Source organism: Ochotona princeps, chromosome 11 (genome assembly GCF_030435755.1).
Source record: "Ochotona princeps isolate mOchPri1 chromosome 11, mOchPri1.hap1, whole genome shotgun sequence".
Classification (NCBI taxonomy): Eukaryota; Metazoa; Chordata; class Mammalia; order Lagomorpha; family Ochotonidae; genus Ochotona; species Ochotona princeps.
Genome location: NC_080842.1, coordinates 25009355 through 25275026, shown reverse-complemented (window position 1 = coordinate 25275026; position 265672 = coordinate 25009355). Strand labels below are relative to the sequence as shown.

The window sequence follows — 265672 nt, the reverse complement described above, 5'->3', positions numbered from 1 at the left end:
TGCTCCCCATGTTTAGATGAAGCAGCTTCCCAGAGGACAGTAAGGAGGATAATGTCTTTTGGCGTGGTGAGAAGGGATTCTTGATTTCCTTGGTATTATACTTTTGTGACCCTAGATTAACTTGCAACTTTTTGATACATTCAATTCAGTTTTTGTCCAAAGGGTTTAGGTTTCTTGCTCTTGAATTCTTCCAAGAATGGAGGGGTTTTATGGAGCATAACTCTTACGTTGAATTTCTAGAACATACATCATGTGACTTGAGGGAAGAGGCCTATGTTTGTTTTACGATTTATTTATTTTCATTGGAAAGTCAGATATACAGAGAGGAGAGAGAGAGGAAGATGTACATTCTGCTGATTCACTCCCCAAGTGGCCGCAATGGCCAGAGCTGAGTCGATCTGAAGCCAGGAGCCAAGAACATCTGGGTCTCCTGTGCAGGTGCAGGGTCCGAAGTCTTTGGGCATCCTCAACTGTTTTCTTAGGCCACAAACAGGGAGCTGGATGGGAAGTGGGGCCACTGGGATTAGAACCAGTGTCCATGTGGTATCCTGGTACATGCAAGGCAAATACTTTAACCACTAGGCTGCTGTGCTGGGCCCAATAAAGTCATTTCTTTCATGGCTCATGTTGTTTTCTTCCGGAATATAAAAACCTTCCGACTGCATTCTCCCTGATAATTACTGTTAAGAATTCTGGATTGGGAGACCCAAAGAAGCTACTTCTGACTCCTGATTTCAGATTGGCTTAGCTCCAGCCGTTGCGGTCACTTGGGGAGTGAATCATCAGATGTAAGATCTATCGCTGTCTCTCCTTCTCTCTGTATATCTGACTTTGCAATGAAAATAAATAAATGTTGTTTTTTTTAATTTTTGGGTTGTAATTCCCACCTTGGCATTGTGGTGGGAGAGGGAGTGCTTTTAAGGAAAAAAATCACAGCAAATAGAAAAGTCTACCTTTTTATTTATTTTTAGAAATTTATTTTAGTTGAGTTACTGAGATCTTCCATCTGCTGGTTCGCTCCCTAGATGACTGTTACAGCCAGAGCTTGGCTGGTCTGAAGCCAGGAGTCAGGACCTTCTAGGTCTCCATGTGGGTACAGGCGCTCAAAGCCTTGGGTCTCCCCCAGTGCTTTCCCGGGCCTTTTGCAGAGAGATGACTCTAAAGTGGAACAGCAGTGTTGCCAACTGGCAGCAATACAGAAATGCTGGCACCACAGGCAGGGAACTAGCTATCTACGCCACTGCACCAGCCCTACCTTTTACTTTTTGTTTGTTTAGATTTTTTTTTTGCTGTTTGCATAGTTGAGAAGGATGCATGCCCATGTGGACCACTGATTAGAGTGGGAATGGTTGAAGATTAGGAGAAAGTGGATGAGATCGTTGTTTCCACATTTCTTTTTCTTCCTGTATGGGAAAGAGGGAAGATAAGGAGAGACTCTGAATCGAACATCCTAACCGCGTCAGTACCCAGGGATGGGGAATGGCTGCCTGATGTCATCCCAGAGTTCCCAAATGGAGCATGCTCTGAGGGTTCTGTTCAAGCAGTTTCAATAGTTCTCACTGCTCCAAGGATGAAAAGTGCTTCCTAGTTCTATTGGCTGACATAATCCACCTTAAGTCTCCATTCGCCCAGATAGTTGCTATCAATGCTTGGCTGGGAGAGTTGTCCAATTTGTTCTTTCCTGCTTTTTCTACTATGGTATTAGATGTCCTCTGCAGACTGCCATATCCTCCGTGTGCATTTGGGCATGCCGTCTATTGTACCATCTTAGCAACAGAGGGGGCCCAGTGCTGACACATGCAGTGCACAAGCAGATCACAGATCCTGTGATTTTCTCCATGGGAGTTGATCTCAAGTTCTCCAAACGGGCCCATTCCCAGAGCCAGATCTCACATATGCCAGTGGGTGCAAGGCCCTTACTGGGCATAGTTTGCCCCCTCTGTCCTGCTCTTTGTATGAGCTAGTGGATGTTGCAGCCCCACCTGTCCCAATCTGTGTTCTTGGGTGTGCCTACAGATGCTGCAACCTGGAGCAGCCTGACTGTTCCCCACCTCAGTACCCATGAGTGTATTGCAGTTCCATTGTTATGCCTAGCTCAGTCCATCACTACCCCCAGCTTTGAGCAAACTGGCAGATGTGGCAATTCCATGGGGTTGAGCCCACACACCTCCAGAGAATCTGCCCCCAGACCTGGTTCTCTCATGTGCTGGTTAGTGTCATGGTCCAGCCTAACATTACCTGTTCCCTGTTCCGACTCTCACTGGCAGGTACTATGGCCTAGTCCTGTCAGGTAGGCCCCCAGTCCTAGACCAGTGAGTGGTGGTCACTGTAACTATCCCGGCTCAGGTCTCCCATGTGAGCAGGTGCATCAGTCTGACACAGAAAGGTCCTCCAGCTTCCCTCTCCAAACACTTGGTCTCATGCCCCTTCACTTACATGCAAGTACAATGGCCTCATTGATGGAAGTCCCCCAGAAGTCATTCTTCACCTGCAACATACTCCCTCAGTGATCCTCCCTTTCCCATATCCTTATATCCCCTTCTTTGAGCAATCTACAGTTTTTGCAGCCAGGAGCACATAGGTACCCCAGCCCAGTCTTCCAGTGGATGGTGTGCTGGCCTTGAGCTCTTCCTGCACATCAGGGATCCAAGCTCCTGTCATGCAGGCTGGCTGGGACCTTACCCCTCTGCCCACTCAAGCCCGGTCTACCAGCACTCCACACCAGCATGCTAACTATGGCTCTCCCCTCCCCACCAACCCTGCTCAGGATCAAGTACGGTAGAAATCCCCAGGCTGGCTCCGCCTGCCTACCTGCATGTGAGCCCGCAGATCCTTGCATGCCATCCCCTAGGTCCCCTGCAAGCCCTGTGAGTCAACCTGTGCTGGCGGGAGCCAGGCACTCATGCCAGCCTAATTTAAAAAATTATCTAATTTTATATGTTTTTGAAAGAGTTGCAGAATGAGAGAGACAGAGAGGAAAAGAGACACAGAGAAAAATTCCATCCGTTGGTTCACTCTGCAGATGGCAGCAATGGTAAATGCTGGGCCAGGCTGAGGCCAGGGACCAGGAACTTCATCCTATGTAACATGAGGGTGGCAGGGACAAGAGCGCTTGGGCTATCTTCCCCTGCTTTTCTCAGACCACTTAGCAGGGAGCTGGATCACAAATGGAACAGCCGGGGATATATGGGATGCTGGTGTCACAGGGGCTGGCTTTACTGTTGTAGCACACTGCAACGCCACAGTCCCAAGCCCACCTTCTTAGCAGAGAGAATCTATACAGCCCTAGCAGTTATGTTCTGAAACTCCTCCTTTTGACCTTCAACCAAGGAAAGGCCCCCAGGGTGTCCCAATTCTTAGTTGTATTTCATGTTAGCATAAATAGTAGTGATATGTATAGACAGTTAATTGCAATATCAGCAATTATGGAGGGTCTTGGAATAAGTGAGACCAAATAATTGTACACTAGACCTTGTCCCTTTGTTTTTTTTTCCTGTCTTGTGAATTCAACCTATAGAACTAAAATCTCTCTGGCTAAAGTGTTATGAATGAGTGCTAAGTAAAGACCATTGGTCTTGTGCATGAAACGAAGTAAGAAAACAAATTTCAGACTTTTACTCTTCTAATATTCCCAAGGACCATTTTTTACACTTGAAAATTTGCTTTGAAACATGTTTAAAATACGGTACTCAGCCATCCTTTGCAAACTCCATTGACTGCCTTACAATTCATTTTAAAAAGCTGATAACGGTGTTGGCACTGTGGCATGGTAGGTTAAGCCTCTCCCTGTGGTGCAGGCACCCTGTAAGGGTACCGGTTTATGTCTCGGTTGCACCATTTCCCATCCACCTCCCTGCTTATGACATCGTAGGAAAGCAGCAAAGGGTGACCCAAAGCCTTGGATGCCTGTACCCACAGGGAAGATCCAGAAGAAGTTCCTGGCTCCTGACTTTCAACTGGCCCAGCTTCAGACATTGCAGCCATTTGGGAAGTGAACCAGCAGAGAGAAGTCTCACCTTCTCTCTGTAATTTTACCTTTCAACTAAAAATATAATAAATCTTTAGGGAAAAACATAAGCAAACTGTGCCAGTCTCAGAAACATTTCTAACTAATTCTGTAAAGCTCACTAAATGAAGGTGAAATCCCATATCGTCAAGGAAAGGAAGAGAAACGCAGAGTTTGATTATATTCAGGTTCTCCTCAAAGATCAAATTTACTTATGCCTGAGGACAAAGGAGAGGAAACTCACAAGGCCTATTGTCTGTGCTTTCTGAAGCATGTTGCAGAGAGGGGGAGGCAGAACCCAGATAGAAACCGCCAGGCACACCTGCATTCAGGGCGTATAAATTATACCTGCAGCAGTTGTTTAAGCTGTTTCTTCCCAGTCGTTGAAACAATGCAAGACTCATAGCAACCTTGAAATTGATTTTTCACATGTAGAATGCACCTTTATCAAAAATATATCAGTGTGCACAGCTAATGGAAACTTAGGAATAATGTCTTCGTTAGGTTGGTTGGGCTGTCTACACCATGTTTTCGTTCCCAAATGCCAACATGTGTTGAAATGATTACGCTTTTATCTCATGTAATACTTTTTCTAAAAAGGTTTATTCATTTTTTATTGGAAAGACAGGTCAGATTTACATGAGAAGGAGAGACAGAGAGAAAGATCTTCCATCTGCTGGTTCACTCCTCAAGTGGCCACAATGGCCAGAGCTCTCTCCTGGCATGCCAGTCTCATGGCTGGACTGCTTCTGTGGTAATGCAGAGTGGGACCAGCCAGTGCAGGCTGCACTGCCTTTTCAGACCGTGCCCCAAATGTCACACAATGCCACTTCTGCTTTGGTCACAAGTTCACTCAGATGCAAAGGGAGACAACATACAAGAGTACTTTGCAAGGTCCCTGAAGGTGCCAACACTGTGCATAGCAAGTTGAGGTGCTGTTTGCAAAGCCTGCTTCCTGAGAGTACCAGAGCACTGGTTCCTGACCCAGCTGTTTGCTCCACTTCTGAAGCAGCTGCCTGCTGATGTATCTGGGAAGACAGCCCAAGTACCAGGGTCCCTGCCAACCAAGTGGGAGACCCAGAATATCAGAGTGATTTCTAATCAGTCTTTAAAAAGATTCCTGGAAAAATGGACCCAGCATGATAGCTCAACAGGTAAATCGCCACCTTGCAAATGCTGGGATGCTATAGAGGCATCGGTTCTAACCCTGGCTGCTCCACTTCCCATCCGACTCCTCGCTTGTGGCCTGAGAAAGCAGTGGAGAACAGCCCAAAGCCTTGGGACCCTGCACTCACATGGGACACCTGGAAGAAGCTCCTGGCTCCTGGCTTCAGATCAGCTCATCTCTGGCCATTGTGGCCACTTGAGGAGTGAAACAGTGGATGCAATATCTTTCTCTTCCTCTCTCTATAAAGCTGACCTCCATAGGTCAGAGGTCTGTTTGAGGCCTGAGGCGCCTTGCCCTCTGTGAACTGAGGCCTGGACTTAATGTACAGCAGTCAATCTATTGCTGTTGATGACACCAAATTCATGTTCCCCAAACCAGTGGTCCATGTAATTAGATTGCAATGCAATGTAGTAAACACAGAAGACATGGTTACAAGAAGGGTGACAAGATGGGATGTTCACGTGTTTGCTTTAACGTACTTCTGAAAACAAAATCAAACATCAAAAATCTGGGTGAGGGAGAAATGCATCAAACCAAATGTGCAAAATGTTGAGACTAGTAAATGAGGGGTGGGAGGTGCCCGGGAGGGCCCACTGGGCCATTTACTCTCCTTTTGGATATGTCTGGGATTTTCCACTCAGGGGAGGCGACTAGCTTTTCAATAGAGGACTAGCAAGGACGCAGGAGGGCTGGCTCAAGGACTGATGTTGGAGTTTCTGTTTTGTGTTAGTAAGATTCTTCAGTGTTTGAACTGTGTGGGATTGCATTTTTGTCATCCAAGAACAGACAGTGTCGCGTGAGCTGAGTTTGGGAGGATGTGTAACAGTTTGTAGAATAAACAATTCAAGGAGGAGCTTTCCAGGTGATGAAAGGCAAAGCTGCCTCTCACCCTTACCAGAACCGTGGCTGCCAACTGCTTTGAACATAGACTTGTCCATCCCTGAGTAAAGCTGGCAGAGGGTTTTCCGTCCCTCCTATCTGCCCTTTTTCTCTCCTTCTGTCCCTCCTTCTTCAATTTTTAGAAGAATATCTCAGAAGTGATATATCATGTTTGCTATCACCACACATAATATCTGGTTGTCTGACTTTAAATGATGCTAAGGATGACAGCCTAATCCCTTTATTACAAGGTTCTTTTAAAACATCATCCAACAGTAGTAATTGTCTGAATCGGTTGTTTAATTAGAAATCGCAAGATGTTAATTTTTAAACTGCTGTTCAGTGTTTATTGACTGGAATTCTGTATGGTGATTTCTTTTCATCATCTATTAGCGATGCCAGTAGGCAGCTGGATGGTGACAAGGAGCTAAGCACCCCAAGCCTTGCACTCTGCTCCATTCCCATCTTCTTCTCTGCTGACTGAGTATGGCTGAAGACTCAGCACACCCACTCCCCTTCATGCAGCTAAGCCTCACTTTCCATCTGGCACCAGACCCCTCCCTGGAGATCACCACCTTCTGGGCAGACCCACCCCAATCAGTCAGTCAGGGCCTGTCCTGAGCACCACCCTGCATCCTAGACAGGAAGATTCAGCCTGGGTGGGCGCAGCTCTCCCTCATGGAGGGTGGCTACTGCTTGCTGGCAATCTACATCAGTACCCGGGGACAGGGAATGGTCATTTGATGATACCTTAGAGACCCCATGTGGGGAAGAATGTTCCAAGGATGTTACTTGAGTGGTTTTGATAGTTCTGAGATGTTGTTTTTTTTGCTCCAGGGTTGAAAAAAATAACCCCAATAGTCCTCACCAGGCCTGCTCCCAGTCCCAATTCCTACACATCCCTTGTAAAATGCCAGAGGATGCTAGGGCATAGCTAGCCTGGTAGAGTCCCATACCCTGTCCTGGCTCTTGCAGAAGTCAGTGGGTGTTAACAGTTGGCCCCGCCAAGCCCAGCTGAGCCTGACTCCTGAGCCAACACCCTGCCCCCAAACACACAGTCCTGCCTGGGCTGGTCCATGCCCAGCATGGCTCTCGTGCTCACCAGCAGGAGCTGTAGGCTAGTAGAGGAGTTCCTCAGTTTCCCCCACCAGTCCTGCTGCCACACTCCGATCTCACTTGTACTGGAGAGTACTCGGCCCCTCCCTGACATAGTCCCAGCATTTGCATGTCCTGCTGCGACCTGCAGGTGCTGCTGTGCAGCCCCATTCCCAGACCTGATCTTCAGTGTGCTCACGAATGCTGCAGCTTGAGCCAGCCTGGCCTGTTCCCAACCCTGGTTCCTGTGAGTTCCATGGTCATGTCTAACTCGGCCCATGCTCTCACACCACTCCCAGCTCTCACACAAATCAGTGGGGTAGTGCAGGGTCACAGGAGTGATCCCAAAAATTCCCCCACAAAATCTGTCCCTAGACCTGGTTCTCTCACATGTCAGCTTTGTCATGGCCCAGTCTTGTGTGGCCCATTTCCCTGCCCTGACACTCACTCGGGGGCAAGGAGGTATTGTTGCCTAACTCAGTCTGGCAGGCCACCAGCTGTAGCTTTCACGGTGGACAATGCCACCAACCCCAGCCCAGGGCCGCCATGTGGGCGGTTGCATTTGGTCTGATTCACAGGTGCCCTCTCTAAACCACTCCAACTCAGCTCCCTCATTTACCTGTGAATGCAGTGTCCTGGTCGTTGGAAGACCCCAGAACCCATTCCACACGTAAAAGCACTTCCTCACATCCCCCAAACACTTTCCTCTAGCAATCCAAAGCCCCACTGTGAGGAGCAGCTCGAGATGGGTTAGACCCTGCCATCTTGGACCTGGCTTCAATTCCTTCTTCTCACAGCTCACACAATCTGTGCCCTTCGTGTTGCCCACCAATGGGCTATAACCTCAAGGGGTTGTAACCTGACAACCCCACCCAACAACCCCTGGTGGCCCTTCCCCCTAATCCCCCACTCACCTTACCAGTCTCCTGTGGCTCTGACAATCCTATCTTCCAGTCGCTAACAGCCGCCCTCCTGCCCACTTCCTCTCTTCCTTTCCTGCACGTGCTGTGGCTTCCTGGCCCATCTTCCCGTCCTCCTCCATCTTCCTTCCCTTCCCCATTCACCTTGCACCCACTCCTGACACCATGGCAGGAGTTTCCCTTCCCTTTCTCTCCTCTGCTTCTGCTCCCATTCCTACCCTGCTGGAATAAAGGACCTCCTAAGTGCCTCACTGCATCTGGTATTTTGGCTTTAATGGCGGAAAACTTAAGCTGGAAAGAGGACTGGGCTGTGGGAGATTAGCTGTATGTAAGAACTTCATTGTGTCTAAAAACTAACATCTTTCTCTCCCACTGGCACAAACCCCAGGGTCATCTTCCCTGAGTATTTTTAAAAAGAGTAATAGGCAATTATATGGTGTGAGAAGTGGTTGGAATATTGCACCTGAGTCTGATGAGACCCCGCCATCCTGGACCCCGTGCCAATTCCTGCTTCGTTTTTCCAACGGTTTGCAAATTTCGTGCCGTTCTGATTGCCCCACAATCTGCTGTAACCTCATGGCATCAATCCACTGTGACCTCATGGCACCCTACCTGAAAAACCCACCCAATAATCCCTTCTGGTCCCTCCCCCTAATCCCCACCCACCTACCAATCCCCTGCACCTCTGACTATCCTATCCCTCATAGCCGCCCTCCCATCCACTTTCTTTTCCTCCCTCCCTCTCACCTCTCTCCCCCTGCATCCCCACTCCCTCACAGCCCCGTCCCACCGCCCTGGCAGGAGACCCTACCTTCTTGTTCTCTCCCCCTCTCTGCTCCCATTCCTGCCTCGCAGGAACAGAATAATCTCCTAGGTACCTCGCTGAGTCTGGTATTTTGCCTTAATGGTGGCAAGCTTATCCTGAAAAGAGGACTTGGTTGCGCTTAGACCTAACATGTGGCATCCTGGGATAATTGACATGCATTTGGTATTAGCCAAATGCCCACAACGCCCACCAGGTACTGGCTGTTTTTCTCCCAGCCATGTAACACTTGCCTAGATACTAGGCACCCTAGGCAGTTCCCTGCACCCCAGGTGTTTCTCTCCCTAACTTTTCGCTGTACCCTTGCTCTCTCTAATACTATTCGAGAACTTTAGTTTTTTATTTGTTCTCTGCCCATTCCCACTCCCTCCACGTTAAAAAAAAATTTATTTATTTGAAAAGCAGAGTTACAGAAAGAATCTTCTATCCTTGTTCACTCTCCAAATGGCTGAAATGGCTGGAATTTAGCCGGGCTGAAGCCAAGGGCCTCCACATGGCTGCACAGGCCCAACATTTGGGCCTCCCTCAGCTGCTTTCCTAGTCTATCAGCAGGAAGCTAGATGCAAAGTGGAGGGTTTACCCCCATGCCGCAATGCCGGCCCCTCCCCTAAGTCTTCAGAAATAACAATATAAACGGAAAAGCTGGAGGACTGTCAGAGGAATGTGACAGTTTTGTGGCATTTCTGCTAACTACCTGTTTAAGGCTTTCTTAAGAATTGCCACTTAGGCCCACATGTTTCCTTAATAAGGTGTCTCTGTGTATAAGAATACAATTAAAACAGCTCCTACACACACACACAAACCTTTATCATCCATACACTGAATATCAGTGTCAATACATGAATATTCCGAATGACTGCCTAGAGGAACCGCAAGAAGCCGGCCAGGAGGCAAGATGAAATCCTGGTGAGTGAAGATGTTTTACTGTATTTATCTGAAAGTCGGTGATCACTGGACGAAAGATTTTTATCATTATTTTTTGGTACCACACTGGAGCACCAACACCACACTGGACGGCTGCTCTGTTGTTTCCCTGTTAATGATTCACCCTCTGGTGTGGGGCAGTGGGCCGCCCAGCCAGTGCTCTGCCAGGATGGGGCACCTGCAGCCAGAGCTGCCCCCAGGCACTGGCCAGTTCTCCTCTATCCATCAGACGGTGCTCAAGGGAGCAGAACGAAATTCCCAAGGTGGTCAGACGAGCCTGGTGGCTTTGGAACAATGAGCCTTTCTGTTTCAAAACAGGAACCCAGCTGCTGCAAGGAACCAGGGGGTTACCCTTCCCCCCGCCCCGGCGCAAAAAAACCCTGCCAAGGCTGCCAACGGACTACGCAGGGATGTCCGGGTCTGTGCTGGCTGCCGGGCCCCTGTGCCCCTCATTCCGATGCCCCCTTAAAGGGCAGAACCGGCCTTCCAGAGGCCTCTGAAAAGGACCGCCTCCTGAGAGCCCCTGCTGGCCGTACGTGGCCCCAGGCCAGCCCAGGAATGTCCCCAGCCAGAAGGTAGACAGAGCCGAGGTCAAAGGACTTCCCAGCAAGACCCGCCTCCCTGATGTTTCATTTGACTTGGCATGGCTGAAGGCCCGCGCCTGGGCAGACAAATCCTTCCGTATGAGAGAGACTTCCCTCCCCCGGGAGTCCCCTTTGTGATGGAGGGAAGACACCTCCACCTTGTTCGGTCATAGCTATTTAATAACGGGGCGAATGGCCGCTGTCTAGGGCTGCAGGAAGAACAGGCGCCTGACGGAACAGGTGAGAGGGTCGCGTGTTGTGAGGGACAATGCTTGGGCTCCGACGTCTTAGTCTTCATTCCAGGTTCTTGCCCTCACAGAGGCAAGAATTCGAAGCCAAGGCATCCATATGCGGGCAAACACCCACGTGAACACATGAGAGCAGCATTTTTCACAATGAGGGAGAGGTCCCTCGTTCATGGTCAGTCTCCGTGCTTTCTTGCCGCCCTTTTGGCTTCCCCTCCCTGGGCCCAGATGAGACACGGGTGTGTCCTGGGAAGGTGGGCGTGCCAAATTGGTAGGTGGGGGGATGAAGTCAAGTGCGGGGCAGGTAGAAATTCCAGCTTCCCCCTACTTTCGGTCTACTACTTGTCTAGTTTCTCCATTTACACACACACACACCAGGGAAAACAACTGTGAGCATATACAGTAAAGTACTGATTTTGGATTTTGGGTGACTTTAATTTTCTTTATTAAACTTATCTGTGTTAAAATATTAAACATTTTTTTCTAACAGGAAAGCATGATGTGTTTACAATTTACTTATTTTAATTGGAAATGCAGATTTACAGAAAGGAGACACAGAGAGAAAGATCTTCCATCCACTGGTTCACGCCCCCAGATGACTGCAATGGCTGGAACTGAGCTGATCCGAAGCCAGGGACCAGGAGTGTCTTTCAAGTCTCTCACACAGGTGCAGGGTCCCAAGGTTTTGGGCCATCCTCGACTGCTTTCCCAGGCTACAAGCAAGGAGCTGGATGGGATGTGGAGCAGCTGGGACATGAACTAGTGCCTATATGGGATCCTGGTGCTTGAATTCAGGGGAAGGATTAGCCGATTGAGCCACTGCACTGGATCCACTTGTGTTTTTCCAGGCACATAAGGTCACAGCGTCATAAGCATGGGTCTATTCTAATCTTGAATTCAGCATCTCATCTTTCACAGAGATAAGAAGTGTAAGTGCAGACACTATCGTAGGGGTAAGAGTAGGGACAGGTTTTATTTCACAGAGAGAACGTAAATGCTTGTGTGCCAGCGTGCATAGAGATTTTATTTCTGAGTTTTGAATCATTCATTCATTCATTCATTCATCCACCTGACAGTTCCTGAACACTAAGTAGGTGTCAGGTGTTGTTTAAGGCTAGTTTTAGATACATAAGAGAACGAAATACACTCAGATTCACGCCCTCATGGGTTTTCTAGGAAGGTGGGCACTAAATTGTAAATGCCACAGATATTGACAGACAGCACTTGAATGTAGCTGCCACCTGTATCACTGCCATTCCATTTGGGAACATGTTATATCCCGGCTGCTCCATTCCAATACAGCAGTCTGCTAATGGCCTGGAAAGCAGTGGAAGATGACCCAAGTGCTTGCGATCCCTGTCATCCACATGGGAAACCTGAATGTGCGAGCATCTGGCTCCTGGCCTTTTATAACCACCTGGGGAATGAATCAGCAGACGGAAGATCTCTCTCTCTCTCTCTCTCTCTGAAACTCTTTCAAATAAATAACATATCTCGAGATAGCAGCGTGTGCGTGGGTCCCTCAGTGACTTTCCAGTCCAGCGTGGGGAGCTCAGCACTTGAGGGCTTGAGAGGGAGCTGGGGAAGTCAGAGAGTGTCTGATCTTGTGGAATTTTCTAGTAAGAACTTCAAGTAGGGACTTGGCTGTTCTTCCAGTGAAATAGGGAGCCATCTGGGAGATTGGGCACAGGTATCTTGGCTTTCCCAGGCTCCTGCTAGCTGTTGGGTTGTTTCTGGGTTTGAGACTGCAAAGGCAGAAGCAGGAGCTGCTGGCAAGCTATCAGATTCGATTTCCCTTCTGTAGTTCTTTTGTCTGTATCTTCATAATCCTAATTTGGGGAAACAGTATTTCCTGCATCTGGAAGTCTGAGCTTCCCTATCTAGGTAAGGAATGGGCAGGAGTATGGATGGGGTTTGTGTGTTGCAAAAATATCTTTGGGCCCAGCGCCATAGCGTGGTGGTTAAACTCACCTTGCATGCACCGGGATCCCATATGGGCGCTGGTTCTAATCCCGGCGGCCCCACTTCCCATCCAGCTCCCTACCTGTGGTCTGGGAATGCAGTTGAGGACAGCTGGGAATGCAGTTGAGGACGGCCCAAAGCTTTGGGACCCTGCACCTGTGTGAGAGACCTGGAGGAGGTTACTGGTTCCTGGCTCCTGGCTTCAGATCAGCGCAGCACTGGCCACTGCGGCCGCTTGGGAAGTGAACCATCGGATGGAAGATCTTCGTCTTTGTGTCTCCTCCTTTCTGTATATCTGCCTTTCCAATACAAATAAATAAATCTTTAAAAAGAGCTTGCTGTCTTATTTCTGTTTGCAGCAAACCACGGAGGGACTTTATTTCCCCACTGCAAACAAGTCACAAGAACGTGACTGTGAGTCAGCCCCAGATGTGTGTGGCATTAGGCTTCTGCCTCCACCTCCTTTACACCTTGGAAGCCCCAGGAGGCTCTGTCACTGACCCCACACACACTGAACGGCCTCTGCAGGAGCTCTGTGTAAAAGAGCTGATTTGTCTTTAACTCCTAAACAACCCTCATGTCCCTAGAGAAAATTCCCATGTTGGAGGGAGACACCACCTTGTGATGCCAGCTACACCTTGCCGGGCTCTACCTGCCTGCTGGGCCACTCTGCTCTGGGAGTGCTGCAGCTGTTCCTGGCTGTCAGCACACCATCTCCTACTGCCTGCTTCTGCCATGACAGGGATGGGACAGTGGCTTCCTGGTAGGCACCTACAGATCCCGCAATGAGAGAGAAGTTCATGTTGTATGGGGCAGATTGTGGTCAGTGGCAACAGGAGTAGGTGAATACAATCTCTCTTCCCTCCCCATGTGGACCTTTTTGAAATGGAAGGTTCCCATGGCTTCTCTGAAGACTTCTTGTCCGAGAAATCGGCCATGCCCATGACCAGCTCAGGGACGCTGCCCTTCCCTCACTGGCACTGCTGTTGATTGCTCTCCCCAGCAGAGTAATAACACAGACTTTTCCTCCATATTCTTTTTATCCCCAAAGACCTGGAATTCTGCTTTTGATTTTTCTGTTAGCCATCCTTACTTACTTGCAGGGCTTTGATGTACAGGCTAATTCTGTGCCCGCAGTGCCAGCATCCCATATAGACACCAGTTTGTGTCCCAGTTGCTCCAGTTCTGATCCAGCTTCCTGCTTACGATCTGGAAAAGCAGTGGAAAATAACCCAAAGCCTTAGCACCCTGCACCCATGGGAGAAGCCTGGAGAGAGCTCCTGGCTTCCAATCAGCTCAGCTCCAGCTGTGGCCACTAAGGGAGTGAACCATGGCTGGAAGATCTTTCTATCTCTCCTTCTTTCTTTCTATAAATCTGTGTTTCAAATAAAAATAAATAAATTTTAAAAAGCTAATACACACTTATGGTTGAAATTTTGGAAAAATATGTAAAAAAATAGAAACAAAAAAATGAAAATAATTTATAACCCTAATCAAGTGGTAAACATCTTGAACATTTTGGAGACCAGCTTTCCAGTTTTTATTTGTTACAACAAGAGGATTTGTTTTCTAAGAGTTTTTTCCCATGCAAATAGCCAAACCAGTCATATTGAAACTATCTCTAATGCTTGATAGCAGACAGACTTAGTTGAAAACTTCTTTGCGGCCAACTTAAACTAGAATAATACAAGCCCACAGACTGAGAGTCCTAGGTGTATTCTCAGAAATGAATGAAAATTCCCCAAGTACCTGAGTTGCTTGAAGGAGATTTTAGTCTTTGGCATGCTTCTGAGCACCCACATCCCGTTTCTTTCTGTTTTCATAGACAGTGGCAGTAATAACAATGTGTCGCAGGGATGCTCAGAGATCAGTGAGGCATGGGAGGAAGCCTAATGACACAGTGCTATAAATACAAACCCAAGGGAGAACTGCGCTGGGGCTTGTGGAGAGATGTGGTACGTTTACAGCAATTCTTGCTAAAATAAAGAACATCCATGGTACTTTATTGGAAGGTACCTTAGCGCTCTGAGAGACTGTGCTGTAGTCATTAAGCTCTCAGCCTGTGATTGGCCCATCCTGGCTTTTCTATTTATCCATTGTTTTGCCTTTGGGTATTATTTGAATTCTTCAAGTTCTAGTTTTCTCATATGAGACATGCTAATAATAATAGGCATCTTGCAGAATTATTCAGTTATTTACAACAAGGGTTTGCTCGGGACCAATTGCTTGACAAATATTTGTTCAATAAGTTGCAGTCTTTAAGGTACAGTGGTGAGTGATATACACAAGGTCTCCACTCGCCTGGAGCTCACAATGATAGCTCAGTACGTGGTAATTAACATCATTATCACCACCATCTCCATTATCATCAGTGAAATGTCTCCCATGTCGACTATGGATTTAAGAGCATTGATTATCCCAGGGCAGTGTGTTTTCTAAATTAAATGTTTTGTTTTAAGATAATTATAAATTCACATGCACGTTTACAGAGCTTTTTGAACTTCTTGCTCAGTGCTCCTCAGGGATCACATCTTACCAATGCAGAGTGGGAGACCACAGTGACATGCTGTATTGAGGGAATCCACCGACATACTCACATTTCCCAGGTGTGTGTGTGTGTGTGTGTTTAGCTCTAGGCATCTTTGTCGCCTGTGTAGGTTCATACAGCCACCATCACTGTTAAGCACACTGGATTCATCACCCCAGAGACGCCTCAAGTTGTCCCTTCATGATTACAAATCTGTTCTCCATTTCTATAATCGTGTCACTTCAGGAATGTTATGAAAACAAACTAAGGCAGCGTGTGACTTTAGGGAGATTGGCATTTCTTCCCCCAGCGATTCTCCAGGGATTCGTCTGAGTCATCACCTGTGCTTTCTTGTTGCTGAAGACAGTTGTGTGACGGAGCTGACAGGATTTGTTACTCCTCACATATTGAAGGATTTTGAGGTTGTTGTGAGTGTTTGAACATTGTGTATGGATCTTTGTGTAATCATGGTTTTCAGTTCTCTGACATAAAATCCCAAGTGTGTGATTACTGGATCATATGTTAATTACACGTTTGGCTTCACAATAAATCGCTGGACTGTTTTCCAGAGTGGCTGAGCCAATTTACATTTCCACCCACAATGCACAAGCGATTCAGTTTATCTCCATCCTTGCCAGCATTTGGTTCATGCAGACCAGTTGGCATAAGAGCCTAGTTCGGCATGACCTGTGCTCCATCCTGATTTCTGTTCTTCCTTGTGAGTTGAGGTTTGCTCGGCCCTGCCTGGTCTGCCTCCTTCCAGTTGCAACTCAGTCCACCCCACATCCTGTTTTAGGATGCACATTTGGGTGCTGCTGCCTTGACCTGCCCATACTATTGTTGGTTCCTTTACCCGTAAGTGATGGCAGGTTCCATGGTCACACCTAGCTCAGCCCATCACCACCCCAACTTGTGAGCTAACCAGTGGGCTTGTATTTCCACAGGGTTGGGCCCACACTTCCCCCAGAGAATCTACCCCCGGATCTGGTTCTCTCGCATGCTGTTTAGTGCCCTGCCCCTGCCAAGTGTGACCTATTCCCTGTTCCACCAGTCAGGTACTGGTACCTGGCCCTGCCAGACAGGTTCCCAGTCATAACTTTCATGTGGACTGGTGTGTGGCAGTCAGTGATGCTCTATGCTAACAGCCCATCTCAGGATTCCCATGTGGGCTGGTGAATCAGTTTGGCCCAAATAGATCTTACGGACTCTCCCCTCCAAACCACCAGGTCTCAGTTCCCACACTTTTCAGAAAGTTTTGTGACCCTGTTGCTGGGAATCACCCAGATTTCATCCCTCTCCTACACTCACACTGGCCTTATCTCTGGATGTCCCTAGGCAGCAATTACATACCCTAAAACCCACCAGAGCTCGCTGGTAGGCAGCCAGCAGGCAGAGCCTGGTGCCAAAAGGGGCACTGGCTGCCCAAAGCCTAGGACGTGGTCACCGTGTGGCAGCAGACTTGTTCAGTCTTGTGTTTGGCTTGACTGGGGCACCCCCTCCACAGCTGCCACACTGCAGGAGGTTCCTTTCGCCCCAACTCCATGGCCGAACACTGTTACTATTTTTTTATTCATCTGTTCTGATAGAGATATAGTAAAACACACTGCAGCTTTAATTTGCATTCCTTTGATGGGGATGAACACTTTTTCATGTTCTTGCTTGCCATCCGTATATTCTCTTCTGAGAAGTAAATCTTTTCCTGACTTTTATCCATTTTCTAATTGGAATTTTTAAACTATTGAATTCTGAGAACTTTTACATTTACTTTAGATGCCAGTTCTTTGTCAGACATGTGGTTTGCAATTATTCTCACTCAACTTTTCACTTCTTAACAGAATCTTTGTAGGCAAACAAATTTAATATTGATAAGGCCCAATTCATCAAACTTTTCTTTTGTGAATTGTGGTTTTATTTTTATTTTTTTTGATTTGTTTATTTTATTACAAAGTCAGATATACAGAGAGGAGGAGAGACAGAGAGGAAGATCTTCCATCCAATGATTCACTCCCCAAGTGAGCCGCAACGACCGGTGCTGTGCCGATCTGATGCCGGGAACCAGGAACCTCTTCCGGGTCTCCCATGCGGGTGCAGGGTCCCAAAGCATTGGGCCGTCCTCAACTGCTTTCCCAGGCCACAAGCAGGGAGCTGGATGGGAAGTGGAGCTGCTGGGACCAGAACCGGTGCCCATATGGGATCCTGGGGCGTTCAAGGCGAGGACTTTAGCCGCTAGGCCACACTGCCGGGCCCGAATTGTGGTTTTATTTTAAAATGTTTACATATTTTCACTTAATTTAGAAAGCAGAGAAACAGATGGGCAGACAAGCAAGCAGACCCAGACTTACCTTCCACCACCACAGCCAGGGCTAGGCCAGGACAAAACTGGAAGCCCAGACTCAATCTAAGTCTTCTACGTAGGTGACAGAGACCCAAATACTTGGGCCATCATCTACTGCCTCCCAAGATGCACGCTAGAGGGGAGGTGGATTGGAAGCAGAGGGTCAGGAGTGTTAGGAGTGACTCGAGCTCTGTAACACTCACCCCCCAAGTCGAAGAATTCTTGCATAGTCCTGAAGCCCACATATTTTCTCCATTTTAAAAAAATTGTGGTCTGTGACACGTTTCAAATGAAATTCCAAAGTAGCCTGTAGAAATATTTTTACGTTTATTTAAACATCATAGTTCATACTGACAGATTCAATTCAGATTTAAGATTACAGGATTTTTACATAAAATAATTTAATTGATCTCGCTTTTAAAATTTTCATTTTGGGATAGGTTTATCTGAAAGGCAAAAAAGAGACAGAAAGATCTCCCGTGCACTGATTCATGCTCCAAATGCATACGACAGACAAGGCTTGGCCAGACTGAAACTAAGGATGCACTGGGGTCTTCCACGTGGCTGTCACGAATCCAAGCAATTGAGGCAACACCTGATGCCTCTCCTGGGTCCGCACTGGCAGGAAGCTGGAGTCAGGAATTAGAACCAGGAACTGAACCCAGATACTCTGATAGAGGAAGTGGGTGTCTTAACCACAAGGCTAACTATTACTGAGAGAGAAGCAGCAGGTCTCCAACTACACTGCAGGATTGTTCGAGTCTCCCTTAAATTCTCTCAGGCTTGCTTTAGGCATTTTGAAGCATTCCCATTAGATATCTCCATGGCATATGAACTGTGACTTGACAGATGAGATGCGATTTTAAAAATTCCACAGCCAGAGAACACTTCATCATATAGTAATAACTTTTTCACAAAGAGCAAAAGCTATTTTGAAGGCACTGACTAATGAGGGAATGTGGTGTGGTCCATGAAGGATTGGCAAACCCCCAAGTGCCAGAGAAGAAGTGGTGAAGAAGTAGAAAGGGCTGCAGCACTCGCTGTATTGTGTTGTGCTAACCTTCGGCCTGAATTATCCACAAGGAATCTAGAAGAGGCAATTGAATTATCTGGATCATTTGCTTTGTAAAAACAACTGGGTTAGCTGACTGAGGTTCCAAAGCGTGTCATACGCGCGTGCGGAATGAGCAGCAGGGCATGATCCTGGGGCCAGCCTGCCTGAGCCCTGTTTCAGATTCCAACACTCCCTAGCCAATAAACGTGAACAAGTGCTTTCCTTTTGTTTCGTTTTCTGACCCAAAACAACAGTGCTTCAAAATTCATGCAAACGTTCTCATCTGATATTAATCTAGTATCAAGGAGCAAGAGGGACGGCCCGTGAAAAGGGCTTTGGATGGTCTCTGCAAAAATGGCAATTACTCAGCAAACAAAATCTATTCCAAAAGCAAGTGTCTGAAAGAATTGAATGAACCAGGCAGAGGAGGACCTCGTGTTATCTGAGGGCTGCCAAGATTAAGTACCACAGCCTAGGTGGCTTTCACCCTCCTGGAAGCTGATGTCTGAAGGAACATGCCCTTGGAGGCTCCCTGGCTCATCCTTCCCTGCGTCGTCCTAGTAGAGGCAATTCTCAGCGTCTCTGAGCTTTGCACTGTGTAATTGTAGTCCGATTCACAACCGTCTTCCCTCCCCGACCTGTTTCCACACTTCCCCTTCTGATAAGGACAACTGTCAGCACCCACAAGGTCTCAGCCATGCTTGAACCCACCTGCAAGGATCTCTAAGCAAGTTCCATGTAGACATGCATGTTTTGGGAGCTGGGGGGGCACCCTTTACCCTAAGGCAGACTTCACTAGTTCTCACTTCTTGGCAGTTTTTTTTCCCCTGGAGAGCAATTTTCTTGATGGGGCAGAACATTATTTTTTTCAGAAATTTTCCTTTAAATTCTTGTCTTTGCTGATTTTTCAACTTTAAAAAAATCAAGTATACTGATTCCAGTAGCCTTTTCTGATAAACTTGGGTCATCAGTTGTCTGATGCACGGAGGTGCAAGGTGTGGCTGGAGGCGATGCTATGCTCCCTGATCTTTGGATTAGCATACCGAGTCAGCCAGTTTTCTTTCCTCTTGCTGTCTTCTGCGACTCCCTGCTACCACAAGTGTGTGTGTAGACCCTTTTTCACTTCCATGAAGTCAAACTAAAACTGTAGTTTTAGTCTTTGTAACCATCCCAGGAGCAGTCCTTGAATAGAATAAATAATGCTTAATCTAAATGGTGCATGCAGCATCCACAGAAATAAGCCAGAATTCTAGAGGTATATTAACTTGGAAATTGTTGCAGAGCTTCAGCTCAATGGAATGACCTAGAACTTGTGGAGGCAGTGATGTTCATAATTCTCGATATTTATATTTAGTTGCTATTCCTTCGGATCAATGGGTAACACTACAATATCGCAGTGAGGACAACTACCTCTGCCCCCAGGGTCCGGAGTCCCTCTCTTCTTTGCCTTGTCCCTGCTGTGCTGGTCCTCTGGCTTGCATCAAATCCCTCCGTTCCCTTTAAGGCAGGGATCACAGCTCCGTGCACTTGTTTAAAGCAAAGTCTTGACGTACCTAAGCTTCACTAGTTGGCTACTTCATGAGGCTTTGGTTTCCCTAGTGTGCTCTGCAAAATGTGAACTGCCTGCTTTGCAAGTTGGCAAGCCTGCCTGCTTGATGCTGAATTTCTCTCCTGTTTCTTTGTCCCTCTCTCTTGAACACAAGCAAGGCTATTTCTGGTACCTATAATTTCTCCCCCATCATGAGGCCCTTTTTCTGCTTTCCAGATTCCAACATACACACTTGCCATAGGCTATACGACTTGTAGACGAGTGGGGGTGTTACTGTATTGACTTTGTCTGATAATGCTAGGAGCTCAAGTGATAATGGAACGCCTGTTCTAATATGACTGAGCCTTGATTCCCAACTCCATTAACCTATGGCCTCTTTTCTGCCAGGATTCAACAAAGGGGAAGTCGAAAGTTTAACTCTCAGGAGGAGAATCAACTGTGTGAACACAGATTGTTTCAGGCATTAAAATGAAAGCCCACAACTGGCCCCACTGTGCTGTGAAATCATGTCTTCCAAGAAGAAGATAAGAAAGGGTTTCAATAGACTCTAGTTCCATTCAGTATATTTTGATTTTTCATTTGCTTTTTTATTTAAGTGATTTTTTAAATACATTAGATCCTCAGTGTCACAGCAGATGTGTAATTATTACAACACAATTCTCATGTTAATGTTGTGGTCCTAGGCAGCTAGTTCAGGTTCATGAGCTTGGATGACATTTCCCCTGCACCTATGTGGCCCTTCTGCCAACCTGCGACATTCACCTATCATCACCTGGAACTTGGGGGTGGTGGTGATATTGCATTGTTGTGTAACCACTCCCCTTGCAAGCCCCCCCATAACGCCCACTGCAATTCTTGGCTTCCCACAGACTTGGAGGACTACTTGCCCCTTAACATGGCCCCTAGCTGTCTGTATTCCTCACCCTTTGTTCACTGCTTGGGTGAGTCAGTGAAGATGCTGATGTTAAGATGCTTTGTATTTCTAACTTGTGTACTTTTTTCAAAAAGATTAATTTATTTTTATTGCAAAGTCAGATATACAGAGAGGAGGAGAGACAGAGAGGAAGATCTTCCATCCAATGATTCACTCCCCAAGTGACTGCACAGGCTGGTACTGAGCTAATCCAAAGCCAGGAACCAGGAACTTCTTCCAGGTCCTCCACGTAGGTGCAGGATCCCAAGGCTTTGGGCCAACCTCGACTGCTTTCCCAGGCCACAAGCAGGGAGCTGGATGGAAAGTGGAGCTGCCGGGGTTAGAACCTACGCCCATATGGGATCCTGGTGCATTCAAGCTGAGGACTTTAGCTGCTAGGCCACCACGTTGGGCCCTAATTTGTGTACTTTCAAGAGTTCCAGGAAAGGTGAGGCCTAGCAATAATGGAATATGAACAGAGAAGCCAGGGAAAGGTGGATGTCTGCATCTTTGTAAGTGTGTCCAGGTTGTTCGCTGTTTGTCCCTTAGAATAATTTGTATTGCTGGGGAAGCTGGGACATAAGTCTTCAGTTTAATAGAAGTACTTCAGGGTAATGACCATTTGTTCTGCTTGGGGTTTCAATTCAGACTGGACTTGCCACTGGACTTATCATTTGCTAATTTTTCTTGGGTCCTGTTTTCACCAAGCTTGGCTAATAAAAACTCCTTAATATATTCTAGCCTTGTCTGGCACGGTCTCTCTTGCACCCTGCACTCTCTTGCACGCCACAATAGTTAATCTCATGGTAATGTGACAATAATACAAAGAGAACAGATTCAATAAGTATGTCTTTGAGAATACAATAATCCTCACTCCTTCATGGAGTGTGTTATTAAATACTTCGATGTGAAATCCAGTTTTGCTTCATCTGGCAAAACCATGGTTCTGGCCAAGTGACCTTGCGTTCCCCTGTGACTATTCTTCCAGTCTGACCGGCCCTTGTTTGCTGGACTTCCCCCCGAGTTCTCCCTCTCAGTGACACCTTCTGCTCCAGAACATTCCATTTCTAAAGACATCTACCAGGGCAGGCTTTTAGCACAGAAGGTAAAGTGCCACTTGGGACACCTGCGGGAGTACTGCAGTTCCAGTTTTAACTCAACTTTCTGCTCCTGTTCCCTGCTGTCAGGCATCCTGTGAGGTAGCAGTTGATGGCTCGTTTATCTGTGGCCCTGCCCGCCATGTGGGTGACTGGCTAGGTTGTTAGCTTCTGGGTTGACCCTGGACTGGTCCTTGTTGTTTTGGACGTCAGAGAAGTGAATCACTGGATGGACAATCTGTCAGTCTCTCCCTCTCTGTCACTCAAATAAAATGAAAATAATAAGTAAATAAATACATACATACATGAATTAGCAATCTGCCCTAGCCTATGTTTTATTTCCCCAGAGTGACGTAGATGTTAACTAGCCCTACCTGGAATCCTGGAATTCTCAAGCTGGAAAAACTCTACAGAAAAAGAAGCTGGTTCAATATTGGTGAATAAGGGAGAAATACACAAACATATACACACGCAATGCACAGGTGTACATACACTTACATCCATCATAGAGTAAATGATGCTTAATGAAATGGTGATTCTCAGGTTATGTACACACACATATACGCGGGTACCTAAAAAGGTTATGAAATTGTACATGGTTAAAAACTATGCATGAATTTTAAAGCTGTTTTGTACCAACTAAACTTATTATTTAATTACATTTTTAAATAAATTTCCTGCTGCAGTCTTGTATATTTACGGTAATATACAGACTCTCCCCAGGCACCCCATATCAGAGTGTACTCATAAGAATTGCTCAGTAAACGACACACAGTGATGTGATCTTACCATTCTGGTCCAGCGAGCTGAAGCCAAGCCAGCATATGCCAAGCAGAGGAGGTGAGTGAGCAGTTATCTGCCACTGGTATTTCTGCTATGAGAGCTCACTGTTTACTTGCAAGGCTGCAAGCCTCTTGAAAATCCAGGTATTCATCATTTTTTTCTGCAAAAATATTTATTTTGAGATAATTTGGAATGACAGGCATTTGAAAGAAATGCAGGCAATATTTTAAATTCAGATAATATTTTCATATTGCCTTCCATACCCAGGTTTAGTCAGGATAGATTGATGGATGGACAGATTAGTAAAATAGCTATTATTTTTTGCCTGACCAGAGACTTTTAGAAGCAAATACATTTAGAAATTAATGAGTATTTGTATATACATATGAGCGAGTATCTGAGACAATCATATGTTCAGAAATTGCTAATGACCTATTTTATATATATGCATATATCAGGATACGTCATAAAGTTCTGGAAAAATGGATGTAAAAAAGATAAGTTGATGGGCTGGTGGTGTGGCATACCACGGTAAGCCTCTCTCTGCAATGCCAGCATCCCATTTGAGCACCAGTTCGAGTTCTGGCTGCTCCACTTCTGATCCAGCTCCCCGCTAATGTGCCGGGGTAGACAGTGGAGAGCGTCCCAGGTGCTTGGGCCCTTGCACCCACGTGGAAGACCTGAAAGAAGCTGCTGGCAGCCCAGCTCTGGCTGTTACGACCATTTGGAGAGTGGATCAGCAAATGGAAATTCCCTGTCTCTCCTTCTCTCTGCGAATCTGCCTTTTAAATAAAAATAAATAAATCTTTAAAACAGCAAAAAATGTAAGTTGATTTTTTTTCTGCCAAATAATTTTGAAACCTCACATGCATCAGTGCATAGAATGCAAGTTTCCTGCCTGCTCGGCTTGGTGTCTTAATTCTTACACATTTCTCATTTTTTCAGGGTTTCAGGTTATCAGTCTGTTTTGCTGACTCTGTGTTATTGAGTGAATCTGAGACATCTCACTTGTGGAATGCTTGTGTTTCTTCATTTACCTGGTAGGAAGCTGAGGAGTGTGGTGACCTAGGCGTGATGTTAACTGGCAGCTTCCCACCAAAGGAGGCTGGTGCTCCTAGTCCCACATCTGGAGAAACGACACTTTTATTAGCCTGGGCTCACCCTCAGTGGAGCCCAGCAATCGCTCTTTGCTCCTTCTAGTACTCTGACAGGTGAGAAGGCCAGCTCAGTGCGACAGCCACTCTTAGGAAACTGTCTGGATGTGGGGGTTAAAGCGCACTGGGTATTGAAAAAGACACACCCTGTACTGGCAATCTTACAGAAGAATCGGGTCTGGGATCACCTCAGACCAAGTTTCTTTGGAGATCCCGCCAACTGAACTGCTGATCTCAGAACCCCAACCAGGAAGAGACTATGTCAGCCAGTGGATTCTGAAGGGATTTCATCGTGCTTAGAATGGTGAGATTGGCAGCAATTCAGAACTGTTGAACTGTTCAGGCTGGTTGAGCAGGACCCTCGGAGGCTGCCCTACATCGGGGACCTGGGATGGGTGGGAGGCTGGGTGGGGCTTCCCCCTTTGTTTCACCCCTGACCCCAGATACAGGGGGAAAAAGTGATGATATTATTGTGGAAACAATGGTATTACCCACTTTCCTGTAGCCCTTGACCCTTTGTACCCTAATCAACTAAGTAAGATTATGAAAGAAAGAAAGAAAGAAAGAAAGAAAGAAAGAAAGAAAGAAAGAAAGAAAGAAAGAAAGAAAGAAAGAAAGAGACACACCTTAAGGAAATACAGTTTGGGGAAAAGTTAGCCAAGGTCTAGCTTCCTTGAAATTCGTTAATGATCGTTCTGCAAGAGTTTGTGGGGAAGGAGGGTTAGTGGTTTCTTCGTCCATTTTTTTCAATGTGGTGAAGATTGCCTGTGCCAGCCAAGCATGTACCTTGGGGTGGCAGCAGGTTATTTCCTCTGTGGGAGAGAGAAGTGTTAGAGCGAGGCCCCTGGGGGTGTCCCGGATGCTGCCTGCAGCTGTGACAGAGAGCTATAGCAGATTAGAAATGCATATTTTACAAGCGGAAGGGCATGGAGTGGTGTCCTGGATTCTGTCAGGCGTGCCCAGGGCTTTCTGTCACGCGAGGCAGAGGAGGGAGTCGAAGTTAGCACTCAAATCTTTCTCACGGCAAGGCTTTCTCAAGAGCCTAGTCACTCAACTTCTGTCCATACGAAGAGAGTCAAATTCTCTAACTCTGAGGGCGACACAGTAACGTTACACGGAGAAAAGAAATAAAGGACGAAAGAGTCACATGGCTGTACTGTTTGCTGAGGGGTGACAATTTTCTCCTCCATAATCAAAGAAAAATTTAGGCGCAGAGACAGTGGAGATTTGTGGTGGTGCATGGACCAAACTCCTCAGGCCATGGAACTATCAGGTCAAGGGCAGGACTAGAGTCTTGAACGGTATCTCTCAGAGCAGCTAAGATTGGTAGGGAAGGAGCAATGGGGAGTCTGGAATGGGGCTTGCGGCAAGTTGGGGTCAGGTGCACATTTGTGATGCTGGCAGGTGCAAAGTCAAGCTCAGACTCTGGAGAAATTTGTCCCCCCGCCTTCAGAGCCCTGGGCAGAGAATCTGGTGATAACCTGGACGAAGGCAGGTGGAGAACACAGGCGCCCCTAGAGCGGCAGGGGCGGCAGACATCTCCCTCACCCGGGCTCCCACTTTCTCTGTCATTTGCCCGCTTCCTGGCAGCTTCTCCACTCACTGCCCCAACCCGTTACCCTGGGCTGGTTCTGATCAAGCTTCCAAATCGGCGAACGCTGACAGGAAGAAGGCGAATTAAGACAGGCTCCACGATCAGTTTGAATTGCAGTCTGGTATGAAGGAGAAGCCTTGAACTTCTACTGGGCAAAACAGTTCTTTTCTACATTGCCTTTCGGGGAGGCTCGATCAGCAGATAAAAATACAGGACGATCTGATACATGCTATAATGTGGACGAACCCTGAAAACGTGCTAAGTGACAGAGCCTGCTCAGAAACATCCACCTAGTGTGTGATTTCATGAGTGAGAAATGTGCAAAATGGAAAAATCTGAAAAGACAGGTAACAAACTCTTATAGGAACCCTGGGCAGTAGAACGGGATGCTGAGATGAGGGTTGAGGTGGGGGAAGAGGTTGACAGATTATGGTCACAAGCTTTCTTTTTCGAGGTGATAAGAATGTTCTAAAATTAGGTTGTGGCATTGTTTTGCCACTCTGAATATACAATCATGTACCACTTAACTGCAGGGACCCATTGTGAGAACTGTCACAATGTGTTGCTGTGCGAACATCAGAGTGCATTTGCATGCATGAAGAGGGCTGTGATGTCACTACGCAGAATAGTCTTAACAAGCCCAGACTGAATATGTGGACAGTCACTGAACAAAATTGTGTGTATGGCATGTGACTGTGCTAAAACCTGCAAAACTGTATACTTTAAGGTGATAGAATCTCATATGGGAATATCTTAATGGAGTTTTTATCAAGAAAATATAAGTCCCAAATTAAATATGAACTTTAGGACAAGGAAAAGAAATTTACATCCAATGCTATTCCTAGGACATACTTAGTTATATTAAGAATTATTTATTTAAGGGCCATTGCGATGGCTCGGTTGACTCATCTCCTGCTTGCAAGCACCATCATCCCATATGGGTGCCAGTTTATGTCCTGGCTGCTCCAGTTCCCATCCAGCTCCCTGATCATAGTGTGGGAAAGCAATAGAGGATGGCTGAACCTTAGGACCCTGCACCCTCGTGGGAGACCTGAAGGAAGCTCCTGACTCCTGGCTTCAGATTAGCACAGTTCCTGCAGTTGCAGGCATTTGGGGAGTGAACCAGCGGATGGAAGGTGTTTCTCTGTCTCTCTTTCTCTCTGGAAGTTTGTCTTTCAAATAAAAATAAATGAATCTTTGAAAAAAATTAACCAAGGATGGATTGAAAGGTCTTCTTTTAAAAAAAAAAAAGCCTGTTGATTTATTTATTTGCAAGACAAAGTAATATGCATGCATGCAAATACATGCACAGAGAGAGGGGGAGGAAGGTAGAGAGCCAGCTGCTGGTTCCACAAATGTGAATACCAGCCGAGCCCGGCTGAAGCCAGGATCCTAGAGTTCTACTAACTCTCCCGCAGGAGTGGCAGGGACCCAGGTACCTGGGCATCCACTGCCCTCCGTATTGGCAGGAAGCCGGATCACAAGCAGAGGAGCGGGGGTTGAACAGGTACTCACACAGCATGCGGGCATCCAAGCTGCAACTTCACCTGCTGCAGCACAGGATCACTGAAAAAGCAAGTTTTCTTGCAGCCACGGCAGAGATCCAGGAAGAAAAAAGTAGCTTTTTAAATTTTATTATGAATGATTTCTAAAAAAAATACCGAAAATCTTTAGAAGTACAAAGCATTGCATATTTTTGTAAGATTCTTCTAGTCTTTTTTTTTTTTTAAATAAAAATTGCCATTGCATTATAGACATCATGGGGTGGTTCAAGAGTATGACTCTTTTAAACATTTTGTGACTTGAGTATATGAGAGATTATTATAAATGATGTTGGCTGTACATTGAGATTTACTATAAAGATTGTCAGTTTATAAAAGAAAATGAAGGTTTCTTTGGCTAATGGTGAAACATGTACACACACAAAGGATACTCCATGAAGATCGTGGAAAATGTAATTAGAACTGTGAGAGTATTTTGGTGCAAAGAAAATTCAAATATATGAATCATTTTTTATAATTCAGATTGTTGCATGAAGACACTATTTTTTCACCAAAATAAGTTAACCCCAATCTATACACTCCCCATAAGACCCCCAAATGGATGTTTTGCATTTGTTTTTTTTTAAAGATTTATTTATTTTATTACAAAGTCAGATATACAGAGAGGAGGAGAGACAGAGAGGAAGATCTTCCGTCCAATGATTCACTCCCCAAGTGAGTGCAACGGGCCGGTGCGCACCGATCCAAAGCCGGGAACCAGGAACCTCCTCCGGGTCTCCCATGCGGGTGCAGGGTCCCAAAGCTTTGGGCCGTCCTCGACTGCTTTCCCAGGCCCCAAGCAGGGAGGTGGATGGGAAGTGGAGCTGCCGGGATTAGAACCGGTGCCCATATGGGATCCTGGGGCGTTCAAGGCGAGGACTTTAGCCGCTAGGCCACACCGCCGGGCCCTGCACTTGTTTTAAGGGGGGTAAATTCCAGCTAATTAGAATTTTGTACTATTCAAACTTGTATACAAAATGACCATACTTCTTTTTTGATACTGAGAAAAAAAAAAACCAGTTTTAAAATTAACTACACTGGGGCCTGGTGCCATAGTGTAGCGGTTAATGTCCTCTCCTTGCATATGCCAGGATGGCATATGGGCACCAGTTCTAGCCTCGATGGCCCTGCTTCCCATCCAGCTCCCTGCTTATCGTCTGGAAAATCAGTCCTTAGCCTTGGGAGCCTGCACCCGTGTGGGAGACTCCTGGCTCCTGGCTTTGGATTGGCTCAGCTCAGGCAGTTGCAGTCACTTGAGAAGTGAATAGTGGACGGAAGATCTTCCTCTCTGTCTCTCTTCGTCTCTGTATATCTGACTTTCCAAAAAAAAATTTTTTTAAATGACTACAATGGCACGAATCAATGAAAGATCGTTAATTAACTTGCAGATTGTGTGTTCAAAACCATTCATGTTAGTACAGTGGTTAAAAACAATCATATTTCTTAATTTATATGTGGGAAAATAGAAAACTTCAATAGCTGTCAATGTAACAATTTGATCCATTGGTTGGTTTTACAGGGTATAGGATTTAAACTTCGTGTAGGAAGGCATTGTTGGAAAAAGGAAAGTTTATGTGTATATTTTTTAAGTAAGGAGGAGTTAAGAATCTGAAGAGCAAAGTAGGACCAAATCTACCTTAAAATGAAAAGCTCAGATGGCTGACTCTATTTGAGAGATTTTTTTCCTGGCATTCCTGCGGACGGTGGTGTTTCTGGCAACAGGAGCGAGGAGGAGACTGACGTCCTCACTGCTGGCACCGAGTTCGGAAGCCTCTGACTGGTCCTCTTCGTCTTCTATTGACTCGTGTGATCTCATAGGTTCTAGCCCCAACTGTGCTAACTGAAGCCAAAGTGCTAATGAAGAAGTTCAAGTGTCCCCACGACACAAGGTTAGGAAACTCAGGGTCATAAATTGCACTCTGAAAAGCAGGTAGACCCCTCAGCGCTTAAAACTGGGGAAAATCGTGTCTGGTTGTACTCGAGCCAAAGGACCAGCTCCAAATAAGCGAGAACAATTGAGGAATGAGGTTATTGCACTCAAAAGGCTGATTTAATTAGACTCTCATTAAAATTAAGCATTTTGCAGCCTTCAGTAGGCAAAAATATGTGACCAATGCGAAAGACGCACACGGCTGAGAAAAACTGGTTCAAGATGTGTGTACTTGGAATTAGTATAAGGTTAGCTCCACAGTGGCTGGGTGAAAATGGGTTCCTTTTCATTCATTTGTACACACTGAATATGTTTGAAGCTGGTACTAGTTTGCCCCAATCTTCTGTTTATTTAGCCTGGAAGCTTTGCCCTTGCTATTTCATTTTCTCTTTCTCTTATTCCCAGTGTCGATTTCCATGGAGGTCAAGGACATGGAACAAGGAATTTCTTTTAGGTCTCAGGCTTCAGGCAGGTGGGGGAGCTCCACGAGGTCTCTACCCAAGGCTGTTGTTCCAGCTGGCAATGGTGTCTTCCTGGGCTGTGTGGACCAGCATGGAGGAAGGAAAGCAGGCTCACCTGTGAGGACACACTGGCGCCCACAGGGATCACTGGTACCCACGAGAACACAGGAACTCATGGTTCTGTGATAAGACAGCTTGGAGGAGCTGCCTGTGCACCTGACTGTGAACAGAAGAATGGTGGGAACAAAAGATGGAAGAGCCAGTCTGGTTGCGGCCACGAAGCAGGGGGCACCCGCAGGTCAGCGGCATGTGTGGGGGGCAGGCACCGCCTGCAGCCTACCCTGACCTTCGGAGCCTAAAGGCAGGGCAGAGGCCTGGCTTTTGTCTTCCACATGTGACACTAAATTCTCTGTGGCCCACTCCTGACCCAGAAACACACAGCGAGGAGTGCTGGGAATGGGATTCCCCCTATCAGCTCAGTTGATTCAGGACAGAGCCACCATGCAGCAAAGAGTCAATAATTCCTGCTGTCACAGGGTTTACATTCTAGTGAGCAAATAGACAATCAGTCAATCAGTGAGCGTCCGTATGTGCGTGTGTACCTTACAACCTTCTGGGATTAACACTGTGATGGTTTGGCTGTGGTGGTTCCCAATCCAAGCTTACATAATTGCCACTGTAATGATATGGACTGCAGGGGCCCCTCCCGAAAAGAATGATCTTTACTTGTTGAAACCGGCCACCCCAGGTTTAGTCTTTGTTCCCAACTCCCCTTCTACCTGCATTAACTTGCCATTCCACTTTCTGCCACGAGGAGGCACCCATCAGAAGCTGAGCATATACAGACACCATGTATGTGAACTTGCAGAACCTTGAACAGGAATGAAACTCTTTCCTCTACATTTTCTGTAGTGCCAGGTCTGTTATAGCCACAGAAAATGAACTAAGACTCTTGCACTAAGACTCTATTCCCTTTGTACAAACAAGGAGATTAAGGTGGAAACAGATTAAGCATTCTGATCTGAATCCCATACCTAAAAGTGCTAGAGCCTGGCTCAAGGCTGTTTGTAGTTAAAGTCCACGAAAACAAAACAAAACAAAAAGTCCATGGCACAGATGGCTAGCTCATTGATTCTGCACACTGCATTCCCTACACGCTCACCTCAAAGCTGAACCTGCTGCTCAGCTGCCATCACAGATTTTGGTAATATAGTGCATTGCTACTCTTTTCTTTTAAGAGATAATATGCGGGGCCAGTGCAGTGGCATAGCAAGCTAATCCTCTCCTTGTGGTGCCATCATCCCATATGGGTTCCAGCTCTAGTCCTGGCTGCTCCACTTTTGATCTATCTCCCTGTTAATGGCCTGGGGAAAGCAGCAGAGGATGGCTCAAGAACTTGGGCCCCTGCACTCACATGGGAGACCAGCAGGAAGTTCCTGGTTCCTAGGATCAGACTCAACTCTGGCCATCTGAAGGGTGGACCAATGAATGGAAGACCCCTCTCTCTATCTCTTCCTCTCTCTCTATCAAGGAAAAGAAATAAATTTTAAAAAGAGATAAAATATAAATTTTTATTTTAAAAAATAATATATATATGTTTAAATATATATACACGTGTTCAGCGCACTTGCTGAGTCCTGTGAGTTCAGCTGGCCTCTTGTAAATGCCTGCGTGGACTTGAGCCTTTAACAGTCAGAGTAAAGTTGGGTATGGACCTGTGGCCTTAGTAGCATGAATCCTGAGACACGTCTTTCTAACGTGCTTTTTAATTCTTTGAAATCCACTGAAGAATAGGAGGAACAATTGTTGCTCCTTCAAAGCTTCATCTTGAGGCCGTGGCCGTGGTAATCCCATAATCCAAACAGGTCGCGACAGGGAACAGTCGGGGCAGAGGCGTGGTCCCCACGGAAGCTGGCCGGACCACACTGCGGTTCAGACTTCTCACAAGCAGGATCGTTCCGAAGGGTTCCAATGCCTTGCTCTCCTCCATTGGAGGAGGTTCTCAACCTCAGGCCCAAGTCGCGTGTTTTGAACGGCCTCGGAATGAAAAGGTCTTTTGTTGACTTTCATCCAGTCTTGTGTTACAGTAAACCGGTGGAAGGGCCTGTGTGACCAGGAGGAAAAGAGGGCCCCACCCACCTGCCTTGGCTTTGGCATTGGCTCTGTCGGCGCCCATAGCAACGAGGGCGGAGCGCTGTTTGCTGGCTGGGCTTTCCTTTTTGTCTTGACATCATAGCAGTTAGATCTGCAGTATTTCCTCAGATATGTAAGGGAAGGGAGTGGTGACTTCCTAAAGGAAAGTATTGGTATATTTAGACTGAAATATGCTTTCACAAAGCCCCTTTTCAAAGAGCACCTACAATAAGAGCATTCTAACAGAACATACATTTTAAGCCATAGCGAAGGTGGCTTATAAAGATGTATTTTAACGATGTGAGAAAGAGATGAGCAATTTTTTTTTCCAATTTTAAAATAGAAGACAAACAAAACAAAACAAAACAAAAACCAGCCCCCAAACCTCTGGACTTTAGACTATCTGCCCGAACTCCATTTTCATCTGAACCCTCTGTGGCTAGTGCATCAGCGGCTTCCGGGAGAACTGTGCCCCTTGCAATGAAGGGTCCAGGTCAAGCTGCATGGATAATGAACTTGGGAGGCAGGGATGTTGAGTAGGTGATGGGGAGAGAAGGTAGGAGAGAAGTGCTTTGCTGTGACAACACAGCACACATCACTGTTTGCTATAAGCTTCTGAGCCCTCAGGGTGTTGCTGACCGTGTGCCCAGAAATTTGCATGCTAAAAAGGCTGCCCAGTGGGCTGGTCCAGTAAACCCTGGGACAATAGCTTCCCTTAACTCATGGTCTGTGAGGCAGTGAGGGGTGAGCAGCGGCCAGTTAATGCAGGACTGTTGGAGATGTGGGTCATGAAAACAGCACATTGTCCCAGTGTGAATGTCAGCCGGTGGACAAGACCTTGACGTGATGCTGGAGGGGTCTCTGGGAAGACAACTCTCAGCCTAGTCTCTCTCCACTCCCCTCTTATTTACTTACCTGAAATCCATTTAGAAAGACTCAACACCTCTATGTCATAGTTAGAGATAAAATGGGAAGACTTTTTTTTTAAAAGGAGTTATTTATTTATATTGGAAAGGCAGATTTACAGGGAGGAGAGACAGATCTTCCATCTGCTGTTTCTCTCCCCAGATGGTTGTAATGGCCACAATTGAGCTGAAGCCAGGAGCGCCCTTGGGGTTTCCCATAAGGGTGCAGGGTCCCAAGGCTTTGGGCCGTCCTTGACTGCTTTCCCAGGCCACAAGCCGAAAGCTGGATGGGAAGTGGAGAAGCTGGGTTGTGAAGCAGTGCCCATGGGGGTGTCAGTGCTTGTTGGCAGAGAATTAGCCAATTGAGCCATTGTGCTGGCCCCAAATGTGAAGACTTCTTACGAAGCAAAGGAGGTTGATGTAAAATATACAAAGCCTAGACATTGTGACAAAATCTGAGATTTTGATATTGGAGGAAGAGACAGGGTGAAACTGGACAGGACCTGGAAGGTGCCCCAGATGGAGGGAAAATTAGAGGCCACAGATTTGAAAAGTCCAGAGAATGGGAATTTTATTTTCTAATTTTTATCGAGAAAAAATTTCAAAAATATTCATAAAAACCCAAAGAACAGTGTACTGATAGAGCCGTAAAATTTATAATGGAAGTCCTATCATGGGCATGTGTGCATGTGCAGCTAGTAAGCATTTGTCAAGACGAGTAAGCATCCTGACAATGGAGAAGTGACAAGATGCTCGGCAGATAGGGTTAGAGTGTCTTCTGGTCGGAGAGGGGAGGAAGGGAATATACATCCTGTGACTTCCGGGGTCTTTGACCCTGTCCTTTCTGCTCTTCAACAGCTCTTCTCCGCAATTGTAACAAGTCATGCCCATCATTTTATCATTCTTTTGAGTGTTTAGGTTGTTTGAGACGTACTGCCTGCTGGTCAGTTTCTTGGTACCTGGTGTTAAGGGAAGAGGAGCAGTCACAGAGAAGGGGTGTGGAATGGCCAGAAGGTATGGAGTTTCCAGGCAGCCAGTCCTGCAAACAACCGCTGCTGTTTTTCTCCAGCTGATCTTAACAAAGCGCCTGGAGCCGCCAGTGTAGCACTTCACAGGAGACAAATGGAGCTGCTACCAGCAGCCCTCTGGTCCTTAGATTCTTCAGAGGCAGAGAATAGGCTCTCCACTCTCTTCAAATGCACTGAACTGCTGGGCTGGGCAGACCTGGGCAGGCCTGGGCAGGCCTGGCTGGGTCAAAGACAGGAGCCAGGATCTCATCCAGGTTTCCCATGTGAATGGTAAGTTCCTTGAGCCATCTCTGCCACCTCCTTGCCCACCTGTAGGACCAGGAAACTGGAATTTGGAGCTACAGCTGGCATTCTGCAGGAGGCACCAACATCTCAACCAGTATCTTTTTGCTTTTAAAGATTATTTGTTTAAAAGGCAGAGTTACATAGAGTGAGATTGAGAGTGAGAATGTGAGAGAGAATCTTCCATCCGTTGCGGGACAGCGACAAGTGGCGCCAGAACAGGGACAATCCCCTTTTTGCATTTTGTAAAATTAGGCCTGAAAGATGTAGCTAGGGGAAGCATGCTCTTGAAAGAGCAGAAAATGGGGAGAAGTAATATTATACATTATTAGCTGACTTCTACCAGGCCCCCCTAGATGCATTCCCTGGAGAACACGTGGCTGCTGTGGCCTGCTCTCTTCGCCCCCTTTTCAGCAGGAAGTAGCCAGAGTGATTGTCAGCCTTGTCGCTGTCCTGCAGCGATGGGCTTGGTGTATGGAGCCGATAATAACACGCGTGGACTCTGATTGATGGGCAAAAGCCGAAGCTTATTAGTGGCATCAGACTTTGTACACCAAGAGTCATATAGCATCAGGGAGAAGGTATTGAGTTTATCAACAAAACCTATCAACTGTTTCTATACTTTTGTTTGGAACTCATTTATGTATCCCACCAAATGTTCCCATTCACATGCTGTCCACTCAATTCTTCTCCTACAAATGATATCTGTTTAGCTATATGAATGGTATCACTCAGTTGTTCTCATACAAATATTATCCTATCAGTTGTAATCCTGTGCTCGCTGACCTTCTAGGGTCACAATATCCCTTTACACAGCATCATCAAATAAAAAAAAACTTATTAAAAATATACCTAAACCTATGGGCCCTATGCGATAGCGTAGCGGCTGAAGTCCTCGCCTTGAATGCGCCAGCATCCCATATGGGCGCCGGTTCTAATCCTGGCGGCCCTGCTTCCCATCCAGCTCCCTGCCTTTGGCCTGGGAATGCAGTCGAGGATGGCCCAAGACTTTGGGGCCCTGCACCCATGTGGGAGACCCAGAGGAGTCTCTGGCTTCAGATTGGCTCAGCTCTCCTGGCTTCGGATTGGCTTAGTTCCAGCTGTTGCGGCCGCTTGGGGAGTGACCCATCGAATGGAAGATCTTCCTCTCTGTCTCTCCGCTCTGTATATCCACCTTTCCAATAAAAAATAAATAAATCTTTAAAAAATATATATATGTATACCTAAACCTAAATCCATTAATAGAGTTGTCCCAAATCAAGACAGCCCTTTGTGTAGCAGATTCACAGCAACCAACACACACACACATACACACACACACTCCATAAATGCAACTGTGCAAACTGCTTCATGTAAAACTGTTTTGAGTCCTTTTCTAGGAGCATATGGCCTAGTTAGGAGAGCAAAATTAACTCTTGACATTTTTACTACATTTGTGGCAGGAGCATATCTCTTTTCTTGCACACTAGGACGTATAATAAATGTTACTTTTCTTTTAAAAAATATTTGACTATTTTTATTTGAAAGGCAGATGTATAGAGAATAGGGGAGACAAGAAAAGATCTTCCATCCGCTGGTTCATTCTCCAAGTGGCTCCAACAGCTAGAACTGAGCCATTGTGAAGCTGGGGGCCTGGAGCTTCTTCTGGAAGTGGGTGCAGGGCCCCAGAGGTGTTGGGCCATCCTCGACTGCCTTCCCAGGCCATTAGCAAGCTGTCCTTGGGTTCTTACCAGGAAGAGCTGGGTGTGGGGGTGGGAATAAATACCCCATTTTCTCTTTCCTCCAGCCCTCCCATCTCCTACCAATTTCCCTCCTCAGCCATGACTGTGGTAAGTAACAGGAGAACAGAGCCCAAAGCTGCAGACTATGGCAGTCTGGTTCCTTAATGGGGAGCTGGAAAAAAGAGGAGAGAGAAGGCACCTGGGAAGAAAATGGAGAGAAGGCAGCCAGGCTTTTCAGTGGTCGCAGCCTCACTGAACAGTCTCTGCTAGGGCTGCCCCTTGGCTGCCCCCGTCACTGTGTGCTCTCCCAGGACAGAGTGGCTGTGGCTAGGATGATGGCTCTGGGAAGAAGGCTGGCAGGGGGAGTAAGAGCCTGGGGACCGCACCTCCTCAGTGGTCAGAGGCTGCCACGAGGTCTGCATGAGATGTGGTCTGCAGGGATGTCTTCATGTTTATCTGACTCATCAAAGCCTGTGGTTAATCACTTGGATTCTTGGACCTCCGCGCACAGGTTTATGAAAAGGCTTTTAGCTCTTAATTAATATAGGATAAAACACAGAGGCTTCTGGAAATACAGCACTTAGCCTGGCCTGACCATATTCAGAACCACATACTTGCTTTCATTTGGCTCTGCTCCCTGCCCCAATTTACCACTTGTGGTAATCCTAGTATGGTCTCTGGGAACCTGCACAGAATATCAGCTGCTAGCTCACACCAAATTGTGGCCAAGTAATTTTTTCTTTTTGCTTTCAATGTCTTATCCTTTAGTTTTACCAATGGAATAGATTCAGATGGACTTCGAGGGGACAATGATTGGTAAAAATGGACCCTGCATCACAGTGATTGAGTTCTAGGAGTCAGGAGAACAGCGCACGGACTGCATTGTGATAGACATGGCTGGGGAATGCTGCTGTCCCCGGACTTCTGAGACAGGGCAGTTAAAGCTGGGTGTGCCTGTCCCAATTGTGCTGTTGTAACCAACCATCACAGGTGGGGTGACTACCAAAAGTAGGAATTTATTAATCCTAGGGTTGGAGACTGGAAAGCCCACGACAAGGCATCAGCTGGTTTGTCATCCAGTGAGGGTCCAGTCCTCACCCAGTAGAAGGGACAGAAGAGTAGAGGTGCTCTCAATCACCCTTTGTAAAGGTTCCCCTTCCCATTCCCAAGGAGAGGAGCTCTCACAGCCCAATCACCTCCTATAGGGACTCCACACACACGAGAGCCATATGCCACATGTCTAGATACTCAACCGGTATAAATCAAATGAACAGGCCCTTAAAATACATCCTATGAACTTACGTTATTTAGATAGAAACTAATTTTGTTTAGTTTTCATCAATGTATTGGACTTCATTTACTTACAACTTCAAGAATTTTAGTGATTTAGGGAGTGGTACAATCATTCCCACAATGGAATTGGAGGACATTCCCATGGCCCTGCAAACAAGTCGCCTGCCTGTTAGCACTCATTCCCATCTTCACTTCGGTACTTTCTGTCTCTGTAAGTTTGTTTTTCTGGAATATGTCATATAAACAGAACAATAATGTTTGTGCCATTTTGTGCTTCGTTCACTTCACTGGGGGTCATGTTTTTGAGATTCTTTTACATCTTAATACTTCATTCTTTTTTTGCCAAGTTCTTTTGGCAACTTTTTGTTGTCAGAGTGCTCCATTTTACACATACACAGAAAAAGCATTTTGTTTTTTCAATCATCAGATTCTTGACATTTATCTTGTTGCTTCTTCTTGACTACTGTAAATAGTGCTGCTTTGGACATTGTTTGCAAGTCTTTGTATAGACACACTTTTATAAAAAATTTGTATCAGCTTTATTCACAAGTATTCAAAACTAGAAGCAAACAAGATGCTTCTCAACAGATAAATGGATAAACAGCCTGTGAAATGCTTAAAGTTGTTATTCTGTGACAAATGCAGATGCATTATGAAGCTATTAAAAGATATGGGTGAACTATAAATTTATGATATAGGTTTCCATTTCATTTCTCCTCTACAGGTAGCTAGAAGAGGCACTGCACCACTGAATGAAACATTTGTGTTAAAACTCCTAAGAACTTGCTGTTTTCTGATATGGCTGCAGCATTTTACATTCCTACCAGCAACGTAGGAGGATTCCAATTGCTCCACATCCTTGTCAACACTTGGCTTTGTCTGCTTTAAAAATTGTTAATGAGCCAAGCGTTTAGGAGATGGTATCCCATTGTGGTTTTGCCATTTTGTCAGTGCATGTTTCTCTAGTGACTAATAATGTTCAACATCTTGCCATGTGCTTATTGTCATATATATATGCATTTAGTTCATTTGCCTGTTTTTTTTAAAGATTTATTTTATTTTTATTGCAAAGTCAGATACACAGAGAGGAGGAGAGACAGAGAAGATCTTCTCCCCAAGTGACCGCAATGGCTGGTGCTGCACTAATCTGAGGCCGGGAGCCAGGAACTTCTTCCATGTCTCCCATGCAGGTGCAGGGTCCCAAGGCTTTGGGCCATCCTCGACTGCCTTCCCAGGCCACAAGCAGGGAGCTGGGATGGGAAGCAGGGCTGCAGGGATTAGAACCAGTGCCCACATGGGATCCTGGGCATTCAAGGTGAGGACCCTAACCACTACCCTATCCCGCCAGGCCCGAAATGTGATGTCTTAAAACAGTTTTACTGCATGTATTTCTGGTGTTGTACCCAAGGATTGACAGCCCTAGGTTTGATTTATTCCTAGGGTGTGGGCATTTGGTGCCATGGTTAGGTTGCCACTTGTGATGCCTGCAATCACTATTGGAGTATCTGGTTCTAGTCTAGGTAATCCTGCTTCTGATTCAGTCTCCTGCGTCAGCAGGAGCTCAAATACTTGGGCCCCTGGCACCCAGCTGGGATACTTGGCTAGCGTTCCTGTCTCCTGGCTGTATCCTGGTCCAGGCCTGGTTGTTGTGAACATTTGGGAGAGCAAAGCAGCAGAGGAAGATCTCAGTCTATCTATCTGTGTCTCTGTATCTTTCAACTACAACAAAAATAAATAAATCAAAATTATTCAAAAGATTTAGTCCTATTACTTGTGAGACTTGAATCATTTTAGCTCTTACATTCAAGTTTATGATCAACTTCTAGCTAACCGTTGTGTCTGATGCAAGGTTATTTTTGATTTTGAGTATCATCTGTTTTAACAGTGTTTCTCATTGTATTTTGGTGGCACCCTGATTGAAAATCAACCAGTCACAAATGCAAACACTCGTTTCTGACTGTGCCCTTTTCTCCATTGGGCTGTGTGTCTGCCCCTGTCTAGTGCCCCCTTGTCTAGTTCCTAGTCTATCCTTTGATAAATGTTGATTCTGACAAATACACTGTTTAGAAATTTCTAGAATGTTCTGACTAAGGATTCTGCCTCTGAGCACTCAGCGGCTGCCCCTGGCTCTTAGCCTCTCATGGTGGTAGAGGTCTCCTGTGCAGTGCTCCAGGAGTCCAGCCCTGGGTCCTCGGAGGAAGAACGTGTCTTTGTTGCCTGTTAGCTGGGGACCTTGCTGATCTCCGCTGGCCTCTCTGTGGTTCTCCCATCTGGGTTTTTATGTTACAGCCATCAATAACACCCTTGAAACCATCCTCTGTGTGTCTCCCTTCAGGCAGAAGGAAGTTCTACTTCAAAAAGTTCATGTGATCACATTTGGTCCACCCAAATATTTCAGGAAAATCTCATTTAGGTTCAGGAAAACTAATTGTTCTTAATAATTAATAATTATTATAATAATCTTATTATATCTTTAAAGCCCTCTTTCCCGTGTAATGTTATATATTCACAGGGTCCAGTGACATGTCCAGACCACGGACATGTCTGGTGAACCACAATTTCAACCTTTTACGTAGGGACTGAAATAATAAAGTTAGAGCTGTGGTTACAGCTCTGTGAAAACATTTTGCATTTGCCTTCATTTGGATAGATTGTTGTCACTGGTTGTGAGATTCCTTCCTTTTGGTCATGATGGTGACAACGCCAAGCCGGCAGCACCCTCCCCTGGGCTCCCGCCCGGTTGACCACACCTCTCGCGGCCCCGCCACCATGACAGAACAGACCAAGGACTTTCTGGCTGGAGGCATCACTGCCACCTTTTCAGGATGGTAGTGGGCTCAGTCGGTGGGTCAACAGCAGCTGCAGGTTCCACAGACCAGCAAGCAACTGGCAGACAAAAAAAAAAAGCAGTGCAAGCCTCACTCCCATGGGGTCAGAGAAAATGTCTTTCAGGAGGGGTCACCTGGCTGACCTCACCTGCTGCTTTCACATGCAAGCCCTCAAGCTTGGCTTTCCGGGATACCTTTGAAGACTTTTTTTTTCTTTCTTTCATTCCTTTTTTTTTTTTTTTTTATTAATTCCTCTGGCTGCTTTTCTCATCTCCTTGTCTTTGGTTCTCCAAAGTTTTATTTCGATATGCCTGTGTGTCATTTTGTTGTGCTCACTCTGTAATTAGACTTCGCAGATCTTCTTAAGTCTGCAAGATCATGCGACATATCAACTGTGGAATATTTTCTTCATTATCTCTTCAAATATTTCTTCTGCTCCATTTTCATGGAATTTAAATGACACATGTATTTGTTCCATGGCCTGACATGATGGCTCAGTTGGCTGATCCTCACCTTGCAAGCACTGGGATCCTATGTGGCTGGCTGGTTGGTATTTTGGCTGCTCCACTTCCCTTCCAGTTCCCTGCTGTGGCTTCGGAGAGCGGGAGAGAATTGCCCCAAGCCTTGGGACCCTGTGGAAGATCCAGAAGTAGCTCCTGGCTCTTGGCTTCAGATTGGCACTGGTCATTGCAGCCACTTGGGGAGTGAACAACGGATGGAAGATGTTTGTCTCTTCTTCTCTGCACAAATCTGCTTTTCCCATATAAACAAACAAACAAACAAATTTGTTCTACAGAGTTTTAAAAAAACATTGTTCCAATATAGTCCATATACTTCTACGCTTTTTTACATTCTTGGTTTTCTTTGCACTTTACATTTTATGTGTTTCCTGTTGACTTTATTTTCAATCCACCAATTGTTTCCTGTACTGTACATGGTCTAGTATTTAATACATAGGCATTCATTTTCATCTGTTTGAAAGGTAGAGTGACAGAGAAAGAGAGACAAATCTTCCATTTGCTGATTCACTACCCATATGCCGGCAAAAGTCAGGGTTTGGCCAAGATGCCATAACTCCATTAGATCTTCCACATGACTGGCAGGGACCCAAGCACTTGAGCCATTATTTGCTACCTCCAAGGATGCACTAGCAGAAAGCTAGATTGGAAGCTTAGGAGCCATTCAAGCTTAGGAGGAAGCTTAGGAGGATTCAAATCGGCAAACTTATATGGGATATAGGCATTGGATGCTGCAGCTTAACGTGCTGTACTACAACGCCCGTTCCTATTGTCTAGTCTTAACCCACCTGTTGGGTCCTGATTTCAGAGATGGTACTTTGCATCTGGGAGTTTCAATTGAGTTTTGTTTTTATTTTTTAGATTTCAATTCTCTGGTGAAATATTCTATTGTTCTGCTTTTTCTCCATCTTTTTCTCTATTTTTCTTGAACACATGCTTATCTTTTTATGGTTCTTACAATTGTGGATATGGTTTTGGTATATATATATATATATATATATATATATATATATATATATATATATATAGACAGCATTACAAAGAAGGAGAGAGAGAAAGAAAATCTTCACTTCCCAAATGGCCTCAATGATCAGAGCTGGGTCAGTCCAAAATGGGGAGCCAAGAGCTTTCTTTCGGGTCTCTCATGTGGATGCATAGGCCCAAAGACTTGGGTCATCTTCTGCTGCTTTCCTAGGCACATTAACAGGGAGCTGTATGGAAAGTGGAGCAGCCAAGATTCGAACTGGTATTCACATGGGATGTCTTCACTGCTGGGAGTGACTTTAGCCATTATGCCACTTTGTTGGCCCTGGTATGTAGGAGGACATTGTGACCCGAAAAGGTCAGTGAGCACAGGACTACAGTTGGTTGGATAATATTTGGAGGAGAATAACCAAATGGCTACCTTTTGTATACCTTATTGGATATCATCTGCATATGTATATGAGAACACCTGGTGGAATATACAAGACAAAAGGAGTTCCAAACAAGCATTAATGGTTTTGTTGATAAGCTCAGCACTTCCTCCCTTATCCTATATGACCCTCAGAGTATAAAGTCTGATGCTACTAATAAACCTCGGCTTTTGACCATCAGTCAGGGTCCACGTGTGTTATTATCGGCTCCGTGCACCAAGTCCATCGCTGCGGGACAGCGACACTGGTACATGGTTTTTTTTTTTTTTTATTTTGTTTTGTTTTCCTTTGAGAAACTCAATAGAGTCAACATATTTCTTTTATTTGGAATATGTTGTGATTTTTAAACAGAATTCTGGGCATTGTCTATAAAGTGTTGAAAAGCTCAAGCTAATGTTGCCTCCCTTCAGAGAAAGTTGGTTGTTCTCTTGCTAAGCTGCGGGTGGGTGCTGAGCACTTGAGTGCAAACAGGGACTGAGCAGGCTCTAGGCTGAACCTGTGCCATTGTCCAGTCTGTCTTGTTTCTTTTCTCTTCTTATGCTGATGTGCCTTGGAAATCTCCGCTGAGGACCTCAGTGCACCCTGGACCTGCTCTTCCTTGGCATCGCATGTAACTCATCTTTGTCCCATCATTACGGAGGGACTGCCAAAACCTTTGCCCTAGTTTTCAGCGGAGCTTTTAATCCTCTCAATCCTGTTCAGCTGCCTGGAAGGGAAAACTGTCCATGTTTGAAATCTTCCAATTGTGTCTTTCCAGGTACATAAAGCTGCCAGAAGTCTGCTTCCCTGTCCATCAGAGGCAGCTCTCCATTCAAGGAAAGCCCTGGCTCACTCCCAGGATTAACCAATTTCCTTCTAGAACAGTGACTGTAGAAGATTGGATCACTGCTTCCTAGTTCTTGCTTCTGAAATTTTATAATATTTTTTTCTAGTTGCCTCAGCTCAGCAATGGCCAGAGCTGAGCCGATCTAAAACCAGGAGCCAGGATCTAGGAGCTTCTTTCATGTCTCCCACACACGTGCAGGACCATCCTCTACTGCTTTCCCAGGCCAGAAGCAAGCAGCTGGATAAGAAGTGAAGCAACTGCGATATGAACTGGTACCCATACGGGATCTCAGTGGCATTCAAGAGGAACACTTTAGCCACTGGGCTACTGTGCCAGGCCCAGTACATATTGTTTTAAAAGTGATTTCAGTGAGGTTTTCTTTTTAAATTTTTATTTGAATTACAGAGTTACAGAGAGGAGAGACAGAGAGAGGTCTTCTATTTATTGGTTCATGCCCCAGATAGCCTCAATGGCCAGAGTTAAGCTGATTGAAGCTAGGGATCTCCTCCAGGTCTCCCACATGGGTGCAGGGTCCCAAGGCTTTGGGCCATCCTCTGTTGCTTTCCTAGGCTACAAGCATGGAGCTGGATAGGAAGTGGAGCAGCTGGGGCTTGAACCAGTGCTCATATGGGATACTGGTGCCAAAGACGGAAGGTAAGTCTACTATGCTATGGTGGAGACTCTAAATAATTTTTTAATATTTCATATTTAGTATTCTTAGAAATAGAAGTCTGTAATGAAGGTTTGTCTTGATATAGGTCTATTTTCTATTAAAATATGTTGTCTTTACTATGTATATGCATTTATAGTTTTGATGCCAAATGATTTTTTAAAAAGGTTTATTTTTATTTGGAGGACATATTTAAGAAGGCATAGAGAGAGATCTTTCACTTGCTGGTTCACTCCCCGAACGGTTTTGGCTGGACCAGGCTGGAACCAGGAGCCAGGAGATTCATCCAGATCTCCCATGCAGTGCAAGGGATAAATCATTTGGTCATCTTTCACTGTTTTCCCAGGTGCATTAACTGGCTCAGAAGCAGAGTAGCTAGGACTCAGAGCCTCTGGTACTCAAATCAATATCCATATGGGGTATCAGTGTCGCAGGCAACAACCCTACCCATTAAGCCTCAAACTTGATCCTAAAATAGTTTTTAGACATGGAGTGCTTGTTTTACTTTTTAAGTTATATTTATATGTTCCAAAAGTATTTAAGAGAATAAATAGGAAGTGTTAAAGTGATGAACTAAAAAGACACCAAGATTTGCAACAATTCTCACAGGTCTTGTGCCACTTATTGTCCACGTTTCGATTCTGAAGACATACTTGTTAAAAGCATAGAGAATTGTAAACAAATAGGAAATAGAATTAGTTCATTTTTATAAAATCATGGACATCTATATCTTCTAGCTAGAATAAGTTAAATGTCTAGAAGTTAATCAATGTTTCTTGGATCACCAGGAAGAGCCAGCCACATACAATGATTTTCTAAATGGTTTCATTAGCCACATCTACAGTCATTAAGCAGAGCTCAACATACGAATCTAATTCTGATCAAATGCCAGATCACAGTGATTCCGACATTCTGCCTTTTCCTAAATGCAACATGAGTTGGATCATTACGCTTGTTCTCATGAATGACTGTGTTTCTTCTTTTAGAGGTTTCGATATTTCCATGTTTCAGATAACAGTTATCTGATTAACACAGAATTTTCCTAACACTGTCTATTTTTAGTTGGATCTTCTATTCCCTTTGGGAACCTGCCATGTGCAGTGATCTCAGAGCAGGGCGGGCCTGTTCACGAGAGAATACACACTTTGGGCAGGATGACAGGGAGCTGGCACATTATAATTTCCATTGCCAGAGACCTCAGACATGGAGTTTTCACTTCCTTTTCTGATGGAGATACAACCAAGATCAGAACTTGGCAAGTATTTCATTAAAACACACACACACACACACACATACACACACACACACACACACACACACACACACACACACACAGAGATAATGAAATGCTGCCATTTAGTGAGTAGGAGAAAACACACAGAGAAGTGTTTGTTTTACTGTGTAGCTTTGTTTGTAATGGTTTCTTTTCTGTTGCCATTCCTTATATGGAAGCAGCACATGAGCACATATGACCATGCGTGCACCTATGGGAATCCTAACAGTATTTGCATTAAAGGGGTGGCATGTCCTGCTCTTTTCCCATGGCAGCTGTCCAGGTGGCTGTCTTTTATATCAAAGATCCAATTCTGTGAGCATTCCCCCGAATTGACGAATCCTGGCAAGGCAGTTGGAAGTCTGTAAGTTCACTGCTTTCTTTCTTACCTAGGAAAGTTTACCAGTAGCAAAGGAATGAGAGTAAAATTTGTGTTGCAGGAACTCTGAATCTACCTTAATTTACAAGTGGTGAGAAGTAATATATCCTAAAGTGACTCTCTAGGATTAATAGCCATCTTCTCACAATATACTCGCAAATCGGAGAGCCCCAGCACAGGCTAGCTTGGAAAGAGCTAGGTGTAATATATAAACATCAGATGATAAAGACTGACCTTTCCTAAGATGATTCATTGATTGGAGTCTTTTCCCATTTCCAATGTCATCCGTGTATACGGAATGGTTCCTTTCTCTTCCCCCTCTCCATCTCTCTGCTCCTCTGGAATGCTTATCTGCCGCCATCCTGCCATCGTTGCACCAATTAGGCATATTTTTGGAGGGCAGGGCAGAATTATGTGTGTGTATGCCCTTTTATAAACTCTAAGTATCCCCTCAGCTCAAATAAGGACAACATATTTGTCTCTCAAAATTTAACCCTCAGCATGCTGCCTAGGATCCAAATATTGTCTGATGCATGATTGCTGATAAAAGAGGATATAATTTAGCAACTTCCCATAACTTGCAGTTAGAGTCTGGGACATGCCTACCATGCTATGGACATTAGTGTTACACAACATTTCAATAATGTGGTTTGGCTGGTGCAATTTTTGTTCAAATAAAAACGAGTTTATCATGGAATGTGGGTTGGGTTTATAATAATACAAAGGAGACGAGTAAAACATTTTAATGGAGGAGAAGTGTTGTTCTAGGCTGATTTCGCCTTTTCATTGCCGCCATGCACAAGAATTGAGTGTGAAAAAGTCACTAATGGAAACAAAAGATGAAGACAAATATCTTTTTGTGTACTGCTTGGACAGTTCTGAGCCAAGAGGAGCTCTGCCACGGGGACTAAAGCCCCGGAGCAGGAGCTCGGTGAAGGCTGGGATGGAGAAGCATCAGGCACGGCTGTGTGAATGTCATGAGACGTCATTCAGAAGCATCTCTGTAATCAACCAGAGTTAATGTTTAGGCCAAATGAGACCTTCACCTGGCGTAGAATTCATCAACCTTGTCCTAAAAGTAAAGAGTTTTTTTTTTTTTTTTTTTTTTTTTTTTTTAATTTATTCTAAAGTGAGGAATCAGGAGAGAGCAGCAGCTAGGGAAACTTTCAGCCATTTTGAGAAACTCTCAATCGGTGGAGAGTCTTCCCTGGAAGAAAGATTAATGTAGAATTTTGACTTAAGTAAGAGTCTGTGGTAGGTTGTGGGGAGAAAGCAGGGATGGGATGCATTTTCAATATGAAATTTATTGCCAGTCACAAGATAGAGTTGATGTCCACACAGTCAGGAATTTACGCATGTGAGGCTGCATAACTTCATGAGATGGTCACCTCATAGCATGGCTGTTATAAGCACAAACTCAGGGGGCTGGTGCCTCTCTCCCACAGGAGGCCTACGCGCCGCCTTCACCACGGCCATGTCTCTAGTGATCCCTGAGAGATTTCAGCACATTTTGCGAGTCCTCAACAGGAACATTGATGGGGGCGCGAAACAGCCTTTGCCATCACGGCCATTAAGGGTGTGGGGCGAAGGTACACCCACGTGGTGCTGAGAAAAGCAGACATTGACCTCACCGAGAGGGCAGGAGAACTCTCTGAGGATGAGGCGGAGCGGGTTATCACCATCATGCAGAATCTCAGACAGTACAAGATCCCCGACTGGTTCTTGAGCAGACAGAAGGATGTGAAGGATGGCAAATACAGTCAGGCACTGGCCAATGGTCTAAGAAGCTCCGCGAGGACCTGGAGCGGCTGGAGATCCGGGTGCACAGAGGTCTGCGCCACTCCTGGGGTCTCCGTGTCCGGGACCAGCACATCAAGACCACTGGCTGCCGGGGCCGCACTGTGGGTGTGTCCAAGAAGAAATGAGTCGGCAGGCCTTTTCTGTTAATAAATAGTTTATATACCGTGAAAGCAGGGAGTAGATGGGAAATGGAACAGCTGGAACATGAACCAGCGGCAAGCCCCCTCCCTCCTTTTTTTTAAAAGAGTACAAACTCAAGGGCAAGACGACCTGGATTTGAATTCTGACTTGGTCACTCGGCTGAGATTCTGCACCGATTGCTTCTCTTTGAACCAGCTTCTCATCTGTCAAGTGAGGACACAGTATGGGCTCCACTTTATCTATAAAATGCTTAGCATGGCACATGATACAAAAGCACCATATAAATGTTGCTTGTTTTTATTATTAATTATGTGGAACAAGCAGTAACAGACATGTAATTCAGAACATTAATAATATGCTATTCTTTCTAAGCATGTTGTCATAAGCATAAAAAAATCACTAAAACTGTGTAAGCAATATGAGACACATAGGGTGGATGATCTTTGAACAAATCCTTTTGAAGGCTTGTAATTTAAACAAATGCTCACCCCATGGGAATAGAAGTTCTTTTGTAAGTTCTGGACAATACCCACAGAAAGGTTTTAATTGAATAGTTTGTGTGAATGCCATTGTTTCTGTCATATATTTTTTAACCCAGAATTATGAATTTAGGAGTTGAAATCCTTCTACAATATGTGTATTATAAAAATAATAGAGCAAGACATCTTTCATTGTAAACATGGACTTTCTTTAGGTGCCGTAATTCTCAAGTCACTCAGTATAATTTCTCATCTGGGTACTTATGCATTATTGTTCCACGTGAAGCATGTGCATAGAACAGAAGCAACAGGGTTCCAGGGACTCACCTCTGTGTAATCTATCACCCCCCAAAACTTGGTGCTGGAAAATAACTAGTTTTACAACAGTGATGATTCTGGGGGATTTCAGACAGGGCACCTTGGAGACAGCTCGCCCTGGCCACACCAAGGGGAGGCTGGCTGCAGACACCTGGCTCCCCACCCCAGAGGTTGTCAGTTCTTCTGCTCTGGGTGTCTGCTGGGGCTGGGGTGGTACAGACTGTTTGGGGCTGGCTATTGTTGCTGTCTACACACCTTCTCCTTGTGGCTAGCTTGAACTCCCTCACAATATGGTGATCTCAGGGTGGTGGTGCTTGCTACACAGTGGCTGGTTTCCAAGAGGCAGGGGTGGGAGATATGGAATTAATACGGCCCGTACGCAGACCTTAGCTCTATTCTACTGCCCAAAGAAAGTAAAGCACCTGCCCAAGAATCAAGGAAGTGGAGAGGCAGACTCCACATCGTGATGGGAATAGCAGGAGTATGTCATGGAAATGAATACCAACCAGAGATCTGTTGGCTGCCATCTTCAGAAATTGCCAGCTGCCACAGACAGGATTTCAGATTCAAGGCATTTGGGCTGGAATGTGCCTCCCTGGCAGATGATCATCTGAGTTTCTGCTGTGGCACTGTGGATAATCAGCAATTGATAAACTTGGCTAAGAGCAGGTTGGGGAAAGACCCCTTTCCCAGACACAATGGCAGGTCATTGACTGTGGACAGCAGCAAAAAGAGTCACAAAGCTTTTCATTCACAAGGCTCTTTCGCCCTGCACAAACTTCCACTCCTCTTGAACATCCACATTGAGACAATGGAAGTCATCTCCTACCAGCTTATTTGATATGGCTTGGAAGATTTCTTACCTGGTTAGATATCCCAGTAGTTCCTCATGACTGTCTACTGAATTTCTTGCCACTAATATAACATTCATAGCTGCCAGCAGAATAAAGTGGTGAAGAAGCATGAGTCTTTAGTATGGATGTAATCCAGATCTTAGCTTTATCAAGTACTAATTGTGACCTTGAGCCAATTACATAGCATTGGAGAACCACAACTTTTATTTTTTATGATCTTTACATAGTTGATTAGGGCTCAAAGGGTCAAGGGCTACAGGAAAGTGGGTAAGAACATTGTTTCCACATTCTCCTTTTTTCTTCCTGTATCTGGGGCAGGAGGAAAGACAAAGGAGAGGCCACACCCACCCTCCTAACCAGCCCAGGGTCTTTGATGTGGGGCATGGGGAACCACAACTCTTTTTTTGGAATTGTAATAATTATTCCCCCTTACTGAGTTTTATAATAATGAGGCATTTGCTTAATGTTGATATTTGCCTTCCAAAATGACCAGGAAATATTACCACTGACTTAGGTCAGTTGGAAAATCTTGGAGGCTGGACATAGGGAAGGAAATTGTTTCTTGCCAACCGAGGTTTGCCCATTCTTTTATGATGATATATACAAACACCTCTCTGAAGGGGATATAATAACAGCATAATATCTCTGGCAACTTGAACAATGTGGTCATTGTGGTCTTGGCAAGTTAGGCTCCTTCTCATCTTGTGGGCAAGAGTAAATGCCTACCTTTCCCCTCCACATCCCATTAGCCACAGATCCTCCCTATGTTTCCTCTTGTTCCTTCACCTGTTTGACATGTTATAATTATACTTAAAGTTGTTTCTTTACTTGATTGTTACTTCCCCTAGACTATTTCACTTTTCCTTGACTGGTCTCTGGTTTGTCTTCATAACAGCATTTGAAGAAATGTTAAATTCATCTCTGTCCTTACTCCTTGTGCCTTCAGCACTGGAGACTGGGGACTGAGAGAGCACAGGTTGTGGATGGTGGAAAAGGGAGGGCAACAGAGAGACCGAGGCAGAAAAGAAGGGGCGTGCATGGGCAAATGCTGGTGAACCGACAGCAATGGAAGCAATAGCAGGATATTGTGGGACACAAAGGAACTGGTGATTACTGAGAACAAAAGCATATGGACCTTTTTATCCCCAAAATGATTGCCATTATGAAAAAAAATCACAATGACATGCTTATATGCAAAAAGTTCTTAAAGTGGATGGCTGAGTAGAGGAGTCTTGCACTTGGGTCTGTGGCCAAGAACCCAGAATAACAAAGGAAGGACCACATTTGCAAGAGATGAACTGAGAAAAATCATCATTCAGTAGCATGTTATTTAACTTCATGGCATTGTTAATTTCTTTTTTTCTTCCTGTTGTTGCTTTTGTTTTGTGGCTTTTCATTAAGTGGATGTATAGTAACTGTGTAATGCAGACTGTCATATCTAGATGTGAGGATACAATACAGTATGCACCTCTACTTCCAGATCAAAGATGGACTCCCAAAGAAACTGTTCATTCTATCTTGACAACAGGGATGCTGGACTCTCTGTTATTGTCCATGCCCACAAAGATGGACTTATGACTGTTTATGAAGAACTATACTATAGTAATAATAAAAGAAGTGTCTGGAACTGTTAAGAGCAGAGAAAGTGAAAAAAAGCACGCTGTAGCTCCTGCCCTTGTTCTGTGGCTGGGGGGGACTCCAACTAGTTGGGAAAATGTGAGAGGGAAGTTCTGTGACCCTTGCCTTTGCTGCAGACTGGTAGCTATAACTATCATAGAATTCCATAGTCCCCATTGGCCTTAAATCCAGTCTTGAAAGCTGACTGGGGTCAGAGCAATGCTTTGGTCAATACAAAATAAAGCAAACCGTATGGCCTCCCTTCCCCAGACCCCAGATCCAACAGTGATGGTACAGCCACTATTAAACTGCATTCTGTAGTAGGGTATAACAGGCAGCCCTGTCACCATTGGAGGCTCCTCCTCCCTCTGGGAGTATAGGGGGATCCACAGGGCAGAGACCAGGAGGCCTGTGTCTCGCACCTGTGGGATTGCTGGGCACAACACAACATCCATTAGAGCTATGCCTGGCTAGGGAAGTGCAGTTCTGCTTCTTCGGGCTCTGTAGTAGCAGCAGCCAACACACAAGCCCCGAAGACCAGAACCGAAGAAACCACTTTCTGTCTTCTCAGGACCCAGTACTAAAGCCCAGCATTGCTTTGAATGCCCTGTGGGAATTGACAGTAGGCCTCTGGGTCTGTGGCTCTGGAACTGCGGCTATTGGTGCCTCAATCCCTAGAGTAACTCATACTCACCAGTGGGTGGCAGGGGCTAAACACTCGAGGGATCTTCTGCTTTTTTTCAGGCCATTATCAGGGAGTTGGATCAGAAGTAGAGCAGCTGAGACACAAACCAGCATTGATGGGATGCCAGTATTGAAGGTGGTAGATTAACTCACCACACAACTCTGGCCACCAAGACTTTGATTTCATTAAATTAAAAAAAATTATTTAAGAGGCAAAGAGGACTTCCACCTACTGGTTCACTCCCCAAATGTCAACAAGGCCGTAGCCAGGCTGGTGCTGGGAACTCAGTCCAGGTCTCCCATATGGATGGCAGAACCCAATTACTTAAGTTATCTCTAATGCCTTCCAATGGTTGGCATTATTAGAAAGATGGAGTCAGAGCTGGAGCCCCCAGCATGCTGATATAAGATGTGGGTCTCTTAACCAGGAAATTAACTACCAGGTCAAATGCACATCCCAGAGAGATATTTCAATACTTTTAAAAAATGTGTGTGAGCAAAAGAAGAGTAAAATGTTAACAATTGTAGAATCATGGTGGAGACATGTTGAGCATTTGTACAATTCTTGCAGTTTCTCCGTAAGTGTGAAATGATACCAAAATGAAAAATGTAAAGAAGCAAGTGTAAACTGAAAAACTGTCATCATTGCAACGTGCAACACTTTCTCTTCTTCTCTCTCTCTCTCTCTCTCTCTCTCTCTCTCTCTCTGTCTGCAGCATCACTTCCCTTGTTCCAGGGCTAGGTACTGAGCAAGGAGGGCAGAGAATGGGGCATGTTAACTGTGTTGAATTGCGGCTCAATGCTAAATGCTAAATGCCAGGCGAGAAGCAACAGGCCTCCCTCTCTGGTGTGCAGAGTGCACCACGCCACTGTCTCCCTGACGCTCAGCTCAGTCCCTGGCTCCAGGGGTCTGAAAAGCTCCTGGCGACTGTCATTAGAGCTGACACCACTACACCGATTTTATAATCTACATTTACTTCCTATCCACTTCCTTGCATCTTTCTCTCGGGGGGCCCAAGTGACATGAGCACCAGCAACGTCTTCCGTTTTGCCTTCCAGCCCTGAAGCTGGGTTGGATAACATTTTTTTAATTGAGTGATTTTTTTAAAAGTGTGGCTCAGCAACGGCAGTGGCAGCCCCTGCAAATGGAAATGGTTAGAAAACAAACCAACCTCAGTAGATTTTCCTGAAGTAATGAGAAACGCTGGCCGTGGGACCCTGACGTCGGCTCTTCCACGTATGTGGCAGGCGGTCAGCAGCCGGCACCTTGCCACCATCACCTCTTGACACACTCTATAGCTGGTATCTCAGGACCAAATAAAAAAAAGTCAGAAAAGACCGAATTCTGCACAAACTTAAAGAATTTCTTTTTTAAAAAGTATGCTTTTGTAAACTGTGGGCTGTGAGCATAGTACTGGAGTCACTGGGTTTCCTTCAGGGTAGGCATGCAGCAAACGCCGGGGACAAAAGAGTTCTACCAGGGTTTGGGAGGAGGGGCTGATGGCATTTGGAGTGTGGAAGGGGGGAGTGTTTATGGGGTGGACTTAGCTATTTAAAAAGCCACTTCCAAGTATGCATTAACCAGGCAGCGAATCCACTTGCTTAAGCCGGGTGGAGGTGGGGGCAGGGTGGACAGTGGGGAGGAGCGACGGTCGCAGCTCCGGAATCACTGCCTTCCAAGGGTGGCAGTGCGCTCCCCCACGCTTCGCTCCGTACGCCTCCGGGTCTCTCCGAGGCCCGCCACCTAAACGCGCACCCCAAACCCTTTAAATCACCCCCGTCCCCGCTCCTCCCCGCAACACAGGACTGACAGAGTGCCAAGTCCAGCTAGGGGAAATTCCCCGCACTCCGTGCGAATTGCCCGCCCCCTCGGCTGCCTCCTCCCGCGTCTCCGCCCCCAACCGGGCTGCCGGGCGCCGAGGGCGGCGAGGGTGCCGCCGCTGGAAAATGAGCGGTGCCCTGAGGGTGGCCCAGAGCTTCAGGTAACGCGCGCCGGAGCTCGGGCCGGGGCGGCCCCCGCGCACGGCCCCGGTTCCAAGTGCAGCGCCCCGGGGTTGCACCGGGCTGCTGGGGCGCAGTGGGGGGCTGAGAGAGAGACGGTGGCAAGGGACTCTGAAGCTCCCCTCGTGTCGTGCAGCCACACTCCGGCCGCTCTGCGAAGATGGAGAAGTTTCTGCAGATTGCACCCCACTCTCTGGCCATCGTTCTGGGTCCGGCCGAGGGGCCGGTGCCGGAGAGACCGGGACAGGCTCAGCCCGTGACCCCGGCCCAGCCGCGGCAGCTCGCCCGACATCACATCGGTTACGAGATCTTCGCTGATTTCAAAGCCGAGAACATGCAGCACTTCTGGAATAAGAAGGTCACGGCCGCCGTGGCCGAGACCTTCTTCTTGGGCTGGATCGACGAGCAGGTCCTGCTGATCCAGGGCAAGGAGGAGCATCTGGAGGTGCTGCGCGAGGGCTGGACGCGCCGCGCTCTGCGGCCGCCCTCGGGCTTCCACATCCGCTGCCTGGGTGAGTGTGGCCTCGGTTCGTCCTGTCCCTCCACAGGATTCCCGCATCCTCATCCCCACCCTCCAACTAGCCAGGTTTGGAGCCCGCTCCCCTGGGTGCTCCGGCCGGAGAGGGGCCGGCGGCGCTCTGAGAGTGCGGGCTTGGGAACTTTCTAGCACTTCGAGCGGGCTCTGTACCTATCACCCCCCAGCTCCCCGCCTCCACGCCTCCCAGCCGGCCCCGCAGGAACCTCCCCGGCTGCGCGGGCGACGCGCGCCCCGGCGGGGCGGTGCCTGGGGCTGGCCAGGTAGGCGCGGGAGGCTCGGCGGCCGTGCAGCCGAGTGGGGTCCGTAAGTTTCCGTTCTGCCGCGTGGTGCGGGTGCCGGGGCGCGCGAGGGCGCAGGAGGCCGGGTAATATGGACAGGGCGGAGGGCGCTGGTTTCGGGTCGCAGCGGGGTCCAGCTTAAGGCGAGAAGTGGCTACCGGCAGCTTCGTTGAGCCTGGGCGGCCCTTCCTCAGAGTGGCGGCTCTGGGGACGCGTTGCGCCTCCCGAGTGCTGGCTGCGTCCTGGAAGCCCGCGCTTCTAGGAAGACGAAGCTGTGGCTTTCGTTAGAAATGTTGTGTGCTTGAAGGAAGGGACCCAGAAAGAACAGAGAAAGGTGTAGTTGTCTTTTGTTAGTATAAGGAAAACAAAATGTCCAGAGAGGGGAGGAGAGCACGGGGGGGGGGGGGGGGCGGATGATGTTCGCGACCGCACGTCCTCCGTTGCCTTTCCTTGCTGGTTTTCATTGCACTTCTTAAATATTTGTCTTAATCTGGTTTGCATCGCTTTTGGAAGGTACTCAGAGTTTTGTGCTTCAGGCTTGGGAACTGAAAGCCCATAGCGTGTATAGGTAGGGATGCTTTACGGAACGATTTGAAGGAAGAAAGCATTCCTTCTAGTCCCATGGCTTAGAAATTCTTCCCTGACATTTTGCGAGAAGGTCAAAAGTTCAGGCTCTAAGCGACTTGTAAAGGTTTGCAGCCTTTCTCCGAAGGATTAGCTTTTACCTGCTCACGTGTCTTCTGTGCATCTGGCAAATTTATAGTGTTTTTACTTTGTTATGCTTTGTTTGTTTCTGCTTAACAGAGATTTTGTTTTAGGCAAAGCTTCCCTTGAATTGTTCAGAAAAAAAAAAAAACACCCTAGTAATAGCTTTGTCTGTTGTGGGTTTTGTAAAAACCTGTGTTGCATTTGAAAAGGTGCTTTAATTTCCTCATTTTCTGATTTTAGCACCCTCAGTTTAGAACCCTCGGTTGAGTCCCTGTAATTAAGCCGCCTTCCTAAAGGGACCGAGCTCACTGCCTCCGAGACTTGATCTGTTTTAGTATTGTAACATTAGAAAGTAAGACTACATATAGTCCTGTTTAAGGACTGTTTAGCTGCTTCCTACAGCATTTTTAATAGCTTTCTTTGGAAACTTGTCTTCATGCTTATTTTGTTTCTTTTTAGTTTGGAAAATGTCAAACATATATGAAAGTGGTATCGTACTAAAATTGTCATCTTGAAGCCCTGTGTGCCATTATCCAACCTCAAAATTTATGAACTGCACAATTTATTTAATCAATACCCCCATCATCACTGCTGCCATTGTCTCAAAATCTGAGCTGTAGGTAGAATATCTTTTTTCTTTTTTGAAATATTTGAGAGAGGAGGGAGAGAGAGAGAATGAATTTCTTGCTGGCTGGCTCATTTCTCACATGCCTGCAACCCAGTTGAAGCCAGACCTCCATCCAGCTCTCCCACCTGGGTGTCAGGGACCCACGTTCTGGAGCCGTCATCTCCTGTCTCCCAGGGTGGCCATTAGCAAGAAGTTGGGATCCAGAACAGAACTGGGACTTGAACCCAGCACTACAACCTGGGATGTGGGGCATCCCAGGGGTCATCTCACCCTCCAAATCAGGTGCTAATTTCACCCATGAATACTTCAGTATGTTCAGGTATTTTTAAATTTTTCATTTCCTCTGCAGGTGTAAACTCCTAGCCAGTGGTGATCCACCATATCAAGCAATGAGGACCATTTTGGAGAGTTTGCAAAGTTCCAAATTGGGCAGGTGCTTGTTGGGACGACCTGGCCTGAGCTGTCTCAAGCTGCCTGGAAGCTGGTATACTGCTCCCGCAGGTCTCAGCCCTGACCTCTGTACCATCATGGGAAGCAAAGGGAGGTGTTACAGTTGAGGCATCAGCTAGAGGGGCAGGGGTGCTGGGACCCCAGGCTGCCACTTTCTCTTCCGTTGCCCCTGGGGGTGAGCATTCTTTACTGTAATTCTGATTAGGCTTCAGAGATGATGGTCCTGCAGAACAGCTGGGGAGATCTTAGCCTCTATAAAATTCCTGAGGTAAGCGCTGAAGGAAGTCCTCTGCAGACTTCCTCATTGTTCTGTTGCCACAGCTTTCGTTGGGCTTTGAAATTCCACGGATGACTGGCTCACGGTCATTATTCTCAGCCATAAAACTTGTAATGACAAGTTCACTTGCTCAAAAAAAGAAAAAAAAAACAACACTTGGGTATCTTAGGGAGAGACAGGCTGAAAGTCTACTCTGAAAAGTGTGGGGAACATTATCACAGGAAAACCATTGAATTGGTCTGATTTCTATGCAAGAACAGGGATCAATTGTTACTTTTAATTCTTTATTATCAGTAGTGAATTCTTTTATTGATTACATTGCATTATGTGACATAGTTTTATAGGCACTGGGATTCCCCCCCTCCTCCCCAACCCCCCCCCTCCCCAACCCCCCCCCTCCAACCCCCCCCCATGGTGGATTCCTCCACCTTGTTGCATTACCACAGTTCAAATTCTGTTGAGATTCTTTCATTGCAAACATCTACCAAGCATAAAGTCCAGCATCTTATTGTCCAGATGAGTTCAACGGTTTCTTGGAGAGACCATCTCTGGTCTGAAGGTAGAGCCAGCAGAGTATCATCCCAAACAATTAAAAGGCCCGACATTACATCAGTAATAATTTCTAACGTTATGGAATTAGTTGACATGGTATTGAGTAACCAATATGTTGAAAGAGAAAAAAAAAAGAAAAAAAAAAGAATGCAAGTTCTGAACCAAGTAGTATGTTTTTTGCCGCAGCTCTTTCAACTGATCCTCCTGTCTGTACTACATATATTATTGGGTAGTTAAATATGTACTTATATATAATTTTAAAATATTTATTATATATATTATAAATGTAATTATAAATGTATGTATATTTCAGGGGCTGGTATTATGGTGGAGCAGGCTAACCATCTGCTTGCAGTGCTTGCCTCCTCTGTTGGTGCCAGTTTGAGTTCCAGCTGCTCCACTTCCATCCAGCTCCCTGCTTATGGCGTGGGAAAGGAGTAAAGATGGCCCATGTCCTCAGGCCCCTGCATCCGTGTGGGAGACCCGGAAGGAGCTCCAGGTTTTCAGCTCTGGTCATTGTGACCAACTAAGGAGTGAACTAGTGGATGGAAGATCTCGTTCTCTGTCTTTCCTTCTGTGAATCTATCTTTCAAATAAAAATAAATAAACCTTTCATATATATGTACATGGATATATTTCCGAAGCAGAGAGAGTCCATCTGCTAGTCCCCTCTGCAGTTGCCTGCGGTGATGCCAGTGGCCTGGCTGAAGCCGTGGATCAAGGTCCTCAGGCCAGTCTCTTGTGAGGGGCAGGGGCCCAGTCCCCTGACCCATCACCTGCCACTTCCTAAAATCCACCAAAACAAGAAGAATCAGGAACCAGAAAAGAGTGTGAAGCACAGGGACCTCAGGGTGGCACATGTGTCATAACTACCACGCCAAACGCCCTCTGCTCTGGTTCTTTCTTGTTTTGTTTCTAGCTGATTATTCCATGGGTGTGAAACAGGCAAAGAACAAGACAGAGAAACATTCCAGAAGGCATTATACTCCCATTTCCTAGCTTGAAAGAAGCTTATCCATCGCCAGTTGGCCTCTGACATAGCTGGCAGATAGGCACCGGTTGAGGTGCTGGATAAGGATTCCTCCGAAGTCCTGGGGTTTTTCAGGTGCTGTCTCAGACCTGGATGGAGAGTGGTGATGAAGTGGTTCCCAGAGAGTCGAGGAAGGCAGGCTCTTGGCTTTGCTGTTCCCAGATGTATGCCCTGACTCAGCCAGGGGAGGGGAGGCTGGCTGTAGGAGCACAGGGGGCGGGGCGTTACAGGTACCCCCTGTGCGGGCCGGGTGAGTCAAGGCTGCACACTCACCCACAGCAGGACTTGTCAGCAGGTAGGGTTGTATCTTGAACTTGACACATATGCGTAGAAATAACCAGCATTTTGGTTCCTGAGAATTTCAAAAGATATTTGGATCTTTGGTGAAAAAATTACATCGTTTCTTTTCTTTTATAGTAGAGACTTTAAAATTTTTATTTTATTTCTATTGGGAAGGCAGATTTATAAAGAGAGGAGAAACATAGAGAAAGATCTCCCATCTGCTAGTTCACTCCCCAAGTGGCTGCAACAGCCAGAGCTGACCTGATCCGAAGCCAGGAGCCAGGAACCTCCTCTGGGTCTCCCGTGCTGATGCAGGGTCCCAAGGCTTTGGGCTGTCCTCAACTGCTTTCCCAGGCCACAAGCAGGGAGTTGGAAGGGAAGCGGAGCAGATGGGACATGAACTGGCACCCGTATGGGATCTTAGTTGGTTTCAGGGTGAGGACTTGAGCCACAAGGCTACCATGCTGGGCCCTAAGTGAATTTTTTTAAAGATGTATTTATTTGAAGACAAATTTACAGAGAGAAGGAGTGATAGGAAGAAGGAGGGCAAAAGGGAGGGAGGAAAAAGGAAGAGAGAGAGAGAGATCTTTTATTGATTGTTCACTTTCCAGATGGCCTGGGTTGAGTTATGCTAAAATCAGGAGCCTGGAATCCTCCAAGTCTTACACGTGGGTGTTAGGGGCCCAAACACTTGGACCATCTTCTGCTGTTTTCCCAGGTGCATTAGGAGGGAGCTGAAATGGAAGTGGAATAGCCAGGACTCAAATCAAGGCTCAAAGGAAATATCAGCATTGCAGGTAGCGGCTTAATTTTCTGTGCCACAATGCCAGCCTTCTGCTTGCTCTTTTACCTTCTGTCATGTTATGAAGACCTCTCAGAAGATGACATTGTGTCCTTGAACTTTCCTGACTCCAGAACCATGAGTCCACATGAACTTCTTTTCCTTATAAGTTACTCAGTCTCAGGTATTTTGTCATAGCAACAGAAAACAGGCTAGGGATGATAGGTATCCCTCCAAGGACAACTCATTGGTAGAGGACAGGGCAGCTGGAATGAGTGTTGGGTTGGTCACATCTCCTCTCAATGGCCCCTTGGGTGGTGAAGTAGACACTGGCCAGGGATAGTGGGGAAGCAGGTGGAAATCAGCCTGATATAATGAGGGAATAGAGAAGAAAGCCTGAGGGGCTTGCCAGGCCAGCTCTGCTGGAGTCTTGAGGCTGAACCTCTGCAGTGAGAAGGCATGAGTGTCCCATAGAAGTATAGAGTAACAAACTGGGGTTGGTAGAAAATCCAGAAAAACCCAAGATGTGGGCCTCACTCTAAGAGATGGACAAGGAAGCCAGCACTGTGGCATGTCAGGCTAATCCTCCACCTTTGGCGCCAGCATCCCATGTGGGTATCACATGGGATATGTTCTGGCTGCTCCACTTTTGACCCAGTGTTCTGCTTATGCCCTGGGAAGGCAGTGGAGGATGGCCCACCTTCTTGAGTCCCTGTGTGGAGGCTCGGTAGAACCTCCTGGCTCCTGGTTTGGAACTGGCTCAGCTCTGGCCATTGCAGCCATTTGGGGAGTGAACCAGTGGATGGAAGATCTCTTTGTCACTCCTTTGCTCTCTTGTCACTGTGACTTTCAAGTAAAAATAAATGAATATTTAGAAAAAGCCAAACTTGCTACTAAGGCTAGTCATTGAACAATGTTGCTTTTAAATAGGTCTTATGAACTTAAAGCGAGTCATAAAAACATTTTTATGAATCACCTCGCCGTGACTCAAAGACATTTTCAGCAAAGGTGTGCTGGGTGAGCCTGTAAGACACGAGGCCTTGCTGTGACAACTGAGACTTTGCAGAGGTTTCTAAATTTCACTGCTGCTGCTTGAATCCGATCTGTTCATCCTGTGCTTGTTTCCTGTGGACTGACTGAATTTAAAACAAACTGCATCTCAAGGTACATCTTGCAGTTACTGTCAAGTTAGTCTCTGAAAAGGATTGGAAACCCAGGAAGGGCATTTGTATCATGTGCTGCAGTCTGGTTCTGGAAAAAAGAAATCATGTATTTTGAGAGTAAGAAAGCCAGGGAAGTTTGCCTCGTGCAATGCTAAATGATTTTGAAATTTTCAGTGTGTGGGCTGAGCTCTAACACAGTTTCCTGGAGCTTAGAGATTGTGCAGGGTCATTATACTTGGTTTATAAATTTGTAAAATGAGTTAAACCTTTATCACAGCTGTGGACTTGATATTGCAGACCATTCTTGATTTGATAGAAGCAATTATCTGGCATATAGTTCATCTCCACGAAGATTGAGTAGAGATATTATAAGGTATAAACTGTGGATCTATAATCTATTAACTTGTAATATACTATAATATGTGTATCTAGAGCTCTCAGTCTACTTTCTGTTGCTACAACAGCATACCTAAGATTGATGGAGTTCCAAAGGAAGGGGGTTGGCATGAGCATTTATCCTGGTTATGAAAACACTAGTAATGACGTGGAGTGTGGAGTGCCTGCAGTAGAGTGCCTGGGGTGTGGTGCTCTGGCTCCTGACTCCATCTTCCTGCTGATGCAGACCTTGCAAGACAGCAGAGATGGCCCGAGTGATGGGTCCCTGCTTTGTCAGGGGAGGCCTGGCTGGGTTCCTGCCTCCTGGCTTTGACCCTGGCTCAAACCTGGCTGCTGAAGGCATCTGGGGCATACATTGTTAGATGGAAACTCTCCTGTCTCTCTATTTCTTTTCCTTGTTGCCTCTTAAATCAATAAGTACAAATTGAAGAAAAAGAAAACACCAGTGTTTTGGTTCACCGTTTTGGAAGTTGAGAAGTTCCAGATCAGGTGACTGCCTCTGGTAAGGGCTTTGTGCTACTTTGACTCCTGGTGGAGAGCAATAGGGCAAGCTGGTGCACTTAAGATTCATATACAATCTCTTCTCAATCTTGTGTGAAGGTGTTGTAATTTTCACAAAGGAGAGCCATTGCTTGCTAGAAAATGACTTGTTTTTGTAAACAGGATGCCACTTGCCACTCCTTGGAGCCAGTGTGTGGATTGTAAGCACGTGGTAGACATCACCACATTTCATTTCATCCTTACAGGGCAGTGCTAATGTTACCTCTAGAGAAGGGGTGGGTTGACGTTCAGGAGTAGCCCCCCCCCCACATACACACACAAGCAAAAGCTTCAAATTTCAACATAGTAATTTGACTCCAGAGGCTGAGCTGTTAACTTTTTTTTTTTTTTAGATTTTTTTTTTTAATTGGAAAGTTAGATATACAGAGAGGAGGAGAGACGAGAGGAAGATCTTCTGTCCACTGATTCACTCCCCAGTCACAGTGGTCAAAGGTGAGCCAATACAAAGCCAGGAACCAGGAGCCAGGACCCTCTTCCTGGTCTCCTAAGTAGGTGCAGGGTCTTAGGGCTTTGGGCCATCCTCGACTGCTTTCCCAGACTACAAGCAGGGAGAGCTGGAAATCAAACCCAGGTATGTTGTGGGACATAAACATCTTAACCTCGTGGCTGAACCCCTGGACTCAGTGTCCATCCTGATGAAGATGGTTTTAAAGCAGGGGATCAGAAGATGGTTGTAGAATAGTGTCAGTGCTGGCTGTATATTCAGCAAGGTGCCAGACAGGGGCCCTAGGAAGCAACTGAGTACACATACATACGTAATATAATATGATATCTCAACAAGTCGAAATCCACATGTAGGACAAGCCTTTTACAATTTTATGAAAGATTCATATTGTGAAAAAATATGCATGGATTTCAAAAATTTTTTATAACAAAATGAATGTATCTTTTTATTTGCTTACCTGTATATGTTTACTGGAGGGGTGGCAGAGACATCATATCATATCTTATCATATCATATCTGGTACATTTGTTCTTATTTGAAGCTTCTTTAAGTATCCCATTACCTTCTCTCACATTTCCTTTGCTTTCTGCCTTTTGTTAGATTGGCTACCTTTTTTTTTTTTTTATCCCTTTCTGTAGTTTAGAATGAGGCTTTTCCAATTGTGCAAAATGATTAGTCTTAATTCTCTCCAACACACCAAGGACATGTAATAAAAGTGAATTAGTAAAATAAAATATGAATAGAAGCTTATGCTTAAAAACTTTTAAATTAACACATAAAATTGTGCAGCATGTTTGTAGGACTCCATGTGATGTTGCTGTTATATGCACATTATGTCATGTTAAAATCAGGGTAAGCATATTTGCTCATTTATCATTTCTTTGTGGTGGAAACATTCTGGATTTTCCTTCCTTTCTTCCTTCCTTCCTTCCTTCCTTCCTTCCAGAGACTTAGAGTTCTCTGTCAAGTTGCTGAAACACTTGAGAAATGCTTCTCTCATGGTAGATTTGCAGCAGTTTGTGGACCACTCTCTGTCCCACAGAGCACTCTAAGTAAGACTGACTTAGGATGTTGGGATGCACTGAGCTAAGCTGCCTCCTGCAATGCTGGGATTCCATATTGGAATTAGGACGGAGATCTCCCATCCTCTGTTAACCAAATAGCCTCCATAGTCAGTGCTGGGCAGGGCTGAAAGCAGGAGCCAAGACTTCATCAGGGCTCGTGCATGCACCTGGGCCTTCTTGCACTGCTTTCTCAGCTTGAGTGTCTCCTGTGATCTCAGTGGAAGTGGGGGAATGTGGGAGGGAGGTAGCAAAGGTGTGAGTTGGTGAAACCTTCACTTTCTGCTCCAGGAACTTCCTTTGGGTGGTGGTGTCCTGCACCAGAGGCTGCTGACGTTAAAGAGAAAAGAAAATTCATGAACTCTTGTTAAAGCCAAGTACAGAAGGCTTTATTCAGAACCATGCCAGAAGGCACAGGGGCCATTGCCTGGGATCTTGAAGTAGGGAGTGGGATAGAGTGATCTGAATGGAGCATGGGCAGGTGGGATGAGAACCATGGATGGCTAGGCACAAGTGAGTGGCTGGGCACCACTGGGTGGGGAGTCACTGGGCGGAAGCACCAGGCCGTCGCGGAGGTGGGGGTTTGTTTCAACCACCGCAACAGGGTTTTTATTGCTGGAGAGAGCCCAGTGTGGTCAGACTTCACCTGGTGGTGGGAGAGGAATGGGAGTGGCCAGCTGCTGGGGGAGGGGGCTCCTCGTCGAGCTGCCTTTGCAGCTGGATTTTCCCAGGAACAGGATAGGTGGGCCCAGAACCTGACTCAGGCTGGGTCAAGCAGAGAACCTTTGTCATTGTCTGGGCTCAAAGGACCCGAAAGAGGTGATGTGGGGGTGCATAGCCAGTGGTACCCGATGACTCTAAGGAGACCATGTCAGGGCTATTTGGAAACTGAAATTTTTATATATGTGTTTTAGTTTGCCAGTTTATATTGTGTCAGTGTCTTAGTCCAGGTTCTAAAAGCAGAAAGGTGAGGGATTTTGGCATTGTCACTGAGCTAACCTGGTTCACAAAGCAAACAGCGCCCTGGGGCGATTCTAGAAAGAGCTTCTCAGCTGTGTCAGGCTCCAGGTGGGTGGCTGAGGCTCAGGCCGCCCTTGGGGCGAGGGTGTTGGCTCTTTTCACTCTCTAGCTTCCTATGGAAGAGACTGTTTCTGTTTGAGACACAGCTGTCAAGGAGTAAATGAAGACAGGAAAGGGAACGGAAGCTTCTGGTCACAGGCAAGTCCTCAGTTGGAAGTTCACAAAGACAAGAATCACGGGGATGCTGGTGGCACTGACCCAGCGCCTTGTGACTCACCAGAAGGTACTGCCTGTGCAAACACGTCCCATTTCTCCCTTTCCTCCCCCTTGCCGCTTTCCTCTTTACAAACGAAGCGCTTGGTGTATCTCTTTGATGCCGTGGAAAAAAACAAGGCTCAGAAAATGCTAAGATTTCTCTGTTTTCTCAAAACTAGCACCAGAGTGTTTTGTTCTGAAATTTTTGTGACTGAATCTTTTAAGCCAGAAGTAAAAAGTCTGGATTCTTCAACGCTGAGCAGTGTGTGGCTGTGTTGTATCTGTATTGAAAGGAGAAGGGCAGATTGAGCCAGAACATTTAGCTGTAATTTGAATAAACTCTACTTTATGTACTCCAGCCGATGATTACTCGATAAAGTCATTTTATGTGCACTGCGTTCTTCATTTTTAACATTCCAAGGCAGGCTGGTGTCTTGGTGTATGTAGCAAGCTAAGCTTCTGCCTGCAGCACTGGCATCCCGTATGGGCACTGGTTGAGTCCCAGCTGCTGCACTTCTGATCCAGCTCTTTACTTGTGGCCTGGGAAAGCAGTTTAGTATGGCCCAAGTCTTTAGACCCCTGGACCCCTGGCTCCTGGCTTCAGATCAGCTCAGCTCTGGCCATTGCAGTCATTTGGGGAGTAAACCAGCAGATGGAAGATCTTTCTCTCTGTCTGTCCTTCTTTCTGTGCATCTACCTTTCCAATAAAAATAAATCAATTTTTTTTAAGATTGATTTATTTTTTATTACAAAGTCAAAGTCAGATATACAGAGAGGAGAGAGACAGAGAGGAAGATCTTCCGTCCGATGATTCACTCCCCAAGTGAGCCGCAATGGCCGGTGCGCGCTGATCCGATGCCGGGAACCAGGAACCTCTTCCGGGTCTCCCACACGGGTGCAGGGTCCCAAAGCTCTGGGCCGTCCTCGACTGCTTTCCCAGGCCCCAAGCAGGAAGCTGGATGGGAAGTGGAGCAGCCGGGATTAGAACCGGCGCCCATATGGGATCCTGGCGCTTTCAAGGCGAGGACTTTAGCTGCCAGGCCATGCTGCCGGACCCAAAAATAAATCAATCTTTAAAATAAGTTTCAGTGGCAGAGATAGAAACAGAGACAGAGATCTTGCATTTGTTGCCCGCAACACCCAGGGCTGGGCTGGCTGAAGTAAGTTGCCCAGAACCTTGTGGGAGTCTCCCGTGTGGGTGGCAGAGATGCAAAACTTGATCACCTGTCACATCCCAGGATGCACAATAGCAAGAAGCTGGAGGAAGTAGAATAGGCAGGGTTAGAACCAATCAGCAACTGAGCTGTTGCATCAAATATCTGCCTCCAGTGCCTGAAAAAATGTCTAAGCTCTGCAAATGATTTAGATCTGCTTTAAAAAAGGACTAAAATTGCTGGTGCACCTTTAAGTGATTTTTGTCTTCCATCCTCTTTTCTTACCATTTCTGAGTAATTGTTAGCAGGAGCTAGTTGTGTGCTGGCAAAGCTGGCATGCCATGCTGGAGTGCCGGCTCAGGCCTTGGCTGCTCTACTTTAGACCCAGCCTGCTGCTGTTGTGCCTGGGAGAGCAGAGGACGAAACACAGCCCCTTCTACCCACATGGGAGGGCAGGATGGAGTTCTGGGCTACGGGCTTCAGCCTGGCCCAGGTCTGGCCATTGTGGCCTCTTAGGGAGTGAACCAACAGATGGAAGATCTCTCTCTCTCTCTGTGTCTCTCCCTATTTCCCTGTCTCTCTGCCTTCCAAATACTTATTTCAAAATAAAATAAATATTCCTATTCTGAATATTAATAGGTTGACTTTTGAATAATAGATTCAAAGTATGGGTGACTTTTCTCTATATTTTAGGTTTTCATTGATGAGAAAGGATATGACCTTGAGCAAAAATTTAATAAGAATAAAAAGACTTTATTTTAGAAGTCTTTCTTTGGAGGGTGTTATACATTCCTTCAATTAAAAAATATCCTATGAGGGTGCATTTGTGGAGAAAATGTAAGTTTACTCCAAAGAGGGTTAATATTAGCAAAATATTACCAAATATATCAAGTTCATGCTAATTATGGTTAACAGCAGATACTAAATTCACTTGAGTTACAACACTGCTTCAGAAATTAAGCCTTGGACTGTACATTTTCAGTAAGTTAAACAGTGTTTTAATTATATTGCAATTAAAAAAGTAAATAAACCGGATAATGAAGCAAATCCAGAGAGACGAGTCTGTTCAGCTCTTTGGCAAGCAAGAGAGGAAGTGGATTGCAATTTTATTGTGGTGGAAAGGGACGAGTTCTTCCTCTGTCACTGAGAGGAAAGGGTGTAGAGTGAGATAAGGGTTAGGAAGCAATGGACTTCATGACTGATGCTCTTCTACCCCAGGCTGAGGACCTGGAGGCAAAAAGCAGCACTTTCTTTGTTTTTAAATATCTGTATTATTTATTTGAAAGACAGAGTATCAGGGAAAACGAAAAAAAGACAGAAATCTCTCATCTGTTGGTTCACTCCCCAAGAGGCCACAATAGCCAGGCCTGCACCAGGTCACACCCAGGAGCCAGGAACTCCATCCAGGTCTCTCATGTGGGTGCCAGGGACTCAGGGACTCCCTGGCCCCTCGTCAGCTGCCTTCCCAGGAGCTGGATGGGAAGCAGAGCTGCGGAAACTGGAACTTTCGCTCTGCATGCTGGTCCCACGTGAACCCTTTTTAATCAGCCCTCTGTAACCCTGCAGGCTGAGATAATATCAACAATACGATACCCTAAAGAAAATGGAAAAGATGCTGGAGAACTCTCTTGAGAAAGTAGAGGAAGATGTCATGACCTACACAACTTGTATGTGCATATTCTAAAACTTGTGCTTATATTATTGGATATGAGGATACTACAAAAAGTTTTTAGAAATGAAATATTTGTTTTGTTGTAAAAGATTTTGTAATGCATGCATAAGAAGAATCTTCAAAATGTTTGTGAGAAATGTGAATTGTGAAAAAACTTCACATTCTTTTGCATAGATTTGAAAGGTTTTTTTTTTGACTGCAAAACTTACTATTCAATTTTGTTTCCTGTGAACTTTTTGAAGTATCTGCCTGTATTACGACACATGAACTGATAGCAGGTTTTTGCTGATGTGATGTCTGCCTGGAACTGCTTCAGCTTGCAGCTTTCAGCACCAGCAGGTGCCTCACTCTGTGGGCGTGGCCATGCCATCTTTAGACTGCTGGGTCAGTTGAGTAATTCCATGAGGCTATGTCAATATGGTTTCATGAATGGGTATCAAAAGGAAAACTGAATATTGTGTTTGTTAAAAAAAAAGAGCAATGATACCATTTAGCTGCAGTCATAAAAATCTTATTAAAGAGTAATGAAGACCAAGTGGTCATTGTGGAGCAGGGAGTTAAACTGCATCTTAGGGTTCCTGCATCTAATACGAGGTGCCTGTTTCCAGTTGCAACTCCTCTGTTATTGAATTTTGTTACAGCACGAGGTGATGTCTCTAGCATTTTGGCTCCTGCTACTTGTATGGGAGCTCCAGAAGAAGTTCTAGACTCTTAGCTTTGGTCCAACCCAAGTTCTGGAGGTGAACTAACAAATGGAGCACTCTCTTTGTTGCTGCCTTTTTAATGGATAAATAAATCTTTAGAAAAGATGATCAGAAGTTGTTGGAGGAGATAGGTATGCTTGCCCTGATTGGACATAAAGCATAGGTGAAAATATTATCACGTGGTACTACTTCCAAATTGTGTGTGTGTGTGTGTGTGTGTGTGTTTGAGAGAGAAAGAGAGAGAGAGTTAAAAACATGCAGTTATAAAATGATAATTTTTTTTTCTGAAAAAACCTACTTTTCCATACACAAGATGGGATGGAACAGCAATGCATGATCAGAAATCTGAAAGAACTGAAAGTTTCATATTGCATGATCCTTGAATTGAGAAGATAATGGTTTCGTGAAAGGCAGTGTCGTGGAAGTGGCATGTCTGCCTCTGCCAGGAGCTGTTTGGGAAGGAAACGGGGAAGCAGTTCCAGATGAGGACTCGGTTCCGCTCTGTGGCACGTGCTGCCACCCTGGCTGCTGAGGACAGCTGGGAAATAACTCAGGATTTGGGAACTCTATTAGTCTGTTGGTCTTCATCCCTCTGTCTTTTTGTGTCTTCATTAACAAAATAAATAATGAAAAAGCCTAGCAGGCATATTTTTGAAGGTATTTTCTACTCCCCCCCCCAACTCATGCACCCGTATGTGCTGTTCTGCTTGTTTCTCTGTCATCGCTGGCTTCCAAGCAAGCAGCAGAATGTGTGGTTGTGGAGGAGCTGGCATTGTGCTTTTGATGAATAAGCATCCTCAGCATTTAAAAAGTGTGTGATAAGAAAAAATATCTGTCTAGGGTTATTATACATTTTTTCCTTTGGAAATATCATAGCCTTGATATTCTTGAGTGACATTTCATTTTGAAACTCCAGGTGGAATTCCAAGAGGCCATGGTATGTTTTATGCTTACCCAAGTTGGCATTGGTCGACAAAGCTGGAAAAATACTGCCCCCGTAGGTCACAAACAAGAAGAGAAGGTTCTTCCTCCATTTGACTTGCTGACCTGCAGGCTGTGCTGTTTTTCCATGCAAACTGCTCTTAGAAAAAGCGATGGTAGGATTATGTTCGTTTTCTTTCTTTGAAATCATTTATTTGAAAGGCGAAGAGTCAGACATGGACACAAAAAGTGAACTCTTCCGTTTGCTGGTTGGTTTTCCAAATGCTTGCAACAGCTGAAGCCAAATTCTGATCTCTCCAAACGTGGGTGGCAGGGATTCAGCTGGTGGGGCCGTCGACAGCTGCCTCTCATGGTGTACGTTACTAAGGGAGCTGGAGTGGGGATCGGAGCCAGGACTCGAACCCAGGGTTGTGATCTGGGATGTGAGTCCCAAGCATGTTTCAGCTGCAGTGCCGAATGCTCTCCCCAGAGTTAGACTCTTAAGCAGGGTAAGTGAATGTTCTGGAAAACAGTTGCTCAATGCTGTTGAGATTTAGGGTGCTAAGAGAGTGTGAATTACGGCCCCAGTATCAGACTTAAAGGGAAACTCTGAAAGACTTTAGCTGTTGAAAAGGAGTCTGTTTAGTTTCCCCTTTACTCTGTTTCTGGTTGCAGTTAGAATCTGGCAAAGTCAGCCTATTTTAATTTCATGGTGAAAGTGATGTTCCACATCCAGGTGACCACTCACCTGCTCGTGGTGTGTCTCTCCCTTCGTGGTTTTTGCCTTCTTCCTGTCCTTGGGGTCTTGTATAATATAATAAGGAGCTGGGCCACCCTCCTGCCCTGTCTTTCCTTCCCTGGGAACCCTCTAGCGCCCTGAGCAGTGTGTGTCCTTCCCCTACCTGTTGCCACCCCTCTTACGGATGTCTTTGTTGGGTGGTAAGCATGGTGCCCTGTTAGGAGCTGTGCCTGGGGTCTTGTGTGTTCATCCTCTTCTGCCCCTGTAGTAGCTATGAGGTCTTGGAGGAGTCTCTAGCCTATGGGATGATTGAATAAAATAAGAAATACCAAGGTAGCCATTTGTTCCTTATCCTGTTGAAGCTGGGCTTTGGATACATGAAGCAAGAGTCTTTGTTTTTAATGGTTCTCAGCCATTTGCCTGTTCATACATGAACACTTATGATTGTGATGTAGTGTTGGTTTATGCATCTTGCAAAAGAGATTTGCAACCTTGGTTTCCCAGTTTGTGGTCTGTCTGAGTGACACAGGCAAATCTGGCTGACTGTCACAGAGAAGCCCCTGGGGAGCTGTGAAACCAGGAGATCAGGGAATGATGCAGGGGTTTTCTCTGCGTGCCCCTGTGGATCGCCAACCCTCTGTTCCTGATGCTAAAGCAACAGATTGTAATCTGATAGACTCTTTGGCTTTTGCCTGGTACACAGAGGCTTGGTTGGAACCCTCCCTTGGCCGGATGCCCACGTGTAACCCTGTGTTGCTTCACGGAATGCAGCTAATGGCTTCATTTCCAACCCCCCTCGCTTGTTTTAATAACTGGGAACCTGTACGAGCAGGTCGATCTTTTATAAAGTACAAACGAAACGTATTATTCATGCCAGAGCATGGCAGGCTGGTAATCTCTGCAAAAGATTGTCATTCTCTTCCGACTCCCCCCTGGGGGTTTCCTGTCACCCCCACGACTGGGAAGAGAGTGTGGGCGAAGGCAGACCCCTTGCTTTAAGGTCAGGTTCCCATCTTCGTGCCTTTGTCTGTGTTCTTGGCTTTGATGTTGCAGGTGTGGGGCCTGGGCCTCACCTGGAGACTGGAAAGCAGGTGGATCCCGGTGGGGGTGGGAGTGGGGGTGGGGAGGGTAGTTTGTCCACTGCAACCTCAAGGTAGCAGTGCCCCAGGGGGTGGAACTGCTCTCCCTCCCCTCTGTCTGAGGCCCCTGCTTCACTCAGCCAGTCTGTACTTCCATAGCCCTGCCTGGCTACATTCTGAGTCTTGCCTTTAAGAGGCTTAGGTCGCAGCGTTGGAACCCCCCAAACAGAAAAGGGAAGTGGAGAAAGCTGATGTGGCCTGGGTGATGTTTCACAGCCAGGCTGTCCCGCTGCAGCCCTGGTGTTGGGACCCTGACCTCCAGAGTGCTTGCTGCTCACACTTCCTTTCTGCTTCCGGGCAGGCCTGCAGGCTCTGGGTGGTGGTGTCTTTGCCACCCATCTATCCACCCACCCACACTGGACAGGGGCCTCAGAGCCAGTGAACTGGGAGACCCACAGGCATCCTGGCCCTTGCACAGAGGACAGACCTCACTGTTGCTGAAGGAGTCCAGGGGTGGCTGTGGGACGCAAGGATGGCGGTGGGGTGGGGTTGGTAGGTGGGGGGGGGCTTCAGGCCCGTGGGCACTGTGGGAGGCAGCAGATGGTGACTCAGGTACTTGGGTCCCTGTCACCCTGTATGGGGGACCCTAATTGAGTTCTAGATTTTTGGCTTCACCCTGGCCCAACACCATTTGTTGCAGACATCTGGTGGAGGGTGGTGGTGGGGGGAGAGTGAACAAGCAGATGAAAGATCTCTCTCTGTGTGTCTTTTTCTGCCTTTCAAATAAAGAGAAAATGATTTTTTTTTTTTTGAAAAAGAATGAGTTCAAAAAGGCTACTGTTTAATGACTGTTGTGGTCCTAGGGAGCTAATTCAGGGTCATGAACTTGGAAGCCACTCTCCCCCGCGCCTATGTAGTCCCTTCTGGTACCTGTGATGCTCACCCATCATCACCTGGAACCTGAGAGAGAGTGGTATTACATCGTTGCATAACCATTCTGCTCCCAAGCCCCCATAAAGGCCAATGACAGGGAGAAGCTCGCTCTCTTGGCCCATGGTCTGGCACTCTGACTCTTGGCCTCTCCAGTACCTGCTTGCTCTCTGGGTTTCCACAGACAGGCTCCAAGGACAGGTGGCCCCTGAGCATGGTCCCTGTATGTTTGTATTCCTCACCCTCCGTTCACTGCTTGCGGAGTCAGTGAAGATGTTAATGCTAAGATGATTTGTAGTTCTAATTTGTGTACCTTCAAGAGTTCCAGGAGAGGTGAGGCCTAGCAATAATGGAATATGAACAGAGAAGCCAGGGAAAGGTGAATGTCTGCATCTTTGTAAGTGTGTCCAGGTTGTTCGCTGTATGTCCCTTAGAATAATTTGTATTGCTGGAGAAGCTGGGACATAAGTCTTCAGTTTAATGGAAGTACTTCAGGGTAATGACCATTTGTTCTGCTTGGGGTTTCAACTCAGACTGGACTTGCCACTGGACTTGTCATTTACTAATTTCTCTTGGACCCTGTTATTACCAAGATTGGTTTATAAAGACTCCTTAATATATTCTAGACCTGTCTGGCTTGTCTCTCTTGCACCCTGCAACATGACCATGTGCTACATGTTAGATTCTGAAGTAACCCACTAATACAGCTTGTTGTGTTTAGTTTTTCCTCGAAGCTGCCTCTTGCCTGCATGCTGGCAGGGGCTCAGGTTCAGATCATCTGCTGTGGTCTCTGGTCAGAGACTCACGAACAGGCGCCCCTGTGCCTGCCCTGCAGGGACCCTCCCACTGGGGCCCCGCTTCTCATTATACCTGTGCTGCATCTCACCAGTCCCCTTGGCCCTCCTGGGCACCTGTAAGGGACACTTCAAAGCTGTAGCCAATCCATTTTCCTTCCAACACAAGTTTAATTTTCTGCCTCACTGTGGTCCCCTTCCCTGGTAAAGGCTGTCACACGGAGGCCATGATTGTGCAAGAGAAGCCCCCTGCATGGTGCGAGGCTTCCCTTCCCACCCACCTCACATGGCCCTTTGCCCCAGATGCCTGGAAAATGTGGCAATGTGGAATTCTGCTGTTCTGCTATTTCTTGCCTCCTCATGGTGGTTGGTTATGGTGACTCATCAGACATGGGGCCCGCCAGAGGTTATAGGAAAGCATGTCTTTCCAGATCCTAAATCAGAAACAGTAGTGCCTTGAAACAGTAGACCACCCCCCCATGTCCATCTGATCTTCCTGGACTTGCAGAAGTTTGACATTTTCCCTCATGAGCCAATTTTCAGTGCTGTTGACTCCCACAATTACTTCTGGCTTCTCTTTGGCTCCTGTACCTCTTGACTGTAAATGCTCTAGGGGAAGGATTTGGTATTCTGACACATTTTTGCTGTAAAGGGTGGTGTTCGACCTACGTGAGAAAAAGACTGAACAACGGGCTGACTGTGTCTTTGCGACACAGCCTCAGGTCCTGATCTTTCCCCCAGATACGCAGATGGGTCGAGCCATGCATTGGGTGAGATCCACGGCCAAACTCCCTGCGAGCTGTGATTTCCACGAGCTGCCTCGTGCTGGGTGGCTGTGAGCTTGGGAAGGTGTCACGTGTTAAAGTAGCAATTCAGCAGTTTGGCCTTGCCGTCTTGTTGAGCTTCAGTTCATAAACTGTCACCTACTTGGAATTAATTTTTTTTTTCGATTAAAGAGTCTGATAATGAGTTTTGACTGGCTTGGAGGAGCAGAGTTTAAACAGTGATGTGTTCCCAGTAAGTTTTGCTTTCCCCCACCCTGGATTAAAAAGCTAACAAATATTCTTCCCACCTCCTCGTGTTGTCTGTTTCTTAATATACATTATTTCTCTCCTTCCATGGTAGTTTAAGTCTGTTTTATTTTCTTAGGCATGGGCTTTAGGTAATCTCCTTGGGTAAATTTCAGTTATATCTGAAAAGAAATGATCATCCTTGAGAGAATTAAATGTCATTGTTTGACTGTAGAAAAAAGCAATCTACTTGTTGACAAACAGTAAGCCAGGATTGTATTTATTTCTTTTTAAAGATTTACTCTTATTACAAAGTCATATATATATATATATAGAGAGAGAGAGAGGAGGAGAGACAGAGAGAAATAGCTTTCATCCGATGATTCACTCCCCAAATGACCGTAATGGCTGGTGCTGCGCCAATCCGAACCCAGGAGTCAGAGGCTTCTTCCAGGTCTCCCAAGTGGGTGCAGGGTCCCAAGGCTTTGGACAATCCTCGACTGCTTTCCCAGACTACAAGCAGGGAGCTGGATGGGAAGCGGGGTTGCCGGGATTAGAAGCGGAGCCCATGTGGGATCCTGGTGCGTGCAAGGTGAGGACTTTAGTTGCTAGGCCACGGCGCTGGGCCCGATTGTATTTATTTGGCTGGCAGGTTGCCCTTCGGAGGGACAGCAAGAGAGGACGGTTGCTTTTTTTTTTTTTTTCCTATGTGTGCAAGTAACGGTGTTCGAGTACTAAGTATTCAGTGAGTGCTCATGACATGACCTGCAAAAACTGGGTACTAGTGTAACCCATGCATTTGCCCTCAGCACCTCGGGCTCCTGCCTTCACCATGTGCCTCGCACGGCTTTGTGGAAGCACAAGGGACAGGAGTATGCACACAGCCTGGTGTGCACAGTGTGCTGATGCCTGGAAAAGGCCCACCAGGAGATCTGGGCTGCGACTCTTGCTCTGCCCTGTTCTGTGTGGGATCACCAGGAGTCTCTCGTCCCTGCCAGCACATCCAGACAGCCCTGCCTGCCCTGCAGGACCTGGAGTCAAGGGAGGATCCTGGTGAATCCTTGACTCATAGGGGCGGAGGAGGCTGCACAGCATAGACCCATTGCTGAAAAGAGGTGGAGATGGGCCTGAGGACTAAGGATCACTCTAAGTGCCAGGAGAATAGTACCCATTCCCAGGTAGCTGGGCTGTCTTTTTCTAGTTTGCTCTGCTTGAGGAGCTGCATCTGATTGTCCAGGGAGAAGGTAGAGAGGAAAGGAGGCATCCTAAAGAGGGGGTGGCAGCTGGAGGAAGCCTCCCAAACCATGAGGAGCAGCCAGGCCCAGGGCCAGGCCCTTGGCTCACGGTGCATATGGCAGGATCCCTGCAGCTGTGCCTATGGTGGTCGGGACCGAGGCTTTGGCCCTGGGTCTGCAGGCAGCCTAGACAGGCAGAGTGAAAACCAGCAGCCTCCTGAATTTGTCATCGTGGGTGTCTCTCTGGCTGTGATTGGGGAACACTTGGCTTCCACCATTCCCCTGGTGCAGCCATCTGCATTTGTCACCAGGCTACTGCACTGAGCCCCGAGCAGTCACTTTCTGCAGGCTTGGGAAGTGATTTGCTTCTGCTCTGTGCTGTCTGTGCTAAAGGCCTCAGTCTGGAGAGCAACTTCCTGGGCTGACTCTAGGGACTCAGTTAAGTAAGCCAAGGGAGGGCTGGGAAGCTGACCATTTCCTGTAGGGTGCGGTGGGGCGGTGTTAAGTCCATCCTGCAGGAGCCAGTGAGGCCTGCATGAGAATGTGCACAAAGAAACATGCGGAGTTCTCTGAGCACAGAGTGAGTTCATGCAAACATTGTTTCTGCTGTGTCTGAATCCTCCCTCCACTGTGCCCAGTCCTCCCTCTGCTGTGCTCCCTGTGCTGTGAAGGCCCAAAGACCTTCAGCGTGGAAATGGGTGCTGTGTGCTCCTCTCTGTTTTCAGTGAACTTATTGCTGAACAGGCGGTGAGGGTGGCCTTCAAGAAGATGGTGAAAAAATGCTTAGCAAAAGCTATGCAAAAGTCTCACACTTTTTTTTTTTTTGCACCCAGAGGAACTTATTTTTTTAATTCCATGTTTTCATGAATGTTTTGAAATACCTTTGTACTAATGTAAGAGGTAGTAAAGGTAGTGGTGGTAATATCAAATGTATGTTTTTATGATATAGAAGGTGTGCCTCATTGAATCTTTGAAATAAACTTGTATTTGTTTATTTATTTACTGTATTTGAAAGAGAGACAGCCAAAGGCTGACAGACACAAGGAGATCTCTCCTCTGTTGGTTCACTTGTTGGATGCCCTGAACGAGCCAGGGCTAGGGCAGGCAGGAGCCAGGAGCCCAGCGCTCAGCCCAGGTGAGTGGTAGGGACTTGAGTCCTGGAGCTGGCACCTGTTGCTTTCCTGGGTGTCCAGTAGCAGGGAGCAGGGCTGGGACTCAAACCCAGGCATTGCAGTCTGAGTGGTGGGCAGTGCAAGTAGTTACTCAGTTGTTACACCACAATTCCTGCTCTAAATTTGTCTTCCTAAGAGATCACTGTGGCAGGAGCTGTGGCTGACATCAGGTTGAGGGACCGAGGCAGAGTGGCTGTGTGGGTTGTGCAAGGGCACCTGCCTGCCGCTGTGTGTACCCAAGATGCCTGTATGCAGCCATGTACACTTGAAGAGGAAACATTCCATTGTGTTAGGAAAAACGTCGGTCATGTACAGCAACAGAGGGAGTGAGCTTATGAATTCCTGTTTGTTCAGCTTCCCTGACAATCCGTACATGGTCCCGTGTGTTCCACACTATCTCCGATTCCCCCGTCTCCACCCTGTATTATTTTGAAGAAGATCTCAAACATCCTATGATTTCATTGTGAATACTTGGTGTCTCTAAAAGGTGGCTTTTTTTAAAAGTACAGCTTCCATGCCATTAGCACTGCTAAAGCTAGTATCAGTATGTCCTTAGTATCAACTCTCCACTTCTTAAATTTCTCTGACGTGTGAATAAAACATTGTTTTGCAGTTGATTTGTTTAAATCAAGATCCAACTCCAAAATAACCCATTTTAAACAATGATTTTAAAAGCAGAGTGCCTGAAAGTTTTGTGCACTTATTGCATCTTATCTAGCAAATATTTCTCATGAGTGTATATTTTCAAGATGGAAAAGGTACATCCAAGGAGCCGTCAGCTGGCCCCGGTGACTGATGGGAAAAAGCAAAGGGCGTTGGCTCGTTTTGTCTCCTATGTTGTGAGTGTGAGCGAGGGATGCAGGAGTAGAGCCCCCCACAGAGGTAGGGAAAGTGGCAGAGAGGAGCCACCCTAGGCAGGTAAGCTGGGTAAGGCTTGGGCTTTGTGTTCCAACTCTTCAAGCTTGTGAGGGTACTCCAAAAAGTTCACAAAAAGGTGGGATGAAAAGCTGCATTTGCTTTGGTGAAAAGGGTTTTAAAGTCCATGTACGGCTTTTTTTTAAAAAAAAGGTATCAGACACATTTCCATGCACTTTTGGAACATCCACGTTCTGTCCCAGGGGTCTGTTTTCTGTGTTTTCCCTTCAACACCACTTTGCATTTGGTCCTTTTTTCAGTGCCAATGGAAAGCCATCTTCTTGCTTTTTTTTTAAAAGTACTTGATGGAAACTTGGGATGGGAGGGTGGTACACACTGAATGATGACAGTGTCTGAGAATAGTAAATAAAAGTGCTGTGGTAAATCCATGCCTTTAGGACCTAAGCCCAGTGGTGACAGATGGAAGTTTTTAGATGGATGCGTTGTCATTCACTGTGGGTCTGTGTACTGAAAACATCTTGTCCACTGAGCAAGCGGTCACAGAGATGGGGAAAGGCCATCCCTGTTCGATCATTTGGCTCACTTTGAAATCATTCCTGTCTTTGAGGACCTGGCTGACTTCAAAGTGAAGTACCATGTTTTACCTGGAACCTGATGCAACATCTATTCATATTTCACTAAGATCGCCCTTGAAAGCTGGACAGAGAATTATGGGGTTGTTAGGAATGTCTGTCTTTAAAACCCAACCCACTGTTGTAGACATATGTGTTTCATCAAGTAGATTTAAGTTGTAACAGGCATGAGAAATAAGTGGTTCAAGCTTTGGTGCCAACCAGTAGATTAGAACGATTTGCTTATTTCAGCTGTTTTATAGCACTATTTGTGACGTTGGCTAATTTTCCCCGCAGAGAACCTTGCCAACTAACGTTAACAAGCAGGAGATTTACAAAGTAAACTTGTACCATCTTTCTCTCCAAAGAGCTTGTATTCCATCTAAGAAAAAGTATCGTGCTTTTCTTTGGCTGGGGAAATGGCATTTGATTTATGTCTGAATAATTGTTGCTGCTCATTTTAAGTTATTTTCAAAGTTGAATCATAAGGCCACTGGATTTTTGTTTATTTATTTTGTGAGATACATAGTTCTTCGGGATTGAGTTTCAGACACACAAGTCTTTCAGAAAAATGAAACACATTAATCTCTGTATTTGATAGTCTTCAAGACTGTGGCAGGATTGAGCGTTGCTGTAGGAGTGAAAGAAGAAAATGTGCAAAAAAGACTATTTCTGTTTTTGTTACAAAGCTCAGTCCATTGCGTTGCACTACCTTTTTTGCCCTTGCAGACATTTGCAACGAAAATATCGACCAGCGCCATTGTGTGCCATAACCCAGAGTTCCCCACTCTTCTTGCCTGGCTGCTCATCTGTCTTGTGCTTCTGTCCTGAAGTATAAGTCACTGTTGTGGAAAGGCTACTCAACACATTTTACACTGCATATAGAAATCAGTCCCTTTTGAGCCATTGGGCCAAGTCCTTCCTGATTATGGTCCTATCTCAGGAGTTCATGGTTTTATAGGCCAATAAATTCACCATGATTTTCAGCCAGCTTGACTTGGAGTTTATATTGTCTGCTGCCCACATAGCTACTTGACCCTGCTGGTGAGGAGCTTACTGAGTAGACCTTGGGTTTTCTGTTGCAATGGAAACAAACCCTGCCAGGAAATCCCTGTGCCTGAACAGCCAAGTCCAAGAGTGAACAGTCCCCAAGCACCTGCTGTGTGTCAGGCACAGTGTCGGGGGAGAGGGCTTTCTGCCTAGAAGTTAAGAAGCTTGCGGGCCAAGTTGGAGTACTTTAGTTCAGTTCCTGACTCCGATTCTGGCTCCAGCTCCTGGCCCCGGTATCTGGCTAATGGAGACCTGATGACTCAAAGAATCAGATCCCCTCCACCCCCATGGGAGATCAGGCTTGGATTCTTGACTGTGGTTTGGGTTTTGGCCCTGTCCCAGCTGTTGTGGGCTTTCAGGAACTGAACCAGTGAATGGGAACCTTCTCTGTGCTAATCTTACCTCTCAAATGCTAACAGTAATAAAAATCACAGTGCTTGGTGTTTTCACAAGCATTTTTTTATTTTACTCCAAAGACAAGCAGGATTGTACTTGCTTACCTGTTCATATAGTTGTGACTTTGTGGTTAGCAAGTTCTGTATCCCATTTGTTGCACTGGAGTTGTGCTGATGGTGGCCATTTCTGGGCTAGCAATGGATTTCTACCCAGCTCTAGGTATAGCAGGTGCTTTAGGAAGCCAGTGATTTTTTTTTTTTAGCATTTTTAAAAGATTTATTTATTTTATTGGAAAGGCAGATGTACAGAGAAGAGGAGAGACAGAGGAAGATCTTCTGTCCGATGATTCACTCCCCAAGTGGCCACAACGGCCGGTGCTGCGCCGATCCAAAGCCAGGAGCCAGGAACTTCTTTCTGGGTTTCCCACACGGGTGCAGTGTCCTAAAGCTCTGGGCCATCCTTGACTGCTTTCCCAGGTCACAAGCAGGGAGCCAGATGAGAAGTGGAGCTGCCAGGATTAGAACCAGTGCCCATATGGGATCCCGGCATGTTCAAGGCGAGGACCTTAACCATTGCGTTATCGTGTTGGGCCCAGGAAACCAGTGTTGTATACAGTATAAGAGCTGATCTCGTTTTCATCCCTAATTTGGTATCTATGATTATCTGGTACATTCTTATGTGCCTTTCTGTAGGCCTTTTTTCCTTTTTCCTTTCCTTTCTTCTCCTCCCCTCTCCTCTCCTTTCCTTCCTTCCACTCTTCTTCTTCTTAAAAGACTTACTCATTTATCTGAAAGTCAGAGTTATACAGAGAGAGGGAGAGGCAGAAAGAGAGAGTCCATTCACTGGTTCACTCCCCAGATGAATGCAATGGCCAGGGCTGGGTTAGTCCGAAGCCAGGAGGTTCTTCTGAGTCTCCCCCGTGAGTGGTAGAGGCCCATGCATTTGAGGCCATCCTCTGCTGTTTCCCAAACCATTAACAGGGAGCTGGATCAGAAGTGGAGTATCCAGGACTTGAACTGGCAGTCATATGAGATACTGGTGTCACAGGCTGTGGCTTATCCTTCTGTGCCACAAGGTAGGTCCCTGTCAACCTGCTGTCTTTGCGGAGAGCGGGGAGTTTAGTTAAATGTAATGTTGTGTTTGAGCTATAATTAAAGGATTTAGTGTTTAACTATAATTAAAGTCAATATCAGTTAGAGATACATGAGGATGAATCTCCAAGGAAAGGATGTATTAGAATTGCAATTAGGGACACACACAGAGATCAGGGTGGCTTCTGGCATATCAGAAGAACAGAGGAAAGGGCTGGGTTTTTATTAGGGAAAGAGAAAAAACTAAGTAGATGGTTTTGAAAGCAAGCCTAGTGGTGGCAGTGGTGTCTTGTGGCGAGCTGGGGAGTTCTGGTCGCGGGTGGTGGCTGGTGCCAGGGACAGGTGTGTCTGAAAGTTATAGCACACTGTTGTGATTTCAGGTTGGGCTTGGGAGCCAGTTCCAGGAGGAGGCATTTGTGGCCCAGGGTTTTTCTCAGTGGCTCCCTGACTGTGCTTTAGTTGGCGGTGGCAGAAATGAGTGCGTTTTCCAGAATTCATTTCAAACCTCCCATTGGCCAAATGCAGTCAGATAGGGTTTTATTTGGTTGATTGGTTGAGATACATTCTCCATGCACGCAGAGATTTCTGTTATGGGTGAAGCTGTTTTCTAAATTCCACAGAGTAGCAAGAGGGCACTATGGTGGTTTCCTTCTTCCCTTGGGAGAAAAGATCCTATTGGCAAATTTGGGAAAAGTGCTTATGATGCTTTTGTAATTTGACCCTGGGACTGGCATCCCTCTCAGCCTCATTTTTTTGTGCACAGGCCTGGTCTGGCTTGGCCATTAGTCCATCCCCATGAAGGTGTTAGGTGCAGGTAGGTGAAGGTCATGGGGGGTCTAACTGTTGGTTGAAAACAGCTGGAGTGGAAAATGTGTGTGTGTGTGTTTAATGGCTTATTAATTTATTTGAAAGACAGAATTCTAGAGAAAGAGAGGGAGAAAGAGAAAGAGAAAGAGAGAGAGGTCTTTCATTTGTTCACTCCCCAAATGACCACAATGGCTGGGGCTGGGCCAGGCTGAAGGCAGAAGCCAGGAAGTCGTCTGGGTTTCCTACATGGGTATAGGGGTCCAAACACTTAGGCCATCTTCTGCTGCCTTCCCAGGCACATTAGCAGAGAGCTAGATTGGAAGTGGGGGAGCCGGGATGTGAACTGGCAGCCAAATGGATGGCAGCTTAAGCCGCTGCACCACGACGCCAGCCTCAGAAAGCATGTCTTTCATCATTGGCCATAACTCCTTGAAAAGAAAGTAGTCATGTACTTCACTCTCAACTGGAAAGCAATAATTAGGGGCCCTCCTTCAAGAATGGGAAATCTGTTACGCTTTCAATGTCACTTGATTCAATAGTCAAAATTGTAGGGAACGACTGGATAAGAATACCATGCGGCAGTGCCTTTGAAAAGATTGTTGCAATGAGTGAGTCTATGTTTTTAGAATAAAGCAGCAGATTCTGATAGGTAGCTTGAAATTGAGCACTGCTTAGTTCCACACCAGTATTTGTCTCCGTAGGAGATTCTGAGTTAGACCTCAGTGGCAGTGCCTAGGGCCTGAACTTGAGGCCTTCAGCTGGCTTCCAGCGAGTGGCTTTTGTTTTTCCTTCCTAGTGTGGGTGGGAGTGAAGAGGTGGAGGTCTTGAGTGGGAATTGTTGGCTGTCACAGGTGCACAAGAGAGCAAAGGCCTGAGAAGGCAGGATACAGACGGGGAGGAGGGTTGTCCTGTGGAAAGCACACCGGCAGGAAGTGTACGAACGTTAAGGGAAGGCTTAGCGGGAGAGAAGCCTGGCCGGTCGCCATTGCTCATTTCTGGCCCGCATTCTGCCGTGGACTTGGAATGTGTCTTTTTTGGTATTGCCAAATTGCAGCTTCTGCAGGAAACAGGTGGTTAGATGGTTCCTGACAACGCAGTGCTGTGGTTCCTGGAACCTAGGGATGGAAAAGTTTAGAAAGCTGTTCATGTTTTATGCCTGTTGGACTATTAGAAACATTTTGTTAGATGCTGAAATTTCATATGGCAGGAATGAATTTACCAGATACGCATTCATATTGTAAAAAAACATTGTTACAAATTTTTTAAAAAGTATGAATCCTGCTCTTACTGTCTCACACCTGCATCTTGGTTCTTCCCATTTTCTTTGCTGGGATGGCACCACGTCCTCCTGCTTTCCTGGGTTCGACCTCTCCTCTTCTGTTCCCTGAGGGGTCCCCTGCTGATTTCTGCTGGCTTCTGGAAGCTGTGGGTGGAAGTGTCACCACCACCTGTGTGGACACTCTGTCACACGCATTACATTTTGAGAAGATTCTTTTGCAAATATAAAGAATATAAGAATTTGTTTAGTTTTCTGAAACTCCAGAAAATGAGATTCTAGAACTCATTCTTAACCAGCTTTTTACCCTCGTTGTCATTATACATCGTCTCTAAAAATTTCCTTCATTAAAATGAGGCTGAGTGAACATCAAAGCTAATGGTCTCCTGTCTAAGGGACAGTGATATCTCATTGTGACAGACCAAAAGTTTTTCTTAAAACTTGTGTGATGGCCTACTGGCTTTTTTTGTTTAATCTTTAATGATTGTAGAAAGTCAACCTGATATTAAAGAATATTTTGCTAATTTGCTGCCAAATTTGTATCACCCAGGGTGAGACTTTATTCAAAATTTATCCTGAAGATGAAGGAACAATAAGTTTAATACTGATAAGTTTGCTTCATAGTAATATTTCTAAGTTTAGCTGTAATTCTTTTTTTTAAGATTTACTTATTATTTTTTATTACAAAGTCAGATATACATAGAGGAGGAGAGAGAGAGAGGAAGATCTTCCGTCCGATGATTCACTCCCCAAGTGAGCGCAATGGCCGGTTCTGTGCTGATCTGAAGCCAGGAGCCAGGAACCTCTTCTGGGTCTCCCACACAGGTGCAGAGTCCCAAAGCTTTGGGCCGTCCTCGACTGCTTTCCCAGGCCACAATCAGGGAGCTGGATGGGAAGTGGAGCTGCCGGGATTAGAACCAGCGCCCATATGGGATCCCGGTGTGTTTAAGGCGAGGACTAGCCACTAGGCCACACCGCCGGGCCCAAAGTTTAGCTGTAATTCTTATTTTCAACATTTATTAACTGCCTATAAGAAAGCCTAGACCAAAGGGCTAGAATTGCTTCCTTATTTTAAAAAAGGATTTATGTATTTGCTTGAAAGGTGGAATGACATAAAGAGACAGAGAGAGGGAAAGGATATATCATTCATCTGTTAGTTCACTCCCCAATTGCCTGCAGTGGCGGGGCTGGTCCAGGGGAAAGGCAGGAGCCAGGAATTCCATGCAGTCTGGCACGTGCTTGGTAGGGAACCAAGTCCGGGGGCCATCACTGCTGCCTTCACAGGCACATGAAGGGGACGCTGGGACTCGGACAGGCACTTCATCTGGTATGCCATGCTGGCATTGGCGGCAGCAGCTCAACCTGCGCTTGTCAGCACTGTCCCCTGCTTTGCAAGTGGATCCGGTTGTCAGGTGATCTTGGAGTTCTCTGGGTTGCTTAGCAGTGCACCAAGAACCTGGACCGTCAGTGTCAGAGTGCTGCTGCTAAAGCCCGCGGGGTTTGCGGGTGGCACATCGGGAGTGCAGTTGCAGAGTCGTAACTACATTGAACTTTTTGAAAAAAAAGAAAAAAAAAAAAGGTTCATTTATTTATTTTAAAAGAGTTATTGAGAGAAAGAGAGATACAGAAAGAGGAAAATCCTCCACTCACTGGTTCACTCCCCAGATGGCTACAACAGCCTGTGCTGAGGGAGACCAGTGGCAGCAGCCAGGAGCCTCAGAGTGGGTAAAAGCTCTCCCACGCGGGTGCGGGGGCCCGAGAGGTTGGCCAGTCTAACCAGGCCGTGAGCACCAGAAGTGAAGCAGTGGGCACACGAACCAGCATTGTATGTTCAGTCTTAACGTTTTTTTAATCTTTAACGCTATTTTTGAGATCATTAGAATTATTTAGGGCATTTTAATTGGCCATAAAAGGTAGATATGTGGATATGTTACAAGTTTGTTGTTTCATGACTCTCTTTGATCATTTCGAGGTTTATTATCATTACCTGGGAATGAGTACCTATAAACCTGTTGGTTTATTAGCTACTTAAAAGCAGAATCAGGGGTCAAAGACAGGACTAGGTCACAGTGCTTGTCGCAGATGGCCATGCCCCTCCGTCAGTGTTGAGCAGTCCTCCTGCTGGCCTCTCCCTAAGCTTCCCCACCTGGGCCAGCCTACTATGGATAGGTGGAAAGTGATAGTTGAGGGGCCTGGGGGGGGCCTGGACCTGTTGACAGATGGGGAATGTGCCTCTCATGGCCTCTGTCCTGCCTCTGGCTCCTTCTCCCCAAAGTTGCACACACTCATCATTAACAGGTGCAGGAATGCTCACTCCAGAGAGAGGGACACTTCAGCATCTTCTGGGAAGCATGTGAGCATTGCTGAGTGCTTTGGGGTTTTTCAGAGAAGCAGAATCGAGAAAATGTGCACACACACACATGTGTTTGCACACAGGCAATGCAGCAGACCCAGGTGAGAGCTGGCATTGCATTTGGAGCCCGTAGTTTGTCTGCCAGTAGCATTCCTGCCTCCTGGGAGGAAGGTCAGAGTGTTTCTGTTAAGGTCTTCAATGAATGGGTTGAGGCCCACCTACACGCGGAAGGTCATTTGCTTTGCTTAAAGTCTACTGATTGTGTATCTCATTTTAAGATTCCCATCACAGTGACGTGTAGAGTGGCTTTTGGCCAAATAGGCGGGCACTGAGACCCAGCCCAGGCGACACAGGATGATCAAATGTCACACTGATCTGAAAAACGTGAGTACTGCTGACTTGAATGTTCTCCCATTTATATTCAAGAACTTAAGAAACCATCTAAAACAGTTTTTCCGGCAGCCACTGGAGGGCACTATGAGCACGGGAAGGAGAAGCAACAGCTCATGTGCTGTTGCTTTTAGAAGCAGCAGGCGCAGCACCTGCAGGTCCCAGGGGATTCCTCTGTGCAAGTCCTGCAGGGTGACATAGTAACTGAGTCATAGAAACTAGGACTGGAGTGGTGACCTTTAACTTTGCATTTCATTTGCTTTCCATTTTGGGACATTCTAGTAATTGATGTTAATTAATAATTCATCAGAGATCATTTGAAATATGTATGACTGGTTTTGGTTCGTGTAAGTTAGGGCAGCTTGGTTGAGTAAAGAATCCGTATCGCTTGGAGGCATGAATTATGAAATGATAAACTTTTACAGGATACCCAGATTTTGTGGATCTTAAGTCATGGCTAGGTTTGATGAACACTCTAAGGGTTTTTCTTTGTCTCTCTGCTTGTAAAATACTGCCCTGAAGTAACACTTGGGATGTATGACGACAGCCTGTGAAGACTGTTTTTTTCATTGTGGTGTGTGTGTATGTGTGTCTTGCTGTTGGAGAATTAAGGGGATGATGTTTCTCTTCTGTAAAAATAACCGGATACTTTCAGAGTCCAATATCTTGCACCTAGATTGGCCTGTTGCGATGGACAGTGTGTGTGAAAGGCAGATGACTCATAATAACTTTGCCTAGCCTGATTGGGAAAATGCTGTGTGTTGCTTCCAGCCGCCTTGACCTTGTGCTTCTACAACAGGTCCTTGTCGGAAGGATGCGTTCTCTAGGTTGTTCACCACGTGTGCAGGCGCTTGGTTCAGCGCGAGTCCTCCCACCAGGAGGCGAGCGAGGACAAGCTGAGCCAGCTCCCCGGGGCAGGGTGCACACAGCAGCTGGTTGGTGTGTTTGCCTGCCTGTGCGGGTGTAGGGGTGGAGTGGACAGGTCAAACTGCCACGCTTTCCGCTTGACCTTCTCGGACACCTTTTTAAGATGATCAGAACACAGGTAGCCGTCTCAATAGGAATCCTGGTTTAGCAGGGTTGACCTAACGTGCGTGTTTTAACCTTGCCAGTTCCCCTTCTTGGGCACCTGGCAGCTGGGTATTCAGTACGGGTGAGGACCCGAGCTGCTCAGGAATACGTCCGCTTGTCTTCAGGCCCTGTGGAAGAAAATGTGTAACAGTAATCCAGGTTGAGGATTTTTTTCCCCTAAAATGTGTGGCACTAGGCGTGTTTCCAGTTTGGATATTTTTAGTTGGGGGAATACTTACAAAACTATAATGAGATATCTTGGCGCTACATCCCAGGTCTAAACAGATTTCACAGCTATCTCCTACACACTTTGAACGCATGGCCTGAAGGTAATTTTATACGGTGTTTTTAGTGCCTGGGAACTGTTGCATGTGATCAGGTGTGGAATTTTCCACACTGTGATGTCACGTTAGTGCTTCAAACTCTGAGACTTTGGAGCCTTTCCAGTTTCAGATGTCTGGACGTGAGAACTGAATTTGTTTGATTCACTAACTATGCTCTTGTCTGCTTGGTTCCCTCCTCGGTTTCTTAAACCTAACTTTTGCTCCTTGTTTTATTTTGAAAACAATTTCATTATTTATTTGAAAGGCAAAGACAACCTGAGAGGCAGAGAGGGATCACTCATTCACAGTTGGCCTGTAACAGCTGGGCCAGGTTGAATTCAGGAGCTTTGAACTCTGCTGGGTCTCACTTGGAGGCGGCAGGAACCCAAGCATTTGAGCTCTAACCTGCTGTCTCCAGGGTGAGCATCAGCAGGAAGCTGAAGTTGGTAGTACTATCAGGACTTGACCCTGTGGGTGTCCCAAAGACACCTTGGCTGCCACGCCAAATACTTCTCTTCTGCTTCTTAAAGGGGAGCTTGCTTGCCAGTTGCCCTTTAGAACACTGGGCGCAAACCCCTTAGCATAGGTAGAAAAGTTTAGAAAATAACGTTGAGAAAGATAAGCAACAAGTGAAGGCCTTTCAATAGATCTACCAGATGACTGTTAGAGTAGCTCTGTCCAAGGAATTTATGGGGGAATGAACAATGAGAACAAATAGAAGCTTGACCCTGCATGAATCATGATATTGAAAAATAATGAGGAAGATAAATACTTTACAGTGGAGTGAAAGTTTAATTTTGCCATGGAGTCCGATAATTTTAAAGAATCATTTATGGGGGCGGGGGAAAGACTGCTGGTGGAAGCTTGGATCCTGGCATTGCTTTTGGCAAAGGGCTGCGCACTGGCTGGTGTGTGGCTGCTGTAATTAGCTTCTCCGTCTAATCCCGGTAAGAGGAATGAGATGGATAATGCAGCCACTTGATCCGTTCGTGCTCATTACAACATATATTCATTAAAATGGGGTGCACAGGGAGCGACTCATTTCCGCAGTTGTTTCCAGCGCCTTTGCTGATTGGAGTATTTTGAGAAGCCAGTCTTGTCTGGCTGCCCCAGGCATTCAGCAAAACCAGGTCTTTGTAGGACTGTATTGGAACTGCTTTTTCAGATGGAGCCTAGCCTGTATCAGTTTACCAATTCCATATGACGTGACTAAACCAATTTCTCAGCTGCTTTGACCGGAGCACAGAAGGCGATTGCTTTACAAAGAAAGCAAACATGAAAATGCCAAGCCTTCATCGGTCCCTCTCAGTTTTCCTTTAATTACCTCCCAAAGTACCTGTTAATGATTCATTAGTTATCAAAATAAATTCTAGGTACTTGGTGACTCCGTTGGTGGCTTCTTTCAAGTTTCTGATTTTGCTATCACCAGGAGAATGGGTGGGTAGAGACAGGAATGGCAGTGCAATAGCTTTGTCATCGTATGCCTTTAAGGAAGTGTACAGCAGTGCTGGGGGCAAAGGAGCCGGCAGCATGTGCCCTGTTGTGCAGTGACCATGGCCTTCATGTCATGGAGGTGGAGCAAAAGGGCAGAATAGTGCGTGGCTTTCAGATGCTTTTTGTACCCAGAAAAGAGACACCTTGGAAGTCCAGCCTTCAGTAAACTTTTTGAAGTTCCTGTAGTTGATCAGTAACTCAGGCCAGCTGGTCTATAAGCCTGGTTCCTGCAGGTGGCTTTTGGAGAAGCCCAGGAGCTCCTTTCCGTACATGGCCTGGGAAACTTCCTCAGCTCACAGAGAAAATAGGTTGCAGTGAGTTCCTGCTTGCTTCCATCCACTGGTTCACTCCCCAAATGGCAGCCGTGGCCAGAGCTGAGCCAGTCCAAAGCAGGGAATCAGGAGCTTCTTCTGGGTCTCCCACATGGGTGCAGGGGTGCAAGGACTTGAGCCATCCTCGGCTGCTTTCCCAGACTGTAAGCAGGGAGCTAGATCAGAAGCGGAGCAGCTGAGACTAGAATCAGTGCCCATATGGGCTGCTGGTGCTGCAGGCGGAGGATTAGCGTGCTCTGGCACCTTGTTCCACTATCCTTCCACCATTCGGGGGCCATGACTGCTGCTCTGCAGCCGGAGGCCTCCCGCGGAGTCAGGACTCAAACCCCAACACCCCAGCACTCCGATACGGGGTGCAGTTGTTCCAAGCAGCATCCTAGCTGGTAGCCTACACACCTGTCCAACCCCTTCCCCCCATTTTTTTTAAGCCTATTCAATCACAGAGATCTGCAGACACTCCTGTGCAACTTGTGAAAACTGAACTTTAGACCTAGGCTCAGCAAACCTTTTCTATGAAGGGTCAGAGAGGGAGTGTTTTCGCTCACGTGGTCTCTCCCCAGCGCACAGTTCTGCCACGGTGACTTGAAACCAGCCACCACGACGTGACCATGAGTAGGCCTGGGAAATGAACCAGTGGATGGGAGGGCTCTGTGTTTCCTACTCTCTCTTTGTGTTATTCTCTTTCACATAAATACATAAAACTTAAAAAGAAGAGCCAGGAAGTGGATGTTCTCCAGTGCTATCCCAAACCCCACCCCTTATGAATATCCCTGGCTCCCCAGCCACCTGGGTGTAATGTGTCCAGATCCTAGGTGCAGCTCTGTCCTCCATATGCTTATGCTCCTTAAGCCTGAGCTTTCATTTCATATGCAAATAAATGCTGCTTCTCTACTGACCTGTGCCCGGGTCTTGTCCTGGAATTCCCTCTTATACTAGAGACCAGAACCTGAGCTAGCTACCCCCCAAGACAAGAGAAAGGATTTGATGAGAGGTTGCATGTGCAAGGGGACATGCATGGGTTTCTCTTTTCCAGTTGAAGGCAGCTTGACTTGCTGGAAAAAGCTTTGTCTGTGAGGTCAGGAGCTTCAAGGATACATCTGACTCCACTGCTTACAGTCTGTTAGAACTCATCCACTCACTCATGCAAGCAGCAAGCATTTGAAGGGCATTTAGTGTTGCATGGTGCCCCTGTGGAAAATGCCAGAGAATCCCTGATCAGTCTCTGAGAGCTCCAGCTGGGGGTCAAGAGGCTCTGACACGTGAGCAGTAATTGCATTGCCATGTGCCAGGGCTGGGCTGCAGTGTTGTGGGGCAGATGGGGTGGGATGGCAGAGTGTCCTTAGAAGGCCTTGCCTGGGTGGTGATTGTGAAGCCTCAGCATGAGGTGTGGTGTTGAGTGAGCGCGGCCAAGGGAAGGTGAGGTGTCGAAGACCGTGACCTATGAGGCCTGGGAAGAGGTGGAGTCAAAGACGGGCAGCGAATTGGGCTGGTGCGGGTGGAACTGGAGCTGCCAGTGCGAGGGGTGAGGTGGAGAGGAGGCTGACAGGCTATCAGGAGCTGCCCCAACGAGTATTCAGATTTCTGATTGTAGGAGAGAAAAACCTTGGCCTTGGTGGATCTGTACAACACACAGCCACGCTTTGTGACCTGGAGTACACATGCCTAAGACACACTTGACTCAAACACAAAGGTTATATCCTTCGTGCACCCGGTGCGGGGAACATCGGGTGCTGTGTGGGATTGGTTTGCCACATAGGCTGCTTGCCCTGCCCTGCCCTCCCCCAGAGAGGAGTGGGCTGGTGTTGACCCTGGTGTGATGTGCGGGCACCCCACTGAACCAGCTCCTCTGGTTTCTTCAACTGCATGGTGCAGAAAACAGCATCTTCCCATGCAATAGTTGTGACGGCTGCAGGAGATGTTGCTTGCAAGGCTCTGGATTAGATGCTTAATGAGCAGCTTCCACACAGCTGGCAGAGCACCTGGCGTGTTGGTAATGGCCAAACTCTTCCCCTTTTCATTTTTTTTCTCTTTACAGCAGCATTCTATAACTATAAAAACCATTTGTGTTACTATTTTATGCATTAGCTCTGTACCAACTGGCTGGGGCTGGCATAACTACAATGCTTTTTTTTAAAAAAATTATGATTTACTAATTTGAAAAAATAGAGTTACAGAGAGAGAAGGAAAGGACACACAGAGAGGTCTTCCATCCACTGGTTCACTCCCCAAATGTCCGCAATGGCTGGAACTGACCTGATCTGAAGCCAGGAGTCAGGAGCTTCTTCCTGGTTTCTCACATGGCTGCAGCAGCCTATGCAGTTAGGGCATCCTCTGCTGCTTTGCCGGGCCACAAGCAGGGAGCTGGATCGGAAATGAAACAGCTGAGATTTGAACCAGTGCCCCTGTGGGATGCGGGTGCCACAGGAGGCAGCTTTACTTGCTCTGCCATAACTGCAGTCCATGGGGCTGGCATAACTAAATATGACAGGCTGGGTGGCTTCAACGACAGGAATTTGCTTCTCACTATTGTAGAGGCCACAAATCCCAGATCAGGGTGCTGGCCCCCATGATTCCTGGTGAGGGCTCCCCTCGGACTGCAGGCGGCACCTTCTCGTGGTGTCCTCCCTTGGTGGGAGAGTGGGGGCTTTGCTCTCTGCTCCTCTTCCAGAGGCCCAACCCTCATGCTTGTGTCTCAACCTAATTGCTTCTCAAAGGCCCAACCTCCAATTACCATCACCTTGGGGGTTAGAGACGCAACACAGAAAGTTTGGGGGGACATGGACATTCACCTATCATACTCTCCAGTTTCTTCATGTCCATTTTCGTCAGGAGGGCAACACTGAAATTCCGTAAGTTCAGAGGGTGGTTGGATTGTTGGCGTTTGCTCTTGCCAAAACCTTACACTGTTTGTCAGCACCCAGTCTTGCGCTCTCTCTCTCTCTCTCTGGGCTGAGCCGCAGGTTTCAAAGCTTGAAAGTGGGATTGAAGACAAGAAGACAGAAAAGCAGGGACAGGAGCTCGCCAGATCCACCTGCTGGTTGAAATGTTGTGCTTTCCGATTTTGCGTGTCCAGACTTGTCAGTTCTCCCCCAACACTGTGGTAATAACTCGGCGATGGAATAGCATGTGTGCGTTTCACAGTGGCTGTGCTATTCTTCTCAGCAACCCCGTCCAGTCAGTGGACAGTGCTGATGCAAGGTGACCCCACTTCAGAGATCAAGGCGGCTGAGAGTGAACCCAGGCCTGTGGCTGGAGGTCTGTGTCATCCTCAAGTCATGCCGCTTCCGCCAGCCTCCTGGAGGGAGTGAGAGGCCTTGCTAGTTTATCTCAGAGGCTGGCTGCCCCAGGCCCCAGATTCAGTTTCCCACATCCCGCTGGTGGGCCTGCCACGTTGGACTTTGCTGCTGTTTTGTGTCTCAATGTAAGTATTATGGAAATTGTGGAGCGGGGAGGTGGTGGGGATGCTGTCTCCCCTCTCCCCACCCCCGCTTCTAAGGGTGTGTCACCTCTCTGTTGCAGTCCTGGAAGGCTACATTCTCCAGGACATTAGGGACAACCTTGTGTTGTTAAGGAAGTTTAAGCTGAATCTACATATCGGCCAGACAGGTCTTGCACGTAAAGTTCTGCTTTCTTGAAAGACTGCTTGAGGCAGAAACTTGTGCAGGAGAGTGAGTAGCAGAATGGGCAGTAGAAAAGCAATTTTTCTGTTTTTAGAGAAGGGAGAAATCTTTTTTTTTTTTTTAATTTATTTACTTACTTATTTGAAAGGCAAAGTGACAGTGAGAGGGACACACACACACACACACAAAATGAGAGAGAGAGAGCGAGCTTCCATCTACTGGTTCGTTCCCCAAAGGGCTGCAGTGCTGGGGCAGGGCCACGCTGAAGCCTGAAAGCTGGCACAGCATTCATGTTTCCCATGTGGGTAGCCCAAAGCATTGGGCCATCTTCCCCTGCTTTCTCAGGCACATTAGCAGGGAGCTGCATGAGAAGCTGAGTAGCCACGACTCTAACCAGTGTTGGCAATAGGATGTATTTTCACAGCTGTGAAATGTAATTCTTTTTCTAGGCTACAAGCCTTCTTTGTGTGTTTGGAGTTTGGGGATTGTGCTGATAGACCAACTACTTGTACATTGAATCTTCCAGGCCTGACCTATTGGCATCTGAATGTCAGGGTGTGTGTGTGTGTGTGTGTGTGTGTGTGTGCACGTGTGTGTGCGTGTGTGTATGTGTATAGAGAGAAAAAAAAAAGAGAGAGATTTTCCATTAGTGATTCACTCTCCATAAGGTTGCAGCGGTCAATGCTAGGCCAGATGAAAGCCAGGAGCCAGAAGCTTCAACCAGCTCTTCCACAAAGGTGGCAAGGGGCCAAGTATCCAGGCTGTCATCTGCTGCTCTGCCAGGTCACTAACAGGGAGCTGCCACTCAGTGTTGTTTAAGGAGTAATGATAAGAAGAAAATTCTTTGTATTCAATACAGATGCAATTTTTCTCCCTGAACATTTTTGATTGGTGCTCGTTTAATTCACGGAAATGGGATTGGCACATACATAAGACTGTGTATACACACATGTGTATGCGCACGTGCGCACACACATGCACACAGTACAGCTGCCCAGATCATGACACAAGACCCGCCAAATCCTGGCATTGCTTGGAATTAGTTATAAAACAGGTATCTGGGTTCTGTATTCTGTTTTACATTTCAAGTAATCCATCCAACTGTTTTCTAGAACACATACTGTTTCAACACACCAAATAGGATGTCTGCTCAGTAAGATACTTTCTGCTTTCCACGAACTTCTGAGTTGGCTTGCAAGACAGAATTAAACAAAAAATAGTCCCATATCTAATTATTTACCAAAACCAGTCAGCAGATCAATGGTTTTTAGACTTTATTATTACTTTTTTTTTTTTTAAAGATTTTATTATTATTATTGGAAAGCCGGATATACAGAGAGGAGGAGAGACAGAGAGGAAGATCTTCCATCCGATGTTTCACTCCCCAGGTGAGCCGCAACGGGCCGGTACGCGCCAATCTGATGCTGGGAACCAGGAACCTCTTCCAGGTCTCCCACGCGGGTGTAGGGTCCCAAAGCCTTGGGCCGTCCTCTACTGCTTTCCCAGGCCACAAGCAGGGAGCTGGATGGGAAGTGGAGCCGCCGGGATCAGAACTGGCGCCCATATGGGATCCCGGGGCTTTCAAGGTGAGGACTTTAGCCACTAGGCCACGCCGCCGGGCCCTATTATTACTTTTTAAAACTCCATTCTGAATGCAGAGTGGGTTCAGTTCTATTTTTTAAAAATTTTTCCATTTTATTATTATTATTCTTTTATGACACAGTTTCATAGGCTCTAGGATTTCTCTTACCCACTCCCCAAAACCCCTCATCCCCCACTAATTTCAAGCATGTTATTACAATAGTATAGTTCTTGATAAACAGTCATATGTTCATCATTGCAGGTATGGACAATGGCAGACAGTCCAGCATCCTATTGTCAAGATATATTCAACAGTTTCTTTCTTTTTTTTTTTGTATTTTACCTTTAAAAAATTTTTTTTGAATTTTATGGTACAATTCCATAGGATCTGGGATTTCCATACCCCCACCTCAAATGGCTTAGCTTTTTTTAAATTTTTTATACATTTTATTATTATTCTTATTATTTTATAGTACAGTTTCATATTCCCTTATCCCCTCCTCAGTTCCCTCCCCCCCAGTTCCCCTATATCATTACTAACATATAGTTCTTCATACTCAGTCATATGTCCATCATTGCGGGCATGGACAATGGCAGAGAGTCCAGAATCCTATTGTCAAGATATAGTAAACAGTTTCATTGTAAGTACATCTTTGGCTGGAAACAGAAATGCATACCACACTATATCCTCACATCTGAATGTTAGTCTCCATTTCACAGCTACTGTACATCTCCTTAAATGAAAAGTCATAATTCAAAATCAACAATAGAAAGAAAAGAGGAAATTTACAATGCCATGAAGTTAAATGACATGTTACTAGATATGATAGTCTCTATTACACAACTACTGTACATCCGCTTAAATGAAAAGTCATGATACAAAATCAACAAATAGAAATTTACACTGCCTGAAGTTAAATGACATGTTACTAGATATGACAGTCTCCATTACACAGCTACTATACATCTCCTTAAATGAAGAGCCACAAAACAAAATCAACAGGAAGAAAAAAGAAATTTATAACACCAAGAAGTTAAATAACATGCTATTAAATGACTAATGTGTAGCTGAAGAAATGAAAATCAAGAACCTTCTTGAAGAAAATGATGCTACCGTATGATATACGAGTCATTGAATGATTTAATCAGAAGGAAGTGTTTTGAAGAGATTAAACTAACAGAGAATAACAAAACCCATGTGATATAGTTTCCACTAATCTTTGTTGAAGTGTGTCTCCTCCAGACAATAAGCAGATGGGTTTTGTTTTTTAATCAAGTGTACTACTCTATGATGTTTGATTAAGCTTAAGCCATTTACATTCAGAGTTTAATATACATGGGTGTTACGTTGGTCCTGTCATTTTAGGAATGAGTGGTTCATTGGTTTAGTCTTCTGTTGTCATTTTACTGGGATGTTCTTCCCATTTGCCTTTGGTTTTAGTAGGTGCTATTCCTCTTCTCTGCCAAGAGAACCTCTTGAAGTATCATTTGTAGGGCAGGTTTGGAAGAGGCAAATTCTTTTAGCTTTTCTTTACTATGGAAGAATTTTATTTCATTTTCAAAGACAAAAGAAAGCTTTGCTGGATATGTTATCCTAGGCCGAAAATTTTTTTCTTTTAGAATTTGGAATATGTCACTCCATTCTCTTCTTGCCTATAGAGTTTCCTGTGAGAGATCTCCTGTGAGCTTAATTGGCTTTCCTTTATATGTCAATTGATTTTTTTCACGTGCACATTTAAGGATCTTTTCCTTATGTTCAATTGAAGAGAGCTTGATGATCATATGTCGTGGTGAAGATCGCTTTTGGTCAAGCCTGTTGGGAGTTCTGTGCCCCTCCTGGAACTTGTTTCCCAATTCTTTCACTAGATTAGGGAAATTTTCCTTTATTATTTTATTAAATATATTTGTAAAGCCAGTTTCTCTTTCTGCACCTTCTGGGACTCCCATAACTCTTAGATTTGGCCTCTTAATAGTGTCTTTCAATTCTTGAATACTTTTTTTGGCCTGATTCAGCTCTGCTTCCAGCTTTTTGTTTGCTTCCCCCTGGTGACAGGAAATACCTTCCAATTCTGAGATTCTTTCTTCTGCTGCTTCATTCTATTTTGGAGACTCTCCACTGTACTCTTAATTTGCTCTACTGTGTTCTTAATTTCTGATATACCAGCCTTGATTTGCTTTATTGCTTCCTTAAATTCTTTGAACTCGTGCATGAGCTTCTCATTGTTGATCAGAATCTTTAAAATGAGTCTTATGGATTCTGTGTGCCCCATTTTCTCAATGTCTTCCTCAGTTAACTCTGAGATTGGCATAGGGTTTTGCTCCCTTGCAGGAGAGTTTTCGGCAATATGCATTATGCCTTTGTCTGTTCTTTTGCTCTTGATCATTGTACTTCTGGTTAGCAGAGTCTTCTCCTTGGGGTAGGTTTCTAAGCTGTGTCACCCACAGGTCTACAATGCAATTTTACTTATTGCGGTTGATACACAACTTTTCTTGCAGCCACTTGTGCCACAACCTCCAGCCAGTTCCAGGTCTGGATTCTTATGTCAGATTTCCACCGTGGTCTCCACAGCCCCAGCTCTTGGCTCACCACTCACCACCTCCTGTGATACCGTGGTGAGGCTGCACCGTTGTCTCTACAACCTTTCTCCCACTTCCGGTTGGAGCAGGTCCTATATAATTAGGTTGTTGGTGGCGCTGCTCTTGTAGGAACCTGTTGGATGCTAGGTATGGGTGCCACACGGACCTATTTTGACCCGTACGATGACACAGTCAGTATTATTTTCCTGCAGGACCAGTGCAATCTCAGACCGCAGTAAGTTCTCGCGAGATCAGCACATGCGCAGTTCGCTGTTGTCCCTTGCAGTCCCAAAGCTATTGCCACAGTGCCCAAAATGGCGCCTGCCGTACAACCACTAAGGTTCTTGATTTGCTGGCCGTCAGATCCGAGGACTATCCCAGACCTGCCCTGAGTGGAACCCGTAGAATGCCACATCGTTGCAGTTCACCCAGACAGAAATGAGCTCACTCCCAGCTCAGCGCATGCTCAGTCCTCTCCCTCGCCCTTTCCTCCTTACGCAAAATGGTGCCCAATTCAGCTCTGGGGGGCTGACTGGACTGTGAAATCCACTCTGTTCTCGCACTGCCCGTCTGAGATCTGCTGCTCTGTCTCTGTTCCTGGTCAAATCAAACAGACCAGCAGAACGGACAGTTCTTTGTCTGGGTTCACCACCCGAGCTCCCAGTGAAAGTCCCTTCCCACCTGGTTGCTGGTGGAGTTCCGGCTGCTGTGGAGTTCAGATCGCCGTGCTGGAATATCAGTCTCTGCAACACCACACCGTTGTGTCCGCTGCTTTCCTGTGTCTGTCAGTCTCCAGGTACCCCTCTGCTGTTGTTCTGTCCTTTCCTATTTCCTGAAATATGTCCTCTCTGCTTCATCCTGGTTAAATGTTTTTCCGTCTGTATAAACGTGTCCTTACCCTATTCCGCCATCTTGATTCTCAGCTTTTTTAAAAAAATATTTATTTATTATGTGAAAGGCAGACTTACAGAGAGAAGGAGAGTCAGAGAGAGAGAGAGAGAGATTTTTTATGTACTGGTTCACTCTCCGGATGGCCTTAATGGAATTGAGTGAGTCTAAAGCCAGGAGCCAGAAGCTTCTTCCAGGTCTCCCACACGGGTGAAGGGGCCCCAAGGCCTTGGGCCATCCTATGTTGTTTGCCCAGGCCATAAGCAGGAAACTGGATGGGAAATGGAGCAGCTGGGACTAGAACTGGGATCCAATTTGGGATGCTGGCACTGTAGGCAGAGGATTAGCCTGTGTTGAACAACCATGCCAGCCTTCCATTTTAATGTTTTTTAGCGGTAGAATCTTTCTTCTTTCCAATGAAAAAGTTACTTAGAGCCTCTTTGATATCAGTAGGCAAGGACATGTTTTGTTTGCATTTGGAGGAGGGATCCCTTCCTGCTAGCGCATAGTTATATGGAGCTCATTGGGATTTTGTTTTTAAAGAAATCATGAAGAAGTAACTTTTTAGAAAAATAGAAAATGCTTTAAACTTTATTTATTTATAGTTAAAAGGCTCAGAGAAAGAGAGAGAGAGAGAGAGAGAGAGAGAGAGAGAGAGAGAGATCTCACATTTGTTGGTTCACTCTTCACATGTCTACAGCAGCCGGGGCTGGTGAAGCCAAAGCCAGGGGCCCAAAACTCCTTGCAAGTCTCCCACATGGTGGCAGAGCACCCAATATTTGAACCAAACACCCCGCCATGTCCCTTGATTCATGTTAGAAGAAGGTGAACTTGGGAGTAGAGCTGGAAGTTGAACCCATGCCCCGCAGTGGGCAGGCATCCCAGGTGGTGTTACAGCTGCTCTGCCCAATGCCTGCGTCTGGGAAAGTTTCCTGGGGAGTTCAGAACAAGAAGGGATTCTGTGGGTGAGTCCACTGGGGAAGATCCCCACCAGAACCGGACATGAGCAGAGTGTACCCCAAGGATGGGTAATGTGTGGGCAGCTGTCAGGAGAGGGTGGTGGCCTTCTGACCTGCAAGAGCAGCTTGCAGAAAAGGTTTATGTCTGGAAAGGAGCTGAAGTCTGTGTCAGGACCAGGGTGAGGACTGAATGCTAGAGGAGGTGAGGAGGAAGGGGCGGGGCAGAATGGAGCAGCACCTGGGAGGGGGGTGCCCAGTGGAGAGAGTACGCACGGTGTGGTACTTCTTGGTGCATTTTGGAGATATATATATATATATATATATATACACACATACATACATATATATATATATATTTACTGTATTTTATTTAAGAGGCAGGCAGACACAGAGATAGAGAGGAACGAAGGAAAGAAGGAAGGTAGGTCGGTCCCATCTGCTGATTCACTCCCCAGATGCTTCAGTAGCTATGGTTGTGCTGGGGCCAGGAGCTGGGAACTCAGTCCACATCACCTGGGACTCCATCACTCGAGCCATCCTTCAGCCATCTCTCAGGGTCTGCACTTGTAGGAAGCTGGAGTCGAGGCTGGAACTGGGACTCAAACCAGACACTTTTGTGGGGTGTAGGCATCTTAATGGGTAGGCCAAATGCTTTGTTTAAATTTGATTCCCAAGATATTTCAAGGCTGCAAAAAGGCTGAACGGGAAGGCAGGTCAGTGTGTTCCATCTGTGGCCTAATGGGTCAGGGCTGTGGGGTCTATAATACCAGCTGATACTATTCCCTAATGCCATTTGCAGAGTTTAGGACTCTGAGCAAATGTTTTAGGAATGTTTTAAAATGGGAGTTGCCAAGAAACAGTGCAAAGGCTTAGGGGATGCATTTGTATTTATAGACCCTAATGGCACCAGAGATGGTGTGAGTGCTGAGAGAGTGCCTGATCATAAATGGGAAGGCTGGGAGGAGGCTCACAGGGTCACGGTTTGCCTTTTGCAGAGGCCTCAGTTCTCACCACTGAACAGGTGGTCATGCAGAGTGGTTTAATGACAGTTTACTAAATCGGTCCTGTTACCTTAAAGTGGGTGCTTTGAAACGACCCCTGTGTATCAACAAAATGAGCTGTCCCACATGGCTTAAGTGGTCTTCTGTCTGGCTCTTGAGGGCAGTCCTGAAGTAAACAGACGCGACATTAGGCAGCAATCCTGGTAAAGGATTTTGTTGTTGTTGCTGACAGCAAACTTGGTAACATTTCCATTTGCAGTGATTTGACTACTATATTGAGTCTTATTGTGAATCACGTCTGCACATTGAGCAGATAGGTGTCAAGCATTTATTGAGTGCCAGCTAGGGTACTTTCATGAACCGGAGACACAGAGGGGTATAAAATTGCAAATATTCTCGTCTTTTGGAATTTATGTGGTGTAGTGATGTGCTATGCATAGCTTGATGTGACTCACTGGACTGAAGTCTAACCCTGCCCATCACAAACTCATCCCTCACATGCACCAGTGGGAACTGCAGCCCAGTTGGAGTGACCCCCAGTGACCCCCATCAGGCCTGTCCCCAGCTATGGTTCCTGTGCAGCCCGGTGCGTGCAGCAGACTGGCCTGGTCTGACCCCACTATCCAGCCCACACTTATGCTGGTGGGTAAAAATAAATCTTAAAAAAAAAGTGCTTAATCCACAAACGAGGTGGCTTTTGAATGTCCGTTAAATGAATCTTTGGACACTTGGGTCACTTCTCTGTGTTACAATAAGGACATAATGGGAACCATTAAATATCAAGAACACATGAAACCTTAAGTGACACAGAACTATCACAGAGCATGAACATGTGGTCTTTCTGCTTTCTTGCGGCTCTTGAGGAAGCAGAAATGAATGGAGGGAAGAGAAAACTTCAGGTGACTATCCTGTCATCATTGTCTTCCTGGAAATCAAATATGTTAGCCGCATGACATGGCCAGCACCCATCTTCCTCTGAACTTGATGGAGAACAAATGTTCTTTGTCTTCTGTTGCAGAAAAGGAATACCACAGACTCGGCAATTTGTCAAGCATGGAGATTGAACCAGCTCGAGATCTGGGAGCTGGGATGTCTGGGAAGGACTCTGGCATTGGGGAGGGTTTTCTGGCTGCAGTGTGGTCCTCTGCAGGCTGTCACAGGTGGGAGGGAGCCCATCATGACTTGGGGGACCCCTGCCTTAAGGAATCCCTCAAGACCCCACCTGCAAACACCATCAGCATGTGGGTTTGGGGGTTAGCATTGCAACACACCAACTGTCAGGGGCCCCATTTAGACTATGCCTAGAGGGGTCTTAAAAACACAGACAATTAGTAATCTTTTCCTTACCTTTCAAAGCTCAAATATGAAAAAGGAAGAGCAAAAAGATGAATAACCCCACGTTTTATTTGCAACTTTTCTTCAAATCCAAGAGTTCTCAGTTGTTTCCAAACTTGGTGCTCACACATTTTTCTGTTTCAAATAAGAAAATTACAGAACATGGTTTGTCAGTTATTTTCACACTTCTTACATTTAAACTTTAGAGACAATTTAGAGAAAAACAGTGAAAATAAACTGTAAGGACTATTTATAATATTCTAAGCTGGAGAAAAGAAGTTTTCTTAAAGATCCCCAACAAATTCACTGAAAACTGGCAGAATACACACACTCAAGTGCTTCAAATTTGTTGTTTTTGTTGGGGGGGGGTTCTTTGGCTTAGCTAAAAAATTTTTTTTTTTAGATTTCCTTTTTTGAATTTTCATTATCTAAAGGTAATTATGCAAGAGAGCATTTCAAAAAGGACCTCACTGAAAATTCTGTAATCCATTTATTCTCTATTTCTCTCTTCATTGGCCAATGTGTTTTCTCCTAGTTGTAATTATAGTTGTCTCATAGTGTTCTGTGTTTTTGCTTTTATTAACTTTTTAATACAGAAATCATGTAGCATAGACATAACATTTGGAAAAGAAATCATATTTACTTTTTTAAAGCCTCGTCTGTATTCAATGTTATCATAAATAGAATAGTTCCAATTTCTAATTTTTTTTATAAACCTGAGATCATTGTTTCCTTTATTGAATTCATGTCTGTTGCTTTTGCAGAGTAGAAATGTATGGTAGAGGGGTGTTCCATCAAAGGCTTGTTCATACCATAGCAGTTAGTCCTTCATTTTTAGTGTTTTGGAAAGGCAGAATGACAAAGAGAGGGGACAGGTGGAGAGGTCTTACATCCATGGGTTTACTCCCTCTTGGCTGCAGTAGCCAGTGCCGGACCAAGCTGAAGCTGGGAGCTAGGGACTCCATTGAAGCTCCCACCTGTTGGCAGGGCCCAAGCATGTGGACCATCCTCTGCTGCTTTTCCAGGTACATTACCAGGAGTAGTCAGGACTTAAGCCAGCCTTGCAGGTGGAAGTTTAATGTACTGCATGACAAGGCTGGCCCCTAATTTTTTCCTTCCAACAATAATCATTATTGATGACAATCCTCACGGTTGGATATTTTTGTCACTGAGGAAACAAATGAACTAAAAGGACCTGTGTGGTAGCACAGTGGATTAAGCTACCACCTGCAATTCCAGAGTCCCATAATGCAGCTCTGGCTGCTTGACTTTCCATCCAGTTGCCTGCTTATATGCCTGGGAAAGCAGTAGAAGATGGTTCCATTACTTGGGATTCTGCCAGCAAAGCAGGAGATGCGAATGGAATTCCTGGCTCTTTCTTTGGCGAGCCCCAGCCTTGGCCATTGTAGCCATAAGGGGAGTGCTCTAGCAGATGCAGCTCTTTCTCTGTCTCTCCCTCTGTCTCTGTAACGTTGCCTTTCCAATAGATGAAATTAAAAAAAAAATACTGTGTTTGTATGTGTGATCTGACAAATGCTACCTACAGCTTTGATATAAGGTAAATTGGACAGGCAAGAGATTGAATTAGAATGCAATTCTACCATTTACAATCAAATGGTCCCAACTTAGAGACCATTATGCCCAGTGAAATAAGTCAATCGCCAAAGGACAAATATCATATGTTCTTTCTGATGTAAGGCAACCTTCACCCAAAATACAATATCAGTAGCCGTTTCAATACTGTTTTACTACATTTCATGGGTTTTGATGTTTTTGTTTCATTTTAACTCCTTCAAATGAAGTTTGTTTTTCTTATTAATTTCCTGACTGATACATGGGTCATACAGTAGCATCATTTGCTTCACGAAGGTTTTTGATTTTCCTTTTCGTTTCTTCAGCAACACATTGGTCATTCAGTTGCATGATATTAACTTCATGTTGTTGTAAATTTTTCTATTTTTCTTCCTGTTGCTGACTTTGTTTTATGGCCTTTCATTTAAGGGGGCTGCACTGGGGGCTCCAGTCTCTATTACATAGTATTAGACAGTCTCTATAGAAAACTACGTAATAGAGACTGTCATACCTAGATAAGAAGATGCAATGCAGTATGTATCTCTACTTCTAAATCAAAGATGGACTCCCAACTAAACTGTTAAATATATCTTGACAATAGGATCCTGGACTGTCCATCCTTACAATGTCAGGTACACTTAAATAGCAGAACTTAATGGCTGTTCATGAAGAACAATACTATTGTAATAACATAGGGAAAATGAGTGGGGTGGAGTGGGAGTTTGGGAGCAGATAAGGTAAATCCCAGCATCTACAGAACTGTGTCATAAAATAATAAAATAAATAACAAAATTTGATTCATACTGGTTCACACAAATAAATATCTGTTCTATCCATTTAAGAAGAAAATAGGAGTTGGCTGGGGAAGGGAAGAGAAGTAACCCAATGATGTTGTTGCTTGTCAAGGGCTCTGGTCCAGGGCTCTTTGATTGTCATAGAATATTGACTCCCATATTCTCAGTTGTCTCTTGATCTTAAAATGACTGTACAGCTCCAGATGGCTCTTTTGCATTCAGGGCAAAATTTTTGAAAATGTTTTGTCTTGATGATTTTCTTTTTTTGTAATTTTATATAGAAAACTTTCTTCAGAAGACTTTTAATTGTTTCTCTATTTATTTTGAGTGTGTGTGTGTGTGTGTGTGTGTGGAGAGAGAGAGAGAGAGAGAGAGAGAGAGAGAGAGAGAGAGAAACAGCTGGGGCTAGACCAGGTTGAAGCCCGGAGTCCCCAATGCAGGTCTCCCATATGGATGACAGCGACCAAAGTCTTGAGCCATCACCTGTTGCTTCCCAGGATACACATCAGCAATAAGCAGGAATTGCAAGGAGCGCTCTGATATGAGATGAGGGCATCCCAACACCTGCCCCAACTTCTTGAGCATGATTAGGCAGATAGGTCACATACCCACTCATACCCACTCTTTGGTCAAAAGGCAAGTTCGTGATTCTTTGTGTCTAGGACTGGGGAAAGGACTTCAAAGCAAAGGATCAGGGTTCTGTAGGCTGGAAGGAAACAAAAATGGCTGCTCTGAGAAAAGCTATTGTCAATGGTTGCCATAGACAGAACCTAGAGGGGCTGGTGGACAAGGCTAGGGGTGGCTGCATGGAAGGCTGGTAACTGTGCTCTGTCCTCTTCGTGTGCAACCAGCTGTCATCCGAAGGGGACTATGACGTGGGCTGGGACGTCAAACAGTCATGTCATGGGGCAAACCCAGAGGTGTCAACTCAGGCAGGGTGAGCTGATGTCTGGTGTGTCAGGTGCTGCAACATGAGTCCAGGACCCGTGTGAGGACCCAGATGGAGCAAGTTGAATTCTCCCATGTGCCAGATCTCTGACTGCTTTTTGCCTGCTGGGAGTGTAGGTTGTATGCAGAGCCGGTGAGCGTTGTAGCAGTCTCCAGATACTTTGACAGCTGGCTAAAACTTTAGATGGGGTCACAGTGTTATGGAGCTGGAAGATTCTACACCATTGACCTGTAGATGGGAGAAGGGCATTTCAGAGTTAGCTTGGGAAATTGATGAGAGTCCTTGATCCAGGAAGAGCTTGATTTCCTGGAAAGTCACTGGAATAGCAGCTTGGGACAAGCTTTCAGAAGAAGCCTGTTCTGTTGGAAGCAGGCTGGCATTGGAAAACCAGGAGCTTTCGCTTGAAATTGGGAATTTGGGGAGAGACTGATAGCCAGAACTACCTGCTGGGTGGAGCTGGCTCAAGTTCAAGGCCCCTTGTTGTAGAGGGGGATTTGGAGATTAGCTTGAGTTTCCTGTGGTTGGAGCAGACACTCCCTGTTGGGAAGGAGAAGAAAGGATGAAGCCTTACTGGGGATTGATACAAGACAAATCTTGGAGAGAGAATTTATGGGACTTGGCAAGAAGACAACATTGGCACTTGAGCCTTGGTGGCTGACCTTGGCCAAACTGTGGGAGGCAGAAGCAGCAAAGAAGCTAACAAGCCTTAAGAGTGAGCTGAGCTGTGATAGGACCTCTGGGTAGAGATGTTGGAAGTTGAATGTGTGAGACTGGGACTTGGGAGGAAGAGGACAAATTGACACCAAGACTGGAGCCATCCACGCAAGGGTAATGGTGGAGATGGCACAGGCAGCGCACCTGCTGGGGTCCGCTCATGTTCCATGAAGGAGGAGGCATTCCTTCAAGTGGTGGTGTTTGTTTCCAGATCATTTTCTCTCTCGTGAGTTCTTTGGATCACTCAGATTTCTGTTTGGCTCTTCTTCCCCAGTGTCTTTCAGATACACCTAATTTCCTCCAAAGATATGCAGTTTATTAGACCTAAAAATTTCAGATTTTTCAAGGACACCAAATAAAAACCCAGAGAATACAGTTTCCTCCATCGCTCTGGGAACAGGCTCTGTGCTGAGCCTTTCTTAGGGTTGTAAGTGCTTGTTATTCATGGCTCGTCCACCAGTATTTGTCACTGTTTCTTCCATGAGATTTCCTTAAAAATCAGGGAAAAGAGAACTGTGTTATTTCCTTCTCCTTCATTCTCAAAACATGCAGCTAGTGGGAGATGGGGAGACCCCCATCTCATCACCTCCAGGTCAGAATTATTCCCAGTTGGATAATCAGACCACACCTTGGACCTTGGCAGGTGCATGCCTTTAAGCCATGAGGTACTCTTTTTTCCTCTACTTGAAGTTAAAAGTGGAACTTTATATAAGATTTATATTAACCAGGAAAAGGAAATTATGAAAATCTGTGTAATAAAACCTGATTTTATATGCTGGTGTGGGAACACCTAAGTGTTGGTGAGAGATAGGAGAAAGCTGTAGGTTTTTGACAGTAAAAACAGCTGAACTGTTATTTTAATCTGTGGTTTTGGGGGTATAAGTTTCAATATTTTTTTCAACACATTGGCAAATGTGAAGAACTTTTCTGGACTTAGGTCATAATTACAGACAAGATAACCAACTCATGCTTTGATGAAACCAGGACCCTTTGGAAGCAAAGTAGTTGGAGTAAATATCTTCTGGAGATGGTCTGGGCAAAGTGGGGCTTCTGGTCACCCTTGTGTGGACCTCAGTGGTAACCAGTTATCTTACTTCAAGGTGAAGTCCTGGCATCTGAGTTCTAACACAGTTGCGTTCTGCAAAGTGCAGGTGGTTGAAGGTCCCAGACATGCCAAAATGAGATGCTCATAGTTGTTAGGCTTTTCAAGTTGGGGTGACTGGGTGTGAAGACTATGCTGAGTGAACATGGGGCCAGGCCCCGCAGGTCTTAATGACTTCAGTGTGGGTTTTTAATCTCCTGCCCAAGTGTTATCTTACTTGCCCAGACAAGTTGTTGTTCACCAGGACGGGAGAGTGTGGGAAAATGAATGCTGCTGGAGCAACCAGGCAAGGGAAAATACTGTCTGAAGGCAGAACCCAATTGCCTTGGGATTTATTTTAATACAATCTGGAAAAGTGCAACTTTAAATCTCAGGGCTGCTTAAGGACAGCCCACACCTTCCCTTGGAGAGGTGGGGGGAACGGATTGAAAAATATCCAGCACGCAGCTCTCTGTAATGTTTGTGCTCGCTATCAGGAAACCTGAAATGCTGAATGCAATAAAACGTTGACAGCAGTTTTACTTCCCATGTGGTGCCTCTGGGCTCCGACGGCATCCTTGGCACCAAAGGAAGGCCAGGGAAGGAGCGCAGCCGTCATCAGGATTTGAAGTAAGCCACAGATTATTACCATCTGTATGTTTCACGGCCCCCTTGCAAAAACCAGAAACCCAGGACCCAGCCTGCCGAGTCTGTGAGTATATTGAACTCTGGGGTGTGTTGTTAGATGGAAAAAAAAAACAAAAATCAGTCCGAATTTTTTTAGCCATAATGTTTCATAAAGCCTGACAATTTGGTTTCTTTGAGCGGTGGTGGCACTAATAGTACATTTGTCTCAAGTCTGGAACATCAAGAGGAATTATTTGTGTGTCTCGTGTGGGCTGTATTGTTTTTATAAACCTTTACCAGGCCTTCATACTTTCATGGTTTCTCTGTAAATGTAGAGTTATTTGTAAATTGCCCTACGGTTTCAGATTGTTCGGATTCTACAATGTGTTTTTGTGTTCTTTCCAGAAACTTGTGGAAAGCCCTTCATGAAACACGTTTTAGTGTTTGGATTCATGGCTTGGTGATCACTTAGGTCACTTTGGGGTTTTTTTTTTTTTGTATGTTAGCAAAGAGAAGGTACTTTCTCATGAGTCCATGGTAAATATCAGAAATTTATTTTTGTCCTATTTTGTTATTTGACATTATAACTTGGGCAAATGGTTTCCCTAAATCTGGAAGGTTAAGATTACATAGAAAACACAACAGTTTCAGAACACATGAGGGATCCTCAAAGAGCTTATGAAAAATTGGAGTTAAAAGAAAAGTTTATCATGGTGCAAAAAGCTTTCTAAATCCATGCAGAGGTTTTTTCTTAATGCATATTTTCCACAAACTTTGTGAAGAGTTCTCTACTCTCACTCTCTCTGTGTTTAAATAAGGGCTTTTATTTGTTTGGATGTATTAGATTTGAACTTATAAAGTTGAGTCCTTGAAAAACTAAATTCCCAGCAGTGGGGATATGGGAACGAGTTTAATACTTTTTATAAAAAGTGAATGTGTATTTTAAAATAAGTGCTAGTTTAAGAGGAGCCCATTTATCTGAAATGTTTACATAAAAACAGAGCTCAAGCCTATGTAATGGGGACCATTAGCTAAGTTATTTGACATCTCATTGAGAAATAGAAGCTTTCTTATAAATGAGCTTGATGTAGAGCCTGAAAATAAAATTTAATGGAATCATTTTAGCTTGAAAATAGCAATAAATGGCAGATTGCAAGTCAGCCAATTAATTGTCACTTCATGATTTTCTATCCAACACATATGGAAGATTGTTTATAAACAGGGAATTTGTTTTAATGTGCATATGAGTTTCTTGCAATACTTGGCACTTCTTGGTTCGTTTGGCAGTGTGAACAATCTCAGCTCTCTGATGCTTAGTTTCTGGCGAGGCAGTGTTCTGCAGATAGATGTGTTCTCTCGTTGCAAGGCTGTGGTTTGTAATGTTTAAGCAAGACATTTTCCACCAGGATATTTTTCTTTGGGAATCTTAACATTCACAAATGATCCAGTATGGAACATTTGGCCAAATCGCAATGAGGGAGGGTGGAAATAACAGTTCCCACACCTGTTGAACACTTGGTTAGCAAGGAGGTTGAGCTGTATGCATTAGTTTTAGCATTTAATTCGGAGAATTACTCTTCCCAACTATTTATTTTGCATTAAATAGGGCATGTGGATCTTTCCTAAATAAAGGGTGCACTAATGTTAGTGCAGTCATTCCATTTCTTTAATTAATGATGCAGATTTCGTTTAAGAGATAGTCTTGGGGGGAATAACTTAGGCATCCGTGAAAGGGAACAGGAGGTTTTTTGGACTCCTGGGTCCTATTTGATAAATTATTGCTTCAGTAAACTAAATGGACCCCTGTGTCCTGAAAATGTTCATAGAATTTCCACATGTTCACGTTTGCTTGCTGGAAAGTATAACTTACTGCAAGAGTAGCTTGGAAATTGGGCTAATGGCGGAAGAAAACTAATGGTCACATGTTTTAGCACACATTCTGAAAATATCTCAGTGTGGCAAAACCCTTTGCCAAGTTTATGATGAACATGTTTGCAATACACTTTAAAAGATATATGTAAGCATCTTAAGGCTTACATCTCTCTTTATTGCAAAACACATGTGAGCAATGAGGCAGATTTTGTTCAATGGAAGATACGATTGGAGTCATGTGTTGGGGAATGTTAATCGTTTGTCTGGAAATGTTCAAATGGAGGTCAGATTGTGGCCCCTTTGCCTCCATCCTGCCTTCCTTCTGAAGCAATCTTTGGTAATCTTCGCTGCCTCCCAGGGCCACTTAGATGGACTCTTCAGCCTGTTGTGGTCTCAGCTGCAGCAGATTGGGTCAGGAGCAGGGCACCCCTGGCCAAAGCCAGCGGCTCTCCTGAGTCCATTTCCAGTTCAGGGTCTCGTTCCTGGTCTTGTTGGGGATTCCCTGGCAGGATTGGTTTGAGGAGGGCAAGGAAAGTCTTGCTGCCGGGGTGGACTTTCAGAAACATCCTAGGTTCCTTGATGGAGTCTCAGAAGGTCTCAGTCTCCATGCAAACCACAGGGTGGCTCGAGGAGCTCCTGCAAAAGCCTGTCTAAAAGCAGCCCTTGCTGTCTCCACCTGCCCCTGCGAGACTGGCCACTGGTTGGAGGCTGATTCCTGCACACCTTGCTTGCACAAATCCTGGGGGTTGAGAATTCCCAAGAACAATGGAGTGTTGCATTGTTGGGGAAAAAGAGAAGGAAGCTGTCACAAAATAGTCTTTTCACAGTGGTGTTCGTTTTCTGGTTATAGCACCTATAATAGTCATGTCAGCCTCTGTCTTCTCTTTGGCACTTATCTGGAGGGATTGAAACAGCTGGCCGCCAGAGCACATGGAGGATTTACCATGGAAAGTCCCTAGCATGGCGACTGTGTCGTGTGCATGAGGAGCTAGGCCAGGCCAGGAGAGGCAGCACTGCGTGGTTTGAGTGTATACTTAGAGCTGACTTGGGTGGTGTAAGCTGGGAGGGAGATTCAACAGGCCTTGCTCTCCTTCTCAGGGGTGCTGCCTTGCAAGAGTGGGTGTTCCCCATGAGCTGTGAGCTGCTGTTACAGCCCACAGCCTCCTGCACGCCAGTGGGTGCAGCCTGTCTCTGAACTCTCTCTCACGACCTAGAAGACTGCTCTACTTGCATTCGTTTTAATTTCTCATTTATTTTACACTCTAGTGAGTGTCCTTACAATGCTCCTTAATTTGTTCTCTCCCCTGGCTCTGGGCAACCTTGAACTGGAGCTTGACTCCTGTGTCGCCTGCGCTAGCTCTACACCATGGTGGTCAGTCGTTGCTGGAGCTGTTCTTTTCCCTCCCTTCCCTTCCTCTCCCTTCCCCTCCCCTCTGCTCCTCTTCCTTCCTTCCTTTCTAGGATTTATTTTTATTGGAAAGGAAAATCATATTTATGAAGAGGAGAGGGAGAGAAAGATACCCCATCTGCGGGTTTACTCCCCAAATGGCCATAATGGCCAAAGCTGAGGCGATCTGAAACTAGGAGCCAGGAGCTTCTTCTGGGTCTCCCACGGGGGTGTAGGGTCCCAAGGCTTTGAGCCATCCTCCACTGCTTTCCCAGGCCACAAGCAGGGAGCTGGATGAGAAGTGGAGCAGCTGGTGCACCCATATGAGGTCCTGGCTCTTGCAAAGTGAGGATTTAGCCATTGGGCCATCGCGCAGGGCCCTTTTCTTTTCTGGGTTTGTGGAAAGTTGTCGCTCTGTTTAAACCCATCTGTGCTGTTGGCAGGACTGCTGCATTTGTCCAGGATTAAGCCCCCTTAGCGCCATGCTCCAGTCCTCGGGGAAGGGTACTTCTTCCACTGGCATTGCTTCACTTGTCACCCTGGAGTGCTTAGCAATCTCAGTCTCAGACATTTATCCAGTGCCTGCTGTGTGGAAGTCACCGACCCAAGACACCCAGGCCCACCTTCCTGGAGTCTCCATCCAGAGACGCAAGTTAATGGTCCTAGCAGGGCAGCCTGAAGGGCGCCCTCTAGCGGAAAAGTAGACTCTTACAGGAACCTCTGGAAGACGCTCCACAAGCTCAGAAATGTGGAGCTGAGGTGCGCCATCATTTCTCTCTTGCACTTGCGTTGATGTTCTGTCCCCACTTCAGGCAAACCACATCTGAGGGCAAACCGATGAGCCTTGCCTCTTTGTTGCCTGTCCTCCTCCATGTGCAGCAGTTGCCTGTCTTTTTAAAATGCAGAAAACCCGGGAGTCACACCAGGCTTTCCCCTAATTCCTCTCTGCCAGCTACTCGCTTCTGTCAGCTCTTCTCTGTAATTGCCCTCAACTCTACTTCCTACTTTGTCTTCCCAGTGCTACTGCCTGTGGCCAAATCCTCACCACCTGCTTCCTGCGCTGTTGAATATTTATAAATGGACCAGTCATTTATTCCAAAATTAAAAAAAAAATTACCCAAATGGTCTGTGTTCATGATAGAGAAAAAATAGAAAACACAGATAAACCAAGAGAAAGAAGGAAAGAAAGAAGGAAGAAAAACAAAACCATGCATTTCACCACCCAGATCACATCCCTCTTGCTGCTTTGGTATTTAACCTTTCAGCTTTTTCTTAGGGTCATCTCTATATGTAAATAGCCTCATATATACACACATGGAAAATTCCTTATCAAGGCTGATTATATTATCTGTATATTTGTTTCATAACTGGTTCCCATCTGTAAATATTACTGTTTATAATGGGTTTTTGTGGGTGCATCCTAGTTTGAAATGATTTCCTCCGAATATCTCTGCCATTCCCAGGTGTTGTAGGCGCCGTTGCAGCTTCTTAAGCTTTGGTTATTTCTACTGCTTTTCTGCTGAACCAATGTGAATGGCTTCCTCAGCCCAGCGCCCTTTCTATTGGAAGGGTTGTCTGACTTGTCATTCCTCAGCAGTCTGCCCACTCTTTAGAATAAGGACAGTTGTCTGAAGCGCAGCCTGGTGGTCACGGTAGTTTAGCAGCTCCAGGGGACATCCTTCAGGAAGCTGGGGCTTGGGGGTATGGAGGGACAGTGTTTGGTTTCCCACAGTGCCTCACTCCACCCCTGGTCCCCACTGCATATGAGATCAGAGCAGTCCCAAGGCTGGTTGGGATGTAGGCTCGCAACGACACTGGGAGAATGAAGAGGGGCTGCTGGCTCCCTGGCCTGGGGGTTGCACTTGCAGGGTCAGAGGCCATGATAGAGTTGAGTGGGTGATGGTCTGAGAGGGCAGGAGGCCGGGGGCTGTGAGGATGCACAGGGGTGCAGTGGCAGTGAAGCCAGGCATGCACATGGCAAGGCACTGTGGGCAGCTAGAGGGTGGCAGCAGCTGGTCCTGGGTGTTGGTGTGGATGTGGGGAGTGCTGGTGTGGCTGTGGAGAGTGTAGGTATGGCTGTGGGCAGTGTTGCCTGTGGGGAGTATTGGTGGCTGGGATCTAGGAGATATGGGGCCTTTGTGAGGGGAGAGTGCTGTTCCATCCATCCTGCAGGTGGTTGTGAATTGGTGAGTTAGAGGGTCAGCATGGCGAGCATGATCCCAGCCCTCCAGGAGCTCAAGGTTGGCACCCAGATGGATTTCAGCATTTGTCCGATTTTGATGTCCAAAGTCCATGCCCGGTGGTCACTGAGCTGTCCTGGTTGTCTTTATTAAGCTAATAGGCTTTTTATTCTGCTATACTAGAGATTGGGAAGCCTTCTTGATATCTACAATCTCTTCTTTTTAAAAAAATTTACTATTTTTATTGGAAAGACAGATTTACAGAGAGAAGGAAAAACAGAGACAAATCTTCAACCACTGCTTCATTCCCCAAATCGCTGCAATGGCCAGTGCTGAGCTGATCCGAAGCCAGGAGTCAAGAGCCTCTTCTGGGTCTCTGATGTGGGTTCAAGGAGCTCAAGGACTTTAGCCATCCTTCACTGCTTTCCCAGGCCACAAGCAGGGAGCTGGATGGGAAGTGGAGCAGCCGGGACACTAACTGGTGCCCATATGGCACTAACAGGAGCAGGTGGAATATCAACCTGTTGAACCACAGCACCAGCCCTGAATTTATTTTATTCTTATCACAATATTCCTTATATTAGAATTTCTTCATAATATTCCCTGACCTAAAGGCAAGTTAGTGTCTGTGTGGGCGTGTGTGTTCACGCATCAGGGCAAGTTACCTGCATGTGGATAGTTTTTGAAAGAAATCTTTCTGTTGTTTAGGGATAAGATATGGTTCTGCAGTAAACCATGTCCCTTTAAAGTCATGTTCCCTTGTTCTGATGTCTATCCCTGTTTTGGTTGTAGTTCACTGACTTTTTACATCAAAGAGAATCCCTTTTTTTTTGTAAGGAGACAAGGATTTACCCAGGCTTCACAGGTAGTGAGGGACTTTCCATTTGGTCCAACCTTGTCATTACACAGGAGACGAAACAAGAGGCCCTCCAACGTGAAGCAATTTGCCTAAATGACACTGCTAATTAGTGGTTCAGCCAATACCCAGATCCAAGGCTTCTGGCTTTCTGTCCTATAACCTTTCTACTATTGCCTGCTTCTGGCTGGGTAGAAAGAAGGAAGAAGGGAAGGTAGAGGTGGAACTGGCGGGAGGGACAGAGGGAGAGAGAGACCAAAACAGAGAGGGAGGAAGCGGGTGAGGGAAGCAAAGCAAAGAAAAAAAGCCAAATTTGGAGAACTCAGCCACCACATTGCTTTAATTTTCCTACCTCTTTATAGAGTGTGAAAAATTCCGATGTATTTTAAAAGAAACATTTAAAAATATATCAGTCCTTGTTTTTTTTTTAAAAAAGATCAGGAATATTTGTGATATGCTAATTAGAAAGTAACTCATTATGCAAGTAACAGGGAACTTGGCAGAGAGATGCTATTCAGAGTAACTTAAGAAAACTTCAAAGGTAGGACAAAAGAATGTGCTTCTGCTTATTTATTTGGTTAAGTGTGGCTGCTGTCAAACTTCAGGTCGGGTTCTTTATTGTGAACTCTGGAAACTGGAGGAGCCTGTCCAACTCATGGAAGGGAAAGCAAGCAGCCCGCTCGCCTGTGTGAGTCCTTCTCCGGCTGCTCCCCACCAGACTTGCTCCTGTAGAAACTTGTCAGTGCCACCGTGGGTCTTGTGCAAGGGGATTCATGGTTGGCTCCAAGGCGACCTTCTCCACTGAGAAACAAGCCTTTTCTACTTGCTGTTACTGTGCCCCTCATCCAACGCTGCCAGGACTTCTTGGGAGGAGAAAATCAAGCCCTCTTTTTTCCCCACTACTGCTTTCTCCCAGAAGGCTCCATACTAAAAGTGTAGTTTTTCTCCAAAGGATTCTAAAAGGCAGGGGGATGAACAGCAGCACTTGATCCGATTTCACATCACCCTTTCTCCCTTCTCCACCAACTTGGGGTCATGGGAGGAGCTGCTCCTGCCTGGAAGCACTCAGAGAACCCCAGGTGAGCATCAGCCACCCCAGGACCTTGCCAGGGGCTCCTCCCTTTTGTCCCTTCTGGTCATTGTACTTGTTCCCAAGATGATGCCTGGCGTGAGTGAGGCAAAGCCAGTCCCCCTGGCGGGTTCAGAGGTGCCCAGGAGGCTGCCGGCTCTGGGAAAACTGAGTCACTCTGTGACTGAGACAAGCTCTGGATGGAGAGGGCTGTGAGAAGAGACAAGGATACCTCAGAACACTCATTCTGCTGGGAGGAGACTTCTTGTGGGCATGGGAGAACATGTGTGGGTTCTAGACTTGGAAAAAGTGGTGTGGGATCCATGTTTTACTTAGCCAGTTGTGTGTGCTCATGGACAAGTTGCAGTTCTTCATTGCTGGTGGCTTCTCTCTCCTTGACTTCAAGTACTGGTGGTCTGCAGAGGACTGAAAATATCAAAAGGAAAGTCCAGAAAGAATCCAAAGTTTTAAAATGTATTCCAATCTGAGTAGTATAAGGACATCCCTACCTACCCCTTTTCCCCCGGGACGTACGGCAACCCTTTGTGCAGTATATCTGTACTGTATGGGCTACCCCCTCGTTCTTCATTTAGTAGTTGTTGTTGGTAATTAGGTCAGTTACGGAGGGTAACCTTATGTTGGGGTAACTCCCCTCCATGTCATCACGGCCCCAAAGTGCAAGAGTCGTGATGTAAAGGAGACATGAGGTGTGAAATGTGGAGGGACAGATTAGCTCTGATCCTGCATGGCATCACTGCAGGGAACATAGGAAGACGTAGTGCGTGAGGGGGTTCCATACAGACGCTGGGGGTCTTGAGATGTGTCCCCTCACCTGAGGGAGGACTGTTGTACTTATCATGTAGCTGTTGCTCGCTATGTAAATGGTCAAGGTGACAACTTGGGAGAGTGAGTTTTTTTGTTGTTGTTGTTTTAGCATTTATGTACTTGTTTCTTCAAGGATTTATTTATTTTAAAGGCAAAATTAGAGGGGTGGGAAAGAGAGATCATCTCTCCGCTGTTTCACTCCCCCAATGGCCACAACGGCTAGATCTGAGCAGCTCCAAAGTCAGAAGCCAGGAGCCTCCTCTGATGTCCTACCTGGGTGTATGTTCTCAAATGCTTGGGGCATCCTTTGCTGCCTTTCCAGGCATGTTAGCAAGGAGCTGGATCAGAAGTAGAGCAGCCAGCTCTCCAGTCAGCACCTGCCTGGGATGCCAGTGCTGCAGGTGGCAGCTCTAGAGCACAGCAGCACAAGGCCACACACATGAAGCACTTGTAGGAGTGCTGGGTTCATTGTGGATCTTTGAGAATAGTAGCAATTACCATTATTCCTATAGTCACGATTCTATCAACATCAGTAGAACAACTTGAATTAGAGCCCAAAGCACAACACACACATACGCATGACAGCACCATCCCCACACAGACTCAGGACACTGCCTGTGTCTGAGAAGCCTCCTCAGTCCTCCCCATCTGCAGCAGGGTCCCCTTCCTTCCTGCTGTCATTGGTCATTGTCTTAAACTGCTGACAATCAACAGACACTATGGAGGCAGCGTGTCTTAGGCCATCGCAGACAAGGTGGTTCTTGTCCCCATGGGCCGTACAAGCTGGAGTCAGGAGCTAGGCAACATTATTATATATATGAAAAAGTAGACAGGGTAACTTCAGATTACACTCAGTTAGGAAGAACAGGCTCATGAGCTGAGCAAGAACCTTCTGGAGGGTAGACATCTCAGCCTGGACAAGAGTAGCCTGCACAGAGAGAGACCTTGAGTGGTCAGCTGGGGCCGTGTTGGAAGTGGGCAGGTAGGCCCTGCTGAACAGGCAGATAGACTTGAGGGAAGAAGTGAAGCCTCTGTCTAGCTGTGGTTAGTGTCATGAGAGGCAGCACCAAGGAGATCCAGATGAGGCAGAGATGCTTCCTCTCCCTTTCCTTCTCCCAGTGTCTCTTGTTTGCCTTCTGAGCACAGGGGTTCCTTGGCTCCTGATGACTATCCTGTGACCACCAGCCATGGCTATTACAGGTTTGGTCCCTGCAGTGGCCTAGGCCCGAGGCCTGTTGCTGAACTCTGCCTTGCACTCCAGAGAGCCCTCTGATTGTCACAGGGAACACATGGGTTGTTGATGTCAGAAAGATTCCTTGGGTTTTTCTACCTTGGACACAGATGAACTCCTGTAGGGAACTGGTTAGTTGTGGAACTGAGGGTGGTGTTGAGAGGTGGGGCCATTGGTGGCTTAATAGGACAAGGCAGTCGGACCAGAAGAGAGAAGTACACACACATACACATACAAGCACATATGCTTGCACACGTGTGTTCTCTGTCTTGCTGTGTGATGCCCTGTGTTGCCTTGGGACGCTGCCAGCGAGAAAGCCGTCATCAGACATGGGCCCTGGAACCTCTGGAACTGTAAATAGGATAGACCTCTTTTCTTCATAGAGTTGCCCTGCCTCTGGTACTTTGGTATAGTGACACAGAGTGGGCCCATATGATCAGTCCTATGTAATACTCCCAGAACAAGACCTCCAGGTGAGTGAATGTGGACATGGTCCAGGGTACCTCTCCCTCTCCCTGGAGAAGCCTACTGCAGTAGAGAACTACACTGACCTGTCATTTTACACAACAGTCCACAGCACCCTTCCTGGCACTGGGAATGCCACGGGGCTGGCAGCAGCCCAGAGAGGTGCTCTGTAGCATGCCCTAAATGGTCTCCTGGCAGAGTTGGAGTGTTTTCAGGGGCTGGAACTCCTCTCTGGGTGAAAACATTTGCATCTCCTCAGAGCAGCTGGGTGAAGCTCTTGCATCTCCTCAGAGGACTGACTTCGAATGAGTGGAGATGCCGTGCGTTGAAAATCCGAAGCCCACCTCTGTTTTGAACACCTTGAAAATCCGAAGCCCACCTCTGTTTTGAACACCGGTGTTAATTAACCTTGCTCTTTGAACTCACCGCCTCTGCATCAGCATTGTCCTGCAGTGGGAAGATTCTAGGATGTCAAAGCAGGAGCTGGTCTTATCCAGTTTAAAAGATAAATGTTCTAAGCCACACCTGGCTTTGATTTTGGATTATTATCTCCAAAGGCATAGATTTACATAGAAAGGAGTCTTTTGATAGATTATTTGCAATCATCTGTACCTGTTTCCTTCTAGATTGCTCTCCTTGTAATTTTTCTCTTGGCCCTTACCTGAAGATTCACGCAAATGGATCTGAACTTGCACAAGAAGTTTTTGCTAGGTGCTCACGGAACCCCCACTGAACTCTGGTGAACTTTGTGAGAAAGTGCCAGTCTCACTTCTAGCTTCATCTTTGTATTTCCTGTTGAAGTTTCCCTATCTCTTGTCACCTTTGACTTGCACAGTGTCCTGCCTGCAGCCCGCTCTGTGGCATCATCTTCATTTTGTTAATGCTGTGGTTGATGCTGTAGAATTGTGTAACTGTTACCATATTTAAATCCTCTGCATCTTCTGGGAGCTCTGCACTATGCAAACTAGAGTCTTAACATGTTTTGAACTGTGAATAGACAGGGAGGTAAAAAGAGGCCTTTATTACGGGACTTGTCCTAGCCTTTCATGTTCTAATAGACGTTGCTAACTGTTAGAAGTGAGCGGAACTCCTTGGCATTTCCATCTTTGTTTGATTACTCAATGTCTACACCCACCCCTTAAATACCACCTGGTGTGCAGGTTTCTCAGTATGTCCCACGGTGGATAATCCTGTTGTGGGACCACATTCAGGCCTGGCAGTCTGCACTCTTCTCATTCCCCCAAACCAGCTGGAGAACCTGCTAGGATGCCCAGAGGCTCCTGTACCTCCCCATGTTGGGGAGGGCACTTCAGTCCTCAGAACTTGGGCCCTCTGATGTAAGAGCCACCTGCTGCCTGATTTGTGAAGGAGAGAAGCAAGGGGGAGGCGTTGGTGTCCAGGGCCTGAGGTTCCTAATTAAATCAGAATTATTGTGCCAGTGCCAAGTAAGGATTGTGTGACTCAATGTCACTGTTGTTTTTCCCTTTCATTGCTGCTCTTCAGCAGAAAGTTTCAAAGCTTCATGTTAATGTTCATGAAACTTAAAAACTTATAGTTTTGGAGCTTCCAGACTTTTTTTTTAAACTGGATCTTCCTTACACTTTCTGTTCATTCTATGCACTGGCCACCTCCCTACATGTTAAAAATATGATGTGGTTGACAGTTTTAGAGAACTTCCCGTATTTCAGGAATATTAAGATGCATTCAGTTCACCTGCTAACCCACTGAAGTTGGTTGTGTTGCCATTATCACGGTAACATAAATGGGAAACTGAAATAGACAAAGTACAGGTTGAATATTTGATCAAAAATGCTTGGGAGCAGAAGAATCTCAGATTTTTTTTTCTGATTTTGCAGTATTTGTTTATTCCCTGTATGCACTCTTGCAGGCAACACACAAATCTGAACCTGAAATTCGCACATGTATATGTCAGATATACCTTATAAAATTGTATGCAGTTTTAGTGTGTCTGTGTTTAATATTTTTCTTCTATTTGGGAGAGAAAGAGGGAGATAGAGGGAGCCAGGGAATGAGAACCTGCATCCCTTGGTTCACGCCCCCAGAAGTGCACTGCAGGGCTGGGCAGGGCTGAGCCTGGGGCTGCAAACACAGTCCATGTTCCTGATGTGGGTGTCAAGAGGACAATACCTTGAGCCTTCACTGTTGCTCCGAGGTTTGCATTGGTAGGAAATTGGGATCAGAAGTTGGCCTGGAATCAAACCTGGAGACTCCCACCTGGGATGTGGGCCTCTAGCCTCCAGACTTCACTACTATCATGTCACGGTTTCCACTGTCACGTGAGGACAGAGGTGCCTTCTGGAGCACTTCCCAGTTTGGGTTTTGGGAATATGACTGTTCAACCTATAATTGTAATTGAAAGGGGACACCTGGGATTTGATGCCAGCAGCCTCAGTGTGCAGGCAATGTCCATAATCCATTAGGTTGCCTTTCCCTGCTATCATTTTTACACTTACTACAGTGGGGGGACCCGCTACTATCACCTTCATTCTAAAATGAATAAGGTCTATAGTGTTCCATGCTGGAATCACACATTTCCTATGCAATTGATTTTTCTTTCTGGAAATCCTGGTGGAATTTACAAATGACAGCAAGAAGTTGCAAATGGAGGCAGTGAAAGTGGGGAAGACTGGACAGTCAAGGGAAGTGGGCTTCAGTTTTAGCATTGACCTGCCTGAACCGTGGGAGCTTGAGCAAATGGCTTTCCTGAGCCTGTTCCCCATGAGTGAAGCGACATCTACTTTAACATTCAGTGTGAACATCCCAGAAGTTGTTATACAAGCGGTGGGGAGAGATGGTTCTGGAAAGACTTGGAACCAGGGATGAATGATGGATCCTTTCTTGATGGGTGGAACTCGTAGAACTTTGCTGGAAAACGTGGAGCTCCCTCCAATTCCTCCAATGGCAGGGCTCTCCCAGCAGGACATCCCCCAGGGAGGATTTGGCTGAGACTGTTGTGTTATTTTTTTCTGTCTTAGCTTCCCAGTGTATCGTTTTCATAGATTGGTGTCCCCTGCTCCCCCAGATGATAAACTGTTACCTATTGGAATTTTGTCCCTGATTCCTGTTGGCAAATGCTCACTGTCATACCAGAGGGAGCAAATGTTAAAGGAGTTTTTCTTCACTTTTATTTGCCTTAAGCACATCATCTTGATGACACCTCTGCTTTAACCAATGGCCGTAATACTTCATGTTACTAATAATAGAGTAGCAATGACATTTAAAAATAAACATGTATTTGAAAGAGTTACACAGAGAGGGAGGGAAAGAAAGAGAGGTAGAGATAGCTCAGTCTTTCACCCTTTGACTCACTTCCCGAATGACCACAATGGTCAGATCTGGACCAATCCAAAGCTAGGAACCGGGAGCTGCTTCTGGGTCTCCCATGTGGGCACTGGATCCCAGGCACTCAAGCCATCCTCAGCTGCTTTTCCCAGGATGTTAGCAAGGGCTGGAGTGGGAGAGGAATACCTGGGACAGGAACCAGTGCTCAGGAGGGGTGCTAGAATTACAGGCACTCGCTGCACCTGTTATGCCAGCAGTGTTTTTTGATTCAGAACAATTCTTAATTTGTCACTCTCATTCCAAATTAAATATTTGATCTCCAAGTTTCCTCTTTGATCTCTCTTTCTTTTTTTTTAAAAATTTTTGACAATCTTTACATCGTTAATTAGGGTAAAAAAGGTTCAACAGCTGTAGGAAAGTGGGTAAGACTATTATTTCCATATTGTTTCCTTCATGCTTAAAGGGGGGTATTAAGGGAGAAGGCCCACCCAATCTCCCACCCTCCCCAGGTCCCTGATGTAGGGCATGCTTCGAGGTTCTTGCTCAGGTGGTTTTGATAGTTCACCAGTTATGAATCGCTGCCAGTCTTGCCACTCCAAGCTTGATGAGGTCTTTGAAGAATCCACTGGTTGACATAGTCCATCATAGAGTCTCCATTTACCCCGTATTTCGCTGCCAACATATAGCTGAGGTGGTTGATTGACCTGTTCTGTCTTCTGTCTTTTCTTGGTTAGGGTTCTGAGTCCAGTATTTTGATTGGGGTGATCTCCAAAGAAACTTTGAGGTATTCTCAGACCAGATTCTTGTGTGTTCTAGCAAGCACAGGGCCTGGCACAGTCCATTGCCCTGATCAGCTGGTGGTTGCGATCGCTGGGTTGGTTCTGTTTTCAGCCGTGACTTCCACTGGAACCAATGGGTGTTGCAGTCCAGCCTGGTTCTGCCCAGCACATACTCGGCCCATGCATAAACCAGTGGGAGCTGCTGCCCAGCCTAGTTGGAGTGACCCGCAATAACCCCCACCAGGCCCGCCCCCTGCCCTGGTTTGCCAGTATGTGTAGCAGTAGTCCAGTCTGTCCCACTGATCTCTCTTTCTTTTTTGAAACATGCTACTGCACAGAAGTGATGTGAGGACCTACTGCATCACGTTTGAAGAGAAAGGCATGGTTTTTGCACTCCATTTCACACCTTGAATATTCTTTCTTATTGCTCTTGCTGAGTTCTACATTCACTGTTTCTTTAAAAAATTTTTTTGAAAACCTGGAAACAGAGTCATACCTGGGCACGTGTAAAATGTGAACTCTGGACCTTCAAATCATCAGTGACAAAAATCTGTGAAGTTTGTTTTCTGTGACTGTCCATTTCTGACCTGGTAAACTCTAACTCTGCACCCCTTAGGGGGTACAGATTATTAGCTCAGGGGAAAGGTGGAGGAGTAGGAAGTATAGGGTATACAATTAATGGTTTATTTTATTTTGTAAATCAACATGACTACAAGTTGGAAACAAACATCACGTTTGATATTTGATGTAAATTAGAAGCATGGAAGAGAGTATCCTTTCTCTATAGTTTTTTTTTTTTAAAGATTTACTTATTTGGAAGGCAGACTTACAGAGAAATAGGGACAGACACACAGAAAAAATCTTAACACCAGGGTTTGTTTACTCCACTAATGGCTACAATCATCAGGTGCTTCATCTGGATCTCTCATGTGAGTGGTAGGGCTCAACCACTTGGGTTGTCTTCCTCTGATTTCTCAGGAGCATCAGCAGGGAACTAGATTGGAAGTAGAGCAGCTGGGACATGAACCCTGTTTGCGGTGGGGGGCTTAACCACCTGCACCAAGCAGCCAGCCCTTTATAGTTTTTGTTATCCACACCAGGGGGGCACTATTTTATGTGTCACAGGATAGGTGGCCATGCAAATGCTGGTCTCATAATGCAAATTCAAGACCTTGTGGGACCAGCACTTTGCGTGCAGCAGATCCTAAAGAAATCTCAAACGTGTGGAGGTCAGGTGCTTGGTGCTGCTTAACTTTCTCATTTCTTAAGAGCAAATCCTTTGTGAGGAGTATGCTGTCCCCGCCTTTTTTTTTAAACAGCAGAGTAAGCTCCTTTTTTTCCTTTGCTCTTGCTCATGAAAATAGGTCTTTAACATAATACATTGAGTACCCTTGAACTTTTTTGGAATTACTTGTCATTTTAATGATTCTTCCAGGTTCACTCAGCCTCAATGTTTAATTCTCATGTCAGACAGCAGAATGTGGCTTTGGGACAGTCAGATGATTTTCTGCCAATTGATTTTTTGTTTATTTGAAAGGTAGAGCGAGCGAATGAGAGAGAAAGGGACAGAGGATCTTCTCTATGCTGATTCACTCCCTAAATGGCTGCAAAAGTCAGGGCTGAGCAGACCTAAGTAGGAGCCAGAAGCTCCTTTCAGGTCTGCCACACAGGATTCAGGGGCCTCAGAAATTAGACCATCATGTGCTGCTTTCCAGAGCAGCCAGGATTTTAATCGGTGTTGCTGTGGGATGCTGGCACTGTGTGCAGTAGTCTAACCGGCTGCGCCACAACCCTGGCTCTGATTTTCTGTAACTTTAAACAACCAAGTAAACTACCAAGTAAACACAGATGATATCTTTGCTATGTGCAATTTCTGATTCTTGACACTGGCTGGAATGATAGAAGCTTTTAGAATGCTCTTCACATGCGCGATAAACACAAGAAGGTGCACTGTGTTGTCTTACAGCACAGAGGCTAGATAAGTGCAAACCATTGCTTCCTAAAGGCAGTGGGAGTTGATAGAGCCGGGACTGGCTCTCACCGAAACCCACTTGGCACTCCTATCTTTCTCCCTGGTTCACTTCAATTGAGGGTTAGAAGTAGCCGTTATGTTCTTTTTCTAAACTTTTTTTTCCTCTTTTTTTCTAGTATAGCCATAGGAATCCTATAAAAGGTCAAAAGCTAATGTGCTACCTTTTAAACTTCCATGATTAGAGGTAACTTCTTTTAATATGTCTGTATACTACATGATTACTCTCTGCTTTGAAAACTGGAAATCTTTTTTTTAACATATTTTTATTGCATTTCATTTTTTTAAATTAATTACATTGCATTATGTGATACATTTTTTATGCACTGGGATTCCCCCCGCCCCTCCCCACACCCTCCCCCCATGGTGGATTGCTCCACCTTGTTGCATTTCCATAGTTCAAATTCAGTTGACATTCTTTCATTGGAGGTATTTACCAAGCATAAAGTCCAGCATCTTATTGTCCTGGTAAGTTCAATGGTTTCTTGGTGAGACCATCTCTGGTCTGAAGGTAGAGCCGGCAGAGTATCATCCCAATCAATTAAAAGCCCCAACATAATATTTCCAACCATTTACAACATTGTGGCATTAATTGACATGGTATTGATTAACCAATATGTTAATAGGAAAATGCAGGTTCTCAACCACAACCTGTGACTTCTTCATAGACATTTCAATTTTGGTTTATATTCAACCGTGTTCTATACACCTTAAAATGGCTTAGATTGCTATTCAGCTGTCTCATGCCTATTTTAATTTTAGTCTTTAGCAGTTTATAGCATTGAAGCACGTTTTCGCTGAACCTGGCTGTTTTTCAGGTGGTCTGACTCTATAATTCTAACAGGATATATGTCAACAGTTTGGGTGAGCATGTTTAGGAGGGGTGTGCAGAGAAATCTTCCATACCCCAGTGAGGAGTAACTAATCTTTGTGTCCCACCCAGTGAGTTATAAGTGCATCCCCGCTGACCATTTCCTGTCTGTTTCTAAGCTTTCCTTGTTGTTCTCTATCTATTCTAGTTTTGTTTGTTTGTTTGTTTGTTTGTTTGTTTTGAGGGGTTTCTGGAGCGCTCCTGATGGTTATTACGAGAGGGGGTGGGGACCCAAAATTGGAAGCAGACAAAGACCAGAGAAAGCTCCTCTCCCTAGTCCTGAAGGAAGTTTACTGTTCTTCTGTTTCTGCGGACTGCTCAGGGATCCTGGTTGTTGTTCCAATGACCTTGGATCCTGCAAGGCAGGAATTGGGCTTCTTCCATCCCATGTGGTAGATCCAATTGGGGGTGGGTGACCTCAGAGTTCTTGGTCTCCGAAGAAACTCCATTTCCCTGTGGTCTCCTTGGCAGTAGGGATGTAGTCCTCGGTGCTCATACTGATAGTCCTTAGTGAGGATCTAGGAGTCTTTAGGAAAACTGGAAATCTTTCCATTCCTTGGATTCAATGAAAAAGCTGAAGTGAGGTCTACCTGTCAGAGAATACTTGGCCTAGCTGTTTAGCACACTCTTAGCTTGTCCACGCACAGTTTATCTTTACTGGTATGAATTTTGGCTTTACTCATTTTAAATGTTGTAATTATTTGGTAAAAGTTGGCCTAGGCTAACTTTTATGAGACTTGTTAGATTGCATAAGTAGAAGCAGCCAGTGATTATTTAAAGTTTTGGGAGTTCCCATGTACTTGAAAGTACTGATCAGCTACTTAGGAATTGTCCTTCTGGGTCATCAAATGGAATGCTGGCGATGACTTGTCACTTTTCATTTTTGTGATGTAGTAATCATAGGCTTCATGGCAGGACCACGGAATGGACTTTTGACTGACAAGTGGTTCAAGATGCAACACGTGAGTCTTTCCCAACACTTGTGTATGAGCTGATTGACAGAAGTTCAGTCCTGCTTTCATTGGGGAAAAATAATTTTCGGGCCCAGTGTAGTAGCGTAGCGGCTAAAATCCTCACCTTGCATGTACCAGGATCTCATTTGGGCACCAGTTCTAATCCTGGCAACCCCGCTTTCCATCCAGCTCCCTGCTTGTGGCCTGGGAAAGCAGTTGAGGACGGCCCAAAGCTTTGGGACCCTGTACCCATGTGGGTGATCCAGAAGAGTCTCCGGACTCCTGGCTTCAGATTGGTGCAGCTCCAACCATTATGACCACTTGGGGAGTGAATTGACAGACAGAAGATCTTCTTCTCTATCTCTCCCCTTCTCTGTATATCTGACTTTCCAATAAAAATAAAATAAATCTACACACAGTTCTGGATCTCTCATATTAATATTTGCAAAGTATAATGCTGTTGTCCAGGCTATTAGCACTGAGTGAGATACCAGAGTCCTGGAATAATTCAAATGGCTTGGTGGGCTGGGTTGGGATCTTGCATGCCACTTCTTTTTAAAAAACATTTATTTTTCTTAGAAAGTCAGATATACAGAGAGGAGGAGAGACAGAGCGAAAGAGCTTCTGTCCACTGGTTCACTACCCAAGTGACTGCAACAGCCAGAGCTGAGCTGATCTGAAGGCAGGAGCCAGAAGCTTCTTCTAGATCTCCGACATTGGTGCAGGATCCCAAGGCTTTGGGCCATCCTCGATTGCTTTCCCAGGTCACAAGCAGGGAGCTGGATGGGAAGTGGGGCTGCTGTGATTAGAACTGGCACCCATATGAGATCCCAGTGTGTGCAAGGTGAGGACTTTAGCCACTAGGCCACTGTGCTGGGCCCATCTCAGGTGCATTATTAGGGAACTGGATTGGAAATGAAGTAGCCAGGAATTGAACTGGTATCTATATGGTATGCTGATATCACAGGCAGTAGCTTAATTGGCGTGCCACAATGTCACCCCCAATTCCTTTATTTTGTTAAAAGTTATGTATTTATTTGGCAAAAAGAGATAGAAAGATGTCTGCCCATTGCTGGTTCACCCTTCAGATAACTGTAGCAGCAGGAGCTGGATCAAACCAAAGGCAAGAGACCGTATGTATCCGGACGAGTGACAGGTCCTGCTGCCTCCCGGAACGCTTGGGAATAGGAAGTTGGATCCGAAGCAGAGAAGAGGAACTCAAACTCACCCTAGGGGTATCTTAACTGCTGTGCTGAATGTCCAGCCCCATCTCCTCATCTGCTTTAATTAATTTGGGCCTACAGTGAATTTTGTTCTGATGGATGGGTGCCATTCCTGTGCATTTAACAGGCAGTCATTCTTACCGGGCACCCCAGTGTCGTGTGTCCTCCTCTCCCCCGCCCAAGCCATCTTTCCCTCAGTGGAATCGCTTTAGGGCATAAGAATTCTCTGTCCTCTCCTGGGTGACCTTTCACAAGCCATGTCCTTTTTTAGTGCCTTTGATAGGCATTTCCTGCTCTGTTTTCAAATCTTTCTGAACTTTGAAAAGTGTTTTAGATAGGATAAGCATGGATCCTGATCTGCTTTCACTCCTAATATCAGAGAGTAAATTTACACTAATTATTTTTAATCTCTTAGTCACTTTAGTTTTGATATGAGGACATCGTAGTATTTGTGAACAGGCTTTTGTGCCAGAAGAATAATCTAAAACCATTCAAAAAAAGTGTGTCATTAGGAGCCATCAGCAGCACACCATAATGTCAGTTAATGACACTCCAGGGCCACCTCCCTGTCTGCTGTGGTGGCCATTTTTTTTTAAAGAGCCAAACACATGAAGTTTATATTATTATTGTTTTTTTCTGTGTAGAAGAATTTTTACATCTGCTTGTGATTATTCTGCCTTGTAACTACCACCTCAGGCCCAGTTCTCTTTAGGGGAAAAAAATGAATTCCTTATGTAATAAGTTATCGTTTGGAAAATTTCTTTGACAGACCATGAGTTCCTCCTAATGAAACATTCAGTACCCCCCCAAAAAAGAGAGAGAGAGAGAGTGCAGCTATAATTCACTGCAGAAATGTGGGTTGATAGAGGAGAGATAGGAGAACATATGTGCCCAAGTTCATTACTTTTTTGGGGAATGGAAACGTGTGCCTTGTTTTTAACGGAGTAGGTGAATACGAAGTGTTGTAAGATTGAAAAAATCCTTACCATTTGGGTGTACAACGCCTTGCACCAAGACTGCATGGCTGCAAGCAGAGCCCTTGAGATCTGTTACACGGCAACCTAGAGTCAAAGGGAGGCATTCTATCCAGATTCTAGATGTGCGTGCTTTACATATGCTTTGTCACAAGCATGTTTACAAAGTTGTGTCAGAGACCTGAAACAGAATTGCTAGCAGTGATGACAGAAGGGACGTCTGCTCCATGGTGCAATGGTGATATTTAAAATTAGCAGCCGGGTGTGTTGCAACCTGAGGAACACGTGACAGAGCTGTTGCCAGGGTGAGTGTATTGCGTGGTGCCAATTGCTGAGTAAATAAACAAGATCAACTCGCGTAAATGGATGGCTCTGGTTCTCGTAACTCATGGACCATCTGTTTGTTTCTGTTGTTTTATCCTGTGGTTTCTCACCTTATAGTCTTTGCATCTGACGCTCTGGAATTCAGATGTGCTATCATGGGATTAGTCAGTCCTCTTTGTGATCCTGCTGTTTGATTTGCAGCGAAAGTCTGGAAAACCGTGACAATCTATGGCTTCGATAAGCAGAACATTTTCAGGAAGTCACGTTGTCAGACCTGTGTCTAAACTGTGGCTGTTACTGCTCAGCTTTTTAAAATGTTACTGATTTTCCAGAAGCTCACTCTTAATTTTTAATATAGAGTCTTAAGTTTTTTCCCTGCATGTCTCATCCTGTAGGCATGTTCAGATCTGTCTAGAAGCATCATTTTTGCAATGTGCACCTAAAAACAAAACAAAACAAATTCTGTGGAGGCCTATGCTAATTTCTTTGGGTGTTTCATTCTGGGTTTCTAGATGGGTGGTGAAGAAGGCCTTGACAACTAACTGCTGAACAGCCAGTGTGCTAGCAACGCACACAACATAGAGTGTTTCTCCTGGAACATTGGTTGGGAGATAGTTCTCACAGATGCTACATGGCAATGACAGTCCCACCCTTTCTTGTCTCCCAGGCATGTTGAAGGGGTGAATGAATCCATGTCTGGAAGCATTATTAAGGTTCTCTGGAAGAGAACTATTGAAATCAGGCACAGAGTCCATTGCCTCATTGGTAGTATTTGGGCTTCCCCTGCATGGTGCCCAGGGAAGACCCACAGCAAGGCAGTGCTGCACTTCAGCAAACCCAGAGCTGCCAGGCTGCCTCAGGTGTAAATCCTGGATTCTAAAGTGAGTTCCCTGCTAGTTGAAAACTATATTGGTGAATTTCTCTCCAGACCTGTTGCCCTCTCTCGTGTCCAGGCGCTTGTCACTTTTGCACACAAGAGCTCACCCTTTTTTTGCCGTGGAGGTGGGTTGGGGGCGATGAGAGAAGAGGGGAGGCGATGTGTGAGTAAGGCCTGTTGGTGGCTCCCGCTAAGTAAACGGCCAGAGGATAGTCATTCCTCCTTTCTAGCTGTGGGAGTGTTCTGACTCAGACGTGGTTGTCACAGTATCCTAGCAGATGGTGGAGCCCAGGAGGAGCGCAGGTGGCATGGCTGGATGCTGTGTTTTGAATGTTCCTGCTGAACTTGTGTTGGCATTTCATCATCCTTGGGATATAAGGGCAGAGGTGGCACCATGGGAGGTGGTAGCCAGGCTCAGAGGGTTCTGCCTTTGTGAGCACCAGGGTGCTGTTGGCTCAAGCGGGAGTGCAGCCTTCTCTGCCTCTCTTATTCTTGAGGTCTCTGGCCTTTTTGTCTTCTGCAATGGGATGATGCCACACAGAAGCCTTCGGTGGGGACCAACACATAGTCTGGGACCTCCCAGCCTCCAGCACCAAGAGCCATGTGGATCTCTGTTCTTTTACAATGTGATTATCCAGTCTCAGGTACACTTGTCCCCCCGATCAACAAGGGATATGTTCCAAGATCCCCAGTGGATCCCTAAAACCACACATGATATCAAAGCAAGAAAGGCAAAGTATGTGATAAAGTGGCCAGTGATTAGTGGTGAAAATACCGGATATGATGCCATATCAAAATGCCTAGGTTCTATACCTGCTTCCAGCTTCCTGTTAAGGTAGACCCCAGGAGGCAGTGGTGATGGCCCAAGTAACTAAGTTCCTCCCACACCTGTGAGAGACCTGGGTTATGTTCTTGATTCCCAGCATAGGCCAGACTGACCCTGGGTCATTGCAGGCATCTGGGGAAGTGAACCAGCAGCAGATAAGAGCTCTCTCTCTCTCTCTCTCTCTCTCTCTCTTGTTCCTTCTAAAAAAATAAATTGACAAAAATTTATAAAAGGATGAGCCATATAATAATGAAAGGGGATAATTACAGCACTGTAGTATAATAGCAGTTATGTCAATATGTAGCCTTTCTTCCTCCAAATCCTATTGTACTGTCCTCATCCTCCTTGTAATGTGTAATGAAGTAGTAGTTATTGGATGAGAAGAAATGAGGTGAATGACATAAATATTTTGGCATAGAATTAGCCTACAGCATAAGGGTCATTTAAACACAAGCATTGCAATACCCTGACAGCCCATCAAATGATATGGCTACTGTTTGGTGACTAACAGGTGAGTAACACATACAGCGTGGATACAATCTAGGGTGGGATGAAACAGGATGGTGCAAGATACCATCCCAGTACTCAGAATGGTTCCAAATTTAAGATGTGTGTTTTCTTTCTGATATTTTCTGTTTAATGCCATGAGATCACACAAATAAAGCCAAGAAAAGAAAACTGTGGAGAAGGGGTGATTTACTGTATTCTGTTACAGCAGCAGAAAAAGGATTGAGTGTGTCCAGCATCTATTTGGTGACACTGTGGAAAACTCTCGTCCCCTGGTGAAGGTCATTTGTCTTTAGGTGTTCTGGGGTACCGTGCTACTCTTCAGCCCTGGGCTCTGTGCTCAGAGCTGAGGAAGGAGTCTTTATGGACAGCTACCTCCTGGTGGAAGTGGACAATCAGGTAGCCAGGATTTGAGTTTCCAGAATTCTCTGTAAGCAGCCCCAATCTTTGATTGAGTCTTGAAAAGCTCAGAGTCCCAGGGGCACAAGGATATGTGTTTCTATCATGTTTCAAAGGCGCCTATCCTTCTGAGCAGTTGAACAGAACTCTTTTGAACAATATTTTTTCCTTGATTTGTAGAACCATGTGCAAGTCCCTAAAGAAACAATGCCTGCATGTATCTTACTTTTTTCTTTTCTTTTTCCTTTTTTTTTTTTTATAGTGTCGGTTAAGTTTTCCTGTGGAGGAGGGATTGCTTTGGTTTTGGTACTTCCTCCAAACCAGAGCCACGTGCTTTTCGGGAGCTTCCATCCTTCTGTCTGGACCTTGTGTCTCTCTGCCTCTTTCAGGGGCCAACAGTCTGCCCCAGACAGGGGGAGTGGGGAGAAATGGAGCTGCACTTGTCAATCTCTTCAGACCACGGCAGCACCTTCTCTTCTGTCTCCCTCCTACCACTCCCTCCTGGATGAATGTCATGGCCATGGCCTTAGTGTTACTACTGGGAGGGGCAGAAGGAAATAGGCCGTTGTGGTCCTGTTGGCTGAGTGACATTGTGAAGCCCATGGTGACACACAGCTGTGACTCTGGCATGCTGAGATTCCCTGTCACCTGCACACGTGGGGACATGGAGGCTTTTGCAACCTACCTCTCTGGCTCTGCCACCCTTTGGCTCCTTCCCCCGGCTTCTTTGCTGTAGTGGTTGGTGCCTTGTTTGCAAAGCCTTCTGAGAAAATTTAGTGCCAGCCTGCGTTTCATCAAACGACAGGTAAAGAGGGAGGGTGAGCTGAAAACTTGGCTCTTGAGATGAAGAAGTTCTGTCTATTTTAGTTTTACACAAAAACTTTAGATGCTGTTGGCCTCGAGGTCCCTATACCAGCTGATTTTTTTTTTTTTTTACAGGAACATTTTGCCAAAGCTCAGTTAGAACCCCTAATCATCTCCCCTACCCCCAACCTGGCCAAATTCCCTAAGAATCATGGCTTTCTTGATGGCCTGCATTCTATTTCTTGGGGACACTGCAGTTCCATCTCTGACATACACTACTCTGCTGGGGCTGTGTGTTGGCTTACTGGGGAGATTCCCAGGTGAATTACCCCCAACTTGGCCCAGCCCCAAACTCTTGGCAACCTCCCTAAGTGCCTGCAAAGGCTGTGGCAGTCCTCCCTGCAGTATACGGTGGGTGTGGACAGTCTGGGCTCCGTCTCCTTTGGGGACAATGGCAGCTTCGGCCCAGCATCCTGGTTGGCTCTGACAGTAAGTGGATGACTAATGGACTTCTTGGTATTCCTTGTTTATAATATTAATAACCAGAAATGGGGCTGCACCGAAAAGGAGAGTAGAAAAAAAATGAAAGCATTTAATGCTGCTAAGTGGGGCTAAGAGGAGAGAGTGACAACTCCAGGGGATTTTAAAGGTGCCCAGAAAGACCCCACCTGTCCTAAGGCAACCTGGTGTGTTGGCTGCAAACAGTGAAATTCTCATTCTCTTGGCTGACCGGCACTAGGACCCTCTTTGCTGTTGGGCTCTCCACTTTTCTTGCCTACAGAGCAAGAGGAAGAATCAGAGGTTGCCAGGAATTTAGGGCAAGATATTCTTGTTTGCGTTACTTCTTGCAAGACATGGCCCTAGGTGGCCCCTCGTGACGTGTGGGACTTGAGAAGCTTACCCTGCGAAACATGGCTGCTATCGTTTGGCTTCGTGTTGGAGAAGACCATGGAGTGTGTGCTCCAGAGAGGCACTAGGAGGATGTGTGGCCCATCTCCAGGCTACTAGAACTTTCTGTGCTCGCTGCCAGTTGGAGACAGTGGCCATGCTGTGATGTGCTTACTGAAGAAGGTGAGCTGGCTGCCTGGGGCACACAGAGGCCTACCCTACCTGTGTCTCAGGGTCTTCTGAGCAAAGAAAGGCTTGATTTGTGAGGCTAGGCTGGGCAGCAAGGAGGTTCGCGCGTATGTGTGGGTGTCTAGGGTGGGATGAGTTCAAAAGGGCAAGCTAGCAGGTAGAAGCTCTCTAGAAAGGCAAGTTGGGATTGAAGCACCTTGGAACCAGGCCACTCATGTTAACATTTTGATAAAAGAGTTTCAGCACCAGATCCTGTGGGTCTTACTTCCTGTCCCCTTGCTTCTGGAAGAGTTCTGGAGTTTAAGCTCTTGTCCTGCTTCTAGCATTCTTGAATTAGCAAGGGAGGGAACTTTGATCATGTTTTGCTCCTCTGCTCATGCCCCCGTGGTAGGACCTGAGTTTCTGAGTTTGTGTTCCCTCTGTACCCATGTGACTGAGTCTTACACAGCTCTCCCAGGAATACAGGAGTTTTGCAGTACTTCCAGGGAGTGGCATGTGGTGCAGCAACTGAGGTGCCTGTATCCTATTTTGCAGTGTGTGGATTGCTGTCCTCCTCCACTTCCAAATGGGCTTCTTGGTGACAGGTTGATGTGTACCCTGGGAAGAAGCAGATGGCTCAAGCACCCATGTGGGGAAGCCCAGATACCTTTTTCAAGCTCTAGGTCCAGCCCTGGTGGTTGTGGAAATCTGGGGACCCATGGAAGGGAGATATTTGTCTCTGTTGCCCTGCTTTAAAAATTAAGATACATTAAAGATTTTATCAAGCTTCCTCTTTAAGTGTAAGTTGGAGAACTTCAGGAGAGGGGTAGGGAAATTGAACAAGAAGACAGTGGGGCTTAATGGCTAAATTTTGGCATTGCAAGCGCTGGGACTCCATATATTTGCTGATTCGTGTCCTGCCTACTCCACTTCCCATTCAACTCCTTGCTTGTAGTCTGGGAAACCAGTAGAGGATGACCCTGCTTGTATGTGGGAAATCTGGAAGAAACCCCTGGCTCCTGGCTTCTGATTAGCTCAACTCAAGCCATTGCAGCTACTTGGGGAGTAAAGCAGCAGATAGAAAATCTTTCTCCATGTCTCTCCTTCTCTTTATGAATCTGCCTTTCCAATAAAATAAATATTTTTTTAAAAATCCAAGATTTTGAATCTGGGGGCTTGAGAAGAAAGTATGGTAGACAGGGCAGTCCAATATAAGTATCTTGGGATGTTTTTCAATGCTGTGAGGTGGTAACAATTGCCCTATTTCTAGAAAATACTATTGAGAACCAAAAGTAAAAAAACAAAACAAAACAAAACAAAAAAACCTAAAAACAAACTTACCTGTGGACACAGTTTCTATGTTTGGGATTAAAAACTGTCTCCATGTTTGTTAATCAGCTCTGAGCCTTTGCAGTCTCTGATTTATTGGCCTCTGGATCAGAACCCAGCTGCCCATTGTGTGGTCCATGGCCCAGGCTCATCCACACCTTATTGCTGCTCTAGAAAATATGAATCATCTCTGCCCCCCCTACATTTTAAAGACCCCAAACATTTCAGGACCAATTATGCTAGAATATTTCAGGGGAGAGGAAAAAGTGAGTTAGTCAAGATATGTGAAGGTGAATTTGATAAAAAGGGAAAATAAGGTCTATGAATTTTTTTAAAGTAGTGATGTTAGTTATTTGAAAGGCAGACTAAGAGAGAGAAAGTTGGGAAAAGAGGGAGATCTTCCATCCTGCAGTGCCCACCATAGCCAGGACTAGGTCAGGCTCAGTCCAGGGGCTAGGAACAACATCCAGGTCTCCCGCATGAGTGGTAGGCTCGCATGCACATGGATCATGATCAGTTGCTTTCCCAGGAGCATTAGCAGGAAGTTGAGTTGGAGGCAGAGCAGCTGGTACTGAAACCAGCCCTCCAATATGTGATGCCTGTGTTGCAAGCAGCCGCTTAACCCCCAGTATCACAGGACAGTCTCTAGGCCTATGACTCCTGTTGCAATATTGTTTCCCGTTCTTTGTGCATGAGCTTTGGGGAGGTAGTGGGGGGCGGGCATGGAAACTTTGGACTTCTGGTTGAGGATAAAGGGTTGTTAAGAATTTTAAGCTTCTATCCACTGTTCTCCTTCACACACTGAAGGTTCTGATAGCAATATTCTGAGCTAGGAGGGATCATTTGAGGGTTTTATAGGAGGCAAAGAAAGGTTCATCAAAAGCTTACACAAGCGTCCACGGCCCCTTAGTCTCTCTTAAGGAAAGAGCTGTGACTTGCAGCCAAGGGTGATGGACTTGGGGGCAGCTGCTCAGTCAGACTTTAGGAAATGTTGCCCTGATCTGACCTGGAGGGGGTCATTCTTGAATTCAGAGTACCTGCTTGTTGAAGATTGCATTTCTAGAACTGTCAGGACTCAAACTAAAATGCTGCTGTTCTAATGCTGCTGCACATGTATTCATTTTGGTGTTTTTAAATGTTCTTTTAAAGGAGGAACTCAGTCTGCCATAGTGTGTCTGCCCAATAAAAGGCGAGAGCGGCTACTAAATAAGAAATATTGTCACCTCGTAAGGACCAATTATTCTGTTTTAACAGTTGTTTCCTGCTTCTAATCCAGGAAGTTGGTTCCTGATTTTGATTTTGAATTAGAATTACAGACAATAGCAAATTGGGAACATACAGGCAGTCTTGGCATTGAAAGAAAACCGAATGAGTGTGAATTTAAAATCATGTTCATTGTGCACCTTTTATGAAAAATTCTTCTCTATAACGACCTCTGTTCAGTTTCGTAGTTAGCATTTCAAAGGATTTTGAAGGACTCTGCCTTCTCAAAGGTTGCCAGAGATTTTTAGCTATTGTCATCATTAGACTTCAAAGCAGAAACTGCAGGCTATTTTTCTGCCAATGCTTTTAATCCCAACCTTTGTATTGAGATTAGCTGCACAAAGGGTTGCCTGCAAGGGGTAAACTCAGTTTTTTTCTGTTTTATTTTGTTTTTTCTTTTGCCCTAAAGAATTACAATGGAAGCGCCACTCTTTGGAATTGTTCTTTATTCATCGATAAAGGTTTTTTTTTTCCCCTTTCTTTTTGAGTCCTGAACCGTGATGAAATCCCACACAACAGTGACTGTCATTTTAAAATCTACTCACCGCAGTAATGAAGGGACGACCTAGCACCGGCAGATCAGCCACGTGAACACATAGCTTGTTTAGGTGAAAGAGAAAGAGCCATACATTTTCCCCAGATCATCTTTGATGTGCAGTCGTTTAGTATTTAGTTAGTACATGTGTGTGGGGAAAGGCTGGAGTTAGTTGAGGTGATCTCAAGCAGCCTCAGGCCCTGGGTTTGTTGCCCAAGGCACAGCTTAGAACTGGACCCTCTTCTTCCCTCTTGGTGTTCCCCCTTCCCTTCACAGACCCTACACAGAATCACTCGTACACCTCCCTAGTCACAGCCGGGACATCAGACATGGCAGATTGGTGCAGTGTCCCTATGGGATGAAAACTTCCAGAAGTGAGCAGTCACTCCAGGGAGGAGATCCTAGAACTCCACAATCAGTGGTTTCCTCAGTTCTTGGGGATCTTGGTGGCTGGGCAGTGGTATATATAGCTAGTGCAGTCCTTTAGTATCTGCCAAGCATTGGTTCCAGAACCCCTGTGGGTTCCCCAAGTCCAATATGCCCAATTCTACAGAATGGCATATTTGTAAATAACCTATGCATATTCTCTAGAAATCATCTCTAGGTCACATAGATGGCTTATTCCAAGGTAAATGCTATGTAAATATTTGTCATACTGCAGTGTTTGGAAAATAATGGCAAGAAAAAATGTTTAGGACAGATGTAGTGTTTTCTTCCAGATATTTTCAGCCACACTTGGTTGGAATGTATGGATATGGGACCTGTGGATACGGAGAGGCAGCTCTATTTTTCTCCTTAATGGTACCTGGTCACAAGTCAAGGTGAGGCATACCACCACCATGTCATTTATTGTTTGCCACATGGGAGCCCCAGCATTGGAGTGGCACCTTCCCTCATTTCTTAACAGATGGCCATGTTCATTATCTTCTTGGAGAAACCTGGAGCACAGCTTTGGGAGTCACAAGTGGCATAGCTGATTTGCTGTTGCTGAGTCAAGGGAGAGGGTAGTGGGAGCTGTGTTAAGTGGAGTCTGTGGCTGCCATCACAGGATGCTGGGGGAACAAGAAGAACAGTGGTAGGATATCCTCTAGTAGAATGTGGGGGCATGGAAATGAAGGGTGTGGAGAAATTATGGTGCCAATGGACTACACTGGAAGCAGGCACCCAGGGTCTTGTCTATTTTGTGATGCTAACTAGCTTTCAGCCGTGGTCATTCTGTGCCTTCTACTGCATGTATGGAAGATGGATTTAAAAGGTTCTTCTCCAGCTTTCAAACTATTTGATTCTTTTTAAAAGATAATAAATTCATTTTATTTTTGATGAATTTTACATAGTTGAGAGGGATGAATGCCCACACGGACCACCAGTTAGGATGGGGAGGGTTGGGGAATGGGGAAAAGTGAACGAGACAACTGCTTCTAATCTTTTTTCTTCTGGTATCTGAAGAAAGTAGAGAGAGAAGAGGAGAGGGCTGCTCCCAGCAACACAACTACGTTAGCACCCAGGAATGTGGCAAGGCCACCTGATGTCATCCCAGGGTCCCTGATGTGGAGCATGTTCTGAGGATACTGCTTAATTGGTTTTGATAGTTTTGAGATGCTGTTGATTTCATTGCTCCACAGAAGAGGAAATCCTTCCAAGGTCCATTGGCTGACATAGTCCACCTCAGAGTCTCCATTTGCCCAAAAACTTGTGCAAGAGAACTGTCCAATTTGTTCTGCCCTCCATGGTACTAGATTTGCTCCGTGGGCCTTAATGAACTGGTTTTCATGTCCCCCATGAGCATCTGGGCATGCTGTCCACTGCACAAACCTCAGCAACCGTGGAGATCTGGTTCTGACACATGTACTTCACATAGCCTGTGATTTTCACCATGGTTGCAGGTCTGAGTTCAGTGATCTAGTTAGGGGTCTACAAAGAAATCTCACCAGAGGTAACCCCTGATCTGATTCCTGTGTGTGTCAGCCAGAGTGGGGTCTGACTCAGTTCATCACCTACATCAGACTATACACATACTGGTTCTGTACAGAAGTAAAAAGAAAATCACTAAGCTCCTTGGGATGAGACTTTCTTTTCTTTTTAAAATATTTATTTATTTTTATTGGAAATGCAGAGTTACAGAAAAAGGAGAGACAAAGAGAAAGATCTTCCATCCACTAGTTCACTCCCCAAATGGCTATAATGGCCAGAGCTGAGCTGATCCAAATTCCGGAGCCAGGAGCTCCTTCCAGGACTTCCACGTGGGTGCAGGGCCCGAGGGCTTTGGGGTCATTCTCCACTGCTTTCCCCGGCCACAAACAGGAAGCTGGAATAGAAGTAGGGTAGCCAGAACACAAACCAGCACCCACATGAGATCCTGGCACTTAGAGGTGGAGGATTAGCTGGTTGAGCTATTGCACGGGACCTGAGATGAGATATTCTAAAATATATTAAGTTATTCCTTGAAAAGGCCCATGTTGACTGGGGTTGAAGCTGGGAGCAGGAAACACAATCCAGATCTCCCACCTGGGTGGCAGGAACCCAACTACTTGAGCCATTGCAGTTACTTGAGCCATTTTTTCTCCTATTTTGTGGGGTTGTTACTGGTTTCCATATACAGTTTTGTAAGTATAAGGAGTCCCCTCTCCACTTCCCCTTCCTCCCTCTCCATTCTCCCTGGATCTCCTTTATTTCCAACCACATTATTACAATAGTATAGTCCTTCAGCAATAGTTGAACCTTTGAGCTTTTGTTATTAAATTAGAAGGAAGCTGAAGTTAGGAGCCAGAGCCAAGATTTGAAACCAGGTAGTGTGACATGGGACACTAGGCTGATGTTAGCCCTGGGTTGAACACCCAGCCTCCTTTAATTTAAATTTTTATTTGATATCATTCTCTGATGGATGTGCCATCATCCCTGTAGTTCCATGGCCTTGACAGATAATGAACAGAATTCTTATAGAAGAACGTATCTGTTGGCTTTCTTCATTCGAGTGAAACTTGTTTGAGTCAGGAACTTCACAAATAAAGTAGTTTGACTGGTTTGAGCTTGAAATGACTTAGAACTGGATTAATTGCCCATAATGAGAGCCCCGGCCAATGCACTATTCTGTAGTATGCTTTGTGACCCAGAGAGCTCTGGGAAAAGTACAGGTTAAGTGACAGACGTTAGGAGCTCACATCTAATGCCCACATCTAACCTTACATCTGAATACTCAACCCACTGTTCCTAAAAATTCACACGGAAGCAGACGCCAGTGTGTTTTGTTTTGGGATGCTGGCACCACAGTTGGAGAATTAGCTTGCTATGCCACTATGTTGGTTTATCTTATCTTTCTTCCTTTTTTTTTTTAATAATGTACAATAGAGAGGATAGAAGAACAAACCAAGTAGTTGCTTCTGCAGTTCTACTTTTAGCTCATCTTGTTTCACCTGTATCGCCATTGACTTCTCTCTTCCCCTGGTTGTTCTGAAGCAAACCCAGGTGTGCTATGATTTCATCCATAAATATTTCAGTATATTTCTGAAAAAGGCAACCATACTTAAAAATCACACCACAGTGCTATTAAGCTAAAATCAGTAACAATAATTCCACAGTGTTATTAAATATCCTGTAGTTATTCTTTTTTGATCCATTATAAATACTACATAGTCACTTTACTTTCTAGGATATTTACCCTTTTTAAAGAAGAAGTAAGGTCTGTTAGCAGTGGGTGGGTGTTTTAGGTCAACGGAAAGGGAGTTGGTTTGCTGAAGGGCTGTATGTCATTGAGAAAACTCACTGTGCCTTTGTGATACCTAAGAATCCACAAGATAGGTTCCTAATTTGGGGGTGTTGAAGTTCTCCACTCTGCCTAAGTGAGTATAATTTCACAAGAAGTTGTTCAAAGATCTTGCAACTGTTCTTTATGTGTCTCTTTAGATTGTGTAGGCAACAGCACAGAAAGAAACGTGTCACCCCAGAAAAGGAAAAAGAGTTACTTTTGCTAGCAGGTCCTTAGTGCAAGCAGATGTGAATGGCCAGAGGCTCTGGAGTCCAGTTTACCAGCACGAGAAGTTACGTATTTTATGAGACACGTTCTGTTTACTGCACACTTTGCTGATGCTGCTCCAGAGGTACAGGCTGATCTCTGTGTGGGGAGGAGGGTTGGTAAGGCATGTATCATTTGTTGCTTCTTCTCTGAGCTTTATTTGGTGATAGAAGACAGGAGAGAGCTTTGAGCTGCTGGGCTGTTAGAAGACATTCAGATCGACACGGTCTTGTGTTGCAGAATCCAGGGTATGAAGCCAAGGTGGCCTCAGTGCTTGTCTGTTGCCATGAGGCAGCCACACATTTTTCAAGATTTGGCTGAAACCAGAAATAGTCATGGAGCATTTTCCTCCTGGGGAAAAGAAGATAAGGGGAGATGGGTCCCTGGGGTGAGAATTGTTACAGCGCAACCGCCATTAAGGTAAACACCCCCAGTGACTTTTCTAGCCTAGAAAAAAAGAAAACCAATTGCCAAGTGTCAGGTGTGCCTGGGTGTCGTGTGCCTGTCTTAGGTGCCTGAATCCTGGGAGTTGGGGAGGTGCGATGGGCCGCCAGAGTGAGACTTGTTCTATCTAGGTCAGACTGACTTCCAGGGCATTTATATGGTTTTTATAAACCAGAGTCATGTGGGAATTGTGGCCACTGACACAGCTTGTGATCTATCTGCTCTGGGCTTTTTCTGCCCATGTCTCCACCAGCATCATTACTGCCTGTCACCTGCCACCCATCTTTTTGAATTGAGGGGAAAAAGTGCCTCTCCTGGGTTTCTTGTGTGTTTATTGTAAAATTTCTCTCTGCCCTTGGTCCAGAAAGGGAAGATATTTTATTATTTTTTCCATTTTTAATTATATTTTTGACAATCTACATAGTTAATTAGGGTAAAAAGGTTCAAGGGCTACAGGAAAATGGGTAAGACTATTAGTCCCATATTGTTTCCTTCATATGTCTGAAGTAAAGGGGGATTTTAAGGGAGAAGCCCCACCCAATCTCCCACCCGCCGCAGGTCCCGAATGTGGGGCATGCTCTGAAGGGCTTGCTCAAGTGGTTTTGATAGTTCAACAGTTATGAATCACTGCCAATCTCGCCACTCCAAGCATGATGAGGTCGCTGAAGAATCCACTGATTGGCATAGTCCATCATAGAGTCTCCATTTGCCCAGTTTTTCACTGCCAACACATAGTGCATGGTGTTGTGGTGCAATAGTTTAAGCTGTTGCCTGCACTGCCAATAGCCTGTTGTGGATTTGAGTCTCAACTGCTCTGCTTACAATCCAGTTCCTGGCTCGTGCACCTGAGGAGGCAGCAGAAGATGGCCCAAGTATTTGAGATCCTGCTGTGCGCGTGGGAGATCTGGATGGATTGCTGGGTTCCTGGCTTCAGCCTGGTATTTGGGGAGTGAACCCACAGATGGGAGATCACTGTCTCTCTTCCACTCTCCTTGTTACTCTGATTTTCAAATAAATAAAGATGTATGTCTGTATTTAAAAGACACAGAGAGAGAATAAGAGAGAGAGCAAGCGAGCTGATGAAGCCTGTGGTGGTGGCAACAACTGTTTTGTGGCTAGGGCTGAGCAGTGGATGTCCATGGCTTGCCTTCCGTGGTTATCTTCCCCTGTCTGTGCCTCTCTGCCAGGTTTGAGTTCTGGGAACCCTAGTGCTTGGGCAGGAGCTGTGTTGAGGCCCCTGCCTGCTATTTGCCTCATGGGAGGGGCCGAGGAAGGAAGAGGAAGCTCCTCAGGGTCTGGAAGCTGAACGGCAGGATGTTTAGCTCGAGGGATGAGTGGCACTTCTGTCTCTCACTGCTCGTGTGCCGTCCACTGTTGTCCTCTCAAGGGTATTGATGCTTAATGCTCTGTGGGGGTTTCTAGGAGCTCTTTTAATCTGCACGTGTGTCTTCAGAAATTCATGTACTACAGTTGACCTGATGCTAAAACTGCTAGAGAAGTATTTGCATGGAAATGTGAGGGAAGAATTCTGTTGTCAAGACATCTCCTTGGGCACCATCCTCTGATGCTGCCAGCTAAGGAGGCAAATCAAGGGACAGGGTGGACAGGAAGGATCTGGAAGAGAGTTTGCAGCCAAGGCTGGGAGGGAGCCCAGAGGTGGGCTAGAAGCTGTGGACAGGTTTGAGGTAAGATTGCTTAGGATCGGGCCCTGGGCAATGGCTTACAGCTAAATCCTCACCTTGCACACGCCAGGATCCCATATCGGTGCCGGTTCGTGTCCTCATTTTAAAGCCCACACTTTTTTCTAATAGGGTGGGTATCTTGGGCTTGATTTGTATCTTTCTTCCCCGGGTGTTGGGGTTCTCTGGTTTTCTTTTTTGCCCCCTGAGATGGCTTCAGCTTCATTTTTCAAAGGGTGAATGTTCAAGTATCCAAGCAAGAACCGCCTGGGAGTCTGTCATAGCTAGCACTGACAGTGCTTTTTCATTATTAAGTGTCATGCTAAGCACTTCAGGTGAAGTGACTTACTGGAGCCTTCCAGCAGTCCTTACCAACGTTGCTTTACAACTGAGGGTGCAGAGGCTTTGAAATGGGCATCACAGCACCTGGGTGGCTTGGTGCCCTTCCACCTGTGCAGGGTGGTTCCAGGCCTGACATTATTGCCTCTCGGCCAGTGTCACTTGCTTTCCAGGAACTGTGCATTCCAGGTCCTGCTTCCTCCCAGCTAATTTTGAGAGCCTGGAGGAAGAGACCTCGGGCTGACCTTGGCTGTATGGGGACAGTGCAGTTTCATTGGGATCTGAATGCCTTCTCTTGCCCACCGCTTGTTAATCCCATGGTTACTTCTTATTCTGACTTGCTTGTTTCTGGGCTCAAAAAGTTTAGGCTCCCATAGACTACACAGGAAGCAGACAGGCTTCTGTGAGTGAGCCTGAAACATCTCAAGTTCTGTTTTCCTGCCTCCTCTATCCTCCCTGCCCCCCAATTCTTTTGGATGGTGCTTAAGTTATGCAACTGTGTGGCTGAGGCTGTGAAGCAGGGCTGATTTGCTGCTTGCTCTTTAGGCTAATGTGGCTTCCTGCAAAGGAAGGGGAAAGTGCTCCTTTTCTCTGGGGCTCAGAAAACAAGTTGAATTCTTCCTGTGTCAGGGAAGCCCAGGTTTACCCCAAGGGGAAACTTTGCTTTAATGGGCTGCCAGAGAAGCATCTGATGCATTGTTCACAGTCTCTTTCTCGCCTGGTTGGTTTATTTAGTTTTCCCCTTAATGAATCCTCCTTTGGTTTATAAGTTGGAGGAGTTCAAGAATGGTCTTCAATAGTGCTGTGATGAACTTGCTTGTGTTCCCCTTCCTCCTACAAATTTGTACATTCTGAATCCCCAGAGCTCCATGTATGACCTTATTTGGACCAAGGCTCCTGCAGGTGTATTTGGTTAAGAGGAGGTCATGCTGGAGTAGGGTGCACCCCAAATCTAAGATGACCGTAGTCCTTAATCAAAGGGGCAGTCAGTCCACCGAGGTTCACATAGGGATAGCAGTGTAAGAAGAAAGGGGGTGGGGTAGAGGGGCTGAAGCCAAAGCACCAGAAGCCTGGAGCAAGGCCGAGAGCAGGTCCTTCCCTCAACCTCGTGAAGGAACCAACCCTGGCTTCCCCTTGATCTTGGACTTCAGCCTCCAGTTTCAGTTGTTTAAGCCATCCAGTCTGTGGTGGTTTTGTTACGACAGCCATAGTGAATAAAGCAATCTGAACAACTGCAGTGGATCACTCAGAGGACCCTGGCTTTGGCACCTGTGGCTCCAGACTGCACCTGGCTTAGCGCCTGTCTGGCTCCTCTGCTTTCCTCCTTCCCAGTCTTTCTGGGCCCTAGAACCTTGCCCCAAGCTCCCATCCCAAGGACAACCCTCTCCCCTCATCTTCCTACCTTCTCTCTTGTTGAATAAAAAATGCTAACTGCTTCTTTTCAGCTCTCCAAGTCTGCAGATGGAGGCTCCCAAATTCTAGGGTCATCCCCATTCTTAGCCCCTAATGTGGCTTTCTCCCTCTGCTTACCCATTTTGATGTTCGTGTTTTGTTCCTCATTGTCTTGGGCCTGTCCCACTTTTGTGATGTGTTAGATTGTAGGGGCTGAAGTACCCTAGGGAGGCTGGCGGCTGGAGCAGGCAGGGGCTGGAGGCAAAAGCAAGTGTCGGCAGAGCTCCCACACTATGAAGGAAAGGCAGGCCATGGTGGGAAATGTGAGTCAGTACATAGGAACCTTTGAAACCAGGACATTTGGCCTAGTAGCAGAGACCAAGGGGAAGAGATAAAACTAGGCAGAACAGACATTGTAGGCTCAGAAGGCAGTATGAGTGCATACGGTGTAGACGGTCTCTGGACAGTGGATATGTGTGTGTGTGTGACTTCAGAATTGGGAAGGAACCAGAGGGCCTATCTGTTATCACAAAGACTTGAGAGAGCCTGTGCTACTGTGCTGTGTTAGATTATAATCCCTTTGAACAAAGGACCCAGCAACTGGAAGTCTTTGGATTATTGGCACTTTTTTCCCCCTTGGGAGTTCTAATGGTTTGTAAGTATGTTTACTGTTGGAGGATGGCAGAGAGCTGAACTGATGGGGTGGGAGAAGGTAGCTCCAGGCCAGTTCCCAGGGGTAGAGCTGCAGCTGAGGCAGTGTGGAGGAGTGGCTGTAGCTGTTCACCGGGACCATATCCTTTGTACTGTGCACCTGCTGGGGGTCCATGCCTTAGTTGAGAGAGGCAGGAGTACCTGGTTTTTCACGTGTGTTCTACCCAGTTGCAGTCTTTTTTTCTTATTGCCGTTATTTTAGCAGTCAACAAACCATGGCCAGGTTCCCTCCCCCATTTTCCTTTCCTTTTTGGGAAACAAACATGTTTTCTTCCAAGATAAGATTTTCAAAATATGTTTCAACTAGATAGCCAAAAGATTTCATGATTTTACAAAATTTGACCCATTTGCTCATACTTGTAACAGGACAATAGTTTGTATCTGACATTTATTGGTAGCATTCTCTAGTTAGGCTGAACCAAAGGTTTTGTATATGTGATCTTGTTTAACTATCTACGTATTTATGTGTTACTGTTATTTTCATTTTAGTGATGAGATCACAGAGGCTTTTAGAGATGCAATAACTTGTCCAGAGACACAGAGGTGAGGTTAATAAGCAACAGTCAGGACCTAAATTGGAAGCTGACTTCAGATTCCATATTTAACATTGAACTGGTATAGAAACAGTCAAACTTAATGGTTTTGACTTTCCAAGCTTTTCTCTTTTTACCATTCTTGTGGTATACATGACTCACTGTACTATTGCTTCAAAATCACAAAAATAGAGGAATTAATTACCACCCTCAGATCTATTGCTCTGAAGCAAAAGGAAGTACAGGTTGAATATCTCAAATCTGAAGATCTGAAATCAGAAGTGTTCCAAAATCTGAAATGTGTTGAATGCCAACATTATGTCACTGGTGGGAAATTCTACACCTGGCCTCATGTGATGGGTCAACACGTAGGTTCACCAAACACCATGTATAAATTGCCTTCAGGCTATGTGTATATGGTGTATATGAAACCCCTTGGAACTTCATGTTTAGACTTGGGTCTCATTGCTGAGCTATCTCATTAGGCATATGCAAATACTGTGAAAACCGAAATACTGTGATGCCAATCATTTAAGATCAGGGATGATGAACTGGTCTAGACGTCAGTCTATTCATGGCACTGTCTTCTAATTACAATGTCTTGGCATGTAGCCAAGGGAAGGGACTTGGAGGGCATCTGTTCTAAGAGAGGATGTGTGATTTTGCCAGAAGGCATCGGTGCAGCTGGTCTGGAGCTGCTTTTGTACTTTCCTTCCCTCATCCTTCCTCACACTTACTGTTCCATACCAGAACCTTCTGTCTTGCTTAGAACCTCAGCAGAGGCTGCTGGGTGAAGAAGCACAAGCACAAAGAAGTGAAATGACTTTTGTTTGAGATAGCACAGGAAGTCAATAGCAGCAGAAGAGCGTAAGCTCAAAAATCCTGATGACCAACTGGTTGTGACCCCCCCACTTCCTCCCTGGGTCCAAGCCGAGCCAGGCTGTTGTATGCCTGCTGGAGACCCATGCTCTCTATGGGATAGCCACTAGTTGGGTAGAGATGCTGATATCAGACAGCCAGAGGCACTGCTGTGCATTCACTTTTAACCCTGAGCTGTGCTGCTTTGGCAAAGCCTGCAGCATAACGTTGTAAAATTACAAAGAGAGGCAGATTCAAGAGAACTGTGTTCTTCTGAGGCCCCTGGAGAATCCCCAACTCTCAAGCCTCCACTCATGTGTCCCAGGGCTGTGACCCACTGCCAGGAGCCTGCAGCTGTGCACAGCACAGTGTGGAACCATTGGGCCTGATATCACCAATATGACCCTCACTGTAGTTCCTGACCACATGTAACTCCTTCAGTGCCTAGGGTTGCTTGCTTGCTTGGGGCTGGTATCATAGAGCAACAGGGTCAGCTGTAGTGTGCCATACCGGCTTGCCACATGGGGGCACTGATCTGAGGTCATGCTGCTTTATACAGAGCTGTAAATGGCCCAGGTTGGGGTCCCTGCCACACAAGTGGGAGACCCAGGTGGTGCTTCTGGCTGTTGGCTTTGCCTGACCTTGGTTCATGTGGTTGTTGTCACTTGGGGAATGGATGGAAAAAAATCTCCATCTCTCTTTTGCCCTGCCTTTGAAACAATTAAAAAAATATCACTTACTGTGAAGTTTTTGTATTGTAGTTGCTGAGGAAGTGGGGATGCTGGGGCCTACAGTCTATACTGACACGAAAAAGCAAACCAAGCATTCCTTTAGTAGACACGCTGAGCCTCTTGTGGGAAGAAGGCATTCTCCCCTGTTTCAGGATCTTGGTTTAAGGTGTCGCACATGCACTTGTCACCAAGTCATTAGCACCTACGTGGTGACTTAGTGAATACATACATGGATGTCTCTAAGTCCAAATGTGGGTAGATTCCCTTCTACTCAAAACATAACTAATACAAGTCAAAAAATTTGGAGAACTCTGCAGGAGGCTTGCCTCTGAGAGCTTGGAAGTTGTTTGAACACACAGCATCCAGGGCCAGTTGTGTTTGGAGTCAGCCTTGGAGACTGTAGAGCACCTCTGTGTGCCTGCCACATCTCTGGGTTCAACTTCTCTTTCTTCCGTTGTCTTCTTTTTCATGTTGTTTCTAATTCAAGTTGGGCCTTGTCCTGTTTCAGGGATTCCTGCCCTCCTTTCTCTGAGAAGCCACAGGTAGGCACAGGTAGCTCTGTCCCCGTTGGCATGGAAGTGTCACCGCCTGTAACCCCTGGCGGTCTGGGACTAGATGTGGGTGTTGAACTAGTCCTGTGTTTGAAAACACATTCCTTGGGCAAGGTGTTAGGACTTGTCCCTCCTGCTGCTGCCAGGGTCCTCAGCTTGGCGGATTGGAAGAAGCCACTAGGCACTCCAGGACCACCTTTCCTCATCCCTGAATGGGGGTGAAGGAGACCTGGGAAAGTAAGAGGGAAGGAAAGTCTGGGAAATGCAAGTTGCTGCATATTCTATTCTCATTATGGAAAGCACTTGCCAGCATATGTAATTACTAGAGCTTCTCCCAACCCTCACTTTTGTTGTAACTAGGATCATAAATGAACCAATTTCAATGTGTCTTGCCAAAAATGAAACTTTTGTAACATTTTTAAAAAAAATTTGCTTGTTGGGCCCGGCGGCGTGGCCTAGCGGCTAAAATCCTTGCCTTGAAAGCCCCGGGATCCCATATGGGCGCCGGTTCTCATCCCGGCAGCTCCACTTCCCATCCAGCTCCCTGCTTGTGTCCTGGGAAAGCAGTTGAGGACAGCCCAATGCATTGGGACACTGCACCCGCATGGGAGACCCGGAAGAGGTTCCAGGTTCCCAGCTTCGGTTCGGCGCGCATTGGCCCGTTGCGGCTCACTTGGGGAGTGAAACATCGGATGGAAGATCTTCCTCTCTGTCTGTCCTCCTCTGTGTATATCTGGCTGTAATAAAATGAATAAATCTTAAAAAAAATTTTGCTTGTTTATTCAAAAGGCAGACACACAGAGAGAATTCCCATCAAGTGGGTTACTCTCCCAAAAGCCACTGAACACTGGGCTGGTCTAGTCTGAGGCCCTGAGTCAGGAACTCTGGGTCTTCCACATGGCTGGCCGAGGCCTAGCTATTTGGGCCATCATCTGCTGCCTTTTGTAGCAAGAAGCTTAGTTAGAAATGGAACCAGGACTTGAAGTTGGGGACTCTGATATGGGATATGGGCATCCCAGGTTGTTCCTTAACCGCTGTGCCAAACACCCACCCCTGCCATACTGACCTTTAAGATTCACCCTGTGAGTCAGGAATTAAAGAGGAGTGGAGTTGCTCTAAAACTTCACTTTTTTACATGAAAAAAATTTCTGATCTTGCTGGTAATTCTTCTTGATTCTCCAGTTAGTATTATCGGTTTCTCTTAACAAGCAAAATTTAAGGGCAAACTCTGTGGCACAGTAAGTTAATTCTCTACCTGAAGTATTGGCATCCAAGTGGCTGCTCCACTTCGGATCCAGCTCTCTGCAAATGGTCTAGGGCAGCAGCAGAGGATGGCTCAGTTTCTTAGGACCCTGAACCCACATACAAGACCTGGAAGAAGCTCCTGGCTCCCAGCTTTATATCAGCTCAGCTCTGGCTATAGTTGCCAATTGGGAAGTGAATCAGTGGAAGGAAGATCTTTCTCTTTCTTTCTGTCTGTCATTTTACCCTTTAAATAAAAATAAATATTTTTTAAGAAGGAAAATATACTTCCAGACTAGCTTCCTTTTACCAAAAGTAGAGGGATCAGATGTTCCAATTTGCACAAGAGGGTGCTAGTCTAAGCATTTCATTCTAGCATAATTAGTAATATCCTTTTTACTTTAAAAAATATCCTATAGAATAATAAGTGCATACTATGGCAGCCCTAAACTGGTCCTCTGTGTTTGAGCTAGAGGTTCTGTAACACCTTTAATCTTTAATCTATCTGATGGGTAATAATGAGAAGATTTAAAATTATTAGCCACATACCTAATCATTTAAACTACAAAGTTTAAGAATATTTTAAATAGACTTAGCAGAAATTAAGTAGTAACATTTCTATTTTCACTCTAGTAACATTAGAAATTTAGTAATTATTAAATAATATCACACATAAGTCCTAGAATGTACTGTAATTAGATGTTCTTCTTAAATAAAACCTGGAATACAAGTATTTGGGCCATTTGAAAATATTTTTGTACTCGTGATAAAACAGGAAACGAGCTGAGCTTTGCTGTTTTTTGATATATGAATTTAATTGTTCCTGTGTAACATTTCCTTAGCTTACAGGAAGCCACATGTTGGAAAATGGATCCATCCTTTCAAATGCATCTGGGTTCCAGTGTGGTTTTTCATTGGCTTGGGAAGCAGCTCTGTGGTGACCTGCAAACAGAACTGGGAAAAGAAAACTTTCAAGATTGATTAGCCTGAAACGGGTGTGTGGATTTAACCCTATAAATCTCATTTGTCCTCTATAGAAATGAGGTGGGGAAGTCAGTGAGCCATCTAAATTAATTTGTCTCCTATTTTATATGTGCGCAACATTCATAAAACTTCTTAATAGAGCAGCTTAAAACTTGGGGATCTGCTAGCAATGTGAAGATTTATATGAGCTCCATTCAGGCTATACAAATAATAAGCAAGAAGAATTCTAAATTGAATAATCGCTTGCATTAGGCATCAAAACTGTGGAGGAGTAGGGTAGAAAAACATCCTGGACCAGAAATCTTGAGAGTGGAATTCTGGCTGTTCAAACTCTGTGTAACTTTGGGCAGATTCTTCAGTCTCTGAGACTTAGTTTTTTGTCTTTATTTGTGGTGACAGTCCTTACCTTGTCTGTCCTACTTACAAGGCTCAATGGACTATAATGTTCCAAGCAAACATAATGCCTTATTTATTTTCCCTTGGATACAGGAATTCTTCCTTGTATGCAGATGTGAGAGAAAAGGAATAGATAGCATATCCGTTCCTTTATGAAACTGAGTCTATTTTATAAATCCGTTGACATGTGATGTTCCCCTGTTTGGGACATGGCTCTAAAGAAGGCCTAAAATTAGCACATCATGGCATCCACTTATTAAGGGCTTATGTTTTGCAAGGCACCGGGCATAAAACAACTAATAAACTGAAATGTTCTCTGGCAACCCCATTTTAGGTGGAAAACTTGTCTCAGATGGCATTATTTTCACTGTCAGAAACTAATGTTCTGTTCTTTTTTTCTAAAGAGATTTATTAATACATGTGAAAGTCAGTATTATGGGGGTGGTGAGGTGGGGAGAAAGATATCCATCATTCACTGGCTTGCTCCCCAAATGGCTTCTATAGCTAGGCCATGAGCTCCATCTAAGTGGGTGTTGGGTCCCATGCACTTGGACCATCTGCTGCTTTTCCCAGGTCATTGACAGGGAGCTGGGTGTTGGAAGTGGAACAGCTCAGATATGAACTGGTGCCTGTATGGAATGCTGGCGTTGTAGATGGCTGCTGAACTCGCTGTGCCACATCTCTGATACCCAGTGTTATTTTTTTCCATTATAATGATCGCTATTTCATAGTTTATATTATTTATTAATTTATGTATTAATTGTTGTCTCTGCCCATGAGATTGTTGATTTCTTAACAGCAGAAGATTTTGTTCTTGTTACATGATTTTACTTATGAACATTTGTATCCCAGTGTCTATAATGGATATTAGCACGTAACAAGTGCTCAGTGAACATTTGTTCAATGAGCAAAACAGCCCTGGGCTGTCAAGGGACCTACAAGTGAATGAAGCAGCCAGACACCGCTGGCTGGAGCACACTGTATGACAGTGAGATAAGCACCTTTCATGATATCAACAAAAGGAGGTTTTCTAAATTTGCAAGGAAATCTGAGGACAAAGGGAGGAAGAGGATGGGGACCATTTGAAATCTGAAGGATAAATAGAGTTTTCTGCAAGGCCAAGATGGCAATAAGCATGTTATACAAATGCACAGGTTCTAAGACAGCCTGGGACAGAAGGGAATATTGTTGAGGTGTGAGTGTCATTTGGTATGTTGTGTTCACAGCAACAGGTGCCCAGTGTGGTTCAGTGGGGGCAACAGGAGAAAAGATGAGAACTTGTACTTATTATGATCTTTAAGCAAAAAGTCCAAAAACATGTGAAGCCATTAAAGTTAGCATCAGGGGAGGGCATTTGGTCTGGCAGTTGAGATGTCCATATCCTAGTCAGTGTCTGTGTTTGAATTCAGCCTCTTGTTCTTGCCTACGCAGGCCCTGGGAGGCAGTAGTGTTGGCTCAAGTGGTTGGGTTCCTGCCTCTCCCCTGGGAGTTGGGTGTTGAGTTCTTGGTTCCCAGCTTCATCTCTGGGCCAGCATGGCTATTGTGGGTGTTTGGGGTGTGAACCAGGAGAGGAGAGGGCTGCCTGCCTTAGTGTCTCTGCTTCTTAAATAAAGATGTTGGTGTCAGGCTGGGCACAGGATATGACTGTCCCTGATGACTGCTGCACTGGCATGTGTGGTTGGATTCTCAGGTCAAGCTGTTTCTATGTGAGTCTGTGCTGTCTTTGACTATTCCTATATTGCTTCTCCTTGTAGTTTACCTGTGCTCAGTGAGTGGATTTATAGCTCATATGATTTTTTTTTTGTTACAACATAGGGAGGAACCTTGAAAATATTTTTGGTAGAAAAATTACATGTGGTAACATTTAAGTCCTCTGGTTTTCCTGTGGCAAAAATACCTGATGGAGTTGTTCAACATAAAGAAAACGTGTGCATTTTTCAACATAATGTTAGAGACCCATCATTTTTGCTGGCCTTTTCTGAATCTAGCATGGTTGATGCCTGTTATTGACATCTTAAGAACCTACCAATATTGTAACTTTAGCCAGTCTATCGGGGTTAGTCAAGTATGAGCTGCACAAAGATATCCATGAAGACATTGTGGCAAAAGCCTTGGGTGATGCAGTGGAGGATTTCTGCTGACTGAAACCGGCTATGAGAAGCAAAAATTAATCACTATTGCTTACATAGGGTAAGCCTGACACAGTACATGGGAAATTTCTAGATTTACTTAATGAACTGTTGAAATTGTCAATCATGTAAATCACTCTACTACATTTCTATTTTTTTTTCCTATAATGTGTGAAGTGGTCCGGTGACTAACGATTTATCATTGAATGTAGAAATTTTCTGGATTTCTATGTGAGAAAGTCCGTGATTTGTCTACTTGAGTTTCAGAACCACATCAGGTCTTTCTAGAGGATCCCTGTTCTCTGTGAGAGCAGGCCTGGCAGTTCCTGACTTTTCAAGTGACTGAGTTTTATTTGCTGTCCTTGCTTACTTGGAGCCTTGGGAGTATAATGTTAGGCTCTTTAAATGAACCAGTGGAGCCACAGCGCATGCTTACTTGCAGGCAGCAATCCATAATGAGGCAGACTGAAAGTGACTGCAAAGTTGTACCAGTGGCCACACATCAAGGTCATGATCAACTAGTTATTTTTAGTTGATGGAAACCCTGATCATGAATTCTTCTAATGTTACTGAAAACTTGTGAATTGTTTTTAAGAGAAACTTTCAAGCTTGATCTGTGGGCTGGCTTCCTTGATATTTCTCAAAGAAAAATGTGAAAGATACTGTAAAAATATAACATATACCGAATAAACACAGTTCCTGAGGTTTACTCTTTTTTTTTTTCTCTCCTAAACATTTCTTTATTTTTATTTGAAAGGTAGAGTTACAAAAAGAAGGCAAGACAGAGAGACAGAGAGAGAGAGATCTTCATCCACTGGTTCACACTGCAAATGGCCAGTGGCCAAAGCTGAGCTGCCACAAGGTGGGGAGCCAGAAGCTTCCTCTTGGCCTCCCATGTGGATTCAGTGGTTCAAGGCCTCTGGCTGTACTATGCTGCCTTCCCAGGTCATTGGCAGAGAGCTGGATAGAAGGTGAAGTTTCAGGGACTTGAACTGGCATGCACATGGGATTCTGGCGCCACAGTTGGAGGCTTAGCTGGCTGTGCCACAGTGTTGGCCCCATGAGGTTTACTGTGGTAGCAGGTTTACTGAGCAGAAGTCAGCTCCTTTGTTATAAGTGTTACATTTTATCAACAGAGAGGGCTCAATTATTTTCATGATCTCAACTGCATTCACAAGGGAGTTGGGGTTACTGCATACTAGTTAATACAAAAATAGAATATAATAATATGATTTGATCAGTGCTTTTAACTATTGAACCAAATCACTGATGATAAAGTTTAATTTGCAAATTTAAAAGCTTATTTTGGAGTAAATATTTTAGCAGATTAATCAGCACATGATTATAGATATTTGGTCCTATGTTGGTTTCTAATTTTTAATATCTGAGTTGTGTTATATTCTTGTGTTTCACTGACATTTTTAATACAGCTTGGGCAGGTGATACTGGCTTTCTCTGTGTCTGGCCTTTCTCCTTTCTCAAGGCTTTGCCTCAGGTTTTCCAGATATAGAAAGGCAGCAGAAACGTAAGAATAGAGTGATAGGTCCATGTGTGAATAGATGTGGGCTGGGCAGAAGGGGGCGTTGAGACAGGAAGCAGTCAGGAGTAGTTCTCAGGTCCTGGCCTCAGGGAATGGGGTGGTGGGAGTGTCACCCACATGTCCAGAAAAGTATGCCAAGACCCTAGAGGTTAGGAGAATGAGGAATAATGATGATTCACTTTGTATGGTGAACAAATTCAGTTTAAGTGTTCTTGGAATATTTAGTACAAATATTCAATTGAAAATGGAAATAAAGATCTGTAAGTTCAGGAGTCAGGTCTAAGGCAGTGAGAGATATTTGGAAGTTCTGGGCTCAGAGGGGTTGAAACAGAGCCGTGTTAGATGTAGTTGAACTCAGCTGGTGAGGCTGTAGATGTGAAGAAATGGTGACTGTGGAGGAACCCGGAGAACAGCTGGTGTTGGATGTGCCTAGGTGCAGCTGAGAGGTCGCAGAGCCAGAGGAGGGTGGGTGGTGAAGAGTCAAGGAGGGAGATGTTGTAAGACTAGAGAGTGGCAACAGTGCCAGACAAAAAAACAAATGAGACTCAAATCCTCAATGGATTCGGCAGTGGAGAGATGGTCAGTTATATTAGCAAGAAGAAAAATGTGTGTGTGAAATTAGGAATTATGTAGCACTGAAAGTAGCATGAGAATAAGGGCCAAAATAAATAGCATAAATAATAAGTTCAACAAAGTTCAGGAAAAGGAAGGGTTAAAAAAAAATGATTTCCCTGTTTCTGTGTGTGGTCACCAGTCTACAAACATGAAGATAGCTTTGACCCTGCGTCCTTGGTCTACTAAGCACTCCTTCTGTTGTAGGGCAACTAGCTGTCAAGGTCTGCACGTTCTGACTTGGCACTACTTCTTGTCCACAATTCCATAATTGTATGGATTCATACTTGTATTGTCTGAGCTGCTCCACACTGTTCCTAGATATTTTTGTCATCCTAAAAATAGCTCGATTGAAGCATTGTTTGTGTACCGTAACAATTCGCCCATTTTCAGCATAGTTTGATGAGTTTTGATAAATTTATACTACTGTGCATCCCTTGCCACAGTTCAATTTTACAACGTTTTCATCACCCAGAAAGTTCCCTCATGCCTGTTCACAGCTAGTTCCTGCTGGATTAAATTTTCCAGTATATCTGTCCTCTATTCAGGTTTCTTTCCATTTCAGTTTTGCCCAGACTATCTGCCTCGCATTCCAAGAACTCCCAACTATTCCCCATACACTTTTCCCAGCCCAATCTCTTGTGATTCCTGTACATTTCCTTACCCTTCAGCCCAACATAACTATTCTGCACTTTTTCCATAGATTTCTGAGTACTCTGTCATTGTTCAAACTCTAGCTATCAGGTGCAGTCAGCGCTTCACAGGCTGAAATACTGGCCTTCTTAAAGCCCAACTCAGATGCCTCCTTCACCAAGAAGTCTTTCCCATAGCCCCTTCCCAGGCGTCAATGCTCCTTCCTTTGAACCCCACCAAACCTTAATGTCTCTCACTGGCATTCCTGTTATTCTCTTTGTGCTTGCCCTAACCGCCTCCTACTTTTTAATATAGGATGTAGTTTACTTGTCTGAGTTAGGAGAAGTGGGTCAGGGGATCTGTGCCACGTGAGAAAATCAGTAAGGACTGGTGTTGGATACTAGCTTTGGGTTGAAGAGCATGGGGGTTGAATTTGGATGGGACAGTACAAGGCAGATGAGGAGGAGAGGAACACCCCATGGGGCTGTTGATGGTCTGGAGGCCATCAGTGTGAAGCAACAAGCAAAAGCAGACTCCTTCTCTTCAGTCTGTACCCCATTTGCTGGGAAAACACCCTTCCCACTCACTTGGAGGTACGCCTGCTGGTTGAACTGAAGATTACAAAGATGTTGGGAAGAAACAGTGCAACTCTTGCTTATTCTCCATATTCACCTGGAAAAGGTACATATGGAGACAGGGAACAGGTAAGGTAGATTAGCTAAAATTTCAGAGTAAGAAAAGTGTAAAAGAAATCTTCTGATGTTTGAGGAGTCATTAAAAACTGGTGACTAGTTTTGCTGTCCACAAACAAATGATCAACACTCCTTGCTTTCTCCCCATGTCGAGCTCTAGAGTGAGGAGTAATGGGGGAGGGATAGGAGTGGGTGCACCAGTAAAAGTGCTGCGTAGGACATCTGCGTGCATACTGGAGTTGGGTTCAAGTCTGGTTGTGTAGCTGATTTCAGCTTTCTGCTACAGTGCATCCTGGGAAGCAGCAGGTGATGGGTGGAGTATCCGAATCGCTGCCACCTATGTGGGAGACCTGGATGAGTTCTTTCACCTGGATTCAACTTGGGCCAGCCCCAACTGTTGTGGGCATCTGGGGAGTAAACCAGCAAATGGAAAGTCTGCTCTGTATGTCTGTCTGTCTGCTTCTCCAATTAAAAAAAGAAAAAGAGTCAGTAAGCATGACTTGCTCAACATGCTGTGTCGCAAAACAAGGAACTCTTAGAGGAATGCAGGAGAGAGCCTGGTGCTAAGCGTGCTGAGCGTGCTGGAGTGTGCCAGTGGCAGTACAGGTTGGCCTCAATTCCCTCCTTCATTTTTCCTCAGTTGCAGTGTAGGTCAGCATTTTCTTTGTTTTTGCAAGACTGAATAAGATGTTATTGTGTGTATAGACCATAGTTTGCGTACCCGTTCATCCCATAATGGGATGGCTGCAACATCTGGTTATTTGAATAATGTTTCTGTGGAAATGGGGGGTACAAATACCTCCTCAAAATGTGACTTTGAACTCTTGGGTGTAGATCTAGAAGCAGAACGGCTCAATCAGATAGTAATTCCATTTGTAGTCTTTTGAGGAATTGTCATTATGTTCATAGCAAGAGTGCACAGGTATATCAGTTTCTCTACAACCTTGCCAAAACTAGTAATTTTTTCAAAATAGCAGCCATACTAATGGGTGTGAGGGAATCGCTCACGGTTGGTTCAATCCTCCTTTCTCTAGTTATGCGTGATAAGGAACGTCTTTTCACATGCTTATTGGCCATGGGCACATCTCCTTTGGCGTAATGTCTGTTCAGCTTTTTTTGCCTGTGTCTTAATTGCTTGTTTGGTTTTCTTGTTGTTTGACTTTAGGAGGTCTTCATATAGTCTCATGGGCAATCCCTTCTCAGATATATGATTTGTGTGAATTTTTTTCTATCCTCTTTATCTTTTTCTCTGTTGACTGTGTCTATTGATGTACAGATTTTAAAATTCTCATTAAACCAAGTTTGGATTTTTTAAATCACCTAGCCTTCAGCATATCTAATTAAAAAAAAATCAGTTAAATATGTGACTGGGGAACTTTGAACTCAAGTTTTCCAAATTTTTAAAATTTATTTCTTATTTTTTTGCAAAGATTTATTTATTTTTATTGGAAAGACATCAGATTTATAGATAGAAGGAGGTATAGATAATAGATATAGAGAAGCTATAGATAAGGAGATTCCATCCTCTAGTTTGCTGCCTAAGTGGTCGCAATGGCTGAAGCTAAGCCAATCTGAAGCCAGGGAGTCAGGAGCTTCTTCTGGGTCTCCCACATGGGTGCAGGGTCCCTGCAGCATCTTCTGCTGCTTTCCCAGGTCACAATCAGGGAACTGGATGGGAAGTGGAGTAGCTGGGGCACAAAATAGCGCTCATATAGGATGTCAGCAATGCAAGGCCACTGGGCCATCACACTGGGCCCACAATCCCCAAGTATTTTAGCAGACAGTCATTCTTCAGTGGTTATGTGCCAGGCATTGCTAGCCACTGGGAATTATTACCATGAGCAAAAACAGAATAAGTCATTGAACTCTTGTAAGTCTGCTGCAGGTTGGAAATTTTCTTCATAAGGTTTTATTTTTTTTTAATTAAAATGTATTAACTGTGTTTGAAAGGCATAGAGACCAAGGCATCTTTCATCCATTGTTGAGTCCAAATGCTTGCAACAGCTAGAGCCAGGCCAGGCAGAAGTGAGGAGCTGGAAACTCAGGTTGGGTCTTCACAAAGTTGAGCCTTCACCGGCTGCCTCCCAGGTTGCTTGTTGGCAAAAAGCCGGACCTGGGAGTGGAGTAGGGATTGAACTCAGGCTCAGAATTTTAAATGAAGAGAATTTCCAAGTCAAAATTTTTGCACCTTTCAATTTAAGATCAGGAGCCTAAGAGTTATGCATCTGAATTAGAATCACAAAGTAAATCTAATTAGTATCTCTAATCTGTCTGATATGTAAACATCAAATACATAGATTATCCGTGAGCCTGATTAAACAGTATGAATACTAAGAAAATCAATTTACTTTGTTATTTCTTTAATTGCAAAATTTTCCAATGTTGAATCCTGGCATTAGGAGATTGAGCTCAGTGGATGCAGTTCGTGACTCTGCTATATGATTGTCTCAGTTAGGATACATAATTCGAACTCAGGACCAGCAGCCTGGGGATTTCATTTGACCAAGGTGTGTGTTTCCATGACACAGACAGGCACCTGTCTCTGACTTCAACAGTGACCATAACAACAGGGAGGCCACGTTCCTTCTCTTTCGTCGGGATGGGTTTCACAGTATGCTTTGGCTGGATTTAAGCTTTCCTTGAACACAGATGCCCCCCTCTAACCAAGCCCTTTCTCCATGGAAATTCTAATACAGTTACTCGGTTGTGTCTTGGCTTTAAACTCTTCAATGGCTCACATTGCACTTGGAATTGAATGTAATCCATCCAGGATAGCCTGAAAGTCGTATGACCTGGCTTCCTGCTCCCGGCTCTGGCCTCACCACACAGTTCTCTGATATTCCTCTATTTTCAGCCACACTGGCTTGCCTTCTCTGATTTCCTTCCAGCAGAAGCCAAGCTGCTTTCCTTTCCCAAGACCTTTTAATGGGTGGTCTCCAGGGTCTGAAACACCACTTTCCCAGCCTTTGCTGGGGTGGCTTCCCATGCTGTAGGCCTCAGCCCAGCTGTCATTGTCTATAGAGATTTCTTCATGGAACGTGGAGTAATTGGTGCATTCATTGGCTTATTCTATCTCTCCTCTCCTAGGGCAGTGTGTGCTGTCCTGTGTGCTCAGCATATACCAGACAGGCAATCCTGACTTGCTCAATGAATGAGTATCAGCGTTGCCACAACAATCCGCATTACCCTTAGGTCATAACTATTACAATCATTCATAGAACCACTTTTGGCTCATGGGAGGTATTGAGTCACTGTGGAATTGAGATCTCTACATGTCACTATCTCTTGCATTCATTAATGCAATTATGTTTACTACCTTTGTGGTCCTTCACACATGTTGCTTTCTGAAGCTGTAGTCGTTGTAAGCAGTTCTCTGGCAGCACACAACGACCTTTTACCAGATGTGCCTTTTGGGGAACTATTTTTTCCCCTAATTTAAAAAAAGGGCCACTGAACATGAACTGATGGCTTGACAGTTATGCATATGTCTTGATTAGTGTCAGTACAGCTTCAGATGATGCTTAGTATTTATTTATCTACCTTGGTGTCCTAGGAGACACGGCGTACCACAACCTGCAGGTTGCAGAGAGCAACCTTGAGATGCTGACGGGAGTCTCATTCTAGGTTTTGCATAGCTTAGCTCCGAACCCCCCACCCCGACCTCCCCTCCACTCCCAGCCTGGCCTTCCAGAATGCCCAAATGATTCCAGCCTTAGAAGAGCACGGAATTGTGCTAGCTTCCGGAATCTTAACCATTGCGAGCCCAGGACCTTTCCAAATCAGTAGCAACCCTATCAGAGCGTGTTTTCGTATTTAAAATCCCTGTCTGCAGCTTGGCACCTGGGGCTGTGGCACCACGGTTTAAATGTGATTTTGAACATGGGGTTGTCACAGATGAAAAAGTAAAAATGCTCCTAGAGGTGCAATCAAATGCAACGTCAGGAAAGGAAAACCAGCTTCATTGTGATGGCTGTGGTTGGCACCGAAGAAGCATTTCTGGAATCGGGCAGGGGCGGCGCAGCATTTGGTTAAGCAGATCGGTGGCTGCAGGCCTTTAAGTCGGCGCGACCGCCGGGACCCCGCGGCCTCAGCGGTTCCTGGCTCCAGAGCCCACCACCGCGGCCCTGCAGCGCAGCGACCCCCGCGCTTCCTCGCGCTCTCTTGTGCGCGCCCCGCGCACAGTGGTGTCCTTTAGCGATTGGCTGCTGGACCAGGAACAGCTGTGCAGAGCGTGGGTGGGGTTGGGGAGAAGGAGCTGGGGACCTGGATGCAGTGTAGCTGGCTGGTAGCGACGCACACTGGGGATCCGAGGGAGAGAAAGGAGGAGGTGCAGGCCGCTGGCAAGGCGTCCTCCGGACGGACGGCGCGGCGGTGGTCTCCGAGAGCTGGTGCTGGCGCCCCCTCCCCTCCGGCTCCAGCTTCCGTCGGGGTTTGACGCAGGTGGGCCGGGCTGGGCACGCCGAGCTCCGGGTTCCCACGAACGCCCGCTCTGTCCTCTCTCTTTCCCTCGGCGAAGGGGAGGGACCTTCCTGAAAATATGTAAATACCCAAGCGCCGACTTCAGCCCAGGGCCTCAGCCCAGCGCCGTCGCCGCCGGGGTTTGCTGAGACTGAGGAGCCTGACAGGACCTGAGCTCTAACTCCCCGGCAGCCTGCTGATTAGCATGAGACTGGGCGGCTTTCCCCGCTTCCTGCCCTTCCCTAGCCGTCCCGCGCGCCCCCGGCCGAGCGGCCGGACCGCCGTGCGGGTGTCGGGCGGCGGGCGCGGCGTCTTCTTGGGCATCAGCCATGGCTCCCGTCGCCGCTCGGGCCAGTAAGTAAGGAGCATGCCTGTATAGAGGGGGCACACGCGTGTCGGCGCGCACCGCCGGCCCCCCAACGCACGCGCCCTGAGTCCCGGAGCTGGGAAGACGGACCAGGAGGCGCTGTGGCCGCGCCGACCGACCGGTCGGGCCGTCTCCGCTCTGGACTCGGCGGGAGACTCTCCGGCCGCCTGCCTCAGCAGCCCGAGGATTGGGGCCCGCTCGCCGCGCACACACGCGCCCCCCACCCCAAGCCGCCGAACCTCTGGAATGAAGACTGCCTTCCGCAGACTGCGAGCGAGGCAGAGCCCGCCTGCGCCGCCGACTGCGGGCCGCGCGGCCGGCAGGCCCGGGGGAAGCCGACCTGGACGCTGTCATCCCTTCGCCTCGCGCTGAGCCGGGCCACGCGCGAGGGACCCGCCGTCGCCGCCACCGCCCGCGCTGCAGCCACCCCTCCGGCTTCCGCAGGCGCCCGATCGCCAGTCCGCTGCGGAGGGCCTGGGCGTCCTCGTTTGTTTGGGTCTTTTGTGCCGGGCTCACAGTTGGCTAAGCACTCCTGCGCTGAATCGAGCCATTGTCTGCGCTCCCATTGCTTCCACGCTGCAAGTTTCGGCGCCCCCCGCCCCCTGCCCGCCTCCTCTCGGCCGGGGAGAGCCTCCTCCTAACGTGCCTCCCCCTCTTCCCACCCCTCCACCCTTCCACCCCTCCACCTCCCAGGAATCTGGAAGCTATAAGCCGGGCGGATTGCAAATGAAGTGTAATGCATTGTGGGACGTGTGTAAAATCGGAGCCTTCGCCGTGGGGCTGTGGGGGGGCGTGGGGAGGGCCGGACCCGCCGCGGGCGGTGTAGACGCCTACGAGGAGGGGCTGGGAAAATGTGCGCAGAGTCCGCCCGGGTCGTGCCCGCCGTAGACGGATGAAGCAGCGCGCTGCGCCCCGGCGCTGAGCCCCTTGCCCGCCCCGCTCACTCCCCGCCGCCTCAACCCCGAGGAGCGGGGCCGGCGGCAGGTCGGCACCCTCCTGCACCATGAAGAAGACCCGGAGCACAACCTTGCGGCGAGCCTGGCCTAGCTCGGATTTTTCGGACCGGGCCTCGGACCGCATGAGGTCCCGCAGCGAGAAGGACTACCGCCTGCACAAGCGCTTCCCCGCGGCCTTCGCGCCCCAGGCTGCGCGGGGCTACCTGACATCAGGTAGGTAACCGCGGCCCTGCACCCCTCTTTTCCCCCTCCCAACCGCTGCGTCCCCGGAGGGCCAGCTCGGCGCGGTGACGGATGCGAGAAGTTATGGGTAAAGCGGGGGGAAAATTAGCTCCCATCCACCATTTTGTACCTCCGCGCGATCCGCAGCAGGCCCTCGCAATATGAGGGGTGGAGAACGGTTAGTGAGGTGAAATCGGGGAAGGGGGCGAGCCGGGCGTTGGGGCTGCAGGGAGATCAATGACTGCGAGCGTGCCGCGCCGCAGCCTCCCTCCGGAGCCCGCTGGCGGAGCCTGCTCCCCGCGGCTGTCCGCAAAGCCGAGCCCCCGGCTCAGCGCCCGCACGGTGGCCTGGAGGTCCCCCCCGCCGTGGGCATTTAAATAAACCCCTGCTGTGTGCAGAGCGAACAGGTACCCTGCAAGGGGGCGGCTGGTGTCAGGCTGGGCTGAGGTGCCCGCGAGGGAGCCTGCACTGGCGCTCCCTGAATGCGTTCTATTGGGCTGCTAGTGTGTATGCGGATTGAAGGCTTGCAGGATTGCGTGTGGATTTCACCGGGATTGCTTTGAATGAGGCTGCACGGAAAGGATGGAGGCGGTGTCGTGTATTTGCATGTCAGGCAGGAAAGGACACAAGGAATGGTGAATAGAATGCGCGTGAAGATTTCCTCTTCAGAGGTAGTGCTGGGAAAAAGGCTGTCTTGGAAAATGGCTTTGGTTTGTGCTTTGAGAATCCCTGGATGCAGGACTAGAGGAAATGTTGAAAGCGGAGAATCCAGGATATTTCCCTGTGCCTTTTGCTTGCTTGTTGTGAATCGGTTGCTCCTGGTGATATGTAAGATCGTGCATTTTTTATGTGTTCTTATTTTTCATCCTGAAGATTTGATGTTCCTCTGAAAGCAGTGTAACGGAAGGCCCGAGATTGTAAGCCTTGTCTCAGCCGGGAAGCTTGCTCTAAGCCTGTGGTTGGTACCCATAGTCTAACTTGACTGTCTTTCTCCTAAAACAGCAAATCACTTAAAACCAGGGTCAGTCTCTCATGCCTCAGAAATGTTTTGTGACCACATTTCCTTGTATGTAAGACATCAATAAAATAACCATCATTTTTCTTTGCAAAATCAGGTGGTGTGAGGTTGTTGTACTATTCTGGCAAGAAAGATCCCTTGAGAGTCCCCCCCCCCCCCACGACATCCCCCCACCTTCACGAAAGCGAAATTTGTAAAGGAAGTGACAGCTGCAGTAATTTAAGTCGCTGTGATGGTTGCCTGTATTCTTCAGACTTGGAGTAGTAAATTTTGGAATACACCTAAATCCAGATGTAACCTCAAAACACGCATGTGCATAAACCCTTGTCTGCCATGGAGTGTTCAGATAATCCTGGACTTTATATCATTAGGGTTTGAATGTCTTCCTATCACACTCAACAGATCCCCTCTCTTTTGGCCTCACTTAAGGAGCCTGTGTTACACTGAGGGGGAAGGTTATGAGGGCAGGTGGCTGTAATTTCAGCAGACCTGCAAGATTCTTTAATAACCCCAGGCACATTCCCAAGAGCCTTGGCATGACTTCATTATTCACTCATTTTCATTCTTTGTGGGAGAACTTCTCTACTGTTGTCAGGCCTGCAAGACCTTCTTGAGGGCTTAAGGAAGATGCATTGACTTTATCTGATGCTCTTAGCTGGTGTCTTTACCTGCACATACTCAGCTGACCATAGGATGTGGAAGAATAGCCTGTCTCGGGTTGGTGGCGACTGTCCAGCTTCAGTGTTGAGTTCCTGAGGGACAAAGGGATGGAGAGCTGTGTCTCTCAGTCAGTATTTTGGAGAGTGCTTGCCAGGGGCCAAAAGCACCTTGTGGGATTCCTGTGGGGTTAAAGGGTTCCGCATATATAATGTTTGTCCAGGAACGGGAGCTGTGATTTTTTTTTTCTTTGAGATGTTAGCTAATACATAGACCAGAAAGGTGAAGGTGCTAATGGAAAGAAATAGTAAATATTAAGACTAAGATATCTACAATGAACTTGGAGTAGGAGGCATCTTATACACAACTTTTCCTTGGGATGGGGTGAGTTGTTGGGGAGGGAGAATATTATCTATTTTCTGTCCAAAATATGTCTCCTTTCAAAATATGAGTGTTGATTGAAATAGTTGGTCTACTGAGACATTTTGAGACCATTTGTAAGTTTTCTTCCCCTTGGGCAATGTAGAGGAAATCCACTTGTATCACATTAGTCACTCTGGATATAAATGGATTCTTCATCACGTAAAATGAAATAGAAAATGCAGCAGTTTAGATGCACAAGGCTTTTTTACACTTCCCCTTGGCATTTGCCTAGCCTTTGGTTTAATAACTGCTCATATTATTGTACTTCGTTGTTAGGAAGAAGGGCTTTTTGTTGTGGGTGAATTCCTTGGGTTCAAAGGACAGGATAACTTTCTTCAGTGATGTGCTATGTAAGGTAACTTCAGTTAGGAAACTCATCTTTTGAGCTTTCCTCAAAACATATTCTTGAAAAGTATAGGAATAATTAAAACAACATTAGGATTTGAGAAGGCCTTGGGATTTTTAGGCAGCCGGATGAATGAATAGCTACCCGTCTGGACTAGTGTGCCTCTCACACAGTAGGTGCAGCAGGCAGGCTTGTAGGCTTCTGTAATAGCTTTCTAATGAGACAGCCCCATTTCAAACAGTCTTTCTCCCACTAATGAGTAATTACCAGTGTGAAATGTGATTTATAGCAACAGACTTGACATTTAGCCTTAGCTTCTCTTATACCTTCAGGATAAACTATACTCAAGCTCAAGAGGTTAGAACAGGCACATAGAAAGCTTACAAGGTCTTGCAAGAGGACAGTGAAGATGGAGAATTCTGAAACTTTTGAATCTTGAAGTCCATGCTTTGTAAGGTTGTTTAAGCTCCCAGTGCATGCTACCAAATCTAAAATATTCCCAAGAATTCACAAGCCTCCTAGCAACCAGTCAGGCCATGAGATGAGTCCATTGTTATCCTGCATATTAATTTCCCAGTGGTAGTTTCGGGGCAGAAGGGGAGGGGGGAAATCTTGCCTTTTGTTCAAATCAGGATGAATAATAAAATATGTGTGACGTTATCTGAAGAAGAAAAGGGGTTAGACCAAAATTAATGTGGAATAATTCTTCTGTGTTTTCCTTCTTTCTTTTTAAAATTGATCTATTTTTATTGCAAAGTCAGATTTACAGAAAGATTTTATGGCCTCAACAGCCCAAGCTGAGCTGATCAGATGCCATGAGCCAGGAACTTCTTCCAGGTCTCCCATGCAGGTGCAGGGTCCAAAGGCTTTGGGCTGTCCTCAACTGCTTTCCAGGTCATAAGCAAGGAGCTGGATGGGAAGTGGGGCAACCGGGATACCAGCCAGCATCCACATGGGATCCTGACCGTGTCAGGCTCATCTGTGTTTTCTAAAACTAGAAATGATGATATTATTAACACTGGATAAGAATAAAACTCCCACAAAGGCAGGTTCTTTATAATACCTTTAGTACTTTCTTTATGAAAACAGGCTCATGTGCCTTCTTGAAATGATTTTCAAGGCCCCAAACTTTCCGATGAAGCCATTAGAGAATTGTCTTTTAGAACTGTATTGACTGTTTACCCAAGTGATAGTGCTAACTTTTAAATGTACATATTTGTTTTCTTTGAAAGAAAGGGGTGGGGGGAGAGAGAAAGCTCCCATTCTCTGGCTTATTCTTTCAAAGAGAGAGAGAGACAGAGACAGAGACCCAACGTGCTAGCTCTCATTCTCTGGCTTATTCTCCCAGTGTCCACAACAGTCAGCGCTGGGCCAGGAGGAAGTCAGTAGCCAGGAACTCCATCAGGGTTTCCCAGGGTGCAGAGCAGCAAGAAGCTAGAATCAGGGCTCAAACTGGGGTATGCTTGCTGGGCTGTGGGCATCTTAATTGCTACACCAGATGCCCACCCCTACTATGAATCTTTAATTTTCCTCTTTTTTCTTATCCCATCCCTGGTGGAAGATGCTTCTTTATATTCCCTGTGCACAGGTTCTGTGGAGTCGGTTCTTCGAAGGCTTGTGCTTCTGAGGAGCGAAATCATGGCATATGCAAGTTTGATACTTGTCATTTTAAATAACATCTTTAAGGATGCAAGCAGACATTTTTAATACTGCGACTTTACAGGAATCACTAAGAAGGCTAAAAGCCCTGAACTGAAATCTTAGGGAAAATTTAAATCAGTTTTGTCTGCTGAGTTAATGAATATAATAAGTGAGGAGGAGTAGCCAGCAACCCACCTTGATTAGTCTGTTGGCTTCATTTGATAGAAATTTGTTGTGGGGCGTATTTGACAGTGTGTTCTAGTCCCTTCTGTTCTGTTGTTTTCAGTGATGTGTTTTCTGGGAGTGGAGGGTGGACACTCAGGGTTCTAATCTGGGCTTGCCACAGACCAGCTGTGCCCCTGGTGGGTAACATGACCTCCGTCCGTCAGTAATGAGCCCTCTGATTCCAGCAGAGGGGCTCCTGGGTGCCTCTGTAATGAGCAAGAGCAGGACTTCTGAACACTTACACAAAAACCGTCAGGAAAAAACCCTTTGCCCTTTGCTACTTACTGGAGTTATATACTGCCGCAGGTGGGAGCGGGACTCATTGTGCAGTAGATTCCCATTCCATGTCATCCCCAAATGTGGATTTCAGGGTGTGTCTCTTAGGGCTTGCCCTGGCGACCAGTGTGGTGCAGGCAGGCAGGCTGATAGCCTCAGGCATGGAAAGTTCCAGTCATATGCAAGTTTTAAGAAAGCTCATCCTGGCTCCACACTCTCTTTGCACACATCCATTTGGAGCCCCGCTGCTCCAACTGTGTTTTAATTTGAAACTACTGATGTCAACTCCTTTCATCAGGCAAGTGGAAGTGAGGAATATTACACTTGGTGATGAATGACTTTATTCTTTATTTCCCAGGGGAGCATGAATGTGCTTACAGAAGGTCACTTCTCTTGATATTTCGATATCTTTTACACTCTTGTGACTGTTTTTATTTGAAAAAAAGAAGGGGGGGAGGATTATGAGTGTATTGTTTAAAAACCTTCACATTTTTGTATCCCCACAGCAATTCTGGCCCCTAATTACCTGTACCTCCCAGAGGGCAAGAACACTTCAGACGGTGATATGAGTAACTTAAGTGCAGGTACAACCAAGGAGCAGTCGGCCTCCAACCTTGCTACTGGGAAGATACACTGACTTTTAAATTTAGGATAAGCCACTGCAGCTAAGTTGCACGAATTGTATGATGTCTGATCTGTAAGTTATAAAGTAGAGGTTTAGTCGAGTCTGAATTAACCTTAGAACCATCACACAATACAGAGTTGACATGGGTAATTTTTAAGTAGGTAATAAACTTTTCCTGAAGTAGTAAATCCCCGGTCTATTTTTATTTGACATTGGAATGTGCAACCAGTTGGTCAGAAAATCCTATTGATTTCTGCTACCAAAATATTTCTAGAACTTGTCTCTCCCTGTTGTGGAAAGCTTCTCTTCTAATAAAGTGTCTTCCAAGCTGATCCCTCTTCCAGTCTGATCCATTTTCCCTGTGCCCCATTTTATGTTATTATAAAATCTCTTTCACAGAGAAATCAGTGCTGCTTCTCCCCTTTTCTGTGTTCCTCCTGTCTGTGGATGAGGCGGCAGACCCAGACTCTTGCGCTCTGTCTACTCTGATTTTCCTACCTCTTCTCCTTCCTCCAGCACCTTGTGCTCCAGGCTCTGGGAGCTCTTGGCTGTCACCATACCCTGTGGCCCTTGTGAACATTTTGTAACTGATGAGACACTGTTTAGGTTGTGCTCTTTGTCCTTCTAGGTCTGATAGAATCCTAGTTGGCTTCTGTATTTTTCTCACATGCAGCCTTTTCATTCTGACTTCCTCCTGATCCTTTCTAGAATGAATTGCTCCAAAGATACTCGTTTTATGTGGATGTTATAGCAAGGCAGTCATTTTTTGTAGTACCGCATGGTTACCTGTGTGCTGGATGGTGAGCTTCGCAATGACAGGACCTGTTTAATTCACATCTCTAAGTTGCCAGGAACCACAGAGCCCACACTATCAGAACTCAGTCAATGTTTCTTGGATGAATGACTAAGATGGGACTTCTCTTACAAAGTTGGATGAAGAAATGTCTTGAAGTCTTAATATGACTCATCTTTTCAAAATTGCAATTTATAAACTCATGGGGACTTCAAAAGTTCGTGGGAGATAGAATTCAGAGATAAGTTTACTTAGGTACAAAAAAGTTGAAATTGTTCTGTATGAGGGCCCTCAAAAAGTTCTTGGAAAATGTGTAGTGTACAAACTACACAGATGCTAAGATTCTACCATAGAAAGGTGTGCTGTTGTGATTGATGGGTGAAACTAGCTGTCCAGAGATCAATCATTAGGAACTGAGAAAATAATATAAATAATCAAGAGTCAAGTAGGATGGTTGATAGGATTGCTGCAAGTGGAACTGAGTCCAGAGAAGAGAAGCATGCTGCTTGCAAGGGTTGCCTGGAAAGAAGACTTGCCTGGGTCTTAAAGGAGTGGATAAGATTTGCAATGGAGAAGGATAGAATTAGAGGAAAGCTGTGAAATTAGTATGCGGCAGAATGTGAAAATATGGATGTGAAATGTGCTGTTAAGAGACTTAGCGATGTGATGGTTTATCTCCCAGAGATTCATCTACTTGAAAAGTCCTCAAAGTGTGGAATTGAGAGGTGGATAGGGACTTTAAGAGGGGGATTGATATGAGAAGGAATTATTCCTGCTGGAGTAGATTAGAGCTTTCAGGGCTGACTTGGTTAGAGCAAGAGAGTGGATTGTTATAGAGTGCATCACTCCTCTTTGTCTTTAGTACATGTGCTCCTCTGTACGCACCTGCTCCATGTGAGTGAAGCATCGTGTGGCCCTCACGAGAAGCCCAGCAGATGCTGATGCTGTGTCCTTGGCTCTCTAGGGCTTTAAGCTAAATGAACCTCTTTTCTTTATAATTACCCAGCCTCTGGTACTGTTACAGCATCAGAAGACAGGCCAAGACAAGATGTAAGTAGAAGTAATGTGTAGCCAGGCAGTGGGATCTTAAGATTTATAGTTTATGAGCTAGGCAATAAATTGTGACTTTGGATGGGAGAGTGGGGGAACTATGGAAGGAACGTGACAGAAAGAGGTGTCTGGCAGTAGCTTGTAGGACAGGTGAAAGTCACAAACATATAGGGCCTGAGAACCAGCTAGGGGATAGTGAGGGGGGCCAGTGTGGTGATCAAATAAGATGATGAGTGACCACCACAGGGCGGTGTTTCTCAACACTGCTGGGCCTTACCATCCCACTGCAAGGTATTTTTTTAGACCATGTCCATTCTGCCTTTTATTTACTTAATTTTTTTCTTAAGCTTGACCCTTGTTTACTTAAATTAATTAAAAGGAAAATTTTACATTTTCTGTAAAATTATGAGTTTTATTTATAATCCTCATTAAAGTGAAAATGTGATACTTATGTTTAAAACATGGAGTGTGTGTTTGACACGTGGGTTTAAAACACTGCTTGGGATACCCACTTCCCATATTGGTCTGTTTGGGTTTGAGTCCCAGCCCTTTTTTCTGTCCTAGCTTCCTGCTCACATGAATCCTGGGAAGTAGCAGGTAATGGCCAAAATGCCTTGGGTCCATGTCACTCACATGGGAGAGCTCGATTGTATTCTGGCTTCAATCTAGCCTGCCTCTAGCTATTGTGGGCATTTGCGATGTGAGCCCACAGGTGTAGTAAGCTCTCTGTATCTGCCTGTCATCTATCCATTTTCCCCTCTCTGCTTTTTATATGAAATAAAAATTTTCAAAAAGCAGCAGCAGCAGTTGAACCAAGTGCTGCCTGAAGTGAATTAATGTGTCTGTGTGGTGCTCACACCAGAAATTGGAAACATGTGGCAATGGCATTGGACAAGGGAAGGGAAAGTCTGGGAGAATATAGGAGCACAGTCCATGCTTTGTGGCTGGTTGGATTTAAGACACGCAAGGAGACAAGACCTGACTAAGGCTTTTCTGTTGGAAGAAGGCGACCCAGAAAGTGGGGAAGGTGAGGCAGATGCCCAGTTCCCTTGGGGAGCAGCAGATTGGTTATGTGTGTCCGTCTTTAAGGCAGACCAGTGATGAAGGTTATCAGTATAGGTTGGAGGTCACCTGCGTAGCCCTGGTGGTTGGGCACATGAGAGTAGTTGATTTTTGTACTTCAGGCTCCACTTCTGGCACAGATGACTTTGTTATTCTTGTTCCCAGCAGATGGAGAGTACATTGGATTCCATCAACTTTGCATCCTCCTTAGGTTCTGGGTAACCTGGAGAGAGTGGAGCTTAGGTTTGCTTGAAGACTGCTCTTCTCTCTCTGAAAGTGAAGTGCTTTTTAATTATTGGGTTTGTTTTATGGATATTTATACCTACTCAGAAGCTGTTGTATTGTTGAGAACAGGATAGTTAGAAAGTGAGAACTATGCAAGCAGCAGCAGCATGGACTAGGCCAGCTGTGTAAATTATGCACATTTCAAACATCTGTCATATACTTATCCAGTTGAAAATGAAGGCTTAGGTAACTCATATACAAAGTTGAAAACTCCATTTATCTTTCTCCTTTAATTCTTGATGGCCCCTCCAGGCCACATTTTCTCTCTTTGAAGATAAAAGAGAAATGCCTGGCAGATGCCTGCAGGCATTAGAAATAGCGCAAATCAAGCCTGGCCTTCTCCAATGGCCAATGGCCATGGTTTCGGGGGGAGGAACCTTCTAGCTTCGTAATTCATATCCCCACCTGGCCCTTGCTGTAAATTCTTTTTTTTTAAACACCTTTATTTGCTTTAAAAACATAAGACTTCTTGTACAATAAAGCATGAGCATGTTTCATCTACAAAGTCAGAATATCTTCCTCATAGAACACGCAGGAAGAAAGGAAAAAAACACACGGCAAAGTAGTTACAGATTACCTCTAAAATAATTAAGACTTCCGGCCAGACAAATTAATCTTTTGAAAACAAAAGTATAACAATAACAAAAAGCCATATTTCACACCTGGTACTAACAGTATACATTCATAGTACAAAATTATCTGTTAAAATCAAATTCATATATATTTGAAGTATTAATATCGTCAAAATACCCATCGTACTTAAAGCAATTTACAAGCTTATTGCAATCTCAAAATACCAAAGACATTTTTTTTTCCTCATATCTAGAACATAGTTAAAAAAATGCTGTAAATTCTTGTCTGGTTGATTCCTCTAAGAGAGTTAATTTTGCTTTGGGCATATCCTCCTGTTTGAAATTGTTTCATTGTTAGATAAAATGAAGGCCTTCGTGGTGATAGAGGTGCATTGGATATTTGTCATTGTGGAGGAGAGAGAGATGGAGGGAGGGAAAGAGAGAGAGAGAGGGAGGGAGAGAGAGATAGATAGATATTATGATATTATGAATGAATCTTCCATCAGCTGGTACGCTCACCAAATGGCCACAAGCAAGGGGTCAGAAATGTCACCCAGGTTTCCCATGTGAATGCAAGTGCCCAATGACTAGGACCATCCTCTGCTGCTTTCTCAGGTGCATGAGCAGGGAGCTGGACCCAAAGTGGAGCAGATAGGATTTGAACTGACAGCCATATGACATACTAACACTGCAGGCAGTAGCTGAACTTCCTTCCTTACCCTGGGCCCAAGGAGCAAGCAGGAAACGAAGTGGGGAGGTTGTAATTATAATAAGGTCTCCTGTTGACTTGTGACCTCATCTGAATTTGCAGTTCAGTTGGCATTCAGAGAGTAGAGAGCAGTGCTTGGACACATTTTCCCCACACTTGCTCACCCTTTGGCCCTTTTTCATGTGGACAATGAACGGATACGAGGAGCAGAATGGTACAGATGATCATAATGTTAGGTGTTGGTTCCTCACTGGCAATTAGTGGCTGCCATTTTCTGTTCAATAAAATGCTTTTGTCTAGCGGTGGTGGATTGTGGCCTAGAGCTTGGAAGTTGAATGATTCCATGTTACTGTCCTGGCGCCCACCTGGTGGATGTGTAATTTTGGTGGTCTGCATGATCCATCTGTCTTGGGGTTTCTTATCTGTAAGATGAGAATAATATCCAACATGTAACAGTTATGTTGATTAAAAGAGCATACGAAATAGTGTAATGCCTGTCACTCAGGAAGAACTTCATACATCTTTTCCTCTCTATTATTAATTCTTTTGGAAGGTAAGTATGCAGAATTGACTCATTTCTAAATGTTTTATACCCACGGAAGTAGAAGGGAGTCAGCAGGCAACTTGTTCGGGGTCAGATAGAGTTCAAAGCTGCTTTAATTCAGATTCTTAGCCAAATAGCTGGCACTAATTTAATCAGAAATCAAATACTCCATTTCTTACTGATTTTGGTGTGTAATCAGAAAATCCACAGAATTATTCCTTTATCCCTGTTCCTTGAATTTCCAGCTTAGGAAAAGTGGTAGAGAACCATTGTGTCTGCACTCAGTGTTCTTGCAGGATATTTGAGCTAATGAAACTGGGCTTCACTGAGAATCAGGGAAACGGTGTCCTATGTCATCAGACTCAATTTAATTTTATATCCTTCTTTTGACTTTTTAGTTGAAGGTAAAGGGAAGAAAAACCGCCTCTTCCCAGCTGAGTATTCAACTGTTGGTGTTTGCACATGTAATTAAAAGGAGTCTTCCAGTAATACAATACAGGAGAGGAAAGCTAGGAAACAAAGGACCATCACTGAGGTCAGGTTGTAAAGTTAAACCCAGTAGGCTGTCTTCTCCAAAATCAAGTGTCTTTTCCTCTTGGGTGAGTTTCAGAAAGTTGTAATCCTTCCAGTGGAATCTCAGGTCAGTGTGACTGCTGTTCCCCACCCATGTCACTCCTAGGCAGGTTGTACAGCAAATAAATAGAGTATTTAGTTTGGGGTCTGCCTTTCCCATGTGTTAGCATTTCAGTGGCTTTCTTAGGAGCAGATGGTTTGGCAACCAGATTGGGGCCTGGGGGATACTGGGTTGGGGGAGGACAAAGGAGCTCTCTAACCCTCCAGTCACCACCCTGTGTAGCCTGCCAAGCTGCCACCTCTTTGCACCTTCTACCAGCCAGTAGTTCGGTGCCATCTTCCTTTGGTGCCATTTTCTCTATTCATTTCCAACATGTCACTTTCCCCATCCCTCTTCAGTTTTCCCTTCTTTTGACTCAAGGGGTAACATAGCTGAAGCAAAGCTGAAAATGTGTTGGGAAATCCATATTCTGGGAAAGAAATTACAGGAATTACGAGGAAGGTTTGGGATGCCCAAGGTGTGATCAATAGTAGGGAACCACCCTGACGGCCAGGGCTGGAAGTGGAGCTTTCTGTGGTCCAGTGCAGATAGACAAGGGAATGTGGGTCTTTCCCAGTGAAGTGCTGGGGTTGGTGCTCTGAATCTACCTCCCATAAAGTGTTATTTGCAAGTAATTTTCACTGAGCCACCTGTGGCTGCTGTGAGCATTACTAGGAATCTTCCAAAAAGTTTGTGGAAAATGCAAGCTTTAAAGACAAGTTATTTGTGTGCAAAAAGAAATTTGAAATCCTTGCATACTAGGTGTTCTTCAGAAGGTTCATGGACCAATCACATTATGAAAAATCTATGTGTGGCATTTAAAAGTTGTTCAAACCAAGACAAACAAATCTTTTCATCCTGTGTTTCCGTGAACATTGTTGTGAAGTGTGTCTTTGCTGTGAGAGGGAGGCTGCTAACATCTGTACAGACACAGGCTGAGGCCTTTGCTGAAGGATTTCCTGCTGCTGTTTCTTACCTTTCCTCTTATCAGCTTGCAGAAGTTTTTCCATGCCCTGTGAGTGCTGCAGCAGACTGAAGTGGCTTAGCGTTATCATGACCTGTCCATCACAGAGTGAAGAGCTCCAATTACTGAGATGAGATAGTTGGGGGCTGTACATCTCCTAGGTCTTCCCTTGTTTAACACAGAGGTAGCTGACCATTTGAAACTTTTCTGAAGTGTAAACATCATTCCATTCATTTCCCCATCATTTTCTTCTGCTCTCCTTTTCTCTGGCGTTTCCCATAGAGAAGAAGAATTGCTTGAGACACATAAGAATTAATCCAGTCCAACTTTTGCCATCTGCCTTTGTAGCATTAATTTGAGGATAGCAATTTAAAACAAAATCCAAGGATCATCGAATGGTTTGACAGTATGTGGCCTGATAATTTAAAATGAAAGTATCAGGGTGCAAAAAGGAGGTGTTAATGTGGATCTGCAGGGTGTAAGATAAGATTAAGTCCAAGATGTTGAGGAAATTAATACACTGGGAATTTCTGTCAATATGATTGAATCAGATATGGATGGTTAAAATGGTAAATTGACTGTCTTTTAATCAGCTGGTTTGGAGCAGTTAGATGTACGTTATAATATATTCAGTTTTTTGGGAAAAGAAAAGGGACCCTGTGACTTGCCATAGGAGAACCACTCCATTTGAGAACAATCTTTTACAGAAACCCATGCTTTTTCACTGGTCAAGGAGGATGAATTCAGTAACCCATGGCAACGTAGTGAATGTTAATAGCATAATCTCCATTTAGTTTCTGTGCTGGTAGGAGGGTTTGCAAAATCTAGCTCCTACATAAGCTCTGGAGTGTGTAGTAACATTAAGGTGGCATGAATAAAGCAAACTCCTGTTCCTTATAACACTGAAGAGTCACAAAGCATTATGATGCACAGTATGGATTTTAAAATTGCTTTAAACAATATGCAACAGTTAAAATTATATACCTTATTAACCTTTCCTCCATTTCATGACTAGCTAACTAGCTGTTAAATCCTTTCTATATACTAAACTTGTTAACAAAACAGTAAGCAGAGAGCCATTAATTTTTTTTGTCTGTTTTAACAATTGACTTAAATGCTTAAAAATTATTTGATAGAAGAGAGAGAGAGAGAGAGAGAGAGAGAGAGAGAGAGAGAGAGAGAGAGAGAGATCCTTCCCATCACTGATTGACTTATCAAATACTCATGCTAGGTTCTGACTGGGGTGGAAGCCTGGGGGCTAAGAACTCAGTCCAGGTATCCATGTGGGAAACAGGAGCACAATTTCGTGATCTCTCACCGTGGTCTTTCAGGGAAGACACTGTGCCAGGAATTGAAACCAAAAACTTCATATAGGACATGGCATGTATTATCAGCATCTTAAGTGCAAGAGCAAAATGCCTTCTTATAATTTCTTTATATTTAGAATTAAGATGGCAAAGTAGATAAGCTCACAATAGGTCAAAGTCTCTTAGAATTAAGTTCCAGAGATTAGAATTTTATAATTATTCCATATCTATTGTTTTAACTTCTCTTTGTCTTCCTTTTTCTCGTGAGTTGTGGGAAGAGATGTGGTTAGTAAATTGCTTTTTTAAAGTAATATTATCGGCTGGGCACAATGGCTCAATCCTGCACCCCTGTGGGAGACCAGAAAGAAGCTCCTGACTCCTGGCTTCAGATTGGCTCAGGTCTGGCCATTGCAGTCACTTGGGGAGTGAACCAGTGGACAGAAGATCTTTCTCTCTGTCTCTCCTCTGCACAAATCTGATCTGCCTTTCCAATGAGAGTAAATACATCTTTAAAAAATAATAACATTATCATCTTGTCCATGTGGTGCAAGTGTTAGATTTCCCTTCTTTAAGGCTGACTAATATTCCATCATGCGTGCCTGCCATATTTTGTTTGTCTCTGTGTCAGTGGACATCTGGATTGTTTTATCATTTGGTTCTTATGAGTTGTGCTCTGTATACAGATGTTCAAACACCCATCGAGGCCCTCTTTCAGTTCTCTGGTTCTAGACCCAGAAGTGACATTGATGTCTAGTGTTGTGAGTGTGATTATAGCAGTCACCAAACTGTTTTCCATATCACTGGGATCAACTGACATTCCCACCTTAGTGTACGATTTCACTTTTAAAATGTCTGTGCATCCCTGACAATGGCTGCTATGTTCCCTATTGTTTATTTGAGAGAGAAAGAGAGAAAGAGAGAGATGGATAGATCCCATCTGCCGGCACACTCCCGAAATGCCCGAGGTGGCTGGAGTTTAGTTGAGGGTAAACACAATGTAGGTTTCCTGTGTGTGGGGCAGGAACCCAATTATTTGAGCTCTGCCTCCCATGGTCAGTATTAGTAGGAAGCTGGAGTGAGGCATGGAGCCAAGTATTGAACCCCTGGACTGCAGTGTGGGATGTGAGCCTCTTAATTGCTAGGTGAAATGTCTGCTCTTGCCTTTTCAAAACTGAGAGTAACCATGACAGTGGCTGTTTTAATGTGTTCTTCGAAGGGAGAGGGGAGAAGATGGAGAGAGATCTTCCCCAAATGCCTACCAATAGCCAGAGTTGAGCCAGGCTAAAGCCAGGAGTCTGGAAGCCCATCTGAGTCTCCTACATGGCAGGGACCAAGGACTTGAGCTAGCGTTGGCTGTCTTTCCAGAGTGCACATTAGCAGGAAGCTGGATCAGAAGGAGAGTCCTGGGACTTAAACCAGACACTCTGACATGGGATGTAGGCACTTCCCAGGAGCATTAGCTGGGAGCTGGGTGAAAACAGAGCAGCCAGGACTCAGTCAGGCTCTAATATGGAATGCCAGCATTGCAAGTGTAGCTTAGCCTCTTGCACCCCAATGACAGTCCCCTCTCCCAACATAGTTGAAGGCTGAGACTCATGGAGATGAGCTGCAGAAAGCATAACATTGGGCTTGGGAGAAGTTGGGCATCCTTACAGTGGGGTTAGGAGAGGTGCAGTGTGGGTTGCTGATACATTTGCAGGCTTTGGCTCCTTGCATATACCCCCGAGGAGGTAGCCAGGCAAGCAATTTTGTGTGTAGATGCTGGCTCTTAGACACCATCTGTGGACTTGTGTGGAATAAGTTCCTTTAACAGAATCATCTAGGGAGCATGTTAAACAGACGTATGCCTTGGCCTCCTTCCCCAAGTATTTGTAGGTTTGGGACGAGGCCCAGAAGTTAATGTTTTAAAAAATTCTCTGGGTGATTCTGACATACAGCTAGATTTGGTAGCCACTGATTTTGAATTCCTTATCCAGGACAGTGAGTCTCTCAGTATATTCATTCATTCATTCATTCATTCATTCATCCATGCAAGAGATCACAACGAAGCGTTTGTGTGAGGGCTTTGATACTTGTGCTTGCTTTGGAGCAGCCAGGTCCGTTGTCTCCTCTAAGGACCCCACTGTTGCCTAGAGGCCTATAGGAAACACCTGCAAGGCAGTGGGATGTGGGTGGGGATGGTGGAGCCTGAGTGCTGGGGCACCAGATGGCTGGGGGTTCCCACCAACGGACAGCAACAACAGAGGACTTTACGGGAGGGACAGGGGGCCCTGGGTGTCCCTTTGAGGTTCCATGGGAGTCAGCCTAGCTGGGAGGAGAAAGGCTGAAGACAAGAAGGCCTTAGGCAGGGAACTGTTTCTCTTTGAAGTCCAGGTAGGGGAGATGCAGACAACAGAGAGGAGAGACCAGAATTGGAAAGACCCTTGTATTTCAAGCTGAAGAGCTGTAATTTTACAGAAGAATTTTAAGTAGGGTTATAACATGCTGAGATTTGCATCAGCAAGTGATTACCCTAGCTCAGGGTAGAAAATGGATTGACAGGCCTGGAGGAAGAAATTGGTAGGTGGAAAGTGGATGTAAATATGTTAGTGAGTGGAGTAGGAGCCAGCACGTGGGGGAATCCTCCTCCCAAGGTGCCTGTCTCCTCCTCCTTGAAGGAGGATGATAGCCACCTGCTTCAAGAGTAGAGGAGAGACAGCCAAGGTGTCAGAGGGTCAGAATTGCTATGGTGGTGCTTGAAGAGAGAGTTGTGTGGATGCATCAGTGTGCCATTTGGGGGACACCTGATTCTGCGGTAGCATCTAATGAGTGTGATGAAGTGATTTCCATCAATAGTTCTTGTTAATCTGAGTGCAGAGGTGAAAAAACAGACATTAGGATTTTTTGTCCTAACGCTGGTGCTTTGCCAAAGAGAAGGACCAAGAGCATAAGGACATTTAGATTCCCTCATCTCCTCTCCCCATGTTGCAACTTCCAAAGGTGACCCGGACTGATGGGATGCGTTTGGGGCTTTGTTTCTGGGGAAGGAACCCATGCAATCAGGGTGTTGTCTGTGAGAAGGCTTTCCACTGATTCTGCATGATTTTCTGAAAAGTTCTGTGATGATAGTATTATGAATACTCAAATAAGAAAGAAACAGTAATAGATGACAATTTGTGTTTTCAACTGAAGTCATCAAAAATTTGTTCTTATTTTATTTATCTGTATGTATTTGTGTGTACACGTGCATGGATGTGTATGGGTGAGAGAGATAACACAGAAGAGGAGGAGGGGAGAGACAGACACAGAGAGAGACAGAGAAAGAGAGAGAGACAGAGAGAGAGAGAGAGAGGCTGGTGCCAGAATCTGGATATTCAATCCAGGCCTCCTTCAGCTATCACTGAAGCCTTCTGGGGTCTACACTGGCAGGAACCTGGAATTAGGAGCTGGAATCAGGAATTAAGTCCATGTACTCTAATATGGAGTGCAGAGTGTCAACTGCCAGGCCAAATACCCATTCCCAAAGCTCATTTTCAAAGTTCCTCCAAGAATCCAAATGTGGTCCTGTTATTTGGAATTATTAAGGATAGTTGATGTTCTTCATTATCTCCAGTCAAGAAAAATCGGTCATCTAATTAAGCTTTTGTATATGTAATGTTCCACTAGACAATGTAATAAATCTAAGTAGGACTAGAACCACACTATTTTGGGATAATTGGGAAAAGACCTGTCTGAATAAGTGAAAGATTAAATTTTATAGAATGTTTAATGAAATGGCATCTTATTGCTTTCATGTCCTTAGGCTATCTAATGAATGGATAAATTATTTATAATTAGCATATCAATTGTTGCCCTATAAGAGATTGCTACTTTAGTATTTGAAAACAGTTTTTTTTCCTTCTTCCAGAATTGATATTGTTCCCTGAAATCTTATTTCCCTCTCTTATTTGTTACTCGCCAAAGTAAAGGTGGCTATTAATTTGGCCATGTCCCATAATCCTCACACTTTCCAATGGTAAATTTCCGATCAAAATGAGCTCTTCTACACTGGAGGATGACATCATTTAAAATACATGTTGGGTCTTTTATTTTTTTTAATTTAAATTTTTTTGAGGACCTTTAGTTAATATCCTTTCACTTAATACAGCAACGAATCCTACAGGGTTGATATTTTTATTTTACCAATTTTCTGATAAGCAGTTCATGCTCAGGCATTTCATAGCAAAATAACTGACAGAAATGGGACTCCAGCTCTGTTATGCTTCCTTAGGATAAACCTTTAGGACTTCATCTTCTGATTTAGAATTAGACTAAGCCACATGGTGTGTTTAACCTGATCAGGAAACTGGCCAGTGAATGTAGTACGAAGGCAAAGAAGACATGTTGCTCACCAAAGTGGGGCTTCGGTCTCGTAGATTCCTGGTGGCCCTGGTCATTTTTCAGCTGCTGACCTGCATGATGCGCAGGTATAGACTTTTCTGTAGATTTTCTGCAATTAGAGCCAACACTAGGGATTGTGACCTGGGCAGCCAAGAGGCCACCCGAGTTTAGAATCAGGCTTTGCTCATAACCAACTGCACTGTTGGCCTCATTCTGCTCCCTGTGTGAGATGGGACAGTGATAACACTTATGGAGAGTTCTCACAATTAAATGCCATCATATGTGTACAGCCTTGACGGTTGTAGCCAGCAATACTTCTGCTCAGTAACATTAACCAGTTTTTATTAATAAACTAGGTAGCTGAGATTAGCCATAAGTAGCTTCGGGAATATAAAAAAGAGTCAGGTAATTCTGAGAATTTTTTCCTTTGTTTTGGAGGTAGGATAAATTAACTGCCAGTAATTACAATTTTCCCTGACTGAGAGGGGAGGATTTTTAAAAATTTTATTCCATTACTTATTTATTTATTTTTTTTTTTGTAAGGCAGAGTTACAGAGAGGGGGGAGCAGAGGGAGACGGAGAGAGAGAGACAGAGCACGCGAGAGCACTTCTGTCATTTGGTTCACTTGCTAAATGGCCACAGTAGCCAAAGCTAAACCAAACCAAAGCCAAGAGCTTGGGGCTGCTGCTTCTGCTGTTGCTTTTCCAGACACATTAGTAGGGAGCTGGATAGGAAGTAGCAATTGTGACCATATGGGATTCTGTCTCTGCAGGTAGTAGCTTAACACACTACACTGCAGTGCAGTCCCATAGGAGCAGTTTTAAATGGTCTGTTTGAAATAATTTGGCTCTGCAGAATAGACATGGTAACTTTTTCAGGGGAGGTGTTACTTGATCTGAAGGTAACAGTTAAGACTCAAGAGCCATGAGATTGCCAGCCAGCAGATGGTTTTTTGATAGGCAGAAGGAGTGTGCATGTGTTGCTGGTGACACAAACTACTTACTGTGCTTTCTGGGACTCACCCAGGAACTCCTGCTGGGCTGCACTGTGTCTGCTTAGCAGTTACCCTTCTGCCCGCGTGCAGGTGAGTGAGCCAACCTGGAGCTGGGCCAGGCCTTTCATCACATTGTCCAGAAACAGACCTGGCTCTGTGTGCCTCTCCTTGCTGCTGACGGATGGTTTTGCAGAGGCTGTGATAGGACAGTGTTACAGTCAGGAAGGACTCTCCAGAGAGGATGAAATAGCAGATTTGTTTCTAGTTGAGTGGAGTTCTGAGGAGCCACAGTGTAGTATTTTCACAGGTTCTGTTTCACATAGTTTGTTATTGGTTGGTGGTAGCTTTCCCCACCAGGCTAGTGTTAAGTTGAGATCATCTGTCTTCTTTGTGTTCCTTTTTTAAGATTTATTTTTATTTATTAAAAAGAGAGAGAGAGGGAGGGGGGGAGAGAGAATCTCCTATCTGCTGGTTCACTCGCCAAATGGTAGTATCGGCTGCTCTCTGGGTCAGGCTGAAGCCATGAGCCAGGAAGTCACCCTAGTCTCACACATAGGTGACAGGGACCCCAAACACTTGAACCCTCTTCTGCTGCCTTCCCAGGTACATTAGCAGGAAGCTGGATCAGAAGTAGAACAGGCTGGCACTGAAACTGGCACACTAATATGGGATGCCAGCATTACACATAGTGACCTAACTGGTCTTGCCACCATGCCAGCACCCTGGGGCATCTCTCTTAAGTACATTTGTTTCTTGTACTTCAGTTAGGAAGGGGAGCTGCTTAATATGTTTCACTTTAATATAACATAATACCTTCCTATCCATTTCTGTGTGTTCTCAGAGCTGTCCCCTGACATGCTCACATCCCGTGTTTCTCAGCAAAACACCCAAGTCAAGCTAGTTAGGAAGGAAAGAAGGGCTTATTTAGCTCACTGTTTTACAGGTTAAAGTTCAGAATCAGGTGGTCCCCTCACTTGGCCTCTCGGAGGCCAGCGTACGACAGTGGTGGCGCATCTGGAAGGAAGGATCCCATGGAGAGGGGCTGAGCCTAGAGTCAGGCTTTTATATCAGCCTTTGGGCTCATCACCTTCAGAGTTCACACAGCTAACGACTAAAGGACCGGTCTCCAGAGATTCCACCACTCCCAGTAGCCACCTTGGGGACCAAACCTTTAAACGTGTGGACTTTGGTGGGAGAGACCTTCCACATCCTGAGTAGTTCCCAAAATAGTATAGTACCAATGGTTGCCATTCTGTGCAAAAAATGCTTAACAGAATCATGTGAAGTTATATTTTTACCTTTTTTTCTTTGGAGGAAAAAGTCACAGGTTTTTTGGTTCTCTAAGTCAGTATTTTTTTCTAAATAACTACTTCAAATACTGACCTAAATCTACAATGTCCTTTTTTTTTTTTTTTAAATTTTCCTTGCATCATATCCCCCAGAATCCTGTGTGTCTTTACAGCTGTCTTAAATCATGGGCCCTGAGGGTAAAGGCATATTGATTATAATAGAGATTCCCACTGGGGGATAAAACTGTATTTGAATAGCCCTTTCAAATACCAGTCTCAAGGCTATAGAATTTATCATTGTTGAAATAATTTGTTATACCCAAGTCTAGTGTGTTGTGTCACTTTTCCTTTTAATGTCTCAAGAAGATCTTCTTTTATCATCTACTGCAATATATTGACGATGGAGCTGCCATTTCCCTGGTATGCTCTTCTACTGAATGTCTGTATGCAAACAGAATACAAGGAACCAGGTACCCAGGGGATAGTGAAACACACACATCTCCTGCTGTCATTGAGCATCCTGAGTATGGGGAACAAAGCAAGTGCAAGAACTTCCCCATGTTTGAAGGGTTGTCAGCGATGCACTGGGTGTAGATGAAACTGGAACTGAGCCTGAAGAGTAAAGCAAACAAGGAGGGGTGTTTCTGGTAGGGTGGCACACCTAGGACAGTGAAAGGGGGCAATGTCAAAAATCAAGCCAAAGGAACCGGCATTTACTCCAGCTATCCCAGCCAACCTGAGATACATGATTACTTATAGGGTTCAGAAGTTCATGGATTATTCATGAGGCAGGAAGCCAGAGACTTTGGAAGGCTTTTAGTCTAGAGTGATCCAATAAAAATTTGCACTGTCAAAGGCAGAACTGGATTGGAGAGGGCAAGTTGGGGAAGCATAGAGACTAAGCAAGAGCTGGTCTGGGTGTCCAGACATGAGAGGTAATGACCTAGAGCAAATGGTAACAGTTCAGGGGCAGAGTGATGGCCAGAGCTGAGACCCCCACTGATAGAAGTCAGTGTTGGATTGGCAGGAAGGAGAAGGCACAGGTGGCACCCTGTTTCTGGGTGAGAGAGAGGTGGTACTCACTAAGAAAGGGATGCGAGGAGAGGATTTGCAGGAGGAGGTGTTAGTGTGTTCAACTGTGCAGATGTTGAATTGAAGGTACTCATCAGATACACAAGCCCAGATGTTTGATAAATAGACACCACTTCCTTTATGTGTTAACCTGAGCATCCGTCTGCATATACCAATATTGTTGCTATGGCTTTTAAGCCCTTCAGAGACCTTGAGTATATGGATTTGTCGTGATTCACTCAAGGGATCATGCCAATCTAGAATCATGTGTTGCTGTTTTAAGTTTTGTGAGCAGTTGTGTGGCTTCTCTTGGAGCAGCTTAAATTTGGCTGTGAAGTGGAGGACCCAGTTTCCTGTAACAACTGTGTTTCCCAGATCCCTGTCAGATCTGCTTAAGCTGTGGGTGTTTCTGTAGCTTTAAAACCAAAGAAATGTCCCACAGGAGAGCTCCTCATTTGAATGATATTTATAGCTTCTTGCAGATTACCTCTTCAATAGTACCTAGTATTTATAAAGCAGTTATTCTAAAGAGCTTGCCTGTATTTCTCCACTTGTCCCAAAGTTGGCAAGAGGCAGATTCCCATTCTAAACAAAGGAAAAATGTATGACATTTCTTACTGGATGATTTGTTGTCTAATGTTTACAATAGCCGAATATTTAAAATTTCAGTGTATATCAATAGAAAGATACCTTTTGAAGTTCCTGGGTAATTTCAACAGTAGATTATCTGGTTCATGTCTAACGTTCCTTTGAGTTTGTAGACACAAATGTCATAGATTTACCCAATGGCTTCCACGTGATAAAATTAACTTAAAATTTGATTATATAGATTCACAAAAGGCATACTTGGCAATCATTTTTCTTGAGCATGTTGAATTCTTACTAAAATTAAAATATTTGCATAAAAATCAGTGCAAATAGAAGCAACATTTTATGGCATAAGTACATTGTGCCTTACTTGGGTGTTAATGATTCTAGTTTTGAATGCAGTAGTTAAAATTGTAGCTTTTCAAATTTGGAAGATATTTTATTGTATGTTTATATGCCAACTCATCTTTCTCCCAAAAGTTTTGAGATGTCTTAAGGAGATGCTTACATACGATTAAAAAAAATCAAATAAAAAAGGGGAAAGAGAGAATTAAAAAAGAAGAGTAGGAGAGTAAGCTTGACAGGGAATGGGGTGTTTAAGACTTGAAAAGACGTTCTGGGAGTGGGTGATTTTGGCCTCTTGGTTAACATGTTGCTCCTGCCTGCCTTCCAGTCTCAGGCCTGCTCTGCGTTTCAGCTTCCTGTTAATGCAGACCCTGGGAGACAGCAATGATGGCTCCTGTAGCTGGGTTCCTACTCCCCACAGGGGAAAACTGGATTGAGTGCCAGGCATTAGCAGTTGTGGGAATTTGGGGCGTGAACGCTCTAAGTGTGGCACTCTGTTTCATTGGCTGCCTGTCTGTGTGCTTCTCAAATAAATAAAGACTCACCAAGAAGGAAACAGAACATAACTTTAAAAATACACTGAGAGGTCTAAGAAATGCAAACATGATTCCAACCTATGTGAAGATTAAACTTGAGTATTATTATTGTTATTTTTTTAAAGATTTATTTATTTTTATTACAAAGTCAGATATGCAGAGAGGAGGAGAGACAGAGAGGAAGACCTTCCGTCCGATGATTCACTCCCCAAGTGAGCCGCAACGGCCGGTGCGCGCCAATCCGAAGCCAGGAACCAGGAACCTCTTCCGGGTCTCCCACGTGGGTGCAGGGTCCCAAGGCTTTGGGCCGTCCTCAACTGTTCTCCCAGGCCACAAGCAGGGAGCTGGATGGGAAGTGGAGCTGCTGGGATTAGAACCGGCCCCCATATGGGATCCTGGGGCGCGTTCAAGGCAAGGACTTTAGCCGCTAGGGCAAGCCGCCGGGCCCAAACTTGAGTATTATTTTTCACAAGGCACTCTGTTCCTTCTCTCTTCAAGTACTCTGCCCCTCCCCATCTCTTAATTCAGAAGGAGAGCTATTCAGGCACCTTGATCTAGGTGGATAGCTCTTTGTAAAAGGCTAAAGATAGTCAGATTTTACTATGTTTTCATGCAACCTGTCGTAAATCTACTCTACTGGCTTATTCAGTTCCCTAGAGTTAATTAAAACAAATACACCAACTCTTTTATTCAACTCTTGCCTCATTCAGAGCAGCAGTCCTCAGCTCTCTCTTAGCTTGCAGCTTTCTTATTTTTTTAAACAACCAAATATTTTGATAAGGCTTCTTTTTTCTTTCCCAAAATAAAATCTACCTACACATATATTTTCAAAAAAGCAATGTGTTCTCAAATGGTAAAAAAAAACCATGAGAATTAAGCACAGTGTAATTTATAACAGAATAAGGTGCATGATGATATGTGCAGGTTTGAACAAGCTTCACTAGAAGAGAGGCCAGGAAGTCACCAGACACTTGCACCTGCTGGGAGAATCGCTGTGCACAGATGCACATGGAGGCTCATCTAACTGGGCAGCAGGGATGCCTCAGTCTGGATGACTGTCAGAGACATTGAGGACAGAATTTTCTGCAAGTGAGAGATCACTCACAACCACGTTTTAGACACAACATTCAGTTTGTTCTTGCTGAGTTTTAATCCTGAAGAGTACAGCTTGTATTAAAACTGGGCAGAATGGGTTATGACTATTTTTATTCATTTTAAAGGTTGAGGGGGAGGGGAGAGAGAGAGAGAGAGAGAGAGAGAGAGAGAGAGAGAGAGAGAGAGAGAGAGAAAGGGAAATGAAGAACAGGGAGATGGATTGATGTTTCACCTGCTGGTTCATGCCACACATAACCACAGTGACCAAAACCAGGAGACTTAAACTCACCTTGTGTCTCCCACCTGTGTGGCAGGAATCCAAATGCTTGAGCCATTACCCACTACCTCTCAGGGTGTGCATTAGCAGGAAGTGGGATCAGAAGTGAGGTAACTGGTTATTGAACTAGGCACTCTGCCACAGGATGCAAAAATGGTGTTTTTACCACCATGCCCAACAGACACCCGTAGGTATTCTGGGGTAGTTTGTTCTTATACAAAGCCAAGTTCTAGCCTAAGTGCGGATGGCTGCTGTCTTTCCACAATGATGTTCAGCAACATGTAGGGAAGCCCATTCAAGAACATGCATTCTGGGGGCCTGGCTCATGCACTGCAGAGCCTACATCCTCAGAGCCCCACCCCTAAACTCCATTTGGCACCCTGCCTGGCCGAGCTATCTCAAAGATCTCCCAGACTCCTCTATTGCACATCACTGTGTTGACCTGAAGAGGAGGGGGGCAGCGCTGAGGAAAGGCAAATGGTGGTTAATGTGTAAGGTTGTCTTTCCCTGGGGCTTACTTCCCAGAGAATTATAAGGGTGACTAGGTCCATGTCCTGGACTCTATTTCCAAAATGTGGGTAAGGGAGCATGAGCTAGGCTGGGTAGAGAGCAGGGCCTGAGGCTCCACAGTTTGGTAGGAAAGCGAGTTAAAGCTAGCATTAGATTCTAGCCTGAATGAACTGTAGCCCAGCAAAGAACTCTGCACTCTAGCAAACATTACTGTTAACTGGGTGTTTCTCACCTGTAAACACAACAGCTTATACTTAATTTATAAGATTGTTAGGAAAATTAATGGGATGATAAGTGTATTAGAGTTCCTGAGGGTGTGGCCTGGATCTAAGGAAATACTTAAAAATTGCTGCTGTTTGCTTCCACTGTGGAGATTTACAGTAATGGCGTCTGCATTTCAACAGGCAGGTGCAAGAATGATAAGTGGATGAAGTTTTTTGTCCTTAATTTTTAAGGTAGAAACCTGATACCCAGCACTTTATATGCTCTCAAGTCTCCTGAATTTTTGTTGAAATGAACCTCTCTGCATCTCATATTTGGACTTTACTTCAAAATAGTCCCTAGGAGAAAAAAGTTACTTTACAAAATTATAGCAATCCTGTTCTGTAAGAACCTCGAACAATACAGTGCAAATCAGTTTAGGCTTGATCTCCTTGCTATCCCTCTAATCCAACTTTCTGAGAGTAACCAACTTCTCTTCGCATTTAAATTTGAGACCTGTAGTTTTCCTCTGAGCCTTGGCCTTTTGTTGGGAGCCCTGTCTGCATGAAACCCTCTTTCTCATCTGCCCTGGTGAATCCATCCTGGCATAAAAGACTCCTCCTCCTCCTTTCCACCATTCTGCTCATTTTAATTGCCTACCACAACTTGCCTTTGTAGGGTTGTGTCTCACTATGTCTCTTTGTATTTCTCCTCTGAGGTTTTGCACATTTCCTTTCACAGTGGATCATGGAATTTTTGACTAAAATGTCTTTTGTTCTAAGGACTTGTCTATTTTTTTCTATAACTAATTTGCTCAAGAATGGAAAATACTGACCAGAACACTGAATTGTGATCATATACAACATTGTATATGAATATAATATATGAAAAAACTATATGTGGATAAATGAAGACCAGTTTTGAATATACTTAATACATAAGCTTATTTAAAGATCACACACATAAACACACACACATACACATACTTAAAAATTCTTTAGAATTGCTAGCTTGCTTGTGTTGTTAGGGTGCTAGCATGACTGATTATGTTCTGCATGACAGTTTTTTTTCTTTTTAAAAGATGATTTTATTTTATGTTTATTAGAAAGACAGATTAAGAAATGAGGGAGGGAGGGAGGGAGGGAGGGAGAGAGAGAGAGAGAGAGAGATTGATCCACTATCTAACTCCCCAAATGGCTGTAATGAGCGAAGCTGAGCTGATCTGACGCAAGAAGCCAGGAGCTTCTTCTGTGTTTCCCATATGGATGCAGGGTCCCAAAGTTCTGGGCCATCCTTGACTGCTGTCTCAGGCTACACGCAGGGAGATGAATGGAGCGGCTGGGACATGAAATGGCACCCATATGGGATGCTGGCACTTGGAGGCAGAAGTTTGGCCAATTGAGCTATTGTACCTGACACCTTCTTATTTCATAACTTCATACAGTAACCTCTTTTGTCTATACAATGTTCTATCACTTTGTTTCCATTCTAACTATTTGAAAAGGGTTTTTTTTTAAAGATTTATTTTTATTACAAAGTCAGATATACAGAGGAGGAGAGACAGAGAGGAAGATCTTCTGTCCAATGATTCACTCCCCAAGTGAGCCGCAACAGGCCGGTGCGCACCAATCCGATGCCAGGAACCAGGAACCTCTTCCAGGTCTCCCACGTGGGTGCAGGGGTCCCAATGCATTGGGCCGTCCCCAACTGCTTTCCCAGGCCACAAGCAGGGAGCTGGATGGGAAGTGGAGCTGCTGGGACTAGAACCGGTGCCCATATGGGATCCCGGGGCGTTCAAGGTGAGGACTTTAGCCGCTAGGCCACGCCGCCGGGCCCTTGAAAAGGGTTTTATAAGGATGAATGGGAGCCAGCATTTTGTTGTAGTGGGGTAAGCTCCTGTTTGCTCCCACTGACATCATATATCTGAGACCTGGTTTGCATTCCAGATGCTCCATTTCTGATCCAGCTGCCTGCCCATGTACCTGGAAAGACTTCAGAAGAAGGCTTTATGCTGGGATCTCTGCCATCCAGTTGAGAGGTCAGGATAGAGTGTCAGGCCTCTGGCTTTAGCCTGGCCCAGCCTTGGCTGTTGTGGCCATTGCAAGAGAGAACTACTCCTTCCTTTTCTCTTTGTTGCTCTACATTTTTTAAATAAAAGATTTATCATTTATTTTTATTGGGAAGTCAGATATACAGAGCAAATGAGAGACAGAGAGAAAGATTTTCTGTCCAATGATTCAATCCCCAAGTGTCCGCAACAGCTGGAACTGAGCCAATCTGAAGCCAAGAGCCAGAAGCCTATATAATCTTAGCAAATTTTGAAATGAGTATCATAACGAAGGAGGAGGAAAGTAATTATAGCAATATATTTTATTTGTATGTGCATGTTTTTGGGGGGCACTCTCTCCAAGCAGGCTGTCCATGTTTTTGATATGCATTTATAGCACCTTTTGGTAAGTTCTGAGGTCCTCTCCATTCCATTTGAAAGACACACATTGGGCTTTTCTTTCTCTGTGAGTGGTACCTTGCCCAAGAGACAGTTGAGTAGCCTGCATGGAAAATTCAAAGCACATTGAAGCTATTTATTGAACATGATGCCACAGTGGAGTTAAAAAACATGCTAAGTTAAAAAATATTAATCCAGAATTCTTCTGGTGATATCAGTCCTCCTTAGATGTAGTCTTTTTGAAAGCCTGTGCTGTGGTTCCAATGTTGGATGCTTGGTCCACAATGTTGTGGTAATGCCCAACTTTAGAGGTGGGACTTAGGACAAGATTCTAAGTTCATTAGTCCTTGAAAGGTACTAATGCTGGTTTCTTGGAGTTAGTTTCCACAAGAATGGATTGTCAGATAGCAATGCATACATGCCTTGAATCTGTCTACCTTTCCTTCCCATGTGATCTCCCACTCTCACATACACTCTCTCTGTGATACCACCTGCTCTGCCGTGGTCCAGGCAATGGACTGTTACCAGAGCCTGGGCAGGTGGGACCATCTGATTTTGGACTTTCTCAGACCCCAAAACTGTGAACTAAATAAGTCTTAATGTAGTACCCAGCCTCAGGTACTCTGTCACATCGGTGGAAACTAGACCGATGCAGGCTATAATAGATTCTTCATTTGTCCAAAGAAGTTTCCCATGGAAAGAAGATGTGTCTTCTTTCTATACATGCAACACTCGGGAAATCATTGGTCCCTTCCTTTAATGCATAAGGCCGTGGTGCTGGCTTAGGGATATTAGTATTTGTTTTGGAACCACCTAGAGTGGGATGGGCAGGCAGGTCCACCAGGGCATACATTAAAGCATTGAGAGTAGGTGTCTGAAAACCAACAGCACTTTGGCATCTCAACAACATCCACATGTATGCTTAGGAGACAGCGTCCCCTGAGCTCAGGTGTGCTTGGAGCCCCAGGACACACAGCTTGGCGGGGCTTGTTACAGCATGCAGTATTTTGAGACGAGTCTCTGTAGCCCTCAAGATTGTAACCCAAAATTCTGGGAACTATGGAGTTTCTCAACAAATGATTTTCCTTAACTCCGAATTTAAGGATGAATTTGTTGGCATAGATTATGATGAAGAATTACAGATGAATTTTTAAAATACAATACTTCTGCTGTATTTTGCATAAAAGTTTGAAAGAGGATGAAACTCACTGAAATCACTTTAGAATCTTCTTGCATTTTTGTGAACAAATCTTTTGTAGGACTGGTTTCTCTGCTATGAGTGTTATTAAAACAATACACAAGAGCCTTTTAGAAGCACATCATCCGTGCAATAGTTTTGTCATCACCCAGTTTATACCAGTAAATTAAAGAGCAAGATCCGAGCTCCTTTGTCACATTAAAAACTTTGCTGATACATTTAGTTTGTTCAGGATGTGCATGTAGACATTTGACCTGAGGAATACTATTTCCTTAAGAAACTGCATTTCACTATAATTACAAAAGACAGAAAAACCATAAATATAACAGCATCTCTCTAAATTTGTGAACACATTTTCATTGAACAGTGTGCAGTATTTTTAACTCTTAATCTTTTATTTGGACTGATTACACTCACTAAAATGTCATTCTTTGCCTGTCATAACAATTTTTTTTTAGCTTTTTTCATTTCATCTTTCTCTAAATAGTCAAGGTTTATTATATTTTAAATAGCATCTTTGCCAAAGAAGGTTTGAGAAATGGTGGGAGAATGAATCCGTTGGAAAGTGATGATGTATGACACTGCTTGGTTAATAAGCACACCCTATGAACACTTTTATCTTGGGGCTTGTAGTGAATGTGTGGGCCTTAATGGGTTCTTTATATAGGGGCATGCACAATCTCCACCATTTTTTCCCCCTGCTTTTGTTAAAGGAAAGTGGGTTATTTTCTTTCCAGTAAGAATCTGTTTTATTCCCACAGTTTGCTGTTTGGAATGCTTTTGTGTAGTAGCTTTGGTCTTGAAAACTCACCATTGCCTTGAGGAACACATCTTATTAGGGTGACTGTTTCAGACTACAATTTGGATTGTTTTCAACTTGTAAAGTCCATTATATCAGTTCCAATGACAAATCTTTGCCAGGTCTCCCACATGGGTTCAGGGTCCCAAGGCCTTGGGCCATTCTCTACTGCTTTCCTAGACCACAAGCAGGGAGCTGGATGGGAAGTGGAGCAGCCCTGACATGAACCTGCACCCATATGGATACTGGCACTTACAAGGTGAGGATTTAGCCATTGAGAGCTTGTTTGGAGGTTCTAGCAGGGGAGCGCAGCTACTCATATACCCTTGACCGAAGACCAGTCCTCCTCTAGTGGGGATGGTCATCCTCTTTGACAGTGCGCAGCTTCCGGAGGAACGCACATGGAGCGGTGAGGGAGGAAGGGGACACCTGCCTAGCCAGCCGGATCAGCCGAATCAACTCTGGTGATCAATGGGGTGACATATGTCGCAGCCAGATTGCCCTCACATCCAGATTTAGCCATTGAGGTAACATGCCGGGCCTTGTTTTCATTTTTATTAGACAGAGAGAGAAACAGAGAGTATGTGAGAGAGAGAGAGAGAGAAAGACAGAGAGAGAGAGAAATGAACATGAATCATTTATTTCCTGGTTTACTCTTCAGATACCTACAAAAGCCAGACTGGACCAGTCTGAAGCCGAGAGCCTGGAGCCCACATGATTCATTATCTGCTGCCTTCCAGGGTATACATCAGCAGCAAGCTGGACCAGGAGGAATGGGGTAGGGAGCCAGGCACTGTGATAGGGGTGCTTGTGTCCCAGGTGATGGCTTAACCTCTGTGTCATTCACTCACTCCTGGACTTCTTGAAAAATTTCTCAGTTTTCATCACACTAAATATTTTATATTTTATTCTAAACCTGCTTCAGTTACTAAATGTATTTATTTAAAAAAAAAAAACAATTTTACTTATTTGTAAGTCAGAGTTACCAAGGAAAAGGGCTAGATGCAGAGACTCTTCTATCCACTGGTTCGCTCCTCAAATGGACATAACAGCCGCTGGCCAGGACGCAGTTAGGAGTCCAGGAGTTTCTTCAGGGTCTCTCCTATGGGTACAGTGGCCCAAGCCCTTGGACCATCTTTCATTGTTTTCCCAGGCCATAAGAAGGGAACTGGATCAGAACTGGAGGTTTTGGGACACAAACCAATGCCCACATGGGATGTTAGGTCTTGCAGATGGGGGATTAGCCTGTTGAGTCACCATGGCGGCCCCCAACAGGCAGATGCTTCACCTGTTGCATCACAATATTGTCTGTTAGTTTCTCTATTTCTACTGTTACTTATTTATTTATTTTTAAAATCAAATTTTACAATCCTTGTATATAATTTTTCAGTAGTATTTGTTGATAAATACCCGTGTGAGAGAAACCAAATTTGGGAGACATAAGCCTTTTGTTTTGTGTTCTGTTTTCATTTTTTGTATCTTTTTTGTGTCTAGCCAGCTGGTTTTATGAGACAAATTTAGATGTTGCTTCATTTGTGTAGGTCAGAAATACAGATGTTTGCAAGAGGGCATTAGGCTGCCTTGACCTTCTCACCACCCAAGTCATTTACTCTGTAAGGTGAGTAGGTTGGATTGCAGGTGGAGTTTTTGAGTAATATACATTCATCGTAACGCTCATTTTCAGGGCTCTTCCTGCTCTTCAATTCTTTCTTTCATTCAAAAAATATTTTTCAGCACCCTGGTATTTACACAGTGGGAGCATATACTTACCAGGTGGCCTAGGCAAGATGGCTTATACATTACATGCTTAAGGCACGGAGCATGGCGTCCGGCACACAGTAAATCCTAAGCAAATGGTAGATAGAGTTAATGTTAATATTATTATGTTTACGTATTATACATTAAACAGATCCACTGGGAGGAACACAAAGATAAAATGTAAGTCAATAGATGGAGAGTTTTTTTTTTTATTGTACACACTGGCTAGAGGAAGATTTCTCTGTGACATGAGGCATAATGATTCTGTTATTGACATTTGTCACATCTTTATGCCTAGCCACCTCCTCGTGGTCTTCAGTTATTAGATTATACATGTGTTGAAAGGTCCGTCTTCAACCCATTAAACATATGTATGGTCCTCGGGGGTATTTAGTACATTTGAAGTGTTTAAAACCCCCAAGGATTGGTGAGTAATTAGCCTTCATGCCTAATGCATAAACAGCAGAGAGATATTTGATTTCGACTCAGTCAATGTAATTTTCATGTTAGCAGCTCCCAAATCAGCAGCCAGCAGTTAAGCACACTCTGACACTGAGAACAGGCATGTCAGCAAACGTACACAATCCAATTTCCTTCTGATCGATCAGCCAGATCATGTCTTTGGGCTTTAGCCAGTTGTGCAACAGTTGTCCTACACATTTGTATTGTACATATATGCAAAGTATCTTGTTTTAAAAACACAGGTAGGAAAACCTTGGGTCCTTGTGGAATGCTCGTTTCCCATCCCAGGGATCCACATTTGATCCTGCGTGCAGTTCTTGGAGATGTTTGCAGTGCCTCCTCTTGTGTCCCTAACCTGTTGGTGAAAAAACACCTCTCATCTCCTGTCTCCCCTTCTGCTATATTCTTCTTTTTCTTAAAAAAAGAAAAAAAGACATTTGTATGGTATAATGTACATTTGTAAACTGACTTCTGAGGCATTCCACAAAGAGATTTTATAATATTCCTGTTTGCAAAATATGGGTCTCAACTGGAGAGAATAATTGGCAACCAGGGCCTTTATAGAAATGCAGGTTCAATGTAGGCTCTTAGGATGGAGACAGAGTAGGGTTTATAAAGATTTTTCCATATTATGTGTGTTTTTAAATCTGATTTTTGATGGTCTGAATTCTTAGGAACTTGAAATAAGTTTTACTTGATATCCTAGTCAAATATTTTCACTTCATAAAGCAAAGGCCTAGATGTGTGTGTTTGCTTAGTGGCTAAAGTGCCGGCTTGCTTCATACCAGAGTACCTAATACTGGGTTTGATACTTAGCTCTGGCACCTGAGTCCAGGAAGCCTGCTAACAGAGCTCCTGGGAGGCAGTGGGGATGGCTTAAGCTGTTGGGTTCCTGCCACCCACATAGGAGACCTGCATTGAGTACCTCGCTCTTGGCTTTGATTTGGCAGAGCTGGCTGTGGTAGGCATTGAAGAGGTGAACCAGTGGTTGGGACTCTGTTTCTCTTTGATTCTCAAATAAAAATTTTAAAACAGTCTACCTTTCCTGTTGCTGTATAAATGTTGCTTGTTCATCTCATTGCTGAGACCGTGAATTTTGCTTCTGGCACTAGAAAGCTTAAATTTTTCTAAAAGAATGTATACATCTGAGGTGCAGTCACCTTTCAGGCTGACGATATAAAATAAACTACAATTCCAAACTTAATAAGATTCATTAGTCCAGATGAAGCTGGACGAGAGCACTGATCTTTCATTACTGAATATATTTACTCTTTAACTTGGTTGTTATGGGAGAATGACTATGTTTGCAAGCCTAGAAAGCCAGGGATGCTATTTTCATGAGTAGGATCAGTATCTAGCTGGTCAACTGATAAAGCAGGAGATTTTTTTCTCATATTTCAATTTTTAAAGTTTTTAAAGGGAACAAGCTTCATGGATTTAACATGTACAATTTTAGGAGGTAATGATACTTCCCACCCTACCCTTCTTCCCTTCTCTCACTCCTACCTTCCCTCCTTCTTTCTTATTTTTCTTTTATTTTTATTTTATTTTATTTTATTTTATTTTTTTTAAAGATTTATTTTATTTTCATTACAAAGTCAGATATACTGAGAGGAGGAGAGATAGAGAGGAAGTGGAGCTGCCGGGATTAGAACCCGCAGCCATATGGGATCAAGGCGAGGACCTTAGCCACTAGGCCATGCTGCCGAGCCCTTTCTTTTATTTTTATAATGACATATTCCCAATTGACTTTATCATCATAAGCTTAACCCTCCATTAAATAAAGAATTTAACAAATAGTAAGTAGAAAAACCACTATTCCTCAGGAATGTAAACAAGGGCTATAAACAATAATCAAATCTCAAAATGTCAGTTTCACCCATACACATTACATTTTTTTTTTACTCTGTTACCACAAATCGGGGAAAACATGATATTTGTCTTTTGGGGGCTGGCTTATTTCACGAAATATAATGGTCTTGGTTTTGTCCATTTTGTTACAAAAGACAGGATTTTGTTCTTTTCTACAGCAGAGTAATATTCTATCATGTATATACATACCACAATTTTTTTTATCTTGTCATCAACCAATGGATACCTATGTTGATTCCATATCATGCCAACTGTGATTGAGCTTCTATTAGCATGGGGGTACAGATAACTTTCAAATGCTGATTTCATTTCCTTTGGGTAAATTCCCAGAATTGCTGGGTCATAGAGTAGAACTATTTTCACGTTTCTGAGCAATCCCTATACTGTCTTCCACAATGATTGTACTACTTGAAATTCTCACCAACAGTGTAAAATTGTTATTATTATTATTTTAGCATTTATTTTTATTGGAAAGGCAGATTTATAGAGAGAAGGAGAGAGAGAAAGAAAGATCTTCTGTCTGCTGGTTCACTCCCTAAGTGGCCGCAGTGGCCAGAGCTGAGCCGATTTGAAGCCAGGGCCTAGAGCCTCTTTCAGGTCTCCCACAGAGGTGCAGGGTCCCAAGGCTTTGGGCCATCTTCTACTGGTTTCCTAGGCCTCAAGCAGGGAGCTGGATGGAAAGTAGAGTGCCTGGGACATGAAGAACCAGCACCCATATGGGATCCCAGCATGTGCAAGGTGAGAATTTAGTCTCTGAGCCATTGTGCCAGGCTCCAACTTATTTTTATTTTTTTAAACATATTTTTATTGCATTTCATTTTTTTAAATTAATTACATTGCATTATGTGATACATTTTTTATGCACTGGGATTCCCCCCGCCCCTCCCCACACCCTCCCCCCATGGTGGATTGCTCCACCTTGTTGCATTTCCATAGTTCAAATTCAGTTGACATTCTTTCATTGGAGGTATTTACCAAGCATAAAGTCCAGCATCTTATTGTCCTGGTAAGTTCAGTGGTTTCTTGGTGAGACCATCTCTGGTCTGAAGGCTGAGCCAGCAGAGTATCATCCCAGTCAATTAAAAGCCCCAACATAATATTTCCAACCATTTACAACATTGTGGCATTAATTGACATGGTATTGATTAACCAATATGTTAATAGGAAAATGCAGGTTCTCAACCACAACCTGTGACTTCTTCATAGACATTTCAATTTTGGTTTATATTCAACCGTGTTCTATACTCTTTAAAATGGCTTAGATTGCTATTCAGCTGTCTCATGCTTATTTTAATTTTAGTCTTTAGCAGTTTATAGCATTGAAGCACGTTTTCACTGAACCTGGCTGTTTTTCAGGTGGTCTAATGCTATAATTCTAACAGGATATATGTCAACAGTTTAGGTGAGCATGTTTAGGAGGGGTGTGCAGAGAAATCTTCCATACCCCAGTGAGGAGTAACTAATCTTTGTGTCCCACCCAGTGAGTTATAAGTGCATCCCCGCTGACCATATCCTGTCTACCACATGGGATGGAAGAAGCCCAATTCTTGCCTTGCAGGATCCAAGGTCATTGGAACAACAACCAGGATCCCTGAGTGGTCCGCAGAAACAGAAGAACAGTAAACTTCCTTCAGGACTAGGGAGAGGAGCTTTCTCTGGTCCTTGTCTGCTTGCAATTTTGGGTCCCCACCCCCTCTCGTAATAACCATCAGGAGCGCTCCAGAAACCCCTCATAACAAACAAACAAAACTAGAATAGATAGAGAACAATAAGGAAAGCTTAGATCCAACTTATTTTTAAAAAAATATTTTAAAAAGATTATTTTTAGTGAAAGATATTATATGTTTTGGATGCCTAGCCAATGGGCCAGGGACTTTGCTTTGCATAAAAGTATATGTAATTTTTCTTTTTTTAAATAATTGTGCCTAGTTTATGTCATCTATGATTTCCAACTTTGGTTTCTGTAGAGAGGTATGTTTAGTTAGGTTTTCATTAGAATGAAATACTTGAGGCAGGTTCACAGTTTTGGCGGCTCAGTTTAAGTTAACATAGGCTCCACTGGTTGGACTTGTGGTGGTGGTATTCTGGCACATTCTGAGTATTACATGGCAAGAATTGAGGCACACACATGTCTTTGTCTGCTTCTCTTACAAAGTTTCCAAGGAATTTTTCGTGGAGAATTGACCCTAATGACCCAGTCCAATACTAACTCTTCGTACAGATCTCACCTCCACATCCATAACTGGGCTAAGTTCTACCTTCTTAGTTCCATTAATGTAAAACTTTGGGGAAAACTAAACATGAATTCTGGGTGACAAATATTCAAGCCATAGTAAATGAGTAAAAATGACTTATTAATTGAATCTGGATGTAGCTTTCTGAAAGTACAGGATACCAAATTCCGAATGTACTTGAAATGTTCCATGTTAAAAATATTTTAAAAATGAAGATGTAAACAAGAAACTAAAACATATGAGGAGAAATGAAAGGGCACAATTGTTCAGAATTTTATAATTAAAATAGTCATCCTGGTATGATTTTCCCCTGTAATAACCCCTGGGGATATAACTAAGTGCTGTGGATTCAGCTAGGTCTAACATTCAGCTCCACCCTGGAGAAGCTCTTGGATTGGTGTGGAAGGCATGCTTTAAATCTTAAAAGAAAAATGCATTTCAGTCTGTAACTGCTCTGAGCGTACAGCAAAAAGAGAGCTGAAACTACCTGGGAAGTTGGGGAATACTTCGAAGAAGTCAACAGCATTAAGTTGCGGTTATTGCTAAAAGAGTATCTTGTTCAGTTTGTGCAGCATGACGCCTGGACTGTGCTTCTTCTGCCTGCCCTGAAAAACCTGCTTTACTCTGTGCAGCACTGCTTAGCTGGAGTTGTTCACTTAGCATGTATGTGTGAGTCTTCCAAACTCTAGTGAATGACGCAGCACTAAAGTGACACATTCAGATTATGTTGTTGGATGTCAGCTATTAATTAGACAGGCGTTTATGTAGAGCTGGGGTGGACATTGTGGCTTAGGTAGACAAAGCTGCCCCTCAGTACCCCTAAATCTCTTATTTGGGTGCTTGGTTGGTATCCTGGCTACTCTATTTTCAGTTAAGCTTCCTGCTAATGTGCCTGATGATGGTTTAGGTACTTGAATCCCTGCCATCCAAGTGGGAGACCTGTATGGAGTTTCAGCCTCCAGTCTTTAGCCTGATCCAGCTCTGGCTGTTGCAACAACTGACGAATAACCCGGTGGGTAGAAGGTATCTTTCTCCCTCTGCCTGCTGTTATTCTGTCTATCAAATAACAAAAAGTAAATGAACTGTAAAATAAAAATAAAATATATGGCTAAGAAAATTGTTTTTAAGTGTAAGTTCTCAGCTTGCATTTTAGTATCTCAGAATGCCAACTAATAAAAATGAAAGAATTCATGTATTGGCAAATTATAGCACTTCTCTACTATGATCCCAGTGTTTATTCATTTAGCAAGCGTTTTTTTCTCTAATTTTTTTTCCAAATGAAGACCTTTTACTAGATACTAGGACACATCAAAAAAAGAACACTGGCACAGTTGAATTTTACACAACATAAGACATTTGTATAAGCACTTTTTTATTTTTATTTTATTTTTTTAAAAGATTTTATTGTTATTGGAAAGCCGGATATACAGAGGAGGAGAGACAGAGAGGAAGATCTTCCGTCCGATGATTCACTCCCCAAGTGAGCTGCAACAGCCGATGCGCGCTGATCCGAAGCCGGGAACCAGGAACCTCTTCCAGGTCTCCCACACGGGTGCAGTGTTCCAATGCATTGGGCCGTCCTTAACTGCTTTCCCAGGCCACAAGCAGGGAGCTGGATGGGAAGTGGAGCTGCTGGGATTAGAACTGGCGCTCATATGGGATCCCGGGGCGTTCAAGGCAAGGACTTTAGCCGCTAGGCCACGCCGCCGGGCCCATAAGCACTTTTTTTTTAAAGGGAGAGAGAGAAAGAGACATCTTCTATTGGCTGCTTCTCTCCCCAAATGACTGAAATGGCTGGGTTTGGGCCAAGCCAACGCCAGGAACCAGGAACTTCATCCAGGCCTCCTGCATGGATGCAGGGACCCAAGCATTTGGGCCATTTTCCACTGCTTTCTCAGATACATTAACAGAGACCTACATCGAAAGTGGAGCAGAGTGCTCGCTTTGGCAGCACACTTACTAAAATTGGAAAGTGGAGTAGTGTGGACCTAAACTGGCACATACTGGGATGCTGGTGTCATAGGCTGTTGCTTAAGCAGTTACACTGCAGTGCTGGTCCCTATGTAAGTCTTTTTGTTGTGGAGTTAAAAATACAAACTATTTATGCGTATTTTATTAATGTATTTAATATACCTTAAAATATACTGGGAGGATTGATATCAAGTACATGCAGGTGATTGCCTCTGAATATAGACTATGACAGCATCACCTCTACCCACAAAGTTTCATTTCCTCTCTAGAAAAGATGATGACAAAATTTCAGCAAACGCTATTTCTGAATGGTGGTTAGTCAGGTGTTCATATCATCATTTCTGAATTCGTTAGTGTTTTTACAAAATTTCTTTCCAAACCAAGAAGCTTAGGAGACTCCACCAGTTGTAAGATTTGTTGAAGGGGTGAGGGGTGGTAGCAGAAGAGAGCCCAAGGTTTATCTCCGTGCCTAGGGTCCCACTCAACAGAGAGCTGCAATCCTCTACTTGGGCATTGGTGAGAAAGTAAAAGGAAAGTGACTTGCTGATGTGTTGATTAGAATGACTGGTTTCCTGGCCTTTTAATAATAGTAAGTAAGTTGTCCTTTAAATTTTTTTTTATTAACTTATTTGAGAGACAGAGCTTCCTTCGGTTGGCTCACTCCCCAAGTGCACAGAATGGCTGCAGCTGGTCTGGGAACTCGATCCAGGTTCCCACCTGGGTGGTAGTAACTCAGTTATCTGGACCCTCACCGCTGCGTGCCAGGAACTGCATGTGGGAATTGAGCCCAAGAACTGATGTACAACGTGGGCATCCTTACTAATCTCTTAACTGCTAGGCCAAACACATGCCCCTATCCTTTTAATATATTTTTTTAATACATTAACTCCAAATTGCAAATGTCTTTTCAGCGTGGACTGGTAGTGCTCCGACAGGTTTTGATGGGTACAAGTTGCTGCAAGTGCCTGGAGGCCTCGATCCCATAGCATTTCTCCAGAGAGCTTTGTTGGGGGAAGGGGAAGCTGCAATTTTTTTTTAAGATTATGAATGTTGCAGAGGGTTGAGGAAATCCATTTATTTCATGTGGTACAGCGAGGTTGATTGACATCCCTGAAATCAAAGCACATGTTGGTGAAGAATAAAGGGCACTTGTCATGCAGGTTCCCACGCAGGCACTTGGAATGGCTCTCTGGTCCTCATTCAGCACCTTCTTTTATCTGCGGCTTGTTTTTTAGCTAGGCAGCATGGTTTGTTCACTGCTTCTAAGAAGTATAGTCATCTTACCCTCCTGTAGAATGTATTTCTGTGAGCTCTTTTAAAAAAACTTCAGTCATGAAATGCTTAATGTTCTAAGTCTGAATAAAACCATTTTGAATGTAGCTGCATAGCTCCCTTAGGACTTACAGGTTTTTTTTTTTTTTGTAATGGAACAATTTAAACTATTCTCTATGTAAATGGGCACTGATGGCAAATGAGTTGGGAAAGAACACAAAAATGTTTCCTAGGTATAACTGATCTTGTTCTAAAACAAATAAACAAAAAACTTTTGGCTGAATTCAAGGCAGAAAGCCTTTTTCCCCCCGTTATTTCAGATGATGTGTCATGTTTAATGGAACAGCCAGATGGTAGAGTGGTTAAAGTCATGGACTCAGTCACACTCTCTTGATATTCAGCTTTGAATCCAGCATTTCTATATTGTGCAGCCTCAGGCAAATCACATACCTTCTGTTAGCCTCAGTTTCCTCTTTTGTGTGTGTGTATGTTTTTAAGATTTATTTATTTTTTATTGGAAAGGTAGATATACACAGAGGAGGAGAGACAGACAGGAAGGTCTCCCGTCCGATGATTCACTCCCCAAGTGACTGCAACAGCTGGAGCTGAGCCAATCCGAAGCCAGGAGCTCTTCCAGGTCTGCCATGCGGGTGCAAGGTGCAAGGCTTTGGGCCATCCTCAACTGCCTTCCCAGGCCACAGGCATGGAGCTGGAGGGGAAGCAGGGCTGCCAGGATTAGAACCAGCACACATATGGGATCCTGGCGTGTGCAAGGCGAGGACTTTAACCACTACGCTATCACGCCAGGCCCAGTTTCCTCATTTGTAAATGGCTATTGTTAACTGCCTCTGAGATTCTTGTCTTGAGAATAAAGTGAGATTCTGTATATGAGAAGTGCCAGGCACATGGCAAACACTGAATAAGTAACACGTGTTGTCCTCTTTGTTTACTTGTTTACCAATAGTGTGGTCTGTGGAGTGGTCTTTTGCTTCTACACCTGCCAAAACATGCCCTCTTGTGTTGGCTCTAAGCAAAGCGCTCCCCTTTTGGGCTAGCTGTACACGTTGTTTAATTTCCGTGGGCTTCTGAATGATCATAATGCCATCTCACCGTGTTGTTAGGAGGATTGCATAAATAGTTGCTGTACCTCTCACAATGTCCACACATTCTGCATTTGCATTTGCACTGTGGTTTCTGTTTTCCCACTATCATGGCCTCCGCTGCCTTCCCCCTTACTCTTTTCCGAGGACTTTTGCGCTGTCACCTGCTCAGCTGTGTTTCTCGGGCTTCTCCCACGCAGTATAGAATGTTCCTTCCTCTGTGTCCCAGTACAGTTTTGCACATACTAATATGCTCACAGCTGGGCATATTGAATTACAATTAGTTGGCATTTTGCTTGCTTCTGCACTAGCCTAAGTGGTTATAACAAGGCTCCACCGGAACAAACTGACATGGACGGATAATAGAGACAGATGTTCAAATGGTTTATGGAGCTTTATTTCTTTTCCAAAAAGAGAAACTAGCAGGTTAGGGTATTTTACATTTCACATTTATGACTTGTCCTTAAGCTGACACATAACATTTCAAAATTGGCAAGTGAACTGTTTTCAAAACAGCTTCACTTCACCATCCATCAGTCAGCGTGTTGTTTGGGGACTAGTCACCAGGCGGGGGTCCAGTGGCTCTGGTGACGGAGTAGCCTCCAGATAAGCTATTAGTTTATTAATGCTTCATTCTTAAAGTAATGAGGTCTGACTCAGTGTCAGTGAAATTCTGTTCCTGATCCTCAGGTGGGGACTCGATGATGGTCTTCGACCTTTTCTTCCCCTTGCCCTCAAGACACCCATTGGTGAAACAAAGATACTAATTTTTTTTCTTTTAAGATTTGTTTTTATTTGAAAGACAGGTTTTTACCTAAAGAAATAAGATGAGAGAAAGACAGAGACAGAGACAGAGAAGGACGTCTCCCAGCTGTTGATTCATTTCCCAAATGGCTGTAACAGCCAGAGCTGAACCTGTCTGAAGATGGGAGCCAGGACCTCCTTCCAGGTCTCCCACATAGTTGTAAGGGCCCAAGAACTCAAGCCATCCTCTGTTGCTTTCCTACACCATAAACAGGGAGCTGGATTGGAAGTGGAGTGTTGGGATATGAACCGGCATCCATGTGGGATGCTGGTGATGCAACAGTAGATTAGCTTGTGATACTCTGCACTGGCCCAAAAGATAGTAATTCTTAGAGATCATGAGAAAAATATTAAATGATATCCATTAAGTAAATTCCACACAGCAGTGAAGTTGTGGTTTTATAAGTTTTTGAATGTTCTCATGGAGAGATTGAAGTTACTGGCATAGTTAATGTGAACGAGTGTTCACAGTCGCCAACCAGATTTGAAGATCAGATAGAAACGGAAGAGAAAGAACATAAAGGAGAGAAGAGACATTGAAAGAGATCTTCAAATCCCCAAACTCAGGAGCCAGACTACTAAATGAGTGCTTACATAGATAAATTTTGTTCTTAATATTTAAAAAAATATTTATTTGCTTTTGAAAGGCATGTTATATATAGAGAAAGAGAGATTGAGAGAGAGACTTCCATCCAGGCTGAAGCCAGACCTCCATCCAGGTCTCCCATGTATGTGGCAGGGACTCAGCCACTGGAACCTCCTGCTTCTTTGGGTGCATGTTAGCACATGCTCTCCTGGGAGTAAAGCTAAGACTCGAACGCAGACACTGCAATATGGGATGGATATGAGCCTTACCACTGCACCACAACTTTTGCCCCGTGTTTCATACCAAGCACAATGCTCATTCTTTAAACATGGAAATTCAGAGGTATCATCTTCTTTTATCTTTAATTCTAAGAAACTGCCATTTCAATCATAATATTTTGTATTTGCGGTTTGCTGTGCTTTCTTAATTTTAACACCAATATGTTTCAGATTTTCCTAAGATATTTTAACATTTTACTAATATTTTAAATTGAATACTTATTATTTATAAACCTAGAAATTTCACCAGCTTATAATTTGGTCTTTGTGCTTTCTGCATGGAGATGTTTTATTGTGTTCAGGACTTTTGCTCCATGTCTTGCTGTGTTACCTGTGCCCCTCTTCCCGCAAGGTGCTGCTCTGTGGCATATATCCCCTACTGACAATAAATAACTTGAATTGTAAGTCATCATTTTCATTTTAGGTGTCTTCTTCCCACCATTGTACAGCATTTTAAATCATTTGATTAAAGTGCTAATGACATTACACTCTTACTAAATTACATTGCAATTTCAGAGAAGCTGAAATTCTTTTAGGGTTTGTTTCTTCCAATAGATTCAGACACTGCACTCATTCAGACACTCAGTTATTCATTCATATATTCAGTACATTATTTAAAGACTTAAGTGTGCCTAGCCACAGTGCACATATTGGTGGTTATTTGCTGGTAAGCAATGTTGTGAGGACCCTTGCCTTCATGGACCTGAAGCTGAGCAGGAATTCAGATCTAGGGACTATGAACTGGGCAGGACCGTGGGCTGGCAGTGGGAAGGCAAATATGATGAGAGATCTTGGGAGGCCAGTGGTGAAGAGACGTTAGCACCATGGGCTGACATGGTGGGGGCAGGCTGATTGGAAAAAGGTCTCAGTACTGAGGACATGGGATGGCACGGAGCTAAATAGTTAGGGACACCACAGTGTGTGAGCCCTGTGACAGGAGCTTCCAGTTTGCTTGGGGATCATCAACAGGAATGGCAGAAGCCCAGCAGGGGCCTTTGGCCGGCCTGGGCAGCTCATTCCCCACCCCTGGGGAAGAGTAGAGGTAGGGGACAGGGAGTGGACTAATTGCAGGAGCTTGGACTTCGACGGGAGCAGTGACTGGCTGCCAGGCAGGAAGTCTAGTTCCAGGGCAACTAGTTGCAGTGCAAAGCTCCCTTAGCCAGTTAACAAGGTGTCAGTTTTCTGAAGAAGGGAAAGTTGGCGTGGTCGGAAGGTTTCTGAGGGAGAGGCGTGATCCCCCTCAAGGCACTTGAGCAGCTCCGTTTTCTACAGCGTGGAGGACAGATGGAAGGTGACCCAGAGGGGAAGAGGGTCAGTCCTGGACACCAGTGTGGCTGTCTTTTCATAGCTATTTTCCTCCATGATTTGGAGGAAGAAGATCTCTTACCTGATTTTGGAAAAGGAAGTGATTGTCTTCAGCATCCAGTGTGCTCCGCAGCTAGCTTCTAGTCTTCCCATGTTAAAACGTTTGGGATTTCTATGAGAAAAACAACCCTGGACCTCTCCAGACTCTCTCAGAAAACTTCAGTACAGAAAGAATGTATTTATGAGTTTTCTCAAAAGGTCAGAGAAGCAAGTGAATGTGAATTCATCCAAGCGATGCATATTTCAAAACAGGGAAGCTGCTACAGAATCCACCTGCTCTCTTTTACAAAAAAGAAAAAAAAAATTCCAACAGAAGGCTTGTGATGTCAATTTGTTAGATATACTTTAAAAAGTGTAGCACATTTCATTTTACCAGGTACAATGATAAACAGTATTCATCTTAGACAAACAGTGAAGAATCTATTACTTGATTTTTGCCTTTGTTCTTAAAGCTTTTTTTTTTTTTTTTTGGAGCTGTTCCTTACAAGGTATGTTATTTGAATTATTTGAAACCAAGTATGTGATTATTTTCATAAGAATGCACAGAACTCATGTATATATTAGATTTCCTTAGGTGAAGGTGGTTTCCTTAAGGGAATTTTCTATTCAATGATACTTTATTGTAAAAATTTGGGGACTTTGTAGGTTGTCCAAATGAGACTGAAGTGAGCCAGAAGAGAGTTAAAACATCTATGAAGAAGGAGGTACTGGATAAAAGTCTCTCCACCTTGAAATCTTCTTTTTTTTTTTAAGGTTTATTTATTTTATTACAAAGTCAGATATACAGAGAGGAGGAGAGACTGAGCGGAAGATCTTCCATCCGATGATTCACGCAGGTGCAGGGTCCCAAAGCTTTGGGCCGTCCTCAACTGCTTTCCCAGGCCACAAGCAGGGAGCTGGATGGGAAGTGGAGCTGCAGGGATTAGAACCGGCACCCGTATGGGATCCCGGCGCATTCAAGGCGAGGACTTTAGCCGTGAGGCAACCCCCCCCCCCCGGGGGCCCTCCACCTTGAAGTCTTTTTTTTTTTTTTTTTTTTTTTAAAGATTTATTCATTTTATTACAGCCAGATATACACAGAGGAGGAGAGACAGAGAGGAAGGTCTTCCGTCCGATGATTCACTCCCCAAGTGAGCCGCAACGGGCCGATGCGCGCCGATCCGTTGCCGGGAACCTGGAACCTCTTCCGGGTCTCCCACGCGGGTGCAGTGTCCCAAAGCATTGGGCCGTCCTCAACTGCTTTCCCAGGCCACAAGCAGGGAGCTGGATGGGAAGTGGAGCTGCCGGGATTAGAACCGGCGCCCATATGGGATCCCGGGGCTTTCAAGGCGAGGACTTTAGCCGCTAGACCACGCCGCCGGGCCCCACCTTGAAGTCTTAAAACCTATGTCAAGTGTTCCCAAAATGTGTGTGTGTAGTACACCAATGCCAACTTTGTGGCGCTTGGGTCTCATGATTATGTAAAAAGGCCCATGGTTAGCTTAGTTTGGGAAATGCTGGATTAAACCATCTTTACTGTCGGACTCCATAGAGCCTTAACTATACTAATTTGAGTGCTGACACTCCCTAAGGGGGTGTAACGTGTGCTGTTTCCCAGACTAATTTGACCTCAAGACTTTTTAGAAAAGAAGCATATTCTGGAACTAGCATTTTATAGAATTTAGTTGGAAATACTATGTTTCATGCAGGGAGGGAGCTGGGAATATATTGCCAGCCCTGTGCGCATTACTTGTTTATAGCTTTGCCTGATCATTGCTTCTCTCTGCTTACTTTCTTACCCTTTCTAGCGACCCTTAAAGGCAGGGGCTGTCTCTCATTTATGTTGTACTTCAGTGGCAAGTGCAATGATCTACTCACAGTAGCAGGAGTAAGAGACAAAGTAATTAGGGATAGTTTTCTGTGCCATGTGCAATTAATGTGGTATGTAACATGCTCACTTTATGGATAAGGAAACTCACATATCATGATATTAACCACTTTCTGAAAGTCACACTGTTAGTATGTGAAGAAACCAAAAGAGAGATCCTCAACAAATGTTTGCTAAACGAACAATTCAAATTGGTTTCACTTCTGATTAGTGAGGATCCTAGACTATTATTTTCATATGAGAAATTTGAAGGTAGTCTCATGTTTGAAAACATAGTCTCTGTAGACATCTAGGTATGATTCTTGATTAATTTCATAAAATAATATGAAAAAAACAAATTAAAAGATTATCCATCATAGCACCTTGGTATGCTTTTTATCATGCCGCAGGTCCCATGAAAGGGAGTCAGTGATGGCCTGCTTGACTGATGGATTGCTTTGTGCCCTACTTGGTCCTATGCTATTCATTGGTTTGTTTGTTTGTTTGTTTATAGCTAATTTTACTTTGACAAAGGTAAGAGGGAGGGCATATACATAAAGAAGTCAAATAATTAATAATAATTAATAATTATTAATTAATAGTAATTAATAATTAATGCACACACACGTACACGCACTCAACTCTGCGGCATAATGAAAAACACCAGTCACCCATCACCTTCCTGCCTTTTTTTTTTTTTTAAAGATTTATTTATTTTTATTACAAAGTCAGATATACAGAGAGGAGGAGAGACAGAGAGGAAGATCTTCCGTCCGATGATTCACTCCCCAAGTGATTGCAATAGCCGGTGCTGTGCCAGTCCGAAGCTGGGAACCAGGAACCTCTTCCGGGTCTCCCACGTGGGTGCAGGGTCCCAAAGCATTGGGCTGTCCTTGACTGCTTTCCCAGGCCACAAGCAGGGAGCTGGATGGGAAGTGGAGCTACTGGGATTAGAACTGGCGCCCGTATGGGATCCTGGGGCGTTCAAGGCGAGGACTTTAGCCGCTAGGCCACCCCGCCGGGCCCACCTTCCTGCCTTTCTGATTCCCACTACCCAGAAACAGTCACTTGAGATCCTGTTATTTATTTTTTGATATTTATCTGATTTCTGAATAATGTGTTTGAGTCATCTTGATTTACTACTTTTATCATGATTTTGATTTAATACATTTAGATTTTATTATTTATTTTCCCACTAAGATAAATGGAATGTACTCCTTATATATTCACTTCCCTTGCACTTATTTTCCCAATGAAGTTACATAAAAATTTGAAGAAAAATAAATAATGAATAGTTGCATTATGGTGACTGTGACCCCTTTTTTGTTTGAAGGATCAGTTATTCTGAGTAAACTTAATTTTTATGCAATTATTTATTTTGGCTAGAGTTAATGATTGCCTTTTCTTTTCAATTGCACAGACTTTTTGAACTGTCGTTTTTTTCTCCACAAATGACATACTGGACACACACCTCCTTTCCCCAGGTATGCTAGTTAGTTTCCCAGATAATATATCCATTTTCCTCTCTTCTAGGAGAGCTTCTTTCCAGAGTTCTCCCCCCCCCCCTTTTTTTTTTTTCTAATCTGGGCTAATGGCTGTGTAGGCTGTCTAACAGTTGTTATTTGGGTTTTTTGTTCACCTCTTATCTCCCTCAGCTATGCTTAGAAAAGTTTGTGTGATTTAACCTCTGTTTCCAAATATAAAGTTTCTGTTGTCTGCTGGGTCTTGAGACAGCTGTACTAATTGGGGATGGAGGTGGGGTGGTGGAGCTGAGCGTCTAGATGTTCCATCGAAAGCTTGGAAGTAGGGCTGGCGCAGTGGATCAGCAAGTTAATCCTCAACCTTGCAGTGCCAGCATCCCATATGGGCTCAGTTCGAGTTGTGGCTGCTTTACTTCCCATTCAGCTCCCTGCTTGTCGCCTAGGAGAGCAGTGGAGGGTGGCCCTAAGCCTTGGGACCCTGTATCCATGTGGGAGGCTCAGAAGAAGCTCCAGACTCCTGGCTCCGGATCAGTTTAGCTCTGGTTGTTGTCGTGACTTAGGAAGTTAACTAGTGGATGGAAGATCTCTCTCTCTGTTTTACCCTTTCTCTTTAAATCTGTTTTGCAAATCAAAATAAATAAATCTTTTAAAAGCTTGAAGCAGCAGTCCTATTTTCAATCTCATTCCACATCTCACCTGAAATATTTGAATTCTGGAGATTGTAGCATTCTGTCCTTCCTACAGCTTTTAACATTTTTTATGACACAAAAAATGCAAAACAAAGAAATAAACTCTGTTGTCCCCTGCACCTGAATTTACTCATCGTTAGCATGTTGCCACGTTTGTCAGCTCCACCTGTGTGTCACCTCTCCACATCCATCTTCTTTACCACTTGAGAGTGCCATTTCCAAACGTCGTTGACACTTCACCTAGAAATTACTCAGGTATGTATTTCCCCAAATAAGGGAATTACCTTAAATAATGAAATTAGAATTTCCGAATTTACAAAGTTGAACATTGATATAGTAGTGTGATCTAGTGTCCTGTTTACATTTAAAGTTCTTATGTGGTGTCAATTATCTCCTCTCCAGCTGTTATTTTCCATTCTGATTTTTAAAATTCCAAGGTCTGAGGGTTATGCTGTATGTAGTTGTAAGTCTTCATTTTCTTTCAGTGAAGCTTGGTTTTCCAGCTCCCTTTGTCTCCCAGGACATTGATATTATGCAGTTATTCCAGGCCAGTTGTTTTGCAGAATCTTCTTCAGTTTGAAGTTTTCTGATTATCTCTTCATAATTGGATTTAGATTAATTTTGTGGATACAAGAATACTGCATAAGTGGTGGTGTGTTCTTTTCAGTGTGTCATGTCAGGAGCTGTGACTTAGTCTCCTAGTGGGTCATTTGGTTGTATTCATTTGTTTTGGTCTCTTCATTGACTTCTTTCCCTGTGTCATCCTTTTGTTGAGATTCTGATCTATATAAACACCGTGATCTCCATCAACCTTTTACCTTATACCTTATGATTTGATTATGTGTAAGTAACTCTTGCTTGGATCACTTACTGCAATGGTGCCTACAAATGGGATATTCTAATTCTGTAGCTTCTACTAATGTTTTCTGGTTTTTTTAATCACTCTTCTCTCTGCAGTCTCCAATGTTTGGGGTTTGTTTCTGTATCACAACAAACTTGTGAAGTTTTTGTCATTCAGAGACTCTTTTGCAGACATGCTGTTGAATGTTCAACTTTTTTCTGCTGTAACTGTGGTTTATCTTACTCTGGTCCATGTGTCTTTTCATGTCTTTTCATGTGTTCTAGTCAGATGTTGAGCCTTTTCTTGCTGTTGGGTACCCAGTAAACACATCAAATTCACTTATGCTTTTCCTGCGTGGGACCTACATTTGAGCAAGAATTCTTTCTCCAGAAACTGCCTGCTTATTATGGGGAATTGTCTTAAGAACCCAAGATTGTGGGTGCCATCTGAGCTCAAGGTTGTGGGGTGGCTTTGCTTCTAGAACTTTTCTGTGGGCAGAAGGAAGGGATGCGTCTAAATTCCTGGGGTGTAGATTTAAATAATATCACTGGGCTCTTTCTCGATTTACTCCAGTCTGTTTCTCTCTTCCCTTTCTGACAAGGTATTTACTAATTTTCTCCATCTCACTGTACACATGAAATTGCCTCAGAATTTCTTTACGCCCACACCACCCTCCATGGTTGGTTTTCCCTTTTACATATTTAAATTTTCGTCACTCTCTTATTACAGTGTGTCCTATCCATCTGCTTTTACAGCTTCCAAAATTCTTTGACGGCATCATCTGCTTTCATTTTCCTTCTTCTGTTCTCCTTTTTCCTTCTTCCCACTGTTGCTTGCGTGAGGGTTGAGAGGCACTGTTTACTGTCTGTCGTGTTTTAACTCAGAGAGCCATCCTGGATGTTGCATCTGTTGATGAATTGAGGTGAGAAGACATGGAGGAAGTAAACACTATGAGGGTATTTTTTAAAGAAGTAAATGGAAAATGGAATTAAATCACCAAATTTATTTTCTTATAATTTTTTCTTTTCAAAATCCATACATTCAGGTCTCTTCAAGTTCATTTTAAATGCATACTTATAAAATAACTATATATGGATTGCAAAATTTAAAATTGTTAAGATTTTTACTTGAAAGAGAAAGACAGATGAAAAGTGATCTTTCATAGGCTTGGTCTCTTCTTAAAGGCTCACAACCACTGGAGATGAGTCAGGGAGCTAAGAACTCAAAATGAGTCCCCCAGTTGGTATCAGGTACCCCCATCTTTGGACAGTCACTTGCTGTTTCCTGGCCTATACATCAGCAGATTATGGGTCAAAGACCTGAGTAGGCAGGTCTTGAACTAGGCACTTTAATATGGAGTGCAAGCATCCCAAGTAGTGATTTATCCAGAGTGTTAAACACCAAGCACAGGTTTTTTTTGGTTTTTTTTGTTTTTTTTTTTGGTGAGGGGTAGGGGAGGGCATCAAAGTAAACTTATTTTTTAATTTCGTTTTCTACAAACATTTTGAAAGACTCTCATATTTACCTGTAATCCCAAGGAACTCTGCCAGTCATCTCTGCTTCGTTTCCCCGGGTCTGCCATCTGCCCTCATCTCTGGTAGACAAATGAAAATTCTTGTCTGGCTTCCTTGAAGCTTCTATGTCAGCTGCCTTGATGAGTGGGGCTTCTTTTCAGTGTTTTGTGGGAGACATGAAAGTTCAGAGATGCAGGCTGGGCTGGGGAAAATCCAGCCAGGCTATCTGAGTTTGCAGGCCCAGTGTGCTTGGGGACTGAATGCTACACCCCAGGCAGGCCTGGGTGATTTTCAGCCTGAGAAAAACTAGTCGGCCAACCTGGGAAGGAGCCACCCTCCCACCACACTTGTTTTCGATGTCTTGATTTTCTCATTTCATTCAAATCGGTGCAGATTTCCCCCATTAGCTCCCACAAGCAGGCTTCCAAGGCATCTTGGATGTCTCTTACTGCTGCTTGTTTACAATGAGTATGGTTTCAAGTTTTGATTTTCTTCTTCTCTGCTAAATACATGAACTATAAAGCTGGAACACCTAGAGAAATTTTAGAATCTTTAGAGCTTGAAGAATGCCTTTGGTGTAACTGAAGGGGAGTTTTCTGATGTGGAGCCTGGCACTGTAGCCTAGTGACTGAAGTCCTCACCTTGCACACACCAGGATCCCATATGGGCACTGGTTCTAATCCCAGAGGCCCTGCTTCCCATCCAGCTCTCTGCTTGTGGCCTGGAAAAGCAGTCGAGGACAGCCCAAAGCTTTAGGATGCTGCACCCATGTGGGAAGAGCTCTGGAATCCTGGCTTCGGATCGGCATAGCTCTGACCATTGCGGCCGCTTGGGGAATAAATCAAGGGACAGGAGATCTTCCTCTCTGTCTCTCCTCCTCTTTGTATATCTGACATTATGATAAAATTAAATAAATTTTTTTTTAAAGAGTGATGTGAAGGAGGCAGCCATCATCTTTGAAACAGTTTAGGAGGTTTCATTGAAGTCCCTGCTTTGGTAAACAAGAGATGGTCTGTTCTTGCCATACGTTTTCAGCACTGCTGTTTTCATCCTTTCTCGGCAGTGGGACATTTTGGTGATCAAATCTGAAACACATGATGGGGTTCATAGGCATGTTTTTGCCAGGGACTTCTTATCATTTGCTATAGTGACAGTCTTGGCAGGATCTTCTCTCTGCATTATTTATTTATTTACTCTGTTGGTATTGTGGAATTGTGGGTAAAGCTGCTGAAAATCAGAATCATGTTAAACGAGAACATTTAAGGAATATTTCAGGTCACGAATAATGTGAATATCTCAACATAAATAACCCATTCCGAATTAGCTGATAGATTTCAAAACAGGAAGAACAACAACATCTTTGGCGATGTTCACAGTTTGGTTTTTGCTTTGCTGCGGATTAGGTTTAGCGACAAATTCCATTTGGCTGGAGCTACGTGCAGTCTCTCTATTGATTGGTTATATTGGGACTTTATGGGAGTGTCCTTCAAATAGCTTTTCCAAGCAATTTTTAAAAGCTCCATTGGGGTGGGGGGAGGAACCCAAGAGAGGGAGAGAGAAGAGAAAAAGGACCCTGCATTGTTTCAATTTGCGTCCAACATGCAAAACATAGTTCTAAATTTTTAATTAGCTAAGTGAGTGGTGAAAAGGAAAAGTAATATAACAAGCCTTGGTGAGCAGCTGGGATGTGTTGCCATGACGACAAGTTCAGCAGGCTGCCAGTGAGCATGTCAATGGGTAATATCAGGAGAGGGCTTTGAAACAGTGCCTGCTAGCCACAATGTGATTGGTCACGCCTCTGTTGTCTTTGTGTGAACCGGTGGATGCTGGGTAAGACCTGGAGTGAATGCTCAGCTTGTCTCAAGGCTGCAATGAGGTAATGCTTCTGAATCTTTGGGGATTATGAGCTCCTGCCTCCAAAAGACTGCAGTCTAGAGTGTTGTCATTAGTATTTGCGTTAATTACCGACTGTAACATGTTAGCAAGTTTTACAGCTGCCTTTATTCATGCTTTTATGTCTGCATGTGTATATTATGAATAACACATGTGCATGTGACATTTAGAATCTCATGTGTCTTCTAAAAAAAAAGATAACCCTCCATGTTAGTCATTCTGCGGAGAGTCAACATTTCATTTGAAGGCTGGCATCAGTGACAATAACTGTGGGTGGATAAGTGATATATTAAAGTGCATTTGTGTTGGATAAGCAGATTTGCTCATTTCTACAGAATATTTTGGCATCAATTGCTTTTAAAAGTCTTTTCATCTGTGCTAAGTCTTTATAGTAGGCAAAAAAATGAGGTTGTAAACAACGTTGAATTGGCTTGGTCAGTGTGTTCGGTTCGTTTTTTATTCCTTGTGACTGGCCTATTTCTATTCTAGTATTGATCTTCTAACGTCTTGCATTAATTGAACCTAATATCCGAATGCTACGCTTGTCTGCTGAATAATGCTTCTGCAGTTTAAACTGAAGACTACAAACTGGAGCTGTATTTATGCAGGCAGAGATGTAGAAATATCTGTGGGTGATGTGTGAAACAGATGATTAAGGGGTGTCAAAGAACGCATGAGCCGGACCCCCATCCCTGAGCCCCGTTCTCTGTGACACAGGCACTTGGCTTGTCTGCAGGGTTTTGTTGGGCTGCCAGACAATGTTTTATCACATTCGTAAATAGTAACCTAGTGTCCTGGAAAAGGTAGGGCAGCATCTCCCACTATGATGTGAAAAGCAGAGTTGGACAGACCAGTGCATCTTGTCACAAATGAAAAGCATGTGAGCCAGCCTTGGACAGAGCTCGTGGAACTGTCGGATTGCCCCCTGCCTGTTGTATTTACATCACAAGCAGTTCATAAAATTTATAAGCCTTCAAATGTATAAACAAAGAATAAAAGCACCTTGAACAACAAGCAGTGGTTTCTGCTGCCGCCACTGCACAGGACAGTGAACTCTGCCAGCTACCTCGCTTTATTTGAGGTCAGGCCACGGGCATGCTCCAGCTCAGCCATCACCACTCATGAACGGCAAGGTTACGGAGCACAATCTTGCTGTGCGCCACGCTGTTCTTTGAATTTATAACATGCTTCCTTTTTATTCTGCATTGTTTCTGCTGATTTGTTTTTGTAATGATAAGTAGATCTGATGGCATATCTAGGTTTTCCGTAGTCAGTTCAGGATACAGCAAGAAGAGGGTCTTAGATTGTGACTTCTACCAAAATATTGATTCCATTTCACAGCATAAATGCCAGAGCCCAAACGCCCCATCCATCGACCACCAGTAGAGAGGCTCTTGAAGTAGGCCAAAGTCCTTTGTCTAAAACAAAGCAAGGTGCAGTGACCCTGTGAGGAAGATCCACCTGTTGATAACACAGGCACTTTTACTCTGTACATTTTGAATGTTTTGGTCCTTTTATTTCTTTGCAGACAGTTTAATTTTGTAAACTGAAATCCCAAGCATGCTTTGATGATTTCAGTGATTTTTTTTAGGTTCATGAATGATTCGGGGTACACCTAAAATCAGATCCTTGGGAAAGCAGCCCCTCTGTTGCCAATGAGGTTGTTCTATTTATGAGCTTGAGGACTGTAAAGGTTTCAAATACAGAGACCATGCCCATCTGCTCTCATGGGGAGGCAACTTTACTTTGTGAAACTATATGCTATCCTAATCCAGTAGCAAAATTCTCATCTTTTACGTGAAGATGACTTACTGTGTCCATGTGGATCAGATTATGATAGGGCAAAATCTTCATTGTTCAGTCATTTTAGAGCATTTAACACACACAAAATTAACATGGTAAAGATTAAGTAAAAAGAAAAGGAAGAAGCATTCTGTTTCACAAGCTTTTGACTTCTGTGGAAGAGGAGCCACTGAAGGTTCAACTCTCATTGAACCATTCTGTCTTGTGACAGGTTCCACAGTGAATGACTTGCAATCAGCTGGAAGCCTGATACTTAGAGAATAATGGCAGATAAAGCATTGTAGTGATTCTCTGTCATTACTGATACTATCTAATGAAGCTAGTAGCTTAGCAAAGGGTTTTGGAAAAAAAAATAATGCACAATTAATACTATTGGTGGTCTGAATTTTTTTCAATTATGACTCTTTGGGGAAGACTAGATAAAAAAGAATTTGCTTGCAAATAAATGTGAAAGTTCAAGAAATTTGAAACTACATCGATTTAAAAAAATTTGCGCACCCTTCACAAACAAATCTTAATCCCATCAGATTCATAATAGCAGCTTATTGAGAAGAAGAAAAGTGTTTTCTTTTTTTTTTGGTGGGAAAAGATAAATGTTGAGAAAAAATAAAGAAGGTAAAAGTGGGGGCAGCCAGTTGTTGCAGCACTTAAACCACGGCTTGGGATGCCTGTTTCCTGTATCCCAGTGCTGGGTTTAGTTCCCTGCTCTGCCTCTGATCCTAGATTCTGGCTAATGCACACACTGCAAGTAGCAAATGACAACTCAGGTGGCTGGGTCTCTGCCACCTGCACGGGAGGCTCAGACTGAGCTTGAGCCTGAGCCTGGCTCCTCGCTTTGACCTGGCTCAACCCCTGGATGCTGTGAGGTTTTGCAGAGTGGACCAGTGAATGGGAAATCTCTCTGTGTGTCTGTGTGCCCTTTAATTAAAAATTCATCTATGTCTGGTATTCTGGGAGCTAGAATTTTAATGCTTCACCATTCCTTCAGTGTGACTTTTGGCCGTTTTTTTTTTTTTTTTAATTGATGCTTCCCCCACAATCACCAATCACAAAAGTCGGTGCTGCAGGTTTGGATAAGAGGAGCATTTATACATTGGGTCTTCACTCTAAGGATGCTGCTTCCTATTTCAACAAAAGCAGTACAAAGTAGTTGTTACTTCCAGCTTCTTTTTTTTTTAAATACACTCCATCTCTGTTCTAAAGGATTTTTCTATGCCATCCAAAAGCCACACTTGTAGAACTCTTCGTTAATAAAATGCCATTAAAGTAATTTTTAAACTTAAATTATTATAATAGTGAACTCAGTGTAAAACGTTAGTCTCACAATTTAAAAATATTGTATCTCTGCTGTGATCAGATAAAGCTTTACAGGATATTAGTTCTGAATTTTGATGAGGCAAATGGGGCTGGTCTGAAAGGTCCATCCATCCCTTCAGTGTAGGGAGAGAGGGTGTTCTGGTGGGATGAGTGGCACTGCCGAGGCGCTGCTTCAGTGAACAACTGCGAGTCAGTGACTTTCTTCGGGTGTGAATATTGTTTGTGTTAGGTTGGGTTTTAGATATTTGTGAGTTGACATTCAAATAAATAAGACTTAATTATTTGAAAAGTAAAGCATTAGAGAGGGGTGCGCGTGCACACACACACACACACACACACACACAATCTTCCATCTGCTGGTTCACTCCCCAAATGTCCAGCAGTGGCCAAGAAGTCTGGGCTATGCTGCCAGGAAGCCAGGAACTCCATCCTGTTTTCCCACATGGCTCCCGGGAACCTAAGTACTTGGACTGTCTGCTGCTACCGTCCCAGGCTCATTTAGAATCTCCTTTATTATGGGATATTTTATACATATGTGATCTTAGTGTGCAGCCCTATTATACTTGGAGCTCCTATTAATCAGGTTGAGTGTTTGGTGAGGCTACATAATGCTAGGATATTAAGCACTGCCTTTATTAGTTACATATCACGGTATCACACACTGATGGTCCATTACTTGAAGCTGGGTACTGTTACTTTGCTGTCCTTTTGTTTCAATAGAGCCAGGCTTGTGTTAAGCATATGTATCTTGGTTGTTTAAAAATGGATAATGTGTAAAAGTTACTCTTGGGCCCAGGGACAGGAAATGGAAGATTCTTGAACATATTATCTTTTGGATTTTTTTTTTTATCACAAAATAGTGTTTCTCATCTATATCCATTTCTTCTTTGAGCCAACATAAAGATATTATGGTCCTGCAATTTGAAATTTTATTTTAAAAATAAGTTATTATAGTTGAATTCAAGTCAAAGCAATTACACCATCTGTATGTATCTTTTATCCACTCACTGCATCTGTTAAGTCCAGCATTTACTTATTGTGGGAGAATATTGAGTGGTGGTGAGTGCATAGGTTTGGGGTATTATGCTGAGTTACATTTGAATCCTGGAGGTGATACTTGCCAGGAGACAGAACAGATTAGTCTGTGCTCCTTAAATGAGGATTACATCTGTAAAACAGGGCCATATTGGTTTTAGATAACCTACATGAAGTGCCTGACATGTAATACCTCCCATGCAGACAGATACTCCACAAGTGTGTTCTGTTTGCATTTAATCGCTAAAACGACCAGATTATTTTAGCTTCGATAGGATATATTTCAGGATATAGAAAAATGATCAGTTCTTCAATTCTGACAAGTTATTCCAGAGAAATGGATTTCTCATGTAAGAAAATCTAATTACTCTTGCTTACATAACAGCCTTGGTTTTAGCTGCTCCAAAAATGGGCTATCAGTGGCCATCAGTGTATAATGAGCAGAGTAAGGATTTTAAGTGGATAGCGCACAGGGGTGAGAAAGGAACCTCAGATATGAAGCTTGTTCTGATCATTCTGATCGTTTGGCTTAGGGTAGATGGAGCAAATCAGGTGGAAACCTCAGGCAGTGATCAGGTCCAAGGAAGGAGAGGAAAGGAGTTTGAAGTATCCAGGTAGTGATAGATAGCATCCCTTGACTATTTAGATTATGAGGAGTAGGTCGTGGTCAGAGAAGATGGAGTCCTGTATTCATGGGCCACCTGACTGCTTTAATGGTGGTGCTGAGTTCAGTCCAGACTAAGACATAAGAGACACGTATGAGGTTGGCCAGTGTGGGTTTGGACCTGTTGAATTTGAGTCCCTGACACAGTTAGGTGGCATCATCTGGGAAAAGGGTGAATGGCAGGGTGGGCCTGGGGTCTGCAAGTTAAGGGGCGAGGTTTAGGGCCCAAACCGGGAGGCTTGGTTACATTAACTGTGTGTAGTTAACAGTTGCTATAAGGATTTCATAGTTGGGAGAGATCAGTGGGCTGTGTGGCTGGAGAGGAAGGCTGTGGTGGGCACCGTGTGAACACTCCTTTCAGAGGCAAGCAGAGAGAAAAGGTCAAGTAAAATTCAGACTCCACATATGAGTTAGGGATTCATATTTCCTTTTATTAGTATTTACATGACTGATTTGCCAAAGAGATTGGTTGGTAAACTGTTTGGAGCTGAAAAACCACAGCTGGAACAAAGGAGAGTCACCCATTCAGCGCGCCCTGGCTTGGCACAGACCCTTCCATCCCCGTGTTTGCTCCAGAAGCTCTTCTCAGAGGTTGTGAGCTAAAGCCAAAGCATGAGAAATTAGCGTGTGGTGGATGAATGGAAAGATAAAGGAGAGCCTAAACACTCAAACCAGAAACCACGACTCAAGCTCCTGGCTTCAGCCTAACTCAGTGCTGGCAATCGCAGGCATTTAGGGTGTGAACTAACAGAGGGAAGAATCTCTTTTGTCTCATTATGCCTCTATCTTTCAAATAAAGAAAGATAGAGAAGCAAATAATATATTTTACCCCTCTTCAACATGAGTGTTTGTAAAATTTGTAATTAGAGGAAGTGACAGGACAGGAAGAAACTGTGAAGTGATCTTCTCAGTACTTTGGAGAGCTACTAAAATAAACAAACTGTTCTTCCTCTGTCAAATTTTGCTTCAAAATTTTTTTCTTTTTGCTTAATAGAACTCCATCAACGTCATAGCTATTATGAATTGTCTGACATTAAAATTGTTTACTAATTGTGGCCTCTAGCAAGTTCCTTAACTTTACTGGAGTTTCTTCCTAACTTGGTGTAAGAGTATTTATTTCATAATGCTCTGGCAAGAACCCATGGCATGACATATAGAGTCCCCATCAACATTTGCTAAACTACAGTTAAAAACAGGAAGCAAGACAGAAAGATTCTGAGGAACTGGCGAAGCATTCAAAGTGAGAGAAAAGTGATTGAGATGATGTGGGATGAAAATACTGTTAACATTATCAGAATGTTTTTCTGATGATAAACATTACAGACAAGTGGACATGTTCATTGTCATGAATGTGAAGGGTGCAAGAGAAGAAAGAAAAGTATGGTGGCGCTTGATGTACTAGAATCTCATTTGGATTTAACAGATCATCAGTTTTAGATTAGGAAAAATATAATGTCCAAAATGTGAAGATGTTAAATCACATAAACAAATACTAGTGTCTTTAGTAATACTGATCCTAGAAATGAATTCTAAAAAGTCCACATTTTTGAGAAAGTGGGAAGAGACCAAATTAGGAAGATGAAACTCAAGGAAAAACAATGCAAGGATTCAGTTAAAAAGTAGATTGTTTGATCCACACCTGAGGAAATGACTTTGAAACTGGTGTGAACTGAAAATACAACGTTGATGCTTTTTATTAATTTTCAAGACTCTGGACACCTTAAAAGGGTTGGACTGTCATTTCAGGACACGTGTTAGGTCTTTAATCCTCATCCTCCCAGCCATCTGAAATCTAATCCCAGGTCCCCTCAGACTTCAGGTTTTACATACTGAAAACATTGATAAAATCTTGTGTACGAACGTAAGATTGCTGATTTTCAGTTCTGGCATTTAAAAACCTGCTTAAAATCCACTGACACATAATCTGTCACCATACTGCATCAAAATAGAGGGCGCTTAACATTGATGGATGCACACCAGAACACATATACATACACAAAAGGGAAGACGAGCATAATAAGAGATTTTAATCCAGTGAAATTATCCTTATGAAAAAAATGTTCCATGTTGTCCTAATGTTTGCTTCATATAGGTTGGTGAAATAATTATCCACACAAGCATAGGTCTGCTGGCCAGCTGGAAAGGACTGGCACAGCTCTCAGGTGACCAGCCCAGGACAGCCTAGGAGACAGAAATCCTGCCACCTCCACTGGACAAACCCAGTTCTGTTCCTTCGACCACATGTGGCCTCAAGCCAATTCATCAAAAGGATCTTTGTTCCCGGGGATTTTTTTTTTTTAAATAAGGCAGTGGCATGAGTATTTTGGATTGGGAGAGGATATGAATAGAAAGAATAAAAGATAGAAAACGTAAAACAAGAAGCTGAAGTTTTAAGTACCTCCAGTGATGAAGCTCCTTTGTTTTTAAGCTATTGAGGCTGGGGCAGGTTCGATTCCAGGTCTCAGTAACAAGCTCTGTGATTACCTCAAAATGATGTCTTTCCTCACTAGTTGTTGTTCTTTTAAATGAGCATTTTGTGAAGTGTGGAACTCTAGGGAGGTTGGCTTTGCTATTCCTGTGAGGACTGATTCCATTCTTAAAAATCCAAATGTGGTAGACATGCTGGTTATTGAGTTAACAGAAGCATGCATTCATCTAAGCACACCAGTAGGAGTATAATCTTCTTTATCCAGTATGTGTGCTACTTGAAAAGATGTTAAAAAGTTAGTGCTACAGTGACTTAGCCAAGAAAAAGGGACCAAAAAATATGGAAGAGAAACTGTGCTATGATTCTTTTATTATAAGAGTTTATAGATAACTTGTATTGGTGCAGTTATAAGAATGGTTTTATATTCACAGCTTCATATTTGGTGTATTTTATTCGGTATATTTATTTGAATATTTTTTAAAAATTAGGTTGTCCTTATTCCTAATTAATTAATTCTGGTCTTGCAGGTGCACAGTTTGCAGCTTTCAAATATTAAATTTGCGTGTCTGGTATTGGGGTAGCTATTTTATCCAGGACTGTGGATTTGAACAATCCGAGTCCAAGGGAACTGAGCCCTCACTCCCCTCTCGGTGTAGACTGCACACTGTTCCTTGCTCAGGCTTGAGACAATATTTTCTATCACTTGTCATCTTTCTTAGCTCAGTCATTACTGGCATAAATGTGTGTGTGTGTAGACCTTCTGCCAGATTTTCTCTCCTAAGTTTGAGTTTGTGATCATTTTAAGCTCAGTTTGTTATTTCTCAGGGTTTTCGTAAAATATGACTTTGTACATGCTACTCCAGATGTCTTCATTGGACTCTCCCTCAGCCATGAACATATTGATAATTCAGCTTTGGTGCCTTCCTCCGTCACCCACATCGACAGTGAAAGCTGTGTTTCTCAGCTGGTTGGGTGAGTGGGTCTTCTCAGGAACCCCCCATCCTGCTGAGCAAACTGGCATAGACACTCTGAGCAGGTGCCCTGAGACCCCATTCTCTAGACCAGGACACGTCCCTGCTCCCTAACAGACCAATGTGCCTAAGCATACCCTAAAGCATCACAAAGGTGGAAGATATTTGGATGATTCTCACTATCAGTAAGAGACTGTCCCAGAACAGTGTGAGTGGGGTGGCCTTCACCCTCTCCCCAACCAGAGTGTTGCTGCCAGTAGCCAGAGGTGAAAACCTTCATTAGGTAGAAACCTTGTCTAGTACATCTTTTCATGCAACTTATATGACTTACAGATCTCAGTATCTAAGAGTAGATTTATAATCATTCGACAGACATGTTGCTGTCCTGTTATGGATGAACTTCCCTGGCTATGGCATAATGCTGAATGTATGTGGTGTGAGTACAGCTTTCATAGACATATTTCTACATTTAACTTTTACATCATTGGAACTTTGGGGATTAGGTTATTTATACATGGAGTTGTAATATTTCAGGATTTTGGTTTTGGTAGAATTTTTTGAGTGGACAAAGGTTTCAAAGTCAGTCATATTCCTATATTGAGTGTGTTTGGGTAATGCACTTTTGGGGACCAGAAATTCCAGCAATTTGAAGAAGTAGGAGAATGCACAGTCTTAAGGGAACATCCTGGGCCATCCTTGGTTTTCCTCAGTCTCAGCTAAGTCTGAGGAAGAGCTCTTTGGAAGCTCCCTTTGTTTCTCTATGCATGATGTAGATAAGAGGTCAAAAAGAATACAATGAATTCAACCATTACGTTTGAGGCTAATGATCTGGTTGGTAGCGAGTGCAGGTGTCTCATTTCTCCTGGGCTGTCTAACACTGATGACAAAGCTCATTCGTTTTTGTGCAAGAGGGTGGACTTGGGGACAGAGAAAGTGGCACTATGTCAGTCAGTTGGCTTCTCAAATGTTGTGCGTCAGAGAACCACAAAAATAGAGATGCCTTGTAGTTAACCATATCACAGAACTGGAGAGGGGTGAAATATTTGAGATGTGAGAAATGTATGAAGCAAAATGGTGTCTTTTGGAGACTGAAGTAAAACGACAGCAGAAAAAGAACAGCCTTCAATTACAGTTGTTTGAAATAAAAGCAAGTCTTTATAAAAGGGAAACAACATGAACAGAATTGTTTTCTGACTCTTCTGGGTCTCCCATGCAGGCGACAGGGACCCAAGCCTTGAAACATCTTCTAACGCTTTTCCTGTTTGTAGGGAGCTGCATCAGAAGTGGAACAGCCAGAGCTCAAACCATTGCCCGTATGGGATGCCAGTGTTGTAGGTGGTGGCTTTACATACTGTGCTACAATGCCACCCCCCAGATTTTTTTCTTTTCTCTCTGCCTCCCCAGCCCATAGTCAGTTCTGCAGTGGTCCAGCAGTCATGTTTCCAGAGGCTGAGCAGGAGTCTATAGCTATGAAAGCAGAAGTCTTCTTTCTGGAGACAAGAACTGGATTCCCAAGATCATGAGCCAAATCCTTATTGCTTTTTTTTTTTTTTTTTTTTTTTTTTGGTCTCTGTTGCTCCGACACCATGTGGCACCAGACTGAGTCACGGTTACTGGAAGTACATGGCTGAGCAGGCAACCAAAGCCTCAGCCTTCTGGCAGAAGGAGCACTAAAAGGCCCCCAGGAACTGACAGTGTTGGGAGATCACAGAGGATATCAAGAGAGCCGCTGCATAAAATGCTGTATGAGCAGGCCCAGTGCGGGAGACTAGTGGCTGGAGTCCTCACCTTGCATGCACAGGGGAATCCCATGTGGACACTGGTTTATGTCCTGGCTGCTCCGCTGCCCTTCCAGGTCCTGTTTGCGGCCTGAGAGGGCAGTTGGGGATGGCCCGAGGTCTTGGGGTCCTGCACCTGTATGGGAGACCTGGGGTAGGCTCCTGTTCCTGGCTTCAGATTGGCTTGCCTCCAGCCATTGCAGCTACTTGGAGAATGAACCAGAGGACTAAAGATCCTTTTCTCTGTCTCTCCTTATCTCTGTAGATCTTCCTTTCCAGTAAAAAGTAAATGAATCTTTAAAAATAATGCTGTATGAGCTTCAGGACTCATACATTGTGGATCTGACTCCCAGTAGCGTTCCGCATGTTCTGAGAGCCGAAATGCGAGGAAACCCACCACACACATCCCAAACTGACTACTACAGGGTGTGTATGTGGGATGGAAACAAGTAGCATGGTAAAATCTTCAAGCACTGAACTGCCGTTCAAGTCATACCTGATGGGAGGTGATTTAGAACCTGCAGCTTGAACTGTATTGGTAATCCACAAAAAAATAAAAGAGAGATAAAGAAAGAAAAGAAAAGAAAGCAAGGGAGGAAAGAAGGAAGACTGTATGATTTAAAGACTCATACCACAGTAATCAGCATTGCTCAAAATGACTCAGCAATGAAGGAACTGGAGTAAAAGTTTCTGAAAGGACAATTAATGGGTGCAAGTCGTGAGGCACCACAGGTGCTGGAATTTTCAGGGACTTTAAATCAACTGTTAGAATCATGGTACCAGAAGTGTGGGGATAGAAGCTAAAAAGTAAAAATATGTGAGTATCTTATAACTGAGTTTTCGAAAAACCAGAATTTTAAAAATCATGAATGGACTCAGTAATAGAATTAAGTCAATATGAATAGAATTAAGCCAATATGAAAGAATCAGTTAGGCTTGAAGTTACACAGCATTAGGAGGAACTTGGAGGCCAATTGTTGAGCCTAGGCATTCAGTTTAGAATATGGGCACCATAATTGGTGTTTTTACTAGTGTGTTAACTGCTAGGCTCAACATCTGTCCTGGAATGGTGTTTGTGTAATGACCAAGAATATACTGTCCATAGATAATACATTTTCAATGCAATGATATGAATAATTAAAAGATAAAAGATATGCCATGTAAACAATCATCAAAATAAAGCCAGAGTGGTCATATTGATTTCAGAAAAAGTAGATTTAATAGCAATAAGCATTATCAAGGATAAGGTGCAAAACTGCCTTTTTTAAAGTGAGCAAGTTCACCAAGATGAAATAACAAGTATAAAAAAGGTTGTACACCTAATATCAGAGCTTCAAATGACATGAAATAGAACTGAAAAGAGAAATGGAAAATTATAATTGGGGACTGCAACATAGCTTCCTAAGTAACTGCAAGAAAAAAAATAGATGGAAAACCAGTAAGGATATTTTTAAAATGAAACAATATCTTTAACTAACTTGACTTAATTGACATATATTAAACATTCTTCTCTGAAATAGCAGAATATACATTCCTTTCAAATCCTTGGGGAACAAACATAGATGACAGCTCAATGCATAAAACAAGTTTAAAGGTAGAAGAATTGGTGTTGTGGCTTATCAAGTTAAGTCCCTGCCTGTAATGATGGCATGCCATAATGGAGTGATGTTCAATTACCAGATTTTCTGCTTCTTACCCATTTCCTTGCTAATGCATGTGAGAAGGCAATGGAAAATGGCTCAACTACTTTACCATCCATGAAGAACCAAATGGAGTTTCTAGCTCCTGGCTCCAGCCTGTAAATAGCCATTTGGGAGGTGAATCAGTATATGAAAGATTGCTTTCATCTCTCTGTGTCACTCTTTTTTTTATGATAATATATATGTATGTATGTATGTATTTTATTAATTACATTGCATTATGTGACACAGTTTCACAGGCTCTGGGATCCCCCCAACCCCTCCCCGTGTCTTCCCCCCCGTGGTGGATTCCTCCACCTTGTTGCTGTATTACATTGCAAATTCAGTCAAGATTCTTTCATTGCAAGCATATACCAACAACCTGGTGTCTCCCTAACTGTGGGAACTGCTTGAACTGAAACTGGGAGGAAGGTTGTACAGATAATGCTGCAGCCACAGCATGAGATCACAGGAGGTGGAGAGCAGTGAGCCAGCAGCTGAGGCTACAGAGACCATGGCTGCAGTCTAACATAAGAGCCCAGCTCTGAAACTTGTTGGAGGGAGGTGCAAAAAATATAATAGACAATATTTCTAACTTATTTTGTGAAACTGGTGTTCATCTTGATTCCCAAACGAGATTAAGATAGTTCAGTGAGAGCAAAGTACAAACCATAGTGCCTTATAAACATAGATATAAAAATCCTCCATGAAAAATCAGCAGACTGAATCCAGTGGTATATGAAAAGAATGACAGAACATCACAGGCCCAGCATGATAGGTTAGTGCCTAAATCCTCATCTTGTATCCGCTGGGATTTCGTAAAAGTGCTGGCTCCTATCCTGGCTGCTCCGCTTGCCACCCAGCTCCCTGCTTGTGGCCTGGGAAAACAGTTGAGGATGGCCCAAAGCCTTGAGACCCTGCACCCACATGAGAGATCTGGAGAAAGCTCCTGGCTCTTGGCTTCAGATCGGCTCAGCTCTGGCTGTTGCGGCCTCTTGAGGAGTGAATCAGTGGGTGGAAGATCTTCCTCTCTGTCTTTCCTCCTCTGTCTGTGTATCTGCCTTTTCAATAAAAGATAAAATAAATCTTAAAAAAGTAAAAGAATGACAGTTCATCATAAAATGGGCTAAGCCTAGGAATGTAAGATTTAATTCCACATTTGAAAACCAGTCAGTGAGATTTGCCATGTTAACAAAATAAAATAAAGACAGATTATTGTCAATTGACTCATAAAAAGCAAATGCCAACTTTCACCATACATTCATAGTAATTGCCCTTAATGGAATAGCAATAGAAGGCAACTTCTTTGACCTGATGAAGAATGTCTATAATAATAATTAACGATAAAGATCAAGCACTTTCTCTTTTTAAAACTGGAGCAGGGCAACAATGTCTGTATCTAAATATTGCCGTTCTTGTCTGTTGAAGTAAGGAAGGAAACTTTTCCACTTCGCAACATGATTAACCATTTAGAAAAATTGCTAGAAGCTTAACAAAAATACAAACACAAACAATTCACTCTACTCATCCCTCATCTCCAAAAAACAACAACAACAACAAAAAATAAACAAAACACACTTGCCTAGGACTGCTTTGCTAGTTGGATTTCACAACTGAACAGCTGGTCTGCAAATAGTTGAGTAGTTTCTTACAAAGTTAAATATATTCTTACCTTATGACCCAGCAGTCCTGTTACTGGTACCCCACCAATATGAATGAGTTTCAACATTATGCTCCACTATCAAAAGGTTAGATACTGTATGATTCCATTAATAAAATATTCTGGTAAAGGAAAAATAATAGGAACAAAAACAGAACGGGGGTCCCAGCGATCAAGAGCATACAAGGTGTAGTATATTTTGAGGTGTTGGAATTTCTCTGTAGCTGCCCATATCTGATAGTGATGGTTATGCAATGAATAAAATGAACCTACATACATATGCAACCACAGAACTTGTACTTCAAAAAGGCTTTCATCTTGCTTATGCTAATTTTATTGAAAACTTTTAGCATAAGTTTATGCATTTAAATGAGTGATACAGGAGTTTCCCACAGTTACTTGTTGATTATTGAGGTCTCCACTCAATAGAACTTTCTGAATGATGGCGATACCCTATCTGCTGGTGTCCAGCATGGAAAACATTAGCAATATGTAGCTATTGCGCACTGAAAGTAGAGGAAGTAACATTTCAACTCTGATTAATATAAATTAACTTAAATACCTACATGTAGCTGGTAACTACTCTATTATGATCCAAGACAGCAAAAAGTTGTGTTGTTTCTGAGTCATTTCTTATGAAGAAATAAATGAGAGTATGACTAGTTTTTAACCTTTGATATTGGGATTTTATGACTTTCTAGTTTTACAAAGACATCATAAGTAGACATGTGATCTGACTTCTGTGAGATGATGTAGCGTTGAGGATTGACTTGCTATAGGTTAAATTTGTTGGATATGTATGGAGGTTTATAATATGAAGATAAAGAGATCAAATCCCAAATCATTTTATTTTATGTGCTAGGGACAGAGAGAAAAAGAGAGAGAAACACAGAGTGCTCTCCCCATACTGATTTCACTCCTCGAATGCTTGCAATGGCTGACACTGTACCAAGTCCAAAGCCAGGTATTCAAAACTCAGTCCAGATCTCCCATCTGGGGAATTTTTCTCTGCACGTACATACTTATGGTAAAGTTTAATTTATAAATTTGTTCCATAGAGAGAAGCATCAACAATTCATAATAAAATAAACAACTTTAACAACATGCTCCAACACTTTCATCTTTTTACTTAAAGCACCCTACAGTTTCCCTTTGACCTCTCTGAATTACCAGCATCACTATTTGTGTACTTAGGTGTCATTGTTAAGTAAAATAAGAGTTTATTGAACAGAAGACTGGAATACCATGGCAGTTTATCTCATGATAACAGAGACTTCTGTCAAGTGACCAGTGGGCATAGACACATTGGACACAGGATGATTCATATCCCAGGCAGGATGGGGCAGTGTGAAGCTTCCTCATTCTACTTAAAATGGTGTATAGTTTAACATGCAGTAATTATTTTAGGAAGTTTCTGTTTCATATTTCCAGATTGTAGTTAAGTATGAATAACAAACTATGCAAAGTAAAACCAAGAATTAAGCGTGGGAGGGGTGGTATGTTGCGGTATTTGTTTTGGGGTGATAAAAATGAGTTGAACGCAGTGCTCTGAATCCTGTTGTCTTCCTGGCTGGTAGGAAGAGAGTGTTGGGAATTGGTTCCAGGGTGTTTGGAGATGTCTGCAATGAATCATTTTGAAAGAGCCTCCAGACCTCCTTGAAGTGTGTGTTGGATCATGGGTTACCCTTTCTAACAGGTTATTTTAGGGTCTGTAAAAAGTACAAATTCAACCCAGGCATGTCAAGTTCAGGTTTGTGATGGAAATGTTTGGCCAATATTTCTTTACACTATATCTGGACTTCGTTTGCAATAATTTTCGCCCTGTTATTCATAGGGTTTTTTTTTTTATTTCTGGAAGTATTGTGATGCCTTCTTTTCATATGTGTTTACTTTTCATTCCTCAGTTAATTGGAAACATCTTAAAGTCAGAGGTTAGTTCTGTGGCTGTGTCTCCTTTAAAAAAGTATGGCAGCCTTTGCAAAGTGACTATTTTTTTTTAAATCTGATTCCACCTTACAGAGGAGGAATGCAACCCACAGAGAGGTAACTTGGCTATAATTAAATAAGCCGATGATAAAGTAATTCAGTTTCTCAGCTCTTTGACCTTATAACTAATTCCAGTGAAAATAGCTCCAGGACTCAATAATGTTATATCTTTAAAGCTGCAGAAATATGTATGATAGTTTTGAAAACTAATTGGGGAATACCATTTTCAGGTGTATTTTCAGATGTGGTTGATGCTTCTCAAATTGGGGGCACGTAAGGCTTCAGGAGTTGAGGTCATACACTGACGGGTTTAAAAACCTCAAGAAAAATATGGACAGTTTCCCTAAGAGGCCAGTGGAAATTAATTTTCAATTGCATTCAATGTAAACACATTACAATTTTAAAAATTTATTTTTTACTCTTAAGACAAGGATTTATCATGAAATAGGATGCATAGCTTATGTGGATATTAGGCTTTAGAATGAAATCTTCCACTTCTGCACTTGAGATTACCAGGTAGACACATCTGAGACACACTCAGATGTGTTTTAACTCAATGGTTGGAGATGAATAGTGTATGGTCTAAATATTATTATTATAAAGTTATAATGGAGGAAGATAATATCTCATTGCCTCATGCTTTCTTGCATCCCTTGTCAAAACATCGCATTTAGAATCTGTATGTTAAATGGAAACTTCACAAACTGTGTTTCTCATTCTGCCTTCATCTTTTACTTCTTTGTTTTCCTGGACACAACTGAGGATACAAACACAATTTATACCATAGTGTAGTCCTGAAAAGGGGATATCTACATAATGAGTTTATGATTTCCTATCCATTCTGCAGATGGAGAATCTTTGGAGTTTAATTTTTTATATTTTTATAACATGCTGTAGATTACCAAGGATCAAAGAACTCAGATGCCAGTTCTGGCTTGCTGCTGATGTTTGTTGCCTTGAACAAGTCACTTACCCCACTTAGGTTGTAGGATTATTTCATATCAAATGATAAATTCCTGGCTGGTTTTCAATGTCTCTTTCAGCTCTAAAATACCACTCTTCTTTGTTTCAAACACTGTGAAAACTGGTCTGATCAAAAAGACTTGCAAACTGTAGTAGCGCCATAGCCATGTCTTTATCTTCATATTAATGCTCTCTAAGAATATACCAAGTGTGTTTGCTCTTCAATTTGTTTTACTTATTCTGTGTTGTGCTTCATCCAGCTCTAATGGAAATTGGGTTTTACACCATCACAGAAATGTACTTAACCCTTGCAAAAATAAACTCACCTAAAAGACCCTGATGACTTTGGACTTTCTGTTCTTTTGGAACCATCTTGGTTGGATTTTTCACTGGTGTCTTTGTGACGACTTTGGTATAACCAAGAAAGTCTGGTCTATTAGATATGTCCATGGATTTCTGTTTAGAGGATTTCTTTTCTTATTTGTCAGTCTGCACTCCTATTCTGCCTGGGTACTACTCCAGATATCAGGTTCCCACTATAACACAGATAGTCTTTTGGATAGATGCTGTTTGGAGGGTACTTCAAAAAGTTTGTGGAGGGCCTGGCACGATGGCTCAGTGACTAAATCCTCTCCTTACATCCGCCATACATCCACCGGGATCCCATATGGGCGTCTGTATCCAGCTGTCCAAAGCTGACCCCATTGTGTGTGTTCCTACTACTTTGCTGTCTGGGAAAATATCCTTGTCTTGTCTTTCTGCCCCTTCACTCAGCCATCCTGTGGAGCCCAGCTCAGATGCCCCTCTTCCTTCTCGGGGTGCTTCTCCCACTTCCAAGTAAGGATTGCTTACTGACTCTTTCTCAATTCAGAAATAACCATTTTTCTTTGGTCTTAGGATTTTCTTTCGCATTCTGACTTGAATGGCCCTGGTGTTGATGCCAAGCTGTGGGAATAGGAACTGTAACTCATTCATCTTTATTCTGATCCTACAAAAAGCTTTGTGTCTTATGTGTTACATTTAATAAATGCTTGTTGACTTGAACTAGCATTGGTTTAACGCAATTGTAATATAGACCAGGATCCATTTCTTCCCCCATTGATGCTGTCCCAAAGAGAGGAGTGAGTTTCAGCATTCCCAGCTTCTGAGTGGTGGTGGAAAGCACAGGAGTCCCAGAGGAAAGTGTTTGAGCTGCCATTGCCTTGTAACACATTATTTTTAAAGAAAGTGAGCTTCATCTGGGTACCACAAGTGTTTCTAAGAGAGGAGACGGACTAACGGCCATAGCAAGTGCTGAGGGAAATTGTTTGCTGTTACAAGGTGGGTCATTTTCTAATACATTAAATATGGTTCTTAATCTGCTCTCTAATCAGGCTTCTTGCTTTGCTTCCTCTCCTTCTGCTTTCTTCTGTGGACCCTCTGCTCCAGGCAGAGACCCTCTGCTCCTTATCCTCAATAAATACCCCCATTGATTCATGCATTTAGTCATACAGCACTTATTAGTACCTGCTTTTGGCAAGGCACTTTTCAGGAGTATATTCATAAACAAAAAGCTTGCAAAATTCCTCTGTGGAGTTTTTGTTATAATATATGGAATGTCCTTTCTCCTTTTTTGTTTAAAGATTTATTTATTTATTATTGGAAATACAGATTCACAGCGAGAATGATAGACAGAGGGAGAAAGATCTTCCATCCGCTGGTTCACTCTCCCAAATGGCTGCAACATCCAGAGCTGAGCTGATCTGAAGCCGAGAGCCAGGAGCTTCCTCTGGGTCCACCATGTGGATGCAGGGTCCCAAGGCTTTGGGTCATCTCCACTGCTGTCCCCGGCTATAAGCAGAGGGTTGGATCAGAGGTGGAACAGCTGGGACACAAACCAGCCACCATGTGGGATCCTGACACTGCAGGTGGAGGATTAGCCAGCAGAACCATCATGTGCCCTCTTCCCCCACGGCAGCCCCTTCTCTCTTCTTTATCCATTTCAGATTCTAGGACAGTTTTACCTCTCGCTTAAAAGCGTTTATGACAGCTCCAACTCCAGTTCTATCCTGCTGAATTCTTGGGAGCACCTGTTGATTTATTCTCTGATAATGCTTTATAGGTTTTGTGCTTTTTCTGTCTGGGAATATGATCTGTCCTGATGCATTCTAAGTAGAGACCTTGTGATTTGCTCATGAGAAAGTTTATAGATCAGCATACTGGCTAGGGTAAGACAGTTTCTCTTACAAAGACTCAACTTGTGAATTTAGCTTCCTTGGTCCTATAGGCCAGGTAAGGAAATTCACTTCGTTTTAAAAATTGAGGTATAAGTTCCTAAAAGTTCTCTTGTTTCCATTGATTATTATAATAATCAAGAGACTTATTCTGCATTATGTGTACTATTTGAAACTTGTTTAAATTTGCAAATTGCTGTTGAATTTGCAGTTAGGCACCCAACAAATATTTTTAATTGATTTGAGGGTGTGTGTTGCTGTCTGCTTTACCAAATGCAGCAGCTCTAAGACTGCACAAGACCATTAGTCATCAAAGCATTTATTAAGATCATGCATGACTGTGTCACTATATGGTGCTACTATTTAATCTTCTGCCAAGGAATCAGGCAAGTGCCAAGCATAACTTCTGCCCACACCTCATCAGCTGAGCAAATCACCTCTGCAATACTCTATATGATGTTTGTAAATCTTTACTATAACACAGAAGCTGCTATTAAAAAGAGGAAGAGGTGCCAGGGGAGGAGGAGGAAAATTGAAAACTTTGGTAGTTGTTTCTTATGCTTATCTCGCCATCAGACACCAGGATCTAAAACTTAGAGTGACTTGCTCTCCTTTATTTCTGAGTGGAGGTGAATGATAGCCATTGTAAAACCCAGCCCTAGTTCTGGGCGCCAACTCAGGTTATGGCATGGAAAGGAAATAATGATTAGAAGGGAAAGTCAAGACCCAAGCATTTCTGATAAGGTGTAAAAGGTGTAACCAATGAGGTTTTTAAGCAGTACACAAGGAGAGCTTGTTTCATAGTCATTAGCACAGGGTTGAGTGTGGTAGCCAAAAAGTTAGACCACATGGATAGGGTCTAGAACAGGGAGATGAAGTGCTGTGGGGAGATGACACCTGGTACGCAGCGTTGCAAGGGGGAGAGGAAGAGGCCAGAGCAGGAGCAAAGGAGGGACTATAAGGGCAGAGGACTTAAATCATCAGATGGCCAAAGGAGCTAAGGGGTTTGTATTCAGCGCTGCTCTGAAAGAGATCTCTGAATCCTGGGGCCCTGGTTACTGTTCCTTGCTTCTGGGTGAGTTACCAGGCAAGGGCTGTATGTTTCCTGAACTTCACAGGGAAAGATTGGGAATCGTTGTGTGTCATGATGGCAGGGGCGGATGTGCACTCACCTTGGCACAGGGCAAAGCCCACGTTCTGGGAGAGGATGTGTTTGAGGACAGACAAAATCACGGGAGTTAAGAGATGATGACATTATGGAAGGATTTTTTTTTTTTTTAGCGTGTGACCCCAGTGGGGACCCTTCCAACTGCAAGAGTTGGGGTAGCCTGGGGGCTTCATGTGTCTTTTGCTTCCTACACTTTGTGCTCCTGGTAGCTTAGCTGTGGTATTCATGGGGAAGGGGGACTGTAGGGATACCTTCTGCTGTCCAAATGCATTTAGCTTCTGGGTATGGGTTAACTGACCAGTATCTGGTTGCATGCTGAGCTGAGATAGCAAGAAGTGCCTGTTTGGGTGTTATGTGGTGTGGAAGAGTTGGGCTGCATTATTACTAATTCAGTACAATTTTGTTTTTCTTCATTATTCTCATTCTCTCTTCCTCTCTGACTCCATTTTCCTTTCTGGCTTTTCTGTGATTGCTGATAGTCCTGCCGCTCTGCCCTCTCCCAACTCCCACCCCGCCCCTCTTTTCCTCTTGAGATATTTACGTGCTGTATCTTGTACTCTGAACATTTTTGCTATGGTTTGGTGAAATCAAGTCTTCTGTGTGGGTGTCTGTAAATTCAGGACACATAAATAGGCATGAGCTATTCAGTGTGGGGTTCATGAGTATGGTGCAAATAGTGCAAAGAAAAGGACGTTTTTACACAGCTATATAATTGATTTTTTGCCTTACTGATCTTAGACATAAGAATTAAATAAAAAAAAAGCAAAGCAGATGAAGCAGCAGAATTAAAAATCTCATGAATCCTACCACACGATGTGGTTTGAGTTGTGTTGCTAGCCAGGGAGAACCTCAGGCTGCAAGCGAGTTCCTGACACAGTGACCTCATTCCCAGCGCTGCCTTTCTCGGCGGCAGAAGCTGCACTGGCTGGTGCAGGGCGAGATGCGCTGGCTGCCCGGGCTGTGAGCCTGGCGGGGAAGTGCTGGGAATGACGAGATCTGGGCTTGCAAAGACTTGCGCGGCAGCTGGAATTCATGACAAATAGCCCACTGCAGCTAAACTTTGATCCAGTGTACAGTAGAACCGCCTGTTACACACAGGAGGGAGATTCGTCCTTCATCACAATGAAAAGCCAGCTTTAAAAAAATAGGACAATGTGTCAGGTCTATAATTACGGACTGGTGAGTATATGATGCTATAGATCAATTTTACTGTGTGTTCTTCCTTCAAGCATCTGGAGGTATGTGCCCTTTTTACTGTTTTAATGATGAAAAAAATTGAATTGGTGCTGATGCATGCGAGGGACCCGGGCCCCTTGGAGAGGTGGATGTGCCCCCTTGGTGTCCTGTGCCTGCATCGCCGCTGCTGGATGGACAAAGGATCCTGCCCAGACCGACAGAGGCTGTGTAGCTTTTCTTGGAGCGATGACTCATTTCAGTTCACAAAGGATTCTGGGCAGGGTGATGAGAAGTCAGGTTGGCTGATCCGGCCCTATGACTTCACATTGCAGAGAACAAGCAGAAGAGGAGTGACACTGCAGATTCCCGAGGCACTGCAGTGGGATGTGGCTCAGTTCTGTGATGCATGGCGCAGGAGAGGAGCAGCAGCCCAGCTGTTCCATGCAGACAGGACAAAAGAATGCTAAAGAGGATCTTTTTACCCCCTTCCTTAAAAAGAAAAAAAAAAAAAAAGCAAATGTTACCAGCAAAGCCCATTCAGAAAGCCTTGTTAAAGGTGCTTTTTACTTTTGAACTGAACCTGGGCCAGTATCTAAAGCCCTGAATTATAAGAATTGGTGAGAGTTCTGTAACTCTTTTTTTTTTTTTTTTTTGAAACATAGAGCTACTAAGGTGAAGTACCACATTGCTGTCCCATGGGCCCTCTGTAGCCAATCTGAAATGCTCGTTTAGGATACTTTGACTCGAAGTTTACTTTTTCTTCTTATTGCAGATTCTAGGACCTCCGTTTCTGTCACTGGCTCCTTCTTGTGCTTGGATGCAACCCCCTAGCATGCACCAGGCTTTAGCGTCAAAGCTACCTGGGGGATGGAGCCAGTCCAGAAAGGGTCAGGTAGGTTTCCCATGCTTTTGTTTCAAGAGTTGTTGTGTGCAAGGAAATATGGGAAAATGTTTACAGAACCCATGACAAAGCTGTGTGGTAAGCTGTAAAGTGGTCTTGCTGTGTCGTCCCATCCCTCCATGGCTTCTGCCTTCAGCTGTCCAGATCCTCCAGGTAGGCTGCCCACCATAGGTGACCTCACGAGCCTGACCCACCCAGGGATGTCACATCATCACTGGAAAGTGAACAGATGTGGGATTTGTGAGCAGGAAGCTGTCTGCTTCAGGTTTCCATCAGCCGTGTGTCTCTTTTCACTCTGCAGACTGAGGCATTCAGTAAACGTTGTTTGAAGATTTTTTTTCTTCTTAATTAATATATAGTTCCTGAAATTCTGTGTGTTACTTGGCCTGTTAACCTACACACAATGCACTAAAAGTCAAGAAAGGCTAATTTATATGCACAGGGACTGTTTCCAAGACTAACATTGCATTGAGGCTGAGGTTAACTACTAAGAAAGTCAGCATATTTCATCACAGTCTGCTTTGGGATTCAGATTATGATAGAGCTGGTTTCTTACAATGTACAACATCCATGTGCTTTCCACCACAAAAAGCTCTTAAAATAAGTGAAATAATTTTGGTGTTCCAAAGTGTTACATATGCTATGTTTCCAAAACGAACACATCTGAATGCGTACTTTTACCACCTTACTCACTAAATGAATAAAACTACAGTTGTAGGTTTATTCATGATATTTTTGAGAGTCTTGAATCCATTGTATTATCCGTAAGGTTAATAAGAGCACTTTTAAATAATATATAATTTCTGTGTTAGGTAAACCCCTTGTTCATCTCTTTTTCTCTTTATGGCCACATCCATCCCGTAATTCACTCTTCCATGAAAGAAAAGAAAACGTGTTTCCTTGCTTCATCATCCAACATGTCTCTTTGTGTTTTCAGAGTAAAGTGGAGGATGTTAAGTCAGGTGTAAATGTTTGGCCAGGGGAAACGCAGGCATGGGATGTTGTGGGTATCATTATACAAAGTCCTTACACCCATCAGTTGTATTCAGGCTTGAAGTTTTCAACAGAAAGCTCCCTCCTCTTCCCAAAAAGAGATCATTTCTTAGTCCTTGAAATTCATATGAGATGATTAGCTTGCTAGTTAATCATGTATTATTTATAGTTCTAGGATGTTTTGAACAGTAATGTGAATATGTTATAATTGCTTATATTTTGTTTTTTTTAAAAGATTTTTTTTATTTTATTGGAAAGGCAGATGTACAGAGAGGAGGAGAGACAGAGAGGAAGATCTTCCGTTCGATGATTCACTCCCCAAGTGACTGCAACGGCCGGTGCTGCACCGATCCTAAGCCAGGAGCCAGGAACTTCTTTCCGGGTCTCCCATGTGGGTGCAGGATCCCAAGGCTTTGGGCCATCCCTGACTGCCTTCCCAGGCCACAAGCAGGGAACTGGATGGGAAGTGGAGCTGCTGGGATTAGAACTGGCACCCATATGGGATCCCAGCGTGTTCAAGGTGAGGATCTTAACCATTACGCTATCGCACCGGGCCCCAATTGCTTATATTTCCACGTATTTTCCTACTACATTATAAGCTCATTGAAGACAGGGGTCAACGTTCATGCCCCCCCCTTTTTTTTTTTTTTAAAGATTTTTATTATTATTGGAAAGCCGGATATACAGAGAGGAGGAGAGACAGAGAGGAAGATCTTCCATCCGATGATTCACTCCCCAAGTGAGCCGCAATGGGCCAGTGCGCGCCTATCCGATGCCAGGAACCAGGAATCTCTTCCGGGTCGCGCACGTGGGTGCAGGGTCCCAAATCTTTGGGCCATCCTCAACTGCTTTCCCAGGCCACAGGCAGGAAGCTGGATGGGAAGTGGAGCTGCCGGGATTAGAACCAGCTTCCATATAGGATCCCGGGGCTTTCAAGGCGAGGACTTTAGCCGCTAGGCCATGCCGCTGGGCCCATTCATGCCCTTTTCTACAATTTCTATCTTCTGACATTTCCTTATGTGTGGAAATCACTTAATACATACTCAACTAAGAAAGGAGGTAGTTGAAAAGGTTAACTCTCATAGAGGATTAGAATGAGCTGGTTGTTATTCTAAGAATCTTCACAGTGTGGATTAGTGCGAAGGTAGACTGCAAACTTATGCAGGTCTTTCTATGAAAGTTGCTTTTTCTTACCTGGAGATAGGGTTGCTGTCTGGAAAGTTGCTCTCCTGCTGGTGAACAACTATCATCATTAGGGCATCGGGGCTCTGAAACATGGACATTGATTACAGTATATTTAAATTTCATTGGATTAGCCATCCTTAAGTAGGGAGTCTGCTAAACTTTGAAGGCTACTTTTTTGAATCCTACAAGATGTTTTCCTTGGGAGAGATAAACATAATGGCTATTAATATTTTACACCCCACAGAAATTGTTCAGTTCTCAGTGTCACTGAGTTTTTTTCCTATGTGCTGGGCATTGCTTATTGAAATGGCTTAGACCTAGAAGTGTTTCAGGTTTCAGCCTTGCATTGGGGAACATTTGCGCTTTACTTACTAAATAAACCTTGTCTGAAAATCCAAAGTCTGAAATGCTCCAGATTTCACAGTAGATTTTCAAATTAGAGATGTACCTCTGAACTATGAGTACTTAGTCACTATTGAGTTTCCTTCCCGTGCAAGGCCAGTTTGCAATAGACCAAACTCTCTTAGTTTCATTTAACTCCACTCATACTGTTTCTCACCTGCCACTGCCCTTCTCCTTGAAGAGTCCCATGTGCTTTAAAATGTTTTCCTCTAGCCCAGTGACACATCCCAAATGTTGCATGCTTGTATTTCTTAACTTCTCCACCTTCCAGTCAAAATATTCCACTCATTGAGTACAGATGCTCACAGCTAAAAATCAAGATGAGAGCAATCTGGTTAAACTGAATTCATCCTAGGATAGAAAAGACTATTGTTCTCTTCATCTTCCCAAAGATGTTTTAGTGGTTTTTTTTTTTTTTTTAAGACTTCTTTGTAGAACCAAATGAATTTCCGTTTGGTAGAAATTGAAACTCAATAAAAAAGGAGACTGAATAAATCTAGATAGGCATGGAGAAGATGTCCCTTACCTATCAGGGACATCATAAATATCAACATGTCATCTCATTTAGTCCCTGCAATTACTCTGGGAGATGAACATCATGACACACATTTTACAGAAGAAGAACTTGAAACCTGAAAAAATTAAGTATATTTTCCAAAAAATTCAACTGATGAGGATCAAAAAAAATTAGACTGTCAACCTGATTTTCAGGTTTTTGTATGTTTATTTTGATTTTGTTATTTGAGAGAAAGACACAGACACCTCTCCCATTCACTGCTTCACTCCTTCAATGCCTGCAAAAGCCCAGACTGGGCAAAGCAAAAGCCAGGAGTCACAAACTCAGTGCCATGCAGCTGGCAAGAGCTCAGGTACTTGAGCCAAGACCTGTTGTCTCCTAGGATGTATATTAGCAGGATGCTGGAATTGGAAGCAGAGCGGAGACTTAACCCAAACACTCCTATGTGAGATTTGGCTGTCTCAAGTGAATCTTAACTGCTTCACTAGAATGCATCCCATAAATTTAATGTTTCAGTTCTCAAGTCCATTCTCTGTGTGTCTGTCTGACTGTTATGATGATGATCTGTGCTTTAAAAAAAAAAACAACAAGGGGCCATCCTCGATCTTTTTTTTTTTTAAGATTTTTTTTTATTGCAAAGTCAGATATACATAGAGAAGGAGAGAAAGGGAGGAAGATCTTCCATCAGATGATTCACTCCATAAGTGACTGCAGCGGCCGGAGCTGAGCCAATCTGTATCCAGGAGCCAAGAGCTCTTCCAGGTCTCCCACGTGGGTACAGGGTCCCAAGGCTTTGGGCCGTCCCCGACTGCCTTCCCAGGCTACAAGCAGGGAGCTGGATGGGAAGTGGAGCTGCTGGGATTAGAACTGGCGCCCATATGGGATCCTGGTGCGTTCAAGGCGAGGATTTTAGCCACTAGGCCATCGTTGTGCCAGGCCCAATGATCTGTGTTTTATTGCATCCCTCTAAACCCTTTCTTTATTTTTCTTTTTTTTTTTTTCAGTATAATTTCCAACGCAGGAGAGGAGTGGTGATAAGGTGTTCAGTTATTGAGGTGTTAGTAGCAGTCACACAGTAGTTGTGTTGTAATTTAGTAACTACTAATCTGTTCATAAAAGAGCTATATTTAATAAAACCTTTTCACTCTGTTATAATTGCATATTATAAAAATCAGTTCCTAGATAGTTGATAAACTTAAACTGATGAAGCAAAGAATATGAAGGTTGAGAAACATCTATGATGATTCTGACTTAACCAAGAGAGAAGAGGAATAATCCTTTAGATGTTAGCTGGATTTATGAAATTATAGCTGAGAAGTATCCTGAGTATCTGTTGGAGTATCTGGTATACCTCTGGTGAAAGGCTGGACTGTGGAAATGGAAGAGAAATGCATCCTGGCTCAAATCAGCAACAAAGGTTCTGTCCTTTGTGAATTATTTATTATTAGAAAGAGGAAGACACCATATCACGCAGAAACTCCTGTTAGGCAGGTACCTTACAGAACTGTATGACATCTGAGAGATCTTACTCATTGTTGTCAACTAGGACTATACCCCTTGATGTTTCATTCCTGGTGGTAAATGTCTTGAACTTGCTTCTAGATGAGGAACTAGAGAACAAGGTTGCAGCTGGTATTAAAAAATATCTTGTAGATGGCTGAGTCTTGCCTCATCTTGTGTCTGGGTGTAGGACCTTTGATGGAACCAGTGTTGGAGTGGCTGCTATGTAGATAGCACTCTGTTTTTAAAATATTTCATTGTTATATTCCATGATAGTTTTGTAGGTATAGGGATTCCTCCTATTTTCCTCCTCCCCTCCTTATTTTTTCCCATATTATCATAACAGTATACTCTTTAAGTAACATAAGTTTAGCATTGTGCTATTTAAGTGTATCATGGCATTGTTCTATAGGCAAAGGTTGAAAATCTGGTGTCAAGTTGTCAAGGTATATTTAGCTGTTTCATTTGGAGTCCTCCTTTGTTGCCCAACACCATGCTGTACTAGGTGTTAGTCTGTCATGTGAAACCTTAGTGAAGGTATGAATTGCTAAAGCATGCAGTTAGTTTAATGGCTCATGTTTTCATCCAAACTTTACAACTAAAAATGTACTGCAGATAGCGAATGGCCTAAAACTATTAGATGTGATGATCAGAGAAAATATCAGATGTCTTGTCTAGGCTTGGTGAAGGTGGCTCCCCAACCATGGATTGACTTCCCACCCATCACTGTCCTTTGGCTGCGCTTCTATGTCTGCTTCTCTCCCTGCTCAGGCAATTGTCAACTCTCAGTCACAAGAGCCATGCCTAATATAACTAAGGAAAGCTGCTTGACTGGGAAGATGGTTGGTTTCTTTGTAGAACAATAAACTGCTTGATTTGTAAATTCACCTAGCTACTTCTCCATAAATTTGCTGGATAATAGCTAAAAGACTGAGCTGATAGTGGAGGTTCTTAGTACATTTTTGGTGGGTGTGCAATTATTATGCCTGTTTAACTTGGCTCCCCTCAGAAGTTTCTTGGTAAGTCATAACTAAAGAACACCATTAATGGGAGCCTCCTGTTTACATTTCTTTTTTTTCTTTTTTTTTAATGTAGTTTATTTGAAGAATAGTTTGAGAACTAGACTTTTCATAAGAGATCCATCCAGTATTGAAATAAAGCATTATGAAACTTAAAGTTGTTATAGAATTTATAAATATTCTAAAAATTTATTTTTTAATGTCAAGTTTCTTTTCATTGTGTGTTACAATAAAAGCTCAGCCTTAAATTTCTCAAATCAGTGGCATTTAAAACAAGTCCACTGTCAACTGGTGAAAGTGCTTTTTTCAATACCAGTTTTCTTTTAAATTTCAAATACAAACATTTAAAAGTCAAGTACAATAATCTGCTTTCAAAGGCAAGCTACTTAAAGCGTAGCAGCATGGGAGTTAATGAGAGCCACATGCTTTGTCCCCTGTTAGAGGCTCTGATCTTCAAGAGAGTGGAAAGGAAAGGAATATGTGTTTTCTTAGAACAGCTTTTAAAAAATAATGTAGTAGATTTTCTGTTAAAAGAGCCAAACAGTCTTTATACATAAAATTGGGGTTAATAAATTGAATCAAATTTTTAAACACAAGATTTGTCCAATGCATAGTACATCACTGCAGTTATTCACTTAACTGGAACCTCAGAGAGCTTCTGATTTCCCCAAACCCAAGGGCACTTACACTGAAACTTGGCGAATCCATAGCTTTATGAATAGTTAGTTTGTTGAAAGGAGTAGAGTTGCATTGTCCCCAGGCCACTCTGCTTTACAGACATATGTGACTGTTTTCACAAGGAGTTAGAGTATCTACTCCATGTGCTAATTTTATTGGCATCCATAATTTTAACTTTAGTGTTAATTTTGGAGAACAAAAAAGCACAATTTGGTCCTGAGGAACACAGGAGCTTGAATGAGGAAGAGTAAATTATGAAGGTTTTATTACAAGGGAAGAAATTAATAGCCAATATAGTTTGCCATTTCTTTTCAAATTAAAACCTGTTTTTTTTTTTCAGATCAGATGAGTATTAAAATAGTTCCTGCAGCCTGTTGGAAATGGAACTAGTCAGGAATACTATGGTTGCTTTTAGCCAGAATTCTGCTGCCTTCTAAATTCTGCTCCACAGAATTTTGGAGCCTGAAGGAATCTTTGCAATCATTGCACTCAAACCCTCATTTTTTTTCAAATGAGGAAACAGGCACAGTTGGGTAATTGTATTTTGTTTTAAGAGACTGGGGCTTATCCAAAATATCTCTTTGAATTTTTATATTGGAAATTCTCCAATTATAAGCTAATCCAGTTTCACAACTGCGTTTATAGGAAGGTTGTTTGGATATACCAGCCTCGGTAGAGTCATAGATAACTCTTCAAGCAGAGGGTAGATTAAATTAACATTTACAGTGAAAAAAGGATGCTTTAAAATGGATAGGAAAAGAGGGTAATGCATTATTGACTGCTAGTCCTGGAAGAAAAAGGCAAATTATTTAGAGAAAGATAAAGTAGAAGATGTCTTTGGAGTGCTTCCTGGGTTATCACTTTTTATGATGCAGTTCACTTGGGGAAATGGTGGCTTTCCTTTTCTTACACAGTTGTACGAGTAGGTTATTTAAGGATGAACTGAGAAAGGTACACGTTTGTTTTTCTGGAAGGCATCTTTTGGAAATCCATGAATGTCATTTAGGGAAGGATGAGTTGTCACAAAAGCCACATCTTGAGAATCACATTGCCCTTCCTCATATGCAAAGATTGAGTTTTTCAGAGAATCTGTGTTAGTGACTGAAAAAGTCAAAACTGTATTCTATAAAGGCAGTACTTGGTATTGTTGCTTGGCCCACACATAGAACCAAGATATGAAGAATTTTGGAACATGATGACCCAAAGGAGCTTGATATATAATAGGCATTTGAATATTTCTTAAACAAATGAATAATATGAGTTTTCTGAAGTCATTCCAACTAAAGTAACTGGCCAAAAGTTGGAAGTGAAAATAGATTTTTTAAAAAAGGCTTTAACAGAGGGTTTAAACAGGAAAAATGTATGTGTTGATATAAATCTCTCCTGGGGCAGTGGGGACCAGCTGTAGACACTACACGGCAGAGCAGTTGGCATCTGTAGCATGCCCCTCGGTGGTTCCAGGCCCTCCTAGTCAGTCATGGGATTTGGGTGCTAGTGGGCACTGGTGCACTCTGTACCACTGTCCAGGAGTGATTTTCTAGCACAGTTTGTGTGATTCCTCTGTAGGAAAACATGAATGGTACCCCAACAAGCAACAAGAATAGGACCTCAGCCTCCTGTTCTACCAGGATGTTGCCCTTTCTGTTCTCTCCATCTGGCCGCCAGTCTGCTCCAGATGTGTCCCTGTTCCTCCAGGCTCAGTGTGCTGCTCCCTGCCCTGCTGTCAGTGCCAGAGAGCCAGCCTTCACCTCCCTCATCAGCCATGCCTTCCATGGGCTCAGCCCTCACATTGCCACTCACCTCCTAGGGTACTTCAGAAAGTTTACAGAGAAATGAAATCAAACAATGTATTTATTTTCATGTAACATGTTTTTAAATTCCATGCACATTTTTTCATAATAAATAAACATTTTCATGAACTTTTTGAAGGCCCTTGCATTTTGGGTGTTAAGTGTTCTTGAAACTACTGACTATTATAAAGTTTTTGTGTTTTTTCACATTTTAAATTCACTTCACCAAAATTTATTGAATCCTTACTCTGTCCAAGATACTATGCTTGGTTTATTGTAATGATCCTGGATTTGATCCATCCTGGAGTTGACAAATGTACCCTGAGGACTGCACTTAAATGGATGTCTGTAAGAAAATCAAGTTGAAATGAAATCTGTTCACTCCTTTTTTTAAGAACAATAGGATAGAAATATAGGAAAGACTTTATGAACCCATGAGATGCCGTTGAGTTTAGGTGAGTTGTCTTTATGAATGGCTTCAGAGCTAATTTTGATGATAGAAAAAATTATAGACAAGTAGCTTATAACTTACAGTTTATGTAAAATATGATGGCACTTGTAGATTATTGTATTAATTTCCATTGTCATCTTTTTTGACAAGATAAATGTAGTCCAGTTGGAAGAATTTTCCAGTAGTACACTTTAAGAATTAGTTGGCTCATTAAGTCAGTAGATATAACATCCACAAAATGATGATAAACCTGAATAATATATTGTGTTGTGTTGAGAGCCACCTGCAACTCCTTTAATACAGATCTTAAATGCATGATTTAAACCTCACTTAATATGTAATTACTTTTCTGTGCTGCTGTGTGTTGAGGAACTTCGGTTCATAAAATTCTTTGGGGTAGTCTTAAAGATGGCATAGTTAAATATATTTGGTCTCTTTTTGTTTGCTTGTTTTGCAAAACTATGAGTGAAATCACAGTCCTTTAAGCCACTGAGAAATTCTTTGTATTATACTGCTTTAAATGGTTATTCATTCATTCAACATTTATGGGATGTCTGATGTGAGGACTGAATTGGTGTTCACAGTTTCTTTATAGTCATGGAACCTGTATTCTAGTGGTTGAGACAGACAACAAGACAGTGGACACACCACACACACTTACTCATTTGCTCACTCACATTCAGGGAATGAGAACAATAACTCAAGTCGCATTGTAACCGCATTAGATTGGGGCGGGGGTCATGGCAGGGCTCCCTGAGGAGACAGTGTCTGAATTGAGATCTAAAAGATGAGAAGCAACCAGATGCAAAAGGAGCACCCCAAAGAACATCCCAGGCCAAACATTCCAAAAATACAAGGATCCTGCCTGAGTTGAGTGAAAGCTTGGCACGTTCAGAGAGCAGAGGAAGTAGTGAGCATGGAGAGTGGGGAGTAGACAGGGGCAGGAAATGCATGGGCGGGCTCAGAACCTTTGGACCCACGTAGGACTGGTAAGGCTTTCATATTTCCTGTAGGTGCTGTACAATTCTGTTCAAGGAGGTACTGTATCATGTGCATTCCCTAAGAGGAGCGTGGTTGCTGTGTGGAGGAGTGAGTATCTTGGGCAGAAGGGAAGGCTGAGACAGACCATGACATTGGGCAGGTGAGGGGTGAGAGGGAGGTGCAGGAGATGGAGTTGAGGGAATTGATCTTAGAAGCATAGATAGGATTGCTGATGAGGTTGGGTGTGGGAAGGGGATGGAATGTCATTTCCTTTAGTGTATGCAGTGTAAAAACAAGATGATGTAGGGATGGTTATTTAGAACATCCAAATTCCGTTTGTTTTACCTGTCAAGTCAAAGTTGCTGCCCATGTTTATTATTGTGATACATTATTATGATACATTTTTTTTCAAACAAATGCAGTTCATACCCGGTAGGTCTGCTGCTCCTACAGCTGACTACAGTAAACAAAAAGAAATTAACTAAGAAGATGGCAGCTAAATTAAGATAAACAGAAGTGCATGCATGACCTGAAGTAAATTTTTTTTGAAAAATTTATTTACTGAAAGGCAGAATTACAGAGGAGAGGGAGAGAGAGGGAGCAGGAAAGAAGGAGGGAGCGAGAAAGAGAGAGAATGAGTATCTTCTGCATGCACAGTTTTACTCCTTAAATGTCCATAATGGCCAAGCTGAAACCAGGATCCAGGATCTTATTCTGGGTCTTGCAGATAGGTGCAGCGTTTCAAGCACTTGGGACATTTTCTGCTGCTTTCCCAAGCACATAGCAAGGAACTGGAATGGGAGTAGCTGGGACTTGAACAGGCATCCATTTGGGATGCTAGTGCTTTAGGCAATGGCTTAACTTACAGCTTTATAACATACCCCCCACCATTGAATTTTGAAATCATATTTAATAATGTATCTTTAGTCTTCTGAGAAGTTCTTACTTTTGATAGACGAGCTTTGGAAGTCAAATGGTATTCGTATTCATCTTTTTTTCCCATTGAAATGCCAAAAGACTTAAGGCTGAGTACTTAAATAAAGTTCATTTTATCTCACAGATGTGAAGGGTGCATGTCCACCGAGACCGGTCATTTTGGTGGATGGTGAGGGCATCATGGGAGAGATCCTGGCAAGACAGGAAAGCAGAGAAAGACAGAGAAGCCAGGCTTGCTCTTTCATTGCAGCTCGCTGAGAGCTGTAACCTGGATTCTGTGAGAACTACATCAGTTCCTTCCAAGGGCATGCCCTTGGTGACTTGTTTAACACTTACCAGTGCTCCACTTTTTAAAAAAGATTTATTTTATTTTGATGGGAAAGTTAGATATATAGAGAGGAGGAGATCTTCCATCCGCTGATTCCCGCCCCAAGCTGGAGCTGTGCTGATCTGAAGCCAGGAGCCCAGAACCTCTTCCAGGTCTCCCACATGGGTGCAGGGTCCCAAGGCTTTGGGCTGTTCTCTGCTGCTTTCCCAGGCCACAAGCAGGGAGCTGGGTAGGAAGCAGGGCTGCTGGGTTTAGAACCGGTGCCCATATAGGATCCCAGTGCTTTCAAGGCGAGGACTTTAGCTGTTAGGCTACTGCACCGGGCCCAGGGCTCCACTTCTTAAAGGCACATAGCACCTTTCAGCATCTCCACACTGGGAACCAAGCTTCCAGCAAGCACATGAACCCTTAGGGAACACACTCAAACTGCATCCGGACCACAGTAACCCGGGAGTCAGTTTTGGGTTCCTTGTTTGTCAGAATCCTACCTTCCTTCTCTTCTGACTTTTAACAGGAGATTTTGACGTCCACATGGCCAGGCCTGAAAATTAACGAAAAAGCTAGTCTTGATGCTCTCTGTTGGGGTGGTGGAGTGAGAGAGAAGGAACTACACACTGATATCTAAGAGTGTGGCCACGCTGTTGGGACCCCTGCAGGCAGGAGAAATGAAGTAGGTGACTTCTGCTGCCACCAGCACTAGGTCATTGTGACCATTACATGTTGGAATAAATTTTGTTTGAATAAAGAGCATACCAGAATTTTTTTCTAAGACTTATGTACACTTTTCTAACAATAGCAAACTTTCCCACCAACATGCTATGCCAGCCTACATCATTATGTCCTTTTGGTGTCACCTATGTGCACTGAGCTTTATCTAGCAGGGAGCCTTGCCCGCAGGACAGCCCTAAGTCCCACAAGGTAACTTCTGCCAGAGGCTACCTCACCAACCATTGGGAGAATATCTGCTCGGGATACTCATATGCTTTATGCCCCAGGAGTTGGTAGATTCTAAGTTGGTCCAATTTCTGGTTTTTAATATTTTACATTTATTATTATTAATAATCTATGCTGGCAAGTTGTGGTGGCTTCTACAAAGGAGCAATCCCGTTTCAGAAACAACAACAAAAAAAGAAGAGATAATATGGGCACCTGCAGAAAACAGTATTAGAAGTTCACAGATATCGTACTGTGTTCTGAATTCTTGTTTCTTCCCTAGGGTCTCTCTATTAGTAAAATCATACAGAACAAAGGTTGAAACATAAATCACTTGGGGGGTCATGAACAGACTCTTCTGTCCTCTCAACCCCTCCCTCTGCTGGGAGGAACCCCACCCCAGAAAACCTAGGAAGTTCTAGGGATCTCTGGAGCATAACAATCATTGCACTTTGGTATATACATTTTAAAAATGGAGATAGATATTTGCATTATGAATTGACCCCTTTTCAAGAGTCACCATTTATGAGCCTTCCAAAGGCATCTTTTCAGCCTCCCTTTCTCCGTTGGTCTGTTCAGGGAACAGTCCTGTGCCAGGAGACCAGTGTCCTGATGAATTATAATCTACCCTCTTCTGCCCTCCAGGTCATTCCTGATGCCACTGTAGTCATCCTCCTGAGATTTGTCTCTGCCTTTGTCATTCAGTGAATTCCTTCCAAGGCTCATCACACCTCCTAGAATCAATGCCTTTGAGCGTTCTGCTCTTTGCTCTCCATTGTCTCAACATACTTGTGCCACTGCTCCACTGCTCCCCACCAACAGCTGCTTGCAGGTGCTACTGCTCCTGATGCCTCCTCCATGTCCTCACTGCCAGACACACTCATATGCACTTGATTCAGAATGCATGTCCTTGGAGAAAGCATCATAGCCTCCTACTTCCAAGGTCCACCCTCACTCCCAAGGGGTGTTGTTGCAATGCCCTCTCCTCTCTGCTAGGAGTTGATTAGCTAAGCTCCTCTGGTGCACCTGCCACAACACTGAACCTGGACCTACTTATCAGTCTCCTTCACTTAAATAGGAAATCTGTGAATACAGATATGTTTGGGGAAAGGGAGCATCCTTGCCTTCACTCTGGAACTCCTAATCCACCAGCAGAAGCCTGACACATAAAGGCATTCAATATTTGAATGAATGAATCATCAAGTAACCACAAATGCATTTGTTGAGACACAAATGGCAGTTATTAAATAATCAGCGCTAAGTTAATGCAAACAGAAATCACTTTTTCAAAGCTTTGTTGTCGCAAGACTTTCAGGACTGTGTCTTTTTAAATGAGAGGTCAGGTTTAAAGGAAAGTGGTATTTGTCACAGCAGGAGGCGCTCCCACTATATGTGGAGGTCTCTTCACCTAAGTACCTAAGTGGAATTGCCTGTGGCTATCACCCACTTGTGTTCAAAGCTGATTGTGTTCATAATATAAGGGCTGGATGAAAGTCGCGGGAGGGGCGTGCATGTGTGAAGGTGTGTTCGACAAATGACTGGGTCTTCTAATGAACCACTCACTTGAAAATTGTCTTTCTGCAGGTGATGTATCACCAATCAGTATGTCTCCCATCAGTCAATCTCAGTTTATTCCACTTGGGGAAATCCTTTGCTTGGCCATCTCAGCAATGAACTCGGCAAGAAAACCTGTCACCCAAGAGGCACTGATGGAGCACCTGACAACATGCTTCCCAGGTAATGAGAAAAGAACGTAGCACTTGCCAGATGGATGTGTCTTCTGGTTGCTATAGGACACCACACAGACTGTTCTTCCCATGTTGAAATATAGTAAGAAAAAGTTTTTTCCCAAAATGAATCAGAAGTGTTTCTTTTGTAAATAAAAATTAAGGTACCTGTGATATGTGGGGAAAAAAAACTGTTTTGGCTGTAGTACCTCCCCCCCTTTTTTTTTTTAAGATTTTATTTATTTATCCAAAAGTTAGAATGACAGAGGTCTGCAGTCTGCAGACCTGTTACCCAAATGCCTGCAACAGCCAAGCCTGGGTCAGGTGGAAGCCAGGGTCCTGTAACTCCATATGTGTTTCCTACTTGGGTGGCAGGGACCCCCAACTACCTGGGCTGTCATTTGCTGCCTTCCTAGGCATGGTAGCCGAAAGCTGAGTCATAGGGAGAGCAGCTGGAACTCAAACCAGCACTATGGAGTGGGATGCCACTGTCACATGAAGTGCCTTAATCCTCTGCGCTGCAGTGCCAGCCCCGGTCAGAGCTTTTCATTTGGCATTCAGAGAACGAGGTTAAATTAGAATCCATGAAGAATCCACCAAAAATGACAGGGATTCCATTGAACCTTTGCAACTCAACCTTCTTAATATATGGACATGGTGGGTCAAGGGACTAATGAAGAATAACTGAATGTTTGGGTCCTAAGGCCTTGAACTTTTGTAAATGTAGTGTCAGGAATAAGCGTATCTTGCATGTTGTTTCATGACTTGATAAGTGCTTTTTAAATTCAATAAACTAGTTAAGATTTCATTAAGAAAATAAAAACAACTGTTTGCTTTTGTCTTAAGTATTGTAGAAAGAAGACAGCAGCCCAGCTGCTCCTATGAATGACATTTGATGTTTCCAGTGTTAGAAGATGTTAAGAACAGAGATAAGCTAAAGAATGCACATCCATTGTGAGAGGCAGGCCATGCTCAGCCCCATCCGGTGTGTTGTCATACGCCCTCCAGATGTAGACTCCTGCCAAAGTGGTCAAATCTGATTTTTAAAGAAAATCTAGAAATGGAGTTTTATGTGAAATCTCTAGCTTTCCTTAAATATTGGCTCTGCGTGTCTCTGTGTGTATCCTTTAACGTATGTATGCCAGAAAGTTGCAGGTCAAATTGAATACATTAATAGGCCACATGGTTGCCAGGTTGGTATGAAAGCCCTTTCCTGGATTTAAAGCAAACATGTGCTATAGTTTTTATTTCACGTTGAAGAGATCTTTGTTAAATATGAGCTCTTGGTTGTATCATTTGTTGCTGTTACAAAAATGCTGGGGAACAAACCAACGCAGAACATCAGGATAAGCACGTGTCTTTTCATTTTTAGTGTAAATGTCTGTGGATTCCATGGGAGTTGACTGGTCCAGGCAGGCTCTGTTGCACTTAAACCGTGGCTTGTCTTTGGAAAAGGGAGAAAGAGAGCCCAGCCCACTCACAAAGAGATGTAAGAGTGCAAACTCATTGCACAAAGGCTCTTCAATCCTTTGTTCATGTCACAACCCTTTACGTGGTGATTGCCAAGGCAAACTGTTAGAATGCAAAGGCGGTGTAGAGAGGTGCACTCCCCCATGTGGCAAATATGGAAGAGCTAATTCTAAGCTCAGTGGTGATTTAATCTACCATACTGGATCTTCTTAGTTTTTCTTCCTCTCCAAAGAAACCATACATTTCTTTCCTAGTTATTTTTCCTCCTTTTTCAGTTTGCTAACTACCAAGTTTTGATTTTACATGTACTACTCAAAAACTCCAACGTGAATCCATCCTGGCAACCTGTAATTTAAGTTTGTGTAATATTTCATTATCTCTGGATTGGATTGTGTACCATTTTATTACTTCTAAATTTTCTTCCCTGTGTGATTGTGGGTCTCTTTCTGTTAATGGAAGTTAGCAAAGGCTTTGCTTTAAGCAGGGTACCAGGTGAGAGGCAAGAAGCACTGCTCACAAATGTAGCATTCTTGCAGAAGGAAGGCCTTTTTTAGCCCTCTACCTGTGTAGCCACTTGTGACATAAAACAACCCCACAGCTTTTAAAACTCTTATATTCTCATAGAGCTTCATGAGAGATCACAGTTTTCCAAAATTGGTTCCATACCTCCCATTACTGAGTTATAAAGTAAAGAATGGAAAGAACACAGATCCTGTTTGTAACAGTAAAATGTTCATCACTGCCAAGCAGCTGATAATAATATCAGTAAGTTGGAATTCATTGTAGAGAAATCCGTGGATCATTTGTACTTAAAAGAACATGGCTTTGCTAGTTTTTATAGTGAGTGAGTTTAAATCCCAAGGCCTGGTTTTCAGAAGGACTGAGAGGAGCACACTCAGCTTGATTCATCCATGTGACACCACTGATTCATCACCCAGCCTCAGAAGTTTGCAAGTGCGCTGTACAAAGCTGAATCTAGGCCTGCGGGCCCAGTGTGGTCCCCACCTATGTTGCAGATAAAATTTGATTGGACACAGCCATGTCCCATTTATTTACATGTTGTCTTTGCTGATACCAAAGTGGCAAAGCTAAATAATTAGATCACATGACTCACAAAGCCTAAGTACCAGTTATCTGGCACTTTATGGAAAAAGTTTAATGGTCTAGAACATGATGGCAGTTATTCAAAATTCTGGGGCAGAGATTGGTCTGAGCGATCAAGATGCCAGTCAAGACACCTGCATTCTGTAACAGAATGCCTGGGTTCCAGTTCCAGCTTCCTGCTTATGTGCACTTCAAGAAGCAGTGGTGATGGCCCAAGTAATCACATGGGAGGTCTAGACTGAGTTTGCAGCTCCTGGCTTCCGCCTTACCTAGCTTGAGTCATTGCAGGCATTTTGAGAATAAGCCTATGGATGGAAGCTCCTTGTCCTATGTTTTTCCGTCTCATGAATAAATAAACTTTTAAAATTACATTTTAATTCTCCTCACGTGGTGCTGGTATCCCACATGGGTGCTGGTTCATGTCCCAGCTGCTTGTTGATGATCTGGAGAAAGAGCAGAGGATGGCCCAAATCCTTGGACCTCTACACCTATGTAGGACACTTGGAAGAAGTTCCTAGCTCCTGGCTTCAGACCAGCCCAGCTTTGACCGTAGCAACCACCTGGGGAGTGAACCAGTGGATAGTAGAACTCTCTTTCTCTCCCCTTTTCTCTGTAACTCTCTGACTTACACACACAAATCTAAAAATGAAAGTTTATTCAAAGTAGTGTCAAATATTACTTCACTGACAGATTTGTTTCTATCCTGCCTTTTTTCCTTCCTTTTGTGCCTTTCTTTTCTTTCCTTCTTTTGATTTTTTGGGTCATTTTTGTTCACTTAAGCTACATCAGAACAAAGCACTTTATGAAATTTAACACTGCTGAGGCTGGTGCAATGGGGGTGGCCGGCTAATTCTCTCACCTGCAGTGCTGGCGTCCCAGGTGGGCACTGGTTTGTTTTCCAGCTACTCCACTTCTGATCCAGCTCCTTGCTAATGGTGTGAGAAAGCAGCAGAGCATAGCCCAAAGTCATGGTCCCTGAATCCACAGGGGTGATCTGGAAGAAGCTCCTGGCTTCCAGCTTTGGAGTGGCTCAGCTCTGTCAGTTGCAACTATTTGGGGATGGAACCAGCAGATGAAAGATCTTTTTGTCTCTCCCGCTCTCTTTTGCTCTGTAACTTTTTCTATATATATATATATATAGAATATATATATATATTTACAAAAATAAAACAAAATTGCTTAGATTCTATTTGAAAAATATGTTTTCAATGACAATTCTAAACCTTTGGAGGGACTTAAGTATTAAATTTATATTTGTTTCTGAAAAATAGGACTATTACTTTGAATCTTATATTTAGAAATAAAATTTTAGTCATAAGTATTAAAAGATTTCGATTATCCTATTAATTGCATATGTTACAAATAGGATAGATTTTGATCGTTGTTACTGTTTCGGACATTCATATTCTAAACAAAGTTTTTAGTGAAAGATCGTTTTAGTAAAAATCACTGATATACTAAAACTTAAATGTTTTATCACCTTTTCATATAGGTTGAATTTGGGAAAAGCAATCAACAACTTTCATATGCCAGGGTCCATTGCAGATTCAGAATTTTCTTTTTAATTAAAAAGAATAAGCACTTTCTTCTTGAATTTCTAAACACCAAATCATCCTTTCGTCCATGGTCAGTGCTTATGGACTACTACTGGTTAGACTGTCCCAGCTGGACCTTCCTGGGAGGAAGGCTGGGCCACAGAGGAAATAGTGTCAGACCAAGAAGGCTTGATGTGGTATTGAGGTTGACTTCAGCCTTTGCTGGAGAATACTAATATTATGTCCACTGTGTTCTGTCTCCACCTCACTTCCTTACATCTGTTTTTACTAAATTCTCTCTGAGCCAGCACTCTTCACAAACACAAAGAATCTCAGCAAGCCCAATAAATGCTTCGATCTAAAATGTTAAACATGCAGAATCTGTACCTGTGCTCTGCACTCCAGCCCACTACCCAGGCCTCAGGGTTAAAGCAGTGAGGTCGGAGTAACATCACTGCGGTATGTTTTTTAACAAATATTTTTAAAAGGTAGATTTAAAGAGAGAAGGGCAGATAACCATACCCAAGTGGCCACAACGGCTGGAGCTGAGCCAATCCCAAGCCTGGAGCCAGGAATTTCCTGTGGGTCTCCCACGCGGGTGCAGAATCCCGAGGTTTTAGGCCATCCTCTGCTGCTTTCCTAGGCCACAAGCTGGGAGCTGGATGGAAAGTGGAGCAGCTGGGACATCCATTTGGGATGCTGACGCATGCAAGGCAAGGATTTAGGCACTGAGTCGTTGCACCAGACCCCAATACAGTATTTTTTAATATCTACTTTTACTTTAGAAGATGGAAAGGTGTAGAAAACGAGTGAGATCAGGTTTTAGCTGAGTTAGGATGAGTTTATCTTTGTTCTTTAAGCACTCAAAATCCAAACCAAAGTGAACTTCAGGCAGAATCCAGAAGTGATGGATATGCAAAGATAGAGTACAACATCACCTTTTCACATTCACCTGCAGTTTTCTGTTGGCTACATGGATGTCTGAGACTACTGAACATTTCAGGCATTCTGCTGGAGCTTAATCATAAAATAAGCATAAAACCTGCAACTTTCCATTAAATCTTTGAAAACTTATGGAGGGAGGAATGGAAAATGAATAAGAGAGAGAATGAAGAACTTTTCCAGGTTGTTTTCCCAAACCGAACCTTATTTGATTGATATACCAGCAGATCTGAGATACAGAAAGCTTAGAAGCAATTATCTGTGGAATCTCTGTCTTATCTCTTCATTTGAAAACAGTGAGAGGAATCATTGCTCATGGTAAGTATGGGACTGCATTGTAGTTCTGGGTGTAGTGTCAGGAGTTTTTTCAGATCAATCACTGGAAGGGCTTCTATCAGCAAAGTCTATAACATAATTGAATTTTGTTTTATAGTAAAGTCTGGTTTTATGATTATACCTCAGATTTCTTTTTAGTAGCCATAATTAACAACTCCATCATGGATTCTTATAAATGAACTTCATGATTTTTTTAAAAGAATCTTTCCATAAGAATGTTGGTTGAAAGTGTGCTATTCATTAAGATATGAAGGAGTTCAAAAAGTTTGTGAAAAACAGAGTTTAATGATAAGTTCAATTTGATTACAAAACATGTTGAAATCCATTATTTTTCATAATCTATGAACTTTTAGAAAGACCCCTTGGGATTTCAGCTTGCTGTGCCCCATGTGGACAATGGACATCAACTGTAAAACTTCAGTGGAGATTGTGTATCCTCATCTAAAGGGTTGTGTTCTTTGTGAGTGATGCCTCTTGAAATTATTCAGCAGAGGGTCCTGGTTTTTAGGGGGGCAGGGCCTGAGCTCTCTGGGACATTTATCATCCTATGTGCAAGAAGCTTTTGTTGTATAATGGTGCTGAAGAATCACATACAGGTGGTTGAAATTCTATCGCTCATGCAGCTAAAATGCATTTCTATTTTGTACAGGAAGTGTCCCAAACCTTGAAAGCAGATTTTATTATTAGAACAGTCTTGAAAGCATTTGTGTGAAGACCAGTGTGTACTTATTAAGAGTGGAGTATTAGCCCCAAAGAAAAACATTATGTATAGGATTTAAATGATTTGATGAACCAATGCATGATCTGTAAGCCATGTTACCTTTTTTCACCTTGCTCACCCAGGATGCCTTCTGAAGTTGATGACACAGATAGGTGTGGTGTGAGTGCGTGTGAGTGTGTATGTGTGTGTGACAGTAAATGAGAATTCCAGGCTTTATTTTTAAAGATTTATTTATTTTAAGATTTGAATGGCAGTCAGAGATATTCCATCTGCTGTTTCACTTCTGAAATAGCTGCAATGGCCAAGGCTGGACCAGGTCCAAGCCAGGAACCTGAAACCCTATATGGATCTCCCACATGAGTGGCAGGGGCCCGAGCACTTGAACCATCTTCTACTTCTTTCTCAGGAGAGAGAAGGATTGGAAGTGGAGCAACTGAAACTTGAACTTGAGCTCATATGGGATACTGGCTTCACAGGCTGCTGTGCCATGGCCCCTCTTCAACCTTTTTTAATGGCTTCTCTTCCTACTTTCATATTTTGCAAGTCCTGGAGAAGCCAAAAGCAAACAACTCAACCCAGTTGTCCTAGGTTGCTAACAGTGCTCTTTGGAGATGATTCTGGGTTCTGATGCAAAGTGGGAATGACTGACAGCTAATATTACTGAGCCTGCTGTGTGTATCAGGTCTTGCTTCACATACAACCGAATTCATTTAAACTTACAATGGCTTATGAAGGTAGGTAGGAATATTGCTCACATTGTGATAGCAATTGACAGGGGCCCAGTCAGGATATATAAGGGGATCCCAACCATAGAGCTACTGGAACGAAGCAGAGCCGGCCTAAACACCAGAAATGGATGTGTCACAGTTCTAAAGGCCAGAGCTCCCAATCCAGATTTCACCTGGGCTGAGTGATCCCTTCCAGGGATGTGAGAGAGAGAGAGAGAGATCTGTTCCAGGCCTCTGTCCATCTCTCTGTGTCTCTTCACATTCTCTCTCTGCATAGATCTCTGTGTCCAGAACTCGGTCCTGCTGTTCTAGGCCCCACTCTGACGACTTTGGTTTAACCTTGCCTATACCTATAAAAACCCTATTTCCAAGTGAGATCTTTCTCCGGAGGATGGGTTCCTAGGATTAGGATTTCTATGCAGAGATGGGGGCTGGGCATAGTTTAGTGAGTAACATCAGGCAGCAGTCCAGCACTGGAATTTCAGTCCAGCAGTTTGGCCCTGGGACCTCAGCTTCCAGCCGCCTCATTACCCATCCTTAATTGTATTAGGTCCAACCACATCAAATTGCCATTTTTGTGGGTCAGACATAGCTGAATATGGGCAATTTTCTATCAATTCAACTTGCCCTATTTCCAAATTAAGTCATTCGTATCAGTTTGTAATTATTATCACCTTTCGATATACCAGGCACTAAAAACAGAAAATAACAAAGCAATTCTGTGAACTGGCTAAAACTTGGAAATTTTCTCCTCTTTTAAGAATTTATATTCTTATTTCTGTTTCATAGGTAGAGAAAACAATATCAGGCTTTGTACAAAGAAGTACCTATCATTTCTCCTGGTGTTTCTGTTCTAGCATATATGGGAATTTTGGACTTAGTGATCAAACAGATGTAGAATGTCTAAGCTTTCACTAGTATGTTTATTAAACTGTCTGTTAGAAAATAAAAAACTTACCTCCATCTCATGCCAAACTGACCCATGCTAGAAAGGAGAAAATTCCCACCTTAATTTTACCATTTTCAAAATTGAGGATAAAGATTTCAAAATCAGGACATTCATCACTAACAATGATCATCTAGGTGCCCTTGTATATAATCTATACGTTTAAGTGTATTGGGTATATTTACTCTTTAAAAGAAATAAATGTTTGGAGTATCTCCAATATGATAGCCTCTGTATAAGAAGGCACTTCAAAAATTTTATGGGAAATATATATTGTGAGAAGACCATCTATGTATTAAAAATGTTTGCCCCTACATAAATGTATCATTTGATTTCATTTTTCCATGAACTTTTTAAAGCACCTCTATATATTAGAGTTGGTTTTTAAGACCAAGGTAGGTATTTTAACACTGCTTCTGTAATTGCTGTTCCTAAAATTTTTAAAAAAAAATCTATAAATTTATATCATATTTTTCTCCCACTTGCTTTCTTCCATGATTTAGTTCAGTAAAGATTATGGAATAAAAGTAGCAATCTAACTCTCTCTTCCTAGCTTGCTTGTTTGTTTGTTTGAGAGGCATATAAGCCCAGAGGCATAAAGAGAGAGTTCTACTCATTCACTCCCCCATGTCTGCATTGACCCCCTGCCAGGGCTAAAGCTGGAAGCTTGGAACTCAGTTGAGGTCTTTCATGTGGGTAATAGGGACCTAATTACTTGAGCCATCACCACTGCCTCCCAGGATCTGCAGGAGCGGGAATCAGGAGACATGGGCTGGGCATTACATCCAGACACTGATATGAGCACCTGGGCCACAAGGCTAACAACCTGCCCCTCTGCCTGGCTGTGACATTCTCTCCTTCTCTTGATAGCAGTAGTCATTGGGGTTATCAAAGACAACCGGGACATGCTCTGCTGCTCACTCGCATGCAACACTTTAAAGCTTGGCAGACCAATGAGAGTCTGGAAAGCAGGAATCTACAACATGTTGCTTTATGCTCATGAGTGTGTGGTTCTTTCTTTCTTTTCTGTGTTGTTTTGGCCTCAGGTGTTCCAACCCCTAGTCAAGAAATCCTGCGGCACACGCTGAACACGCTGGTGCGGGAGAGGAAAATCTATCCTACTCCAGAGGGCTATTTCATCGTGACCCCACAGACTTATTTCATAACTCCTTCCCTCATAAGAACTAACAGCAAATGGTACCATTTGGACGAGAGGATACCTGACAGGTCTCAGTGTACCTCCCCACAACCAGGAACCATCACGCCCTCTGCCTCGGGCTGTGTCAGGGAAAGAACATTGCCCAGAAACCACTGCGACTCGTGCCATTGCTGCCGAGAGGAGCTGCACAGCATGCACGCGTCCACTCTGCAGCGGAAGTCCGCCAAGGACTGCAAAGACCCCTACTGCCCCCCTTCGCTATGTCAGGTGCCGCCCACTGAGAAGAGCAAAAGTACTGTAAATTTCTCCTATAAGACAGAAACTCTCTCAAAACCTAAAGATAGTGAAAAGCAGTCCAAGAAATTTGGGCTGAAGTTATTCCGGCTAAGTTTTAAGAAAGACAAGACCAAACAACTGGCCAATTTCTCCGCCCAATTTCCTCCCGAGGAGTGGCCCCTGCGGGACGAGGACACGCCCACCACCATCCCGCGGGAAGTGGAGATGGAAATCATTCGGCGCATTAATCCAGACTTGACCGTGGAAAACGTCATGAGGCACACGGCCCTGATGAAGAAACTTGAAGAAGAGAAGGCACATCGGAGTAAAGCGGGCTCCTCTGCCCACCACAGTGGGAGAAGTAAAAAGAGCCGGACTCATCGCAAGTCCCATGGGAAATCTCGGTCCCATAGCAAGACTCGAGTGTCCAAAGGAGATCCTTCGGATGGGTCGCACCTGGATATTCCGGCGGAGAGGGAGTATGACTTTTGCGATCCTCTTACCAGGGCACCCAGGGAGGGCTGCTTCATCATTGAACACAAAGGAGATAATTTCATCATGCATAGCAACACAAACGTGATTGAGTCCCACTTCCCCATGACCCCAGAATGGGATGTGTCTGGTGAATTGGCCAAAAGGAGGACTGAGATGCCTTTTCCCGAGCCTTCCAGGGGAAGCTCCCACTCAAAAGTACACCGAAGCCACAGCCATACCCAGGACAGGAGGTCCAGGAACGAAAGATCCAACAAAGCCAAGGAAAGATCCAGATCGATGGATAACTCTAAAGGCCCATTGGGTGCCTCGTCCCTAGGGACACCCGAAGACTTGGCCGAAGGCTGCAGCCAAGATGACCAGACCCCCAGCCAGTCCTACATTGATGACAGTACTTTAAGGCCCGCACCGGCTGTTGGTCACCAAAGGGTTCATGTGTCATCCACGAGTTATAAAGAGGTGTGCATTCCAGAAATAGTTGGTGGTAGCAAGGAGCCTTCCAGCGCATGTAGCCTTCTGGAGCCAGGCAAACCACCTGAGAGTTTGCCATCCTTTGGGGACCTCAGTGCTTGTCCAACAAAAACAGCTGCGGATGACTATTTCCAGTGCAACACCTCCAGTGAGACGGTGCTCACAGCCCCTTCGCCCCTGGGAAAGAATAAGGAGGACCATGACACTCTGACTCTGGCAGAAGGAGTGAAGAAGCTGTCTTCCTCTGACAGGCAGGCCCCCCATTCCTCCAGGGAGCTGATGGGGCACAAGGAGGAGTCGCCAAAAGGGCCAGGTGGGGGCCTGGCTGCTTCAGGTGGTGTGGCCGAAGGGATGGCCAACGGACGCCTCGCCCAGCACCATAGCACGGAACCCAGCAGCCTGGACAAGAGGAAAGAGATATTCAGCAAAGACACACTGTTCAAACCTCTTCACAGCACCTTGTCTGTAAACAGCTATCACAAGTCAAGCCTGTCCCTCCTCAAAGCTCACCCGAAGACAGCTGCCGACACACTGCCAGGCCGATGTGAGAAACTGGAGCCTTCCCTAGGGACCTCGGCCGCACAGGCCTTGCCGGTTTCCCAGCGTCAGCAGGAGTCTGGTGGCAACCAGGAGGCCTCTTTTGACTATTACAATGTCTCTGATGATGATGATTCGGAGGAAGGGGCCAACAAAACCACAGAGGAGGAGAAAAACAGGGATGATGTAGGCACCATGCAGTGGCTCCTGGAGAGAGAGAAGGAAAGAGACTTGCAGAGGAAATTTGAGAAGAACCTCACCCTTCTTGCCCCAAAAGAAACAGACAGCAGCAACAATCAGAGAGCCACGCATTCGGCCAGGCTCGACAGCATGGATAGCAGCAGCATCACTGTGGACAGTGGATTCAACTCCCCACGGTAGGGAGACATATGCACACATACCTCCCAGGGCCTGGGGCTCTAGGTGGATAACTTGAAAAGTTTCTGATTTCACAGGCTTCGTTCTGTGAACGAGGGTGAAGAGCTGTGTGAGTTGTTAACAATCTGTTTCTGACTTCTTTTTCAGGAATTGAAAAATAAAAGGTTTCTGCAGCTGTAGAGATCACCAATCTGGACTGGTGGGTTGGCCCCTTCCCTCAAACTTGCTTCAGTGCAGTCTAAGTACAACACTTCCCAGTAGTTTTTTTTTTTTCTGCATACATACTGCCACCATGCTGAGAAAGAAGGTTTTTATGTCTTCCAAAACTAGCAGCATGTTGAAAAGAAGGAATAGTCAGTGAAGGATAGATTTTGGGTATAAATTGATTGATGCTGGGGAGAGAGTCGCTCGAGTGAGAATATTATAGCAAGCTCAGAACTTTCCCAGTGGATTTAAGCTCGTTGCCACTTTAGTGTCTTCTCTTTGTGCAGCCTACCTTGTGCACACTCCTCCCTCTCCCTGGCCACCTGTCTGCAGAGAAATGGGAACTTGTTCTGCTCACAGCAGGTTTAGGGACCTCCCTGTGCTCCATCAGTCCACAGTATGTGCCAGGACTCTTACTTTGCCTGTGATGGGATTGACGTAGTCCTTTCAGGTGCTGATCATCGTTCCTTCCTGTTAGTAGTCACTAGTAATGTGGCAGAATTGACAGTTGAGAGTATGCAACACTCGTGGTGGGGTCCAGAACACTGAAGTTATTGAAGACTTATAAAGCAGACAAGAGTTCTATGCCACTTCCTGTTTTCTCAACTTTCCCTTCTCCTCAAAAACAACATGGGACCTATTTCTCTTTCTAAATTCTACTCCAGATTGGTGACTCTGAGATGCAGAAATACTCCTGAGAGATTGATGTATCTCATCAGCAGGGATTCCCAGGATGTCACAATACCCAGAACAAGACTATCTGTGTTGTGTATTTATTTTTATTCTTACCTATTAAAATTTATTCTTGTGAGATCGTTCTGCCCTACCTCTAAGTGATTTGGGGACAGAGCATCTCAAAACCAGAATTGGAAATCATTTATCTCTTTGTCCCACGTTAGGGTTTTTGTTTCTTGAAAGATTAATTCTTGGTGATTATGATGATGAGGATGATGAGGATGATGCTCTTGGTCATGTGATTTTTTTCAAGTTAACACATGTTTAGAGGTCTGATATTCTGGTTAAAATGGTTGTAAGACCTCTAAGGCCTGCCCCTTAGTGAGCTAAATGACCTCATGCAGCTGGAGCTCTCGGTCTGAAAACCATTGGTCTATTAAGTGACTTTCCTAAGAATTAGTTTTTTGCTTCAGTGAATTTTAATCCTAAACTGAATCTTGATTTATCTCCCAGTTTATCTATCCTTTTCTTCCTTTTGTTCTGTTCTACTCCTATTTTTCTGATTTTTCTGTAGAATTCTTAGTTCTGCATGCCAGATAAGCATAACTGAAGGTCTGTAACCATGGGAAAAGTTGACATGTGTTGCCTGTGGAAGCCATTGGTTATTTGCCTGTATCTTTATATTCTCTTATTTCTTATTGCTGTATGGACACGACATACTGAAAGTTTTCCACTCAACAGTTTCCAGCCTCTCACATCTCCCTCTTGGTCCCTCAAGTTTCACAGATGGAAAGCTGCAAAACTCCACACATAGTTGCTAAAGAGACATTGAGACGTTGAGAGTAGTTCAATGGCTTCTAATTCAGAGCTCGTCATTTTATTGTGCATATCAAAAATGTGTTTAAGAGCAAACAAATGATCATGAGCTATTTTAACTAGTATCCCCAATCCCCAGGATATAGTTTATTATCTCAACATTTGAAGTTCAAAATCTAGTTTATGACTGGAATTATTTCTTGAAGTAAGTATTTCTTTTATGTTTTGTCGTGCTACATGGTAACTAAGGAGACAAGCTTCACACATTAACCAAATGTCTGTTTACTAATACTAGGTGGAATTTTCTTTAGGAACATGTAGGTCACCTGTGAATTTCATGCTGTTAAAGAATCTACAGAACAAGTCAGTTTCACCCTTGCATAGTTAATGTCATTTGGTTTGCTAGATGATGAACTTGTTCTCTGTGCACCTCAGTAAATCCGTTCGGTTGCATTTTTACTGCATGAGGATGTTCTACAAAAGATGATATTTGACTTACAGAGTCACTCCCTAGCATGAATAGTATTTTTTTCAGAAGACACTGTCATGTGGTTAATCTTCCCATTGCTATAAGACATGGCAATCTCATGCAGGCCATTCTTTTGGATCTTTCAGTAAGTAGTTTTCTAAGTAACTAAGGCTAAATTAGAGGGAGTGATTTGCATGACACCAAGATTTCAAAGCTGGCTCAGAATTCATGTTCAGCCATGTTTGCAAAACTCTTCAGTCTCATTTGTTGGAAGCTAAAGGACATTGGACCATAAAAAGGGTAGAAACATGGACTAGTTGATGAGAGCTAAGGTTGGAAATGAAAAATCTTGACATGAGAAGCCTGCTGTCTGAAATCTGAGGCCACGAATCAGAAACCCAAAGGCTTCTGGGAATGTATTTGTGCTGTATGCAAGTCTGAGTTCAGAGAAGCACACATGTACGAAAGAATGAAAAGTTGAGCTGCCTGTTTCATATATCCTGATTTTAAAAACCTGGAATTATTTTTAAGGTTTTATTTTGTTACTACTCTTTCAAAAATATGTTCAAATCTGAAGAATATTTTTACTGGTGAAAGGCACTGCTGTTAACTTTTTCATTATCATATCCAGAGCCCTCTATATGCAGGCACAGATCATACTCATTATTACAGCAACAATGAAATGTGTACTTTGGACACACATGAATATTGTTTGTGTGTTTATAATTATTAATATGTTAGCTATGGTTGAAAGCTTCTGCAACAGTGGCAGCTCCTGACTTAAATGAACAATCATATTGGTAGATGTTTACAGTGCCTTACATACAGTAGGTATTCAACAACAGCTAAGCCTGTTCCTCAAAAGCTCTTCTAAAAGTAAATCCCTTGGACCATAAAATTGCATATAAAAAAGATGTCATTCATAATGACTAGATTCCCAAGCCAGTCCATAGTATCTACTTAATGCGTTAGTATATGCTAGATGTGTAACACAAGTAACTTAAAATTTCCTAGGCTTTTAGTTTGCAAGTGCTTTCCTGATGCTTATTTCTTCTTTATAGCCACCCTGCAAGTAGATAAATCATAACCTAACCCCCGCTGTTACAGAGATGAGGAAATCAAATAGTATAGAAGTTACTAGCATGATTAAGAATGAAACTGAAGATATGTATCGTGCAATCTTTAGGCTCCTCCAAGTTTACTGCCCTTCCTCCTTCCTCCATCTGATTTTGTGCTCAGTAACAGCAGGCAAGCCACTGATGAAATTCGGGGGGGACGGTGTCAGGCAGCTCAGTAGGTAAGGGATGAAACTTCGGAGCACTCTGTAGATGTGCTATAAACATCAGGATAGAAGTTGTCTCTCTGAATGTATAAACCTTCTGAAAGGTGCCATCTACTTTCGAGGAAGGTCCAGTGAACAAATTACCTTTTAAGCCATTAACTCTTAATCTTGACTGCTTGGTCAGAAGCAAACTTGGGGCACAAAGGATTAGGCTTTAATAACCTGATAGAAAGGGCTGCCAAGGTATAGGATTCAGACTCAGATGCTGTCAGTTTCGCGTGGGAATGAATGAGAAGGGAAGAAGATGCCTCCACTTTGGAAGTTTGGCCTAAGAGATAATTTGGTTGATTGGCTTAAATCAGTTATGGGGACCAATTCTCCTAGGATATTTTTTTCAACTTTGAATCTACTCAGGTAGATGCTTTGAGAATAAGTATGGCTTTCCCAATTTCTATGTTCACTAAGAACTTTCTTATAGTTGCTTTGTAGACCTTGACTGCTCCCCCTCAGTCAGGTTCAACAATCTTACTTCTGCAGTTGCCTTACACATTTAAAATATTAAACTGACTAAATATATTAAAGCAATAAAAGAGTCAATTGCTTCTCATTTAGAAAAATTAAAAGATAAATTGAGATAATGAGGCTCCTTTAAAAAAATCTTCCTACCAGAGGCGCAGAAATGGATGTAAACTTCCCAAATGAATGGGTAACATCTTTTATCTGAAAATAAAATGTACTAGAATTAAGATGTTGAAATTTGAAGCAGAGGTAGGAAGTGTTTTAAAGGATTCTTTTTCCAATCAGTGTAGTGAATTAGCTATACCACCCAAGTCAAAATCTGCTGATCAAGAATGAGAGAAGAACCATTACGGTAAAATTACTGAGTTTATTCTAGAGCAGGTTTGCCCATGAATTTCCTATCTGACTGAAATCATTATGTAAACATATTTATGAGTGTTCACTCTTACACTAAGGTGGTAGCAGTTTATGCTGTCATGGTTCTGAAGTTGTTTCCTTGAATGCAAAAAGGAGGGTGGACATTTCCAAGAGCACACGGCTGTTCAGAAACCTCTTCCCCTTTAGCGTGCTGCCCATGATGACATGTCTTGATGAGTCTATGTTATGTGTGAATAAAAAGTTCAGATGTTTATTGACGGGACCTCAGGAACCCACAGAGGAAATCCATTAACTACCTCACTTACTCTTCCTCTGAGGTACATTCTATAATTATTTATGTTTGAAGCAAAAACAAAATCAAACCTTTTTACTCTTGTAGTACTCGGGAAAGCCTGGCTTCCAACACATCCAGCATTGTGGAAAGTAACCGTCGTCAGAACCCGGCTTTGAGTCCAGCCCATGGCGGAGCTGGGCCAGCCTTCAACTTCCGAGCAAGTACGGACCCCCCAGGCAATGAAGCTGAGAAACTACAGAAACCTTCCAACTGCTTGCAAGCTTCTGTGACGAGTGTGTGATAGTCATTCTGCCTCAGATCTTCTGTCTCATTCTATACAGCAAAGTTTACGACACTGGGACTGATGTTTACATCTTTGGAAAGACAAGCATCTCAACCACAGTTTTTGTGTTTACTTAAACTGTGCTGCTAAGTAGGCTAGGGCAAAAAAAATCTTTATTTCAGAGTATTGCTTTACACATTTTTGGCTCTGTAGCAATCGAATAGCAGTAGGGGTGATATGTATACTTTTGCTTCACTAACCATATCTGAGCACACATAGGAAAGTCTAGACACTGTAAGTGTAATATGCATTTTCAATGTCATGCAGTTGCCAATTCTGTATTGAAATGCCACAGAGGAGAGTTGCTCCCAGTTTGTGGTTAAATGGCATCACAGAACTGATCCTCGACACTTCCAAAAACAAAACAGAAAAAATAAGAAACTAAGCCACCACAAAATGTCAAATGCAAGGATCTACCTTGGGGGAAAAAATCAATGCCAAACTGATGAGAAGGGACCACTGCCCTCTCTGTGTGTGAATTGTTAATGCACCAATAATTTTTCACTGTGAGTTTTCGTGACACTATTTGATAAGAGCCTCTGGAAGTGTGTAAAGGGGTCACGAAGGAAATGCTGGGAGTGTTTGCTTTCAGGATTTTGTTTTTCATATGGTAATGGATGCTTGTCTGACATTGTAATCTTCGGTGGTCACAGACAGGCCCTTGAATCTGAAGTGAACGAAGGAAGGGAATTGCAGATGGGCTAGGGAACAGCACTGAGTGCTGGCAGAGGCCATGTGGACTTGTCAAAGGAAGATCATTTCCTCCCTGTGATTCTTAGGATGATCCTATCTTACGATACTAGATACAATAATTAGTTTGTTTAAAAGCAAAAACAAAAAATTTCTTTTTGTGATACAAATGAAGAGTATGGCCTGAGGATGCTATTCTTTCTAATGGAAGGACAGAAATCTATTTTATGTAATTTTAAATGGAATGCCTAAATTAGGCGGTGGGAGATCATTTTTAGTTGATTATAGGAAAAGAGCAAATTTAGAGAGAGTTGAATGTCAGGCCTTTTATTCCTAGGAAGATATCTATAAAGAAAACTTTTAAAGTAATTTTTGATTAGAAATATACATGTGCCCATGTAATGAAAAACAGAATGTACTCATTCTGCTAGTATGATATAACCATAATTTGTATTCCCCTAAAATTTATCAGAATAACAATTATGCATATATGAACTGTGCTGGAGTAATGTTTACAGATAGTTTGTCACCAGTTTTGGGAGGCATTTTAGGTGGATATATACTTAACTAGCCTGAGTTATTTCAAAGGGCTTTGTTAGCATTTTGCTTTAGTTGACAGTTGTCTTGTAGAATACAAACACCAGGCAGCAGAGGGATCAAATAATAATAATAATAATAAAACTTCAGTATCCTAGGAAAGTGACATTTCAAAGTTCCAGTGTTTTATTTTCCTGAAAACAATGAACTAACTCTGTAGACAGTGGGAAATGATTTGCAAATGGGTTATCTATGATAGAAGTCAATGGTCTGACATAAGGTTTTATTTAGTTTAGTGATATGAGCTGGTTGAAGCCATACACCACACACACACACACACACACACACACACACACACACACACCCCTAAAACATTTTCACTTCAGATTTCAATAACTGGTACAAAATTTGTGAGATACCTTTGCTTCCATGTTAAGTTTCCTCACTAGCAGTGTCTTCAAAAGATACAAATACAGACTTAGCTGGTTTAACTCCTGAAGCATTTCAGTACTTACTCTCCATGCTTTTTCAGGTATTTGGAAGTGCATTGGATCAAACTGGACTCCTCCAGTTGGTATTCATTTTTTTGTGCTTATGAGGGTGTAACTTAAGCTCTTTGTTGGTAAGCTCCCACACTATTGAAATGCTGAAACCATTTGGCATCAGTTCATGCCTTATTTGCTAAAAGGCATGCCCTGATGGCTCATAAATGCTTTGTTTGTCTCACTATTTAAATATGCCCGGAAGGAATAATAATGTATCTAAGGGACCATATAGTCTGTTTCCTTGATGAATTGTATACCAGACAATTACTAAAATTTTCTGTCCAAAGCCATTTTTTTTGCCAAAAACATCGCCAGTTTATGATACTTTCAGTTCATAAATAATGTAACCATTGCAACAACGCCCTGCCTCCAGTTGATCTTTGAAAGTAGCCACTGTAATAATCAAATGCTGTGCAAACGGAAAAAGACGTTACCTTTAAGAAAAGCTTGGCAATACGAGTTAATATTTCACAAGAAATAGGTTTACAGAGGATATTCAAGTAAGATGTGTAAGCTATTTGCTTGATGAAGTGAGGTATATGATATAAAAACACAAAAAGCCTCCTTTCGACCAGCAGCTATTAGCCTAGAAAATATGGACTTCAAATATAGATGTACAAAGTAGAAATACTCCCACCTGATTCTAACAGGATTCTTTAATGGAGGAGGGGTGATCTGTGAGGCTTTCAGGGCCCAAACTCTCAAGCCCTCTCCAAGCTTTGCCAATATCCTTTTCCTCCAGTGAAACTGCAGCTTCCTGTTATGGGACTGCTTATCCACTGAAAGGTTTACAGAATTGAATCTGGTTGAATCTCTGTGTAGCGTTCAACTCGAAAGGGTCAACACATCTGTCGGCATTTTGCACACTTATGTATTATGATGATACAGCATATTGCTTTATGGTAATTTTTATTTTTACATGTAACTACCTCCATAAATTTGATGAGATGGCAGCAGTGCATTTCCAGTGTATTGTTCAGAAAAGCGAAGTTGAAACCTTTCTTCAATGTTAGGCCATGGCGTTCTGTGTATGTGTTTGTGATTGGCCCTGTGGACTCATGGCTTTTTCATTGCCATGGTTTTCTTTTACAACATTTGGCTTTCAGATGTAATCCCGTCTTCTTTTCTCTTCCCCCTTAAGCTCACTTGATTTTTGTTTTGAATGAACAGAAGTCTAAAAAACTCTTCTTTCCCCTTCTTCTCTATTCCTGATGAAAGGTCTCTCTGTCAAAAAGCCAGTTGATTTACAGTTTGACAAACTGTATTCTCCTTGGAAATCTGATGTGAATTCTCGATTTTCAGTGATAAATGACACACAAGAAATTTGGCCAATTTCGAAGCACTTTGGGTTTCCCCAGCTTCACTCATATGCTGCCCTATCAAGCCCAAACCTCATTTTTGATGACAAGAGCTGGGCTGTGTATTCTATACTTTGGCCAAATAATTTGTACTCCATTTTCTATCCTTTGTGCATCTCAGGAGACCTTAGTGTCCATATAGAAAGTGGGGAGGGTGCCATGAAATAAAGAAGATGGGTGAAAAAGCTAAAACGGGACTGACTAGCTGGGTAAAAAAATAAATAAATAAAAAGAAATAACAGTGCTACTTTTCTAATGTTGGGGAAACTCAAGTTCAGGAAGCTGAATTTGAAAATTAATCTTGAGTAGCAATGATCTGAACACCAGCTGTTCCCAAATCTATCTCTCGGAACCCAACCAGCATGTCTAAAATGGAAACTCAGATCATCTTCAGACTCCGTGGAGGGAGAAACCTGTGCAGTGGGGACAGAAGGGTCCGTCCTTCTTCAGATTGGCACAGCTTTGTACAGTTCTACCCAGGACAAACCACTTATCACCACAAAGTGTACTTGAAAGTGAACTTTCTAACTTTAATTGCAGGCATATGCCTCACAATAACAATGGTGATCTTTTAGAGAATCTCATATATAACATGAGCAGTGTTCAGAGCCTGGTTACGAAAAACGAAACCAGTAAAACCCAATAGCTGATGATGACTTTACACAGTTCATATGGGGATTACAATGTGCTTCCAAAGCATTCAGATTTACAATTAACACAGCAGGTCCTATGTGTAACCCCCATACTTGAAGTGAATAAACAAAAACAGTGACTTCAGGCAACCCAGAAACACAGTGGCAGCTATCAAGATCTCTTTTCTATCTGATAGATCTTCCTGAGAAATCACTAAATACAATGCTATTTTTTCTGATGTGTGCTAATAAAATCAAAGAAAACCTATGCGACTTTACATCTTTGTCCATTTTCATTCAAGAACTTCAGGGTGTTTGGAATTTTGTAACTCAGCACACCTTGCTGGAATCAATTGATGAAGTGGGAGCTGAGCGAATCCCCCAGGTATCATCACCCTCAAAGGCAGATCTAAGACGCACACCCTTTGTTTACAGGTTCCTATTGGGTTTCTATCATTCCTGTGCTAAAATACCCACGTTTCAGGAATATGACTGCCCCTGGAAGTGGAAGGTGCTGAAACAAAAAATTTCATTAAAAACTTTATCAAGTACTCTTCACAGTGCTCCAAGCACGATAGAATTCAGTCCTATCAATCAAGCCCTGCATTCCAGGCTCTGGATTTCCCAGGGAGCTGCTCCAGTTCTGAGTGTTTGCTCAAAATAGGAGATAAGCATTGCTTCCTAGGAATCTTCTCCCAAACTACAGACCATTACACAGAACCTACTTGCAGTGCGCTATCAGACTACCATGGACCCAAGCAGAAATGATCTCTTTCATCCCCCGGCCCCCATTCTCCCAAACAGTCCTGTCTCTTGTCAGAGTCATCAAGTACTCTTCTGTGAGTGAGGGAGTCCCCTTCATGTTTAGAGCTTAGGGGAGCTAGGACCCAGAAAAAGAATGAGTGCCAAAACCTTGGAAAACAGTTTGCTTTGGGATTGTAAAATGCATGCAAATAAAGAGATGACTATTAGTTTTAGCTGTGCCAAGTGAGATAGAATAATCTAATCATGGTCCTCCCAGGCCTTTCACAGAAGATTTTTACAGCACTAAGGCTATATTCAAGTATTTTCCATAGGCCTTTTTTTTTAAGGAAACATCTCATGAGTTAGATATATGTGTGAAATTCATGATCACATTTTTGTGTGTTTGAAACACGATGGAATTGCCCTGCCTGAGTCCATTTCTGCTTGTCTTGCAGTGGCATTCCAGAGAGATTCCATTGATGGCTCCTCTAATATGGAATCTTGTGTTTTCACAGTTGTTCTATGACTTATAGTTAAGGATTTGCAAGCCTCAGAATTCTACAAGACTCAAGTGGGATTACCCCTCTTGTGATTATCTCTTTTCAGTTTTAGGGCTTTAAGCAGTGATTTTTGACCTCCTATGTGATCATACACCCCTGATGCCAGTGAAGGGATGGGGTGCTTGCAACTTAGGGCAGCAAAAACTGAAAGGTTGGAGGAGCAAGATTAAAATGGAAGGTTAGAAGCTTGACTGGGCCTTGTATGGCTGCCTGCTTCCCTGCCCAAAGGCTGACTCTGACACCCCCAATCCCTTAGTCCCACCAAAAAACAGGTACCAAAAATGAGACCTGACATCTTCCTTATCAGGCCTCTGCAGTCCCAGGAAGTGAATCTTGCAGAACACACTCAGCAGTTTCTCCCTTTCCTGTGCCCTGACAACCCCCCTGCTTCTTTCCCAGACCCTGACCTGCCACCCCCATTCACACATTGGAAGGGCAGAATACTGCACAATGTTGTGCAGACATGCTGAGTTAGGAACAGTGCCCGGGGTCACCTTCGTGTAAGTATTGACAGCTACAAATGAAAGTCCTTGGAGCAGTTGACACAGATACTACTTTCCGGAAGAGAATGGAATTTAAACATCAAGTTTAAAGGGATCATAATTCTGCAGGTATCTTTCTCTGAGTGACTGAATGTGACTATTACATTAGGGTAAATGAATTAAGAAGTGCAAGTGGGATTTACTGTATGCTAGAAAAGAGTTTCGCAGCCAAGACTGCCTTGAATAAAATGTGTTTGCACTGAAAAAAAAATTTAAATTACTTGGTCTCTGGTTGCTGTAAAGGTCATCCAAGATGGATGTTCTGTTTATATTGTATAGTATTTCATATGAAATAATTACAGTTCATGAAATGTC

General features: G+C 44.1%; 1 protein-coding gene and 1 pseudogene across 3 annotated transcripts; both read left to right on the top strand.

Annotated features, from left to right (window-relative positions):
• Window positions 1–46289: 46289 nt before the first annotated feature.
• Window positions 46290–46777, top strand: LOC101532502 (small ribosomal subunit protein uS13-like; annotated as a pseudogene).
• A 6035-nt stretch (window positions 46778–52812) lies between these two features.
• On the top strand, window positions 52813–259850 carry STOX2 (storkhead box 2). 3 transcript variants are annotated; one of them, XM_058669946.1, is made up of 5 exons: window positions 52813–53221; window positions 243552–243704; window positions 252523–254788; window positions 254937–254988; window positions 259512–259641. In XM_058669946.1, the coding sequence occupies exons 1-4, from the start codon at window positions 52870–52872 to the stop codon at window positions 254941–254943; spliced, it is 2778 nt and encodes a 925-aa protein (XP_058525929.1). In that variant the 5' UTR covers window positions 52813–52869; the 3' UTR covers window positions 254944–254988; window positions 259512–259641. The 3 variants fall into 3 exon arrangements, with proteins under 3 accessions (XP_058525929.1, XP_058525927.1, XP_058525928.1); XM_058669944.1 differs by lacking the exon at window positions 254937–254988 and having other exon boundaries at window positions 259512–259850; XM_058669945.1 differs by lacking the exons at window positions 52813–53221; window positions 254937–254988 and adding an exon at window positions 156734–157718 and having other exon boundaries at window positions 259512–259850.
• Window positions 259851–265672: the final 5822 nt, after the last annotated feature.

Excerpts from the sequence above, each read along its gene's own strand:
- STOX2 (XM_058669944.1), top strand. The coding sequence starts at position 52,870 with ATGGAGAAGTTTCTGCAGATTGCACCCCACTCTCTGGCCATCGTTCTG. Across the intron at positions 53,222-243,551 it reads CTTCCACATCCGCTGCCTGG|GTGATGTATCACCAATCAGT; the intron begins GTGAGTGTGGCC and ends GTCTTTCTGCAG. Across the intron at positions 243,705-252,522 it reads CCTGACAACATGCTTCCCAG|GTGTTCCAACCCCTAGTCAA; the intron begins GTAATGAGAAAA and ends TTTTGGCCTCAG.